The following is a 239,636-nucleotide window of genomic DNA, read 5'->3' on the forward strand; positions in this document are numbered from 1 at the left end:
GAATTCAAATACTTTGTACTAAGATGTCAAGATCTGGACCTGAATCAATCAGTAACAAAACTAAATAACCGTCTACATTGGATTTAAGCTAAAAAAAATGTTTGGGGCTTTAGTTACTCTTTAGCTGCTTTACTACTGCCTATTCAAGGTGGGAATATCGTGCCGCTCTACCACCTCACCGCTCTGTATATAACCTACCATCGTGGAATGGGAGAACATAGTTTTCCTGCCTTTAAGCCACCACAGGACATTGCAACAGAGCCAAAACAATGTCTGTATAGACACGACAGCCAGGATGATGGGACCATGAGTAGGGCGACTGTGACGTTTTAACAGTGTGTTATATGTTTCACCCATTGAGGAAGATTTAAAAAGTAGCCGTTAGAAGAGCAGCGGCCATTAATGTCCACATATTGGGAAAACAATGAGATTCTTGAGCTCCTGACCCTCTGAGCATAGGATGAGACTAATCACTAAATAACAGAAGGAAAATGATTGCTATTGTTCAGAAAGCTCTGCCGACGCATACATCACACTAGAGGTAGATGCTGTTGTGTTGAACATCACACCTGTCATGCCTGTTTTGGTCCTGCAATGCCGAAACCAATTTAAAATGTTTTTTTTCTGTGTAAACATGCAAAAGGGGCTTGAAGAAGGGACCTATATCAAGATCTCTGCGTAAAAAGAGCTTCTAAGAGTATTCAGAGTACTTTTCTTTATAATAAACAGCTTTCCATTCTTGTGAAGGGCTCATTGCATGGGTGAAGTGTACTGTTAAAAAAATTTAAGAAATATATGAAATGCAAGTTTCCTTCAGAAACAACCCAAGGCACACTTTTGGGTGTGTGCCTTTATTTTACATGGCAGTATAGAAAATGAGACCAACACATTGAATCTATATTGCCATGTATAGTAAAGGCTTTTTAATTTTTGCACAGACCCCACAGTGTGCCTTAGATTGTTTTAAAAAGAGACTTGCATTTTAAATTTTTTGATTCGGAGTGTACTTCACCTATGCAATGAACCCTTTACTGGATAAAATAAACATGGTGCAAATGAAGTGTCCAAAGAGCACCTGTGTGTGACCACTACAAAGACCCAGTACCGCCGCTACTCCTTTTTCTTCAGCTTTCCATTAAACTTTGCTTGCTTGAGTATAGAGAAGAGATATGTTGTAAAACTGCAGGAATGTTCAGCTTTCCTAATTTAAATGTCCTAAAAGTGCCCAATCACTAAATCACTGCAAGATAGCAGCCAGGGCTCTTGCAAGGTCACTGATTATGTGTACCTTTATTTATTCTGTGTCCCCATTTAATGAACACAAGCAGATGGAAGAACAGATTCTTTGATGGTCGCGTGTCTCAGATTCAGCTGGGGTTTCTTGACACTCGGTACAGCGGGATGCTTATTGATATTGCCTACTTTGAATACTGATGTAGTTCATCAAAAAAGGTCAGACACTCTTTAACACAGTCACTCTTACCCCTCTCAAAATCCACTACAGGCCTGTCAGCTTTAATCAACAAGCGTTCTGTTGAAGAGGATCCTTGAGTTTATGTATGTGCCTGTATGTGTGTTAATCAGATTGTCAAGATTACTTTGTAAATCAAGAGGTCTTAAGGTTATGTAAAGCAGAGACAAAGGGGTTGCTGGTGGATTAACGATATTGAAAAGTGAGGGGTGCCAGAACCTGAAACAGCAGATAAATGTACTAAATGGGGTAATCTGCATAAATGCTAAAGCATGGCTTATGCCTTTATATTTGATACCCACTGACCTTGCAAATATACAGTTATGGGGCTTGAAAGAGAGGATTTTAATGTATTTTTCAAGACGACATTGTAATGGAGCCTCTGTGGGCTTAAGGAGCTGCAACCTTGATTAAACTGAAAATGTGTACAGTAGGAGCAGTATACAAAAAGTAAAGTTATTACTATGCTAATGAGGCATAAAATCAATACCGTATCATTTCTGCAAAATGAAATTGCTTGGGTGTTATTTGGCAATGTTCACAAATCCCATTTCGTAAATAGTCTTAAGCTGTGTCCTGAGAACTGACTGTAGAAACTTCTACGCATTCTTAAACATTTTAGATTTATGGATTCCTTGATAAAAATCATCATAGTTTTTGATTATTGTTCATAAATCTTTTATTATGAAGTCTTTAATTTCCTTTTAATCAAGTAAAACAAACCAAATGAGTGATAATTTTAATGTGTTATTTATATACATGCAATTTCCTTAAAGCATTGAAAGGCAGTGTTATTTTGGTGTCATTGGGCAAAAATCCCATAATAATCTTTTAGCCTATTATAATATATATTCTGCACCTCCTCTGTGCTCTTTTTTCAAGCTTTAAAAAATCTGGTCCATGATGGGAGACTTTGGCCAATTATAGGTAATTTCAGGGAAAGGGTGCTCTTATTGGCTGTTCTACAACTGCAGATATGTGTGCACATCCCTTCAGATGAGTGTCTGTAAGAGGCGAAGAGCCATAAAAAGGGCGAGAGAACCGCAACGCCAGCGGCTTATAAAAACAACGTAACAATTTATACTCAGTGTTCACAATATAGTCATTTTATATATCGCATGTGGAACAAGCAGCAATGCCTCGAGTACATTCGATATATCGCCCATCCCTAGCCTAGTGGTGTCAGAACAGAAAACAGGAACAGAAAAAAAAAGAAAAAGGAGTATTTTAGCTGGTTTCTACAACTGCTGACTAAAGGTCCATCTTTGGAGCTGCTGCCTGCTCTCCTTCCAGCGGAGTAGTGTATAGCGGTGGGAAGTGAGGCGGAGGGACCACAGGCTGTGCTAACTAGCTAATTTTTGTCTCTTTTGTGGTCTGATGAACAGAGAGAGAGCTTCACAATGAAATCATATTAAATCAATCAATGTATGGGATAACACTGGGTCACTGTATGTAGCGTGTGCTTATGCCCTTGATGGGAGGGGCTTAGGACAGATTGGTTGCAGGAAGGAGTAATTTCAAATTCTACAGAAAACTGCCTACCCAAGCTTTAACAACCACATATACTGTATTTTTTCCTTAGGGCTAATAACTAGGAATATTTGGGAGATTAAATTGAAAAAATACGAAGTTAACAGCTTAGTGAGGTTACTCTATAAAGAGACTGGTATGTGTTTCTGAATGTCATTGACTTACATGATTCCCTCATGTCAGGCCAATTAAAATGAAAAGATGAAGAAAGACTTTCAGCCTGAAACAGCCTGTGGGTAAAATCAATCAAAATATAAGCAACAGACAGTTTTGGCTGGATTATCTATTTATGGTGCCAGTTAATATTTTAGGTTTTTGGGTATTCTTTCCCCTGGACTAGCTGAATGTGGCTGAGTAGGTCTCTGTCGCACTTGAACACAACATAAAGACTGTAAAAGATTGAAAATACGCACATTGATGTACATATGTGAATCTGCTCTGAAACTGTGATCTGCTGGTGCTAGTGAAAGAGTTGATCAAATATCTGAACACCAAGGTATTAAAGGACTGGGCATTAAGGAACCTGAGTGGCTGCAGATTGAAGGTTGGAATAGAGACCACAGTGCACGGTGCGTTCATCATATTCAATGATTCCATTAAGCATATTAGACAATGTGCAGAAAACATTTGTCATCTGGATCTAACGGCTAGTCTTTAAGGCGGTGGCCACTGTAATGGTTTCAACCATTTTCAAATTGATTGTACTGGTTTTTGAGAGTAAATGAGAGCATATTCATTTTAGGATCAATTGAGGCCATTGTGATGATTGAGTAGGCCAGTAAACTCCTTTGTCTAAATGGTTAAAGCAGTGTGTGGGTAGTGTGAAACGATCAATTGACGTGGGGTGTTCACTGTTTTCATTACAGTGGTGGTGATTGTGGAACGGGGTCTATAGCTGTTCAAGTGTAGTGTCAACCTGAAAACAAGGAGTTAACATTGACTTTTAAAATTTTAAGAGCAAAACAAATTTGGACTGAAGAAGAAATGCATTTAATAAAAAAATGTGTATTTTGAATATTGTAGCACATTGTTTTTTCTTCCAAAATGTACTTTACGTACTGAACTTACTATAACGTAAAAGATTATGACCCACCTCTGGTGATGATAATTGAGTATGCGTTGGTGAACAATGTTGCAGGAAGTAGGGGTGCTGGGTGTGCTGCAGCACCCAAAAATGTATTTACCCAAAAATAAATACATTATATTAAAGCCAGTAAGTCATTAAATACAGAAACAATTTGTGTCGTGCTATTCACATGACATGACGATCACAGGATGTGAACTTGCCAGACACACTTAAATATGTCATTACCAGGTTAAAGTCTCTTTAGCTAATCTTTCTTAAGGGACACAGTAGCTTCATATGTCCTACACATTCAGGGTAACGACTAAATATGCCACATGTTCTGAAATGGTTGAGCAATATACAACAGTATAACCCATAAGTTAAAAGGGCCTAACATTGTAAGTGATGGCTACTTAATAATAACAAATTATACTAACATCTTTACTTATATAGCACCTTTAAATACACAGATTATAAAGTGCTTTGACGGCAAAGCAAAGGAAAGCAGAGGCAATAAGCCCCAGAGGCAGGTTGTTCCAAAACAGAGGGGCCGTGATGGCAAGGGCACGGTATCCTTTATTTTTAAGCCTTGACTTTGGAACAGCCAGAGGGGCCCCACCTGAGGATCAAAGTCTGCGAACTGGCTCATAAGGGACCAACATTTTTGTTATGTAGCTAGGGGCCAGACCCAGAAAAGCTTTAAAGTGATCAGTAAAATCTTAAAATCAATTCTAAAATGAACAGGGAGCCAGTAAAGAGAGGCCAGGATTTGGGTGATGTGATGTCGTTTGTTAAAACCAATGAGAAGCCTCGCTACTCCTTTCTGAACTTGCTGGAGGCGGGAAAGTGATTTTTGATTGATGCCGGAGAGAAGGGAGTTACAGTAGTTGAGTCTGCAGAAGATGATTGTGTGAATGATTTTTTCCAGGTCAGACTGTGACAGTATAGGTTTAGTTCATGAGATGGTTCCTAATTGAAAGAAGCAGGATTGGACAGCTTTACTGACATGTGGGTGAAAGGTTAAACCCAAATCAAATATGACTCTTGTGCAACTCAAGTATTTACAGATATGGGCCAAAAGAAGTGAATTTGCAATGTTCAGTTTATACAAAAGCAAATCCAAATTTAGGCTGAATTTTATCTGGTCATTGCCAATGTAAAAGCAACATCTAATATCTAAATGGAAAAAGTATGCGGCTGCTGTGACACATTTTTTATTGTTGCCAAAGACTCTGCATTGTCAAGTCACACTGGTGTATTTTATTAATATTTTTCATTAAGTGTTTATATGGACAGTCATAATGTCATTCCTGCCAATTAAGTCGATCCATCTCCCCATTTTTTGTTTTTCTGCAGCCCCTCATCAGAATACCTTCCCACACCTTTGTTGGTAAGTAATTACTTTCAAAGTTATTTGTTGTGAAAATTGCAGGGGAAATTTGTTTCTGTTTCAGATAATGATTACAAATTTCTTTGGGTGAAAAACAAGTTTGGTTGTGGCCTCATGCATCACTGGCTTTAATTAAAATGCAAAGAAGTTCTCAAATGATTAATCATAATTTAGAGTGGTTGCTCCTTCACAAAGTCTCTATCAGGAATTGGTTTGGAGCGAGAGCCTCAGCAGGGACCTTTATTGTGATCCTCCAACCTCAGTGCCGTACACTGTTCTATTTTGTTTGTTCTATTTCTGCAACAATACACAAGAGCTTTAAGACAAGGCTTACAATTAGTATACCTTAACAAGGGGGGATGGTTACACATTCAATGAACAAGCTAATTACTTTTTACCCTGCCTTAGATCTCTTGGTGTACGTTCTCTAGAAAATGAAAAAGCTGCTCCATGGCAGATTGATAATAACAGACCACATTTTAACTTGTTTGAATGACTTGCCTTTAGCTAAGATTGAGTTGTAAAGGTGAGGGTAGAATTAAATATCAGCTATTGTTAAGCTAAATGCTTGAATAATTAGAACAAAAAAAATCTTAAGAATTACGATGACTACTGAGAATAATAATCTGGAAATACTATTTCATCATAGTAATGAAGGGTCAGCAGAGCTGTACCTCCGGAGCTGGTAGGATTTCACTGAGCCTCAGCTGAAAACAAACAGGAAGCTTAATATCCTGCTCATCTGTGATTATAGTACTAGAATATTGGTTGTGTGCGTGTGCGTGCCTCTGTGCGTGTTTGTTTTATGAAACCTATGGATGAAGTCCAGAGAAAGGCCATCTGTTACGCTCTCACCTCGCCTCTTTCTCCTTTCCAAACCCCTGTTGTTTGCCCTCACATGGCCTCCTACTCCTCCTATTTCTCAATAACCTAACTACTGCCCGCCTGTAAGAACTAATGGAAATGACAAGCTTTCCATATTGAAGTAACTGATGGGGGCTGAGGAGCACCAAATGTTGTCATATTTCCAATGTGTAAACATAGACTTTGGGTAAAAAAGATTAATCTTGAAAATTTTTACTATATAGTATATGGTAAACAGCAGATCCAGTTGCCTTTGATTTCGCATTAAAAACTTTTGGGCATTCAGAGTAGGGAAAACCTGAATAATAGTAACTACAAGACAAAATAATGAGTATACCATATGGAAAAGCCAAGAAAATTACTTTAACCAAGTTTATTAAAGTCAGTGTATGAATCACATAGATATAATTAAATTGAGTACAATCTGAACTTCTGTGAAATTGAGTTGCATCAAGTCAATAAATATTTTTAAAATTTTTATCATTTTTAACTTTTCTTTTTGGCTGTATGTTTGTGTGTATCATATCCAATACATAGTAAATAATTGTTAAGTGTTAATACAGCTCATATCAAGTTGCAATGTGACCTGCAATGTGTTTAAATAAGTATCTAAAATAGTAAACCTCAATAAAATTTCTTTTTAGCCAGTTAGAAATTGCTCAAAAAGCTTCACAGCTCCTACACAGTACTTGTTGGCACACATACTGGAACGCTGCATGAAAACACATACTGGAGTACACAGTAAAAAGGGACTGGCACAAGCGGTGTCAGGGCTAACCGCCATGTTTGATACTCTAAGCCAGACTAATATAATAGAATAAATAATATTTCGAATACTTCCCTTTTTGTATTTGAAATGAGTCACTTTTAGTGACTTACCCACGGATCAAAAGCTTTGTAATGTCTTTTAGCTCATTATTTAGGTTTTTTCAGTATCTTAACTGTTTGGTTCACTCATCATCTTCATTATTGACCTCAGCTGACAGCTGTTTTCAGAGAAAAAGCTCAGAAAATCCATTGCACACCTCCTGCCCAGCACAAAACAACAGACAAAGACAGCAACTAATGTGGCTGTTGAACAAAGCGAAGCATTAAGCAGCTAAAGAGCCAGTCATGTCCCTTAAATGCAGGTGGAGACCAAACACAGAGTTAAAAGGAGTTTGCAGTTTGGGCTGACATTTGACAGGTGGCCAGAAGCACAACTCAAAATGAATGCTAATGTTGCTTTATCTGTTAACACAATGCTTTGCTAACAAGTTAGTTACGTATTTACACTTAAAACTATACTGTATGTCAGTTTTTGCAACTCGTTTTCACTGCCCTGGAGTAACTTAAAGTCATTCTAATACAGGTTCAATGTAAGCTTGACATCCAAAAATAAATAAAAAATAATAAAATCATATAATCAAAATCAAATAATAAATCAACTAAAATAATAATAATAATAATAATAATAATAATAATAATAATAATAATAAGAAGAAGAAGAAGAAGAAGAAGAAGAAGAAGAAGAAGAAAAATGAAAACCCTCAACCTTTCAGCAAAAATTCTGGTCAACTTTTAATAGTGCCTTGACATATTTCACCTGCTAATTACTGCACTTACTTTGCTGTGCTGCCGTCTGCCCCTTCAACAGTGGTAGATCAATAGTAGTATATGACTACACAGCATTTTCTTCCCACATGTAAGTATGTGACTGAGTGTGACAGTTAGCTTTAGCACTCCACTGGTTCTCAGTGTCAATGAGTTGACTCCTTCCCCCACTCCCCACTGCACCTACACAATAACATGCTATCTCACTCTTCAAGCTGCTGGATTTCTATACATCAGCTTATTTGTGCCCGCAATTATAGGCTGCAGTGAAACCCATTGGCCAGGAATTGTTCTGTAAATAACCGCAGAAAGTGCTGTATTGTCACAGTAAAGTCAGTGAAGAGATTAATAACACAAGTGCATACTGTAGAACTCCATGATAATTGCTCTCAGGGGGAATTCAATTTGGTGCATGTGTGTGTCTGTGTGCGTATGTGTGCGTGAGAGAAAGAGAGAGATGGGAAAGACAGGCTATGACAATGAGGGCAACTGCAAGTAAATCAAAGCAGAGCCACATTTATCACTATGGCTGAAACATAATTAGCCTGTTGTAGTGAGGGCAGACATATGCATAGACATTTACAGCTTTATCCTGCCAGGAACCCTCCACAAGGTTATACTTTTAAGCAACACATCCTTCATCTACAGTATGCCAGGTGTACTTGTGGGTTTTGTCTGAGGTGCAGAACAGTATGTGTCTTTCTGTGCACGTCTGCATGCATGTAACATTGTCAGTGCTAATTGGACTACACTTACACTTCAGTGAGAACATTTTTGCAAAGTCAGGCCATTTTAGGTTCAGACTGGCAGAGCACTGCACATGAGCGTGCAGTACAGGTGTTTAAGGTTGGAGTTAATGGGCACATAGATGTCAGTGGAAGGATCTCAGAAGGACACAAGTACAACTACTATGTGTGTATGTGCAAGTTTGCACAGACTATTAATGAAGCCGGCCCCATGGGTGCAATGATCTTCTCAATGGAGGCTTTTCACAGCACGGATGGTACAGGTTAGAGCAGCCTATATGCTGCTGTTGTGCTCTTCGGAAATTGCTGTTGAACTCTTCATGGAGGAATCGGCAGAGAGCTCATCCAGCACAAACTGTTATTTTTGAGGAATGGATGTGACCTTTTAAAGCTGAATGGATGTCTCAGCTTAAAACCTGGCATGCTGCGCAGCTGCAGTCAAATTCATTTAAGCCATGTCCACTCTAATGTGGATAAATGTGACAGTGCCATTTATGTTTCCAAAGCTTCCTTTTCACAACAGTGTTTTCAAAAACGTTTGCCATTAATAATTAAGTGCTAAACAGTTTTTAGTGAGAAAGGATTTTCACTCTTTTTCGATCTTTACATGGAGGTTTACTACGTTTTAGCTTTGCTGGCGGCTTGGTTGTGGAGATGGCAATGTTGGTCTTGATTCTGTATTTTCTTGAAATATCTCAATTCAACTATTGGATGGATTGCCAATAGTTTTGTTATAGATACTTGTGGTTCCCAAAGGATGGTTTGAGATAACTTTGATCCCCGAACCTTTCATTTAGCTCCACAATCAGGTAAAAGTTTGTCCTGGTGGATGGAGTATCCATCTCTCACCTATGAGAATATTTCTTGAGTAAAAGTCTTGAAGTATCTTATAAATACTGTTTATATGTGTTAAAAAAGGTAATTTTAATACATTAAATGTAATTAAGTATTGAATGTAAAAGTACAAGTAAATGCTAGTAATAAAAGTAAGCAGTCGCTCAGCTTTAGTCTTCTTAATATGTGCCTGTTTGGTGTTTACAGAAAGTGTGAGGGACAGATTGCACAAGAAAGTCAAGTCAAAAATAGATTGAATAACACCAAATGTCCTTTTAGTTGTCAAAAATGTTTGTGTAAATGGATCATCAACACGGGCCATCCCCATAGGTGTTTGTAGAAGTGTTTGATTTAATAGTGAAGGACTCACAACTCTCCTGCAATCCTAAACATATGAACAAGGAAACCAAGGAATTCTTAAGTCAAACTGAAATGTTTTTGACATTCACCTGACATCAGTCCAACTGAGCTTGTGTTTCACCTGCTGGAGATGGAAGGCAAAAAGCTCCAAAAGCAGCAGGAAATAAAAATGGTAGCAATACAGGACAGTCAGAGCACCACTCATAAAAACATCTCAAAACTAAAAATAGGGGTCTGTGTATAAAACACCATTCATCTCACCCTCAAATTAAAGCGAAGAGTCAGCACTTTAACCTCAAAGTCATTGTTTCATTTTGAGTCCAGTATGCTGGAGCCAAAACAATGAAAAATGTCTTGCTGTCCTGTGCTGGCTGCACTGTATATACACTATAAATAAGCCAAGAAGAAGAAAAACGTACACTCAGATATATTGTGTATATATCGAACTCCACATCTTGACATGCATAACATTTTCATACTTACATTTTCATGACTTTCCGGACCCTGTAACAGGAAAAGGGAATGTGTCTCGCTCAAGGCTTAGAACAAACCTGATTGATACTAAGTGGCAATTTTAGCCCTTGCCCCCAGTATTTTAGCTGATCTACTTGGAATTCAAATCCGTGGTCTGTTTTATGAGTCATCTTTCTAGCCTTGGACCCGCTGTTATTCTTCACATCCTTTGGGTTCAGGCAAAACTCCTTATCATAGAAATGTGATCATTCAAACACAAACACTAAGTATGGGGCCAAACATAAATCCCACGAGGAGCATGAGTGGTGAAATGCCATTTGCTTTATATTTCAATACAGTATGAATTACCAGGTCTAAAACAGTTTTAGTGCTTTATAAATGTTTACCAGCATAGCATATTGACTGTATCACAAACACACATCTCTCTTTCTCCTGTTTTTCTCCATCATCCCCTCTGTCTCTCTGCTGGGTTGTTTAAGGGAGTACCATTCTCAGCACTAACACTGACTGATACCACATCAGGCAACGACAGGGACCACGGGGGCCCCAGCACATTTTTTGGTGCTTTTATCTCCCAGCATGCTTTGTGCCTGTTGTTATCTGCCGTCTGCAGCCTGCTGCGGGACTAAACAGTAAACAGGAAGTGCTATGCTGACACAGCCATGCCGCTAACACTGCAGTGAAGAGAGCCTTTGCAGTGCTCAGAGCTAATTGGAATGATAATCAGCTATGCTCTCCATCTCTTCATTATTGAATCATCAGGCATCGACACCTGAGGAACTCTGTGTGTGTGTGTGTGTGTGTGTGTGTGTGTGTGTGTGTGTGTGTGTGTGTGTGTGTGTAAAAGAGAGAATATATGAAGAGAAAGTAAGGGACAGCTGAGATATTGATCTGTGAATATTGTTATGAGTTTATTTGGCTTTTGGTGAATTTTTGATGGTGTTTCCTTCTGTTATGATACTGAATGCTTACTGGGGTGGCACAATAATATTAGCATATCATAATGATATCGTATAATATTGTGATTGGCCAGCAAGCTGATTTCTGCTGGTATCACAAACCATTTTTTTATTTTTATTTTTATTGACAAAGTGAACGTGTAAAACATGAGCCCTAATTTTGCATGATTGAATGATGAATGTTACAAACATTAAAAAACATTGTATTTCATGTCTATCTGCTGGTGGGCCATCACTATAAGAGTATGCGTAACATGATGTTATGATGTTAATTCCACTGCAGACAAGATTTGATGATCACTAAAATTAGGTGGGGGAAAAAAGTATATATTGATATCGGTGTCGGTTACTGGCCAAATGAGTTGTTATATATCAGCATGTTACATATTGGCGAAAAATCCAATATTGTATCCCTTATGCTTGCTTGTGTTTTTTGTGTAGCAGCCTTGTTAGTTTCATCCTATTTAAGTGGCTGTGTAATTGTGTGTGTGTGTGTGTGTGTGTGTGTGTGTGTGTGTGGTAGTGACTCAGCTGCAAGTAAGAAGTGAGATGAGCTGCAGACAGGAATGAGAATCAAGAGTCTATTAGGTCACATCAAGCCACATTCAGGTCACATATCGAGCCTTGCTATTAAGTTTAATTAAGCTGATTTAACTGCTGGTGGTGACTAAGCATATAACCCCTGCGTCATTGTAGTCATCACGTTTTCTGGGGTGGTAAAAGCTTAAGTTACAATGCAAAAAACAAAACAAACAAACAAAAAATAGGTAATTTCCTTGGTAAAAACCCCACATGTTCTTGTTTAGTATTGTGTACTATTTTAAAGGAATAGTGAGACATTTTGTGACATATTCTTATTGACTCTAAAATAAGAGTTAGATCAAAAGATTGATTCCACTTGACTGTTTTTTTCATTCAGTATGAAATAAGACCTATTTGCTCATTTTCAAGTTCATACTTTTATTTACAGTTTCTACTAGAGCATGTTCACGGGCTTTAATGGTCAAAAACATCATACTGTCATACTGTCTGTGCTTCTGTCTGAGAGGCTCTTCCAAAAAAGTCCTGTCTGTTCCAAGCGTTTCCAGATCTTACACATCTCCGTGTCTCTGTACTGTCACTACAACCAGCAAATGACTGTTACGCAGGAAAGCATCAGTTTCTATGGTAAACAATCATCCATAAAAGCTACTAAACACAACTGGACATGTTTCAGCAGGAATGTGATATTCAAAACGGTCTGAAGTCATGAGGTTTTTGCTCATAGGGATTACTTCTACAAGTTTATCTCATTATTTGAAACTTTGGCCACATTTGATATGAACACACATTGTAACATTATATACATTATATGACAGAAAATACAAAAAAGCATATTAGGACCCCTTTAAGTTGCAGACATCAGCTGATTGTTATCGCTTAGCACAAAAGAGGAAACTGCTCCTTGCTCGCAACTTTAAAACTCACCAATTAATATTTTGTTTATTTTAATCTGAACAAAAACTGAAATGTAAAAATAACATGTTGTGGCTTCACTGGGAGTTATTTGCTGGACTATTATAATCCGTGAAGCCACATTGAGTCATTCATTTACCATTGTGCATAACAGTCTGACAAATCACCTCCAACTTCGGACTGATGGCTAATCACAGTTAGTTCGGGTGTAAACAGCAGCGGTAATGGAGACAATTTATGCTGTTAGGCAGCGTGAGCAGCAAGAATAATTATAATGATTCTAGCTGTGAAATATTCCACTCAAAAAAAGGCCAAGGGTTTCAGAGGAGTGGGCTAGTTTGTCGTCTGGGGCATGACATCCTGTTTGGCAAGGATAAGCTCTCAGCCCATTAAGGTTTTAAGTGTTGAGCCTCACTCACTCTCTCAAAACATCCTGGTTTACCTGCCGCAGTAAGCAGCAGAGATGATAATTAGCTTAGTGAAGCAGCACAAAGGTACTATACTGTAGTTGGGTAGAGACAAATTGCTTTGCCACGTCTAAATTCTGTTGTATACACTTAATTCAGAAGGGAGACGGCAGAATCTCTACACTCTGTGCATGCTGGGATTTCATTATCAAATGGCAAAAAATCAAGTCTTATCATTATGAAGCCCAAGGGCTGACATCGTGTTACATCATTATTTTTTTGTCTTTCAAGATTTATTTATCCAGTATGTTGCATAGCATCATCATAATTATTATTGACGGTGTTCTTATTGTAATTGTTAGGATTACATTTTAATAGATCATAATTTTAATTATTTATTGTAGTTTTATTGTATCAGATGCTTAATTCTGTATATAAAATAGCTCAATAGAGGACATCTAATATGCTTAAAAACTCGCCAGATAGCATGTCAGTGTTATTTCAGTGCAGTGATATTTCTGTCTACAATCTTATATTTCCTGCAATTATATATATTATAGTATTGGATATAACATACAGTATTGTAAGCTACTGCCACATGCATGTCAAAATTAGATTTTCTGTGAATGCAAAGTGCCTAACACATCAGCATCAGCCCCGTAGTGATAATTAGAAGATATCTATATGGGATATTTTTATTATCCATCTGGCATTAAAGTCCAATTAAGCAAAGCAAGTAAAGCAGCACATCCCCAATGGCATTGCATTAATAAACCATACTTACACAAAATGAAAAATGTCTGCTCTAGTTAACTGTGGCTCATTTTAAATTCATAGATGCTAATTATTTTGAATGTTAGCATTGCACTTGAGTGCAGCAAACAAGTGAGTGAGCAAGAATAAAAACATTAGGAATAATTTGAACGCTTTTGTGAAAATTACGTCATTTTTTAGAGCTACTGTGTATGGACAGATAATTTGTGCCAGTGCAGATGTTCAGTTGCAGATCAGTTGACCAGGCCAGAGATATATTTTTACCATAGATTCCAACATGGGGGATCACAGCTAGTGTAGGGTTATTGTGTTACAGAATGGGCACTCATATCAAAAACTAGCTTTGTTTCTTTGGCTTTCTTTGATTGTATATTTACTGTATTTTTCCTTTCCCATATACATATAATAAAAAGACTGACTGCTGACAAATATACCCTCTGCCTGATAGTGTGTGATTTAGTGAGTTTAGAGGCTGGCCAGTCCCTGTGTGTATAAGGTGTCTGGCAGAGGATTTTTAAATTTTTTTTATCTGCAATGCAGCAGTTGGACGAATTGAAGAGAGGACTCTGACTCTGCCAGGGACTTAAGCACCCTCTGATTGATCCAAAGCATCTCTCTTAATGTCTCTTGAACCCAAACAACTTTTTTTTGTCAATCTATAGGCTGAAATCCAAACACATTGATGATGCTTTGTGATTCTGCATTTTTTGAAAGAATAAACATGAGAGCGCAAGAAATCCATATGTGTTTCTCAAACTGAAAACTACCCAAACACAGCTGAGTTCAGCTTTATCCTGATCCCAACACTCACTTGAATTAATCCACAGTTTCACTGCAGTACCTCTTGTTAAAGCTTTCTATACTACGTGAAACATGGTTTTTCACTCTGATTAAATTGCTCAGCTCTGAACCTTTCAAATGAGCTTTGATGACTAACCGTATAAGTGTTTTGCTTGTGTTTTGTATCACTGAACCTTCTCTTTCACGAGGTAAAATCTATTAACACTGAAGTCTGAAACATTATTTGTTTTTAATGATAGGTTGGATATATAAAAAAACCTGACACTAAAATGTGATAGATACAAAGATACACTTTTACTTACTGTACATGAGACGTATTAAAAAGGAGGGTAAACCGGCTCCCTTTTGACATATTTGCTTTCTCCCATGAGCATTTTATATTGTTGCAAAACATTTTGTTCTCTCAAGAAACCAGAGGTCTCCTGGGAAATATTTTTCCTGTGTTCCACCAGAAGCGACAATAAGACTGCATGCTTCAGAATAAATGCACCATCTCCATAAGTATAACTGACTAACCTCACATTTTGGACAAAAACTGTATATATGATATTTTGAACAGGCCCTAGTGGCCCGTATGTAGTCCTTAAACTATCGCATTCTGTGGCGGTTTTAAGAAAAAAACTACAGGTCATAAAAACCATACACAATCGTGACATATTGAATATAAAATAGACACTGTGCAGTGCTTTGATTATTAATGCACAAATGACAGTCAAATTGCACCTGCTGACCTGTACAGTACACCCTCACCTTATCCATCAATCTGTAGAAGTTGTTCTTTTAAACTTTTTCTTCAATCTACCTAAATTTCTCTTCAACAAGCTGAAAGGTTGACTGAGTTCAGCTGTATTCTTAGCCAGGAACGCTGAAATAACTCAACAATGTATGGTTTGTCATGACGTTTTGAACATACATTCATGGTTCCCAGACAGACTGTTCTTGTGTACTGTTCAAATGTACACTTACGAAAGTAATGCACCAAAATTTGTTTTTACCCCACATAATCATGAGCTAGTAATTTCTATATAACCTGTGTAATCAGGAAGGCTACAATCATAAGCTGAAGTAGTCCATGTCACAAGGCAGGTTGGGGTGGTTGATTGGTTACAGAAAAGAGGACTATCCCCCAAAGACTGGTGTTCAGAATGATGTAAAACCAAAGTAACTTTACTTACTTAAACCTTACCTACCTACCTTTACATTAAGCATGTAACATCATTTGTGGAGCGCTTATTCGTTAGATCTCATTCAAACTCTTGTATAAAGATACATTGTCCCAGAAGAGGTATCGTCTTAATTTGGTGATCTGCTAACTTTTGCCGTATAGCTTCAAGGACGTCCCAGTTTTCCTTTATCCACTAAGATGTCTCAACATCTACTCCATCAATTGTCAGAAGCTTTTGTACAGACATGCATGGTCCCAGGAGAAAGAATCACCATGACTTCTGTGACCTGACTTTTCCTGTAGCGCTAACTGAGGTTTACATTTGCAGTGCTCAGTAAAATATCTCAGCATCTACTAAATGTATTACCATGTCATTTGGTACAGACATTCACGTCCTACTCATGGTGAATTGTAACAACTCTAGTAGTACCTTCACTATCCATCTACCACCACCATAAGTTTAAAATTTTAGCTTTTCCAATACTTTGCTTTATTACCAGTGCAACATTAAGATGTCAAATATGGAAAACGATGTATGTAAGCATTGTCTTTGTGAGCATGTTTGCATACTGAGTCATAGGAAAGCACTGCAGAACTCTTTGCTGAGTTGTTAGCATGGCTATAGACTTTTCTCTTGTTTCTTTGCAAAAAAAAAAAGAACAAATTTGGAAACCATTATGGCCAGCACAACTGGGTTTTTTTATACAATAAAGCTTTAATGGACCTTTGGAAACATGTTCCTTGAGCTGCTTCAGGTGTGAAATTACTTGAGTACAGTTTTTCGACTTTATCATCACTGGACAGATTAATATATATGGATGGATGTAAAAAAATATATATTCCACCACCATCATAACACTCAACATCTCCCCTTTAAATTCCCAGCATTTTTCTTTGCTACATTGTAGACCTCTAGTAACAATATGAAACTCTCTGGTTCACCAGGTGCTAATATGATGAAAATGTTAATCCACTATAGTGCTGAAGGCAGCAGGGATTGATGCCAGCTGTGTGTTGACAGCTGTGTGATCTGAATACACTCCTTCAATGCTTTCTCTTTTCTCAACATAAATGTAAAGATATTTTCCTTCAAGCTGATGGTCATGTGCTAGATTTAATGCTACATCAGCCCAAGGCAATCCTTTTATGCTCCAGTGAATGGATTTTAACCACTAAAGGGCTATATAAAGGCCATCTGCCTGTCTCATTAGTGCCAACTTTTCTGTTTTCTGCCTCCAGAGGATCAAGGTCTCGATATTATGATTCTTCTGGGTTAAGATGAAAGCTCCAAGTCTTTTAACTATGACGTGTCTTAAGCATTAAAATCTAATATCTTTAAAAGTCACAGTACACAGTGGCTTGGCATTTAGCATCACCTCTGCAGGTCAGATAACAAAGCAAGTACACATACAAACTAAATGTGCACATATTCACAGGGGTAGCCAGGGGTATGGTTCTTTGGCTTGGTGCTTTACATAGAACAGTGATCTTGGGCAACAGACACCAGACAGACAACCAACAGACAGGGGAAAGTAACCCTGTGGTAGAAAAAAATATTATGTGGGAGCAATTTCATGGGAAGAATCAGAGAAGAAGAAGAGAGCAAGTGAGTTATTAGTTGTTTTATTTAACTGTACTGTTTTGGTCTGTCTTTCTGAGAAACACTTTTCCAATGATGATGAGTTATGATTGCAAACACAAAATCATACCTAGTTTTCAGCCTTGACCTTAAATCAGTACCAATTCCTGCTCTTAGACTTCTCCATGTAATGCCTTGCAAAAACAATGTAATGTTTTTGTCAAAAGCCTTGCTGCTAAGACCATGGCTATTTGGGCGTGTCAATAAAGTGCTATATATAATAGATTGAAGAGGCCAGTAAAAATAATCTCTTCTTTTTCACGGTCAAGATGATTGTTAGAAACACTTATTTTCATCACACTAAGGCATTTTTTTTATCCATTTATTCATTTATACAGTAGTTGTCTAGCTTCATTGGCTTATTGTGGTTACACAAGGTGATACAGTTTACTGTCATCAGCATAACAGCAAAGCCATAAAATGGCAAATTAAGTGGCACAGGGCATTCACAGAACAAGATTGGATCCAGAATTGATCCCTGAGGTACACCACTAAGGCAACTAATGAGGAATTGCAATCATTGATGATGTCCTAGAACTTTCTATTAGACAGATATTTAAACCATGCATGTGTGATTCCTGAAAAAAATGCTTTAGATCTTATCCAGAGGGATCAATACTGTCAAATGCAGCACTGTTAATGTGGAGAAATGGCATGAAACAGCCACCAGAGTCTATTCACTAAATGTCATGAAAATGTCATTTATGACACAAAGAAAGGTGGTCTCAGTAGAGTTTAAGAGTAGTTAAAATGAAGGTGGTGTACAGGCATTTTCTCTGGGAATTTGGATAGAAATAGGAATAAAGATAGATTTACAGCTTTTAGGGAGTGAGAAATTAATAAATCAATAGAGGTGAAATGGCTGCTCATACTAGTCGGGGATATACTCAGTAACAAGAGAACCCTTCACATGTGGGCTAGTGTCGGTGACTCTTTTCAGAACAGATGGCAATACATTGTCAGATGAAATCATGTGTAAAATAATACCTTAAAGGTCGCTGAAATTAGCTCTTCACAACAGGAAAATCTGTGTTTTCTGAATGCTTGTCACAAAATGCCATAATTTTGGAATAAATGTGAGTGATTTTGTTTCTGAAGAAAAAACAACCTATGGGAGTGATTTTAATGATGAAGAAAAAACTATCTATGGGAGTGATTTTGTTGGTGAACAAATTCACTCTCATGGATTGAGTGATGGTTAAAAGCCTGTTGGCTGCCTGAAAGAGAGTTAATTTTGCTCATTTGCTATCAGCTCACAGAAGTAAGCATGTCAAACATCCTTAACTTAATGGTTGCACAAAGCCAGGAGCTATTTCCGAAATAACAGATGCACCTTGTTTGTTTCACTTGAGCCTGTCTGAATTTGTGTTTCTTCATGGAGAATGATTGACAACTGGAACAGAGCATGTTTTTAACAGCTCATTGGAGTTTTCCGGAAAAGAAGCAATGCTCATTAAATCTGTTAACCAGGGCACCCTGATGTAGAGGTTGTTGTATGGTACTTTTTGCCAAACCATTCATGGGTAGTTTCACTGTGAATGAGAGCAAATGCTCACATTATTTGCTTGTCGTCAGTTGAATCTACACTAAAGGCAAAATATTAATTAGCAGAGACATGGGTGTCTTTAACATGGAATGTGCTTAGTTTGAAATAAAATGAAACACTTAGGGTGATGACAGAGAGAGAGAGAGAGAACCAGAGAAAGGAGGGGATGATATTTGTTACACAAGCTTGGAGTGGTGAGGACTGGAGAGAGGAGAGGAGGGTGGGGGATGGAGGTGGAGAAGACCTCGGGAGTCTTGGCCAGATCCCTTGGCAGCTCAAGGCACAAACAGAAGCAAAGGGTCTCTGTTTCCAGAAGAGGCAGAAAGAGTAGGAGTGAAATGCACAGGAGAGAAAGGGGGATGGAGAATGGAGCTTAAATAGAAAAATGGAGGAATATGAGAGGGGTCAACCCAACAGTGTAGGATTAGTTATTGTTGTTGTTTGTTTTACAGAAATTGCTTTTTACGCTGAAAGACAAAAAATACGTTTCCGAAACAATTTTAGGCAAGCAGATAGTTCATCTGCATGTACAACCCACATTGTTTTGATACAAACCTGGTAAAAAAAAAAAACAGTGAAGTATCCCTTTAAAATACTACATAGTATTCTCCAGACACAGCTAATTTGCTCATTTGCCCCAGTCTTAGATCACATTAGACTTTAGCTGAACCATGTCAAATGCTAAAATAAATCAGCCTTTGCTCTTTTATCTTTGGTTGAACACAAGTGCGCTGCAGTGATTGGAGGGGATCATTTGGGTCAGACTGGCTCAGAAACAGCTGAGGTTTTCGCCTACAGTTGCATTTATCGCCAGCAGGGGGCGAGCAGCAGCCATACACATCATCATTATCTGCCCCCCCCCCACCTCCACGCGCTTGCGCACACAACCACACACTTCCACATCCCTGCTTTGCTCCTATGTGAGAGAGAGAGAGTGAGAGAGAGAGGGAGAGAAATGTGATTTCGCTAGAAGGCCAGACAATTAGTGGTTGTTGGAGGAACGCATGACACACATCTCAGCTGAGAGAGGAGAGCGAGACTGACAGAGGGAGGCAGATTCACGCACGCGGGAGGCCAGCTGAGCGATGGAGACGGGGAGAGATGGGTTATATTTGAATGCTTAATCGCCACCAAGGCAGGGGGGGCAGTCGGTGAAATGTTGTGGACCGTCATACTCTACCTACAATAATTTCGTGTCACTGTGTCCGTCTTCATTTGTCCCTGTCAGCTTGAAGCCCAAAGCCTCAATTAGCGAAATGTCACACAAGGACAAATTAAAGAGATGACGTTTTCCATTGCCCTGCCATTTTGGCGCGAGGTTAAGTTGTATTTTGATTCCAAAAAAAAAAAAATAAAAGATTTGTTCGTAGCTGTGAAATGTAGCCACGTGCTTATCATGATGCTGTTTTAATACACCAGGGCAGGCTACATGGATGACTAATTTGCATCGGGAACGAGCAATCATGTATGACGACATTTCCAGTGAGAGACGTAATTAGATGATGTGTGAGGATACGTGAACCTCAGGCGTGTGTGATGGGAATGGTCTTATGTGCAGACGTGTGTGTGTGTGTGTGTGTGTGTTTGACAACAATATGAAAGTGCACTCCCTCCTCGTGCCCCGCAGGCATGCCCATAAACCCGTGCCTCCGCGCACAAAAAGCAGTGGCGCGCATGCACGAAACGCGCACGATCCCTGTTGAAAAATTAAATAGGCCCACCACTAAACATTGTTCTTGCATGTGTGTCTGTGGTGCTTAAGGTTTCTAATGTTTCCATTGGAATGTGAAGCTTTTGCAGTGGTCTGATCGTATAGTTGTCGCGCACACACGCGTTAACACTATTTCATCCTCACTCTCCCCCTAACCTCCTTTTCCTTTTGCTTCCCTCTCATTCAAGGCATCTCGCGCAAGCGCGCGCGTGTGTGTTTGGGGTATCTGTGTGTTTGTGTGTGTCTCAGCCCGCCTCAGTGAGCACAGAGAGAGAGAGAGAGAGAGAGAGAGAGAGAGAGAGAGAGAGAGACAGTGAGAGAGTTTTGTACAGGGGAGGGACAGACATTCTCCAGCCGGGGAGCAGAGCCTCAGTCTGGGCAGCCAGGAGCAGCGCTGTCTGCCTCCCCATCAGCGCCACCACCACCACCACCCGTCTGCAATTTGGACTAGACACCCCGTGCTGTTACACTGTCTACGAGCACGGGTGGTTGACTGTGTGTGGAGAAAATAAAAAAAAATCCAGCGGCATTAAAAGACAGCGTCTTCACTCCCTCATAACGCGACCAGGGGGGAGCGCAGCAGAGGAGCGCGCGGGGGGTACCGAAGGTGGCATGGAGGAGAGGTGTGTGTGTGTTTGTGCGCGGAGGCAGAGCTGTGGGATGTGGTGTCTGACGGACGCGGAGAGATGCTGTGAGCTCTGGTATTAGCAGGCAGCTGCGCACCGAGCTCCCCTCCCTCCCTCCCCTCCTCAGCTGTTCTCCTCGCACCGACCATTCGCTCAAACCGGGGAATCGGCTCCACACGGCTCGCTGTGCTCACAATCGCTGGCGTCCTGCACGAGGATTTGACACAACCAGGTATGTGCAGCGTTGGACCCCATTTGGGGCGCTGGATGCGTCTTTGCATGGCGGGGAGGGAGGTGGGGGGATCTTGACTGTTTGACTTCATCCTTTATCTTCTTGTTGCTTCCCTCCCCTCCCTCTGTGGCCCTGTCAGTGGATTAATGAAACGTTATTTGAGAGTGATGCGGTTAGATGGCATCATCTGTCGATGTAGCTGGGGTGAAAAACACAAAAAATGAAAGTGTTATTCAATTATTTTGCTGTTTATTCTAACATCCACGTCTGAAACAATCACAGTCGATCCCCCAAATGTCCCATTGCTCCCAACCTTTTCCCATGTTGTTATTCATAACGTAAAAACATGAGCGCATGTGAGCAATGCTGTTGTTTCACACTGAGCAAATGCGATGAGACTGCCTCTCGTCATGCCGGGCAAAAGGGAAGGTAATATTTTGATTTATGAGGCGAGACAATCTGTTGTGATGTTGGCTGGTTTCCTAGGGCTGCAGGCAAATATTTCACTGTTGGGAAATACACAGGTTAGGAGAAGGGGAGGCAGAATGTAGCCGAGGCTGGGCGTGAGGGCAATATGATCTGAGGATGCTCACACCCTCACATGCTCATCCCTCCCTCTCCCCCCACTGGTATGTTTCGCTCTTCTTCTCTCGGAGCGGCAAATGCATGCTTAAAAGCAATCACGCACGGATGGAGGCATGCGTGGCGCACATGTGTGTGCACGCACGGCTGCACACACGGGCGCACACAGGCATGCACACACACCCCACATGTACACCAATCCACACACTCGGCCATAATCCATAATCATGTGTTCTGGAGACATGACGTAACACATCTCTCATCTATATGCATCTAAAGGTTTGCAGCCAAATAGCCCTCGGTGTCACAACAGAATGATGCGAGAGGACGAGCAGCACATCGCAGCATGTAGTATAATTGCTCGCAGCATAATCACCTCAAATTGGCAAACTTGCATCAGGAGAGAAGAGCAGATTGTACTATTGTGAGAAATGGGTTAGCATGCCTCCAACTGACACTCATTTTCATTAAAGGAGATTGGCGGAGAGTGTGTGACTGTGAGAAATGGAGTGTTTTAGAGTGCACTACTGATGAGATGCATTAAGAGAAAGCGGGGGAAATAGGTCCCTGGACATTAATGCAAGGCCTGGGGTAGCAGCGCCTCAGTGCAAAGAGAGTGGGTGTGGCTGAGGTGCTCCCCCTTTCTCTGGAGGTTTCTCTAGTCTGACTCATAAATGGGAGGGGCTCTACCTCAGGACTACAGGAATTCCCAGATTTTGTTTTGTCACAGTCACTGGCAACGATCTTTCCCAGACACTCTTAGAGGATCAGTCAAAGCTAGTTATTTTACAGCGTGCTAGATGTGTTTAGTTAATTACTAAGGCACCAGGGCAATTGGAGGTTCAGCGCCTTGCTCAAAGGCACATATAGCCTAGCCCCTGAGTTGTATAGGGTGAAACAAGAAGATTGTAAGGATAACAAAAAACTCACACATTCATATGCATTTAACCCTTTGAGACCTGTGTAAATTGGCTTGAATTCATTCATAAACATTTAAAGAAAGCAATGAGTAACTTTGGGTGACGTTTTAAAAAATATTTTACTGGACATTTTTTCCCTTGCTTTTTTAAAAATTATTTCATAAATCCTTAAAATCTCGCAATTTGTGGGACATTTTTACCAAGTTCTTAATTGCCTCATTATTCATTTAAAAAAATAATAAATCAAACCAATTTTAGAGGGTTTAAAAACTTGTCAAACGCATCTGAATGCAGCACAAGAAAAATTATGTCCATCGAGGTTTAAAGGGTTAAAAGCCCTATGGATCATGTAACACGCTCGAACGCATCATATGATGTAATAAATTCAATAATAGCTACCTATTGTCGGGACTATATGTTCCACAGATGGTCTTATTATATGGTGGGCAGTGGCTGTGTGTGTGTGAACACATGCTACTTACATAAATTAAATGTTTATGACTCATCCTATTACAGTAACCCAAAGCTCTTGTCCACATATCTTTACTTAGGTGCTAGAAATTGAGGTCTATCACACTGAATCTGCTTATATGACACAACAAAGCGATGGTGAACAATAGCAGAGATACTATATGTCTAGATAACCCAACATGTAATCCCATTCTCGCATGTGGTTGTCATGATGGCTCGGAATAAATGGTGCGGTTTCATTTGTAGCCCATTTGCCGCTGAGTCTGCTCACAGAGCTGTGTCTTTGCAGGTCCCGTGGTCAAATTGATAACACACACGAGCGGGATAATGTGATCTAGTTTTCTGTCATCCCTTTTCTCCTAATTCTTGCATCATTACGCTCTAATGGGACGATATAGGCGATACCTCGTGGGTATTATCAAGTCATTTGCGTATCAAGTCTAGCTCTGGAGGAGGGTGAATGCTTCATTTGTCAAACCTTAACATGCAGATGTCAGGACGCTGGCTCTGTAAAGAGAAAGGCAGCTCCCTAATTGGTAATCAACACTCATTAAACACTAGTACTCTTTTATTGTGATTTGTCCTGACAGAGTGCAGCCACAGTGCAGCCACAGTGCTTTATGTAAGAGATGTTCCAGTCACTGCTACAGTAAACAGCGACATATCCCAGATGTTGTCAGCCATGATTGCGGCTGTAGCTCACTTTAGTACATTATAAAAAATGCATCACATACACATTAAGTTAATCAGTCAAAATTAACCAGCAGTCATTATTAGGCATATTTTGCGTGGGGTGTTTTATGATAATGTTCTATAATGGTTGAGTCATTCAACCAGATGCAGCTTTGAAAAAAAAAATAAAAAAACAATGTGTTGATTAAATATAACTTCTAAAATGGGCATGCACGTTGCGTAATATGGAACAAAAGGCTAGTAATGTTATACACAACATATTTCTTAATGTAAAGGTGATCAAAACCATAAATAGTAAATAGAATGGGACTTTTGACTCAGTGGTGTCTGTACTCTACACAGCTACCCAATGTCAGCATCTAGACTGTGAAGCTGTGGCCAAAAGGACACAAATCTTCAATTTACCACAACTGGAAATTTTAAGAAAAAAATTAAAGCAAAACAATTACTCTAAACTTGACAACTAAACCATGTACAATTCAAAATGTTTGTGCTGACCAGATAACATCAACAACTATAACAAGGATACACAAATTTTATAATGTGTAATAATATACTTAGCCTTGGTCTCTATTTTTTTTGTTTAAAAACAAACTAATAAACCATCAACCAAAAACTATAAGCCCAGCAGAAAGCGAAGTTTTCCCATGTCAAAGGTCTAGTGTGTAGGCATCTAGCAATGAGGTTTCAGATTGCAATAAACTGAAACTTCTCCTGTGTGCCAAGTGTGTAGAGAACTATGGTGACTGATGCAATAATGTCAATGGCCCTATCTAGAGCCAGGGCTTGATTTGTCCTTTCTGGGTTACTGTAGAACAACATTGCTGACTCTCTGGAAAAAGGAACCAGCTCATTCTGAGGTAACAAAAAACCCTTATTCTTAGTTTTAGGTGAGTATGCAGTAATGAAAACATGGCTTTTAATATCATATTTATGCCAAAATATCCCCATAATCCTTCACATTGGACCTTTAAGGGGCAAGCCTGTGGCATGCGCTACTTAATATTGGGTTAATATTTTTATTTTGTTAAAATGTTTTTTTGTTCTTCAACCACATTGTGCCATGAATTGGAAACTCTTTTTCTCAGGATAACAGATAATTTGGTTATATTTGATTATTGTTGGAAGCCATATCTGGTCAGCATCCAGCATTCTGCCTCACACTGACAACCACAGAGGGAGATGTCTTCAGCTGTGCATTAGCAGCACATTCTGCAACTTAAAGAGACTCTGCCTGTGCTCACCCAGAGACAACATCCACCTGCAACGCGTGTTTTACCTCCGAGGACAACAAAAGTTGGTTTGATTATGGAGAAAGTCTGGGAAAAACCCAGCATTGCAGACCTGACAGCCCAGCGAGAGGTGCCTCCTCTCAGTCCTGACGAACAAACCCACTATCTGCTTCAGAGTCATGACCTGAACCACTGTCATTCAAAGGCCAATGCAAAGATCTCAGCTCCATATAAAACTGAGAGAGGCAGTAGAGATTGCTTCCAAAGTAGCATTATTTGCTCCCTTTTACAAAAAAGACTGGCTTTTGTTATCATCATCCACCACATTTCTCCAGTTGTTTTTCTAACCAACAGATTTTTTTCTATAATCTGATACTGATGTTACCCAAACTCCTTTGTAATCCATATGTTTCTTTCATTTTTATCCACTATATTTCCACTCAGAATTTCTGTCCTCTTTTTTCTTATGCCCACATTATATTCTGCTCATTATATTGTGTTACTCAAGTGAGGAATAAACATATTCATTTATTATATAGTCACTTTTGGAATTTCTTTCTACACGCTATAATCTGTGATAAACCACTAAGCGGGAAAAGCACTCACTAATTTCAGATTGACTGATCATAAGTAAAATCTTTTTTTCCAATTAAGGTGTCTCTCTCAACTGTAGAATATAAAGTTCCTCGTTTTACGTCATCCTGCTTTATGACCCAACGCTCAAGTGAATCAGTGAAGCAGTTAGCACTTTTCAATACCTCTCGTGATTAGAGCTTTGCTCAGATTAAAAAATGGGAATTAAGTAATGTTACCAAAAATCTAGGTAGTAATAAGCACAGCAACTGTGTACATTTTCCCATCATGATACTTAAAACAAAACTAACAAGAGTCAGGGAGATGTCAATCAAGTGTAGTCTGCACATGCCCACACAGTCTTGAGAAAAGGTCTAATCAGGCAACATGAGTGGAAACACCTGTGTGGGTGTGTAGTGGCTTTAAATATTCAACTGAATTGCGAGTGTGAGAATTCCTTGAGGAATTCCGGGATACCCTACCATACAATTTACAAAACAACTCATATAACATAGAAATGGGTCATTCACCTATCCTGTTGGTCTAAGTGAATGAGCCATCACTCTCTTACCCTAACAACTACAGGTGCCCTTGAGCAAGGCACTTAACCCTCAGCTGCTCACTGATTAACACAAGTTGACTGCTTGTGTTGTGGGGCTTCTCAGTTTTTTGCATGCAGACAAAAGTTTGAAATGTCGTGGTCGTAGTTGAGGCAATGTCAGGTCATGTTTAAACAATTTCTAAAGTGATTTATTTATGGTGGGGACAGTTTTGGGTCATGACCCATCAACTGCAAAAGGCTGCTCTTGGCTTAATGGCAGTTTACGAGCTGAGTCATGAACCTCCTCATACCATAAAGTATTGTAGTGCTTCTTTACCTCGTTCTGTTGTCATTCAAAAACTACGGGTGGTCAACAAAAAACTAAAAGCACATTATGATTTGGGACAAAACTGGACTTGAGTGCAAAACAATGACTTGGTACCACCTCTGGCAGTTAGTTATATTACGATTGGAACTATTGCACACGACCTTTCCGTATTACCAAAAAAGAAAATGTGTTTTCCTCGCACAGACATTACTGCTGAGGCCTGCCTCAAACCTTATCACTTGAACTTAACAAATAGTCAAGGCCCTTGATTCATTCTATCATACATGAATCTGGCAGAAACACATCAGTGCTGGCAACCTTGCCTTAAGCTCTATTTGCTAATGCCTGGTCCTACTTCAGAGTCCAGCATTAAAAGCTAAATGTGATACTGTGTTTCACAGCTCATTTGAAGTGAGCATGTCTCTGTAGACTGTAGACACATCAAGCTCTATACCCCAGAAATAATGCGGAGCAGCTGTCAGATTCTCTGCACAGCAAGCATCCTTCTTTCGACTCAGTTGGCCAGTTCCACTCCATAGTAAACATACACCTCGTAGAGCAACTGCTAGCTGTTGAAGGCTTGACACTATAAAGCGTGATTCTAAAAGTCTATGGCTTCTCTTCTACAAGACTAAGATCCTCTTTGTAACTCTATAGTCTGCTGCACATATACACTATGACACCTGAATGGTTCAGGTGCTGAACCAGTCCAATTAAGCTAATTGCTGCATTTAATGTATGACAGCATAGGTCATTAACTTGGACATTTCAATTAGTGAAAGCATCCACATCATTAAAATCAATATATGGAAAAAGCCAACAAACTGATTTTGTCTTGTGTTTGAATATGATTTTAGAATATTGATGTTGAAAATGAAAACAAGAGAAAAGTCAACATATAGCAAAGTATATTAAGACCAAATCCAGGTTCTTTAGCATTTTTTCATTAATGGTGGACACACTCTGACAAGAGCATTGTAGCAATAATAATAATTGGCTCACCTCCTGTAAAAGCTGGATCCATCAGTGTAGTCAGTGACTGTTGACCTTGACTGACATGTATATGCAGTCACACACCCCCCACCAACGCCACCATCACCACCATAATCCCCACCCCACCACCATCATAAAAGTAAATAATAAAACTGGAAAAGAACTGTGTGAATATTTAAATTATTCAAATGAGTGGTTGGTTTACTCTGCATCCAAATCATCAGTTTCTTTGTATAAATGTATTTGTATGTTTTCAATCAATCAGATACTTTATAAAATTATGCATGTTAAATAGATTTAATAGATTGTCTACTGTCTTGGTAATTGCAAAGTATTAACTCAGTGTAGGTTTTTCCTGCTGGTGCGTAAATGTGATTTGGGAATCTGTACTTATGTTTTTTTTTTTTTTTTTTGTCTTTCAGAGAAATGCTTCTTTTCGGGAGGAAAGCCACTGGATTTAAAAGTATTCGTGAGTCTCCACATGGACTGTGGTTTTAGTGATTGTGAGCTGGGATCCCACTGTCAAGCACCGGTTGATTGTGCTTGGCACACCACTGCTGTATTCTCAGCCAACTTCCCCTTTCACTAGATGATAAAAACAGTCCACAGGATTGCCATCCATGGTTTCTGTCCTAATATATACTATATCATCCTACATTAAAAAGATTTGCAAAGGAATGTTTACAAAGAAATTGGCAAACCCAATCAAGAAGAAAGAGAGAAGCGAAAATAAAGAGCCCAAATTGACCACTGATTTGCAAGCACACAATCTAACTATCTCTACCACACTGAAGACTACGGTTAAAAAGATTTCCAAATGCTCTTCGGCACGTAACATATCGCTTGAAGAAGACGACGGAAAGAACGACTGCTCATCCTTGTCACCCACTTTTAGTTATCGTGTAGCTATAGCAAATGGACTCCCGAAAAACTCTCTTTTTTTGAATAATAATGAAAGTATCTTTCCTGAGGTTCTTTCAATTGATAGTAGTTACTCTGACTCCTTAAGTGAGACAAAACTTGTCAGGAGACTGGATGAGCATAAATCACACACTATGCCAGTAAGACGAAACAGAAAGAGCCTCATTAGTTTGGCTCCCTCTGATGGCAGCTCTGAGGGTGAACGAGTGGAACGCTCCAGTCTACACACACTCAGACTGGGTGCTCTACGCAAGTTAAGAAAATGGAAAAAGAGTCAGGAATGTGTCTCCTCAGACTCCGAGGTGAGCAATTGGAGGAAAACCTTGGGCATCCGGAGCAAGTCCTTGGATCGTGCTGGACGGCAGCAAAAAAGCTCGACCCTGGAGCCTGGCTCCTCCTCCACGGGTTGCATCAGTCAAACCCAGGATGTCATGGAGATGATCTTTAAGGAGCTTCAGGGGATCAGCCAGATAGAGACAGAACTGTCTGAGCTACGTGGTCATGTAAATGCCCTAAAAAGCTCCATTGATGAGATCTCCAGCAGTGTGGAAGTAGTTCAGAGTGAGATTGAGCAGCTTCGCTCAGGATTTGTCCAATCTAGAAGGGAAACACGTGATATTCATGACTACATTAAACAAATTAGCCACCAGGCCAATAATTCAACCTTGCGGTTCCTAAATGTTCCAGAAGAAAGGCCAGAGAAAACAGAGAGTCTAATATATAAAATACTGAAAGACAAAATGGGTTTCGTTGATGCCCTTAAAACAATTAAAATTGAGCTTGCTCATAGGTTAGGGCAACAAAGAGAATGTTCTAATGCAAAACCCCGCCCTATTATTGTTATTTTTGCAACAACCCAAGACAGGGATATAGTCTTGAAAAAGTGCTATAAACTTAAAGGAACAGGCATTACAGTCTCTACTGATAGCTTAACTCATGATGGAAAGGAGAGAAAAGACAAAACAATGTCTTCCTCACAAACCTATGAAAGCATGGATATAAAGGTCTCAGGAAAGGATAAAGTGGTTGAGAGCGATGACTGGGACTCTATGGATAGTGATAAGGAATTAGATGAATTGAGCAGGAATAAATATGCAATGGTGATTTCAAAGCCTGTTCACAAGAGCAAATCAGAGAAGAGGCGATCCCATGACCATAGCCGGTCAGGAGAGGAAGCAGGCTACTCAGGCACAGTTCACTATGCTGATGACTCTTATTATGACCCAGACAAGCATGCAAAGGCTTACTACTCTGATCTGACCCCTGGTTGGCTTTCCCAGAGTGACTATTCCACCCCTAAACTCAGCCGCTCTGAGTCTGACTGCTCAAAACTTTGCCAGTCATACTCAGAAGACTTTTCAGAGAGCCAGTACTTTACACGGGCTAATGGCTGCTCCCTGCTGTCCTCCTCAGATCAGGAACTGTGGCAGAGAAAACAAGAAGACATGGCCTCTTCCTGGTATGCTAGCGACAGTCACCCACTCGGCCATGAGGGTCACACATATGAACACAATGAGGTTGAAACTACAGAAACCGTTGACAGTGGGGTAAGCAATGGACTTGTCTGCATGTCTGGGGACAGAAGTCACTACAGTGGCTCCCAGCTCTCTCTGCAAGGTGATCTATCACCCTGGAAAGACTGGCATCATCTGGAGCAGGGTGCTGACTCTGGCTTGGAAGCCTCCATAGAGGTTAGCAGTCCATTTGACCCATCAACCATCCCTGGGTTTCCAGAAAACATTACAAAATGTCAGGAGGTTGACTTACAATTTGAGGGAGAAGAGGAATTCATGATGCTTGACAGAGAATCTTCCCTACCCCCTATAACCACCCACATTATTGCTCCCATCACAGAGCGTGACTCTGCCATCAAGACATCTGTCCGGCAACCTAAGGAGGGAAATAAGATAATCACAAAAGAAAGCACGAAAATATCATCTAAAGATACCCCTAAAGCTGCTTCTAAAGTCACACCTAAACAAACTAAATTGGCTTCGAAAGAGGAAACTACCAAAATATTGCCAAAAGAAAGCTCAAGGGTATCTGCTAAGGTATCATCTAAAGTGACCTCTAAAGCAGCTCCTAAAGAGTCAGCAAAAGAGATTCAGAAATCAGCAGCTAAAGAACCTTCTCAAGCCCCCCCAAAAGACAGTCCTAAAATCACATCTAAAGATGCCACAAAGCCCACCGTTAAAGATGTATCTAAAGTGACATCTAAGGTAACTCCTAGTGAGGCTGCTAAAGTCACTCCTAAAGTGACCCCAAAAGATAGCCCGGTAATGACTCCGAAAGAAAGTCCAAAAGAGTCACCCAAAGAGAGCCCAAAAATAACCCCAGTTGAGAGCCCTGTTTTAACCCCTAAAGAGTCCCCCAAGGAGTCTCCTAAAGTCATTGCTAAGGATCTTCCACATGTTGCTTCTAAAGAAGGTCCGAAAGTTGTTACTAAAGAGGTTACCAGAGAAGCTGCAAAGCTACCCCCAAAAGAGGTCCCGAAAGAGATGCCTAAAGTATCATCTAAGGAGACTGTTAAAGCACCCACTAAAGAAGTTTCTACGATTCCACCTAAAGAAGTTTCTAAGATTCCACCTAAAGAGGCCCCGAAGGTGGCACCTAAAGAGACTCCTAAGGTGCCCCTCAAAGAGACCCCTAAAGCTGCCCCAACAGAAACCCCTAAAGTAGCACCCAAAGTAGCCTCTAAAGATGCTCCTAAGGAAACCCCCAAAGTAGTTCCTAAAGATAAATTCCCTGAACTTGATGTCAATCATAGCTTTCACCAGACCCAGAATAAGTCTCAAACTATGTACCGCAGTCAGAGTGAGATTCGAACAGAGAAGGTTGAGGAGGTTCCCAAATCTTGGAGTAGTAGACTCAGCATAGATCTTAGTGAGAAGTCCTTTGGTTTTGGCTTTGGCTCTACCCTGCAGAGGGCTAAGTCAGCTCTGGAGGTTGTTTGGAAGTCTGGGTCTCAGACACCTACCCCTGCTCCTCCTGAGGAGCCCACCAACTCATCATTTATGGGGCGTTTCCGCACCCTGTCCACCTCTGGTGCAAACAACTCTAGTACTACAGTAGACTCAGATGCCTACACGGAGCCTGTCTTCAATAAGGCAGAGGAAGATAAAGTGGCTGCAGAGGCAGAAGCTGGAGAACAACCAGTGGACAGTGAGACCCACTATGTTGAAGTGATGGAGCAGGTACTAGCTAACTTGGAGAACAGAACTAATGCTAATGAGACAGAGGAGGCAGATGAGCCTGCACAGGAGTGTGAGACTTCTCAGGACTATGATGCATCTGATGACTTTGACGCCTCTCAAGACAATGATGCCTGTCAGGATTATGAGGCCTCTCAAGATTTTGAAGCCACAGAGGACATTGAGGCCAGTAAAGAGGCATGTGTTCTGGAGTATGATTGCAGTTTGGATGAAGAGTACAGTGAAGAATATGAAACCCAACTCACCGAGGACACTGCTGACTACGACGCCATGGTGGAGTACGTAGACGTAGAAGAACCGGATGACAATGATGTGACAGAGGAGATGGAAGAGGGTGATGAGGAGTTAGAGGAGGTAGAGGAGATAATAGAGGAGGCTGCTGAGGTGTCTGAAAAAGTGGAGCAACAGCAGGAGGATGAAAACAAAAATGTTCCAGAGGAGAAGCCCACAGAAGCCCCACCCAAGAAACGTGTTCGACCCACATTCAAGGAGGCAGCACTGAGGGCTTACAGGAAGCAGATGGCTGAACTGGAGCAGCAGATCCTGGCAGGGGGTATGACTCTTCACTCCTTTTTGTTAATCACATTGTTACTTTGATATTGTATTGTTTTTACAATGTCAAGACATTACTACAACTCGTAACAGTAACAGGGAATACCCAGCAAACATTGAGACATTGAATGACCATTGTTTGACTGTCCAATCAAGGCATCCCATTAAGGTTTAAAAATAATTCCAACATGAAAGTTGGGCAGACATCTGAATGATACCTGGCTGTCAGCTGGGCATCCTAGCAACATGGAAATATGGCATTAAAACAACAAACTTGACCACCTATTATGCAAAAATGTAACAATTGTGCTTCAACAGCTTTATATCTCTTAAAAACTGAAAATAAAAAGTAAATAATGTTAAAAATAGTAAGTCAATGTTGACTCACACTAAACTCAAACTCTAGCCTCTTGGGGTGAAAGCCCATTCCCGTTCATTCACCATGACTTCCACTCTACATTAACTTTCTGTCTTTTCATACTATGTCACCTGACTTTAGTTAAAAGACAAAAAAGGTACTCACAATTGCTTTTTATTCATAACAATAACATAATCAATATTTACTGGTTGAGTCTGACTGGACTCTTATTTGATATGGAAACAATATCCCCATCTGGCTGTCCACTTTGTAACCATGTTGCAGTTTTAAGTGTCCAACCGTGACCATTTTTAGCCACGTACACAACATCACTGTCCAACCAATATTTGCTGGGTAGTTGTCAAAATCAAGCACATGGGGTGTGAAGAACTGTATCAGTCATTTTGTAACAGTGCTTATACAAATGGTGAATGCTTAAAAAATGGCAAACAGCCTAGCTGCAACTATTTTAAAAACTTGTGGTTTGGTAAGTGCATTTAAGTTTGTTCTCTCAGATTGGTTAGAATAGACAAACAACTAACAAACATGGGCATTTTGGGAAAGGGAAACATGAATTTACAGTGTCTTGTATTGCACTGAGAAGATACGGCAGCAAGTCTCTGATGTCAGAGCATCTGTGAATAGTTTCATGCTTCTTTTCATTGAATTCATACCACACAGGAATGAATACTACCCAAAGACTGCCTATGAAAAGTAAAATTAAATACATGAAGTTAGACTATGATTATGGAAGACTGTGGGAAGAAAAGTATACATTATTTGTAGTTAATGAGTTAAAACAGACAAAAACATTGGTGTACTAGGTTACCCTTAGCATTTAATGGGTCCTTTGTGTTGTTAGTTGAAGTCTGAATGATAGTGAATAACTTTAATTTATGTAGTTGCAACAGGCCCAGGACTTGAAACTTGTTGGTTTTATATTGTTGCATTTGTTGGAATCTTAGGCTTTGATCAATGATGTCTCCTTGAATTATTTGTTTTGAGTGGAAAAACTGAAGAGGAGAATCCCTCTGAAGGTTGATGGAAGTGCTACTGGTGGCATTGACTTTGTATTTGTATTCTCATGGCACAGTACAAGATTTTTCTGCAGCGGACGGCAGCTCAAGGAATGAGTCTGTCAAACATGCGTTCAGGTTTATCATTTATCATCAAAATTTTATAGACCTTAAAAGCTATACCAGGGCTGGCCTCCAAAACTTCCATCAGTTCTTAACTTTGAATAAAAACATGACTAAAGTCTGTTAATGGGTGTCATAGCATTAGCAGCAAGTGTGAAGCAAGCAAGCAGCAAGGCTTTTGACTTACCACTGAGAATGTTCAGTATGTCACTGATGTCTGCACTGATGTTTGCACTGTGGTGTTTTACATAAGAGGTATTATGTTTTTTATATGCTGCATAATTTTATGCCAATGCTCCTATTTGTCTTTTTGTCTCATACTCTTGCCTCGGCACGGTAGTAACCTTGGATCAAGATGCTGAATAGCTGATGGGTCAAGAAATACGTAAAAAAGATGTGATTTAAAGTAAATTTTTGTATGTAAATGGTTAAGACTGTTTCATTGAAGGAATAGTAGTCTTTAAACTGGATTGAAAAAAGAGACCAGGGAATTTCCACTCTTACTTAAAATGAAAAAGCTCTTGACCTACATATGTAGTTGCAACTGTGGTACTCATGGTGAGCTAGCTACTGTAGTTCAGGGAATACAGGCTACACCTGAAGGCTGTGTGACAGATGTGTGCACAAACCTTTTCAGTGGCGACACTCACCAAACATCCTGCAGAAAATGTTATTCAGTGAAACTATTAAACTAGGAGAGCTTCCTTCTTTGTCTTATGGTTATGACCACCCAAGACCAGTAAATTGCCACTTCTGAGGTATTAGGATGGAATATAGAAAAGAGAATACTCTCAATGTGAACACAGAGAAAATATAGAAGGGACTGGTGGCATCACTGGTGCCATGTTGTGCCATGACATGGATTTAGCAATGCCATCATTACTGTGATATACAAATATTTTGGTTTTAAAACAACACAAGGGAGATTTACTTCCCATAACACCTGATAAAATGTGGCACATGTGTGCGCTGTGTTACTCTCAAGGTGTCCGTCTTCAAAGGTGAAGGTCAAGGTGTGCAGGTCAAGGTGTGCATACAAATGTAGAAATGCATTGTCTCAATGGCTGCTGCTGTAGGTCGCCATTATGTTTTTGCACATTGATTATTTTGGAGCGATCCAAATACAATGTGTATTGAGAGCTGTGGATTTTCCTGTACAAAAGTAACTGCAGCTCACTTAATTTTGGAGCAATTTAATGAAGCTTGGGTTTAATTGTAAACATAAGAAATTGAACATAAAACTGGTTACTTACTGGAATTAAATTCAGTAACTGTGGGCAGATTTGATCAACTTTATGCTGATACATTCACCTCCTGAGTAGCCACAACTTCCTCTGGGACATAGGCAACATCTAGTGTTAATTATTGAGAATTTCTGCTTTTCTTAGATTCTCCAAAAATGTAAGCAGCATCAACAATACAGTTCACTCACAACTCAAAAAAACAGCAGATGTAACTACTAACTCTTTGAATTAATTACATTACATTTACTAATAAACCTACATTATGGGACAGCCAACTCCTCACAAAACACATGTGGGCCTGTATCCTACTTTTATTCCTATTTGGAGCCAATATATCTTTTTTTCTTCTTAATTAATATTATATTCCCCTTGATTGCTAATAGAGTGAAAAGGAGTCATGTATGAGTGGAGTATCCTTTTTTTTATTTTCAAAGTACCATGATATAACCACAAAAAAGAAAATAAAAAAAAATCATTGCCTACTCCTAGAATATAGGCAGAAGGGATGCAACAATCATTTTTGTTGAAATAAAGAATGAAGCACTAAGTTTTAGGCTAATACCAAGATTGGTATTTAAGAGTTTAAAAGGTGTGGTGCAACACGTTAAACATCATCATCATAACATGTCCAAGCATGGTTATTAAAGATCTGTGAGATATGCATACTCAGCAGAAGATTCTATACAGTTGAAAAACAAACATATTAGAGCTTTCTGGTGGATAATTTATGTAATGGTGACATGAATCTGAATAACCTCTAGCTTCTCTTTAGCATGTGTACTGCAGTGTCTATTTATTGACTGTGATCCTTTGTTTTTATTCTTATTCACTGCTTTTGCTAGACCACCAGACGAGAAGAGTTAAGAGTCAATCTGACTGTCTGACTCATTAGCTGATTGACTCACTTCTCATTGTTGACTTGTGCATGTGCGAGATGAGGCATGTAGTGGGCTCCGGGCATATGACTCCAAAACAAAATGTGTGACTGTGTGGCTTTTTTCTTCATCTCTCTATAAGTTTAGTGGCCTTGTCTACAGCATTCTATATGATCGATATTGTTCTGTAGTATTACCTGGTTCTATGAACAGTGATGTTTAAGTCGAGATGCTGTAGCCATATTTAGTTTTACCCAACAGTGTGAAAACATTTTGAGACAGATTCAGAGATGAGGTAAAGAGATGTCGGGCAGGTGTGACTAAGAACTTATTACTTATCTGTTTTGATTCATTTTCCAAGTTTGTACTTATGTTTGCCATTGCAAATATTGTTAGCCATTGATGGGCATTTTACCTTTGTGTATGTAATAGCAAAACTTAAAATTCTATAAATAAAACACAATATTCCTAAAGGCCCTGACAAACCAAGCCGACAGTCGGACATCGGTCAATGTTGGGCTTTTCTCATCATTAGCCCTCGTTGGCCCTCATTGGGTTCTTTTCTGCCGATTCAGCTTGTTGATGGCCGAGCCTGTCAGTGAATGAAATCACTTTGATTGGCAGTTCAGCTCAGAGCATGAGAGGATGAACTGAGGTGAGGAAAATAACATCAAGCTAAAGTCTGGAGGGAATGAGATAAAAAAAAAAACTTCTCATATGAAGTAAGTTTGCTTTTCGTAAACCATTAAGCTCATTAGCAGAAACAGCGTAGTGATTTGTGTTTTTGTTCATTGGTGTGTGGTAAATATGCTTTGATCTTTCAACATTGGATTGTGTTGTTAATTTGAAAACTGGCTAACTCGCATCAAGACTGTCCTCCCCCTTCCCTTTTTAATGAGGATTACAGACTACCACCATCTGCTGGCATGGAGGGGTATTTCCTTTCACACAGGCGCAGAACGTACGTTCTGGTTGGCTGTTGGTTGTTGACTTCGTGGTGTGTTTATGAGCAACTTTTTTGGCCAAAAAATAGGTGACGTGAGGAAACACAGGAGACTTTTGTCACCAGTAGTTCTTGATGTTGGTTTGGTGTGTTTGTACCTTTAAAAAGTATAGCACTTCTTCGTGCTGCTTTATATTTTGTCAATAAGTGCTTTATGCTATAATATTATAACAAATTTGTTAAAATAGCAAAAGCACCACCAAAAAGTACAGTTTTGATTTATATTCCACATCCAAAATGTAGCCAATGCTACCTGACATTAAAGAACTCTGTCCTGTTTTAAACAATCCTTGAATGTTGCATTCCACCAACTACCTTACATTTTACACATGCAGTATGCCTGTATGTGAAAAATGTTTATAACTCATTATACTGCCAGTGGAGAAATAGCCACAGCACAGGCATGCGTACTCTAAACTCACCCCTCATTAGCGTAATGCCTTCATGTCGTGTAGCCGATGCATGCTCATCATGCTCGTGCTCTGAAGCATGCTGGCTGGTCTGTGTGGGAGCTGTGAAGGGAGTCTCAGCAGTACTGCCACGCCTGCCAGGCCTGTCTTCAACCGGCTACAGCAGTGTCTGTATTCAGATGCTAATTCATACTCCCAAGGGCATTCTGTAACCAGGTCAGCCTTGCTTGGAATATTTATAGAGGTCTGCTGCTAGTGAAGTTTGCTGCTTGCTCCTGGGGGAGCAAAGGAGGTAGACCCTCTTTATGCTTAGTGCACCATTTCTCGAGAAAGTGTGGATATGAAAAATGCAGATACAGGGAATGAAGAGTCTCTGTTGTTGTTTTTAGGTGATACCATCTAATTCAAAGCAGTGACTGATTCAGTATTGCTGTTTTTATTTGACTTTTGTAAACAGGGAAAATCTCTGCTACACAGTTAACTCTTACAGTTTGGAGGAGCTATGGTTCTAGTTTGCAATACATTGCCTCTGGCTTTGAGATTAGACACGTACAATACTGTACTGTATCACCATGTGTCTACTTTAACCCCTAAACTTGCTCTTGAATTGTTTAATAACTTGGATTAAAACAATAGATTTGCTTTTGTGAGAACAATTTAAATCTCAGTTTGAAAAACAAAAGTGTATCCCTGATTAGATAAGGGCTGATAACCTGTTTTATCCCAGTGCTCTATTCCTGACTCATGCCCACAGGGGTTCTATTTTTGCACTGAAAATGAACTAAATAAACCCTCTGACATTAGGCCACCACAGCCTCAAAAGTCATAGTTGAAAATATAGGAGATGAAGGGAACAGTGAGTACACATATACTGTAGTTGATTTATTTTCTTCTATAGACGGACATGGTCTGGTCATGTGGTATTGTTTGAGTCATCAGATGTACAAGCAGTGAACACATGGGCAGCACAGGCACCCCGGATGTGCCGATCTCACTCTGAGGCACTGCATGTCAGGAAGATCATTTTCACTATCATCTATCACTTGCAGTTATCAAGCTATACAAATGTTCAAATATCTTCACAACCCCAACCCATACCCTGAAAAGAGGTGCCCGCAATAAAGGCGTACCACTGTATAATTAAAGACGATAAATAAATGTATTTGATGAATGATATAAAAATACAGCTTTACATAATAAATAAATAAGTAAAATTAATAAAAATACATAGGTATTCCAGTAGCTCAGGGGACTGAACAAATAGCATGTCACAATAATTGATATTTAAGTGAACGGAAATACTTAGAAAAAATATTTATCAGAAAAAAAAAGAAAAAAAGAAAATTACAAATATAAAAGGCAGAGCTTTTGATAATGTTGCCTTTAGTATGATTACAAGTTCATTCCATTCTGCAATGTTTAAAGTGTCTGTGTTGTTTCCTATGGTTGTGTCTTGCTTGAGCCACGTTCCATTGCCCTTGTGATTTTTCAGTGGTTTCAAAGGAGTTACATACAAATATATTCTTTTCAGTTAAAAGCTTACATGTAGGATTTAATTCATTCTATTGCTTTGCATCTTTTTACTTTACAGGAATGCCTTCTTTTGGAATAGTAATTTCAAGACATTTTTCAGCTATATTGACCAGTTTAAAACATTTGTTAGAAAAGTTATCAAAAATGAATTAACCATTATAATTATTACATTACTTTGATGAAGTAATTAAAATAGTTATATTACTCACGTTATTAGGACGATTCAAAAGTAACCTTCCCAACACTGGTAATGAAGTAATTTAACATGAGTAATGCTGAGCACTAGACATTTCACGTTTGAACGTAAGCTATCTGGAAAAGAAAAGAAATACAATGGTGTAACTCATCAGATGAACATTTTAAGTGGATTTCAGACATGAAAAACTGTATTAATTACACCTGTGCTCTTTCTGTTCTGAAATTTCACAAACCCAAACCACATTTTTCAATGAATCAGTACAGAGTAATTTATCACTTAATCAAGTCTTTTAATACATTTTAAAGAAACCTAAATCTGACCAGCGGTGGGATTAGGATACACCAGCCCAAAGGTGTCAAGTTTAAGTGACTAAAATTGGTTAAGGTCAGGGACAAGAAACCACTGTTGACTGAAACCCTGGTCTGTTGGTAGAAGTGGAAGTGTTAAATGCCACTGTCGCAGCAGTATGAAGGTCACACTTATTCCTGTCTTGGCACTCAAAGGAAATATGGGCCATTCCAAGTTGTTTGTTCACACCCAAATTAACCCAGCCAGCATTGTAGTTTGTCCATTCTTGGCTACTGTGGCGACAACATGACAGAGTAGTGGAGATGGACCTGCTAGATATTGTAGATATAAACAGCTCATAAAGAAACAAAATCACATTCTTAGACGTTAGTTTCAGGTGATTATTCAACAATTTAAAGCTATTTATACCATAGTGTACTTCTGCAAATATACCCCCTCAATCCTACACACTGACCCTTTTTAAAGTTTAACCTGTCAGTGTTGAATTGTGTTGTTTGTCATTAAAAGTTTACTTTTGATTTAAAGTTTTTAATGTAAGTTTATACTAAGCTAGCTACCATTAACTAACATTATTGCTTGTGTGAGTGAAATATGTATCACGTCTTTATGAAGATTGGCATACTATGTCTAACCTCAGATATTAGGGTCCTGCACTTGATTTTCTTCAGTGAGACTTGAAGCTTGGTGTAAGAGTTGACACCAGCAGGCTTTTCTGCTCTGGTGACTTGTTTTGTTTTGTTTTCTTTATCAGGATGTGTTCACTGTATGGTCTGCAGCCTATGCTTCTTTGCTGGGACTTTACTGGCACTGTGATCCAGACCATAAAACTGTTGGTCATGTCAACCTCAACATTCCTGCTGCAATAGTCAGTGACTCCACATCTACACAATCCCTGTCCTCTTTGTTGGTCTACACCTCAGTACTCAAAATTAAAAATGGCAACCTTAACATGTTATCTCAATTTAAACTACCACAAAACTGTTGGAAGATTTTGGGCTGTAGCTTTTGGCAGCACCGTGAACAACCACCTTAGCGAGTAATTCATGCCCACACATTTCTACAGTCTCTCTAGCATTCATTACTTGAGCCTTGAACTTCAGTGTAAGGCTAGAGGTTTTGAGTTGCTGTCACACGTCCTGCTCCTCTTTATTATCTTGATTTCCTTTGTTTCTGATGAGCTCCTTGGAAATATACTCACGCACTCAGTGTGGGACTGTGATCGTGAGAAAAATTGTTGTGCTGAATGCTGAGGCAAGTCTGTAAAAACTTATTGTGAAATCAGTCATCACTGACCGGGGTTGTATTGATGTAATAATGAATTTTCTTACTGGCATAGAGGACTTTCTCCCACTGTGTTACCTTGACACAAACCTGTATGTGTACGTTAGTGTGACTCTGTGTAAATGTGTACGTGGATCTCATGAACACATGTTCCTTTGTGTGCGTTGATGTGTGGGGGGGGGGTCATTCGTGGTTATGCTATCAGCCATGTGCAGGCTTTTCTGCTCTGCTGAGCTGAGATCTATGTACGGAGTGACCATGTGTGTCGGTGCTGTAATGCAGGATTTACTGCTCCTGTTGATACCTTCACACGTTGCCCTCAGCACGCGCGTGCAAAGGTTTTCCTACCACTCAATTACATTTTTGTTCCACAGATTTAAGGCACCTGTGAAATGAGGTTTATATCAGCAGCATAGAGCCTATCTTTGTGGTCTGGCTTTATCTAGAGCAGCTGCAGACTTGCTGGTAGAGGAGATGGCTCTATCTTGTATAGCCGTGCTGAAAGTAGCTTAGGTGTCTATGGCACTCGCTTGCAGCTTAGCTCCTCTTTGAGTGCTGTGTCTCTGCGTATCTGTGCAACTTTTGATGTCACGTCACTCTGTAACAGTATAGTGTCACAGCTCTACCAAAACTGTAGTCTTTGTACAAATATCAACCTTTTCAAGAGAATATATGCAACCTAATTGCTTTCATGTTGACTCGAATGCATTTCATGTTTTTAAATCATTATTGCCTCCATCATCGTTATGAATAGATGTACACTTGTGGTAAATACTAATGGGCCAGTAAAGCACTCTTGGTAATAACAACCACCCAATGTAATGCACTGTGATCTCAATTAGTGCACAGGTTCAGAGTTATTGCTATTTTAATGGTCATCAGTAAATATTTTCCATGTGAGAGTCTTTTTTTTTGACAGGTGTTAACTTTCAACTAAGCAATGAATAGGCAACCTGTGGCTCTAAAGCCCCTCTCCAGTGACTCCCTGTGACTTTGACACAAAAATCATATGGAAATTGATAATAGATACTTTTTAACATTTTTATTTATCAGTGTTATAAAGAAATTCTGTCCTCTCCAATGAAAAAAAAATGTGCACACCAAATTGAAAAATTATTTAACATTTCATCAGCTAGAATGTTACATCATAATGTCTGAAGCCTTTGGCCATCTCCGTCTGGAGTTTCCCTAGCTTGGCTAGCTACGGATTCCAAACGGGTGAATGTCTCAGAGGAAAATAGAGCATTTAAAAGTTCATGGACAGATTTGTTTTCTTTCACTGCCAACTCTGCAAAGTTAAAGTATCAAATAATCATAAAATGCCCACTGCAGAATAACCCTACTTGTGGAAACAGATCGATGAATGCTCATTTACACCTGTTGGTAATGTTGATAGCATAGACCGAATATGAAGATGGCCGACATGTCTCCACTTCCTCTCACTATGCAAAAATAATTCCAAAATAGCCCAGATACAGCTACTGCGATGTTGCACTAGTGACATAATTTGTAGCCAGAGTCTGCTCAGTAGCAATCTGTACTGCAGCCAGCCACCAGGGAGCTAATCAAGATGTTTTAGCTTCACTTTTGCGGAGCTGTTATGTTGTCAATCTTCATATACAGTCTGTGGTCAATAGGCTAATTTAGACTATATAGGTTGTGTCATGTACGTTACGAGGCTAAAATAAGTTATGCAGCTCCAAGTAGCTTTTTTTTTACCTTGTGGTCAAACATTTCTCTTCTGATGATAACGGTTGCAGACCCCTGAACAGAAATCAAATACAAAATCAAACAGATACTAGCAAAATTAGAGAAAGAAGCTAATTTGCATTGCCTTATGTTGCATTAGTGATGCAGTAAGTGCACATTAACAGCAAATAGTGTATCATGTCTTTTTAATCGCAGCAACAGTTTGATCTTTGTCTTGTGAACAGCTGTTTTCTGTTTGTAGCACATTAGATCATGATTATGCTGCCATTTATCACCCATGGATCAATAGCACAGTAATTACACCTCTGCAGTCTTGCTTATGTAAAAGTGCTTGCCCTCTCGCAGTTCGTTTCTAAAATGGCAATATGATACCAACCGCTTATGCTTACCTAATGTCCCATGTCTCCATAGCTGTGATTCTTAAGTCAGGTGATGTTATTGATCTGACACGTTTTTTTTTTTTTTTTTTTAATTTGTTCTGTATTGATTTAAGATATTTTACATGCAATGAATGATCTTCACATTTCAATCTTAAACTGAGAGCCTTCTGCCGAGCTTATTCTAACACTTCTACTTTATACGGTATTCCTCTCTTCATAGCCATTCTCCCTGAGGCGCATGTTGACTCTGTCTCCATTTCTGCATAAATTGTTTGGCAAAACAGAATTGTGTCATCAGGCGGTAATAGTAGATTAGTGTCCTAACTAAGTGTGTGTATTTTCCAGTGAGCTGCCTGTTCCTAATTCTCTGCCCTCCTGTCATTTTCTCCCTCCAGACAGCAGTGCTTTGGACACACAGGTTTTAAGTCATTGTTTATCATCAACCCTGTAGACACTTATGATTTCCCAGCATGTGCATGTGTTTGTGTATATGTTTAAATGTGTATAAATTTTGTGTTTGCAGTGGATTTAGAATAATACATCTACACTGTAAAATCTGACAAGTTGATTCTACTTTTATAAAATATATATATATAGGAAAAACTGATTGCCTTAAAAAATTAAACATGTAAAGTAAATATAACTATTTGTCTAAATGTGTGTTTACTTTCTATCTAATTGTTAAGTTTACTTAAAATTAAGTTATATGTACTTAATTTTTTGGAAGTTTTTGCAACTTAAAAATGACAATTTTGATTAAATCAGTCTCTTCAAGTTTTAGCAACTTCAGTAAACCAAGTTTACTGTGCTATACAACTGTATTCTGCTGACTGCAAACCAGTCAGTCATAGTTGTATTTTCTTAAACATGCAAACAAAACAGAACGTGCAGATCGTCTAACTTTGTCATTGGCAAAATCCTCTCTGTGATGATCAAGTTAAGTCACACTAACTTGGTTTACTGCAGTTGTTAACACTAAGAAAGAGCAATTTCATATTTTAAGTTGCAACCATTTCACACAATTGAGTAAATACAGCTAAATATTAAGTTAATTTAACAATATCATATAAAGTTAACAGAAATTAAGATTTGTAGTTATGTTTACTTATTTTTTTCAAGGCAATCGGTTTATAAGATCATTTTAAGTAAGATACCTATCTGGTGGAGTGTGTTTTTATTTTTCTGTGGTTAAATTGCAGTGATATGTGTAGTTATGAAAGAGAATGCAGCATGTGCCTTCGAGCCATCTTGTTGTCACTTTGTGCTGGTTATCCTTTTATTCCTTCTCAGAAAATGATTTGTGTTCCAAACTGGACGTTTTGGTCAGTGAGGATGGAGCGTTACACAATAGGCAAAACTGGCCTGAAGCACCAAGAGCGGCAAAACTCTCAGTCTTGAGCCCACAAATTACATTGATGTGGAATAATTTGGTCTTTTGCCTGTGGTGCTTCCCTCCTTTCACCCTGTGCTGTACTCCTCCTCTCATATCATTTATCTTATCCTCAATTGACCTCCAAATGCACTGCATTCTCCCCAAGTACATTTTGCTACACAGTATATTTCTTTTGTTTTTTTGCTGCTGTTTGCTTTGTGTCTAGTTGTGCGCGCTTACCTTGTATTTCTTGTTTTACATTGTGTGTTTCTTCTCTCTGCAGCCTCGCAGTCTTTTGGACCCCAAAGTGCTCGGCTTGCAGTCTGGAGGGTGAGTGGTGGCTCACTTCCTGATCTGATCGGTTCACAATAACACAAATCTTAGCTGCTGTGCTGTTTTGTACCCCCATGCTGAGCCACATGTAGCAGACATGCTGATTCTCTGGCGTGCAGCCCCAGTTTAGGTATCACGCTCTCTGTTTTGTGACAGACAGACGATGAATGACGCCTTTACAACATCTATAAAGGAACATATCCTCTTGGCTTCACATGCCTCAGTGATGTCAGATTCAGAAATGTGTGTGAACAAGTAATTCAGAAAATATATGCAAAAGATAGATGAAGCCATCTGTTGTCATAAGGGAAAAATAGCTAATAATCATATTTAACCTCCATTACCCCAGCTCATGCCATGGCAGCCATCTGCAGCATGCATCGTGCATACAGTAAAGCAGCAGCAAGAGCCAGGGGCCCTAGGGTGAGGCAAGGGCCGGCGCAGCTCGTCACGTTGTGTATCTTTAGGGTCACACCACTGATGTCGCTGAGAGGGCTGACAGAAAGGCTTGAGGAGCTTTATCTTTGTGGAAGCATTGAGGCCTTGATGTCATGTTGAGGTCATTAGAGAGGCTTTGACTGACAGTTGAGGTGATGCCACTGAGAGCCTTACGGGAAAGGAGCGAGACTGGTGGGAAAGCAGTGAGGGAGCAGTGAAGTGTGCACAAGCGAGTTGAAGAGAGCATGGAGGGAGCAAGAGAACTAGAGCTGAAGTATTGAAGAGAAAAACTCATCTTTAAGTTAGCATTTTTGAGGTGTGGAGACAGTTCAAATAATCTCATCTTCAGTAATTGGAGATTCCAGATTCCAAAACATTTGGGACACTGTGTAAAATGTACATAAAAACAGTATGCAATTACATGCAAATTCTTTTAAATGTACATTGGGAGAAATAAGTATTTGAGTATCCTCTTTTTTCACTTAGCATATTTTCAATGCACACTGTAAAATCTGACACTGTTTATTTTACTTTAAAAAATCTAGGAAACAAATATACCTTGAAAAATGCAATTACCAATAACTACTCTTAATTGATGTTTGCAAGATGCTGCGTGAGTGAGTGTTCACATGGGACTTTGGCCCATTTTTCCACAAGGAAAGTCTTTAAATCTTGAAGATTTTGGAGGGTCTGCTTGTGAATCTTAAAAGAGTGTTATACTTTCAAAACATCCACAATTAGTGGCCTCAGTTCCCAAACACTTACTGAGTGTTTTATAAAAGGAAAGGTGATGCAATACAGTAGTTAACATGCCCCTTTCCCAACCTTTTTTGGAACATGTTGTCGGCATCAAATTAAGAATGAGTGTATATTTACAAAATGTAATCAAGTTTATCAGTTTGAACATTTAGTATCTTGTATTTGTACTGTATTTAATTGAATATAGGTTGGAAAAAGTGCAAAACATTGCATTCTGTTTTTATTTAGAATTTACAGTGTCCCAACTTTTTTTTAAATTGATATGGTATAAAAACTAATATAAGTCCAGTAATACATGTGTGTATGAATATCAGGCATTACTGTCCTAGCAGCAATACCCCATAAATGTTAAGATAACATGGAAGAGAGGGCATCTAAGGTAACAGCAGAGGGTGCGAGGTATTACATAGAGCTCCAGTGTCGGTGGTCGACACCATGCGAAGTGCAGAGCAAGGGGTGAGACAGGTGAGGTAGGAGGCGTGAGCCATGGTGTTTGCCGGCTGTGTAAATCAAGACCCCCTCTTTCACTGTGGTAATGTCTCCCCCAGCATGGCATTATTATGATATTAATACACTTTAAATCTGTCTGCTTCTCCAGGGCTGGCAGTATTCTTTATGGTATTGACAGCATGCCAGATTTACGCCGCAAGAGGACAGTGCCTCTTGTCCGAGACCTGGTGAGTCATCTGCCTCAACAAGGTTATGTGTGATTTATGTCAAATCTATCTGAGTGACCCCACATTATACCACACTGGTGGAATCCTGCTCTGTGTGAGTATGGAGTCCTGCTGTAGACAATAATATCTTTACTGGGAGCCTGATAAAATGTTATAGTGTTTTAGAGTGACATTGCTTGTTTCTTATCACTATGTAATATATCCCAGGACTAATATTAGCCTGGCTATTCCTTTAGCTGATGTCTCTACAACCATAATGGTTATTAAAATGTAACTTAATCTGGATTTGTTAATTTAATCACGAATTGTCACACATGTGCGCACACACACATGCACACACACACATATGATTGGGATGATTGGAAATCAACCTAATTGCAAGAATAGATGTTGGCATTGTACATTTTTGCAAACCGCAGATTTGTAACATTTGTGAATTATAATGGAGCCTGTATGTCAGTCTTTATATTTGTTTATTTTTCAACAATGCTGTGGCAACACATTCCAAAAAACCTCTCAAATAGCACCACTTGTTCAATGGACTTTTGAATCTACATATGACACACTAGGTATCCTTCTGCGTCAGTATTTGACATTCTAGGACAATGTGTCAATTTATACATACATGGTGTCTTTTAAAATACATTTCTGTTTTCACAGGAAATGTACAGTTTCTCCTCATTCGACAGCTTTTTTTTTCTCAAAATAAACTTACAACATCAGTAAAACACATCGTACATCTGTTTATTTCCTTGTGCAACAAAAGCATGTAGCTAGGTACAGGTAAAAACAGAAAAAAAACCCATCATTATATGGCTCTACATTCATACAGGAAGCAAATGCGGGTTCCTGGGTGAAAGTCTGGGGTTTGTTGGACACATCAACCTCTCCTACAATGTAACTGGCGATGTTGTAAACATTCATAATAAAATGATGCTGCCAGACGGTTTATCATGCTGCCGCAAAAGATGCCTTTCTGCGTTGGTGTCTAACTCTGAAAAGGCTGACTAAGCAGCACTATTTGATAAGTTGAGAATGAGAACGGGATGGTTGTGGTTAACGTGATAATGCTTAGGCACAAAATCCTTGGAGAAGATCCTGTTTTGGCCTCAAACAATTGCTTTTGGTGGCACAATGAAGGCTGAATATGCTGCGAATGGTAAACAAATGGTTTTGTGTTTGTTGGTCTTGGTGGCACAGTGTCACTTCATCCACCACACCCTACACCCTAAGATGAAAAGGTCATATCAAATACATGTCATCAGAACGATTTTACTTTAGAAACGCTGATTTGATTGGTTTAAAACGTACCAATCGAATGTATCCTTGGTTTGCAGAAATGTACAATGCCGACATTATATTCTGGCAAATGGTCTGTAAAAATACTTTCCTCACATATATACCTGCTATGTACTTTCAAAATTTAAGTAGCTTAAAAAACGTAAAAACATGCCAGTAAGGAGTTGATTGGTCATAAAAAACAACTACTTTGGCTATTTGGAGTAGAGCACTGCGTTGTGGGAATGTTAATGTAACCTTAGCCATAACTCTGTGGCTTGATTAATTAGCCTGGAGAGGGTGTTTAAGACATTGCATCACAGTGATGCTCCACCATTTATTTTTATTGCAACATAATGTGTCATAACATATCCCACAGAGAGGCTTGTTGCAGTGCAGCCCACTTTAGCACTGTACCACATGGTTAGTCTTTCTAAGAGGCAACATGCTGTCGTGACGCCAGTAGTGTTCATGTCTGTTTATAACTGTTTGTCCATTATGTGCTGCACAGTGTGCGTCTTTTTGTGTATGTCTCCCATCTTCATGTATTTTCGTAAAAAGGATAGAAAACTGATCAGAACTCTTATGATTAAAAAACAACCTGTATAGTGCTTAAACATACTACTCTTTAAAGATTTAGAGTTTCTTGTGAAATAATATGATTATGCAGCTTGATGTCATACACTTAGATGCTGATGAATGTTTATGTCACAGTGAACAACATGAGTTGATGCTGTATTTGTCCATATCTCTCATGAAATTAATAACCAACAATGTCTTGGTAAGTATGGGTTGTCGTTTTTTAATTTTTTAATTTTTTTGGATTTTGCGTGTATATATTTGCCATTCCTACATAGACCCATAACAGCTATGGGTGATATTTTTCAGTGAGTTGTCAGATTTCAGCCTCGCCGATGCTTGGCTATTTTTCTTTTTTTTGTCGCTCGGCAGGTGTCGAAAAAAACTTGCATTTACACCTTGAAATGATGACAACTCAACCCAAAAATATATCCGAGAGACTTCATTGACTTCTGATTTAACTGTGTGAGGCTTTTAAATCATGTAAAAGTGACACTGAGCAAGCCTTTTACACATGAGATGAAGTCAGTAGTCAGCAAACTAATTGGTCCCCTCTCATGCCTCTCCTTTGTCAATGTCCCCCATTTGCTGTGTGATTGCTTCCGGGCAGCAGCAGCGTTTGATTGGAATGGACAGCAGGGGTCCTCCCATATCATGGTGGGATGCAAAAATGTAAACAAACAAACAAAAAAAAAAGCGTTTGAAATCGATTCTTAAAGCATTCAACGCTATATTGTAGCTGAAGAGATTACATCTGGACACAGGGTCATATTGTATTGCCCGTAGCAACCTCAGCAGTTCTGGTGCATGTTGATAAACTTACATCAACACTCACAGTTCATGTAGAGGTCACGTTCCCTCCTACATTCTCCATGGCTTCCATGGATCTTTACCATAGCTGGGCTGTACAGACGAGAGGGTCGTGGTAAAGACTGATCCAATATTGTCAGCTGTCCATGTCTGCATTCCTCTGTTATGTAACTTCCTCCAGTATGGGATAAATGTTCTATTAATCTCTGGTCACTCAAACTCAGTGGATATTTAATATAACAGCTAATTTACATATGTGTATCCGTGTATGTCTGTGTGTGTGTGTCACTGGTTTGTGTTTGTGGGGGTGTTTAATGTTTGGGTAAGTTTGTGAATGTCTGAGCAGATGGGTGTGTTTTTTAGGCGTGTGTATGTGTGTGTGTGAGAGTCCGTGTTGTGCAGTGCAGCTGGCTTCACCCATACGTGAGTGTGTGTGTGTGTCTTGTGTTTCTCTGTTTGTGTCAAACTAATGTGCAGAGCAGACAGCAGAAAATATGATCAAAGCTTCATCCAACAGAGAAGTGAATATAAATGCCAAGCATGACTGCAGTTTAGTAACTTCTAATGCATGGGTGGATAAAGAATCATGCAACGGCTGTATAATCTCTCTTGATGAATAGTTGAATCTTTCTAGAGCTCTGTGCCGTAACCAGCAGTCCTGCATGGCAGTTGAGACACCTATACGCTCAGTATGGATAATAAATGCAATTCTTCTGCTGTTTGTGCTTAAAGCAGTCATCCTCATACTTCTTGTCTAATTCAATTTCTTTATTTCTTTCATTCTCTGTTCATGGCCCCCTGGAAATCATAGGCTTTGGTAAGTTTACTTACTTGTGTGCAAGCTAAGGGCAGGTGATGAATGCTTCATCAGTAGCAATGACTGTATATAAAAATGGACGTCGCGTCTCCACTTCTTCCAACTATGCAAAAATAAAGCCAAAATGTATCAGATATGGACGCTGCCACCTTGCACTAGTGACATCATTTGGAGCCAGATTGGAGCCACGGTATCGAGTTCCTGCTCACACACCCTTTTTGACCTGACTGAGCGAAGGGCATTGATCACAATCACACAGACTGATACACACATGTAGCTTTTAAAATTACATGCACCAAAATTTTACTTCACCATTTGGTGTTAGGACATTTGTGTGTCACAATATCATTTGATCTTACTTAAGTAGTTTTCCCTGTACAGAACACACAGGGAAAACTACTTCAGAATTTCTGGTCATAGGAACATTTGCAGTAGCTTCACTGCATTGCGTCCGCTGCAGCCTCTACCAAAGAGTAGCGTGAAATACAAGAGCACTCGCTGTGCAGCAAAGTCTGGGGACCAAATCGACTTCAGAGTCACACTACACAGCACATTGACTAGAAAACAAACAACCACACTGCTTGACTTGAAGCTCTGACTGATGATTCGAATTTCCGACTTTCATGGGGCAACCTTGAAATTATTGCTGTAATGCAAATCTTTTCTTTTTGGCTACTTTAAGTCCCTGCACCATAATAACACATACGGTATCAAAAGCCAAACGGATAATAAACAAGGCTTCAGTGTCCTCTTTTCACACCGTAATATTATCAGTTATAAACTTGTTTTTCATTGTGTGAGAATATGGAGGTGGGGCGTGACAGCATGTAAAAAGTGTTAAATGTGTTAGTTTTACAGTCAATGCGTGAGATTTGGCAGCCCTGCACTACATATGTTCTGTAAGTTACATGTACTGATGTGTGTAGAGCTGGGAATTACTTGGACAGCCATGCATACCAGGGTTCATACAAGGTACCTGAAGTACTTGAAGTACTTTAATTCAACACTCAGGAATTTAAGTCCTTGAATACCATGAAAATGAAATGAAAATTAGACATTTTTAACTTCGTCCTTCAAAAAGTACTTAAATATAATTGAGAGGACAACAGAATGATCAATTATTTTATTAAACGCGTTCGATAATTGTTTGAAATAGGAAGCAAAGAACGGCTGTGGTTGCAGTTATTTGCTAATGCCTTATTTGCAAAAAATCAACGGTAAGCACCAGTAAATAGTCAGCACCAGGATGTTTCACTAGCCTGCGAAACACACACCAGAGCATCATCAGCCATTACTGCAAGTTTTGAGCTGTAATTAATTAATAATGCATTGTTTTTAGGCCTTGGTAGCATGTTTGCTCCATTTACGAATTTGCACAAATGTCTTTGTTTTATCACATTAAATACCTAATCAAAGCCAAACTTATCAGAAAATAAAAACTTCTTAAAAAGTTATCAGAATTACCTAAAATGACAGAAACCACCTTCGCGACAAATTTATTTTATTTTATTTATTTAAATGTGTTATGTCCCATCCGCTCACATCAAGATGGGATGTGGGGGGGCGGGGGTTGTGATATATACAGCAGCCAGACACAAAAGGGGATTTTGGAGATCATTTTGGCTTCAGTTTTGTGGAGCTGTCATGTTGTCCGTATCTATATGCAGTCCGTTGATAAATAATTTATATAAACTATAAAATCTTGTTTTTGTTTTGAACTAATGATTTACTTTTATTCAGCCAATTTCTCTATCAAAATCACATTACATATAAGTTCTATTCAAGGCCTTTCTTCCTTACACAAATTATTCTCACAGATTGACAAGCTTTGTAACTCTATACAGATGTGTGTTCTATATCCTGACAGTGTGTAAATCCATTAAGATGCTGCATGAAACTGCAGATAGGTAAAATGGATCGGTGGATTTATCCCTTCATTTCTCGTCTCCTCCTCTTCTCTCAGACCCTCACTGCTCGAAAGGCAGGCATCTCGTTCGCTCTGGTGAACCGGTCCACCCTGAATAATGAGGACCTGGTGAGTACAAACATGCCTGCAATGCCTGCATGGGAAGTCATTGTGTGTTTATTGTGGAGTCTTAGTGGGTAATGAGGGGTTCTGCAAGGCCACGGGATACTGGACCCATGTTCTCATTATTTTTTAAGAGGGGGTGGTGTGAGAGCAGGGTGCTGGAGCTCTGACAAACTTTTATAGCTGTGCTGTTTGCTGCAGCCGTTGTACTTCAGGGCCCAGGATAACATTACCAGGAACATGGGGATCCAAAATGGAAATTAGATGGATTGCATTAGCTACTGCCTTTTTTTTTCTCTGTAGATGTACAGCATGCCATCATCTGTCTGTCCCTCTGTCTATAATACATAGTGCAGTTTACCAAAATTGTCTCTGTGGAATGCTTGTCACTCTGTCTGCTGTGCTCCCTCTGTCAAATTATTTTGCTGAGTTTAGAAATTAAGAAACGGTCACATCATTTAGACAGTGCCCTACTACGATTGATGATAAGCTATGCATCGAGGAAGACCGCTATGGAGAAAAGGCAGAGTGTCTCCGTTGATGGTGTGAGACACTTTTGTGTTGACCTCCAAAGCTCTCTGCATTAATTGATTGGAATTCTTCCCTCCCAGAGGGAAGACGGCATTATAGGATGCAGCAGGAGGAAGCAGTTTCTCAGCAAGACAAACATGCAGGCAATTTCATATCCACTGATGTGCAACAAGGGGCTGCCTAAGCCTACAAGATCACTGGATTCAAATGTGCTCTGTCTGTCATCACGCTCAAATATTTCATCCTTTAAACATGAGACCTCAATTTGTGCACACTGATGTGTGTACATGTTTGTATCACTTGTCCATTTTGTGCACTTGACTTGGTCCTCATGGTCCACATGCCCAGTTGCCCTCCAGTGACAGGGTCTTGATTGCTTACTAATAGCTATGGGTTTTATGAAAAGGGGCTTTAGGGATGAACAACTTGTGTCCCAGATGAGGGAGAGATGACGTAGATAGATGCACTGTGCTAATTGGTGCAGGAATGGGAGCTGATTCTTGGGCAAATTTGGAGATTGCACCACAGTGGTAAGTAAGGACTTGAACTTCAGGGATAGATGTTCAATGTTCTGATTCGGCGTAAACGAGGGAGAGTTACGAGCAAAGCCGCAGATTGTGCAGTCTTGGTAAGTAGGACAAGCAGATGTCAGAGTTTTATCTGCTGCATTAAGTCCAGGAGAATGCTTTCCTGTGAGGACTGTGAGAGCGCTCAGTAAACGACCATATGCTGTTGGAGAGGAGTTAAGGGAAGAGAGGAAAAAAGGAAGGGTGAGAAAAAGAGGGAAATTAAGAGAGAAGATCAGAGCTAAGAGTGACTTGCCTTCGTGAACCTCTGACCCTGATGTCACTAATCAGGCAGCCATGTTGAACATACTCCCAGGATAGATGTTTGAACCTATTTAGGGTACTTTCATCTTTTTGGCTCATCCCTGCCCTAAATCCATATTCCACATATTCCAATTTCATATTTTTTCTCTGAATTCTAATTTGATTAAAATATCGTACTCTGTCATTGCTGACGTACGGAAGTCTCTTTCTCTTCCTGCGTCATGATTCCCAAGCATCTGCTTTTTAGAGCAGAAAGGAACATTATGTGTGGGCCGGCAAACGGCCTGTGTGTCCGCTCAATGTTCTGAGCTGCATGTGATCCAAGAACCAGAGCCTTTTAACAGAGACTGTCAACATGAACTGGAGCTGTGTTTACCTGCTGAGACAAAGGAAGGGAGCCACGATCTGACATGGGTCAAGGACTATCTGGAAATAAGATGTGATGCGTTGCTTTAAGTCAGGTCAGATATCATCACGCAGGTCATTAGCAACAAAATATACTACATTAATTTTAAAAGACTTGCCTCCGCTTTCTGCCCACGTTATAGCTGAATCTTAAATGCATATTAGATAAGTTTAAAATGCGTACAAACGTCTAAATTTTAAGTTTATATGATTTCCAAAAACCACATGGATTCCTTGTTAGGACTGAGATAGCATGGTAGTTAAAGCAGAAGATCGGAGGTGTGGAAGGCAGTAATGGCCGTATCAACGAGGTGGTTGACAAGGACAATAGGTGGTGAAATTGGAAAGGAGGGGTGAAAGAAGGAGGCGAGATTAGATTTTTCTCAGGCAGAGGTTGCAGCTGTCAGTCAATTCTAGCAGTGTCTTGCACAAAATCACCAGGGTTACCTCACAGTGTAACACATGAGACTCACACAAGCAGCACTCTGCCCACATCTGCTGCACAGTGTGACATGCAGTGTCAGGACTGAGAGTGAGGAAGGGGAGGGAGGGGGGAGGGAAATTTAAAGAGACAGAAACAGATTTTGTTAAAGAAGTATTTAACTGCTAAAAAGATTGTCTTTTCATAAAGTTAGGGTGTCTGTGCAGTAGAAAGATGCAATTACGTTTGAGATTGGTGCTGTATAAACAGAGAAAACACAGGAAAAGGACTGTCTCATTTACTTTTTTGGTAAACCTACTACCAGAATGCACGTTGCTGTAACGGACCAACAAACACTCCCACTGATTCGTGATGTGAACTCCTCCGTTTGACACAATAACGTTTGGCTGGTAACAAACAATCTCATATTACAGTTGAACAGTGAGCAAAAACATGATTCTGAAAATTTTTGAGGTGTGAAATATGAAACAAAGTAACAGAATATTGGTTTATATCTGATCAGCACTGTCTAGTTTTAAAGTTTGAGTTTGGTCTGAGTTCGAGTGAGAGAAAGAAATGTTATAAACGGCATTCACACCTGGGTGAAACTGACTCTGCAGTAGTTGCGGGTATTTGACCGCTTTGGCTCTGATTGGCATTGATGGAAACACAACACCCAATGCGCTTATTTAAAATTAGTCTGCACAAAGCTCGAAAGAGAGACTGAATAAGTAAGAAAAATATAAAAAGAAGTAACCTGCTTAAAGTTTTCACAAAACTCCATCCATACTGCTCTCTACAGTTAACCTTTTTTCAGGTCTGTCTGTGATGTCGAATGTGACAAACCAAGAAAAAACAGAACAAAAGAACAAAAAAACAAACAAACAAACAAGCAAAAAAAAAACAAAAAAAACCCCAGAAAACATACATGCTTACTGCAGAGCCTTGTACACAGCTCTGGTCTACTGGCATTGGGAAAGAGTCTATAACCTGTCTTAATAAGGGGTTTTACCCATGTTTAAAAAACCTACATACATGCACTAATTTTATTAGAAAAGGGGTTTTTGTTACTTTAGTGGTGGCAAGAGTGAGTCTATACTTAATGTGGCAAGAGTAAGTCTATACTTAATGCACAAGTACAGCCTGTAGTTAAAGCAACAGCCGAAGAGCCAGGAAAACTTTGCCAAATTATACATTTTGCAGCATCTGGTGGAGTTCCGCTGGGGGGAAACAGGGGGTACAAGTTAAATGGAGTACTTTTACACATATTACCCACATTGTTACGAAAAAAAAAACTGGATGAAAATCAGGGAAATATGCCTTTAATTGAATATATTCTACTCAGGCAATGGTTAAGAAAATGCTAAGGCAGAAAATTAGTTATAGACTTAACATGCTCAATAGTATTCAAAACATTTTGTTGGCTTATACAATAGAAATTAAAAAGATAAATATTTACCAGTCAAGTCAGTAAGAAAAACAGAGATGGAGATATCTCTGAGATTTCCCATGCTCATATAAATTTTGGCTCACTCAGGTCCTGCAGACTAGGTCAGTATTTAATGGTTCAGTATTGGATTTGGTTGGGCTTCCGGGTGTGGCCTGGATATAGCTTGTGTGCAAGTCGTGGATAAATCTCAGACATCTGCTTCATCTCATCATTCTCAGATTAGAGGGGAAATCTCTGTGTCTCCTTCTGTGTTTCATTAAAGGTCCTCCAGGGCTCTGCAGCCTCTCCACTGCACCAACAAAGTTTCACAATGTTAGATGGCCTTGCTGTCCTGTCATCTGGTGTCATTTAATCATCCGTGCAAGTGTTTGTGTGTGTGTGTGTGTGTGTGTGTGTGTGTGTGTGTGTGTGTGTGTGTGTGCGAGCGAGCAGTGCGGTAGTCCTCTTGGTAAAGTGCAGAGCTACTGTTCAGGTGCTAAAGCACATTGTCAACGCACAAGGGGGCTGACAGCAGAGGGAGGGGTGGAGGAGACGGGGTGAGGAGCGGAGCACAGTAGAAGTGGCACGCAAGTACCTCTTGAAGATTTATTTAACCGCCATACATTTCCTTCTCTTCCTCTGTCACACTCTCTCTCTCTCTCTCTCTCTCTCTCTCTCTCTCTCTCTCTCAATCTGGATAATGCTCACTTTTAAAAACCTTATTTACAGCGTCCATTGATTCTGCCTTCAAGAACTGGCAAGTCCCGGCCCATTTTCCAGTCCTTGTGGATGGCAGGGCTACTGCAGTAAAGCATTCAATTTGAAGAGGCTTCTGTTACACAGCAATCAGTCTAGACAGGCATCTAGTAGACTTTAGTATTTGGTCTGGAGTAGCTTTAGTCAGTAAACCACTCAATGTGAACAAAGCCTGTTGGCCAAGGATGCTGTTAATCTAAGCTTAATGAGATGTAAGGCTGATTTACTCTCATACGGCTGACCTATCCATTGATGTTAAGGTAATCAGAAAAGGATCAACAGAGCCTCCTACATGTTATCTCCTGAAATAATGTAATTGGTTAGATCGCTTTCTCTAACAAAAGAAGTTAGAAAAGGCTGCCTTGCGATGAACGATAGCTGCAGTTTAGCCAACTTATATAATTGCCAAGATGACTATAATAAAAAAGTGTATTGCAATTTCATCTTGGTCAGACTATACATCAATTTGAATTCTGCCTATTGAAGCTGTTTTTGTTGAACTTCAAACCTTTATGTGATTATATAAGGCTATTGTGTTCTCTCAAATGTATTTCTCTTTTTTTAATACTGACCTCAAGATGTATTGAACATTTCTGAAAAGCAATTTAAGTACAAACTTGTTTTTTATTAACTTTTAATATAATTCCAACTGTTATTTTCCACCAGCCCATGGTACCATGAGTCAGCTGTACCTCTTCTGTTTCTCACACCCCCATATTTTGTCTCTGTCTATCATTTTCTTATTATTTCTTACTCTCTCTAAATGACTTTTCTTTCTTTTCAGAAACTACATGTCTTCAAGAAGACTCTCCAGGCCTTGATCTACCCTATTTCATCCACAACACCCCATAACTTTGAAGTGTGGACGGCGACTGCACCCACCTACTGCCATGAGTGTGAGGGGCTGCTGTGGGGCATCGCCCGCCAGGGCATGCGCTGCTCAGAGTGTGGCGTCAAATGCCACGAGAAGTGCCAGGACCTGCTCAATGCAGATTGTTTACAAAGTAAGGACATAGAATTATCCCATAATGCTGTGATGTACTGCACTTCATTGTTTTTCAGGCCAAGCACCTCTTTGCTAAAAAACAGATGGAGCAAGGATCCCCCCATTTTATTTTATAAAACCGATTTGCAGATAAAAATTTCTCTGAATACTTTGGGTCTTCTCTTGTGCTTGCCTGTGGCTGCAAATTCAATTTGTAGGCTATGTTAGCCACACCCTCTGCACTGTGGTTTTGAGAGTGATGACGTGTCAAAGTCTCTTGCTTGAAAATATATGAAACAATCCATTATGGCTCACAAGAATGTTCGTACACTTATAATAATACAGCTAATTGGCAAATATGTGGAAAAAAAGGTACTGCAAATGATTTAGCATTAGCCACGTCACACGATTGCACAAGGATTTATGGGTAACAGTTAGCCTCTGATTAATGCTTTGTGCTTTAAATTAAATGGATTTTATGAATAGGAAAACTTATCTTCAGTATTAATATGTTTGAATTAGTTTGGTGTGTATTTTCAGACACATTTTAATTTAAAATAAACAAAAGCAAATATTTAAATTAAAACTTAAACCAAATTATCAAGCAGTATTTTGGCAACCCCACTGCAGTAACTCAGGACCTCCCAGGGATCACAGACCCCCTGTTGAAGACCCATGTTGTTAATTACATTATATAGAAAGTGCATTCAAAAAGAGCTTCTTCATTCTTATTTTATTTTACGCCTAATGTTGCTCTTACTCTCTGATTTTCCAATTTATTTTATTTTTATTTTATTTCTTTTTTTGCTGGCTAATAACCAAACAGCTGATAGATTAAACAGTATTAAAATCGGTTTGATCCGAAAACTTGGCTCGTAGGGGATTCTGTTAATTGCCCACAATGCTAGTGTGGCACTTTATCTCCCACATTTCTATATATAACCAACACTATACTTTAACTCCTACAGTATATGTGAGTGCTGTTACAGGGATTTGTACAATACATATTACATATCCCCTTACACGTATTGCTACAAGTGACACGGTGCATTAGCACTGCACATTGGCACTAAATACCGTCTCCATCAGCTTTTTCAATCAGACACACTTCTGTTGTTGCGGTGTAGTCAAAAAGGAACAATGTGACATGCAGTCTTCAGGATGATCCTCAGGCAATCCTCACATACTCTAAGTGGATTAGCTGAACTCTTGCTGTTATAAAACTCAATGTTTTATAACCATTATATACTAGCATAACAGTGTTTTCTAATTCAATCTGCGATTCATCTTTATCACAGTTTAATCTGCACTCATGAACACACTCTGTGCTGCGATCAGATATTGAGAATTACTCGTCTCATGTGCCTCTTTTGTCTTACAGATATACATTTACATACATATATGCACACACTTATGCACCAACATGAACGTGTGAGATTGTGATTTCCCATCCTCCACACACACCCACACAGTCAGCCATGGCACACATTAGATAGGTTTCTTTATTGTATAAAACATGGTTGTACACTTTTGTAGTACTACCCAAATTCCAAAAAAGTAAAATGTGAATACAAACAGAATGCATTGTTTTGCAAATTCTTTGTGACCTAATTTCAATTGAATAAAGTACAAAGACAATGTATTAAATGCTTAAACTGATTAACTTTATTATTTTTTGTAAAATATACACTCTTTGTAAAATTGACGTCTGCAACAAATTCCAAAACAGTTGGGACAGGAGTAACAAAAGCCTGGGAAAGGTGTGGGATCCTTAAAAAACACCTGGAACATTCCACAGATAAACAGGTAATTGGTAATAAATGATACGATGATGACTGGGTATGAAATGGGCCATCCTCAAAGGGCACAGTTGTTCTTGAGCAGGGAAGGACACTTAGTGGAAAACTGTGTGGGCAAACAGTCCAACACCATGAAGGCTGAAATGTACATACATGTTTTGGAGCAGCATATGGTGCCATCCAGTCTTTTTAAGGGATGTGTTTCTGCTTATTCTAGAAAGACAATGCCAAAACACTTTCTGCACACATTACCACATTGTGGCTGTGGAGTAAAAGAGTGCAGGTACTAGACTGGCCTGCCTCCAGTCCAGACCTGACTCCTGTTGAAAATATGGCAATGAAGCGCAAAATATGGCAATGGGGACCCCAGACTGTTGAGCAGCTGAGGTTGTTTATCAAGCAAGAATGGGAAAGAATTTCACATTCAAAACTTCAATAATGAGTCTCCTGAATTCCCAAATGCTTACTGAGTGTTGTTAAAAGAAAAGGTGATGTAACACAGCGGTAAACATGTGCCTCTCCCAACTTTTTCTTAAATTGTGTTGCAGGCATTAAAATGAGTGTATATTTACAAAAAAAGCAATAAATCTGATTAGTATGAACATTAAATATCTTGTCTTTAGACTGTATTCTGTTGAATATAAGCCAGAAAGGATTTGCAAATCACTGCATTCTGTTTTTTATTTAAGTTTTACACAGCATCCCAACTTTTCAGGAATTGGGGTTGTATTTAAGTGAAAAGAAAGTTTCCTAACCTTAGTTTGAAAGGGAAAAAAAATCTGCGAGGAAAATGGTGAAGGTATATGATTGTCCACTGTTATAGATCACCAGTTCTCTACTAATCTCTGGGTATTAACTACGCAAACTACTGAGCCTAAACACTGTAACTCTTGTATTGTTTCAGGGGCAGTGGAGAAGAGCTCCAAGCACGGGGCGGAAGACAAGACCCAGAACATCATCATGGCTATGAAGGAGCGCATGAAGATAAGGGAGAAGAACAGTCCCGAAGTGTTTGAGGTGATCCAGGAGATGTTCCACGTCTCCAAGGAAGACTTCACCAGCCATCTAAAGACAGCCAAGCAGGCTGTTCTGGATGGGACCTCAAAGTGGTCTGCCAAAATCAGCATCACAGGTTAGCCTGAAATTGTATCAGAAGGATTATTCAATGAATCTGGCAATAATGGCACAGATGTTTTATTAGCTCCTATTTGCACTTAAACCATCGATCATCTGAAGAGTGATGATTGCTTTGTAACTGATAATGTCCCGATATGGCTGCAGGTGACCCTTGACCTTTGCTCCATGACCTCTAACCCTTTGCTCTGTCTTCCAATGCCAAATCAACAAAAATGCCATTACATGTCAGGCTCATCCCAAATGATAAACATTGTTATTCTAATTTGTATTAACTTGTAATTAACCTCAAGATCTTGGTCATTAACCTCTGACACTTAACCCCAATCAGCAATCATATTTTATAAGAAATAGAAATAAAAAATGATTAGGTATTTTTGGGAGAAGTAATTAGTTGTGAAGGTTACTAATGTATCACTGTTTTGTGGACAGTAATTGATGATATTTTGGTCATCTTGTAGAGACTGAAAGCAGGACAAACATTTACATACTCATCTACTATCTACTCTGCTCGACTCATGTACCCAGAGAATGACATGCTTTTAATAGCACGTGAATTTCAAACAGCAGCTCAGTCCGTGACATGCAGCTCTAATGAAAACAAGATACAAGCTGAGCGGTGTGAGAGCTTATCAGGTTGCAACAATGCTTGCCAAATGTTAAACGGTGGCACAGTAAATACAAAGCATCCAAGAGGCAGTAATAAATAGGCTACGGTGACTTATTATTATAGTGGAAGGGTACTTGCTGCAACTGACGGAGATCTTTATGTCTTTTTTGAGCTCACTAGCATGCTGATTTGTACGGTATACTTTGGAAATAACCCCCCCCCCCTCCCCCACAGCTGCACTTCAAGCTCTCTCAGAGATGCCAATCAAAATGTCATGCCCCTGAGTGCAGTTTGACAGTACAACACTTTACAGCACGTTCAAACAGAAAATGATTGTTCTTTTTTTTTTGTGCATGTATTTTGCTTTTTTTTCAAGGCGGTATTAGTTCCTTGGGTTACATAAAGGTTTGGTGCTTTGAACAATACAGGCTTAGCAGTTTCTGAAATGGAAAATGAATAAGTGTTCCTTCTTTTCTTACCAAGCTTAGGTTGTCTTTATTTACCAATCTTCTTAGTGAAAGGGAAAACTAAACTAAACTAAATCCCATGTCCATATATGAGTCTAATTTCCTGCACAGTTTTTCACACCCTGCTCGATTACATAACCTTTGCTGGTCATCCATTTTCTCTAAAAACCATAAACCTAAAAAGAATGATCATCCTTGAGGATTACAAGGCTTTTCTTTCATTTACTTCATTATTGGTACATAGAGTTTCATTCCTTTCCTAGTTAACTGGCAGAAAGAAGGTCAGGAAGTTATCTTCGTAACCTCTACCCTCAGACTCCGATCCATCTCTGTGGTAGCTGTGCCAGGCCCAGCTCATTTATTGCTCACCTTGCATTTCTCCCAGTGTCAATACACTGGAGGGAAATAGAAGCAGAGAGGGAGGGAGACACATAGAGAGGGAGACTGAAAGGATGGGAATAGTGAAGAAGAGGACTGTAAGAGAGAAGAAGTGTGAGGTACAAGGGAGTGAGAGAGAGACGTTAAAAACACCCGGCGTTGCCTCAGTCAATTTCCCAAGGGCTTATTGAACGTCCCATTTTAAAATATAGTTATTGAGTTGTTGTTTGTCATTCATTAGATAAATGCCGACTGGCATTGACTCTGCGGCACTCTCACAGCGACCATGAGGTCTTCTGTTTCTGGCTAATGCGCACACCACGAGGTCTGGCAGTGAATGTGAACCTTGATCAGAAATACAATATTATGTGCTAATTAGCCCATCTCTGCTGATCACCAAATCTTCTACTGTACCTGCAAAGGCTCTGATCACATTATTATCAAACAAACATGCAATTAAGAGTATGATTTTACAGATTGCTGTATATGATATATAATTTCCTTTTTTCCTTTTTTTATGCATTTGGGTTAGGGCTGGCCAATATATTGATACTGTATTAGTATCATGATATGAGACTAGATATCATCTTAGATTATGGATATCACAATATCCTAAATTATGTCTTTTCTTGGTTTTAAAGGCTGCATTACAGTCAAGTGATTTAATTTTTTTGCCAGACTGTTGTAGCTGTTCTATCATTATCTTAGTTAACTTAGTTAAGTCCATATTACTGATTATTTAAAAAAAATAACAGAAGTCCTTGTGAAAGGACTAATAGTCAGCCCTACATTATTATTGCATATCAATATGAAGTTACTTGGTCAAAATTAGATTTGATTTTTTCCATATCGTCCACCACTCATCAGCGCATATTCTGACATTGCCACAAATAATATACACCCTAAACAGAAAATTAAGGATTCAAAGGGATTCAAATCTGTTTATCAAATTAGAATTTGATAAACAGATTCAGTGCTAGATTAATCAACGCCCAACTATGCTCCCAGTTAACTCTATTGAAGGTGATGCACAAAATGAAGGCGCATTTGAAGGCAGGACAAAAAGCCACACTTCACACAGAGGGGTCGGCAGACAGATAATGTTTTTAACAATTTTCCATCAGAGAGATTCATGTTGCGTTAGTTTGTACATAGGAACTGTGACAGAGGTAAATGTGTGCCTACCTTTTCCCCTCTGCACATCTGCTGGTTTCAGAAAGATGACGTTTGATGATCTGATCACTTTATTTGAAGCCCGCTGACCTCTCTATGTGTATGTCACTGTCTCAGACCCGTCTGCTACTACAGGAGGCATTTGATTTTCAGTCCTCCTAGAGCAAGCAGGCCATGACTCTTCAAGCCTCTATATCCTTCCCACCGGCTCCTGTCAGCATTGAGCTGAAGGATATATACGTACCCTGAATTATTTAGACTGTCACTTATGCATATTTAATGCCTCAGTGTCCTTTTTCCCTTTTATGGTGCTGTGAAATACTACTGTCTCTCCTGCTCTGCACCTTCCTGTGTGCGTGTGTGTGTGTGTGTGTGTGTGTGTGTGTGTGTGCGTGTGTGTGTAAGTAAGATCCTGTATATTAGTGTAAGCTTAGCATAGATATGTTGTAGCAGTGGGCAGATGCACATGAGTGAAATCTACCTTTAACCTGGATAAAAGGAACAGATCAATCACAGATACTTAACACTTCACATATACACAAAAAGATGAATAATGGCTGCCGTCAATGAATCAGAGAGCTGCTTAGTTGTCTTGGCTTTTGGCAAGAGTACAATGTTGTTGTAGGCAGTGGAGGCAGTAACTAAGCTTTGATTCCTCAGTTGATACCATAAAGTCAAATGAATAAAATTCAGGAAGCTGACTAGTAAGCACTAAAATGAAAATATAGAGGTGGATTCATGACTGAGAATGAGAGACTGCTGTAAAAACCTATCCACTAGACCAATATTTCCTGTTTCTGATTTCTGAAATAATATGCCACTGGACAATAACCAGTGCCAATGCTGTGTCTGGGCAGCCCGATGACATTCCGACCCACGCTGTAGCGTGTTTGATTTTTATTGTTGTTCACGACTCTTTCTCTACAGCCACCACTTTAAGCAATATGACCCTAACCCTGAAATAGCAGAGGCATTGAGCACTGCCGTAAGCAAAGAGCTAGCACAGGAAGTTCATTCTTCGCAATGCAGAAGAATTGGGTAAACAAACATATCATAAACTCATCAAATAGCAGCTGGGTCTTTACTTACCACAACTGCAGAGGGTTCCACCTTCATTTGAAACAGACACAGGCCTTTATTTTCTCATTCCCTGAATATATTTATATTTTAATTTTTAATCCGCTTCCGTTAGCCATGTTAAATTTAATGCATCATGTCAAATGCAACAAATCCATTATCCATTTCAAATTAATAGTCCCCTATCATTTTCCTTTAGATTTCCAATAAAGTTTCCTATAAAGGCTTTTAATGTGACACATCTTTCCTGCCACAAGCTATCCACCTGTGCAATAACTCACCTCTGTCTGCTCTTCAAACTCCGGTCTTAGCTCCATGTCACTCTACACTGCTGACTTTATTTTTATTTATTCAGATACTGTTCTGCACTTTACACATGTATATTTGTACAGTCTCTTAGTTTTTTTTTTAGTTTTTTTTAAGCGTATTCCTTTATATTCTATTAATAATGTGTGCTCTTTATTCTCTTGTTCTTACTGCATGGAGCTGCTACACCCCAATTTCTCAGTTTTGAGATCAATAAAGTATATCTATCTATCTATCTATCTATCTATCTGCAGGAAGTTGTTGTGGAGATTTGCACAATTTATTTCAACAACAGTTCAGCTGGGACATCAACACCCACAGTGAATGAAACAACAACAGTAACAATAATGATAACAATAACAATAACAGTCATAGGACAATAATAATCTCATGACATCATGCACATTGTGAAAGACGAGCGGCCATGATTGTTCATGGACAAAGGTGTAATCTGACATGTCTGCAGGTCAAGTCAAGGCAAGATTTAATGACTCCAAAATCTGACATAGTGAGTGTCGGAACGGATAAACATATTGTTTCGTCTAAACCCAGCATTTGACAACCTTTCATCCATTAAAACAAAATTGCAAAACCTTAACATGCTCAGATATGTTGCTTATGTTTCTTACATGACTCTTCCCTCTTTTCCAACCCTGTCTTGTCTCCAGTCATGAGTGCCCAGGGCTTACAGGCCAAGGATAAAACTGGCTCCAGCGACCCATACGTCACCGTTCAGATTGGCAAGACCAAACGCAGGACGAAGACCATCTTTGGCAACCTTAACCCGGTCTGGGATGAGAAGTTCTACTTGTGAGTACTGTCTATTAATTTGACCTCCATCCGACCAGATAATCCCCACTAAGATTAAGAATCATCTGTTCAGGGGAGTCTTAAGGCATTAGTAAATACATACAAGACAATTCTCTTTCTTTTATCACTGGCTCTGACTTAATAGTTCGGGAAATTACTATCACTTATGATATGTTGCACACCAGCTGCACTGCAGAGATTTTGAAGATGCAGACGCTGCTAAAAACAGCTTTACGACGGCATCCATCATCGCAGACAACACAGGTCTTAACCCTGCCGTTTCAATAACAAAATAAATACTTTTGTGCTTTACAGCTTTAGTAGTACATGGTTTCTCTTTCAGTGTGACCTCTCTGTTGTGCTGATAAGCTTCTGTCTCAACAGCACAGACTAACCTCCCTGGTCCACTCAGTCTCCCGGTTACCTCTCTGTCTGTGCCTCAACTTTTTTTTTCTCCTCGCTTAGCCACAAATAAATCTGTTTGAGTTGGCAGACTATCTTGCAAATCTAACAGGAAGTAGAGTAATGAATGATTGTAAGCGAGCTTTCAGGAGACTAGGTTACACATTTATTTGACCCCCAAATAAGTAGTTTCAGACACAAGGGAAATTGGAGCCTTTTAGAAACCTGTTCAAGGCTTGCTATGCTTACCCCAATAAATACAGTTGTCATTTTAGCGGGGCGCCAGAACACTAATAATAAGAGCCAGGCTGCAAAAGGAACGTGTAATTTTCTCTTAAAGAGAGTTCAGCCCACCTTGATGCAGAGCAAAATTTGCCAGTACTTGTTGTTAGTGGTTGTTTTGCTACAATTTCAGTATAAGGTTGCCCTCAGGTTTCCTGTAGTCCAAGTAGTAAGACCAAATGTGTACTAAAAACGTGTTTGGAAATTTTCAGGCCTTTAGAAGTTTTAAAAAAAAGAGATTTGGAAAAAGGTTGCTGTTTAGTTTTCTTACAATAATAAACATTTGGGATAATGTATACCATATACCTCTATGTATACCAGAGTTCTGATCATGTCATGTTTTGAATGGTCATAAACTTTTATCATGGGTCCTTGAAAAGTCACTGAAAATTTTTGAAAATTTGGACGTAAAAATGGTATGGTATGGTAACCCTGTTGATATTTGACTGCATATTAGTGTTAAACACAACTGGATGAAATGGTTAAGATCAAGCTCACAACATTAGTTGGATACTTTTTCCATTATCTAAATACATAACAATGTATCGCAATTGTATGCGGAATCAGATTTTCAGTGAACTGTTATGCTAAATATAAGATAAAACTGTGTGAGACACAACCTTAAACAATTATATTGTAGTTATTATATGTACCTTTACATGCATACAGAAAAATCTCAGAATGTTTGGTCATGAAAACTGGTTGAAGTCATGGAAATCCATCGGCCAAAATGTGTAAGAACCCTGTGTTGGATGTTTAGTCCTTTGTAACCTATCTTTAAAATTGAATGCAGAGATAATGTGGACATTATTAGAGACAGGTCTTACCACAATGCACTGGGCATCGTATCGTATCGTATCGTATCGTATCGTATCGTATCGTATCGTATCGTATCTTATCTTATCTTATCTTATCTTATCTTATCTTATCTTATCTTATCTTATCTTATCTTATCTTATCTTATCTTATCTTATCTTATCTTATCTTATCTTATCTTATCTTATCTTATCTTATCTTATCTGGTCTGGTCTGGTCTGGTCTGGTCTGGTCTGGTCTTGCCTTGTCTTATCTGGTCTTGTCTTGTCTTGTCTTGTCTTGTCTTGTCTTGTCTTTTTTTTTAATATGAAGGTATTTTTAGAATTATTCTAAGAGTGCTACTTTGTATACACTTCTGAGATTTTCTTTGTGTTTGTGTGCATGTCTGTATGCCACTTACAAACAAGGCTCCACACCTGTAATGAGACTCCAGTGATGGCTGTAATAAAACTCTTTCCCATTACTACGGGGATGTAGATTAATAGAGCGATACATTACTGTGTGCTTGGCAGAGAGCAAAGCTTCGGACTAGTGGAGCAGCAGCAGCCGGTGCTTCCCCCGGAAAGGGATTAGTTAAAAAAAAATACTGCAGATATTTTTTCTCTGGCTGTGGCACCCAAGATGTCATTAGAACAAAATGTAATCTGTCGCTTTTAATTCCAGAGCCAAACAGTCTGACCCCATCTGAAGCTAAGTGCTTTGGCCACCTCTGTTCTATTTAGCAGAGTCATTATTGTGAAACGTCTGTCAGCTGCACTAATGCAAAAAGACGGACATAAAGCTTTCACAAATAAATAATCCTTGCTATGAATGCTATACAGTCATTCTTGTTGAACATTCGGCCACTCTCTGATGACATCAGCATGCACTGGGAGTAAAAATATAGAGATGCTGAGTAAAGGTCATGCGATGTCTTGGGGTAATTCTTCCTTCCAGGCAGAGAGCCCTTCTCCACATCACACACTCACTCATACACACCGATGTGCAAACACCCACATCCTCTCATTTGAATCCAGGCAAGAATTGTTCTCCATATGTTACTTAGAAAAGGGTCAGGGAGGTTTCTCAGCTTGTATTTATGCTTGAATTGTGCATGTTGCTGTCATTCTGCTCCACTAAGTACCCCACCATGATGAGCTGTCACAGAATATGCTGTTGGGGTTGTTTATGTTGTTGGGATTGTATTGACCTGACATAATCATCTTCCAAACTGCAGTGAATGTCACAACGCCACCGACCGCATCAAGGTGCGTGTATGGGACGAGGATGATGACATCAAATCTCGGGTGAAGCAGCATTTCAAGCGCGAGTCGGATGATTTCCTGGGTCAGACCATCATCGAGGTTCGCACGCTCAGTGGAGAGATGGACGTTTGGTACAATCTAGGTATGTTACCTTTGTGATCTTAGTCTTCGTACAAGAGATATTAATGAACTTAAATTTTAATGGTGGCAGTTATTGTTGCACTTTTCCAGATAAAATATTGACTTTTTGTGATATTTTCAGATATTTTGAAATGTATATTGATTTTTTTGAAATACAGTACAACACAGATGTGATACCTCAGTTTTGGGATTGATACCGGAAAAATACTGTTTCATTTTAAATCTCAAATGTTTTGAGCTACAGTTGATCTCTTTTATAAACATAACTGATGAAGAAAAAACTGTGAGCTGGTGATTCCATGACTGAAGAAGAACTCAGGAGACTTTGATGAATTACAGAAAGTATTTAATAGAGACTCGATCGAGGAGAATCACAGTTGAACATACAGAGTGTAGCACAGTGTATGCTGTCTGGAGATTCTGAAGGTGTACTTGTCTGAGGCTGGTACTTAACTGCAACAGTCCTCCCTAGGAATACACTACATGTTCCCAAATAAGGTTGTTTTACATACATCTTTGAGTGAGGGAAGATTCTGTTGGTCCCTAAAATTAAACAGATAAAGTGTGCTCACCCTGCACATTTCCAAGAACAGACACTAAATCTGAGACTGAGACCAAGATAAAGAAGGGCAGCTGTGGTGTTCTGGTATCTGACCTCGAGGCCTCTTGTAGGCCTGGTACTGGCTTAACTCTTGCTTGCACAGATTATCTGTTTTATGTACTACTGTAAGTGGAAACATATTATAACATATATTACAAAAATATATTTATATAAAAATTAAAAACTACAACTTTAATGTCTGAATGCAAGCAAGAGTTTTGTCATGCTTAAAAAAGCAGTTCTGAACTGGCAGAACTATGATAAAAAGAAATATAAATTACATTCAGAGTTGCTCAGAGGCCATGGCAGAGGCCATGGATTTTTTTTGTTATGCACACCTTAGGGTCATTACCAAAAAAGTATTGTGTTTTCATGCCCAACCCTACTTATCATTACGCACTTCACAGTGTTTATACACCACAAACATATACATGTTCACTTCAACTCCTCATATCTTAATCTACACTTTGCCATTACACTGTAACCATTAAAAAGGATATAAGGATAGATGTATGGTCAGATAAAGTATGGCCCAGCTGAGATCATCATTACTATCCATGTACCGAGAAGCCACAGAGACCTGTGGTCCAGTTTACCGATGCTGTTGATGCAGGGCCTTTATCTGTTTCCGCTCTCATACATCACTGGTTTTGCTATGTTGCACGAGGTTGAATTGCAGCATAATGAGAGCTCCCACTTCTGTTGAAGTATTATGACTGGCGGGTGCTGTCTTTGTTTGCCTCTCTAGCTAAAAGGAAGCAATTTGTGGTAATTTTGACCCTTGACCACTGCTGCTGCTCTGTGCCTTTTTAAATGTCCACAATGAATGTTTAAACAGGCCTTTGCTGGTGTGGGTGTCCACCCCTCCAGCTGCTCTCGTCTCTAAGCCTCTTCAGCTCCTCTTCAATGTGGGCTTTTGCGTTTATAGCGCCAGTCTCTGTCGCTTTGTCACGTTATTTTTCACTTGTCTGTCTCTTGACCAACTGACTGTAGGGGAAAATTTCCCTTGTTTGACACAGTAGAGATGGATTGTATATGAGAGCACAGAGGGGGGTGGGGCATTTGAAGTCTGCAGCGAACCCCAGTAGCTGTGGAGTCATTACTGAGGCTCTGTGGTTGTGAGTGAGCAAGCACAAGACATCATGCACATGCTGTATAGTATGTGTGTTAAGGTGAGTTAACCTGCAGCCCGTCAAAGCCAGTGATGTCGCGTTTGCCAATTTTTTCCCATATATTAGAACGTCATGGCTGTGAGCATAGTTTCATTTGTATTTTCTAGGACATGTTGTCATTTGTTTGCCATGTTGTGTGCTTTAGATGATATGATTTGGTCAAGAACAGATTTCTAATTAGGTGGACAATAATGTTTCACTTTCACTGACTTGAGTCAGTACTTATTTGCTGGAGCTTTTCTTTATGCATCTCAATGTTATAAAACTTTCAGAAAATAGTTTCCACTTGTTTCACTGTCAGCTGTTGTAAGCAAATTAAAGCCAAACTATTGACGCACAATTTAGAAAGCTGCACAGAGGCAGAGATTGGCAGTCTCAGCTGTTCGTCCCAAGTGCACAGTGACTGTACTGTATCATCCAAAATTAGGAAACTGATGCTGCTGTATGTTTTGGAATAGGGTCTGAGGAGTTTAAAAAGTGAGCTAAAACATTGATATAGTAGTGTCTGTGGATATGGGTAGCTACATGTTGGCAAGGGCATAGGTTTCATTGTCTACATTGGGGGAACACATGAAAGGGGGGTTTGGGGGTCCACTGCTAGAACATTTTGATTATCAAAAGGCTTTCATTCTGGTGAATTGTTATGCAGTAATGTGTATCTTTTCTGCACACATAATGATGGGGTGGTTCAAATGCATGTTCTAAATACTGGGGGTGTCCCAGGTAAAATCTACAACTATACATGTTTGCTAACCTTCCTAAGATGTGGCTTGTAATTGTTAGTCACCTTTCAGTGAATTTACATTTATAACTAACCCAGCTTGGTATTGTGTTACAGATAAAAGGACTGACAAGTCTGCGGTATCTGGTGCCATCAGACTCAAGATCAGCGTGGAGATGAAAGGGGAGGAGAATGTGGTTCCTCCTCACGGCCAGTACACCTGTTTACATGAGGTAACCAACATAATGTGATCAATCAGCAACCTACAAGGATGAAAAATTAAGCAGATGTGTAAGTGTCAAAAACTGCAGTCCCTCAAACTGCCACTTGAGGCTAGCTGCAGCAAAAACTGTTTTGGTCTCTATAGCTATTCTAGCTATTCATAAACTGTACAGGGAATTTTCCTACATCTCACCCGTTGACATTTTATTAAGGCTTAAAGTTACACATTATAACAAGCTGTCTTAAAGTTAAAGGGTATCAAGGGCAGAGCTGTTTGAGTGACAGACTGTCTGTGAGATGTCACCACAGTCTATAAGTCAGATCTACCCCTTGCTCTACATGTGGTCTCTTCTGGCCACAAAAAAATAAAACTGAGACAGGCCAAAATGCCGAACTCGAAGCTTTAAAATGTGAGTCCACAAACCAAAGTGTGACATCATGGGAGCTACATCCATTATTTGATTCAGCATTAGGCAAAGTCACTTCTCAAGTGACTTCAATCATTATCCATGGGGTTCTGTAATGGCAAGTATCTGGCAACATGATACGTATCATGGTTATACAGGTTACAATTCAATATATTCTTATATATTGCAATAGTGTAAGCAGTTTAGTATAAAGAGCATACCGTATACATAAAATCTGAGTAAAAAAGTTCAATTTCTCATGCAATCAGAACATCTGCATTTACATTTATCATAGCCCTGTTACATGTTAGCTGTATGTTGTTATGTTGGAGTAGAAGTGTCAAATGAAAATAGTTTACAATACTCCCATTTAGCACATTTGGGGTCTGAACACAACAGAACATGAACCAGTGGCACAAATCTTTACATGTAAACAATTCTTTAAAAACAGATTTAATTGTTTTTGATCATTGATACTTTATTGATGCTTTGTATCGCTATGATCTTACACACCTATGGCTAAGCAATAACTTTGTTAAGACAGCGTCTAAAGAATAAAAAAAGAATTTTATCGAGAACAAAATTACATGATTTTTTTTTAACAATCAGTAGTGGCAGTATAGTAGAAAATGATGTTGAAGATGTCTCCAGCTGTGATAGGAGTCTTGCCAGTGTACTTGTAACTTGTTGTGACACTGTGCTTCATCATCATAACCTCTTCTGTCTTATCTCTCTCACCACTCACAGAACCTGTTCCACTACCTGACCGAGATGAAGAACAGTGGGGTGGTGAAGATCCCGCAGGTGAAAGGGGACGAGGCGTGGAAGGTCTACTATGACGACGTATCTCAGGAGATAGTGGATGAGTTCGCCATGAGATACGGAGTGGAGTCCATCTATCAGGCTATGACGTGAGCACCACCCTGATCTATGGCCTTTTACCTTACCAATCTGTCAGTGTCTCATTCGGCAGAGTGGAGGAGAGAAGGAAATGAGGAAAGGAGAGCAGAAAGAGAACAGGAGTAGTAAAGATGTCTCCTCAGCAGAATCAGAGCTTTGGAGGACTATTGAGCTCCTAACTTTGAGTGATTAATTGCTGGTCTCCTGGAAAAACTCCCCACCTGCCTTGGTCACATTGATCATGGACACCCATAAACAGTCTTGTTTCCTTCTCTCGCTCTCTGTCCCTCTGATCCTCTGTGACCCTGTCCATCCATAAATGTCTCTCTCTCAGTTTCCTCCACACACAGACCGTACTCACATATGCAAAGATGCACCACCTGAAACATTAAAATCATTGAATATTGATCAAGGTCATGCAATGTTAGATTCTGCAGTGTTGATGTAATGGCTACCACTGCAGAAATCTGCATTGTGCATCTAACCTTACATGGAGGGTGAATACTGGTGAAGTGGGACAGCCTCTGATCATGTACCCTCTGCTTCATTTTGAAGTTATGATCCAAATGTTTTAGCTCTTCATATGATACTATTCTAAATAGCTCTAAAAGACAGAATGAACAGAAAGGAGAATAGATGACTCTTCCTCAAACACACACTAATGCTAAAACATATTTTACCTGGAACTACTGTAAAAATGGGACACCTTTACTGGCATACTTGGACACTTCAGACACATTTTATGGTTATTTAATTCTGGGCCTAAGAAATGAAATACACAGTAATGAAATAAACAACAACAATAAGCATAACATTTTTTTCTGGAGGAGTGCAGGTACAGCAGTTTCAGCACTTCATTTACTTTGACACAGCTGTTTAATTGCAAAGTTATTGCATATGTCTTAGCCACAGCACCTATATTTTTAAATCACATACTTTCTAATGATGAACTGAGTGTTGGTATTTTGACGTAAAGATAGAAATGATAAAGCTTTACTCTACCACTTAACCTATTGTTGCACTTTACCAGTGTTCACCCTATCTATGTACCAGTGCACTATTGCCAACTCAGCAGACATTGATAGTCAAGATAACAAAGTCCTGTTTATGTGCCCCACTGAAATAGATTTTTGCCTTTCCTAAATTGTGCATTTATTATTATTTTTCCTTTCAAAACATACTGTTTAACCTGTGTTGATTGACATGTCTGCCATAATAGTGTATTTAAAATATTTGACTACAGCTAAACAACAGACAAAGAGAAAATGAGCAGTTGTAGCTGCTGGTCATTAAACTTAAGCTGAAAATGTCTCACTAAGCTGATCATGAACTATAACATTGTTTTAAAAAGTCATTTTTATATTGTATTTAGTTGCGGTTACATGGAGGTCAGTAAAGAGATCAGGTCTCAGCTTCCATTAGGGTTGTTTTTCTTACTTTTTTTTGTACTGTTGCCGAGTTTTGGATTTGTCTGCCATAGAGATGTACGTCCACTCTCTAGTATAATGGATATAGATGGCATTTGACTTGTGGTGAAGTCAAAGTGCCAAAAAACAAACAAACAAACAAACAAAAAAAATACATTTGAAAAACTCATCAGCAATGTCAAAAATCATTACAGTTTTACTCAAGACAATAAACAGACCTTGTTGTTGAGCAGCTTCATGTAGGAACTATTTCCTGTTGCCAAACTACATCTGCCAACTGTATCACTGCTCAGAGGGAAGGAGCGTACATCTTCTTGTGGATGAGTGGCTTGTGCTCGTAACAGCACAAAATGTAAACATTAATGGCATCCTCCTTGGCTCATTAGCTAGCAGTATTGGTGTGCAGGGAGCCAATTTGCAAATCCTGGGATGGTAAAGGAATGGCCCACCTCACTTAGCTTTATGCCCCTGATTGGCTTACCTTGACATTCCTACCCTAACCCTAACCAATCCCAATCCTCTCGACTAAACCCAACCAATCCAACCAACAAAGGCAACAAATACTTGCCACTCATAGGGAGAATAGTTTGGATCATTCCTTCACTATCCTAGAATTCCCAAATTTGCATGCGGTGATATAGTTGTTTGATGTTGTTCAGTATATAGAAAATAGTTCTCACATAAAACTGCTTACAACAAGGTCTTTGGATTATTTTGAGTAACAGGCTTATGATTTCTAAAAAGAGACATTGCTGTTGAGTTTCTCCAATGTATTTTTCTGGCGCTTTCAGCACCACAAGCAGAGTGCCATGTAGTCCATTATATTTGAAAGAAGGCACACATCTCTGCCGCTGATATCTCCAACACTCGACAGCTCACACCAAAACAAAAGCAGATTGATAAATAGCACTAGTAAGAAGAAAAATGTTTGTTTTTGATATTGTCATGAAAAGACACAGCTTTTAAACAGACTTTAATACAAGTCATGCTTTATTGTTTAATAATTTCAGTTCATGATCGAAATATATGTTCCAAATGTTATTTCGTGGACAGCTAAAATGGAGAATGAAGCATATATGTAGAAGCCCTCTTTCTTGTGGTAGAAATCCAAAGACAGATATTTTTGTAAAATAAGTAGATACTGTTGCAGCTTTGAGTCTGACTTTTTTTGCATTCAATAATTAAGTGAATAACAATGAGTACCTGCAGCTTCACTACATTATGATTTCAGTCTGAGCTGCTGTTTTAAAATCTCCAGTTGCATCACCAAACTGCACCTTTTAAGCTCTCCTTGCCTTTCAGAACACGCTTGTTGGGGTAGTCCCAGTAGCGGACTATGTAATTAGCTGCTGCCTCCGTAAATCAGACTTCTAATTGCACACAGATTGTGTTGGCAAATTGAATGAAAGGCGCAGCTCACATTCCTCTTTCATGTCCGGAAATCTGGCCACATGAATCCGAGGGATGAAGCAACACTGAGAAATTGTTTTGCTGTTATGGTTTTGATATCATTTGCTGAAATATGTTACAAATTTAGCAACATAAAATACTCTGGCTGTGTGATCATTGATGTTCTGCAGCAAAATGAGACCAATGATTCCTTCAGCAGGTTTTTGGACTAGTATCCTGTTTCTGATTTGTTTCCACCAGGCCCCCAGGCGTGTGTGATCATTTCTACCAGTTTCCTGATCACAGTCATCATGACTCAACCTCATACATCCAACAGCAGCTCCTTTTTTATCTTCCTAGTGACCCTGTAGGGCAAGCATGTCATTGTGTTGAGCTCGATTTCACTGTTTCTAGAATTCTTCAACTTCCCCCATTAATAGCCATTGTGTCCACATAAGAAATGGAACTGCTACCATAACAACACATAGCTCTCTATATAAGTGTTGCTGACACAGTTGATTGCTTTGGTGCTGCAAACTGTTGCTAGGTGACAGACTGTTGTGTCAGTGTGACAGGGTATTGCAGCATATGAGCGATTGCAGGGTTATTTAAGTGCAGACGAGTGAAGCAGTTAGTGGCCTTATTACCAGCTCGCTCAGGTTGAGGTAATGCTTCAGGCTTGAACCTTGTTTAAGCTTGGCGTTTCTCATATCAGCGCTTATTATGCTTCATCAGGAATTTATGAAAGGCCCCACCTTTCAGTTTTCTTCATCATAGAACCTTGACTCCCAGTCACTCCTGGCATGATGGCTGCATAAATCACAGCAGCTGCGACAACTCAACTATCCCTCCTATGCCCTGCACAACAACCCCGACGCACCCCTTCCTCATGTTCCTTTTTTTCCATCTCACTCTATCACCACTCCCTCACCCCCCTCCCTCCTGTTTCTCATCATCTTTTTCCCATTCCTCCCAGTCATCTGAAACCGTAAAATGATATGTGAATGTGTGTGTAGTAGCGTCTGGTAAAAACCAAGGGAGGGTAACACGAGGAGATGCAACGTCTTCCTCCTGAAAATTGGCTCGGGAGATCCAGCTCTAAAAGCGCCATGGGAATTCAGCGGATGCCATCATCACTCTCTTTGCATCACTCTCTTTGCTCGTCTAACCCCAAGTGCTCCTGGGTAATTTGGAGGCTGAAAGCAAAGTAATTAAATAGGCCTCCCGATGAGAACATGTTTGTGTTTCTATTTGTGAGCGTGTGCACGTTTGCGTGCGTGTGTGTGCTTGGGCTGCACTCAGGAGGGGGAGTAAATCTGTAATCATTACTCCACATAACACGGTGCCTATTCTAACACTTTGGCTTTATGAAGCAGTGAGTCGGGATGTGCGGGATGTTTTTAGTTTCAAAATCTCTACTCCAGGCTCAACATCCAGCTTCACAATCCTTATGGCTGCCTCATACTGGTGATGCTGGAAAATATTCAAGAAAAAAATGTTGATAACATAGATTACCCTTACTATTATATAATATAGAAAAACAAATGCTCAGTTATATTATCCAACAACTAATTTCTAGGGAGGACTATCATTAGGATTTCATTGATAATATCAATATTGACTCTGCTTATCGATATCGTTACTTATCAATACTACGATCCATAATTTGATGTGAAATTTGTTTCACAAATACTGATGGCAGCACTACTTGTCCAGGTACCTAGGGATATTTCGGCACTGACAGGTCAGGAACCAATTTAATACCAGGTCTCGATATACATCCCTACTAATTTCTGTCTACAATATCCAAAAGTGAAGATGTCAATAACAACAGTTTCCTTCTTTTTGCATTTTAAAGCAAAATTATATAGGATGTAGGCTAATGGATTTTTCAGTTTTCTTGCTACACACAAACTCAGCATATTATAATGAAATCTGTGTTTCCATAGATTTCAAAATGAACATTAAACAAATGCTATATTTATAAACCTCAGCTGGCTTTAATCTCTAAAGCTGTAAAAAGCATCCACTGTATCCAGATGTTTGGTTGCTATGGGTCACGCCGGAGGCTGATAAAGAGGCCCTGGTGTATATTATTGTCGGCTGCATTAAAGTAAACATACAGATTATGTACAAATACATTTCTGTGTGTGTTATTCTAACTAAATAACACTGTGTGCTGTTTGAATGGGCATGGAGAGATGGCAGCCAGTCTCTGTGTTCACTATAGGTACCAGTGAATTATGGTGTGGGAGGCATTCCACATGGCTTGTGATGCAGCAGTATGAAGTGTTAGAAGGAGCATATGCTCCTCAGTCAGGCAGAGATCCCCGCTCAAACCAGGCCTCTCAGGCTGCAGCACTTAATTACTGCTGGGTAGCTCTGTTGCAGATGTGTGTCTGCGTGCGAAGGAAGAGAAAGATCATTGCAAATCTGAAGTGGCAATACATGCACCTGTCTCATTGTGTGTAGTTTAAGTACAGGGAGTTAAAAAGGCGCTGTAGAAAAGAAAACAAGATTTATCTAAACAAAAGACATCAAGTGTGCAACAGTAAAGACCCCTGCGTCATTCCCTCCTCTGGGACCTGTGTAATTTTAGTGCACTGAAATTTAGTTTTTTGCTGCTTGACGTGTGGATTCACCTCAGTGGAAAACACTTACCTCGGCAAGTGCACATACAGTGCTTTAGCTTGTCTCCGTTGTATTTGTTACAGAAAGAAACAAACAAGTTTAATGGTGCACAGTAAAATTTACATTTCTCTCCTCTGTTCCCCAGGATAGGATTATATCTCCGCTCCCATAGGAGCCTTTGATTTACTATCAAACTTAGTTGCCCCATCTATTACTTTGCAGCCTTATGTCCTTAATATTACAGGTTATACTGCAGTGATTTATGACATCATTTGCTACAGATAGTCATCGAAGACACTTTTTACTACATGAACAGGGCAGTGAACTACTTATGCACTAACTCTTCCACCAGAAGTAATTGTTTGGAACATTAAAAATATGTTCTCTCTTCAGCACTCAGAAGGGGAAAATAATAAAGAAATACTGTACTGCAGTATGCCTGCTCATTTTTTACTGTGGGTTCTGTAAAAGAGCTGATAGAAACAGGGTAAGGGATCATTTTTTTAACTATATTTTCCAAAGGAAATGTTGCTTAACTTTGAAATATATTCTCTTTTAGCACTGTATGACTTTTTGGATTATTAGGATTACTGAAGAGCATGTCTTGTCTCTGTCCTATGTAGGAGATAACAACCCACATGTAGGAGATAAAGTTAGGTTTTGGCCAACATTGCCTCCAAATATTTCTCATTTTTTACCTTGCCTCTCAGGGCTTTCGTATGGGGAGAAATTATCTCTGTGTTGTCTAAAAATGGCTGCAGCACTGCCCCTGGTGCTGCTTAGAATAACAGATTTTTTTCGTCTCCTCCGTAGGCATTTCTCCTGTCTGTCCGCCAAATACATGTGTCCTGGTGTGCCAGCAGTGATGAGCAACCTGCTTGCTAATATCAATGCCTACTTTGCCCACACCACCACCACCACAACAACCACTGCCTCCGCCTCTGACCGATTTGCTGCTTCTAACTTTGGGGTGAGTGCATCTATTATTGTCTTGCATTCTGACATCTGCAGACACAGTGATGTATGATAACATAGTGCTGAATGAAAATGTTGGTTTTGTGGTTTCAAGTTAGAGTGAAGTAAGGGACTGTACTTTATTTATCAAAGTCGGGGCATGGCTGGAGAGTGACTTTGTTTTAAATATATATTATGACCTTCCCCACACCTCCAAATATTTCTCTTTGAGACCCCTTGAAGTGACTTGGGGAAAATACATGACCCTCCCTCCAACATAAGTAGTTGTATTTATTTATTATTTATTTTTAGTTGTTAATGGCCATAATAAATGTAGTGATTTGGACATTTAAGGATTATATATATTTAGCTTTAAAACTTGCTTGTTGGTTTTAAGGTTTTGGGGTTATTAAACATAAACACAAAACCCGACCATTTAACCCTTTGAAACATGAGCAAACTGTCTAATTTTCTTTCAAAAAATATGGGAAGAGGGATATGAGCTATTTAAGAAGAATTGAGACAAAAAATTACCTGAAAGTTAGCAAAAAAAATGGAGATGAGATGAAAGGAAAAACCAAAATCAAACAAGGAAATTAATATTTAAAAAGTGTTTAAAAACAACAGTAATTCTGTAAGACAATTGTAAATATGGAATTATGATACTATAATATGGAAATATTGACACAGTTTTCTGGACATTTTTCCCTGGCTTTGTTTAAAAAATAATAGCGTTCCAAATCAACAAATTCCTTGCAATTTGCAGAGCATTTCTTGCCAAATTGTTCATTGCCTTTTTTCCCATGTTTTTGAAAGAAATTACACCAATTTACTCAGGGTTCAAAGATTTAAATACTTGCCAAATGCATCTGAACATAGCACAAAAAAGTGAAGTCATCCAGTTTTCAAAGGGTTAAAGTTAAATGTACTTGGCCTAAGCAGCCCCAAGCGCCTAAAAGCTGTTTTAAATGCCTTCACCTTTTTTGCACCAACCTCTTCCCCCCTTATAATTATTGAACAGTTCCTAACATCTATTGCTGTCTCATAGTCTGACATTAAACACTTGACATCACTACTTTTTTCCACCTTCTTATTCAGAGTAATTTGTCTGTAGCAAGTTATGCACTTGAAATCAACAGAATCACAGAGGTTGCCAGCGCTTTCCGACTGAACTTTTAATAAGCTAATGTTGTACGGCATCAAATAATATTTCCAGGCAGTAAGCCGAGTCTGGCAATATAACTAAACTCCTAAATTTTGTTCCAGAAAGTAAATATGAATCACTGCAGGCATTGCAATGCTTCCGGCCACGCAGTGTTATAAATTTTTAGACACAATGCTTTGGGTGTGGTGACACTCTGAACTGAATTATGGATTTTTTCCATCCTGGCAGAGGGAGAAATTTGTCAAATTGCTGGACCAGCTGCATAACTCGCTGAGGATCGACCTCTCGAAATATCGGGTATGTATGAACTTGGTGTGTTTGTTATCTGAAATCGTGTTCATGTTTGTCTCTGTGGCTATGCATTGTCACAGTTTGCCGTTAAAATTCAGCCCAAGTCCACATTCACAGTTTGTATACTGACCATGTTTTCTCTGGACATTGTGTTGCACTGCAAAATCAATTCCGTTTTATGTTGGAATGCAGGTTTTCATTTAGTATGTTCTTTTTGATATTTACATCCTTTAAAGCTGATTGTATTTTTAACAGAAATGTTGCCACCTAACGTGTCTGCCACCGAGTTGATTTGATAGGCTGCAAGGTTGATTCAACACTGTTTATAGTACACTGTGTGCTTACTATATCTGGCTTGTAACAGCAATCCATTTACACTTTGTTGTTAATGCCAAATGTGTGTCTGTCGCGCTCCAAAATGACTGGAATCTCTTCTTTTTTGGATACAGTTTAATTTGGTTTTTTTCTGCTTCTTAGCCTTATTTGAATGACACAATGTAGTGATACACGCTAATGTCAGGTGTTAAGGTGTGCTTTTAAATGTTAGGATTAAGACGAGGTAAATGTCATTTTAAATGTGACGTGTCATACCAGGAATGACATTTAATAATGTCACGTGTCACACATGTATTCCCATAGTATAGGCAGCCTTATAGAATATGGCTTTAAAGACTTTTTAAGATGTGAGGAAGGAGGATCTGTGACAAGTGTACTTTGAAAAAGCAGAAGTTTACAAACAGATATATCTCGTGTCATACTTTGTTGCTCAACAAAAACTATATTAACTGAATCAAATTTGATTTATGGAATGATAAATGAAGTGCTCTTGCAGTTTTCAGCAGACTGTAGCTGGAGGTGTTAGCCAGGCTCGTAAATATCGATAATCAGCCGACGATGTCAAGGGGCCATCAGCAGCTCAAGAAATAGTGGTCCTCATGGTCCAATAAATAGACCCTGTCGTGAGTGTCCAGCACTCTGTCTGCCACAGTGGTTCATGGATTTCCGGTTTTAGACACCTTGTAAACATCTGTAAACTACACCATGTGCTCCCACGTTTCTACATGTAGGCTACAGCATCTACAGACTGATTTCAAGCTATTAATAATAATTAAAAAAAAAAAAAAATCCTGTTGTTTCAAAAGAATTTGTAGCCGTGAATTGTGTGCACTACAAAGTAATACAATCATGTTCGCCTCTTACCATGTGGGTTTTATTTAACTGAAGAGAAATACTTTATATTTTGATAGTAAACCTGCAGTATCCGAGGTCAAAGGCTTCATCATTAACACTACTTAACCATTCGTACTGCAGCAAAAACCAAGGTGGCGCACAGAGGGGAGGGGAGTGGAGGGAGAGAGGGTTAAACTCTATATGCTCCTGCTGCAATGAGGCGAGGTGGCCTACAGGAATAGCCTGTAGCTGCGTATTATATTTAGACATAATCATGACCATATAAAAATAGGCAAAAACATAATATACTTTAAGTTACCAGTGCAAGGTAATGCAATTCTACAAACAACCCTGCAACCAACATCATCTTTGTGAATGCGAGTGAATTACACTGCCTTACAATGACGTGTGAAATATTTTGTCCACCACTGTACCACCACTATATGATACATGCTGGGGAAATATGATTTCTATCTAATAGGGTGTAGTAATGTTTCATCCTCCACTGAGTCGATTACACTTGTTGGCGTTTCTGTTGTATGATAGACTTTCATTCTTCATGGGGTTTACTGATTGTCACTGAATGATGAGCAGCAGCCTGTTAGCAAGCTCCACTGTATTGCTGTATATAGACAATTTTCTGGTTGACCTGTTACAACAATATGTATGGCCGTGTGTCTTGACAGTCGACTGTTGACAGTTTCCATATGATACCTCGGTAGGCTACATGTGTCCATGAAGCTCTGCTCAGTGATCAATACACTGCACCTGCAAATCTGTGGTATATAAAATACGAGAATTATATTCTGTTTCAAACTACATAGGAGGTAAACTAGAATGTGATATACCTTAAAAGCTATACAATTTCACAATACAACTGTTACCCCATCCTTAATATACACTGAACAAAAATTGAATTGCAACACTTTTGTTTTTGCTCCCATTTATCACAGGTTTAAGTAAACGATGTAAGGCCTCAAATTTTAGTCAAAATGTGTTAAAATTTGTGTTAGTGAGCACTTCTCCTTTTCCAAGATAAGCCATCCACCTGACAGGTGTATCATATCAAGATGCTGATTAAACAGAATCATTACAGCACAGGTGTGCCTTAGGATGGTCACAAGGACAATGAGTATGCAGATGAGCTTTTCTAACATGGTTTCTGATCATTTGTGCAGAAATTCTATTGTTTGTGCAAAGAAATTGTACCATCAGCTGTTCAGGTGGTTGGTCTCTAACCATCTTGCAGGTGAAGACGCTGCATGTGGAGCCCACACGTCTGATTACATGTGGTTTGCAGCTGTGAGGCCAATTGGATGTACTGCCAAATTAATGTAAACAAGATCTGAGAAGGCTATAAATATTCTCTCCACAAGCAACAGCTCTGGTGGACATTCATGCTGTCAGCATGTAAAGGAAACACTCCCTCAAACTTTATGACATCTGTGGCATTTTGTTGTGTGATCAAACTTCACATTTTTAGAGTGGCCTTTAATTCTGAACATCTCAAGGCACGTCTGTGTTGTAATGATGATGTTTAATCATCGTGTTGATATGCCACACCTATCAGGTGGATAGATTAACCTGAAAAAGGAGAATTTGTGACCGAAGTTGGAGAGAAATGTATCTATTGAGAAAATTGAAAAGTACAACCCGTGGAAAATGGGAGCAAAAACAAAAAGCGTTACATTTAAATTTTTGTTCAGAATATACATCCTAGATTATACAACCCCCAAAAATGGTAAAATGAAGAAACTGGAATTTGGCAATCAGAAATCCATCTCTAATTGCCAGAGATCTGCTATCTGCAGGTCACTAAAGGTGCCTCTGTATTTTACTCCGGCAGATTGAAATCCTGACATACAGTACATAATCTTCCAGAGCAATCCCGGGAGAGCTAAACCTGTTAGATGCCACACACCACCACAAATCCACAAACCCACATCTCTCACACACACACACACTCGCCCGAATGTGCAGACATCCACACTGCTGTTTGACTGCAGCCGCCCGCAGACTCACATACAGGTATGCACCTGAGCAGGCACACACACATATCTCCACACTTCTCCTCAGCTGGTGGCATCACACAGTGAACTGTAACTGAAAGATGACCCTCTCACCTTTAATGTGACACACATGGCAACGTGTCATCGAGTGGGTGATTGCTTTGGTTCCCCTGTTCTCTGCCACAACTCGCTGTGTGAAGCCACATGTGATTATGGAGACACACTCTGATAGCAGCACGTCCTGCTGTCTGTGTACAAAAGGAAAAAAGAGGAAGATAGCATGAAAAAAAGAGGAAGAGAGAGGACTTGAGGGATACAGAGAATGAAGTTGCAAATAGCGGGGGAGGGATAAAGAGGATTTGGAAAAAAAATAGAGAGCTGGATGAAATAAGCAGTGAGTTGGAGGAGATGGGATTTGGACATAGATGGAGAGAGTTGGAGGGAAAGAGAGACGGATTTGGAAAGAGAGGAGAGGAGAAACAGATGAAGAATGAAAGGCGGCATGGTGGGTGGGCAACAGAGGAGGAGGGAGAGGGTTAAGTGAAGGAGAGATGGCCTCTTTTATTTTCAGATGGCCTGGCTGTCTGGCGATGACACGTTCACTGAGAGCAGTCACAGAATATCACATTGGTTTCACCTGCCAGCACTGCCCTGCTGCTCTCTTGTCAAGCCTGCCACAGACCAGTGGTTCACTCACACGCACACACACGCACAGTTCATACTCTATCTTTCATTCTCTCACTTTCTGAAGCCGTCCCACAGAGCCGGCCTGCCACTATTGGACAGTAATAAGATTCCGATCTGGCCACTCCGCCCGTTCACCGTATGGATTTCCCTATAATGACATTCTGAGGGAGATTGAGTTTGCTTTTGTAAAACAGAGGGCTTGAATCAGCAGAGAGGGAGCCGGAGTGCAGCTGCCACTCTACATTTTGCTACATATGCGTTTCCTCCCTTTAAACTTTATTCTAAAAGCCCTGATACACGGTGACACCTTGTATAGTCAGGCGGTCCCAGCTGGGATTTGCAGGTTTCTCTGGGTCGGACATAAAATCTCAATATTCAGAGCACGCAGCGAGGGATTTGGGCTGTTGGCTTAGTTTGGACAGTTTGATATAAAGTGATGTTTGTTCAGTAAGCACCCCTGGGAGTTGTGCGCACCATTCTCTTTTAAATGGAACTTTGTGCAGTATTACAGTGTGCCTTTAGAGGAAAGGTTACTTAATGCAAACACCTGCTTTGCTTTCTACGGCACAGTGGTTCCTGCTGCCTCCTCCAAAAGAACATAAAATAGTTGTTCCGCACTGTACCTGTAGCTTCTACAGCAGGACTGTGTCATATTCAGTAACATTGAGGTGTTAATGGAGCTGATAAAGCACCACATTGCAATCTATTTATGTCAGTGAAAACATGGATGCCTAGCACACATCCTCCTCAGGGCCAGACTTCAAATATATTTTGATTCTAATGCATTTGTACTTTGTCTAAGAGTTTGAATGAAGGACCTCTACTTAAGTAAAAGATCTGAATACTTCCTCCACTTGCTTATAATTTGCCATAACGAATAAGAACAATTCCATATACATCCTTTATGCTATATCTGATTCAGAAGAAAGAAAGAAAAGAAAAAATTGACCACCACACCAGTTTACCATCAAATATTTTTGCTCAGGGGCCCATGACTTGATGATCTGGGCCTGATCCTACCCACAACAACTAAGATCTATTCCATCAAATTCCATCAAATTTGAAGAAATTTCCTGAACATGTTCTGAAAATATTGCATTCACAACAATGGGGCAAACAGAACGACAACCTGAAAACATATTGCCAACAGCCATAGCTATCATTGGTGCAGAGGCATAAAAAATTACACGTTTTGGATAATATGCAGAAGGTTGTTCTATAGCAAGATATACATATCACTGCTCGAGGAGTATAGAACCGGCCTCTGTCATCCTCACATGGCACACAAATATAATCTTCTGGTTTCTGAAGGAAGAAAATATTTACAGAGAACAAAGCTGCATCTGCATAGTTGCAAGTCTTTGGGATAATCTTGCTCTTTGCAGAGCAAAACCTGCATAATCCAGTGCTAACCCTTTGAAATTTATGACAGACAATGTAAAAAGCCCAGAAGAAGAGACAAGCCAGTATCACCTTTCACAGGGTGCAGTAGATAAGAAACCTCTGTGCCAAGTCTGGTGGGAAAAGAAGAAATTATAAAAGTTATTGAAAGGGCACAGAACTCTAAGTCATAAATGTGTGACGTTCTGCTCCTAAACTTGATATTCATTTTTCATTATATTATTTAGACATACTGTAAATACAGTTTAGAAAAAGTGCTTTTCTTTTTTTTGTAAATAGGTTTTATTGATTTTCCATAATCTTTATCTCACAAAAAAGACACAAAACATGTATTTTTCTCTTCATTCAACCATAACCAATTAACAAATTGATATTGACATCGCATTTCCATCCTGCCCACCCCTCCATACGATTGCAGGTTACAGACTACATGATGTTGCATTTTATTGAAAGCTCAGTCCAGTTAAAACAGCAGAAATAGCTGAACCACTTTGATTGGAACTTAAAGTCCGCATAAAGCAAAAATAAATATATGTGATGAGTTCGTCACATCACAGGAAGTTTTATCAATATTTACCCGGCCAAATTTAAGAACTTTAAAAAATTAAGTATATATAAATTAGCTTTTCAAGTTGTGAGAAAATGAGCAGCATTCTGTGCTCTGAGACTCTGGAGCATGTCCGCTGAAGGAGCTGAAGTTATGGCACAGTTACTACTGAGGTTAGAGCTCATAGTGCGGAAGCTGCAAGTTCACTGCATTCTGTAAGCCCTCTTAGCCCTTTCAGTGTAATAAACATGTAAATAAACAAATATGTCAAATGCCATAATCATACAAGCAAGGGATGCACGATAATATCGGCACGTTATCGGAATCAGAAATGATGAAAAACAGTTTACAGGTCGAACTGCACGATGCAGCACTACACAGTTCCCAGACTTTTCACATTTTTTAAACAAGTATTTTTGAACATTTATTATGTATTTAGAAAAAAATCACTGATTTTGCTTTACCCAGCTGTTAAAAGATGCACCACGTTAACAAAACATCTGAAGTGTATACCCATTAAGTATTTATACTTTCTAAATTCAGTAGATACTCAAATCCACAGACATATACATGCTTTGTGTCATATATCTTTGCTCAGGATGGTCAGAGTGCAGGGTGGTCTGTGCAGTGTTCCTCTTTCAGTGTGAGGTCCCGTCAGCGCATGACTGCTTTTGATCTCGTTTTCCACACGATTACCTGCACTCGCTCCACTTGTTGCCCAGTTTTTGACAAGCAACTCTTTTTTTTTTATGCCATTATGCTGCCTCTATAAAAATGTTAAAATATAGAGATATTCATAACAATAATTATGAATTATTATTATTGAGTGTATTGTTTTTCTTTTTCTTTTTTTTCTTTTGTTGCTAAGCAGTCGCTGCTTTGGAGTTTTGCACTCCAGGGTAGGCATCAGCTCCACACAATATTCAATGTACACCAGAACAAAAACAAAGAACCAAAAGCTCATCAGCATCACTCACTCCTCGTCCCACCTCATAATGGACTTTCTGTCATCTTTGGAAGGCAGTGCTGATGTTGTCTCTGCTTTTGGCTTCGAGATGGATGCTTTGCTTTTTGTGTGCTTGTCTGTTTCTGGGCAATAAATCTGTTTCTTTTTCTTTCATTTTTCTGCTGATGAAGTCGGAGTTTCTCATTTGTGCTCTCTGTGTTTTCAAACAGCAGCTGTTGAAGGTAGACTAAGTTATTTACACTGCTGTCACTGCTCGTAGAAACACTTGAGAGCGGTATTTCATTATTTCCCAATAATGGCCAGTATAGATGTGGGTTTTGTACATTTCTGCAACCGTGAAAATATAACATTTGTATTATTTACAGATATGTTGAAACTTTGAGCTGTGGTTAATATGTGGTTACATTTAAACACGAAAACCACTTGGTTAGGAAAAGATTGTGTTTTTGGTGTTTAACACCCTATTTTGGTGGCACAATTGCTGCTGGAAATGCTGTAGATGACTTGCTAAAAAACACTTGTGTGCTGGTGTTGGTTTTGAGCAGTGGTCTGCAGCTTGGCAGCCTTATTACCTAGATGACATGCCTTCCACCATCCCCTCCACTTCCCAATGACAAAGTCGGCTCATGCACATGTAATCAGTAATCAATTACCTTAGTAATGTTAATATGATACATATGAAATGTAGAAATGTAACATATCAGTGGTTTGATTTCTTCTGGTGACTGGGCTGGGTTGGTTTTTTTGGGGGTTTTTTTTTACATCAGCAATCAGCAAAAATCAGCTAATTAAGAACTGGATTACTCATTTTGTATGTTGGTCAGCAACATTGAGAAACTCAATTAGTCATTGAAAAAAATCACAGTTTCTCATGCTTTGTGAGTAATTTTTCACTGGTTCAGGAGTACATGCTGTTTTTAAGCTATTTAAGCGTCCCAAACTTGGTTCCTCGCCTGAAGCTGTGATTATAATTTAGATAAATCCCATTCAGCTGCTCCTCGCCTTTCACAGATATAGTCAATAATGAATGCATTTCTGTGCACCCCTGCCATCTGCAATCAAAACAGGGTTTCAAATATCAAATTAGATTGGTAGCTGAGATCATAACATTTTGCATGTAGATGTTTGGTTTGTGTAAGGGACCCACCTACCTCCTTTCTGTCACACATAATGAGTGTCAATGAGCAGTTGACTTTGCTTGACTTAAATCACTATAATTACAAAGCCATATTACCTTTTGATGTCAGAATCCACACACTATCAGATTTAAAATGCTACTTAGAAGCATTTTTTACATGTATAGAATATGGTATGATTTAATATTGATGTATGAATTCATTATGTGTGCAATTTAAATAATTTCATTTAAAAACCAGGTTGATCAGACTTCTGTTATCAATGAAAGGCAGACTGGCAGTAGAATAAAGTTGCAGTGTTTTTTTCGGTGCAATTTCAACTCTTTCATTGGTGCTTTTCCTCTCTTAGATAAGGGTGTTAATGCCTCTATTGGAAAAGCAAGAAAGCACAGATTAGTTTGACATTACTTGAGGAATGCAGGGGCCTTAGTGGATTACCTATCTTTATTTTTTCAGAATTACTTTTTAGCAGCATAGTGACATTGCAGGCTTAATTGGATTCACTTTACAAAAGTTGCAATTCCTACACCCGGAATAAACAGATAAAACATATTTTGAACTGTTGTCGTAACTGTTCCGGTACAGCGATTTCAGCAGGTGTACTGATGGCAGCACTCAAGGTTGCGGTAAACGCTGCAGGATCCATGTTTCAAAGGGACAGATGGTTTCACTTGTGTCTGAAGGCTACATGTATGTGTGGTTATTGTGAGAGAAATCCCAGTGTCAGCAGAGAGAGAAAGGGTGAGTGACTGATAGGACTCATGGGCTCCATAATGTGAATGAGACTGGTGGCGGTGCAGCAGCTGCAAGAAAATTCTTTTCGTTGCTTTTAATCAAAGGATTTATATTAAAAGGAGTCTGCTGGGGACCAGATGAGACAAGACACTCAAGTGTCTTAAATCACATTTTAAAATTTAAACTGAATCCAGTATTTCAGCTGAAAAGAAGTGATGAAATACTCAAACAGCTGTATTGTTCGTGTGAAAGGCAGTGATGCAAACTCAGTGTGAAAAACTCTGCTCCCAACTGATTTTCTTCTCTCCCCATCAGCAGCCAAATATAGTATAACTGGTCCACATTTGCTTATGCAGAATGTGTGTCAAGCTTGTTTTGCTGGAGGCTGTTTATCTTTATTCGGGACTATACTTTCACCTCTAACCAGACTGCTCCTATTAATCATAGGTCCAAGGAAATATACTGGAGTATATGTGGACAGTTGACTGTCTGTAAAGCTTTAACAGTACATCCACACTTTTTCCCACTTTACTGTTTCTTTTTGAGACCAGTTTCCAGGTCGATTTGAACAATTATTCCTCAAAAGATCGTTGTCTCTTATGTGTTTTTGCTTTGTCTTTGAAAGCTGGTCATCTTGAATCATTTATCAACCCAAATCACGTCCAAAAGTTGTTAGGCGAGTTTTGCTTCTGCTGATCGGCCTTGATGTCAGACAGTCGTCTCCTGTTGCTGATGTAGATTTTGTTTCTATTTTCTGAATCTCCATTGTGCATTTATTGACAAGGTAGACGAGGTATTGAAAACGAGCAAAATTTTATTTCTAGCACTGAGAGAGTGGGAGAAGTAGGATAATGTATGGAGCACTGATGCCTTTCCTCAGTGCTGTCAGGGCTTTATATGCTCCCCGTCACGGTGCTCTGCACTGCCTGATGACTTCATGGCCCCGAAATAGAGGTTTTCATCAGCAGAGACCTCCCTTGTCCACTAAACGATTAGACAGACAGTCATTTCAGTATGATGGCTGGGCGTTGCTTGGTAATCAATTTCAATGTTTCGGGCTAAACGATGTGATGCGGTGGGGGGGGTTACGTTAAAAGGCTGTATTCGACAAGATGTCTCCTCATGTTATTTTCTTTCTCACCCTGCAGGATAATTTCCCTGCAGGAAACCCAGAGCGTCTCCAAGATCTGAAGTCCACTGTTGATCTGCTGACCAGCATCACCTTCTTCAGGATGAAGGTAGCCTGTGTGTATGCGTGTGGGAGAGAGAAGGTGGCGAGTGCAATTTGAAAGGCAATTTGGGAACGAGGCACTCAGTATAAGAGAGGTCAAAGAAACATATACATTATAGTAAATAATGATGGAGCACAACACAAACTGACCTGTGTGAATATCAAAAATCAAACGTGCACTTGACTGAGTAACTAAGACATCTTCAGTACTGGTCATGGCCGTTATGGTTACAATCATTCAATTAGAAACATTGATTTTAGACGCATTTCATTTAGGTGAAATCAATTTAAACACATCAGTCTTAAAAACTTGCCCCTCTCAACACCACTGTCCATTCATATCCAAATGATTTATTGTTATTTATGTATTCATATATTATTTATTGTTGCATAATTTCTTGACTGCCAGTTTATGCAATGGGGTTGTGTTTATGTAACATGTGTTGACCTGTATACTACAGTAAGCCTCAGTGTTCAAAAGGCTCCCAGCCCTGTCAATCTCTCAATGGTACATGTTGACTTCTTCCACTATATGAACAGCTTGGCTCCATTCAGCTCTCTTTTGGCGGGAGTTGGGGTGTAGCGTTGGTGCACTGAGGCATAGCTAAGATGGCAGCTATGAGCAAAGGAATGAAATCTGTCACTTAAGGTTACCAATGCTTTCACTCAGTGCCATGCCCATGCTGAGCTTTACTGTGCATACGCTCAGCTGCTCACACACAGGAGCTACAGTGTTACTGTGCCATATACTGCACACACACCTAAGGCCAGTCTGGCCTCATGTCAATTATGATATAAATAATGGATGTAATAAGGCTGCCCTTTTTCCACAAGCAAGCGATATCTTGGGATTAATATTTCATGTATATGTAAAATGATATCATTAGGTTGTCACTTTACTGATGGATGATACTGCACCTAGAGATTAATTTCTAGGTGCTATCATTGATTTAAACCACGAACACCATATATAGTTTTTGGACGATTTCGTATAGAATTAACTGCAGTAGGAGAATAACTAAACCTGGAAGCATGCATTTTAATTATGTGTGTATTTGTGTATGTGTGCAGGTACAAGAGCTCCAAAGTCCACCACGAGCCAGTATGGTGGTGAAGGACTGTGTGAAGGCGTGTCTGGACTCCACATACAAATACATTTTTGATAACTGTCATGAACTGTACAACCAACTCCTTGACCAGGTAAGTGGCTTCCTTATCCTTTTGACTTTCTAGTGCAGTCACACACAAAGACAATTTAGTGAAGGTTGAGCAAGAAGAATCATTGTACTATAGTTGTACGTGCATCCATTTATGTAAAAAAAAGAAGAAGGTTAGGTTCCTAGATATAACTTGTGGATAGTGTTTTGCCACCTTCACACAGGATGAGGAAGCACCACAAAGCACACTGATTTTCCTTGGCATGATCCCTTTCGGCGCCCATGGTAACCAGTTTGGCTGTTCAAAACAGGACGCACTGCGGGGCCTGAGCTCCACGGCCAGCTTACAATCTGCATCAACAGTTTCAGGATCTGGTCTAGTTTTTCTGCAAACCATGAGTGAATTTGGCAGGAAAACACGCTGATAATCTACTATGAACGATATAGAGAATATATTAGGTATGATATGATCTGATTATTATGAATGATAAAATATGCATCCCGTGTTTGCACATATTTGTCTGTTGTGTCTAAACAGAGAGCAAGAGAGCTGAGCAGAATCATACACACCCACAAGCAAACAGAGAAAGAGCTCCATGTGTGATTAGAAAAGAGCAGAGGTGCAGAATCACTCAGTGACTGGTGTGGAGAAAATGTGTGAACAGCCAGACGGCTGCTGATGAGCGGCTGTGCAATAACTGACACATCAGGGCAGTTACGTGTCCAGTGTTCTCACTACAGACCCAGTGTGTGCCTTCAAGCTGGTTTGCTAGTCAAACCCTTGATCCAATCATTTCTTCCTCCACATCCTTTCCCAAACACACAAGCAATCAGATAGTCATTGTATGTCTTTAAAGAAGAAGAGCAGGGAGGTAAACTCTGCTCTGGGGGTTTTTGCCTTTTACATCTGGTTTCTTGTCTTGAAGATTGATGTGTTTTGTTAGCTGGTTGAAATCTTGTCCCAATGCTTATCAGTTGTTGTGAGACACTTTTTACCTTGAAAAACATTGCCTTGTCTTTGGCTGAAGCAACCTTTGGATGTCTTGTGGCAAATGTTGAAAGCTATTAATGCAAACTGTAATTGTAAAAATGTTGTTGCGTTTGTTTGCCCCTGCTATAGTATTGGATTTGTCTGCCAGCTGTTCAGCTTTAGTGGTCTTTTGTTTCTTTCATTATGGTAGGTGCTGTTGTTATGGCTTCCCTGGGCTGGAAAGCTGTAACCCACCCCACTGCCGGTCCATCCAGAGCAAACAAACACATAACAAGACGTTATAAAATGACTAACAAGAGAATATGTATTTTTATGGCATGTGTTTGTTATTGTTAATGTTCTCTGGTGATATTTTCTGCATTTCTGAATTGTAACTTGATGAGTAAACACAGTGTGAGCTGCTAAACGCAAATGAAAGCAGCTGACAGCATACCTGCTCTGCTGATTTATGTAATCACATTTAATCTACAAACTAGCAGCCCAACATCTGGTAATTAGCCAGACAGATAGGCAACAGTAGCTAGACAACGGACACTTCATGTCTTTATGAACGCGCCACCTGCGTCATTGCAAAAAATGAGCTGTCAAAGCTTGGTGGTGTAGCTTACTTACATTTTCAAAGTAGAATCCTTTAAAAACCTTCCTTTAATTACCGGTAGTCCTTCAAATCATTAATATTGAATGGTCACTGCTTCAGGGGCACTCCAAATTCATTTATCAGAAACTCAAGGTAAAAGCACTCTTTCTTGAATTTTCTGCCTGGTGCTGGCAGAAAACATGCCTTTATCGGGTATCACCTTCAGCCTGTCATAAAGCTGACATTGTACCTTCCCTCTCAGTTTCAATACACCTTGAGATAATGTGTGACAATGCCAGGAAAATATAAATTCAATCCAGCATGACTAGAAATCAATAGTTAATATATCATTACTGTCATTTACCAGACAATAAAAACGAACAATGTGTCTATTGCAAAGTTTGCATGACGGACTTCAACCTTCCAAGAAAGAGAGAGTCTGCAGTGAGGAGTTGTATAAAAGCAGCCAAGCATCAGGCGCCACTTACCTGATTCAAGTCATCATCTCTTTTTAGGGCTCTTTATGCTCTCAAGCGTCCAGATAGATAATTTATGAGCAGAAGAAAATGCATTTCAGCATGAATGATAGAAATAAACTGGCATAAACTGCCTCCACATGTAACGATGTATCACTAGTGTGCCACGAGCTGCTGGAGGCATGTGCTCATACTAAGAACTCACATTACATTTTTACATATTACATAATTACATTTGCAAGAAACATGGCATCACCCAGTCCACGGTTATAGTTTGCTTCTTTGTACACATGAAGATGGGCTAGTTTACTTGCTTTGGCCCCGCCTGAGTAAATAATCAGGCAACAGGCAGTTCTGCCTGATTATTTTACGGTTTACTTCCCAATGAGAATGGCCTCCACACCTCAGAAGATAATGTCTTTTAAGATAATGGCTGCAATCCGCTCAAAAGTTGAATAATAAGCTTCCTTTGTTTAAACAGCCGGAGGGGTTGTAAGCAATTACCAAACCGGAGAGATAGACACTTTCACTAATTACATCTCCGTCCACCACAGTTTCACAATTGACAGCCTCTCCATCAATGTTTCCTCCATGGCAGAAGAAAAAGACATCAGCTTCACCCCTAAAGCAAATCTCACTGTGACTATAAATTATTATGTTCACTTACACTAGGTAGCCTTTGACTCGGCGGATGGAACACATTTCAGACCCCAATTCTCCAGTCGCTAACGGTGACGGAGTGCATCGACACGAGAGCTCACACGGTGGCCAGGCAGGCAGTGAAATATCCCACAACGAGGCATCTTGCATAACATAACAACAAAGCTCTCTGCTACTGCCTGGGCGTAAAATGACTGGGGGGAGGAGAGGTAGGGGGGATCTAGCTTAACAGTTTCTTAAATCCTGGCAGAAAAAGGAGGGTTTTGAACAGCAAGGCGAAGGGGAAAGAGAGCAAAGGAATCCTGGAAAGGGGCAAAAGGAACCATCATTTTCTTTCAGGCTCATCCACTGTGAATGATTGTCAATCGGCTATGATGGTTGCACCGACCAAATAGTCCTTGGAAAGGCACATGCATCTATGAAAAATGTACGTGCAGATGCACACGTGCCTATGTATTATGCAAATATTAATGCATAAGCAGACAGATGAATAGAAGCAATCTGATATTGAAGAGGGAGGATGGTGGTCGCTGACAGGCATGCAAAAGCAGGGATCCACTGAGCCTGTTTGTGAGAGCATCCACAAAGGAGCCTGAAGATGACTGCACTTGTTACTGAACAAGCAATACAAATTGATTTGATAAGTATCTCTCTCACCGACATTATCACATATTTGCCAACAATGCCCAAACAGTCAATTTAGCTGTGTTGTAAAAACACGTTTGTTTTCAGAATGTGCGCCTTCGAGTGTATTTTTCCACACATATAGTATTTTCATATATAATGCATTAACAACACAACATTAAAATGCATTGCAGCAGCTTTAGTTCAACCCTAAGTTATTTCTCCTGGGAATTTGATCATTTCTCTTAGAAAATCCTTCAATCAGAGACTCTGTAATTTGTGTCACATTGTACAAATTGATGAGCAGCCAGTTGTATGCTAATGCTGATTTTCTCCCACACAGGGACTGAAAGTGCTAAACAATAAACATAAACCACCAGCTACCCTCTAGAGGAGTGATACACTGCTGTGAATATATCTGCCAGTGCACCCACCACCGCCATGCACTGGAAGTAGTAAGACAACACTGTGCTCTTGGTTCAGTACAGTATTCACCTGCTAGTGCAACTGAGAGTGAAGCCCATGGGTGTGTTGTTGACTGTAAAAAGACAGCAAGCTACTTAATCACCTTTAACAATGTGTTTGTACCTACTCGAGGTGAATACAGATGAGCAAAGGGAGTCTACACTACGTTTTAGCTGGACGCATACTGCATCCAATTTAGTGGGGATGACACAACCTTCAGTGTCCTTCATACATGCAAACAGCTTTGCATGCACGCGCACACTCAAAGATACACCCACCAACAGGTTTTGCCTAGCTGAGTCACCTCCTGCAGAGATATTTGTTTCATTATATTATGCATCTGATTAAAGGGGACCTGTTACGCTTTTCTTTATCTCCTGTGATATATATAATGTTGCAGTGTTGAATGTTTATACTAATTATGGCCGAAGTTTCAAATTATAAGGTAAACAGATGCAAAAGAAATCCCTCATAGCAAAAACCTAAAGACTTAAGGCTGTTCCGAATACTCTGTTTCCAGCTTTTTTTTTTCTACTTTCAATACAAGATGTCAGTTTGTGATAGATTTTTATTTTTTTTTTGGTTTAGAAGGTATTTATTGTTTTTTTTTCACATTAGAAAGTACCTCTATAGTCTGTTACAGTCATTACATTTAGCAGTGTAGGTGCACTGCTACATATAGCTACATGTTGACGTCATGTAAATGTGTAATCATGGTTGCAGTTGTTGTTGATTTCTTCCCGATTTTGTATAATTGTCCTGCTGGAACATGTCCAGTTGCAAAGATGTTGATTTGCAGCATTTTTTGGTGAATTTTCAAGAAAGAAAGTGCCCCTACACTCTGTTTCATTTATTCCCTCAGGCTGCTATGTTGGTGTAGAGACAGCAAGATATGGAGGACCCAGAAACATAAACCAATCAAAGCAGACTGGGCTTTCTCTAGAGGTGTACTTAAAGAGACAGGCGCTTAAACTGAGTGTCTTAGACGGGGTGAATATAGGTGTTTCAGCACATACAGTATGAGAAAATGTGTTTTGTTTATCTTTAAAGCTCGTAAATATGGTTTATAGGAACCGAAACCATGAACCTGAAAATGACCATATCAGGTCCCCTTTAACAGAAGTGTATCTTGTTGCATGTAGTCGATGGTCCAGGCCAGACCTTCCTCTGGGAAGTAAGCATTACTATTCTAATTTCATTAACTATGAGTTTGGGGCTAAAATGGATTGCAGGCCTGTTTCGTTTACCTTTGATCAAAACTCATAAAATTGCTCTTTCTCTTTCTCATGTAATCAGTTGTTAACCTCTCAATATTTTGAGTTAATGGAGCAAGCAAATCTGTCTCGTGCTGCTTGCCATTATTTATTTACGATCTTACTAACCGGTGTTGTTTTACATCTCAGCTGTTCTTCACCAGTTCTAGTAGTTCATAGATAGATAGATAGATGATTTACTCTACTCTACTGGGTCCATGTAAACCCAGGTTAACATGCATCCAGCTTAAATTGCAAGTCCCTGCACAGTTTTTCTGTAAAGATTATGTTACATTTAAAGCTCCCTGTTGCCTCCACATACGAAACCAGTGCATTTTTCATGTCTTGCTACATAGGAAACATAAGTGAAAATGCAAATTAGAAATTCATGAGCCTTTGATCAATATGATGCCTGGGATGGAGCCACCCTTGGAATGAATCGTAATCTTTTTTCATGACTATGACACACACGATGATAGACTTAACTTTTGCAGCACCAAACCCAAATGATGAAGTAGTGAAGCCTGCACTGACATGATCGACTGTCACAAAATCAGCTGTAAGCGGTATATGTGTTTCTTGTTTCTGTGAGATTAAATTCTGCAGATCCCTCAGCTGTAACATCTGCCTTGCATCAACAGAAATTTAAAACAAGAATTAACGTCACCAGACACAAGTTAATAATGGTAGGAGCTGATTAGGTTCTAGGGATTGCATCAATGATAAATTGACTATTGTTGTATTTCCATTTCCTGATCGCTCACGACAGTACATCTCCTCTCTGTGCTGTGCCAAAGTCAATAGGCCTAAGCTTGTTAAATAATTCAATGTAAATTATTCAGTAACTGATTGGAACATATTTCATTTTTAACACAATTTTCTTTTCATCAAACATACATTTTGCTTTAGTTTGATTTACATACAGAAATGAGAAAATGTGTATCCTCTTAGGAGGGTTTGTCCCCTGAGTCCAGAGTCATAGATTATATTTGTCATTGTCAGTCTGCATAAGCGCGACTGTGTTTGCCTGTTATTATGTCTGCGCATGATGCAGATCTGTCAGTATGGCTGGGTTTGTTCCAATATGTTCACTCAACTTTGTGTTTTCTGTGTGTGTGGCCTTGTTTGTGAAAGACTGTGACAGTTACTTGCTGACTGGAGATCAGTGTTGTTGCACTCAGTATGAGATGAGCAGATGGTAGAGTCAGTGAGAGGTTTCATTTTTAACACCATTCACCCCGGGACAGTCACAGGCATTTCTGTAACACACTTTGACATGCACCCACATCTACATAAACACATTACTAGAGGGTGATGACGCTTTCAAAACTTTAAAGTTGTAATCCAAAAGATTTCAAAACTGGTTGATTTGGCACAACCAATAATGTTAGGTGTATCTGTTTCCAGTGCAGTCAAACAAACTCAGGTTGTTGGAATAAAGAGGTCAGTCAATAATCTGCCTTTCCATCATGTAATGAGCAACCGCGATCTGATTTTATGCTGTACATGGCTTCAGTAGTTTTCCACACAACAGCAGAGCACAGAAATATGTGGTTACTTTGCTAAGGATATGGAGACGTACAGCCTGCAGCTCACTGTGCCTGTGCTTTATTGTCCAGTTACCCCCTGCAATGTTTAAAACTAATCCACTGTCAAAAATAATGCAGAAAATAATCTTGTTTTGCGGATAAGACAAATGCACTGCGTTTCTAATAAAAGCCACCTTTTATTATACATGAGCTGTAATTGAAAGTATTCAGTTTGCACTATCAATACATTAGCTGGATAAACACTGAAACTGGATTACATACATCCATCATTTCTCTCCTATGTATTTCTTGTGAATGAAAGGGTAATTTAAATCTACCTTGGAAATGGCCGACTGCGCCACTTACAATGATAAGTACTATATTTGGTAATAATATAATGTATATACATTATTGTGGAGACAATTCTGACCATCAATAGAATCAAAACTGACTTGGATGATCTAGGCTCATTTAAGTCTGGTAACCAAGTATTAAAGGTTCATTATGTGACATTCAGAGCATTAATATAACAGCACATCACAATTAGCTATGTAAAGATATAGTGGAGTAATGAAGTAACTCTGTCTCTGTGTGGGTTGTATTCTGAGCATCTCTGTAGTTTGTTGTGGTAAGCCGGCCCAGTTGCACGTGCATGTTAATACATTCCTAGCTTATGTAGCCACTTTTCACTATGCTCATTGTGGCTGTTACCGCTGACATCAGGTCGGCGTTATTGCAAAAGTCTAGCACCTGCCCCCATGGTCCCTCTGGTTAACAATGTTAGCTCTGTCAACACTGTTGCCATTGTTTAGCACTGTCTGTTGAGCTAGCACTGTTTGCTGCTACCTGCAGGCTCAACCACCTTCATGTTAAGAACTGTGTCCAGACATCTCATACGTTCTCATTTTCACACAGAGCCCCTTTAAGGTTGTTCATATTATTGTCATGTTGCCCTGAAACTGTGAACATCCACTATAACATTGACTTCCTGATCCTCACTTCTTATCAGTTCTGTTAATATAAAATGCAAGTATGGTATCAGTTGCATTAAATATGTAATGACATTAATATATAATGACATGCAATGCAGAATATATAAATGTGTCAAAAAGAGAGTTATGTACAACAACTGTCTTTGTTTGGCCTTTGTGATCCCAGGAAATGTATTATTTTTGATAGATTCCAAAATTCAAATCATCTTATTATCATATATTCTGCTTCACCTTCACCTCTCTCAAACTGTCTTTGTACTCTCACCATCCTAATTTTATTCTCCATAGAGCCGGAAGCAGGACATTTCCCGTGAGGAGCAGGGTCCATCGATAAAGAACTTGGAGTTCTGGCCAAAACTCATTACTCTCATGGTGTCTGTAATCGATGAGGACCGGACGGCTTACACCCCAGTTATTAACCAGTATGTACTTCTTCATCATACTATCTGTTTTTTATACCAAACAAAAGACCAAATACATATTTGACATGTACTTAATTAGTTGCTACACCAGCTTTTATAGTAAACAGTCAAGCTTTCTTGTTATGCATGCACTCTTGAACACTGTGTTAAACCATTTGTATACATATATCCTCCATTTAACTTCAAAGGAATAAATAACCATATTCAAAACACACTTAACATGCAGAGAGCTTGTGGTTTCAGTGCTAGCTCTGAAGCTTCATGCTGTGGTTTTTGCCCGACCAATCATAACCAACTGAACATATATGTGGATGACTTGAAAGAAGGTTTAATGCTATGTTAGATGTGGGAAAAATGTTTCTTTAGAAAGGCTCATGCTGATTAAATATTTATTTATTTGTTCAATATTTATATTTTTTGCCATATTTCTGTATTTATTTGGCCTAATTAAGGCCAATCTGGCTTAATTTTTCATAGCACATGATTAAATACACGAGGGAGAGAAATTACTCTCAAGGTATCACCTCATTTTAATTAATTTTCAGATGATTTTGTTTCTTTTAGAGTGTGAGCAAGAACAAAAAGTAAATCCTTGCCCCTGAAAATTTAAAAAATGTATTTTGGAGGCATGATGAGCACAGTGTTGCGCAAGAAGGCTGTGAGGCAGCCAGAGAATCCAGCAGAAAAAAAAATTGTTTTGTTTGTATGGTGAACCATAGCATGGATGGATAAAAGGGGAACGCAGTGTTGCTGAATTATATAACAGTTGAGAGATTTGTTCACAGGAAAAAGGGACAGAGGGCTGGTTATGGTGATGGTGTTGAGGGGACGTTTGTGTTTGCGTCCTTCCGATGATTTGGTTAATAAAATCAAACAAATTACTCGAATTGGAGAAAATGGAGTGAAGCTGCCTCAGAAGAAATAAGATGAAGCATATTTTTCTCTTTCTGTCTTACTTATACATATCCTCTCACACTCTCTCGCCTGCCCCTTTTTCTTTTTTCCTTCCTCTTGCTGATTTACGATGCTTATTAAGACTCTGTTTATGCCCTGAGCTTTCGCTCATATACTGTCTAATGATAGATTTGCAATATTTATGCCCATTTCCTCCACATTCCCCTGGTCAAGTTCAAGACTGACAGCAGCTCTGATGCTTTTCACAATAAACCCAATGCTGGACTTGTTGCCTTTAAATAATGGTAGCTGCTGCCCGAGGGACAAATGTTAAAATGTTGCTCTGTTGTTCTGTACAAAGACTGTTTACTTGGGAACGTAGCCTAGAAATTTTTTTGTGCCAATAAACTGATCTACAGAATTTATTTTATGATTGGAAATATAAAATTGGATGCTGCAGTTGTTTTTAAAAGTGTAAAGGATAAGAAGCTTTAGAGATTATTTCCAGGAATACTCATCATGCGGATTGTAAACCACATAACATCATTTATTTCAACACAGAGAAGTAGATTGTAAACATCTAGAGGCGTGCGCAGGAGCTGCAGATGTTACATTCATTTCTGCCATGACAATTTTTTTTTATTGTCTGCCTCGCCTACAGTGCACCAAGTGTGTGCATGATGAGACTGAAGAATCACCCAAAGATTCTGACAGTGATTGAGATGAAAGAGGGAGCAATTGTTTCTGGGATTCTTGTTGTTATTTTCCCTCTAGTTGCCACTGGGAGCACAAATCCGCCCTCTTGTCTCAGTGTTTGTTCCTTTGCTGCACAAAAGGATGTGCCGAAGGTTGGGGTGGGAAGAGGAAAGTGCGTGTGTCTGTGTGCAGGCTCGCTTGGGCATTGGCAGAGTGTCCGGGCTGAGCGGATGATTACTGTTTCAATAGAAATTGTTGGACAAATTAGTTTGTTTTGGGAAATGGAGTGGTCTCCAACAAAAGCAAAACATTTCCAAAATAAATTGACCTTTCTCAGGCCAAGGCCCCGTCATCGATAAATGTCCTCCCATCATGGTCTGAAGACACGGATAATTAAACCATTGACACCTCACAGTCAAGCTTTGACTGAAAATCCATAGGCATTCAAAATAGCAGATTACTTGCCAAATAGGTTGCCACCCCAATCTCTCCTTCTCTCTCCTTCCTTTTGCCGTGTCACTTCTTCCTGCACTTTTTCTCATCTTTAAGCCCTGCACATTCATCTCCATTCCGCCCCAATTCAACCAGGTCTAGAGATGACGGGGAGATTATTAGATTATGAGATTCACCAACCATGTCTTTTTGCACATCTGTTAAGTCGTTTGTTTGAGATTTCAGGCTGGGCCAAACCATTGGGCCACCCAGTCGAGCGTGACATTATAGGGAAATGAGTCTGATTGGAATCTGTTTCAATTCCGACAGGTTTCCACAGGAGCTGAATGTGGGCAAGATCAGTGCTGAGATCACGTGGAGCCTCTTCGCCCTGGATATGAAGTATGCAATGGAAGGTGAGTAGTGCCGCTGATCAGACATTTATCACTTGCTTGAGGGTATCTGTGTGTAAGGGAGTAAATGAACTGAAAATAAATGGTATTAATGGATCAAGTGTTGGCAAAGAATAACTCAACATCTTGAGTAGTCTCTACTAAATGTGTATGTACTTGTTAGCTGTTCACTAATAAGCATTCAATTCTAATTTGTTGCGCTCTCCTTCCTGTGTAACTACTCAGGAATAAGTGTGCAGTGTTACTGTGCTGTGCCTCTGTGTATCTGAGTGCTGTTTATTGGCTGGTGTCAGGGTGTTGTTTATCAGCTGTGTCTGGCTGTGGTCAGCTCTGCTGCCTATCTAGATTACACTTCCCTGATTTCCCTCTATTGATCATTATAGAGAAACTGGAACTTCTTTTAATCAAGATAAACAATTGATCAATGGTTTAATCAAAAACAGATGAGGTGCTCGGGGTTGTGTGTTGGTGTGTATGTGTGCCTGTGTGTGTATGTGTGCATGTGTGTTCCTGTATTTGTGGTACAAGTGTTTTCACAAGCAATACTAGATAAGAGGAAAATCATCAATGTGTAGAGTTTACAGAGTTTACAAGTAAGGTTTGAGGTTTAAGGTGATTTACAATTGAGTGTTGTGTCTGATACCTAGTTTCCACTCAAATTAATGAATAAACACAGGAAAACAAAAAAAAAGGCTATACACTCCTTTCCCATTGCCATTGTGTGTGTGTGTGTGTGTGTGTGTGCGCGCGCGTGTGCGTGCGTGTGTGTGTGTGTGTGTGTGTGTGCGCGCGCGTGTGTGTGTGTGTGTGTGTTTGTGAGCGTGTGTGCAAGCACGCACACATGGGCCTGTGTGTGTGTGGATTTTTTTGGTTTATGATGTTCGATGTTCGACAGGCCAGAAAACAGGTGCTTTATACAAAAAGTATAAAGCAACATGGAGTCCAGCGAAAACTTTACAGTGGTTACTTCTTTTAATATATCTCTTACTTAGTCAGTCTCTCTTTCAAGCTTGGTGCTGACCAATTTCGATCAATGTTTGAGCGCTACTTGGGCGGTGACGGACAGTATTTTGTGGTTTTGCAACTACTGCAGAGTCCTTTGACCTGGGTCTGAATGCTGATTGTTACCATTCACATTACATTAAAGAAAAAGACATTAGCTGGTTTTTCATGCAGTGGGAAAGGGGCTTGAGTGTCGCAGAATTTAACCCATAACCAGTTGGCTGCTTTTTGAACCATTACCTTGATGAGCAGCAGTAGGTAATACTTAGTCAAAAAGTTAGGAACCTCATCCCTGAAACAGCAGCCTTTACCTATGTAAGTACTGAATCTTATATTACAATATGAAAGGAGTAATTTACATTCTATAATCTAGCTTGAGCAAAAATCATCAATCAGTTTCTTCCACTATCACTAATTACTCAAGAGTGTAAATCTGTCATTTTGTAGCAGCCACACTGTGCCTTATTTAAGCAGTAAATATGCTACAAAATGTATTTCACATTTAGAATTCTAAACTTAAACACATCAATAAATAACTACATAGTCGGGCTCCTCAGGTGCTCAGACAGACAGACAGACAGACAGACAGACAGACAGATAGATAGATAGATGTCTGCAAATTAATTCAGGCTATAAATGCTGTGGTGCGTGGTATCAGTTAATGCTACATACTTATCACTATACAAAGGAATGTTAGTTACATATTTTGTAACCAGTAGACACTCACAGTGATTAAGCAATAAATCTCAGATTTGCTCTACTGGCGTGAAGACAGATGTGGCCCATTTTAACATGGGTTTTGACTTCAGTCCCCCATCCCCTCTATCTTCAGCTCAGCTTGAGCTTCATAAGCTAGATATTATGCATTGTGACATTAGAACACTGCACACACTATGCTCATGTTTAACAAATTCTTCTCACTTTTGTGATCAATTCATCTTCATGTTGAAGATGAATTGATTCATATCAAAACCAGACTTTCTCTGGACAGGATGCTTGTCTGTGTGTGTAGGACACAGTTTTATATTTGGTGTGGGTGGAGAAGATTACCATTCCTAAAAACATTTTGGAAATCAAAACAAGAATGTTGCACTTTCTGTATGTTGCTTTTATCCCCATTCCATACTATTACATTTAGGCTGATGCATGTGGTTTTTACATGCATATCTTGCTCGGTTCAAGCTGAACCTGTGCGCTAAATGTTAAACTATATATGTCAGAGGGTATGATATTTGCTACTTTAATGATGACAGAAGAGGTGAAAAGGAAGTGGTAAAAAAAAAAAAAAAGGGATCTGATTGAGGTCAAGAATTGTGAGCGCTCTTTAGGTTATGTGTAAGTGAAAAGGAAGAGAAGCACCAAAGGAGCTTATTGGTGATTTATCCTCATCTACACAGCACATACCTGCCCCTGTCTCAGTGCTAAGCCATCTTAAGTTGCTATGGTAACCAGGTGCCACTGCAAACTGCAGTGGCACCTGCATAAAGGAAGCATATATATACTGTACATGCAATACAGTTTTATATATGAGATGGTTTTAAATGTGATCTGCTGTTAGATACAGTGTATATGGACTATATGCATAAAAATGTGCTCATGCATCAGATTTCACTGAGATGTGCAGCTTCATGGGTGTGTGTGCACATATATTTCTGTTGTGAATAATGTGCAGATAAAACGCAGCAAGAAGATGTCAGAATTATGCAGCTCAACTTTCTTTTCATGATTCCACATGTATCATTTTTAACATTTAACATATCCTTGCTTGTTAAAGTTAAATATTCTTAACTTTCATTGCCTTCTGTCATAAAGCGGATGTTGGTACTCATTACTTCATCTCCTTCCTTTGCCCTAAAGAGGAAAAGCATTGTGTTAATGATTCTTCCATCAGCCTTGTTTCATCATCTGGCAATGCAACACTCCCTGAAACTGTGTGTCTGTTTGTATTGGAATGATAGTGACCTCTGTATGTTTTGAGTTGTAACACAAACCCAGCAGATTTTGCACAAAATCCAACCCACAGACATTCTGTAAAATTAAGCAGAGAGAGAGCAGAGAGTATTTCAGTAATCCAGCAAGCTGGTTTGAGCAATTAAAATAGTCAAATGTTTTATAAATGATCAACTGTTTGTTCTTAAGCTTTTATCACAAACAAAGCCAAAGCTGGAACATGTTTTAGTTCTACTCTGAAAGCTAAGCTGCAACATTTCCGCTATTTTTTCACAATTGTGAAAGCAACATGATCACTTCCAAAAATTAAAACAAAATTCAGAGTGTATGAGTTTTCTTGACATGGTTCCCAACATGGACATGGAGGTGCCTGCTAGCAGCTAAAAGTGCTCTCCATAAACAGCACTCATCACTTGCGCAACATTTTCATCCCAGTATTAGCACTTACCTCTATATGAGCGCAGTGCAAAATGGCAGTGTTTAGCTAGTCAGTGGGATACACTTAGAACCAACATGTGCACACAGCCGGATGAGCTTACCACAACAAATCACAGAGAAGCTCGGACTACAACATACACAAAGGTAGGATAACTTGTCATTACTTATGACTTATCATTACTATGAGCAAGTGGATGCTATATTAAGTATCTTAATGTTGCATAAAGCTTATTTAAATTTAAACAGAATATAAAATGCTTTTGAAGTATGGAGAAGAGCATTTGTCACACCTTATTGTAATCATTAGATAAATACAGAATAATGTGTATTCAGCATATATTGCAATTAATAAGAGGTAAATTTATTCAGTTCAGTTCAGTCCAATTCAAATCTCTTTATTCGTTCTCGAGGGGCAATTAAAAGGACTGTAGATAGCACGTTATTAAACTATGTGATATTTAGACAATCTACAGAAACTGTCATAGGGGTTGGACTCAAGACACATTCTATTAGCTTTAGGAGGAAAGATTGGACACCACTTGTGCACATGTTTATTATTGGATTGACAAAATGACAGACAGCTTAGTCGAGTGATACCCTAAACCAAAGCAGCAGTAAAGGGTCATAATTTTCAAATGATTGCAATACTTAAACTAAACGGCACACCTTTGTGATAGTGCAATAACAATTTAGATCACAAGTCTTTTCACTTTTATGAAGGATAATATACACATTTAAGTAGATCAATAAAGAGACAGAGAGGGACACACTGAGCAGTTGTGGCTCTGTGTGTTTATGTGTGTATCTGAGTCAGACCAGCTGGGCATGTGACCACCTAGGGTGTTACTGACTGCTGTCACAGCAGGTTTGGGCAGTGTGTGTGTGTTTGTGTGTGTGTGCTCGCGCGTGTGTGTGTGCGTGTGATGTGCCTGAGGGTGTCCGTCTTACAAAAGGAGACAAGATTCATGGATGCACTCAGTCACATATACCCTCTTTCTCGCTACTTGAGCCTGAACCCTCTTCCCCTGCTTTGCCTCCTCTTGCTTCGACTTGTCAGTACATCACTGCCCGCCCACAGCGACACGTGCCAGAAGGAGGACATGACTGTCATGTTCCTCAAAGGAGCACTTTATATGAATTATTGCTCATTTTGTGTTGGTCCTACTGGCTGTCAGAGTTCTAAGTTTGGTTTGGTAGAGGCAGGCTAGTAGTTAAATGATAAAGCGTTTGACAGCTCATAAACCTCTTAACGGCATTGTGCAAACATGCACATTAAACCACTTAATGTGTTTTACTGTATGGATTGTTAAACCACATATTAAAAAAAACAGATGGCGCCAGTTCTAACTTGGGAAGCAGATTTCACTTTTTTGCTGATCCTTTGTATTGCAGAATATGATGATGTTGATGATCATGATTGTGATGATGACAACGATGATGATGTGCATCTTCAAAATGCTTGGATGTATGATACATTTACATAATTATCCGACTGTCCTGTCCACTAAACATGACAGAATGCCTTTGAATACATTGCTGCTGTGTAATGAATGTGACATATTAACAATTGGATAAAAAAGGTGACTGGTGTCACACTGTGTATTATCAAAAACATTTTACAGCTGAAAGTGCACCTCATGGCTAAATGGTCCTGCAAAATATTTTCCCTGCTTGTGGTAATTTGCCATAGTAGCAAAAAGAATGTAGAATCAGATAGTATATCAGATGTAGTGCATGTTGTTCTGCTTTTACTCAATAACACATTATGCCTCACCACCTTTTTAATTGACCCATGCTGCTGCAGTGGGTGGAAACAGTCTCTTTACTCACAGTGAGATAGAAGTGCAGCTAATTAATTCTCTATCAACAACTGATATCACTGACATGCAAAGTAATACCAGCAGTGTAAGCAAACCCAAATGAAGGCTCAATGAGTTTTAATGGAAAAGTAATATGTTCTTTATAGTGGCCCAGTCATAGACACATGCATCCGGCACATGCATGTGGCTGTGTGTGAAAAAACAAAGCAGAATGTAACTGGTTATATGTAGTAAAATATCAGTGAAACCACACAGGATTTAATTACTGTAATAACGGCTCACTGCTTTTCATAAAGATAAGTCACAAAACAATTATTCAGCTGCACAATCACAGCTAGATATTGTTTGTGGAACCGCAGCAATTGATTGATTTGGCAGTCTTTGATTCAATGGTTCGTAAATCCAATCTGATGCTCGACACCAAAGAGAGCGCCATTGTTCGAAGACTTAGTGTCGTATTTCCATATGGATTAATAAATGGTTAAATTAAAATGAATGAAAGAAAAGCTTGCCTATGATATTTGTGCAAGAGCTCATCAACAGTGGAGATGAATAGATGATTATGATGAGACGTGAGACTTTTCACATTACGATTGATTAAATCATACACCAAACTTGATGTAGACTGTAATATTATGCCTATAAAAATAAGTTATAAATGTAGGCTAATTGCTAGGCTAAAGTTAGGAGTTAGTAAAATGTCACCTAGCTAGCAAAACGCTTTATTAAATCATATGGCAAACACTGAACTTAAAAGTTTCCAGGCACAGTAATTGCATTTCACTAGAAAGGTTCTTGCCATTTGAGCAGTTCACCACACATTCAGTGCATTTGGCACTCTCATTGACTGTATAGATAATGGTCATAGCTACCATGACATTGCCGATTGGTTTGTGGACTGCCTTCTTGAAGCTTTGAGTTCAGTCGCTTTCATCAAATTTCATCTTAATTTTCTGAGCCAGCGATTATACTTGGACGAGAGTTGTGAGTTGTGAAGGGCTGAGGGGTGGATCCGAGTCACAGACTGTTGCTAGGCCTCATAGACAGCTTGTTCCTAACTGGCGATATCCTAAATATGCGTAAATTCGGGCCTTAATAAAATTCAAGAGGTGAGTTACCAAAAAAAAAAAAAAAAAAAATCACCCCAGTACAGTTTTCATTCATTGGGAAATTAGCTACAGAGATCAAAACTATTTTTTGCCCTGGGCTGCAATCATGTTTATTTCTGCTGTAACGTTTGTCATTTTAACATGAGGGTCTATGGGGATTTACTCTGTTTTGAAGTCAGCCTCATGTGGCCATTCAGTGTAATGCAGTTTTTTTGGCATTTTCTGGGGTTGCCACTTGGGCGTTCTGCTGCTTCTTCTCTTACACAGAGAGTCAAGAGTATGTTGTGCTGCTCCAAGAGAGTGATGCTCTGAAAAACAGAATGGTGCATCCAGAGAAAGCTCTGAATTTATGAACAGTCCATCTTGTGCTTAGGAAGTTATTCTTTTTCCTTTAATTCCCCAGTGTGACGTTTCCTCTCCCCCATCATACTGTCACATACTCTCAGTGCCTTCTTTTTTAAACAGTTGCATACTCTACACATATGCATCCTGCTATGTGCATTTGCATATTCCTTTGTTTGTGCATGTGAATGACAATAATGAGGTGCTAGAAATACTGTAGGTATACAGAGCTAGTCCACATTTTTTTTCCTGTCTTTTTCATTCAGACAAATGGAAGTAACTCAGACTGACCCGTTTACATAAGGCACACATAACTGATAGGGTGGCTGACATAGACACCCTGAAGGAGGCGGGCCAGCATGTCCTGCTTTTTTGGTCCGTGTTTCTCCGTTTGTGTGTCTGTGCACGCAGGCCTGTTTGTCTGTGCAGTCATGCAAGCGTTGCACATAAGTATGAAAGCATGAATGAGAATAAAAGAGGACTCTGTGTGTAGGTTTGTGCACACACATGTGCATGTGCATTACTTAATGAAGTCTTTGATGCATCCCCTGCTTCTTGCTCGGAGGCCTTTGGTGCCAGTGCTGGTGCAGAAATGGATGCGGCTAATTTTAGCATCTCTGTGTGAATCTCTGAATGTGTGAGAGGGAGAGAGGAGGAGAAGGACGGAGAGAGGTAGGAGGGCATACAAAAACAGACAGGATAAAATAAGATCCGAGAGAAGGAGGATGTGAGAGAGTGAATGGCTGCATCTGAAATCACTCTCTCATTCATTCTGTTTACTGTTACCTGCATGATATCCACTCAGAAGGGTGCTCTGAAGTGGTAAATTTAGTTTTCAGACACTTAACAATTATCATCACCAATTCTGTGACCACTGATGGACAGGATCACATGCTATTTTAAAGTTCAGACCCAAATAAACATCAGCCAGGTCACCAAACCTTAACACATAAGTTAAAGACAGGCTGTTGAAGGGAAAGGAGATCCCTTGTGTCACCTAAATCAAAATTGTGTGTTAATAAAGATTTAATATCAATAACTTCACTGTGTTTTGACAACAAACAAGGATCCCTTATTAAGAGGAGAAAAAGTATTGCTAATACCAGACTTAATAATACCTCTGTGATGAAGTTCTCCACTACATGCTATATATCCACTGTATAGCTGCTTAATGGCTGTGGTCTCTGGAGCATGTCATGAAAGATCCAATGCTCCAGCAGCCCATTAACTCATCTTCAGCCTGTTGGAACAGCTTCGCTCCATAGAATATTTTAATTGAATTTCAATTAATGTACCTTTGCAAGGGGAGTTAAGTTGCCACAGAAAGACCTTGTTTACATGGCTGGCATGGGGCTAAAGGTTGTGTTATATTGCAGTGTGATTTTAAAAGTTACTCTGTTAGTTTCTAGTGCCTTTTTTTTTTCTGCAGTTTTCAGCACACAGTAGCTCACTGATTCTGTGGAGTGCTTCACAGGGAGGAGCGGGCAGCAGGTTTGGAGGCGGACCTTTCGTCAGCAGCTATGGAAGCTCAAACTCTACCAGTGCACATCCCTCAGAGCAAGGTGTCAAATTTATCTGAAGGCCAGCTGCATTGCAATGTCTAACATGAGTAACAGCAGCAACAGAAAGTTTGCCTATTTGGTGGGGAGTTGGGGCTGTTGGTTCCCTTGGACCTGGGGTTTGTGCTGTCTGGATTCGGCTTTCTGCAGCCGCTGACTTAGATTCCATCTCTGGAGTTGCTGCCTGCTCTCTTCCTGGTGAGGTGGTATGTAGCAGAGATGAGTGAGGCGAAGGACACACTGTGTTTCGAGGCTTAAGCTTACATTAGATATTTTAATATGGACTTTAAGCTGCACACTTGAGCCCTAGACTGTATACAAAGATGGATGACACATCTCCACTTAATCCCACAGTACAAATTGAAGCCAAAATTTTGGTTATGGATTACATCTTGCGCTGGTTATGTCATTAGGAGCCAAAATCTGTGCAGTAGCAATCTTTGCATAATCAAGTTCCCGCCCACACACATGTCCAACCAATTATGTGATGTGCCACTGATCATGAGCACATGATTGGTACACATAGCTGTCAGTCATGGACTCACACCCCCTTTTGATTGTGTCAAATAACTAATTAAAACCAAACTCATCAGAAATATACCTTGTGCCCTATGCCTGGGTAGCAGAAGGCTAAACTATTTGCATTATTTTCTGTCCATCTCTAGCACTGTGACAATGTTTACATTTGTTTAATTTAATTTATTGTCAAACTCTCTTTTAGACTCCCCTTTTTGATAAGTCTGTCTTCCTTTTTTTAGGTTGCTCTGCAGTATAGGCAGTTGTTGAGAATGCTGAACAGCAACTTTCTCTTTGGGATTCTCCACCATTGAATCAGGCTTTTACAATAGGGATGTGCCATAGACTTTAATAATAACTAGATGGTGGAACAAAAATGGCACCTATTCATTCCTATGGAGTTGCTCGCTTGGTGCATACAGCGAAAAAGTTTTGTTTTCTAGCCTCCAGGTTTACTTCTGCGGTGTGTGACACGCTAAATATTCGTAGTTGTGTTTCTCCCACTGTCCCCGACCACGAATTCCAGTTTGCCTTATAGTGCCCACTGGGAAAAATTTGCTACAGGGAGGAGCAGCTTTCCTTGGGACCTGGGACATGCACATGTATCTGCATTAGTAGAACAGTCAATAGGATAACACTTTCTCTGATTGGCCAAAGTTTCCTGACACATGCAAGATTTTCTAGAGCTTGGAAACAGAGCCAAGAGGAGGTGCTAAGTCTAGTAGTCTCACAGTCCACTTCAATTATAGTATTCTTTACGGTTATTATGGCATTTCTCCATTGAGGCCACAATACAACTGCTTACCCCATCTTTAAAGCAAGAGATTTCCCAAATGTTACATTATGCAGGGGGAATTTATTTTAAAAAAGACACTGCATGGTGAGTCACCATACTGAAGCAGAGTGGACTCTTGCATTAGTAAGTCATAAGACTGGCTGTGTGTCCTACTGCATTACTTGTTTGAGTCACATCAGCTGGAGTTAGTGTCTCAGTTGGGCTCTGGTGTTATAGCAGAGCTGTGTCAGTAGGCCCTTGTGATACAGCTTAGGAGGCTCTTTGACAGAACTGGGTCAGAAGCCAAGATGAAGGAATTATGTCATGGAGAGAACTATACTGGCCTCGACTGCCATTCTGGTCCTCCAGCCTTTTGCCCAACCACATGCTCCTATAGATATATTCATTGAATGGTAATAATTCCAGTATGGAAATGCTGTGGTGCAATTCATCATAATATCCATGGCATTTAAATCAATGAGGCAGTGAGTGAGTGTGTCTCCTGTGAGTTTGTCTGTCCCTGTGGGCTGAGTCAGACAAGATGACATCCTCACCAGGGACCTTGAGCCTACTCCTCCCTCAGGACCGCCCACACTGTTTACCACCAGCAGGGCACAAAGGCCCACACACACGTACGACTGTGTATGCATGCACACACATGCATAATGGAAGAGACACACACACAGATTGGAAGTCCCTATTTTAATGGCTTATTGCTTGATCGTTTGCATACAGACAATGACGGCAAATTCAAGCACGCCTGATACTTTTGTTTATATATGTTAATATATATTAGCAGAAGCGTAGATGAAGTGGAATATAAATAGGATGGGTGTGGTAATTAATCATCATCTTCTCAGCCAGCTACATTATCTATTAAACAGCTGTACCAATCACAGAGACCTGTAATGAAAATGTCTCTCTAAATGAAGAGGAGAGACCAGCCTGACTCTTCCAGACGTACTGTTGTTGTCCAGGAAGCAGAGAGTGGCAAGGTGCGAATGTACGGTGCCACAAGCTATTTGCATGATTGCATAAACAGAAAATTAACCATTATAATGCAATTTGGAAACCAGGCACTGTTGAAGAACTGTTTTAAAAAGATGAAGCGTAGGTTGTACCCTCATCATGATCTAATTTCACCAAACCAATTACAGTCATAATTCTGCTGTATCACATCATACTGCAGTTAACAATGCAACAATAAAACCTGTTGGAGAGAAGGTGATGAGGCACGCAGCTGTTGCACCTGGTAACCTGGAATATATAGCAGAAAATACTGAGAGATGTTAAAGGTGGTGAAGGACTTCAGGGTTTGTATGAAGAATGATTTTTCATTGAAATCTTAAGCTCATTACAAAGTCAGCCTCAACAGCAATTCTGCCATGCCTACACTCACTTACCTTTTCGTTTGTCAAAATAAATTAAAGTCTTCTCCACATGTTAATATGGCTGTAAATATAGACCTTGTCCTGAGACACGTATTGTCTGTGCATTGTTGTGTCCCTCTTTAAACCTTTGCATCATTCACAGAGTGCAGGGCAGAAAAAAAGCCTTACTAATGAATGAAGAATATTTTAATGTCAGTAAAATAACATATTGTAGTGCTTCTTGGGCCAGTCTTTGTGATGCTCCAAGAACAGCACATATCCAAACATGCCTGCCCATACATAGTATGTTAAATGCATTTTTATTTTCAAGGTGTCAATCCATGTGACACCATGCGGAGGTCACAGGAGGCTGCATTTGCACAAACAGCATAAATGAATATGAATTGGCTTTCCTTCCAAAATGACAGATTTCCTATTTCAAAAATCTGACGCTTTACAAAATAATTCCTGTCATTGAAGTGAAATTCATCAATGAATGATAATTTAATCACATTGAAGTTCGACAGCCTGTAATTACATTTTCGTAGAGGCTTTGACTGTGTTTGAAAACACAAGATATGTCTGTCACCTCCAACCCTTTTAGCCAGAATTCTTAGATATAAAAAATTTAGAGCCATTTTACATGGAAAAAAGAAAGAAAAACAGATGACTCATTCTGAAGTCAGACAGCTTCTGTATGTTTTATAGCAGTCCTTTTTAAAACACTGCCCCCTGCGGCCTCATTTCCCGTCAGATTCTCTCCTCCATTGAAACAATCACATTGGGAACCAGGCAATGGAAAATTATATCCTTTCGCTTTCATTCAGAGGGTGCAAAGAAGCACACTCTGTCCATCTGTGCTTCCATTTTCTAGAGAGAGGATATGAGCTTTTTGGCTTGTAAAATGAAGAGTTTTGAAGGACGAAAGCTTTTTGAGAACTTTATGCTCTTTTGACCTCTGGCAAATATTTCTGTCTTAATACCACAGATTTTGAAGCTTGAAGAAAAGTGTTATTTTGTAAAATTTGGCTGGCACCCTGAACCATTCCCTTCAGCTAATAAAATGCAGTTACAGAAAACACAACTTTGTGTGTTGGAATAAATGTGTATTTAAAAGCCGATGCATCAGTAATGCTGATTCCAGCCAATGGTGCATATTCCTCATGCTGCTTCAAGAAAATAAGTATGAATATTGAAGTCCCGCTAAGGATGTGTCCTAATATCTTTTGTGACCCTGACCTCTGTATTGGTGCCAAAATTCCCACTTGTAGACAAGACATGTAAACATGTAATGGGTAGATCTTTACTTTCAAAAAACCGTCATGATCTCCTGAGGATGCACATTTCTGCTTTGCAGGAGCTTTCCTCTAAAGCCACTACCAGAACAAGCATTACACATTTAACCCCACTGCTTGTGGTTTGCACATGCAAAATATTGCAATACCAAGCTGTTTTTCCCCAACCCTGATAAGACTGGGTTTATGTGAGTCACTGAACACTTCTAGTCAAGCAGTCATGTATTATTTTTTGGAAACATCAATACATTCTTATTTTGGAGCCGCAGAATCGTACTACATTGTTTATATACAGGTACTGTATACAGTACGTGTGTTTGAGTGGATGTAGGGTACACACACTCTCTACAAGCACTCACATATAGCAAGCTAGCACAACCTGTCTGGCAGCACCAAACAGCACACCTGCTGACCTCGACTTTTCTGTCTCCCAACTGACCTCCATCTGCCTCCTTTAGGTGACTGTGAGAGTGTGACAGTAAGGGTGTGTGTGTGTGTGTGTGTGTGTGTGTGTGTGTGTGTGTGTGTGTGCGTGTGCGTGTGTGTGTGTGTTTGTGTTTGTGTGTGCGTGCGTGTGCGTGCGTGCGTGTGCGTGCGCACGGTGACGGCAGTCAGAGCTTAGGGCAGAGCGGTTGACAAACTGTGACTGTGTGTGTCCATCCTGTATGTGTATAAGCTGCCTTGGAGTGCCAGCTCAGTTATTAAAGTGGCACTGCCACAGTGGGTCCCTCTGCTCAGGTATAACGCAGCCACTGCTGCGGAATAACTGCGGGTCTTGTGGAGTAAAACTATCTCTACTCAATATTCACAGTGTTTAAGCCCCCTGCTCCTTCAGTGGCAAAGACTGACCAGGTGAATCCAGTTGAAGCCTTAAATCTCTCAGCAAAACCACTTTGGCCATTAAGGTTAGGTGTTGATGAAAGCAGTGATCCCTGGCATTTCCCCGTGGTTGGCTCCAAAAGAAAATAACCCTGAGGTGCTGCTATCATCGTGGCGTTTCCTATCAGCTATAAGCAGGACATTGCAAAACTTTTAACAGTCCCCTAAGCTTCTGGGTTTTGTGTAAAGAGGTTAAAATCTGTATGTGCAAGTTCAACAAATTCCTCCTGAGGCATTTAATGTACAAGTGGAGAAATGACTTGAATACATATGCTTGCTGCTTAACATACACAAAAAATGTTTTTCTCATGTCCTGGGATATTTGAATATCTTTCTCTGTGCTGTTTTTGTGATGCATTTCTCTCACTCACTGTACTGTGATTTTTACGGTTCTGTTATTGCCACTGTTACCTGCAGAATGTGTGAAGCCATGGTGGCTGTGCCAGCTGTGACTGTTTTTGCCAGACTGAAAAGTAACTCTGGCCTATGTATCAAATGCTTTCCCAGGAGATATACTAACACTATCAAACCAGTGTGCTCCCTAAAAAGATTAATGTTTAATCCTTGAGACACAACTACATTATTTTGGCTTTAACACAAATTTGGTCCTAATTCTAAAGTTACTCTGAGCAGCAGTAACTAATAACACACTTACTTTAGTGGAGCACTCATTATCTTCTCCTTTCCAAGGACTAAAATATTGCATTGTGCATTTGAATACATTATCCACACAGGTAAATATGTTAATTACACATATGTAAATATTTTCCTCTGAGCAGAAAGAGGAGAGAAGGCTGGCAGGCTGTGCACTATTCATCAGAGCAAACACCAGGGTTCTTATCAGGATTAAGGCGCGACAGCCAGGGTGCAATGCGTGGATTTAAACATGTCTTTGATGTTGCGTGAATGCATAAAGCTTGTATCCGCAAAACAGTGTGTGAATATGTGTGCCTTTAATTCTGCTTTACCCTTTAGAAGCACCTACATTTCAAAAGAAATCTATTACAATCCTATTCCCTGCTTCTTTAGCCTTTTGTCCAGCCAAATTTTGTTGACTGTAGTTCACACCAGGCAAATCCTTTATGTCTCAAATGCATCTCTATTTCTGATCAGATATAGCTTCACCACTCCCCATGTTTTATCTTTGGAAATCTGTAACAGATGCTGAACCCAAAATAGATACCTCCACTTTGCCGTAAAGAAAGGCATCATATGGATATTTGCATACTGAATAAAAAGTACACTAAATAAGAACGAAGAGGTTGGACGAAAAGTGAAGACAATGAGGAGTCACAAAGAGCGGCTTAGAGAGAAAGACTGAAAGATTCATGCAGGAATGGGTGGGGAGAGACGGAGAGTGGTGACTTGCCTTGAGGTCTGCCATGCAGCAAACATACAGCATTTACTAGGTGATTGCTCAGTGCAATTGAGGATGCCTTCATGTTTACACACCCCTGTAATGTAAACAGTTGTGGACTGGCACTGCTGAATGTGACAAGAGACATCTAAGTATTTTGCGAACTGCCATGTCTGTGCTTGAGGTTTGTGTAGGTTTTTGCAATAAAAGCTTTTTGGTTAAGGTCAGGGGGAGACCATGGTTCAGTAAACTCAATTTTAACTGCTGGTAGGAGAGGGGATGTGCAGTCTTTGGTGTCTAAGTCAGACAGGCTGTCTGCCCAACAACCCACCACCTTCATCCACTGCCCCCCTGACAGACTACAGTAATTATTTGGACGGCCACAAGAGGTCACTTGCCAAGAAAAAAGGTATATTGTAAGCATTTGAATAAACCACAGAGCTCTCACGCTGTATGGAAAAGTATGGAATTTGATTTCAGTAATTATCTGGTCTGGAAATATTTTTTGTAAAAGGAAACCATACCTTTATGGCTGCATCCATCTTCATTGCCAAAGACAAACAAGCCTGAACACAAGCCATTGACGAGCCATTGTCAAATATGGTCTGAAAAAGATTCAAAGAAGTCTGTAAATTTGAAACTGCAAAAGTGAAAAAAAAAAAAAATGTATGTAAGTATGTATATATATATATATATATATATATATATATATATATATATATATATATATATATATATATATATATATATACATTTTATTTTATATACATATATATGATATATATATATATATATATATATATGATAAACATGGTTAACATAATCTCTTTTGTATGATGTGTAATGTTGGTGTTTGTTTTTGTGTTAAGTTTCCCGTAAAGGGCAGCTTTGGCTCAGGAGATAGAGCAGGTCTTTGGGCAAGATACTGAACCCTAAATTGCTTTTGATGGCTGTGTTGTCATGTGTATGAATTATTAAAAATGAGTAGCAGGTGGCTACTTGTGTGTTAACCTCGGCCACCAGTATATGAATGTGGGTGTAAATGGGTGAATGTGACTCGTAGTGTGAAAAGCACTTTGAGTGGTCAAAAACAACTAGAAAAGCACTATACAAGTGCAGGTCCACTTAACATTTCCTGATACAACAATTGTTCGTATGATTCCCCATACTGCTATGATATGCCCTTGTCTCCTCTATTTACTCTTCTTTGTGCCATTGTCTACAGGAATACAGCAAAGCCAATTTAGTTTACCCACCACTGCAGGTGCACAATAATTTTCTTTTATTGGTCTTTGAGCCATTGTCTTTTTTTTTTTTTTGTCTCATCCTAGTTGATTGGTTTGCTTTCTTTTCCCCCGCCTCTTCTCTTCTTCCTCGCTACCTCTCTTGCACCATCACCACCATCTCTCCTCAGGGGGATCCCATGGAAATGTTTAATTGTTCTGAAATGTCTACAGTGGGCTGGACTAAATGACTCAGCAGCCTTGTCTGCTGACATGAAAGTCTAATCCATTTTAGCTTCAGTTTGTTTGCAGTCATTCAAGGGCTTTCTTTCTTTTGAAGCGAGCTGGACACATTCACAGGCTCGGTTTTATTTTCTCATTCTTTGATAGCTCAAGGCTGTACATAATTGAGCCCGTTAAGATGTCAGATTAAAAGCAACCACTGCTACCCAGGTCTTTTTATGCTTATTAAGATATTTGCACATTTCCATTAGTGTGTGTGTGTGTGTGTGTGTGTGTGTGTGTGTGTGTGTGTGTGTGTGTGCACATGCGCTTGTGAGCTTTTGTTTTTTGCCCAGAGCACATGCAACACGCTTCTATATGAAGATTTGATGTTGCCTTTCAATTTGACACGCTCTCTGGTCAGTCCAGAGGTGTTCCTATGTGTGAGACTCAATGAGAATTACAAAACAAGGTTTCTCTGTATCAGGACTTCAGTGGATATACTCTATATGCTAACGTATGCTTCTCATGTTTTGATCTGCATTACAGAGCATGACAAACACCGCCTATGCAAAAGTACAGAATACATGAATCTCCACTTCAAGGTCAAATGGTTCCATAATGAATATGTTCGTGACCTGCCGGCCTTCAAGGATGTTCCACCTGAGTATTCTCTGTAAGTGTCCTCTCATTCTCACAAACACAGCCTGTACATATTTTTTACTGAACAAACAAAAGTATGAAGATACACTGTTAAAGAAATATATATATATATATAGCATTTCACCAGTATTGATGATAACTATGATTTGAAAGTGAAATGCTGGTTTCATGTTAACGATACAAATATGTTAATGTGGTGTAAATATTCCAGCACTTCTTAAATCATTTCACTTTCTTTCCACTCTTGCTTTGTCACCCTCCCCCAACACCATCTGGTTGCTTTTTCACTGTCCATTAAGTGTAATTGCTCTTTTTATACACATTTGTACAGTAATTGTTACAGTTTCTCTTTCCACCTCCATACACTGCAGTTTTATCTTTATTTTTTTTCTTCAAATTTTCTATAAATATCACAATAACATCTGCATTTGTATCTCAAAGGGAAAATAATGGTGTTATTGTCCTTAACAGCAGTGACAAAGTGACACTAAATGTACATAAATGAACAGGTTGCTTGCAACATTCAAGGTAAAACAAACATGGCCACAGGAAACGATGATGGGAACAGTCATAGCTTGATTAAAAGTGATTTCACAATTAAATTTAATTGGCTTTTTAAACTTTAACTAAGACAAATATAGATTATTTTGTATTTTTTTGTGTTTCAACTAAATGTCAACATAACGCATTTCAGTGTTCATTAATGTCAGTAATAATACATTGTTTGTGTCATTGGCAATAGCAACCTTTTAAAAATCGTTATAATAAGTGAAGTTAAAATACATTTGCATAATTGAGACAAAAGACGGCTGCCCAAAGACTGATCTCTGTGGAACTCCATAGGAAACTTTTTAGTCGCCCAACAAAGCATTTTTCCTGAGTTGAAAGAAAGTAATTTCATGTAAATCACATAGGTGCAAGGTGATCAAAATACCGTGTAGACTGAGGGAAAAAGGTAATGCCTGCACACTTACTATGCCAAACAAGTTTAATGAAGACAATGTTTCAATCCTACTTGGATCTTTGTCAGGTCAGGTCCTCAGGTTTCCTCAAAGCATTTTTCCCGAATAAACCTATTTTTAATTACTTTATCATTTGTAGTCAAACAAACGAAAAAATCATATTCCAGTGTCAAAGACACCTAACAGAAAAATCTGACAATGTGAGTGTGATACATACAAGACTGTAAGTGTTCAGATTAGTTTCTGATTAAGACTGAATTTGTATTACAGTCATGTCTGTGCAATCTGTGGTGGCAGTTTATTCCAGGAAGCCTTTAAACAAGCCAATCATAAACTGTTTTTTGGATCAGGAGACAAATTTATAGCCTAAAAGCATGTTTTTGTTCTTTTCACATAGCCCCGTTTTCCATTGTGCATGCATATTCATGTGCAGCAAAGCAGGGATAGCTGCAATGTAAAACACGTGTAATGCAAGCAGGGAACGCAATGCCCTCTTCCATCCTACCAGTCTATCAGAATAATGACTCCCCCTCCCCAAACACTGTCACTCAAACACCATCTCTTGCTGGATTGATTCATACTGTACACACACACTCACAGTCTTTCTCTTCAGTCTGCCTGTCTCTGTTCTCTTGCTCTGTCGCCACACCCACCTTATTTATTGGCTCTCCCTCCTGTACCAGATGCCCTTAGCCAGGGTACATAACCGTTTTGGGGGGACATCCGTTGCTGTGAGGACAAGCTCAGGCACTATTTTAAAAAAGGCAATGGCAAAGTGAAACAGACAGAACAGCATTATTATTCCACTAACAAATGTACTTCCTTACCCGACTCATCCGCTCCAGCCTGTCCTGTCCTCTGCTGTCCTCTGTCTGAGCCTTGCAGTCTAATTTGTTCACAAACTGAAACCTGATATCAATGTCTGCATGGATCACAGTCTTGGCCAAAACCACACTGAAATTTGCTATTTTTTTTTTTTTGGGATACCTTTTTGGGTGTAATCAATTTTTATCGATCTCTTAAATACAGTTGTTCCCCTATGATTTTTAAATAACTAAAAAGCTTTGGCCTCTGAATTGGTCTCATATACTAAACCTTGTTTCCCTTGGTGTTCCTGACAGGAGAGATAAACCAATGCTAAGAAAAGATATGATCCTTCAATTATACAATGTTTTCTCTTTTTAGGTGGTTTGAGCCATTTGTCATTCAGTGGCTTGATGAGAATGAAGACGTCGCCATGGATTTCCTCAATGGAGCTCTGGAAAGGGACAAGAAAGACGGAGTGAGTATAACGTTGAATTATTTCTCACTATGTAGCTTTTAATTTAACCAACAAAGCCACTTAAGGCTGCTCTCTTATTCACAAGGACAACCTGCTAGACTGAATTTACCTCTTGAGGAAGAAGCTATGGGGGGATAAAGAAATTTTACACAGTCAAAAACACTCCTCACCCAGAGACATCAAAAGCCAAGAATATAAATGAAATTCGAATTAAAAATTGATAAAACAGGAAGCATAGCATGATTTTCAGGGTAGTAAAATGCATGCGGATATTAGGTAATAATGACAAGAAATGGGCATGAGCTTCACTAAACAAGTTTGGCATGGAAATATTGCAATATATTGATGCGTCTTCTAGCTAAACATTGCATTGTGCTTTACATGTGTGATTTGTGTAACCCAGGGATGTCCACTGAACAATTTGAGGTTAAAACCATGATTTATCTATACTTAAACATTTGAAAATTAAGACTGCATATGACTTTTAAGTGAATCACGAAAAAGTGCAGGAATCCATATGTGTAAGAAATAACTCAATATATTTTTCAGAGAGTGTGTCATATTATTAGTGCACCTCAGCAGTTACTGAGCATTCATGCATTAAGGGTTAACTGCACACCTGCTACTGTAATTGGCAGTAAGTGGTCTGGATTTCTGCTCTGTAAGCGGCATAGTTATAAAGTAATTGGTACATTAATCGAACGGTCTTTTCACTGTGCTAAATTACTTAATAATGCCTCACTATTCTGAGGTGCTTAAAGCTCTTAAGATCTGACATTCTACATCTGCCTCTTTCTCTTTTTCCTTCTTCCAACCCCCGCCATCCCTCTCTCCACCCTAATGTTCCTTTCTCCTCTTCTCTTTCCTGCAACAGTTCCAGCAAACCTCAGAGCACGCCCTCTTTTCATGTTCAGTGGTGGATGTGTTTACTCAACTAAATCAGAGTTTCGAGATCATCAAGAAGCTGGAGTGTCCAAACCCACAGGCTCTGGCTCACTTCATGTGCCGTTTTGCAAAGGTCAGGCTCTTTGGAAAGCCCTCACACTGAACCCTTAATATTCCTGTGAGGAGAAATAACTAAAGAGTTTGTCATTGTTCTGAGGAGACACTGTAGTTATTTTATTCAGTTTGATATCATCTTGCTATTAGGTTGTGATGTGTAGGATTTAGGGGGATATATTGGCAGAAATGGAATATAACAGAATAAGTGGGTTTAAGTAGGTTTTTATTGTATAATCACGTGAAAATATGAACTGTTGTGTTTTCATTGCCTTAAAATGAGCAAATGAGCTGTTTATATTAACATAGGCAGCGGGTCCTTGTGCACGGAGTCATGTCGCAACCACCATGTTTCTATATTAGCTCAGAATGGACCAACAGTGGCCCCAGATAGGGCCATTCATGATTTTGCCTTTTGACCATCTGCAATGAGCAGCATCAGAAAAACACTGATTTGATTTATATGTAGAACTGCTTTATTGAGTGTTTTAAATCACCAGTCTATTTGTTCGGAAAGTAAGAGCTATTTGCGTTTAATATATGGAAAAACCCTCCTGAAAGTCTGGAACATAAAAAAGTGAGCACACATGAAGTTATCATACAAAAAGGGTAAGCACACAAGGTACATGGTACAAGGTACAAGGTAGATTTATTTGTCATTTTTCTTAAAATTGGTTTATGAAGAAATTAAATTAAAGTTGACCCTAAATCCTGCTATGTCTTTTTGGCATTAAAGGAGGAGTTGAAGAGTCTCACAGTCTGGGGAAAAAAGCTGTTCCGTAGTCTGGTGGTTCAGTAGCGGATACTTATGTATCTTTTCCCACATGGCAGTAGGGTGAACAGACTGTGGCTGGGGTGGCTGCTGTCTTTCAGTGTCCTTTGGGCTCTGTGCAGACACCTCACTTCACCGAGGTCACTGATGCTATGTAGATGGGAACCAGTGATGTTTTGGGCAGTTTCAATCACAGATCTCACCGTCTTTGTGATCACCACGTCTTCAACACATTTGCTGATATAAGATGTGACAGAAGATGCATATTCTTCAAGACTGATGTTGTTATCTTGAGTGGCAGCATCTTTAAACATTTGCCAATCTGTGCACACAAAACAGTCCCGTAGAGCTGCTGTCGCTTCATATGTCCACACTTTAACAGTTTTAACTGTTGGTTTGATCCTTTTTATCAGCTGACAATATGTCGGCATATAATAGCAAGTTGGGGGCAAGCGCTTGTCTACTATATGTCAGCATTAGATAAGCACTGATCTGTAAGGTGAAACTGCTTTGTTCTGTGTTTTTACCGGTTTTAATCACTGGGTCCATTTGTTTTCGAGAGAAAGAGACCACTTTGAATATTTTGGCTCGTGGTAACAACCTCCTAAACAATGAAAACTGAAGAAAACCTAACCTTGAGAAGACTTAGCAGGTTGCAATCTCACCCTCACTGCAAGATGCCATCAAATCCACCTAAGTCTTACACACCTTACCTTTTTTTGTGATTTCAAGAAATGCAATTATAAAACAACAAAAAATTCTGTAATTATAAGATTGTCTCTCTCTCCCTTCCTACAGACTATCAACAAAGTTCTTCTGCAATATGCTGCAATCATATCCAAGGACTTTCCTTTGTATTTGAGTAAGGAGAACGTGGTAAGTGCCCACTCAAAGTCTGCAAATGTTAATAGCAAAGGTTACATTGAGTGTTTTTGGTCCAAATGCAAATGTGGTTAGTCAGATGATGGTGTTGCCATGATGACTGTCTCTAACAGTGGTTTGCCTGGAAAGTGTTTCAGTTAAGAAGCCCAGTCTGCTCTAAGCTGAGTACTGCTCTGCTTTTTGTAATGCACTTAACAAAGTGTCTCTATTAACCGAAATGCAATTATTCATGTCACAGCCCATAGCTGATGAGGAGAAGTCATTGGTATTTTCTGGGCTCTCTGTCCATTGTTTAATGTGATGGATGACTAAATGCAGAGCCTTCTGAGTGGCCTAATTATCCTCACTGGTCTTTGAAGTTGAAGTGAGCGATAACACACAGGGTACTAGCAGAAGAGGCAGATGTTTCTCTGCAGTGTTGACAGGCTCATTACAATTGTCCCAGAGAAAACATGAAATGTCCCTCCTTGAGAGAGGACTGAACAGACAGATGATGGAAAAAGGGAAATAAGAGGCAGATGGAGCTGTACAGTGGCAGGATTATATCAAATTAAACCTAATCTCCAATTTGTTGGACTGTCACATATACAATGCATGTCTCACATCATAGCCATCTTTATCAATAATGTACTGTGTGTCTGTCTTTGCTGACAACAAACTGAAGCATTAAAAGAGAGCAGTAGTATGAGTAAAGACAAGGATCGAAAACAGTGTTCCCCAATTTTTGTGGCTCACGACCCCTTAAAGGAATACTTCACCCCCAAATGAACATTTTAAATCAGTTACTCACCCCTTGTTGCATTTTTTTCTTGTGTGCCTCCAGTGAAGGAAGAAAATTCTAAATGAATTTAAGTCATACAATAGGTGTCAGTGATTAACAACATTAAAACCATATGAAAACATCCATTTACAATCTCTCACACAACTGATACAGTACAATTCAAGTCTAATTATCCAATCGTGGAAGCAGATGTCTTGGTATTAAGTGAGAGTTGGGGTAAACCATGGACAAGCCCCAGTCAATCACAGAGCTGACACACATAGACAGAAGACCATTCACACCTACCGGCAATTGAGTTTGAGTCATCAATTAACCTAACCTGCATGTCTTTGGACTATGGGAGGAAGCTGGAGCACCAAGAGAAAACCCAGGCACGCACAAGGGGAACAGACAAATTCCACACAGAAAGACTCAAACTGGCCGGCAGGTTTGAACTTAACCTTGTGCTGTGAGGCAACCTGCGTGCCACCCCAAAAGTCACAGTAATAAAGGCAGTTTTTCATAAGGGAACATTTCTGTAATCATCTTGTGAACTTACAGGTTTATCTTGGGACCCCTTGGGGCATACCCAGGTTGGGAACCACTGATCTGCAAAGATCTGCTATTGCAAACATAGTGCTGTTGTAAATGTATTTCATGATATTGAAAGTATTTGCAGACAAACTCGTTATCTTGGCACAACCGTGTTCAAAAAGCAACACCCCAGTGAATACTATAAATCAATAAATACACTCTTGTGAAATAGCTTTCTTTTTTTTCTCTGTGTTATATGCAGTCTTGGGTGATGTTACAGCAGCCCTTTGGTATTTAACTGATAGTTTATAATATATCCAATGCGGGTGTTAGTGGACAGAATCCTTTATTCTATATATTTCACCCTCTCTTAAGCTAGAAATATATAGCCAAGGGAATCTCCATTGCTTTTACTCAGATTTAAATATCTCATCACTCTCATATAGATATGCTCATAAATCTAGTAGCGAGCAAGCCATTATGTGCTGCCGCTGAGACACTATTGGCTGCTTTGTGAATTGAAAGACACCAATCATCCTTCTCCTGTGGGGTGCAGAATTAACATTTTGGCACCATCCAGTACCACTATCATAATTTTGTGGTGCTGTATGTTTGTCAGTTGTTTTTTGGGCAGATAATGTACATAATCTGTGAGTGACTGAAAACTCTGAAGAATTACTCACAGTCTCCATAAACAGCAGTGTGATTAATGTCTGTCATCTGTTAAACTTGTTGTGCAGCTGGAAATCGATAGTGCCTGACATACTCAGCGCAGACATTTCTCTCCCTGTTGTATTATGTATTGCGTTTCCCTGCTGACTGTCGATGTCGCGTGGGATCCAGGAAATCAAAACTGATGGATTTGACTGCTTTTGCCCTTCTGACGATGTGTTGCAATTATTTGGGCCAGTATAAAGCTTACAAACTGTTACAGCAGAATGTCAATAGCTGTAAGAAAAAGCAGAAAATTTAATGCACCAGGCTTTTCTAGGATGTCAACACCATTAAATATATATGATGTTCTTCACTGTACAATACAAAACAATCTAATTTATTTATTATTTTATTTTTACAGCCCTGCATCCTCCTCAACAACATTCAGCAGCTCCGGGTCCAACTGGAGAAGATGTTTGAGTCCATGGGTGGCAAACAGGTCTGTGCCTACCTGAGTGTGTCTGTCTACTGTGTTTGTGTCAGCTTTTGAGGCACTTCACTTTCAATTATACTGATAATTTCCCTCCTGTATTGAAAAGAGAGAAAGGGGACACATGAATTATTATAAAATATTACTGCAGTAATCTGCATTCTTCCACTGGAAGGTCAAAACACAAGGTTAGCTAAAGAACAGCGTCCCCGGGGATTCAAAGGATTCCGTGTCTCCCTGAAGGACACTTCAGCAAGGTTGATGCCAGTTTATAAAAATGCTTAAATTTTCATCCTTAGATCAGCTTCCCGCTGTGAAATAAATGCTGTGTCATGATTATGTAAATGATCATTTCCGATGACATTTATATGAAGTGAAAGTGAATTGACCCCAGCATTGATGTGCTGTAAGCCTTCCCTCAGTTCTGCACTTAACCATGTAATCTGACCTGTAGTTTTGTTTACTAATATCACCTTTCGCGACTTCTTCCTTGCCTACAGTTCCTCAATAACTTCCTTTGTGCCCCGTGACTGTTTCCCCACCTCTAACCCTCCTTGTGTATAACATGTGTTGCCTTTTTGTAAATATTGATTTAAACCCTATAAATCTGTGTGTTTAGTTTGAAACACCGCTGAGTAGTTTCCCTGTCGACGTTTCAGTCTAACCTGAGAAGCAGCAGCAGCAGCCGCCGCTTCTTATTACTTACACGCATGTTTCTCTCCAGTATCTAACGCCTGTCTTGCCTTGCATTTTGTCTCCTGTCGTTGTGTCTTCTGTTTTCCCCCCATTTCCTTTCTGTGCTCTCTCTCTCTGTCTCCAGGAGGAGGGGGTTGTGTCCTTCTGTAAGGTGTGTGCAATAGGACTCGTCAACACCCCTTCCCACCATTTACTGAATGATACGAAAAAGCACGCCCCCTCCCCCCCTTGTGCCTTACCGCCACCCCTCACGCTCCTACGCTTCTCACCCCCACTCCCCCCAACCCCTCCAGCAGCATGTGCCACAGAGCATACGGAATCTGAATTACCCATCACCCCTCTGGACAGGCTGCTCAAGCTCACCATCCCCAGCGCTCTGGGGATAGTGGCTCAACCCACCCGATCCCATCTTTATTTTTAGCTTGCTTTTTTTCCGTCTGCCACTTCTCTATCCATGGCTAATTTAGAAGTGCGATATTTATTTTAGTTCGTTGTTACCCCCTTTCTTTTCTTTTTTTCTTTTTTTTTTTTTGTCCCTGACGCAAAGAGTGGAGGCAGACGCTCGCCAAGTTGCTGGCTGTGGTTTTGATCATCTCTATCCATTCCCTAGGCTGCAGCCACAAAATGCTTCAGACAGGATTTTCAGACCGTGTTTAATGAGCTTCTCAAACACTTACAAATCTCTCCAGCTGTGCCCTCGGCTGAGGTGCTGCAAACCTCCCCGCAGTTAGCAGCTCTAGACCTGGATCACTCCCAGGCCATTATTGTCTGAAGACTAATGACACCACAAGTCTTAACATCCCTTTCAAAAAGTAAAATCATGCACATTGTTAATGGACAATCAGGTATATCTTTTAGAAGGACTTAAGTAATTTCTGTTGAATGCTAATTATACAGCCAGGGTGTTTTTCAGGTGAAAGTTTTCCATTAGTTTCCCTTCTGCACAGTAGCCTATTCATTACAGAATAGTTTCCTATCAGCAATTAACTCCCAGAGAGCCAATGTAATTACCAAGAGCTGTTATCATAGCAGTACCAATAACAGAGATTAGCATAATCTCTTACAGTGCCCACATTTATGGAATCGTCATGGAGTGATCTCCCTAGATTGGTATCAGACTTTATTTTGGGCGTCGTTCCGTTTGCTAATATACTTTTCTCACTTTAGCGATGGTGGTTTATTGGACCTTGATTTACTTGGCACTGTTTAGGACAAACTGTGTTTTGGAATAACAACCTGCCAGTGAGTAGATATTGTATTGTTGAAACAGGCAAAGGGAAGCAAAGCTGGGCTGCTGCTGATAGGCTGTCAGCCAGGGGAGAGTTTGTGCGCTCTGGAGGACTCCGGATGTCAGTCAGCATCAAGTGAAACTAGCTACCATGGAGGAGCCAGGTGCTCTGTTTTCCAAAATTGATGTTCACTTTGCATGAAGTTTTATCACCATAATGAAAAATGTTGTCAGTCATCAAGTGCAATACATACCACATACATTATAAGAATTTCTTGCTGTGTTATTGCTGTCGTTATAACATGTACAGCCTAAAGTGACAGTTCACTCCGAAATCGAAAAAGACATATTTTTCCTCTCACCTTTCGTGCTATTTATTAGTCTCAATTGTTTTACTGTGAGTTGCAGAGTTTTGGAGATTTCGGCTGTAGAGATGTCTGCCCAGACTCCAATAAAATGGAACCAGAAGACACTTGGATTGTGGATCCTAAAGTGCCAAAAAATACATTTGAAAAACCTAATAGTACTGTCTCTTTGCAGAAACCATGACCCAGTTACTTAAAATAATCCACAGACCTTGTTGTGAGCAGTTTCATGTAGTGGTCAAAAGTGGAATTGCACTGTCCAGGTCCATCACATGATTCCATGGGGCACAGAAGGACATTTTCCCATTGACTTACACTGGGGAAGAGACATCTGTAAATCAGTGGATACATTTTTTTGAGCGCGAAAACCCCTGCAAAATGACTAATTCAACTTTAAGGACTTGATCTGTTCACTCTGATACATTTAGAAAGTCGAGAGGAGCTGCAAGATTAAACATTTTATACCCATTCAAGTTAGCAGAGGTTAGCAAGTTTCTAGTGCGCATGTTCTGTAGGCCCCATGATGTGGAAAATCTGATTACTACTTAAGTATATTTATGTGGCATATACTGCAGAAATATTTTTTTTTTGCTTCATGTTATTGAGCAGCTTTCATAGGAATGAACGGGGTCCACGCCTCAATGCTGCATCCAAGTCATTTAATACATCCATGGTATCAAAGTGCAAAAGGAAGTGTCCATGTACTGCCAGCTCACCTAGCAGTAGATAACAAGCTAACATTAAAGCTCAGCTGAGGAGGACACTATTAATGTTCACATCTCCTGCTGTCATGAGCACAAACCTCTCATCCTCGAGTAAATGCACGCTTTCTTCTGTACAGTGATACGGTTGGTGGTTGTAGTTTGGTGGAATGAAAATATTTCCTACACGAAACTGCCCACAACAAGGTCTGTGGATGATCTTGAGTAACCAGGTCATGATTTCTGTAAAGGTGCATTTCTGTTGAGTTTTTTAAACTGTATTTTTTGGCACTTTGAGCACTACTTGCTGATTACCATCTAGTTCAGTTATATTGGAGAGAAAACAGGCATCTCTATGCCGACACCTCCACCACTTGGCAATTCCTTTTAAAATAGTTTTTTAACAGTGCAAATGCAGAATAAAAAACATTAGAAATGGGGTCTATTCATTTATATAAATTACATTCATAATTTTATTCCTGACATTATATCCATTTTTTTAACTGAAGACCTTCATTAACCTGACATTTCAGAAGACGAGTCTTTGTCATTTTCAAATTGCGTCACTTTGCAAGTCAAAGTAACTTTAAATGAAGGCTGTTCTGACAGGATTGCAGTCTTCAGGTATTCATTGGACTGAAGCATCAGGAGCCACACAGAATCACAGTGTTTTTCTTCTCTCAGAAGGTGACAGGTGCCTTGGTTTATCTAACAGCGGGATGAATTTCCTGTAGCAGCATTCCCATTAAGACACAGTGTTCTCGGAAAAAAATGGAGGACCTCAATTTCAGAGACTGCCAGGCAGCAGATTAGAGCCCAGTCTGAAACTTTCCCCAGGCCAAGAGGAACTGATAATATACCAGTGCCTACAGTATTTCACTGCTATCATTTGAAAAGATGTTATCTGTTACTCATAGAGTAAAATAACAAGTCGAACCTCTGGTCAATTTCCTCCGTGACAGGAAATCTTGCATGCTGCTGTCATTGCCATTGAGGTGAATAAGAACGCGTGCACATGTGAACACATGCACACACATATAAATCCATCCCGTTGGTGCTTCAGATAGAGGCATGTCTGCAGAATAACAATGTCTATAAAAGGTTTAGTTTACACATCCGCTTCCCAGCTGAGCCATCCGCCACTATAATGTGTGAGATGAGCTGCTCTATGGCTAAGCTTATCGGGTCTAATATTACGATCTGTTATGCATGTGGTGCGGTGCCTGGCCTCACACATCCATCTCAGGCACTGAGCCTCAGCGATGTGTGTTCTCCACCCCCATCCAAAACATCAATATTTGGACATTTGTACATGGCAAACGTAATGCATAAGACGAAGAGTGATACAGATGCACTCATAGTGCAGTAAGTGACACGACATACACTCTCATACACAACACAGCACAATCCAACCATGCATTTTCTCAAAACCACTCAGGAACACAAACATCTGCACACCCATCACATGCATAAATATGGCGCTGCAGAAACCCAAAACTAGCCATGCATGGGCACATACATGTTGTCAATCAATTTTTGCAGTTGTGTTTGTGTGAGCTTGTATTGATTATTCCTTGTAAGGTCGTGTCTGATATATCAGTATATCTTACTAGCTATTAAGGGACATAGTACATTAATTTAAAGAGGTATTGCTGCTGTGAAGATGGCCTTTTAATAAAACTAGAATGTGTATGCAGTAGAAAGATGCAAATACTTTTGAAATTGGTGCTACATGACCAGATAAAACAGAAAAAAAAGATCCTAGTGCTCAAGAGGTAGAAAAACTTCAATTACCAGAATGCATAGCGCTAAATGCTACAATGGGCAAATAAATGTTCCATCTGGAGGGTGGATGTAATGCACACTCTCACATGTGAAACAATAGCGGCCATCCAGAAAGAAACTTATGTTACAATTAAACAGTGAGCTACGACGTGTTTCTTAAAACATCTGAGGCGAAAAATATGCAACACAGTAATAGAATCTTGGTTTATATTTGATCAGTGCTGCTTAGTTTTACCATTTCATCTCAGTTTTTTAGGCCACTATTTTTACTGTGCAGGAAACAGTACGGTGCCCCCTTTCTGTTCACAAACTCTCGCTATCAAAGTTAAACCTGACACTAAAACGGGGTTCTAACAACATTTTAGATGAGAAATAAGCAACATAATAACAATCTTAATGTATATTTGATCAGCACAGCCTAGTTTTATCGTTAGATTTTATCGTTAGATCAGATTTGGGTCCAGATTTGTTTCTTGATTTGCTTCTGTATTCTTTGCAGTGGCTGCATGGATGGCTGTCAATAGGAAATTGCAGGAATACAGCCTGTAGTTTGAGCAACAGCCCAGGGGAGCAAGAGAAACTTGTGTCATCCGGCAAAATTTTGCTATCGGGGCAGGAGGGATATCTAGGCACTGGTTTGATAGAGGAAGGTTTACCACAGCTCATTTAGACTTACTACCCACATTGTTTTGATTCAAAGCGGGTTGAAAATTAGCCAAGTATCTCTTTAAGAGGCTTGTAGCAAAGTATAGCTACAGATAGTAATCTAGATAGAACTAAAGTCCTAAATAATGAACAAAATATTGGAAAGTTGTACACTAAATGGGGGGGGCACGCAGCAGCAGTTTCCCTCTGGACCATAAAAAGTCCGTCAGAAGATTTCAGTGTCAGAACATCTGTAGATTCAAGGATTTGTGTATATATGGCAGCAAGCTTTATTCCCTGAAGATGTTAAATGTTGAGGCTTCCTGACAGCATACTCTCTCTACTGTAACTTGTATAGTAGTAGTGTACAAAATATTCCCTTTTGAGAGACCACTATCAGGCTGCCTCTTTGCTGACACCATGTCTCCTGACTCTGCAAGCAGTCATCATTGCAGCGCTCGGAGGTGAGCCGTCCATTTGTATTCAGAACGACTCACGGCACAGGTGGCAGGCAGAATGAGTGGGAGGCCACCAGTGAGGCAGGTTACCTCTCCTCTGTGCCTGTTGTCCCCCCTCTTCCAAATGCCCCCATCCCAGTTGCGGCAGAGATTCAGAGCTCTGGTGAGTGTGGGTTAGTGAATGGAGTGTAATAATGTAGTAACTGTCTGTCTCACCCTGACAGCTGGATGCAGAGGCCAGTGATCTGCTAAAGGAGCTGCAGAATAAACTCAACACGGTGCTGGATGAGCTCAGCGGAGTGTTTGGCTCCAGGTGAGCATTAGTCAGCGTGTGCGTATGTGTGTGCGTGCGTGTGTGAGTGAGTGGGTATGGTATTGTTTTCATTAAGCCTGATGTATCCATTCATGTCTTGTTCTTTCAAAGGAATAGTAATACAAGACTGCTTAGGTATTGACAGACATGTACTCAAAATATAATTGACTTGAACTCTCGCTGTGCTTTATGCTTAGTGAGCACAGCAAGTTGCTAAACGTTTCAGCTTGAACAAAAGACACCCCTCATAGCAACTTTTCAATAATCTGATGGGACCAGCAGGAGTGCGCTACACAACTGCTGCAGAAAAAAATACGAACCCAGTAACAAAGAATTGTTCTTTTTCATCACACAGTTTCAAAGGTGTGATCGAGGACTGTGTGAAGCAGATGAACCAGGAGCTCGTTCAGATGAAAGGTCCGGCCAAAGGAAGCAACGCTGCCATGGATGCAGAGACTGTCCTCCGGCCTCTCATGGACCTCTTGGATAAAAAGTGAGTATATACTGAATGCAAGGTCAGAGTTACCTCTAACATGTGGGCCAGTTTTCAACTTTGGTGTTCAGTAAGTGTGTTTCCATTAATTAAAAAGTTAAAAGGCTCAACCATTAATATCCATCAAGTTTGCGCATTTTGGCATTGAGGTGACGTCAGAAATGAATCTCAATCAGTAGACAAATGAAGTTAAGATAATGTTTAATACAGAATATGGGTCAACAAATTAAGATATGATTTGTGCTGATTGAGCTTTAATTTAAAAAAAAATTTTTTTTTTAAAAATCTTTGGCACTTGGACACCATAAGAGATTTTTGTGATCGAAAGACATCTGAGCGGCATGAATATAAATCCCCCCATGGAGCCCAGACACTGGTGGAGGTGGTGGTGGCAGCTGATGGCTGACTCTGAGGCTGATGACCTATGAGGTTGATGAATCCAGAAAGACTAGGCGATGATGGGAAGATGGAGGGTGTGTACAGCATGAAAGAACACCAGGCAAAAAGGGAACCATATTTAAAATGAGCAGTAAGATGATAGGCTAACGGAGAGGGTGTGCTATTGGTTGACTGTAAATCAGCTGTACAACATTTGATTACTCATTTGACAGCCCTGACAGTGACATCTAGATATGTCTTCCTGACTGAATGTTTGCTAGAGCTTCATTTCAATTGACATAATGTACTTGTTTGGTGTATAGTGTGAGGAAAACAAGACAGGATACGAAAAAAGTTTGGATGGGCTCAATCTTGGAACCAATTGGCTATTGTCTGACAAAGATAAAATCTCTGGGGGCAACAGTCAATATTTTGGGGGTCCCAGTGCATTCAGCAGATATCCAGGCCACAATTTCCTCTCCTGTGTGTTGGATATTGTTTACAGTTCAATCAGCAACTTGAGACAGGTCAAGACAACATTTTGACTAATCCCTGCAAACACATATCTGCATATGAATGCAGACAACATTGAAACAAAAGCTAATAAAAAACTAAATCATTGTTGTACATAGCTGTGGGGCTCTGAGATTGAAATTTAGCCATCACATTCCACCTCTTTTGCGCTCCACATGGACTGTTTACCTGTATACAGCCAAATCTGGCTCAAACATGATTGGGCAATACAACTCAGACTGCAAACAGAAACTAGAACGTAGATATGCAGATATCTGTTTAAAAAAATTGGATGGTCTAACAACAGCTGTCCGCAAACTTTGAAAGTGTACTTTTTTAGTACTTTCACTCATTCCTTTTTTGCTGCTTGTATTATTTCAGTAATATTACCAATGATAAAACAAAGCTTCCTAAATGACAGGCCAGTCCCACCCCTCATTCAAACCGGCTGGTGTCAAAGTTCAGTCAGATTGAACAGCACTTATTACTGTTTTTATTTCCAGATTTGATAGATAAAGAAAAGAATTCCAAATAAATAAGCGCTATAATAAGCGCTACCATTTTACATTTGTTTTCAAAAGAAAAGAGAGGCCAGCATTATCTGTGAATGTCGTTTAATTCAAGGGACTGTTTTTACTTCTGTTGTATTCTTGAAAGAACCATAGAGACAGTGTGGTTCAGCGGAGCTCTGGGAATCGCTCTCAACCGTTTGTCAAAGCAACATCGAGGCCAATGGGGTATTACAGGGAATCCTCTTAATGATATGGAAATACCAAATCCTTCCTCCTGTCTCTGAGACCCCTGCTTGCACAAAAGGCTGAGATTAAAGCATAAAGCTGCAGCATTTATTCTATGAGTCACAGGTGTTTTTCTTTATTTAATCATATTATTTGTGAAGGCGTCATCACTTGGATTCTTCAGCCACGTTGGCTCAGTTTGAGACATGTGCTTCCACTGTTGACCTGACAAATGCCCTTCTTTTGCCACTCTGCAGTTTGATGTTATTCGCCAAGATCTGTGAGAAGACTGTGCTGAAACGAGTCCTCAAAGAACTATGGAAAATTGTGCTGAACACAATCGAGAGAACAATCGTTTTGCCTCCACTGAGTGACCAGACAGTGAGTTTGATCAATTATCCGTCTCTTTCCCATCTCTATCACTCTTTTCATCTCTTGGCCCATGCTCCACCTCCCTCTTCTTCTCCACCTGTCTCTCTTTCTCTCTCTCTTTCAGCTCTCTCATGCTCCATCGTAACACACAAATAACTGTACAGCAGATGAAACAACATGGCAAATCTAAATCTTCACTCATGGGTGAATTGTTTTTCTTTGTGGTATAATTGACTTTTTTTTTCATCTCAGGAATGTTTTATTTATTGTTTTGTTGTTTTTTATGAAAACATGAAAGTGAAGTTTAATTGCCATCATATCAGGCAGTTTTTAAACATTTCCATCTCTCTGTCTTCATTTCCTGTTGCTTAGTTTGTTCTTACAATCATCTCTTTCATAACCGCCCATTGAGTGTTTCCAGTTTTTTTTCCTTGCCTAACAGAAAAATATCTATCTGTCCAACAGCAAGGAGCTCAGATGATCTTCAATGCTGCCAAGGACTTGGGACAGCTGTCCAAACTAAAGGTAATCTTTGGGCTAATCTTAGCTAAGCTTAGATGACTCCTTGTCATTTCAGTAAAACATGGGATCTCTAAATATGCTGAACATGGATTATGTTTTCAACTTTGAACAGTTGGAATTAAAGATAAGACAGAAATACTCAGACTTTTTGTACTACAAGAAACTCACTACAGTCTTTTTGTTGAAAGCCAGACATGTAACCAAATGTCAGCATGAATAACATCATGACAAACTACCAAGAATATAAAATAGATGTCTTTTTCTCTCTTATCCACAGCAGTGTTCATTTTATTAATGAAAATTATGACTACGTATGTTTGTCAGCGACCTTTTTTGCCATGACTAGGACGAGATGATGATAAGATGGCACTGCCGTCATTTAATACTAACTGTGACTAATATTAACATGTAATATAGGTGAAAAAAGATGAGACAAAAGTAGTTTACAAAAAGATAGAAGGTAGATTTATTGGTTATTGGTACAATTGTCCTTGATCCCGCTACATCTTTGGAGTTGAAGGAGGAGTTAATTAAAATCTCCAGCTACTATGAAGATTCTGTCCGGTTGGTTTGGCATGTTGCTGCAGATGGCATCATTCAATTGCTGCAGTGCATTTTTTTAATTTGCATCAGAGTCTTGTGTCCTTATGGCTCCCATCAAGGTCCACCCATCCAGTGCAATAGCTTGATCTGGGATGTTAGGGGTTAAACATGTCTCTGTGAAGATGTGCGCATAGCAGTCCCCCATCTCCTGCTGCTGAGTGAACCTCAATCGCAACTCATCCACTCCACTCTCTCTAGAGTAGAGCAACAGCTCTTGGTCCAAGTCACATCGGCCTCGCCCTGATGCCGGCTCTCCGCCCTCTCTTAGTCCGGCGCTTTCGGTTTGGTTTCTCTCCTCTGGTCTGACTGGCTGCTCAGCATATGCCATTTGTAGGGATCCTCTCACGGTCTACTGCATTCAGTCCAAACCCCACACAGCTTTTTCCAATGTTGATACGTGCTTCTCTATCGTAGAAAAGTTGTCCCTCAGCAGAAGGGGCCATAGTGTCGAAAAAATAGAAAAATATAACAAAAAAGTAGTAAAGATTTGAGGAGCTACAGGATGCTGCATCTACATGCACTGCCATTGTCATAGTCAACATTTTAACATAGTAAAGTGTTACTGAAATCTCTATTACACTGACTAAAATGTTTAATATAATCTGATGACTAAAAAAGACTAAAATGTCAACAGCTTTTATTGACTACCACTATACTAAATAAGTTGCAGTTTTATTTGACTAATATCAGACTAAAATGTACAGACTTAGTCAACAAAAACTTGACAGAGAAAAATACAGAATGAGGTTGACTAAATATGGTTTAAACCCTTGAAGATGTTTTTTACATGGTTCTAAGATTAACAGATAAACATAGCTGACAAAATTTACACCAATCCACAAAATTGTCAATCCAAAATAGTTTGGATGGACATATACTAGTAAAATGATAAGTTAGCATCAGCACCTCACTGTGCACTTAGATATACTTTACCTACAAATCTGGATTATGTCATTTGGAAACATAGTTATGTAAGCTACTGAAGGCTTTTGCATTGTACAGTAACTCAACACTAGCCAGGCTGATATCTAATTGCTGATGTGACCGGAGGATGTTTAATCCCTCGAGCTCTGTGTAGAGAGGCATTGGAACGGATCAGTGGTTACACTGTGGTTTAACTAACAACAGTGGTATGACAGTACCTCAGAGAGGTATTTTAGCTCTGAGTCATGCAGGAGGATCCAAACGGAATGAGTTTATCTGCATTAACGTGTGTGTAATTACCTGTTGGTGTGTCTGCTCTGATTTTTATGTTTTGTGTGAGAAGAACACAGATGGATGTGTTTCTTTCTTTCTCCCAAAGCATTGAAGTGGTTTCCTCATCATCCTACTATTAATTATACTGACTAATAATCTTCAGCTTACTTGACTGAATTTTTTTTTTCATGTAGTCAGTATGTCTTGTTTTACTAATAGCTACATCCTCATTTAGTTTCAGTTATATTATATTGTACTATATTATATTATAAACATATTACACAGGAGTTGCAAAATGAATACCTGTCAAATTACATTTCTGTTGCAGTGACTCGTGTAGTGGCATGGATTGGTAGCAGAGTTAGTCAGGCTGATATGGTGTTTTTCAGAAACAAATAATTCTCTGTGCCAAACATTTTTCACTATCATGTCCCTTGAGCCTCACAGATCCCATGGTCATTTCTGGGCTGCACTTATCTGCCTTAGCACATGTTACACAGGAGGATTTGTAGTGCTTTATCTGCTTTCACTCCTAAAGTTGGCAGAAAGGCAACCATTTCTTTTAAAGAATATACAATTCTGGACTCACAAGTGATAATATTATAAATCAAGGCAACAATTCTATTAAAAGTTGGATTAGGCAGTTTTTATTTGGCATGATTGGAAAAAATCCCATTGTAAACTTTGAGCATATTGTCATTCAGTGGCTCTGTTTTCAGATTTTTTTTTCATGACAGGAGACTTTGGCCAAACATAAGTCATTTCAGAGAGAGGGTGATCCTATTGGTTTTTCTTCAAAAACCAGATGGGCATGCATGTCTCTGCATTGAAAGCCTGATTCCATGGTGGGAAATCCTGCAGAGACAGTTGTAATTCCAGCATTGGCAACAACTGCCTACAATGCAAAGCAACTAAAAAAAGAAAGACAGACTTATCAAAAATACTTGAAAGAGGGTTAGACAATAAAAGGAATAAAACACGTTCTGATCGCCAAAGTATTTCAGAGATGGAAAGGAAACTTTGCTAATAGCTAAGCCTTTTACTAACTGCAGATAAAGATTCATAGCTGCAGCCTTTATTTCACATTTATGTAGGTCTGACAAACACTCACTAGAGCTTCAAATCACAGTGCGTCCTCCGCCTCAGTCATTGCTGCTATAGACCACCCCACCTGGAGGAAAGCAGGCAGCAGGTCCGACAACAGACTCTAGTTAGCTCAAACCCTAGCTCCAAAGTACAGAACAGCACCGACTCATCGCTTGATCAGCAATCTCTCTGTTGCCACCACTAGCTCTAGTGGTTAAACTCAGCGCTGCCACTGGCCACCTACCTGTTGTGTCACCCGGTGCTGTGGGGTTGGCACTGGCTGCATTCGAGCTGCTACAGCCGCTGATCAAAGATTCTTGTTCTCAAAAGTCCGTTTTCTCAGAGGTCCTCTGGGAGCTACTGCCCGCTCTCCCTCCAGCAAAGCAGAGAGTGAGGTCAAGGGACGGTGAGGGCAGAGCTGCAGAAGGAGGAAGGAGGCCCCTTTTTCATTAAATAACAAGCCTGGTGTCTGTACATCTGCATTGTGGCATTTTCATTGGAGTGACGTATTTCTTCCAGCTTGCAGCCTTAAGTTAATCGGGGGCTCGCCATTACATTGTTTTCACAGAATGGGGAGATTACTGGAATTGAGTCAGTACAAACCAAGTGGTCCCAGTGCAATTTTGGCATCAAAAACAGACAACATCTCAGTGCAGATGTTGATGAAAGCATTTTCTTTCTCACACCAGCTCTTTAAAATCTGTTTCAAACAGACTTGTGGTGGATAAAATCTATATTTCATTATGAATGAGCACAAAAAACATATATGTTTGTGTTTTTTTCACCCTTTAATTTGAGTGACGATGTGTGCATTTTCACACATTGCACATTGTGCACAACTCTTCGAGTGTGATGACTATGATTGAATCTTCGCAGCTAACATCAAGACTTGTGTGTTAAACACAAGGGGCCAGATATGTGAAACTTTGTAGATGAGGACCAATGTCATAGCAGTGTTTGCATCAGTGATTTAGTTTTCTCAATGCTCCTTCTAAATCTAAAACATTGATGTCATTTTGTCTATGCTTTACAAGAGAAACACCTGGGAAATAAGGTGGTGCCAGAAGTTACTTAGCTAATCAATTCATAAATAAGGAAAACGTCTGTTAGAATTGACAAAAAAACATTTCTCATGATTAAAATAGATTTTTTGAAACACAGCAAGGCTCAATTTTATCAGACACTCTGAAGCTTAAATGACTGCAATTGGTGCTGTTTTGTAAACAGTCTATGCTCGATCTCGAGAATTCAAAGCATTTGAAAGCAATTTGTGTTCCTGTTTTGCCAAATGTTGAGTGTTTTGTCTTGATCTGATATGCCTCCAGGAGCATGTAACTCGAGAGGAAGCCAGAAGTCTGACTCCGCGACAGTGTGCAGCCATGGACCTTGTGCTTCCCACCATCAAGGTGAGTTTATGATGATTATACTGTTGGTTGCACAGCGAGACACCTGGATGGCAAAACTTGACTTTTTGAAAAGACAGGAGAGGCTGCATAAGGTATGGCAGAGCAGAGATATGCAAAGTGATTTAAATGACAATATTGTAAATCACTATATACATATATATATGTCCAGTGTGTGTGTGTGTGTATACATACATATATATATATATATATATATATATATATATATATATATGACAAAGCTGACAAAACATGGACAGGGATAGTTGTAATGTTTCAAACGCTTTTAATGGAAAAAACATACTCTAACGTGTGTATATTTTTTATTTTGATGTCATCTGACTAAAATGGAGAGAAACATTTTTCTTTAGTCACTTCACAAATCGCTAAAGACACTTGTGACGGGGGCTAGTATAAATTGTTCGAAATCTCCACTTTACAATAGTACCTCTATTTCCTTGATGTTTTCTGAATGAGACACAGTGTAGTTGCAAGAAGACAATGTTCCTGAATCAAAGTGCTCACAACATGCTTGAGAAAAAAATACCATTATAGTTTGAAAAACACAATGCTGTCTAGATCCATCTGATGAGACATAATTAATATCAAGGAATATGGAAAGATGCCCGAAGCTTCTCAGCACAAGAAAGTGTGAAAAGCAGCGCTGCTAATTTACTGCTATATGACTGTTTGTTGTAAAGGGATATGAGACAATTTCAAGACCAAGCCTCAGTTCTACAGGGACAAGAAAAGAGTTATGGTGTGGTGCCACTGGGGGAACACTGCATCATAAAGTGCTGAGGAAACTAATTGATTTTTGCAGTCTCCAAGGAAACTACCTGCAGGTTCAGATCAATCATGTCTCTGGAATTCAGTTAATCAGTATTCCAATGAGAACAGTCAATTAACGCAGATCAGTAATGCCTTAGGAGAGTTGGCCGACCAGATTAAAAACTGCTATTAACAGGGCTACATCATATTTTTTTATATATTGCAGGAACAACAGCTTTAAACCTGCAATCTCTAAAAGACAAAAAAATAGGAGAGATGCATTGATAGAGGACCAAATATGCTGCAGTTATTGACTCCTATGGATATATATCATTAGCTACTAGTGTAAGAATAGTACATCCAGCTGTTACCTTAAATGTACACATGGTATTAAGGAGCCAAACTTATATAAATGCAGTAGAGTGGCTTGTACACAGAACATATACTTGAATATTTGGGCATGAGTGCATTTAGTGATTATCCCAATAAAAATATTTAATCCCGACTGAACTTAAACCTGTGTAAACTGATGGGTAGGATAATGGGGAAATGCACTGGGCCATAGAGCAGTGCATGTGTGTTAGCAGATGGCATGCATGTGATAGAAGACGATGTGCACTCCATTTGACTGATTCCCAATAATGCACCATTCGTTCCTTTCTTTGAACTCTGACCCATGAGTGATTGTAGAAGAGAGGCAGCTTTTTCTTTCCCACCAAATCCAGCTTTGTTGTTCTAGACAAATTAGTGGGTTTATGTATGGACTACACATGTAGTGTATTTTAGGAAAGATGCTGCTTTTCACTTCAAGAATTTATAGAAAATAAATATCTATATCACCTGTTTTTTTCTGTTGTCAGACATATACTGTATATGGAAAGTAATATGGGAGTGCCATAGACTCAGAAGGAGTGAAATTTCATGTGGTTCACAACAAGATACCACCCCCTGATAAACCTCGAGGATAGAGATGAAAGAAAAAAAAATAATGAATGACATAAGGATAAAAAGAAAAGACAAGGGATGAGGAACAAAAAGAGGAATAAATTAAATAAAGATTTGAAGAATGTAAGGGAAAGGAGGGAAAAAAGACAACAGTGATGAAATATAGGGTAGATGGCAGTCTGGCAGGTAATTTTGCCGGAGGCAGGGTGATATTTTGAGCATGTGGGGTGATTCTGCCAGGTCGGCTGTTCTTTTTGCCAGAGGGAATGCAGCACTGCAGCCTAGCAGTAACACTATGGATGTCTTCTAACATGGAGCAACACTTCCCTTGACCATTACACTTAAGTGCATCAGTTTTTTACCATGATGGGGTAATTAGAATGGCTCTTTGAATTGAAATATGCACAATCACAACAATAACATTAGAAAAAACTTAAATACACATGTAAATACTGAACTCTACTACTGAACTTCTCTCTGGAGTATGTTGCTAAATCTTTAATACTGGCAGATGAGACCATTGTAATATATTTATATATTTTAAAAAGTAAGCTAGACTTGTGTATAATTGCATTCTACACCCCAAGGATACTCAACCTGCTTTGCCAGCTTTTGCAAAATGACAGAAAACAGGGGGGGAGTTAATAAACAAACATTAATAATAATTTATAAATAAAATAAAATAAATTAATTGACTTTTTAAATCTGTGCTGTCCTCTCTCATCTTTGCTCAGAGACGAGTTCAGTCGCAGCAGCCCAGCACAGGTCAGGTGCACACAGGGACATTTCTAGGATTTGACGTATTCAGGTTTAGCCAGGACTTGTTGGGGGGTCCAGGAGATCCTCACCTGACACGTCTTTTTTGATAAACCAACTCTATTTTGATGGGTTTTTTTCACTCCATATTTACACCTTACCATTAAAAAAAAAACACACACATTGTGAATCTTTTTTTCATTGTAAATTAGAAAATGGTTTGTGGGCCACTGGGCACCCTATTGAGGGCCAGATTTGGCCTGCGGGCTCTGAGGTGAGTATCACAAATACATTTTACAAAAAGTACGGCTATGTCATTATTTACTATAAGCTTAGCCTTAGTTCCAAAATTAGTTTGCGACAGAAAGTATACACTTTTTTATATAATATATTTGTTGTTTGCTGTGGGGTAAATTTCAGATTAATTACAAGGAGTTTCCCATTTAGTGTGTGATTTCATTTTCTTTCTCTGGATAAACTGAACATGTGACCCACCCCCTGCGTGCCAGATTATGTATAGTTCACGAGAGGCATATGTCAGTCAAAAATTGTGACTTATGAGTCCTTAAAGAGGTAGAAAACAATGCCTCTTGCTGTGCTGAGTCAGTTCCGGACCTGATACCAGTCAAAAAATAATTACCAGACAAATCCTATTGGGAGCATCTTGCTATGTGTGATAAAGATCAAATATCACCTGGCAGCAATATACAATTTGTAGACCTTGTTTCTATCGGCAGTATTTTATTGCCCAGGGCCTCTGGTGTACATTAACTTTTTAACTTAGATCACGACAACAGACCCTACAGTAACTCCCCAACAAATACTCCTTTGTTCCTATAATATTCATGTGGAGAGATCGCTAAACACATAGGCACAAAAGAATAAAAGCTATGAAGGGTTTAGAAATGTGTCTCAGAGCACTTTCATCTTCACTTCTTTTCAGCATCCTTAATAAGATCTGTCCGTGGCCAGCCTCCCACCTTCCACATGTGGGAGTGGTGACAGGGTTTGAAAAGAAAACACAGCCTTGTCTGTCCTCAGCCATCAGGCTTATCAGCACAAATGTGCATTAACCATCCAAGCATGGGTTTCAGATTTAAATACCTGGTAATTAGCTACAAAAGTGGCTATTACTGCTGTCTCTTGTCTGGTCTCTTTATGTGTTTGCGCCTCCTTGTTAAATGCACATAATCCTAGGCTGTTCTCTCAGCCAACTGTTGTCGTGTATGAACTCAAAAGAGGCTTACAGTATGTTTAAAGTAATTTCAAAGTTTCTGTTCACCTTGGGAAATTATAAGTCTGAGCTTCTTGTTCCTGTTTTTTTTTTTCAGCAATACTTCCATGCTGGAGGAAATGGGCTGAAGAAAACCTTCCTGGAAAAGAGCCCTGATATGAAGTCCCTCAAATATGCTCTCAGCCTTTACACTCAACCTACAGATGCCTTGATCAAGAAATATATATGCACCCAAACCTCTCAAGGTAATGAGCTCGCTAAGGTCAGGCTCAATTAAGTTTCAGTTCAGGGAGTGGAAGTGCAGTGATGATGCGTAGATGCAGAGAGCACAGATATGAGGGACTCAGAAACACTGAATCAATCAAAGCAGACTGGGCTTTCTTTTAGGAGGGCTTAAAGAGGCAGGCACTAAAACAAAGCATTTCAGACATAGGATGAATACAGGTATATTCAGACAGTATTAAAAAAATAAAATCTTCTTTTGAACATAAATGCATGCAAACATGTTCACCTCAAAAGGTGAAAGACAAGTAAATACCTGACAACAAGCATTACATTGGACCTTTAACACTTTCTGCAGACACTAGTTAGTAAGCATATTCTAATTAAACCTGATAACCTCTGTTAGTGAAATTCAGAATGCATTTTTCTCCTGTTGATGCATTATTTTGTCTGTATAACAGCAAATTCTTTAAGTAATAGAAGGAAAGCCTTATTTCCACCAAATCACCAGCTGCTCCTATTGGTGTTTGGAACTGATTGAAAATAATGTGACTCCAGTCTGGGCTCGCTTTAAACTCAATATAGTTCTATTTCCATCGGCCTCCTTTACTTTACAGCATATTCTGAGCATCTGTGTGTGTCACTTATTTTCTTTAAGTTTATATGTGAACTGGACAATGATTGCATTCATCCCCTAATCTCTCTTTCACTATAAATAAATACAAAAAACAAGTTTTCAGTGGCATCTTCACCCCATGCCCTTAGGGGCCTGAATGCATAAAAACACTGTCATGACAGATTTATATAAAACATATGTGGTGTAAATGTATAAATTCCCTTGTGTGATCTTTCTCTCCGTCATCAGCGACCCACTTTCATGTGTTGTTTTCACATTCATCCGTCTCTATATAGAACTTTTTCCCCATCTCTCTGTCTCTCTCTGTCACTCTTTCTGTAACAAGGCAGAAATACCTTCAGGTGTCCGGAGAGATTCGAGAGGGAATTCAGCCCAGTGGGGCGTTGAAGCTTTAAGCTCCTGGTTGCCTCAGTGTGTTCAGCCTTGCAGAACGCTGCATAGGCAGGCAGCAGGAAAACAGAATGGCAATGGGAGAAAGCTAGTCAGCCAGGCAGTCAGCGGGCCCAACCAGCGCTCTCGCTCTCACTGACTGGCAGATGGGCAAAGACGCACAGCATTTCACTGCGTGCTATTTTGAGATGGCTCGATGTGTTTCTCCTCTTCCTCCCTCTCTAAATCTCTCCTCTCATCCCTTCCCCCCTTCCGAGTTGACACCATGTTGTCACTCTTTATCTGCGGTGGTCTAATGCGATGCCCATAAGTGGAGTTAGTGAGGTGGTAGATGTGCATTAGGTCAGTAAACAGTGTAGGGATGTGCTGATGCTTGATGAAGCACAGTGGACACTGTTTCATTAATCACCAACCCCTGTGCTCTGACACATTTAGACCATGCCATGCTCTGGTCTATTCCTGAAAATTGTACGCATGGAAGCACACGTGTGTTCTGTTTGTTTGGGAGCAGGCTGAAGCTTTATAGTTGCTTGAAACTACAGTGGAAATAATTGCTTACATTAATCAAGACATATTTCTTTATACAGTCATTTCATGTGAATATCTTACAGATTTCTGCTCATGAAGTAATCTTCTGTTGATTTGTCACTTTGTGTGATTGGGTAACATCTTTTTTTATGTTGAAACAGCAAAAGGGGAAAAAATTCAATGAATTCAACTGCAGCTCTGCAACAATTAATGCTTACACCTCACCTCTCTTATCTGTTACCTCCTTTTGTTAGCATTTCCCTCACTTAATCTGCTGACCCTCCTCACTGCCACCTTTGTTTTATCTACTTTTGCTTTCCTTTATCTTCCTTATGTGCCATTCATCTTACGAGTGGAGTGCCTGTCCACACTGAACCTGTTTTGAACGGGCCAACTTCAAACTCAGAAACTCACACAAACCTTTCATGGCACCAATGACAAACTTAACATTTACCTATTTATAGAAACAAAAGTGCTTATTCTGAAAGTTATATTGCTAACCAAATGTTTGCTGATACATAGCATTTTTAGTCTCTCTTCATTCATCTGTTCTTAAATGTACTGCAGCAAGCCACGAAGAGTGAGCTGTACACAATATGCTTTTCAGCCATGTTACTTTTAAGACATTAAATAATACATTAAACAGTGGCTATGTTTGCATGCACACTAATTCACAACTTAACTTATTCTGAATATGACAATATGCAGAATTTGGCATGGGTCTTGTAAACTGCACATTGCATTTGGATGTTCTGAATTGGGCCTTTTTCTGAATTTAGCATTTTCCGATTAAGACGTGGGATATACAGGTATTATCTTGGTTTCAATAGTATTATTTGTGCATGTATACAGCGCATTTGAAATATATTTCTCAGTTGGGGTTTTTACTGCACTTTGCAACACACAGTCTCTTGTCTATTAACAGTCTCACTTGTTCTTTATCTGTATCTGTATCTGTATGTACTTACTAAAGAGTGTACTTCTGGCGGTGTTAACATATCACATAGATCTAAAGAATTCTCACTCCGTGCCGCTCTTCCTTGTGTCCTCAGCAGTACACCTGACAACTGTTAAGTCAATCAGAAAAACGATTGTTGAAAAAATCAATGGACAGACAGAAAGAGACTTCTTCCATTTTAGTTAGAGTCACACCTTGCTCTCCCATGACTCCCAAACTGCCCATTCCAACATCTGTGGTGTATATGACTGTTAATTAATTTTTAAAGGCACAGACTAACAGTGTCCCTATTCTAATTCCAATCAGTAAACATGCCATTTCATTATTATATTATTTCAGCCTGTAGGTGAAGTAAATGCTGTTGCATTGCTCCGTTAATTTCCCACAAGTCTACAGCTTAATTGTGCAGCAGCAATGTTTTTCTGCCCCCTCCCTCCAACCTCTCAGGGCATCATTACAATAAATCAGGAGGCTTGTTTCTTCATTACCAGCTGTAATGGGCACTGCATGTTTGGCACATATTGATTAGCTATTGGATCAACACGCCCCTTCATCAACCACACTGGCACTTGCCTTCCAGTGTTCAACATCTGTTTGTCCCAGGCTGGGTGAAACACAAGGCAGGAATCCCTGCATTAGACAAAGTGAGACACATGGTCAGCAGTCAATTCTAATTGTTTCCTGGCAGCAGCATGTCCCCATGTGATTGAAACTGTAATGCTGATGTAACTGTGCAGGCTGTGATGCCCAAAAGGGTATTTCCTCCTTCACAGTGTTCACTTTTGTCCCCTCTCCACCTCCTCTCTGATACATAGTCCTGCTTTCATTTCCACTTGTGTTGTTTTCATGCAGTCAAATACAATGTTTTATCTTTATTTCTGACAAATTCAACAGTCAGATGATTTCATTGTGCAGAGCATTATTTATTTAGTGAATCCCTTCACACCATCTGCCTCCTTCATGGCCTTCAAACCAGGCAGATTATTTCATGTTTCCTTTTTCCTCTTCTGCTTGTTCAGCCTCAAGCTAAAGGTAAGTCTGGTTGTGTTTGCTACTGCGCTGCCATAGGGGTGAAATCACGAGTACTCCCCTACTGTTTTTCTGGGTTTAGTATTTTTGCTTTGACACACAGAGAGGTGTTTATACACCATTTTTTGGATCAATTTCTGGATACCTCATCCACAAAAAAAGCTGCACCCACAGTTTTGGATTCTGTCCTTTCATCCTCTCTTCTCCTTTATATCCTCTCTCTCCATCTCTCTCTTTTACCTCTGTTTTCCGATCTCTCTATTTTCTCTCCCTGGCCCCCTCTCTGCCACTCCTCCATTCTCTCTGATTTTCATTATGCCTCTTTCCAATACTCCTGTTGTTGTTTTGGTGTGTGTCCAGGTCAGTCATCCAATGGATCCGTGGGGGAGGTGTCGATGCAAGTGAATCTCATCTCTCACCCTGGCACTGGAGAGCACAAAGTCAGCGTGAAGGGTGAGATTTTCCGATACTCAGACCTGCCTTTTGTTGTTCATTTTTAAAATGTGTACACTTGTTTAAAGACTCACCATGGACAGGTCCTGGTGGTAATCTCCTATGTGTGATGGTGCTGCTGAGCCATGATCAGCTGCATTTTTATATAACCTTGGAGCTCATTTTGGGGACCAAAAAGAAGGAAATTAAATGACATAATTGAAGTCATTATACAGAAAACCACAACCACAACTGGTGCTGTTTTGTAGGTTTTTTTTCTATTCTTGCCGAGGCTATTAAAGAGTTGCAGCTTAGCCCAACACTTATGATTGAGAGATCTGAAACGTCTGTGTTTTTATTAGCCTTACTAGCAGCATGTCTGAGGGCATGGTGATGTCAATCTGTCAGTCTGTCCACCACCTTGGCCTAGACTGAAATATCTCAACAAGAACTATTAGATGGATTGCTATGACATTTTGCACAGTCATTCATGTCCCCCAGAGCGTAAATTTGTCAACCAATAGGTTGACATTCTTTGACTTTTGATCAGCTTGTCTAAACTTTTTTTTAAATGGTATTCATGGTACCAAGTAAATCTTAAGTACATTGGTGAACTGATGACGTTACCTCTGACACCTCATAAGGATTGATGGATTGGTATACCATTTTCCACAGACATTCAAAAGATAAATCCTGACAACCTCAGTGATCTCAATACATTTCTTCTAGTAGCAGAATGAAGTTCTCATTTTTTAATGAAATATCTAAACAATTATTGGATGCACTGGCATGGAATTTTTTACAATCATTTATACCAGAGGTCTTCGTGGGTCTGAAATGGTGGACCATGCATGCAAATACAAATGTTTTAATTTTTGTTAATATGGCTGTGCGAAACACAGTTAGATTGGTTAGATTTTTAAAATTTTAATTGTTGAGTTCATTCACAGAAATTATGAGCAACTGAATCCATACAGGTCCCAGGTCAGTTCTTAGGGTCTTTGATTTAAAACCAGATACCTGCAATATCATGTCCATCAGCATCAGCTGCACTTTGTGTTAGCATATCTACTTGCTAAAATCAGATGGTGACAATGGTGAACTTTATACCTGCTTAACACCAGCATGTTAGCATTGTTATTGTATGTTGGCATGCTGATAGCATTTGGATGGAAGCACTGCTTTGTCCAGTGTTGTTAAACACTGCTGTTATAAGACACTACACTAGATGAAACGATAGATCAGTGTAGCCGATGTCTGCTGCTGTTCCATATCCAAGATAGGTCAGGTTATAATCAGGCTATAGGCATCAGTGCTGCCTCACAGAACGGCTAGCATGGTCTTTTCTTGTTTCATTCACTATACGTCAATTCATTCACTTCATTTTAATCCAAGAGCAAATAGTTGCATTTTCCAGTTTAGATTCTAACTCCATTATGCACTAAAAATAATTGTTATTCATTCTTAATGCTTTATTCTATCTTCATATCTTTTTGCAAGGTATAGAAAAATGTCCAGATTTTCATTTGTCCATGATTCAAATAGGTTTACTGTTTTTGAAATACATTTCTATAATTACACACTTGTTGCTTTTTGTTCCCTAAATGTCAGCAACAAAAATCGGGCTCATCACCCCACAGCTGCAAAGCTTTCTGTTCCACCTCCTGAAGCAACACCATATGCACTACAGCTGGCAATCAGCTATAATCAGCCGACAGCACTAACACGACAACCTGATTGCAGTTAGTTCACTATGGCAGTCATATATGGATGCTTCTGTTATTACAGGATGAAGAGATGCAGTTTAACATTTTCATCTTTATTTTCTACATTTCCCAGAATTACCTCTGGCAACCACCAATGGACAAAATGCAATAAAAAAATCTGATTCTTTGTCTCCCTTATGGTGGATTTATCCCTGTACATTTTTTATGTGCAAAACGGTCTGTGAATAAATGCTTTCAGTTTGACTCATAGACGGTGACATCCAAAGATGTTTACCATTAATGTTCCAGATAAGTGGAAATGTTTCTGCTATCAAATTCTATTCTACTTGCTCTGACAGTATCTCACCATAATATGACATTTTCTACATTTAGCCAGTTATCTGTGGAAAAGGAAGATAAATACACTTATGACAAAAGAAAATGGGGCCAAGAATACATTTAAACAGTGTTAGTGTTTGACTTTACTTTCTTCTAAACTATATCTACGATGACGCTGATTATTATTTGCTCTGGTTTTCTTAGTGGTCGCAGTGAACAACCTCATCTGGCAAACCAACGCCATGTTCCGGCCGTTTGTAGAGGTCAATGCTGTGGGACCACACCTGGCTGACAAGAAGCGCAAATTCAGCACCAAGACCAAGAATAACAATTGGTCACCAAAGTACAATGAAACATTCCAATAGTGAGTAATCCTGCTTTCTTCATGTTAGTTACAGAGGAGGAGAGAAGGAGCAAGCTGGGGGAGTTTTTTTTAAAGTACATCCTGTATTATTTTTCTGCATTTTGCCTGCCTACATACAAACTAAGAATAGTCTCCAAGATTATTTACCTTAACGACTGTATATGCTGCAGTATCTTCAAACTAGTATTCAGAGTGCTATCTGCACACTACAAAAGAGTCTCTAGCAACCTATATACCACATAATACCTGTAATGCCTCACTGCCAAAGTCTTCCTAATTGTTATAAGCAGTGAATGGAATACAGTTGCAACACCAGCACTTCTGCTTATTGCATTGAAACTGTGAAAGGAAGTCAAGTGACTGCATTAGAAATCTATGAGCCTGTCCCTGCTGTAAAACTGTCACTCTAAGCCAAGCCAACTGAAATCACAATGCTAAAATTATCTTGGGGCATTTTTATATTAGGTACAATTGATTTTTACTGTGTCTGTGTACAATTGCACCCCTGGCTGTGCAGCGCAGAGTATGAGATCGGCGTGTGCTGTATGTATTTGCAGATTTTGGAGGACAACAGCAACACTGTGAGAAGCCTTTGCAACTCAACTCACCAACTGCTACTTGTATAAAATTGTTAGATTTTGATACAGTGCGTTTTCACACCTGACAAATCTTACCCAAATGCACATTTCAATTGAATTCAGGCACGTATCAACCAAGTGTCAACCTCCAAGGCTAAAAAATGAAGCCATTATGGAATTGCCAAAAACTGCAGTTCCTTGATTGACCACTTTAGGCTGGCTCCAAAACAGAGTCAATCCCCATGGACTGCACTGTCAAAATGTCCATCTTTACAGCAGAAACAAACACGTGCACAGCCTGATAAAAGAAACAGTTTTGGTCTCTATAGCTAATGTCAACATACATGACAACTGTGCAGGGGGTGAATTTTGTAAAGGCCCAGTTACACATGTTTAAGGGCAAGGCCTCTTGAGTGACAGGCTGTATATGAGGCATTGCTACAGTTTATGAGTCAGATTAACCCCTTGCTTCTCCAGAGCTCCATCTTTTTGACTAAATTTGGTCATTATGGCTCCAAAAACTGAGATGGCGATAGCCAAAATGCAGAATTTAAGGCTACAATATGGCAGTCCATAAACCAGTGGATGACGTCACAGTAGTCATGTCTATTATTTATACAGTCTATAGTATTGACTTACTGTGCCCAGGTACGGCACTCAAGCAGCAACCTCCAGGGCTGAAAAATGAAGCCAATGCAAAAGTGCCAAAAACTGTAGTTAATCAAATGACCACTTGCTGGATCCAAAAGGAGTAAATCCCCATAGATCCCCAAGTTAAAAGGCCCACTTTCATCACAGAAACAAACATCTTTACAGCCTGGTACAAAGAAACAATTTTGGTCTCTATAGCTAATTTTCATGTTCATGAGAACTGTATGGTGAATTTTTATATGACTTAACTGCTTAAATCTTATCAAGGCTTAAGGTTACACATAATTATGGGCATGGCCACTTTAAGGGAAAGGCTGTCTCATTAAGGGTCATCTCTGCTGATGTAAAACACTCACCCTTCGCTCCTCCACAGCTCGGGAAAATTCAAGATGGCAGGGGCCAAAATGCAGAACTCAAAGCTTTAAAACTGCAGTCCACAAAACAAATAGGTCGCAACACGGTAGCTACATCTGCCATTTTTATACACTCTATGGGAAGAAAGTATTCACTCTAATCAAAGAAACTGGACTTTATGGTTAAGTGTGCTCAGCCCAGGTCTGGGTCCGTGATGTGAGAACCTCCTTAGAATGAGTTGTAGCAACAGCAGTGTGATCATTGCAGGCTCATTGCCGTCTGCATATAGATTTACTCCTGCCACTGTCATTTGAATTTTAGGAAGCCATTAAAGTTGCTAGGGATAATTAGAAAACAACCTAAAACAAAAGCTGACACAGAATAATGGCTCATTTGAATAGAAACATTAATTTCACTTGCAAAACATGACTAAATTTGTGTCATCACAGACACACATATAATGGGGCAGCTTCGCTTGGGAAATGTCATCCAGCCAGAGTCTCTTACTGACATGGTATATTCAGCTGCGAACAAAGCAGGATGTCAGCGTCCAAAAAGCAATTGGTGTGCGCTCATGTACAGATCAGTGAGACTTAGGGCTTTTCATTAAGGTTGAACAATAAAACAAAAAGTCATATTGGTATGCTTTTAAGCGACTTACAACTTACTTATGAGCTGTCGTCATGTGGTAAACCCAACACTTCAATTTCCGCAAAGGTTAAATCATTTCCTTTTTAAATTCTGAAATCATTTCCTTTTGAAGTACAGCCCAGTAAAATATCTCAAATAATGCATGACACCAACATATTTGAACACTTGAGTTTCACGTCTCAAATCTCTTTGTCATTCCTCCCAGTGTTCTAAGTAATGAACATGGTCCGGAGGCCTACGAGCTGCACGTCTCAGTGAAGGACTACTGCTTTGCCCGAGAGGACCGCATCATCGGCATGACGGTCATCCAGCTCCGAGAGCTGGCCGAGAAAGGCAGCTGCTCTGCCTCCTACCCCCTGGTGAAGAGCATCTCCATGGACGAAACTGGCCTCACCATTATGAGGATACTCTCTCAAAGGACCAACGATGAGGTGGCCAAAGAGTTTGTGCGTCTCAAGACAGACACACGCTCGGCAGAGGAAGTGTCATAATGTGCGACAAAAAATGCAGTATTAAAAGAGTTGTGTTGTCTTAAGTAAGAGATGAAGAGAGGAAGGAGAAAGAGCAGTAGCAACAGATGTTCTTTCTGCATAGAAGCTGGCGAATGAGATTGTCCAAAGAGAAGCGCAGGAGGCCCAAATGTGGCAAGGCAGCGAGACAGTGAGAAGGAGAGGGAGAGAGAGAGAGAGAGAGAGAGAGAGGGAGAGAGAGAGTTGTGTTTGTTTGTTTGTTTTTGTGCATGTGCGTAAAACATCTGTTGGAATGTTCATTTTAAAACTACAGTATGTACAAGTGTTTACTTACCGTATGCTTACTATTAAGTACTATATTCTACGAGTTATGTTAACGAGACATGAAATACCTTTTGTACAACATTTAGTCTTTTTGAACAGAGATTTGTTCCAATAAAGTGCCAAACCAGTGGAAAAAAAGAACAAACCCAACGTATATGAATTATGGTGAACTTAGTATGTTTGAAATTTGCTCGATTATTTTGTCCGGTGTAAGTCATTTTCTGACCGTGTGGCGTTTTGATTGTTGCAAAGTCTTTCATTTTGCACCCTCGTTTTTTGGCTTCACGTTCTTCCACACAGCACTGTTGTGCATGTCCTCTTCTCGGTCATGTCTCTCCCATGATTCCACAGTGACCACCGAGCAGGGTCCTGTCCCCTTGCCTTCAAACTGTTTGTATTTTAAGTCGACCTGAAAATAGACCATGTTTTTTGTAAATGGCGATGACTGCTATGTAAACCTTCATAGGTGTTTGTAATTTTATAACCATGACAACAATGACGACAGCCTCCAGTGCTAACAGTCTTGGCAGAAAGGATGGAAATGTTTTCTTTTTCTTTGGCTTTTTGTTCTTTGTTTTTGGCCATCAGCTTCCAGCCTTTCTGAATGACCACTGTGAACATGAGCTTTGGAAGGCAAGCTTACATGACATTGCTGACAGTTTGATATTATTGTTTCATATTTTTCCGATAACTTTGTTCCTGATAAACTGCCAAAGTTATATAAAATATTTGTACAAAAGCAATCCATTACATGTATGAAGATAAATATGTACATGTGATCTATTACTTTTTCAATGCTCAATATTTGATTATTGATAGGGTGGTACTAAGATTTTATTTTTTTTATTTCCTGTGAAGCTGTTAACCAATATGAAAGTTGCTCATGTTACTTTACACATTAGTTATACCAGCTTCTGTCATTGGAATTATTTTTCTTCATAAAGGAAAGAGTCTAACATTTGGTAAATATGCAACATTCCTATGTATTGCACTGATGGCGAATTGTATGTCATGTAAATATATTTAGTGAGATATTGTACAAAAGTCTACTTTTCTTCAACGTGCATAAAGTATGTGCAAATGTGTTAAAAATTCTGGGTCATTTTGAACAATTGTCCAGTAACCATCCTTTTAACACACAGCACAAGTATTAGACATTTCTGAGGTTTTTTAATATTTCAAACTTAAGATTTAGGAGACTACAGTAATTACTGACATAACGCATCAGTTACTATTCATACAAACTCTTGGCAGCTAATTTTTTGCATTTTGTGTTGAGAATTCAATTTAGAAATCCAAAGAAATACTAGACATCACCTTGAAATCGGATAACTCTTTCTGGCATCCTTGCTCGGACCACACCCCTACACACCTGTAAAGTTTTGTGGCTGCATTTTGCACAGTTATGGCGCTATCGCGGTGGCAAAAACCATCCAATGACAGACAGACATCACCTGGCACAGTACTTGAAATGGCTTCTTTACTAGTTTCTGCTGCAGTGGGTGTCACTAGGACCACATTTTGCTGTGATGACAGAGACAGACTCACATGCTGAAAATAATACCAGGAATTGCAACAGTGTCACAGATAATGAATACACCTTTGGGAAACAGTCTGACAAGGGTTGCATACAACTGTGTCATGTTTAATCTGAAACAGCCTTAGTGACATATATGGGCAGTTTCATCCAAAGTGGTTTCTTTTCACAACAGCTGAATTCTTATGAGATTATGCAAGAATCATGGGATCACAAGATCACACAAAAAGCCATCATGTCAGGCTTCAAGAAAGGTGTTTGTGTGAACCACCAGTGGTCATTACCAATCAGCATCCTGTGAGGAGCTACTGGCGGCTGTGGCGTATTTTAGGTGTGTGTGACGACACGGAGAGGTGATTGTTGGTTTGAAACAGCAGTGTTGGCACCTCAAAAGGCTGACATAGATGCTGTATTAGCATCAGTTATTTGAGAAGTGGAGAGTATTTTTTTCAGTGAGAGAAGAGAAAAGAGCTGCACTAAAGGTTTATCTCAATGGACCAGAGCATGTTTCTTGTTCCACACATTTTTCCTGGCCTAGCACCTATGGACCCACAAGTCAACTTGACTACTGGCAGTTTGGTCAGAGACTGAAATATGTTAAATTAGTAGTGGCTAGCAGGCCAGTGAAGCAGCTGCAATGGCAGTTTATTTCACTGCACCGCAGGACTGAAGGGCTCTGGAGATCCTTTGTCCCCACAGCTATCAGGCTTTACAACCGTTTAGCCAATGGCTGGGGCTCATGATGGGGTTGTCAGTTCCCCTGTTTCTCTCTGTCCTCTCTCTCCCTCTCTCCATAGCACCTACCCTTACCCACAGGAATCTGTGCAACAATTCTTCAAGGACTATTTATTTCCTCATTTATTTATTCGTTTTAATTTGTTTTTAATGACTCTGCTTTTAACTGTGTGAGCTTACTGGACAGACAGGAAGCTCACTTCAGTCTGATTCCAGACCTTCAGATTTTTTTTTCTCACTTTCATTTTCAGACCTTTGGTCCTCAACCCCAACTAGTGCTGCCTGATAGGATGTCACTTGAGGCTATATATGACATGTTGCACAGTTCCCTTCGAAGCCACAAAAGGCTCTATACTTTTGTTCTATCTCACACATTTCAGCCCTCTACTGGACTCTTTGGGTAATACTCCTCTAAGCACACATTCGCGCTTTGAGAATAGCATAAACAAAGCCAGGAAATTAGGACGTGTCAACTCAAATGCATGTGGACCCCACAGTATGTGGGGAGGCAGATTCCGCATCTGACATCCCTTTTTCTCATCAGCAATGGCAAGTAGCACTAACCTTTAGCTGGTCAGGAACAGTGTGGCTCAGTTGATGCTTTGCTGGGACATTGGGCTCTACTCACTCTACCCAAAGAGTCCAGTAGCGAGCGGAGCCTGTGTGACATAGTCCGAAAGTTATGATATTGTAACCCCAGTTCCAACAGCACAGGCGGAGCCTTCTGGAACCCTCTACCTATGCCACTCGCTGAAGAGGGTGTCACACATGAGAATGCACTTCCCTATATGCTGTGGGGTCTGTAAATATTTGAGTAGGCATGTCCTGACTGGCCGGCAATGTTTATACTTTTCTCAGTGTGCAAATGCGTGCTTGTGTTGAAGGAGTGTTACCAAAAGAATGAACATATATTCTACTCTTTCTCCAAATGCTCCAATAGGACATTCAGAGGCTAATTGTGCAGAGATTTTATGTGAGAACACTCCACCGTAAAGATAACCTTATTCCAAATACACATAAGCATTACCATGTTCTAAAATGTAAAGAATATCCCTAAAATCACAGCAGTTATGAGATTGAGATTATTGAGTTCCAGGGTGAGACACACCATACTGCTGAGGAGAATCAGTTTCATGAACAGTTTCTTTGCAATATAATATTCCTAGTGCTTTTTGCACATGGCATCGGAGACTAAGTTGCAGATATCTGAGACAGTTTTGCCTTTTGATTCTCACCACATGAAAAACCCCTACAAATACTTTCACAAGATACTGTAATCCTTTGCACTCAACATGACGGCTTAACTTTGTCAAAGTTACTCTTTTTTTTGTGATTTCATGGTCCCTGAGATGAGCGTTTTTAGATCAGTTATGCTCCACTTACTGTCAGTCATTCAACACCCGCAGGAGGAAATGCACATCTGCAGGTAAATAATCCCTCAAAACATGTCACCTGCCAAAACTTTGATGCCACATTTATGTCTTTTTACTTGGGTCATTTTTGTTACTTTAGAGAGAATTTAATTGCGGGCTAAATGTGAAATGTAGCTTCAACACTTTAGCTAGACAGTATAATTGTGCCAGACATAGGAAATACAATCTGTATAAACATAGGCCCCTATTACAATTCAGAATGATACACAAATGTTCTTTTAAAATTCAAGTCCTAAAACTGCATCAGAAATGACTTATTTTTCACAGAAAACTACTGTTCTAGGCACAGCCAGTTTCTTGGTCAAAAACCCACACAGTGTATCTAATCACCTGGAACCAGCACATAAGAGGGCCAGACAAAGCAAGTCCATTTGTCATTGTCACCCTTTTGTCTTTTCTCTCCAGCTGTACTCCAATTCTGAAGGAGATGGGGAAAGAAAGAAAATGAGAGATACCAAGAGATCGACAGAAAACACAGGGGTGTGAGAGCGCAATGAAGATATGGAGAAACTATGGGAAAAAAAGATACAGACAATGAAGAACTTCAGAGAAAAGAAAGGTATTTCTAGGGTAAATTTTTAGTCCTGAGTTATGACACTATTATTTTTTTCAGTCAAGGACATAATGGCACTGTTCATGTTTCTCTGCAGGGATTGAATCACAGATTTATATACTTTTTTCTGGTGTGTATCCCTATGATATTTTGTGTAATGTATAATTTAACATATGAACATCAGTACAGAATGACAATGTCTGCACTATAAATTCTGTTTTCAGGATTTAATCATGTAATTAACAACCTAACAGAAGTGGGCATTAAGTTTTTGTAGGTGTAAAAGTCTATGAATATAACAGAAACAGCACAGGTGTAATCAAGACTTACTGGGACACTTGATGGAACAGAGCCATCCTTAATGAAATCTGTTTCAGCTGTGCTTTGCCTGCTGTGAAAAGTTAACATATCTGCCATGAAAATGCCAACACACCAGCAGATAAGACAATTCAGAAAGCATCTTTAGACGCTCAGATACCTTAAAGCACCAGTGCTGCATTTTGGGAAATATTCTTTGCTTTATAAGTCATAGAAAATTGATACCGCTTCAAAATATGACAGTAGTCATGACACCTTACTCTTGCTAAAAAGGCAAATAAATATATGCCTTAAAATATCTTACTACTGTATTTCTGGATTAATGTAGGCCACAGTTTTGATGTTTTGGTGATCAAGCTTAAGGAGAGCTTCCACTAATGACCATAACTCCTGCAATAATGCTCCTGCACAACTATTTTAGGCAAGGCAAGGGCAAGACAAGGCAAAGCATTTTAGCACGTATTTTTATTTGACATATGAAACTTACTATTGAAGCCTTGAAAGGAAATTTAGTAGTGTTTAAGACAGGGGTCTTAAACTTTTTTCAGGCCAAGGACCACTTTACTAAAAGAGAAATAAAGTAGTGATCAATACTGCATTTAATTGAGTTGCATGTTAAACAGGGCCTACAATAATATGTAGGGTGGCTTAAAGTACCATATATAAACATACCCTTTTATGGTGTATAATAGGCTACTAAGCTATTAAAATAATAAGTATCAGCAGATTCATAAATTAATACATCATGTTTGTTTCTGAGATGGACAGTATTTAAGAGTCTCTTGTACGTAAAGTTACATAATGATCTATTAAGTTTGTGAAGATTCTTGGTCATCCAGGTCACGGTAATTCTAGGTGCTATATTGTAGGCAACTGGTATTGCTTGAGTTTCTTGAAGACATTTCACTCTCATCCAAGAAGCTTCTCAGCTCTAACAGACTGGTTGGGAGTCACAGGCTTTAACATCTGTGTCAGAGTCTTTGGGGTCACATGTGAGCTTTGAGTTTCAGAGTTTTTAAGGTCATATTTAAGTCATTGACCTGGCCATCATGTGGTACACTTGGGTTAGTTTGGTCCAGGTATGAAGGAATCTGCGGAGAGAACTCAGGACTGCATTGTAGGTGGATGATAAGTGGTGTCGTGGGCCATCTCCTCTTTTTAATGATGGTTGTTCCAGTTTGACATAGATGGCTTCTGTCACGCCTCTTTCCAACCATCTGTTTTCTCTGGCCAGGATGTATATGTTGCAGTCCTCAAAGGAATGCCCCTTCTCCTTTAGATGCAAGTGGACAGCTGAGTTTTGCCCTGAGGAGTTGGCTGTCCTGTGCTGTGCCATGCATTTGTTGAGTGGTTGTTTAGTTTCACCAATGTACAAATCTGTGCATTAGCCAGGAATGCACAGATTTGTTCACTGGTACAGATTTGTACATTTCTGGCTGTTCAGCCTGTCTCCGCCTGTCTATGTGGCCCCCCTAGGGGTTGTGCACCCTCTGTTGAATACCCAGGGTTTAAGATATGGTTAATAATCACAGAGAACTATGGTTGGTAAGGAGGAATCTTAAAAGAAGTCCAATGCCATATTTTTTGTCATAAACTGACATTTTGACATAATGCATTCTTCAAGATCAAAACACACTTAATTTGAATGACAGATGTAATTTATAGGGTGGATTATTCAAATTAGTGACATTGCAGGGCAGTTGACGTGAACATATAGGTCATTAAGCATCATAAAATATTTGAATGACCAACATAACAGCTACAATTTAACTGATATATGGATATTAGATGCCTTTAATCAAATATGTTGTAGCTAATAGTGTTACATTACTGAGTCATAGCAACATTAAGTGCAGTTGAATGTGTCTGAATTTAGACCGAATTGCATTACAGGGAATTGCATCATTGTTTTTAAAGAATCCCAGAATGCTCCAACCGCCCACCCTACCTGATATTTTAATTTTCTATTTTTTTTTTCTTTTCCTGAGCCAAGTATGCCAGTCACACCAGCTTGTTTCCTCACTGTGTAATCAGAGATAGTGGAGCAAGGAAGTTAAAAGAAGAAGAAATACAGAAAAAAAGCAAACTGAAGCAGGGGGAAGGGAAATGCTTTCACTCATGTACTCCCAGAAGGGAGGGAAAATAGAGTAAAACACTAACCTGACTCATCCTACCGTAGAGCTGCCAAGAAGATGCAAAATTACATCAACTTTGACTCCCACAACCTTGACCTCTCATTTGCATATTGTCAACTCCTCCAGGAATTTTTAGTCATCTTCTGCAGCACATTTCAGAGGACAAACCGATGCCGGGCAAATTATGATCTCTGAGGATGAGCTGGTTGGTATAATTTATGGTAAGATGACGGCCATGTTGTTAACCTCACGGCCCTATCTGTGCATGTGTATTTGTGTGCACAAAGCAGCTGGCAGGCGACCAACCCAGGCAGCTGATTTCTCTTACTGATACTTTGGATCAGATTAATAAAATAAAGCCTAGATGAATTCCAGGGGCAGCCAATTGAGCATATGACAGGAGGATAAAACAGCAGTAAAGCTCAACAAGAGGAGGATACATTATCCAGAAGTTATGGGCCAAAGGAACATGTCCATCTGTGCGATAATGTAATGCAACCAGCTGTTATGTATGAGTAACAGCCTGACAGGCATGAAGCATCCAAGCTGGGGTTTTCTGTGTCCTTCAAAGCAAAGGCCTGTTTATTCTTCAGGGGAAGATTGATGAGGCTCACCTCAGGGGTACGTTATTCACAGCAGGATATTTTTCAGGTCAGACCAAAGTTCCAGATTGGCTTATTTCTATCATTTTGATGTATGTGGTGTAAACTTGATTAAAATCACTCTATATCACAACTTCATGTTATATGATACAACGTAAAGGTACATGAGTACAAAACAGTTTCGTCAAATGTCATTAGAATACAATGAAACACAATGCGGAATTGAGCAATATTATGCAAATGTCATAGAAACTTATGAAACCTATTCTATAGCATTTGACTTCTTTAGGATTCAGAATGAAACATAGCAATTAATTTTCTAAAGAGAAAACAGTCCTTCAACAAGAAGCCCTTGCAAGCGAAGTTTAATATATTGCTGATGATGGTATGCATTTGAATGTTGTATTGACTATCCTGCGGACTTGAAATTTAATACATTAATGTTTCAAACTGTTTTGGACCTTCAGGATAGACAAGACATGATTGTATATATATTATCTGCTCATAGGCCCAGAGTTTATTGTTAATACTTAGTACCTGTTGGGAATGTTGGAATACATTTAGCCTGAGACCTGTCATGTACTTTGATGTTTAGGTCAGTATGCGGAAAGAGCCTCATACATTTCAAGTAGATTTGATTAGGCAAGTCAGTTATATGTGAACATATATGTTTATAAACCAAATTTGCCTAAATCCCCACAGAGTATAACACCAGTTCATTTTGTTTCATAGTGTTTAGAAGCTTTCTGCACCTACATAGGTTTTCCATTTATTTTGGAAAATAGGCCTAGACTTTTTTAGACAAAAGGGTTTACTGGGACTGGGTTTAGAGAAAATACCATGTTTTTTTGTTTGTAAGTATGGTTGTTATGTAACTTAACAGACAACTATGTGATTGCACATGAATACAAGGACACATGGCTTACATAGTTAAAATAACTTGACTTTAGTGATGGATTTTCATGCTCTTTTATATCACATTAGTTGCTATGAGCATCTAATATTACCACGAAGTTAAGGTGAAAGCCCGGCGTGTCTCATACTGATGTGAAAGTGAGTCTTGTGCATCACTATCAGAGGCTAAGGGGTGTAACAAAGTCAGTATTTGACAGCCTGGGAATGAGAAAGGATTACACTTACATACCTAAGTTAGACAGAGCCAGTGTTAATGTCATCAGTTCCACCTGTGCTTTTTCCTCTAAGATAAGTCAAAAAGTCTCCTGTGAAAAAGGTCCATCATGCTGTGTCCAAAATCACACGCTCTTTCCTCTAAAGGGTGCTACATTTACCATCTACCATTATTTTGTTTGAGTGCACCCGAAACATCCCAGAAAATACCTTTTTCCCAGCAGATATTTTGACTTGTCATAGCAGGAAAGCACAGGTGTTTCTAATAACATTAACTACGGGTCTGTTCTACTGAAGTGTTCCAGTGAAAGTGACAGTGAGTCAGCATGTACAACACCAGAACCCTGAAATCAAAGCAGTCAAACAGAATTTAGCCATTATTTACACTCGTGCTTTTCTATTGTGAAAAGTCAAAATGTTTTCATTGAAAAACCCTTGTGGAACAAAGAAGTGTCCATGTCATGTTTCATACAACACCATTACTGGTGTGCCATTAAGCCAGACCAGTGAGTCAGCACTGACCATTCAAGTGCAGTGACACTGGCACACCTACAATATATAGTGTAGTTCTTTGTTTTACCTCAGTTTTTCCTGTTGTCTGTGTTTTCCCTTCCCATTGTCCCTTTTTTCTGTCTGTGTGTGTTTGTGTGTGTGTGTGCGTGTGGAGGTGTGGCCACCACTCATACTCAAGATCCCTGTTTCCCCTCCGTGCCATTCGTGTCTGCTCCACCTTATAGCTTTGTTTGAGTGGTAAATAAACTGTTTAAAGTGCTTCGACTCTTGCTTTCAGCTTTTTTGGGTCCAGCTAAAACTCAAACCTTAACAGAACAATCTGCCTAAAATGGACCCTTCCAAAGCCGAGCAGTTGAAGCAGGCCGTTTCCTCTCAAGGCGTACTGGTAGCCAGCACGACTGCCCGCTTTGGAAGGTAATGGAGATGCTAACCCAGCTCTGTAGGAAACTGGACCGGGTTGCTTTCTGTTGATTCCTGCTCCCACCAGATACTCTGGCGATTTCGATATGTGCAGACAATTTATTTGTGATTGTAGACTTGTGTTTGATCAACAACCTCTAACCTACACTTGTGATAACTCCCACATTGCTTACATGATGAGTTTACTCTCTGACAGAGCCTCTCAGTGGGCTGTAGTCTTGGCTTAGTCAAATTCCCCCATTTGTGATTCATTCAGTGAATTTGTTAAAGCATTGAAAAGAGTTTTTGATCATCCTGTCCGAGGCAAGAAGGCTTCCAAGCATCTCTTGGCCTTGCGACAGGGCTCATCCTCAGTCGCCTCTTATTCTTTGGATTTCCGCATCCTGGCAGCATAGAGCAGCTGGGATGATGTGGCGTTGCAGAGTGTGTTTTTGAAGGGATTGTTTGTAACTTCGAAGGACGAGTAGACCACACGTGATGAAACAAGCTCGTTAGAGGAGCTCATCTCTTTCGCTATTAGACTTGATAATCGTCTAAGAGAGCGACGCAGAGAGAAAGGAGCTAAGTCTGAGTGTGCGGTTTCCTCCCTTCCCCCACTCGTTAATCAGCAGTCCAGCTCGCCACCTGTTCATAATGACACATGTTCGAACTCCGAGGAACCCATGCAGCTGGGCAGGATGAGACGGTCTCCCTTGTGTATTTACTGTGGCCTGTCGGGCCATTTTTTTGCTATAAACCCTCTCGGACCCTCTCAGCTGCGTTATATATAAAAAGCAACAAGAGACACATTTAGCGACTTTTTTAGATCATCAGGGAACAATATTCCCAGGCGCGCTGCATTCAGTAACCCTGGAACACCACTATATGCGGTCGACAGGCCAGCATCTCTCCCTTCTCTGTCCTCCTGAGCCAGGTGTTTATGTGTGTGTGTGTGTGTGCGCGTGTGTGTGTGTGTGTGTGTGTGATGGTGAAACGCGAACGAGAGGACACGCTGCTTGCGATCTGAATTCAGGTGTAGAGTTTCCACCTTGGTTATGTTTAAACACCTGATATGATATGCTTGATTCCTTCCAACTCCCAACAAGCAGAGCGACATGTAAATATGCAGAGATCACAACAAAGCCGTCAGGCCTATTTAGGTACTGTTCTGTAGCTGTGGTGCTTCCTGACGTTTGGGGGAATGTTCCACTTTATAGTTCCACTATAACTCAAACAGGATACTCCTCCATCCTCCTCTGTCCCCACTGAGATGGTTTTCGTCAGTGACCATCTTCATCACTGCCGCCAGGTTTGGAGAGCTGCACAGACTGCACTCAACTGCACGGCGGCCCAGAATCAGCGAGTGGCGGACTGGAGTACTTACCAGGACAGACGGTATGACTTTTCTCCCGTGACCTTCCTCTCCAAGTTGAGTCCAACAAACTGACAGTCATCAAGCTTGCCGCTGTCCAAATGAATCTTCCTCAGTCCCTCAGGATTCATCCCATTTTTAATGTTTCCCTCCTTAAGGTGGGAAACTTTTTCTGTGTGTGTGTGTGTGTGTGTGTGTGTGTGTGTGTGTGTGTGGAGGTGTGTCCACCTTTTCCTGCTGGACCCAGAGGAGCATACCTGTCCTGCATCTTACTGCAGTCAAGGCAGCATTATATACCCAGTCTTCCCACTGCTCCAGTGTCAGATTGTCCTGCTCACTAGTGGTAATCACTGGCCACAGCTCTTAGCAATCTCTAGTGTTTTTGCCTATAGTGATTTTTGACTCTAGTGTTTTGCCTTTGGGGCCCCTTTTGCCTTTGGACTCATCATTGCTTCTCCACTTCTCCAGATTGCTTCCCGTGTGCTCCCTCCTGTTCCTCCTGGCTTCATCACCACTCATTACCTCCACCTGTACCTGCTGGCTCACTCCCGGACGCAAGATTCCTGTTTCCCCTCTGTGCCATTCGTGTCCGCTCCACCTCATAGCATGGAGGTAGTGTTTGTTTGGCTTTCGGCTTATTTGGGTCCAGCTAAAACTCAAATATAGATTGCAGCCAATGTTAATGTTATGTTTGACAAATGACTGCAGTTAGAAAGGTCTGTTGGAACATTTCAGTCTCTGCATGACAGTTCTTTGGATTCATTAAGTGGTGTAACTTCTTACTGTATCATACTGTGTTATCCTTCAGATGCATGCACCTGGAGAAATCCCCATGGAAATTATATTTACAGTTATTACCTTTAAAACTAGCGAAATTATTTTACTTAAACGTCTTACTTTTCTTTTTTTCCCAGTTGGATCCCCTCACATGCTTACCAGCATCATTGTGAGAAGGCGCCCAGGTTTCCAGCCTCCTTCATCTCCTCACGACTTCTCCCCCTCCCTCTCCATTGCTGGACTGCAGTGCTGCTTCTTCTACCCTCTCACCACCTCAATAAATCATGACAACCGTGTGTCTGGAGAGGTATGTGCATGTGTACGTTTTTGTGTACCATATATTCAGTATGTTCTGTAAGAAAGGTGCCATCGTGTGACCTGCATGAGGATGAACTGAGCCTGTTGTGTCCCCATGAACTATATATATAGCATGTGCTTGAATATGTGTTTTGAGTGGGCCCTGTGGGTGTACACTTGCCCTGCCCTCTCTCCCTAACCAATCTGGCTGAGTGTAATTACACTTCTATGCGTCTCGGTGGGGACAGGGAGTCTGCCCCTCCTCCTGCCATTAAACAGAGTAAAAAGCAGGTCTACAGCCACAATGGGAAAGTAAGAGGCAGCCATTAAAGCACAGAGGTGGACGCTATACTTGTTGAGCACTAAGTAACGCACCACCCCAGATGCACAAGGTGGGATCTTATGGTGATTAGACATAGCGATGGATTGCGGCAATGACCTCTGTAATGGTGTACGGGACAACAGAGCTGCCGTTTTTGACCCTGATAGATGAGGCATTGTGCTGAACCGTGACACTGAGCAGCCAACCGTTGGCGTGTAGTTGGCGCAAACAATGCTGTAATTGCTTCTGCTGGTTGACAGTTTTATAGCAAACACACATGACGGCAAGGGAAGGGGAGACATAATTTATTTCCTTCTGTGATACAGTCATCTGGGGGTAGTTTTCAGTTGACTGCGCACAGTTTCATTTTGCAGCTTTTGATTAAAAAAAGGAAGTGCCTGCAAATACAATCTGGTCACCAAATCGTTCAATGGCAAGTTTATCACTTTGATAGGACAAATCATTACATTGCATATTACATTATTTTAAATCATGTCTTATTCTGGGACCCTTGAAAACAGCTCAATTTGGCCCCTTAAATAGTAAACAATCTCTTGTTTGCTTCATAGCCCTAGTGCCCCTAAATCATTTATAAGGTGTCCTTAAGTTTTTTGCATAAAGCTTTAGTTAACAAGTACCAAAAGACTCTAAGAGTTTCTCTTTTGTCTCATTTTTTTGGTCTTCATATTGCCTTTGATGAATAACTACAGTTGGCCTATGTTAGAATATGATTCTGCTTCTGTCTGCACTGGGCCACTGAACCACAACAGAGGCATTATTTGTATTCCTCACTCGTAAATCATCCGCATGATTTCAAAGACAGAACAAAGGACATGGCAAGCACGGCGAGCATCTATCCCAATCCACTTTATCTCATGGGGGTCTACAGAAAGACTCTTGATACATGGCAACTACACTGTACTGCATACAGTTTTTTTTCTTACTGCTGCAGTCAGTGAATGTAGTGTTTATTCAAATCTGAGAGAGAGCAAATGTTTTCCATGTTGTGCCAATTAAGCATTCCACATGTTCCAGGTCAGGGATATCTTCTCTTAGGGGATTTTAAGACCTCTTTTTGGTTTGTGCAATAACACAATATACAGCTATAGAGTGCCCCAGGGATGACGTTTTTCTTTATTTTGACACAGAATTACTGTAGAAATGAGCTCTGTGGAAAAACAAATGTTTATAATACATGCTTTCTTCAGTAAGATGATCTTCACTATGAACATTACTTTCAGGATTTTTGTGGCCTAAATGCAATCGTCAGAGGTAAATACTGATGAGCTACACCCAGGTTGCATGATTTAAAGTTGCCATCACAATGAGGCTTTAAAGTGTAGCTCGGCGTGTTGACGTTCTGCATTCTCATGTAGCTACTTGTTAGATACTGTCTTTTTTAAGCCACATAAAAGCTTCAAAGTTTGCAAGTGGGTTGTTTACTGATGTACTTTATGTCGTAAAACAAAACATGAAAGTTTCTTAAGCTTGTGTTCTTGACCACAGACCTTATTTAAGGCATCTAAACAAAACCCATTTAAAAAGACCCAATGACCTTGAGACGAGGGAACCGGAGGTACTGAAATGCTAACTTATTTTTGGGTTTGACGGCTCATTGCTGGGGCTCTCTATAAGACTCACCTTGTCACTGCTCAGAAATGGTTTGCCATTGAAAGCATGATAGTTTGGCTTTGTCAGTGATGGAGCTCATGACTCCCTGGTAACACAGCCGTCACTCTACAGTAAAGCCAACTTGCCAACCCCCCATTTACTGTGAACAATAATCGATGTGTAACAATGCTTTGAGGGCAGTGAGAGCTCGGTGCACTGCAGGTGGCAGGTCTGAGAGAAGGAGGGATTGAAGGAGGAGAGTCCTCCAGCAAGGCCATCTGTTCATGTGTAATTACAGCTTTGGGCTGCAGTTGGATCGCTCTCTGCTCAGTCTGAATCCAGGGCCCCCTGACCAACCTATAGCCTGGCTGAGAGGTAAATGCTGGCTCTGTCTCCTGAATTGCAGCTTACGTGGTTTTAAGTCAGAAATGAGCTGTTAAATACCTCTCTAGCTGACTGGATTTGAGCATGAGGGAAATTTGGAATGAAAAAAAAAATCAGACAGTGGTTTATTATTTAAGACAAGAGGTAATGGATTTTCAAGTGGCTTTATGGGCTATTTTCCTGACAATTTATGTGACAAATGGCTTATTTACAGTTGTTTCTACCCACCAACCATTAAGACCCACTCTTGTTATCTGTGTCAAGGCTAAGGCAGCGTCATGGAGCACCTGCCTATAATGTTTATAATGCCATATAACTTCCATGTAGCATGAAAGCTGTCTATCATGTTAAATGTAAATGACATGTGGGGATGCTGTATGCCTGTGCTGCCTCGCAAATCCACCACCAGTGTGTCAGAGCTTCATAGAGTGGAACATAATCTTATATGCAGGCACTCAGCCATAGCTGTTGCATGGTGACAGTTTTGCTATTAATCATAATCACTGGAATACTGCCACCTTTCACACTTTGTTCACACGCTGAAGTTGCCCATTTGCTCAGTGACATACGGTGCGATGGCTTCTTTTTTTTGCATATGTGCATATTTGTGTACAGGGTTAGGTGTATATTTGTATAAACGTGAGTATGTGTGTCGCGGTGTGTGCGTGTGTTTGTGTAGCATGCCATTTGGGATTGGAGAAGGTTGTCAGACTGCAAATATCCACAGTAACAGTTTAAGATGTACAACTTTCTTGTGGCTACATCTCCCACTCTGACCATTAATAACAAGGCGGAGATGTCCTGCCCAGTCTGAGGCCGGCTGTGTCTCAGATTCATCATTAGGTCACCACAGTCTGCCCCTGTTTTTGTCCAGACTGCAGAGTACAGAGGAAAGCCCCATCGCAGATGGTCAGAGAGAGGGGTTTCATCGCTTAGTTTCCACAAAACTGCTTAAGTGTCTGTGGTTCCCTAAACGGACATGTGGCAGTACAGCATCCCTAGCCATTCATTTGAACCTTTACAACATGTCTGTTTGTATAAGGCAAAATTAGAACAGAAAAAAGCTAGCAATACTTTATAATGTAGATTGGTATCATTTGGTACACAGTTTTGAACCAAACTTTTTCTCAGGCCACCATTTTTGACAATTCTTATTTTAAGTGCAATGTCTGAAATTGTTTAATGTATTTTCATGAAATTATCAATAGATTGTAATGTCTTTGGTGACAGCTTAATTTTTCCTTTTGTACTTACCACAAAGCACAAAAGACTTTGCCTTATCTTTTGGTTGATGGCCATATATTGCAAAACTAATCACATTCTCATTAGCTACAGCTGAGTTTAGTGATATTTAGCATGTTATCACACCAAACTATGCTCCTAAATGTTTTGCCAGAAACATACCTGTTTACCATCAGCATGTTTTTGCTGTCACCGCATGCATCTTAAGGTTAATTTATACTCCCTTGACGTACAAAGGATACAATGCCAATACATGGCACCAGAGGGCAGAGTCAAATGATTCACACAACAGACAAGGTGATGGTGGAGGACGTCGTATAAATGTATCTATATAAGAAAGGCAGCGCTGTAGATGGTGGTGTCTGTAAGGCCATTAAACATGTCTGATATGGTGAGGGAGAATTCTAACTCACATTTGTACTCTATTACAGATTTCATCAGTTTCACTATTTTTAAATTGTTTTGTTGTCTCCTGCAGTTGTGTCTGGCTTGAACTACACTACACTTACCCCACAATCACCGGTGATGCTGCTCTATTTCATTTGTATCTGTAAGCTTTCAGAAAAATGAACACAGAGTACTGATAAAGGCCTTTATCATATATATATATGTGTGTGTGTGTGTGTGTGTGTGTGTGTGTATATATAGATAGATAGATAGATAGATAGATAGATAGATAGATGGAGAGAGAGATCATCTTTAGAGATCGGCTTAAATCATCTGTTTATTAAAATATGTACAACACACACTAACAGTTAACACTTGAGCACCTTGCTCTTTGAACGTAGATATGATTCGTCCCTTGCCTCTGCTCAAATCTCTCTTTTTGTTAGCTACTCTGGTTGAATTTGCGGACTGTCAGGGAGCAAGATTGTTGAGCAGACTAAGACCTGATTAAAGTGGGCTGGTTCTTCTTGATGGCTGTTCATTGTCATGTTAGGTATGTCACCATGGAGACTAGAGCTGTATAGATAATCTACTCAATGGCAGATTATCTTCAGGGTCTCAGATTCAGATGTATAGAAGCATAAATCCAAACTAATCAGCTCCCGCTGGTCCATTTGGGTGCTTAATGAACATTTTCTTTTTTCCCTAATTTTTTTTTTTCTTGATTGTATGCAGTAAAAAAAATCACTACCTACTAAAACATCAACTGTATATAGCTCACAGTACATTAGCTGACCATTGTTATTTGATTTTTACTGTATGCTGTGCTCTGAAATTTGTATATAACTTCCAAGAATGACTGATGTATTACACTGTACCCAGATTCCCTGTCACCACAGCCCTGGGGAGCCTGAGGCCAACTCTTCTTAATGTGATAACACAGCATGTTTCAGTGAGAAGTATAACTTTGTTGTACCTTATTGTCTGGGTTAGCAACAAACCTATTTACACTGTTGGAATTTTCCCTCCAGGATTCCTCTCAAGGCCTCTTCCCACACAGTATTACCTTTCACTGTTAATAATGTTTGTATCGCCCCTGTATACAATTATTCTTGAGAGAAAGACATAAACCTTAATCCATGCTATCCAATAAGTCTTTCTTTGCTTTATTTTATATTCCATATGTCTGTGTAATCCATTTCATTTCCTCTGCTGAATCATTTGACTTCTGATAAAGTAACAAAGTAATTCACCAAGGGGAATCAATAAAATGTGGTGCTATTTTAAACCTATGTTTAACTTTAGCCAGGATCCAGGAATTCGGTAAGGACCTGAGGATCTCTTGAGCAAATTTGGCAACTAAGTGGGTCGGACAAAAGCCTGCCTTGAATTTTTCTTTGATCATGAGAATTTAAATGGTCCCTGCTGTTGTCTTCCTCCCAGATTGTGGTTTGTGCTTGTTGTATTCTTCCTTCAATAGAGTATGTTGCTCTCTCAGTCCACCAATCTGTTAGTCGATGCAATATTTTATTGCTCATAGCTGAGCAAACTTCCTGAGCTACAGAGGTATTACCTACTGGTAAAAGTTTTACCATTGTTTGAGTTCAACAAACGCCATGCCGGTTTTGCATTTCGGGTCAGTAGACACAAAGTCAGTTATTTTTCTGCACCTCAAGTGTTTTTGAGTCCTCCGTCTTGTTTAGGGTATCAATTCTTGCTGCTTGTATTTGGCAATGGTTGGCAAACTCTGTGGCATTTAAGCTTATTCCCAAGGTATCTTTTGAGGTGTGGTTTTTCTCTGTATTTTTGCTCCAGACATTACGTTACATTTTCATTATTTCTATGTGAAAAGGTTAGGTTTGTCAACCCATCAAAACATATAGAAACTTTAGGCTACTGGACATCATTTATGAGCCTAGTTTATAAATGGGTCTTAACACTGCAAATAGCTAGGTGGAAAGGAAAGCAGAAAGAAGGTCATTTCTACACGTATGGAAATACTTTGTCAACAGACCTCTATGTACTCTATGTACTGCAAAGGTGCAGATTTTTCAAATTCTGGTTATTATGTATTTGTGTGGATGTGGAAAACGGAGGATGTGGAAAACAGTCTCCCCTCTCATGCATGCTCTATAGCTGCTTTGTCTAATGAGAAGACTACCTTTTTGCTAACGCCTTTTTAGCGCTGCTTGTGACTACTTTACACTTAAACTTAATATTGCTGCACCACTTTACTGACAAATGGAGGTATCTGTTGCACCAAAGTTTTTGCTCCACCTCAGCGTCTTTGGTATGACGTCTACCAGGAACAATGGTTTTGGATCAGACCTGGATCCAAGTGGCAACCCGTATGGCTAGAAAATGGAAGTAAACATGGTCACACTGACTCCAGAAAAATAAAATAAAATAGTGCCCACTGAAATGTCAACTCCAGGTTCCAAAACAGAAGTCAACAAACCAAATTATGTCACATTAGCTACATTCATTATTTTTACAGCTGATGATGTGAACCAGTGGATGGCAGTTGTGAGAGTGGAAATGTTGTTGATGAAGATTGGAAGGGAAAGTTTTGCATGTCCAGAGCATCACTCATATATGTACGAGATCTCCAGTAAGTGTTTTTCCAAAAGGTAACATTTGCTTAAACACTTCACTGCCTTTGTGATCAGGTAGACTGCTGAACACAGCCAACGCTGGCTTGCATTTAGAGTCATTTTTGCATTCTTGTGTGGACAGAGATTTTTTGGAAACAAAGGTCGTGTGGACAGAATTACTTTTTAAAACAGAGGGGAAAATGTCAGTTTTCAGTAATATCTGCATACATGTAGAAGTGACCTAGGACAACCACTCTTTGTATACACCAATACAAAGGTGTCCCAGCCAGACAGCCCTGTGATTTAGTGGTTACAACTCATTGAGTTGATCCACATCTCATTGTCTAAAGCATGAGGATTTGTTGCCTTCACTTGCATTGGGAGACCTGATGATTTGTGGCATGCTGTAGTTCAGGCTCGTCCATAGGTTTATATGGATGTCTGGGTCATTAATCTCTATAAGGGGAGGAGATGGCACAGGTATATACCCCCCTTCTTAGATGATGCATCATCACCAGCAGCCTCTTTACGCACTCATCTTTGTTTCTACATCTGACAGGCTGCCCTAATGCCCACAGAGCCTCAGAGGGCCAGAAACAGTCTGAGTTGTAGTAAGACGATCCCAAAGTCACTCTCTGGCTGACTAACTCTTGTGAAGACAGATGACAAGTGCCATGATCTTACATTTTTTATTGCATATATAGTGAACAATATTTCCAAGGGGAATTCCAGGAAATTGTCAAATTTGCTAATTATTAAGGATTTATTTCCAGTACACTCTGATGCATAGAATTGCACAAATAGAAGGACATTAAAAACATGGCTAACTGCATCCAAAGGGGACATTGTTTTCTCTGGTCTCATTAGGGTTCATGGAAAAAAATTCAGAACTTTTCCATGACTTTTCAAAGACCCATAACTCATGGTTTTCTTGCCCTACTTGTCCTGTGTTTTTTAAAAGAACTCCTTTTCACACATAATTTCAGCTAGCTGGACATGACATAACATGATGGTAAGGAAAATGTCACACATTGAGCTTTGTTACGTCAACAGCTACAGAAAATAATTTGCAGTTATGTTACATTACATGTAATGTTATCCATGGGAGAATACTGTAACCGTTTCAATACACACCACAAAATTCCATGACTTTTCTGAAACTTTCAATGACTTTTACTAATTCTATGACTTTTCCAGGTCTGGAAATGTGATTGTGAAATTCCATGGCTTTTCAGGTTTTCTGTGACAGTGGGGACCCTGTGTTTTTTGCCATTATCTAGATTGCAGAGGAAACATAACCCTGTCTGGTTTAAAACATTAATTTGAGATTAGACATGTCATTCATTTTGCTTTAGAGGAGCTGTTAGGCTGATTTTATTACCTTCAGATAGAACTAGGCGAGCTGTCTCCTCGTTTAAAGTCTTTGTGCCACTTACTGGCAGTAGCTTCATACTGTCAACAGACTGAGTCTGTCCCTGAGTGAGGTAGTGTATCAATCTTTTCATCTAACCCTTGCAAGAAGGCTAATGAATATGTACATTTCCCAAAATGTCAAAATGTTAAAGAAAATTAGAAGTGCTTATAGTTCTGACTGTTCTGACCCTGCAAAACACTTTGTCTAATAAACTGGTCTTTTACCTGGTCTATCACCACAGAGGGCATATAGATTTCTGTTTTATGAAATGACTTAATTGACTTATGCAGGAAGTCTTTCAATAGAGAGAGTGAAGGTTTAGCTTGTTACGTAACATGTTGAACACAGACCTTTTGAGTAATTCAGGTATAATACAAGTCACAAACTACCTCTTTTAAAATGTGGGCTTTAAAGACTAAAAATTAAAGTGAAGTTCAGCTTCAGTGACTTTACACTAGAATTACCTTCAATTTCTAAATCACAGGCAGTGAAAAAGAGGCATTTAAAGGTTTGCTGATTCTTTCTGTGTTAAAGGTGCAAGGGTAATAAATAAAACAGTTGAGTAAAGCTGGGATCCATTTCTTGAGAACAGAGAGGGTAAAGTGATGTGATGGCATCTAGTAGGGAAGATAGACATATACAGGTTCAGAGATGAGTTTAAAATGATGAAAGATAAATGGAAAATGGGGAGTGACCTGGCAGCGCTGACTTTTAAGTAGTAAGGTTAGGGTGGCCTTTCAAAACCCAAATCCACATTTTTGTCTGTATAACTCCAATGTACTGAACAAAACACATTAGCAAAAAATGTCCCATATTCTTTCAGATGAAACAGCAGTCGACCGAAACAAGGCGATTAAGGACTACGTGAGCTGTAATATCCAGGAAAATAATTGGTTGTTAATCCACAAGCGAAGCGCTTAGGTAGACTCTTCTTTTTTATTCTGTCATTTTTTCTTTTTTTTCTTTTTTTTTTCAGTAAAACTGCTAATCCATTGCCGGTTAATGAGAATTGGGATTCTTTGAAATTGTGTATGGTTGATAAAATGATATTTATATTGCATAACAGGGTGTGAATGGCCCAAAATGTAGCAATATGGCTTGTCCTCTGGTGTTACAAAAAGGGCTGCTCTTATTGCTTATGGTAATGACTTATCTTCTGCACATTAGTGTTGCCAAAAAAGGTCAGATTTGCATGTGTTTAATTTAAGCACACTGGCTTTGGTTTGGCATGAAATGCCCTTAAAAAAGAGGCTTTTGTTTCCAGTTGCCAACGAAACACCACTTACGGATAGCATGACTCGGATGACTGAGAACCTCTATCAACAAATGATTACCTAACATAGTATCTCACAGTTTTTGTTCTCTAGTAACTTGGCATTATCTACCATATAGTCCTGAATCAGACTTATTGTAGAAGAACTTATTAAAGATTAATTTATAATCAGGTCGTTACTGATGGATTCCTTACTTATTCATCACTAACCAGTCACAATTTTGTATAGTATTCCCCTGCTGAAGCTTTCAAGGGAGCAAGTCACCATCAGTTAACCAGAAATACTAATCAGATACACTACTCCTAAAGTCCTAAAATGTCTATTTTAAATCACTTAAATAAATGCTCCCTGTTCACGGTGAAAATGAACCCAGGAAGGTAGCCTACTGTAATAAATGTTATGGTGAATTGTTAATGATGGCATGGCTGATTGTTTGTTTGTTTAAGTCAGTGAAGTTATGGCACATGAGAATGTTGTTAGAGATATTAGTTGTGTTCAGCAGTGGCTGCTAATGCTGCATGATAATGAAAGGCTTTTTGAATGAGGCCATGATGAGTTGAAAATGGCTAGCACAAGAGGGGGCAGCTATATATTTCACACTTCTACTGTTATGCACAAGTGCTGCTGTCAAAATAAATCTCACTGATGACTGTGTATTGATTACCCACAATGTTTATTGGTATTAAATTGATCAGATGATTTACAGTTTACTAAGCCAAACATGTCCATAGAAATTAGATTTTTTTTTCTGTACTCTTTCTGTACTATTTTTAAAGTCTCTGGTTGTCTGCCCAACATGCAGTGTTTGAAACGAAATCACCAAGGGCATTAAATGCCAACATTTAATCTAAGACAAAAACCTAAGACAAAATTTGAGTTTACAGCCAGTCATAGAGCTAATGACTCAGCTGCCACACAACCTGTGTCCTTTACAAAGATACAAGTATATAGCTATACCTACACAATCCTCACACTGTCGTCAAATTGATAAACTTTCCTTAAAAAATCCATACAATTCCATGCAATTCCTTCAGCACAATAATTGTTCTAGTAACAGAGAGAAAAAGAAAATAATGGAGCAAAAGGGCAAAACCTGTATTCCTCTTAAGTGTTTGCCCAATTTGTGAACAGATGTGATTGCCTGTTAGGTTCATAAAATAGTTCAGGACAGGGCACAGAGGTTGTTCAGATTGAGATTCATTGCCTTTTAACATGTGGTCATCTGTTTTCCAAATGAAGATTCCTTTAACACACCACTGAGAGTGATCTCTCGTAAACTGTGGGATATTGGTGCAGGCTGACTAGCAATAACCTGCAGTCCCAATATACACACATGGAAAAGAAAATGACTTAACATGATGCAGCCTGGGAGGATCAGAAAAGGAGGGAGATGCAATCCCATATTGATTTTCACCTCTTCCCAGAGGCCCTGCACACAGTCCTTTGGCAAGAGCTAGTCAGGTTTTTGGTGGGAACCACATAGATTGGTACTGATAGTGCTGAGAAGAGATCAAGCTCAGCCTGAGATTAGAAATGTATATGAAAGAAAGTGAAAGTGTTTGTGCTGTATTGAATGCTGGTGACGGTCTGCATAGAGGTGATCCCAATCCCCTTTGAGGGCTCCGATTCACAATGCGGCACTTAAAAACTCATCTGTCCACAGTCTCTCCATATGGCTGGGTGTGGAGTGGAGCAGCACCCCTAATAGCCTTTATGGTGCTGCTTGGGGCCCAGGGAGCTGCCTGCATAATCATCTCGGCTCAGGCAGAGCGCTGAAATCATAAATCAGCTGAGCCCACTCGGGCTGAGCTAGTGTCCTCATGGCCTCGTGGCACAAGTCATCTGTTTGGCTGGAAGTGTCTCAGCGCCTTCTTTCTAGGACAATGATACTCTGTTAATGTCCCCGCCTGAAAAATCAGTCTGAGATGAGATGCTTGCAAAATGATTAGAACCATTCAGTATGTCACTGTGTCCTTATTGTGCTGACCTGAGTCAGAGTTTGCAAATGCTTTAAATGTCATTTCCTCAACTAGATGAGCAGGAATTTCTGCACAGGGCAGTCAAAAGGTTCAGCTGTTATATTATTTGAAAATCAATATAATAAACCCTGTCAAATAAACAAGTAAAATAAATACATGAACAAACAATTCTGTGACCGACAGCTTGCAATACCTACCTACTAATGACACATTACTCATGGTGTGTTAAGTGGTTTGCAACACTTCCTTCTTGAATGATGTTTCTTCTCAAGCAGACTTTGATACATGCTTGCTCTTGTTTGTTGTATATGTCAGAGGTGAAACCATCTGCAGTTATTTTTTAACTGCAAATAGCCATCAATTCTCTACTTGCAGAATGTAGTGTGATGTAGGGGAGAGTTGGCTAAGCCATTATGTAAAATGATCTAACCCCAATAATATGGTGTGTCTCTGCATGCTATTTGAGGTGGTTTTCAGCTGTTTTTGGAACATGTCGTATTTTATCAATTTTTGCCATACTATAGCAGTATGGCATTTTGTGTCAGTTAACATTCTATATCATAGTGTTTTCCGCAGTTTTTGCAACATTCTATGCTATGGCGTGCCTCCGTACACTATTTTAGGCAGTTTTCAGCAGTTGTTGGAACATGTAATGTCTTGACATTTATTTCCCATACTATAGTGTGGCGTTGTGGGTCTTTTTTTCAACATGCGATATTATTGTGTTTTTGGAAGTTTTTTGCAACATTCTGTACTGTGGCGTGTCTCAGCAAGCTATTGTAGGCCATTCCAGATGCTTTCAGCTATTTCGGGACATTTCATATTTAAACATTTTTCGTCATTTTCTCAACATGCTTTTTGACCATTTTTGCACATTTTAATTCTATGGCGTGTCTCAGCACGGCATTTTACGCTGTTTTGAGGTGTTTTCAGCTGTTTTTGGGACATGTCAAATAATGAAATTTTTTCCATACTATAGCCTTGCTGTTTTTGTCTTTTTTTCAACATGCCATATTAATGTGTTTTTAATCATTTTTGCACATTTTAATGCCATGACGTGTCTCAGCACGCTGTTTTATGCTGTTTTAAGGTGTTTTCAGCAGTTTTTGGGACTTGTCAATTTTTGACATTTTTGCCATACTATAGCCTTGATGTTTTTCGTCAGTTTTTCAACATGCCATATTATGTTGTTTTTGACTATTTTTGCACGTTTAAATACTATGGCGTGTTTCAGCACACTATTTTATTCCTTCTTGAGGTGTTTTCAGCCTTTTTGGGACATGCCAAATTTGGACATTTTTGCCATACTATAGCCTTGCTTTTTTCGACAGTTTTTAAACATGCTATATTATGTTGTTTTTGACTATTTTTGGACGTTTGAATGCTATGGTGTGTCTCAGCACGCTATTTTATGCTGTTTTAAGGTGTTTTCAGCTGTTTTTGGGACATGTCAAATTTTGACATTTTTGCCATACTATAGCCTTGCTTTTTTCGACAATTTTTAAACATGCTATATTATGTTGTTTTTGACTATTCTTGCACGTTTGAATGCTATGGCGTGTCTCAGCACGCTATTTTATTCCTTCTTGAGGTGTTTTCAACATTTTTTGTGACATGTCAAATTTTGACATTTTTGCCATACTATAGCCTTGCTTTTTTCGTCAATTTTTCAACATGCTATATTATGTTGTTTTTGACTATTTTTGCACGTTTAAATGCTATAGCGTGTCTCAGAACGCTATTTTATGCCTTCTTGAAGTGTTTTCAGCCTTTTTTGAGACATGTCAATTTTTGACATTTTTGCCATACTATAGCCTTGATGTTTTTCGTCAGTTTTTCAACATGCCATATTATGTTGTTTTTGACTATTTTTGCACGTTTGAATGCTATGGCATGTTTCAGCACACTATTTTATGCCTTCTTGAGGTGTTTTCAGCTGTTTTTGGGACATGTCAATTTTTGACATTTTTGCCATACTATAGCCTTGCTTTTTTCGTCAGTTTTTCAACATGCTATATTATGTTGTTTTTGACTATTTTTGGACGTTTAAATGCTATGGTGTGTCTCAGCACGCTATTTTATGCTGTTTTAAGGTGTTTTCAGCTGTTTTTGGGACATGTCAAATTTTGACATTTTTGCCATACTATAGCCTTGCTTTTTTCGTCAATTTTTCAACATGCTATATTATGTTGTTTTTGACTATTTTTGCACGTTTGAATGCTATGGCGTGTCTCAGAACGCTATTTTATGCCTTCTTGAAGTGTTTTCAGCCTTTTTTGAGACATGTCAATTTTTGACATTTTTGCCATACTATAGCCTTGCTTTTTTCGACAGTTTTTAAACATGCTATATTATGTTGTTTTTGACTATTCTTGCACGTTTGAATGCTATGGCGTGTCTCAGCACGCTATTTTATTCCTTCTTGAAGTGTTTTCAGCCTTTTTTGAGACATGTCAATTTTTGACATTTTTGCCATACTATAGCCTTGCTTTTTTCATTAATTTTCAACATGCTATATTATGTTGTTTTTGACTATTTTTGCACGTTTAAATTCTATAGCGTGTTTCAGCACGGTATTTTATGCCTCCTTGAGGTGTTTTCAGCAGTTTTTGGGACTTGTCAATTTTTGACATTTTTGCCATACTATAGCCTTGATGTTTTCGTCAGTTTTTCAGCATGCCATATTATGTTGTTTTTGACTATTTTTGCACGTTTGAATGCTATGGCATGTTTCAGCACACTATTTTATGCCTTCTTGAGGTGTTTTCAGACGTTTTTGGGACTTGACAATTTTTGACATTTTTGCCATACTATAGCCTTGCTTTTTTCGTCAGTTTTTCAACATGCTATATTATGTTGTTTTTGACTATTTTTGTATGTTTAAATACTATAGCGTGTCTCAGCACGCTATTTTATTCCTTCTTGAGGTGTTTTCAGCCTTTTTGGGACATGCCAAATTTGGATATTTTTGCCATACTATAGACTTGCTTTTTTCGACAGTTTTTAAACATGCTATATTATGTTGTTTTTGACTATTTTTGGACGTTTGAATGCTATGGTGTGTCTCAGCACGCTATTTTATGCTGTTTTAAGGTGTTTTCAGCTGTTTTTGGGACATGTCAAATTTTGACATTTTTGCCATACTATAGCCTTGCTTTTTTCGTCAGTTTTTCAACATGCTATATTATGTTGTTTTTGACTATTTTTGCACGTTTGAATGCTATGGCGTGTCTCAGCACGCTATTTTATGCCTTCTTGAAGTGTTTTCAGCCTTTTTTGAGACATGTCAATTTTTGACATTTTTGCCATACTATAGCCTTGCTTTTTTCGACAGTTTTTAAACATGCTATATTATGTTGTTTTTGACTATTTTTGCACGTTTAAATACTATGGCGTGTCTCAGAACGCTATTTTATGCCTTCTTGAAGTGTTTTCAGCCTTTTTTGAGACATGTCAATTTTTGACATTTTTGCCATACTATAGCCTTGCTTTTTTCGTCAATTTTTCAACATGCTATATTATGTTGTTTTTGACTATTTTTGCACGTTTGAATGCTGTAGCGTGTTTCAGCACGGTATTTTATGCCTCCTTGAGGTGTTTTCAGCAGTTTTTGGGACTTGTCAATTTTTGACATTTTTGCCATACTATAGCCTTGATGTTTTTCGTCAGTTTTTCAACATGCCATATTATGTTGTTTTTGACTATTTTTGCACGTTTGAATGCTATGGCATGTTTCAGCACACTATTTTATGCCTTCTTGAGGTGTTTTCAGCTGTTTTTGGGACATGTCAATTTTTGACATTTTTGCCATACTATAGCCTTGCTTTTTTCGTCAGTTTTTCAACATGCTATATTATGTTGTTTTTGACTATTTTTGTATGTTTAAATACTATAGCGTGTCTCAGCACGCTATTTTATTCCTTCTTGAGGTGTTTTCAGCCTTTTTGGGACATGCCAAATTTGGACATTTTTGCCATACTATAGCCTTGCTTTTTTCGACAGTTTTTAAACATGCTATATTATGTTGTTTTTGACTATTTTTGCACGTTTAAATGCTATGGTGTGTCTCAGCACGCTATTTTATGCTGTTTTAAGGTGTTTTCAGCTGTTTTTGGGACATGTCAAATTTTGACATTTTTGCCATACTATAGCCTTGCTTTTTTCGTCAGCTTTTCAACATGTTATATTATGTTGTTTTTGACTATTTTTGCACGTTTGAATGCTATAGTGTGTCTCAGAACGCTATTTTATGCCTTCTTGAAGTGTTTTCAGCCTTTTTTGGGACATGTCAAATTTTGTCATTTTTGCCATACTATAGCCTTGCTTTTTTCGACAGTTTTTCAACATGCTATATTATGTTGTTTTTGACTATTTTTTCATGTTTGACTGCTATAGCGTGTCTCAGCACACTGTTTAATGCTGTTTTAAGGTGTTTTCAGCCTTTTTTGGGACATGTCAAATTTTGTCATTTTTGCCATACTATAGCCTTGCTTTTTTCGTCAGTTTTTCAACATGCTATATTATGTTGTTTTTGACTATTTTTGCACGTTTAAATGCTATGGTGTGTTTCAGCACACTATTTTATGCCTTCTTGAGGTGTTTTCAGCTGTTTTTGGGACATGTCAAATTTTGACATTTTTGCCATACTATAGCCTTGCTTTTTTCGACAGTTTTTCAACATGCTATATTATGTTGTTTTTGACTATTTTTGCACGTTTAAATGCTATGGTGTGTCTCAGCACACTATTTTATGCTGTTTTAAGGTGTTTTCAGCTGTTTTTGGGACATGTCAAATTTTGTCATTTTTGCCATACTATAGCCTTGCTTTTTTCGTCAGTTTTTCAACATGCTATATTATGTTGTTTTTGACTATTTTTGCACGTTTAAATGCTATGGTGTGTTTCAGCACACTACTTTATGCCTTCTTGAGGTGTTTTCAGCCGTTTTTGGGAATTGGCAAATTTTGACATTTTTGCCATACTAATGCCTTGCTTTTTTCGTCAGTTTTTCAACATGCTATATTATGTTGTTTTTGACTATTTTTGCACGTTTGAATGCTATGGCGTGTTTCAGCACACTACTTTATGCCTTCTTGAGGTGTTTTCAGCCGTTTTTGGGACTTGTCAAATTTTGACATTTTTGCCATACTATAGCCTTGCTTTTTTCATCAGTTTTTCAACATGCTATATTATGTTGTTTTTGACTATTTTTGCACGTTTGAATGCTATGGCGTGTTTCAGCACACTGTTTTATGCCTTCTTGAAGTGTTTTCAGCTATTTTTGGGACATGTCAAATTTTGTCATTTTTGCCATACTATAGCCTTGCTTTTTTTGTCAGTTTTTCAACATGCTATATTATGTTGTTTTTGACTATTTTTGCACGTTTGAATGCTATAGCGTGTCTCAGCACGGTATTTTATTCCTTCTTGAGGTGTTTTCAGCCGTTTTTGGGACATGTCAAATTTTGACATTTTTGCCATACTATAGCCTTGCTTTTTTCGTCAGTTTTTCAACATGCTATATTATGTTGTTTTTGACTATTTTTGCACGTTTAAATGCTATAGCGTGTCTCAGCACACTGTTTTATGCTGTTTTAAGGTGTTTTCAGCTATTTTGGGGACTTGTCAAATTTTGACATTTTTGCCATACTATAGCCTTGCTTTTTTCGACAGTTTTTCAACATGCTATATTATGTTGTTTTTGACTATTTTTGCACGTTTAAATGCTATGGCGTGTTTCAGCACACTATTTTATGCCTTCTTGAGGTGTTTTCAGCCGTTTTTGGGACTTGTCAAATTTTGACATTTTTGCCATACTATAGCCTTGCTTTTTTCGTCAGTTTTTCAACATGCTATATTATGTTGTTTTTGACTATTTTTGCACGTTTAAATACTATGGCGTGTCTCAGAACGCTATTTTATGCCTTCTTGAAGTGTTTTCAGCCTTTTTTGAGACATGTCAATTTTTGACATTTTTGCCATACTATAGCCTTGCTTTTTTCGTCAATTTTTCAACATGCTATATTATGTTGTTTTTGACTATTTTTGCACGTTTGAATGCTGTAGCGTGTTTCAGCACGGTATTTTATGCCTCCTTGAGGTGTTTTCAGCAGTTTTTGGGACTTGTCAATTTTTGACATTTTTGCCATACTATAGCCTTGATGTTTTTCGTCAGTTTTTCAACATGCCATATTATGTTGTTTTTGACTATTTTTGCACGTTTGAATGCTATGGCATGTTTCAGCACACTATTTTATGCCTTCTTGAGGTGTTTTCAGCTGTTTTTGGGACATGCCAAATTTGGACATTTTTGCCATACTATAGCCTTGCTTTTTTCGACAGTTTTTAAACATGCTATATTATGTTGTTTTTGACTATTTTTGCACGTTTAAATGCTATGGTGTGTCTCAGCACGCTATTTTATGCTGTTTTAAGGTGTTTTCAGCTGTTTTTGGGACATGTCAAATTTTGACATTTTTGCCATACTATAGCCTTGCTTTTTCGTCAGTTTTTCAACATGTTATATTATGTTGTTTTTGACTATTTTTGCACGTTTGAATGCTATTGTGTGTCTCAGAACGCTATTTTATGCCTTCTTGAAGTGTTTTCAGCCTTTTTTGGGACATGTCAAATTTTGACATTTTTGCCATACTATAGCCTTGCTTTTTTCGACAGTTTTTCAACATGCTATATTATGTTGTTTTTGACTATTTTTGCACGTTTGAATGCTATGGCGTGTTTCAGCACGCTATTTTATGCCTCCTTGAGGTGTTTTCAGCCGTTTTTGGGACATGCCAAATTTTGACATTTTTGCCATACTATAGCCTTGCTTTTTTCATCAGTTTTTCAACATGCTATATTATGTTGTTTTTGACTATTTTTGCACGTTTGAATGCTATGGCGTGTTTCAGCACACTGTTTTATGCCTTCTTGAAGTGTTTTCAGCTATTTTTGGGACATGTCAAATTTTGTCATTTTTGCCATACTATAGCCTTGCTTTTTTTGTCAGTTTTTCAACATGCTATATTATGTTGTTTTTGACTATTTTTGCACGTTTGAATGCTATAGCGTGTCTCAGCACGGTATTTTATTCCTTCTTGAGGTGTTTTCAGCCGTTTTTGGACCTTTCAAATTTTGGACATTTTTGCCATACTATAGCCTTGCTTTTTTCGTCAGTTTTTCAACATGCTATATTATGTTGTTTTTGACTATTTTTGCACGTTTAAATGCTATAGCGTGTCTCAGCACACTGTTTTATGCTGTTTTAAGGTGTTTTCAGCTATTTTGGGGACTTGTCAAATTTTGACATTTTTGCCATACTATAGCCTTGCTTTTTTCGACAGTTTTTCAACATGCTATATTATGTTGTTTTTGACTATTTTTGCACGTTTAAATGCTATGGCGTGTTTCAGCACACTATTTTATGCCTTCTTGAGGTGTTTTCAGCCGTTTTGGGACTTGTCAAATTTTGACATTTTTGCCATACTATAGCCTTGCTTTTTTCGTCAGTTTTTCAACATGCTATATTATGTTGTTTTTGACTATTTTTGCACGTTTAAATACTATGGCGTGTCTCAGAACGCTATTTTATGCCTTCTTGAAGTGTTTTCAGCCTTTTTTGAGACATGTCAATTTTTGACATTTTTGCCATACTATAGCCTTGCTTTTTTCGTCAATTTTTCAACATGCTATATTATGTTGTTTTTGACTATTTTTGCACGTTTGAATGCTGTAGCGTGTTTCAGCACGGTATTTTATGCCTCCTTGAGGTGTTTTCAGCAGTTTTTGGGACTTGTCAATTTTTGACATTTTTGCCATACTATAGCCTTGATGTTTTTCGTCAGTTTTTCAACATGCCATATTATGTTGTTTTTGACTATTTTTGCACGTTTGAATGCTATGGCATGTTTCAGCACACTATTTTATGCCTTCTTGAGGTGTTTTCAGCTGTTTTTGGGACATGCCAAATTTGGACATTTTTGCCATACTATAGCCTTGCTTTTTTCGACAGTTTTTAAACATGCTATATTATGTTGTTTTTGACTATTTTTGCACGTTTAAATGCTATGGTGTGTCTCAGCACGCTATTTTATGCTGTTTTAAGGTGTTTTCAGCTGTTTTTGGGACATGTCAAATTTTGACATTTTTGCCATACTATAGCCTTGCTTTTTTCGTCAGTTTTTCAACATGTTATATTATGTTGTTTTTGACTATTTTTGCACGTTTGAATGCTATTGTGTGTCTCAGAACGCTATTTTATGCCTTCTTGAAGTGTTTTCAGCCTTTTTTGGGACATGTCAAATTTTGTCATTTTTGCCATACTATAGCCTTGCTTTTTTCGACAGTTTTTCAACATGCTATATTATGTTGTTTTTGACTATTTTTGCACGTTTGAATGCTATGGCGTGTTTCAGCACGCTATTTTATGCCTTCTTGAGGTGTTTTCAGCCGTTTTTGGGACATGCCAAATTTTGACATTTTTGCCATACTATAGCCTTGCTTTTTTCATCAGTTTTTCAACATGCTATATTATGTTGTTTTTGACTATTTTTGCACGTTTAAATGCTATAGCGTGTCTCAGCACGCTATTTTATTCCTTCTTGAGGTGTTTTCAGCTGTTTTTGGGACTTGTCAGTTTTTGACATTTTTGCCATACTATAGCCTTGCTTTTTTCGTCAATTTTTCAACATGCTATATTATGTTGTTTTTTTGACTTTTTTTGCACGTTTGAATGCTATGGCGTGTTTCAGCACACTATTTTATGCTGTTTTAAGGTGTTTTCAGCTGTTTTTGGGACATGTCAAATTTTGACATTTTTGCCATACTATAGCCTTGCTTTTTTCGACAGTTTTTCAACATGCTATATTATGTTGTTTTTGACTATTTTTGGACGTTTAAATGCTATGGTGTGTCTCAGCACACTATTTTATGCTGTTTTAAGGTGTTTTCAGCTGTTTTTGGGACATGTCAAATTTTGTAATTTTTGCCATACTATAGCCTTGCTTTTTTAGTCAGTTTTTCAACATGCTATATTATGTTGTTTTTGACTATTTTTGGACGTTTAAATGCTATGGTGTGTCTCAGCACACTATTTTATGCTGTTTTGAGGTGTTTTCAGCTGTTTTTGGGACATGTCAAATTTTGTAATTTTTGCCATACTATAGCCTTGCTTTTTTAGTCAGTTTTTCAACATGCTATATTATGTTGTTTTTGACTATTTTTGCACGTTTAAATGCTATGGTGTGTTTCAGCACACTACTTTATGCCTTCTTGAGGTGTTTTCAGCCGTTTTTGGGAATTGGCAAATTTTGACATTTTTGCCATACTAATGCCTTGCTTTTTTCGTCAGTTTTTCAACATGCTATATTATGTTGTTTTTGACTATTTTTGCACGTTTGAATGCTATGGCGTGTTTCAGCACACTACTTTATGCCTTCTTGAGGTGTTTTCAGCCGTTTTTGGGACTTGTCAAATTTTGACATTTTTGCCATACTATAGCCTTGCTTTTTTCATCAGTTTTTCAACATGCTATATTATGTTGTTTTTGACTATTTTTGCACGTTTGAATGCTATGGCGTGTTTCAGCACACTGTTTTATGCCTTCTTGAAGTGTTTTCAGCTATTTTTGGGACATGTCAAATTTTGTCATTTTTGCCATACTATAGCCTTGCTTTTTTTGTCAGTTTTTCAACATGCTATATTATGTTGTTTTTTACTATTTTTGCACGTTTGAATGCTATCGCGTGTCTCAGCACGGTATTTTATTCCTTCTTGAGGTGTTTTCAGCCGTTTTTGGGACATGTCAAATTTTGACATTTTTGCCATACTATAGCCTTGCTTTTTTCGTCAGTTTTTCAACATGCTATATTATGTTGTTTTTGACTATTTTTGCACGTTTAAATGCTATAGCGTGTCTCAGCACACTGTTTTATGCTGTTTTAAGGTGTTTTCAGCTATTTTTGGGACATGTCAAATTTTGACATTTTTGCCATGCTATAGCCTTGCTTTTTTCATCAGTTTTTCAACATGCTATATTATGTTGTTTTTGACTATTTTTGCACGTTTAAATGCTATGGCGTGTCTCAGCACGGTATTTTATTCCTTCTTGAGGTGTTTTCAGACGTTTTTGGGAATTGTCAAATTTTGACATTTTTACCATACTATAGCCTTGCTTTTTTCGTCAGTTTTTCAACATGCTATATTATGTTGTTTTTGACTATTTTTGCACGTTTAAATGCTATGGCGTGTTTCAGCACACTATTTGATGCCTTCTTGAGGTGTTTTCAGGTGTTTTTGGGACTTGTCAATTTTTGACATTTTTGCCATACTATAGCCTTGCTTTTTTCGTCAGTTTTTCAACATGCTATATTATGTTGTTTTTGACTGTTTTTGCACATTTAAATGCTATAGCGTGTCTCAGCACACTGTTTTATGCTGTTTTAAGGTGTTTTCAGCTATTTTGGGGACATGTCAAATTTTGACATTTTTGCCATACTATAGCCTTGCTTTTTTCGACAGTTTTTCAACATGCTATATTATCTTGTTTTTGACTATTTTTGCACGTTTAAATGCTATGGCGTGTTTCAGCACACTATTTTATGCCTTCTTGAGGTGTTTTCAGCCGTTTTTGGGACATGCCAAATTTTGACATTTTTGCCATACTATAGCCTTGCTTTTTTCGTCAGTTTTTCAACATGCTATATTATGTTGTTTTTGACTATTTTTGCACGTTTGAATGCTATGGCGTGTTTCAGCACACTATTTTATGCCTTCTTGAGGTGTTTTCAGCCGTTTTAGGGACTTGTAAATTTTTGACATTTTTGCCATACTATAGCCTTGCTTTTTTCGTCAGTTTTTCAACATGCTATATTATGTTGTTTTTGACTGTTTTTGCACGTTTAAATGCTACAGCGTGTCTCAGCACACTGTTTTATGCTGTTTTAAGGTGTTTTCAGCCTTTTTTGGGACATGTCAAATTTTGAAATTTTTGCCATACTATAGCCTTGCTTTTTTCGTCAGTTTTTCAACATGCTATATTATGTTGTTTTTGACTGTTTTTGCACGTTTAAATGCTATGGCGTGTTTCAGCACACTATTTGATGCCTTCTTGAGGTGTTTTCAGCCGTTTTTGGGACTTGTCAATTTTTGACATTTTTGCCATACTATAGCCTTGCTTTTTTCGTCAGTTTTTCAACATGCTATATTATGTTGTTTTTGACTGTTTTTGCACGTTTAAATGCTATAGCGTGTCTCAGCACACTGTTTTATGCTGTTTTAAGGTGTTTTCAGCTATTTTGGGGACATGTCAAATTTTGACATTTTTGCCATACTATAGCCTTGCTTTTTTCGACAGTTTTTCAACATGCTATATTATGTTGTTTTTGACTATTTTTGCACGTTTAAATGCTATGGCGTGTTTCAGCACACTATTTTATGCCTTCTTGAGGTGTTTTCAGCCGTTTTTGGGACTTGTCAATTTTTGACATTTTTGCCATACTATAGCCTTGCTTTTTTCGTCAGTTTTTCAACATGCTATATTATGTTGTTTTTGACTATTTTTGCACGTTTGAATGTTATAGCGTGTCTCAGCACGCTATTTTATTCCTTCTTGAGGTGTTTTCAGCCTTTTTTGGGACATGCCAAATTTTGAAATTTTTGCCATACTATAGCCTTGCTTTTTTCGTCAGTTTTTCAACATGCTATATTATGTTGTTTTTGACTATTTTTGCACGTTTCAATGCTATGGCGTGTTTCAGCACACTATTTTATGCCTTCTTGAGGTGTTTTCAGCCGTTTTAGGACTTGTCAATTTTGACATTTTGCCATACTATAGCCTTGCTTTTTTCGTCAGTTTTTCAACATGCTATATTATGTTGTTTTTGACTGTTTTTGCCAATTTTTTATGCTATAGCGTGTCTCAGCACACTGTTTTATGCTGTTTTAAGGTGTTTTCAGCTATTTTTGGGACATGTCAAATTTTGACATTTTTGCCATACTATAGCCTTGCTTTTTTCGTCAGTTTTTCAACATGCTATATTATGTTGTTTTTGACTGTTTTTGCACGTTTGAATGCTATAGCGTGTCTCAGCACACTATTTTATGCGGTCTTGAGGTGTTTTCAGACGTTTTTGGGAATTGTGAAATTTTGACATTTTTGCCATACTATAGCCTTGCTTTTTTCGTCAGTTTTTCAACATGCTATATTATGTTGTTTTTGACTATTTTTGCACGTTTAAATGCTATGGCGTGTTTCAGCACACTATTTGATGCCTTCTTGAGGTGTTTTCAGGTGTTTTTGGGACTTGTCAATTTTTGACATTTTTGCCATACTATAGCCTTGCTTTTTTCGTCAGTTTTTCAACATGCTATATTATGTTGTTTTTGACTGTTTTTGCACATTTAAATGCTATAGCGTGTCTCAGCACACTGTTTTATGCTGTTTTAAGGTGTTTTCAGCTATTTTGGGGACATGTCAAATTTTGACATTTTTGCCATACTATAGCCTTGCTTTTTTCGACAGTTTTTCAACATGCTATATTATGTTGTTTTTGACTATTTTTGCACGTTTAAATGCTATGGCGTGTTTCAGCACACTATTTTATGCCTTCTTGAGGTGTTTTCAGCCGTTTTTGGGACATGCCAAATTTTGACATTTTTGCCATACTATAGCCTTGCTTTTTTCGTCAGTTTTTCAACATGCTATATTATGTTGTTTTTGACTATTTTTGCACGTTTGAATGCTATGGCGTGTTTCAGCACACTATTTTATGCCTTCTTGAGGTGTTTTCAGCCGTTTTAGGGACTTGTAAATTTTTGACATTTTTGCCATACTATAGCCTTGCTTTTTTCGTCAGTTTTTCAACATGCTATATTATGTTGTTTTTGACTGTTTTTGCACGTTTAAATGCTACAGCGTGTCTCAGCACACTGTTTTATGCTGTTTTAAGGTGTTTTCAGCCTTTTTTGGGACATGTCAAATTTTGACATTTTTGCCATACTATAGCCTTGCTTTTTTCGTCAGTTTTTCAACATGCTATATTATGTTGTTTTTGACTGTTTTTGCACGTTTCAATGCTATAGCGTGTCTCAGCACACTATTTTATGCGGTCTTGAGGTGTTTTCAGACGTTTTTGGGAATTGTGAAATTTTGACATTTTTGCCATACTATAGCCTTGCTTTTTTCGTCAGTTTTTCAACATGCTATATTATGTTGTTTTTGACTATTTTTGCACGTTTAAATGCTATGGCGTGTTTCAGCACACTATTTGATGCCTTCTTGAGGTGTTTTCAGCCGTTTTTGGGACTTGTCAATTTTTGACATTTTTGCCATACTATAGCCTTGCTTTTTTCGTCAGTTTTTCAGCATGCTATATTATGTTGTTTTTGACTGTTTTTGCACGTTTAAATGCTATAGCGTGTCTCAGCACACTGTTTTATGCTGTTTTAAGGTGTTTTCAGCTATTTTGGGGACATGTCAAATTTTGACATTTTTGCCATACTATAGCCTTGCTTTTTTCGACAGTTTTTCAACATGCTATATTATGTTGTTTTTGACTATTTTTGCACGTTTAAATGCTATGGCGTGTTTCAGCACACTATTTTATGCCTTCTTGAGGTGTTTTCAGCCGTTTTTGGGACTTGTCAATTTTTGACATTTTTGCCATACTATAGCCTTGCTTTTTTCATCAGTTTTTCAACATGCTATATTATGTTGTTTTTGACTATTTTTGCACGTTTGAATGTTATAGCGTGTCTCAGCACGCTATTTTATTCCTTCTTGAGGTGTTTTCAGCCTTTTTTGGGACATGCCAAATTTTGAAATTTTTGCCATACTATAGCCTTGCTTTTTTCGTCAGTTTTTCAACATGCTATATTATGTTGTTTTTGACTATTTTTGCACGTTTAAATGCTATGGCGTGTTTCAGCACACTATTTGATGCCTTCTTGAGGTGTTTTCAGGTGTTTTTGGGACTTGTCAATTTTTGACATTTTTGCCATACTATAGCCTTGCTTTTTTCGTCAGTTTTTCAACATGCTATATTATGTTGTTTTTGACTGTTTTTGCACATTTAAATGCTATAGCGTGTCTCAGCACACTGTTTTATGCTGTTTTAAGGTGTTTTCAGCTATTTTTGGGACATGTCAAATTTTGACATTTTTGCCATACTATAGCCTTGCTTTTTCGTCAGTTTTTCAACATGCTATATTATGTTGTTTTTGACTGTTTTTGCACGTTTGAATGCTATAAGCGTGTCTCAGCACACTGTTTTATGCTGTTTTAAGGTGTTTTCAGCTATTTTGGGACATGTCAAATTTTGACATTTTGCCATACTATAGCCTTGCTTTTTCGTCAGTTTTTCAACATGCTATATTATGTTGTTTTTGACTATTTTTGCACGTTTAAATGCTATGGCGTGTTTCAGCACACTATTTTATGCCTTCTTGAGGTGTTTTCAGCCGTTTTTGGGACTTGTCAATTTTTGACATTTTTGCCATACTATAGCCTTGCTTTTTTCATCAGTTTTTCAACATGCTATATTATGTTGTTTTTGACTATTTTTGCACGTTTGAATGTTATAGCGTGTCTCAGCACGCTATTTTATTCCTTCTTGAGGTGTTTTCAGCCTTTTTTGGGACATGCCAAATTTTGAAATTTTTGCCATACTATAGCCTTGCTTTTTTCGTCAGTTTTTCAACATGCTATATTATGTTGTTTTTGACTATTTTTGCACGTTTGAATGCTATGGCGTGTTTCAGCACACTATTTTATGCCTTCTTGAGGTGTTTTCAGCCGTTTTGGGACTTGTCAATTTTTGACATTTTTGCCATACTATAGCCTTGCTTTTTCGTCAGTTTTTCAACATGCTATATTATGTTGTTTTGACTGTTTTTGCCAATTTTTATGCTATAGCGTGTCTCAGCACACTGTTTTATGCTGTTTTAAGGTGTTTTCAGCTATTTTTGGGACATGTCAAATTTTGACATTTTTGCCATACTATAGCCTTGCTTTTTTCGTCAGTTTTTCAACATGCTATATTATGTTGTTTTTGACTGTTTTTGCACGTTTGAATGCTATAGCGTGTCTCAGCACACTGTTTTATGCTGTTTTAAGGTGTTTTCAGCTATTTTGGGGACATGTCAAATTTTGACATTTTTGCCATACTATAGCCTTGCTTTTTTCGACAGTTTTTCAACATGCTATATTATGTTGTTTTTGACTATTTTTGCACGTTTAAATGCTATGGCGTGTTTCAGCACACTATTTTATGCCTTCTTGAGGTGTTTTCAGCCGTTTTTGGGACTTGTCAATTTTTGACATTTTTGCCATACTATAGCCTTGCTTTTTTCATCAGTTTTTCAACATGCTATATTATGTTGTTTTGACTATTTTTGCACGTTTGAATGTTATAGCGTGTCTCAGCACGCTATTTTATTCCTTCTTGAGGTGTTTTCAGCCTTTTTGGGACATGCCAAATTTTGAAATTTTTGCCATACTATAGCCTTGCTTTTTTCGTCAGTTTTTCAACATGCTATATTTTGTTGTTTTTGACTGTTTTTGCCAATTTTTTATGCTATAGCGTGTCTCAGCACACTGTTTTATGCTGTTTTAAGGTGTTTTCAGCTATTTTTGGGACATGTCAAATTTTGACATTTTTGCCATACTATAGCCTTGCTTTTTTCGTCAGTTTTTCAACATGCTATATTATGTTGTTTTTGACTGTTTTTGCACGTTTGAATGCTATAGCGTGTCTCAGCACACTGTTTTATGCTGTTTTAAGGTGTTTTCAGCTATTTTGGGGACATGTCAAATTTTGACATTTTTGCCATACTATAGCCTTGCTTTTTCGACAGTTTTCAACATGCTATATTATGTTGTTTTTGACTATTTTTGCACGTTTAAATGCTATGGCGTGTTTCAGCACACTATTTTATGCCTTCTTGAGGTGTTTTCAGCCGTTTTTGGGACTTGTCAATTTTGACATTTTTGCCATACTATAGCCTTGCTTTTTCATCAGTTTTTCAACATGCTATATTATGTTGTTTTTGACTATTTTTGCATCGTTTGAATGTTATGGCGTGTTTCAGCACGCTATTTTATTCCTTCTTGAGGTGTTTTCAGCCTTTTTTGGGACATGCCAAATTTTGACATTTTTGCCATACTATAGCCTTGCTTTTTTCGTCAGTTTTTCAACATGCTATATTATGTTGTTTTTGACTATTTTTGCACGTTTGAATGCTATGGCGTGTTTCAGCACACTATTTTATGCCTTCTTGAGGTGTTTTCAGCCGTTTTAGGGACTTGTCAATTTTTGACATTTTTGCCATACTATAGCCTTGCTTTTTTCGTCAGTTTTTCAACATGCTATATTATGTTGTTTTTGACTGTTTTTGCCAATTTTTTATGCTATAGCGTGTCTCAGCACACTGTTTTATGCTGTTTTAAGGTGTTTTCGGCTATTTTTGGGGCATGTCAAATTTTGACATTTTGCCATACTATAGCCTTGCTTTTTCATCAGTTTTTCAACATGCTATATTATGTTGTTTTTGACTGTTTTGCACGTTTGAATGCTATAGCGTGTCTCAGCACACTGTTTTATGCTGTTTTAAGGTGTTTTCAGCTATTTTGGGGACATGTCAAATTTTGACATTTTGCCATACTATAGCCTTGCTTTTTTCGACAGTTTTTCAACATGCTATATTATGTTGTTTTTGACTATTTTTGCACGTTTAAATGCTATGGCGTGTTTCAGCACACTATTTTATGCCTTCTTGAGGTGTTTTCAGCCGTTTTTGGGACTTGTCAATTTTTGACATTTTTGCCATACTATAGCCTTGCTTTTTTCATCAGTTTTTCAACATGCTATATTATGTTGTTTTTGACTATTTTTGCACGTTTGAATGTTATAGCGTGTCTCAGCACGCTATTTTATTCCTTCTTGAGGTGTTTTCAGCCTTTTTTGGGACATGCCAAATTTTGAAATTTTTGCCATACTATAGCCTTGCTTTTTTCGTCAGTTTTTCAACATGCTATATTATGTTGTTTTTGACTGTTTTTGCCAATTTTTTATGCTATAGCGTGTCTCAGCACACTGTTTTATGCTGTTTTAAGGTGTTTTCAGCTATTTTTGGGACATGTCAAATTTTGACATTTTTGCCATACTATAGCCTTGCTTTTTTCGTCAGTTTTTCAACATGCTATATTACGTTGTTTTTAACTATTTTTGCACGTTTGAATGTTATGGCGTGTTTCAGCACGCTATTTTATTCCTTCTTGAGGTGTTTTCAGCCTTTTTTGGGACATGTCAAATTTTGACATTTTTGCCATACTATAGCCTTGCTTTTTTCAACAGTTTTTAAACATGCTATATTATGTTGTTTTGACTATTTTTGGACGTTTAAATGCTATGGTGTGTCTCAGCACACTATTTTATGCTGATTTAAGGTGTTTTCAGCTGTTTTTGGGACATGTCAAATTTTGTCATTTTTGCCATACTATAGCCTTGCTTTTTTCGTCAGTTTTTCAACATGCTATATTATGTTGTTTTTGACTATTTTTGCACGTTTAAATGCTATGGCGTGTTTCAGCACACTATTTTATGCCTTCTTGAGGTGTTTTCAGCCGTTTTTGGGACTTGTCAATTTTTGACATTTTTGCCATACTATAGCCTTGCTTTTTTCATCAGTTTTTCAACATGCTATATTATGTTGTTTTTGACTATTTTTGCACGTTTGAATGTTATAGCGTGTCTCAGCACGCTATTTTATTCCTTCTTGAGGTGTTTTCAGCCTTTTTTGGGACATGCCAAATTTTGACATTTTTGCCATACTATAGCCTTGCTTTTTTCGTCAGTTTTTCAACATGCTATATTATGTTGTTTTTGACTATTTTTGCACGTTTAAATGCTATGGCGTGTTTCAGCACACTATTTGATGCCTTCTTGAGGTGTTTTCAGCCGTTTTTGGGACTTGTCAATTTTTGACATTTTTGCCATACTATAGCCTTGCTTTTTTCGTCAGTTTTTCAACATGCTATATTATGTTGTTTTTGACTGTTTTTGCACGTTTAAATGCTATAGCGTGTCTCAGCACACTGTTTTATGCTGTTTTAAGGTGTTTTCAGCTATTTTGGGGACATGTCAAATTTTGACATTTTTGCCATACTATAACCTTGCTTTTTTCGACAGTTTTTCAACATGCTATATTATGTTGTTTTTGACTATTTTTGCACGTTTAAATGCTATGGCGTGTTTCAGCACACTATTTTATGCCTTCTTGAGGTGTTTTCAGCCGTTTTTGGGACTTGTCAATTTTTGACATTTTTGCCATACTATAGCCTTGCTTTTTTCGTCAGTTTTTCAACATGCTATATTATGTTGTTTTTGACTATTTTTGCACGTTTGAATGTTATAGCGTGTCTCAGCACGCTATTTTATTCCTTCTTGAGGTGTTTTCAGCCTTTTTTGGGACATGCCAAATTTTGAAATTTTTGCCATACTATAGCCTTGCTTTTTTCGTCAGTTTTTCAACATGCTATATTATGTTGTTTTTGACTATTTTTGCACGTTTCAATGCTATGGCGTGTTTCAGCACACTATTTTATGCCTTCTTGAGGTGTTTTCAGCCGTTTTAGGGACTTGTCAATTTTTGACATTTTTGCCATACTATAGCCTTGCTTTTTTCGTCAGTTTCTCAACATGCTATATTATGTTGTTTTTGACTGTTTTGCCAATTTTTATGCTATAGCGTGTCTCAGCACACTGTTTTATGCTGTTTTAAGCTGTTTTCAGCTATTTTTGGGACATGTCAAATTTTGACATTTTTGCCATACTATAGCCTTGCTTTTTTCGTCAGTTTTTCAACATGCTATATTATGTTGTTTGTGACTGTTTTTGCACGTTTGAATGCTATAGCGTGTCTCAGCACACTATTTTATGCGGTCTTGAGGTGTTTTCAGACGTTTTTGGGAATTGTGAAATTTTGACATTTTTGCCATACTATAGCCTTGCTTTTTTCGTCAGTTTTTCAACATGCTATATTATGTTGTTTTTGACTATTTTTGCACGTTTAAATGCTATGGCGTGTTTCAGCACACTATTTGATGCCTTCTTGAGGTGTTTTCAGCCGTTTTTGGGACTTGTCAATTTTTGACATTTTTGCCATACTATAGCCTTGCTTTTTTCGTCAGTTTTTAAACATGCTATATTATGTTGTTTTTGACTGTTTTTGCACGTTTAAATGCTATAGCGTGTCTCAGCACACTGTTTTATGCTGTTTTAAGGTGTTTTCAGCTATTTTGGGACATGTCAAATTTTGACATTTTTGCCATACTATAGCCTTGCTTTTTTTTCGTCAGTTTTTCAACATGCTATATTATGTTGTTTTTGACTATTTTTGCACGTTTAAATGCTATGGCGTGTTTCAGCACACTATTTTATGCCTTCTTGAGGTGTTTTCAGCCGTTTTTGGGACTTGTCAAATTTTGACATTTTTGCCATACTATAGCCTTGCTTTTTTCGACAGTTTTTCAACATGCTATATTATGTTGTTTTTGACTATTTTTGCACGTTTGAATGTTATAGCGTGTCTCAGCACGCTATTTTATTCCTTCTTGAGGTGTTTTCAGCCTTTTTTGGGACATGCCAAATTTTGAAATTTTTGCCATACTATAGCCTTGCTTTTTTCGTCAGTTTTTCAACATGCTATATTATGTTGTTTTTGACTGTTTTTGCACGTTTGAATGCTATGGCGTGTTTCAGCACACTATTTTATGCCTTCTTGAGGTGTTTTCAGCCGTTTTAGGGACTTGTCAATTTTTGACATTTTTGCAATACTATAGCCTTGCTTTTTTCGTCAGTTTTTCAACATGCTATATTATGTTGTTTTTGACTGTTTTTGCCAATTTTTATGCTATAGCGTGTCTCAGCACACTGTTTTATGCTGTTTTAAGGTGTTTTCAGCTATTTTTGGGACATGTCAAATTTTGACATTTTGCCATACTATAGCCTTGCTTTTTCGTCAGTTTTTCAACATGCTATATTACGTTGTTTTTAACTATTTTGCATCGTTTGAATGTTATGGCGTGTTTCAGCACGCTATTTTATTCCTTCTTGAGGTGTTTTCAGCCTTTTTGTGACATGCCAAATTTTGTCATTTTTGCCATACTATAGCCTTGCTTTTTTCGTCAGTTTTTCAACATGCTATATTATGTTGTTTTTGACTATTTTTGCACGTTTGAATGTTATGGCGTGTCTCAGCACACTATTTTATGCTGATTTAAGGTGTTTTCAGCTGTTTTTGGGACATGTCAAATTTTGACATTTTTGCCATACTATAGCCTTGCTTTTTTCGTCAGTTTTTCAACATGCTATATTATGTTGTTTTTGACTGTTTTTGCACGTTTAAATGCTATAGCGTGTCTCAGCACACTATTTCATGCTGATTTAAGGTGTTTTCAGCTGTTTTTGGGACATGTCAAATTTTGACATTTTTGCCATACTATAGCCTTGCTTTTTTCGTCAGTTTTTAAACATGCTATATTATGTTGTTTTGACTATTTTTGGACGTTTTAATGCTATGGTGTGTCTCAGCACACTTTTTTATGCTGATTTAAGGTGTTTTCAGCTGTTTTTGGGACATGTCAAATTTTGTCATTTTTGCCATACTATAGCCTTGCTTTTTTCGTCAGTTTTTCAACATGCTATATTATGTTGTTTTTGACTATTTTTGCACGTTTAAATGCTATGGCGTGTTTCAGCACACTATTTTATGCCTTCTTGAGGTGTTTTCAGCCGTTTTTGGGACTTGTCGAATTTTGACATTTTTGCCATACTTTAGCCTTGCTTTTTTCGTCAGTTTTTCAACATGCTATATTATGTTGTTTTTGACTATTTTTGCACGTTTGAATGTTATAGCGTGTCTCAGCACGCTATTTTATTCCTTCTTGAGGTGTTTTCAGCCTTTTTTGGGACATGCCAAATTTTGAAATTTTTGCCATACTATAGCCTTGCTTTTTTCGTCAGTTTTTCAACATGCTATATTATGTTGTTTTTGACTATTTTTGCACGTTTGAATGCTATGGCGTGTTTCAGCACACTATTTTATGCCTTCTTGAGGTGTTTTCAGCCGTTTTAGGGACTTGTCAATTTTTGACATTTTTGCCATACTATAGCCTTGCTTTTTTCGTCAGTTTTTCAACATGCTATATTATGTTGTTTTTGACTGTTTTTGCCAATTTTTTATGCTATAGCGTGTCTCAGCACACTGTTTTATGCTGTTTTAAGGTGTTTTCAGCTATTTTTGGGACATGTCAAATTTTGACATTTTTGCCATACTATAGCCTTGCTTTTTTCGTCAGTTTTTCAACATGCTATATTACGTTGTTTTTAACTATTTTTGCACGTTTGAATGTTATGGCGTGTTTCAGCACGCTATTTTATTCCTTCTTGAGGTGTTTTCAGCCTTTTTTGGGACATGTCAAATTTTGACATTTTTGCCATACTATAGCCTTGCTTTTTTCGTCAGTTTTTCAACATGCTATATTATGTTGTTTTTGACTGTTTTTGCACGTTTAAATGCTATAGCGTGTCTCAGCACACTATTTCATGCTGATTTAAGGTGTTTTCAGCTGTTTTTGGGACATGTCAAATTTTGTAATTTTTGCCATACTATAGCCTTGCTTTTTTCGACAGTTTTTAAACATGCTATATTATGTTGTTTTGACTATTTTTGGACGTTTAAATGCTATGGTGTGTCTCAGCACACTATTTTATGCTGATTTAAGGTGTTTTCAGCTGTTTTTGGGACATGTCAAATTTTGTCATTTTTGCCATACTATAGCCTTGCTTTTTTCGTCAGTTTTTCAACATGCTATATTATGTTGTTTTTGACTGTTTTTGCACGTTTAAATGCTATAGCGTGTCTCAGCACGGTATTTTATGCCTCCTTGAGGTGTTTTCAGCTGTTTTTTTAGACTTGTCAATTTTTGACATTTTTGCCATACTATAGCCTTGCTTTTTTCGTCAGTTTTTCAACATGCTATATTATGTTGTTTTTGACTATTTTTGCACGTTTGAATGCTATAGCGTGTCTCAGCACGCTATTTTATTCCTTCTTGAGGTGTTTTCAGCCGTTTTTGGGACATGCCAAATTTTGACATTTTTGCCATACTATAGCCTTGCTTTTTTCATCAGTTTTTCAACATGCTATATTATATTGTTTTTGACTATTTTTGCACGTTTGACTGCTATAGCGTGTCTCAGCACACTATTTCATGCTGATTTAAGGTGTTTTCAGCTGTTTTTGGGACATGTCAAATTTTGTAATTTTTGCCATACTATAGCCTTGCTTTTTTCGACAGTTTTTAAACATGCTATATTATGTTGTTTTTGACTATTTTTGGACGTTTAAATGCTATGGTGTGTCTCAGCACACTATTTTATGCTGATTTAAGGTGTTTTCAGCTGTTTTTGGGACATGTCAAATTTTGTCATTTTTGCCATACTATAGCCTTGCTTTTTTCGTCAGTTTTTCAACATGCTATATTATGTTGTTTTTGACTATTTTTGCACGTTTGAATGCTATAGCGTGTCTCAGCACACTATTTTATGCTGTTTTAAGGTGTTTTCAGCCTTTTTTGGGACATGTCAAATTTTGACATTTTTGCCATACTATAGCCTTGCTTTTTTCGTCAGTTTTTCAACATGCTATATTATCTTGTTTTTTACTATTTTTGCACGTTTGAATGCTATAGCGTGTCTCAGCACGCTATTTTATGCCTCCTTGAGGTGTTTTCAGCAGTTTTTGAGACTTGTCAATTTTTGACATTTTTGCCATACTATAGCCTTGCTTTTTTCGTCAGTTTTTCAACATGCTATATTATGTTTTTTTTGACTATTTTTGCACGTTTAAATACTATGGCGTGTCTCAGCACGGTATTTTATGCCTGCTTGAGGTGTTTTCATCAGTTTTTGAGACTTGTCAATTTTTGACATTTTTGCCATACTATAGCCTTGCTTTTTTCATCAGTTTTTCAACATGCTATATTATGTTGTTTTTGACTGTTTTTGCACGTTTAAATGCTATAGCGTGTCTCAGCACACTGTTTTATGCTGTTTTAAGGTGTTTTCAGCTATTTTTGGGACATGTCAAATTTTGACATTTTTGCCATACTATAGCCTTGCTTTTTTCGACAGTTTTTAAACATGCTATATTATGTTGTTTTTGACTATTTTTGGACGTTTAAGTGCTATGGTGTGTCTCAGCACGCTATTTTATGCTGTTTTAAGGTGTTTTCAGCTGTTTTTGGGACATGTCAAATTTTGACATTTTTGCCATACTATAGCCTTGCTTTTTTCGTCAGTTTTTCAACATGCTATATTATGTTGTTTTTGACTATTTTTGCACGTTTGAATGCTATAGCGTGTCTCAGCACACTATTTATGCTGTTTTAAGGTGTTTTCAGCCTTTTTTGGGACATGTCAAATTTTGACATTTTTGCCATACTATAGCCTTGCTTTTTTCGTCAGTTTTTCAACATGCTATTTTATCTTGTTTTTGACTATTTTTGCACGTTTGAATGCTATAGCGTGTTTCAGCACGCTATTTTATTCCTTCTTGAGGTGTTTTCAGCCGTTTTTGGGACATGCCAAATTTTGACATTTTTGCCATACTATAGCCTTGCTTTTTTCGTCAATTTTTCAACATGCTATATTATGTTGTTTTTGACTTTTTTTGCACGTTTGAATGCTATGGCGTGTTTCAGCACACTATTTCATGCTGATTTAAGGTGTTTTCAGCTGTTTTTGGGACATGTCAAATTTTGACATTTTTGCCATACTATAGCCTTGCTTTTTTTGACAGTTTTTAAACATGCTATATTCTGTTGTTTTGACTATTTTTGGACGTTTAAATGCTATGGTGTGTCTCAGCACACTATTTTATGCTGATTTAAGGTGTTTTCAGCTGTTTTTGGGACATGTCAAATTTTGTCATTTTTGCCATACTATAGCCTTGCTTTTTTCGTCAGTTTTTCAACATGCTATATTATGTTGTTTTTGACTATTTTTGCACGTTTAAATACTATGGCGTGTCTCAGCACGCTATTTTATGCCTCCTTGAGGTGTTTTCAGCAGTTTTTGAGACTTGTCAATTTTTGACATTTTTGCCATACTATAGCCTTGCTTTTTTCGTCAGTTTTTCAACATGCTATATTATGTTTTTTTTGACTATTTTTGCACGTTTAAATACTATGGCGTGTCTCAGCACGGTATTTTATGCCTGCTTGAGGTGTTTTCATCAGTTTTTGAGACTTGTCAATTTTTGACATTTTTGCCATACTATAGCCTTGCTTTTTTCATCAGTTTTTCAACATGCTATATTATGTTGTTTTTGACTGTTTTTGCACGTTTAAATGCTATAGCGTGTCTCAGCACACTGTTTTATGCTGTTTTAAGGTGTTTTCAGCTATTTTTGGGACATGTCAAATTTTGACATTTTTGCCATACTATAGCCTTGCTTTTTTTCGTCAGTTTTTCAACATGCTATATTATGTTGTTTTTGACTGTTTTTGCACGTTTAAATGCTATAGCGTGTCTCAGCACGGTATTTTATGCCTCCTTGAGGTGTTTTCAGCTGTTTTTGAGACTTGTCAATTTTTGACATTTTTGCCATACTATAGCCTTGCTTTTTTCGTCAGTTTTTCAACATGCTATATTATGTTGTTTTTGACTATTTTTGCACGTTTGACTGCTATAGCGTGTCTCAGCACACTGTTTTATGCTATTTTAAGGTGTTTTCAGCTATTTTTGGGACATGTCAAATTTTGACATTTTTGCCATACTATAGCCTTGCTTTTTTCGTCAGTTTTTCATCATGCTATATTATGTTGTTTTTGACTATTTTTGCACGTTTGAATGCTATGGCGTGTTTCAGCACGCTATTTTATTCCTTCTTGAGGTGTTTTCAGCCTTTTTTGGGACATGTCAAATTTTGACATTTTTGCCATACTATAGCCTTGCTTTTTTCGTCAGTTTTTCAACATGCTATATTATGTTGTTTTTGACTGTTTTTGCACGTTTAAATGCTATAGCGTGTCTCAGCACACTATTTTATGCTGATTTAAGGTGTTTTCAGCTGTTTTTGGGACATGTCAAATTTTGTAATTTTTGCCATACTATAGCCTTGCTTTTTTCGACAGTTTTTAAACATGCTATATTATGTTGTTTTGACTATTTTTGGACGTTTAAATGCTATGGTGTGTCTCAGCACACTATTTTATGCTGATTTAAGGTGTTTTCAGCTGTTTTTGGGACATGTCAAATTTTGTCATTTTTGCCATACTATAGACTTGCTTTTTTCGTCAGTTTTTCAACATGCTATATTATGTTGTTTTGACTGTTTTTTATGCGTTTAAATGCTATAGCGTGTCTCAGCACGGTATTTTATGCCTCCTTGAGGTGTTTTCAGCTGTTTTTTTAGACTTGTCAATTTTTGACATTTTTGCCATACTATAGCCTTGCTTTTTTCGTCAGTTTTTCAACATGCTATATTATGTTGTTTTTGATTATTTTTGTACGTTTGAATGCTATAGCGTGTCTCAGCACGCTATTTTATTCCTTCTTGAGGTGTTTTCAGCCGTTTTTGGGACATGCCAAATTTTGACATTTTTGCCATACTATAGCCTTGCTTTTTTCATCAGTTTTTCAACATGCTATATTATATTGTTTTTGACTATTTTTGCACGTTTGACTGCTATAGCGTGTCTCAGCACACTATTTCATGCTGATTTAAGGTGTTTTCAGCTGTTTTTGGGACATGTCAAATTTTGTAATTTTTGCCATACTATAGCCTTGCTTTTTTCGACAGTTTTTAAACATGCTATATTATGTTGTTTTTGACTATTTTTGGACGTTTAAATGCTATGGTGTGTCTCAGCACACTATTTTATGCTGATTTAAGGTGTTTTCAGCTGTTTTTGGGACATGTCAAATTTTGTCATTTTGCCATACTATAGCCTTGCTTTTTTTGTCAGTTTTTCAACATGCTATATTATGTTGTTTTTGACTATTTTTGCACGTTTGAATGCTATAGCGTGTCTCAGCACGCTATTTTATGCTGTTTTAAGCTGTTTTCAGCCTTTTTTGGGACATGTCAAATTTTGACATTTTTGCCATACTATAGCCTTGCTTTTTTCGTCAGTTTTTCAACATGCTATATTATGTTGTTTTTGACTATTTTTGCACGTTTGAATGCTATAGCGTGTCTCAGCACGCTATTTTATGCCTCCTTGAGGTGTTTTCAGCAGTTTTTGAGACTTGTCAATTTTTGACATTTTTGCCATACTATAGCCTTGCTTTTTTCGTCAGTTTTTCAACATGCTATATTATGTTTTTTTTGACTATTTTTGCACGTTTAAATACTATGGCGTGTCTCAGCACGGTATTTTATGCCTGCTTGAGGTGTTTTCATCAGTTTTTGAGACTTGTCAATTTTTGACATTTTTGCCATACTATAGCCTTGCTTTTTTCATCAGTTTTTCAACATGCTATATTATGTTGTTTTTGACTGTTTTTGCACGTTTAAATGCTATAAGCGTGTCTCAGCACACTGTTTTATGCTGTTTTAAGGTGTTTTCAGCTATTTTTGGGACATGTCAAATTTTGACATTTTTGCCATACTATAGCCTTGCTTTTTTTTCGACAGTTTTTAAACATGCTATATTATGTTGTTTTTGACTATTTTGGACGTTTAAGTGCTATGGTGTGTCTCAGCACGCTATTTTATGCTGTTTTAAGGTGTTTTCAGCTGTTTTTGGGACATGTCAAATTTTGACATTTTTGCCATACTATAGCCTTGCTTTTTTCGTCAGTTTTTCAACATGCTATATTATGTTGTTTTGACTATTTTGCATCGTTTGAATGCTATAGCGTGTCTCAGCACACTATTTATGCTGTTTTAAGGTGTTTTCAGCCTTTTTTGGGACATGTCAAATTTTGACATTTTTGCCATACTATAGCCTTGCTTTTTTCGTCAGTTTTTCAACATGCTATTTTATCTTGTTTTTGACTATTTTTGCACGTTTGAATGCTATAGCGTGTTTCAGCACGCTATTTTATTCCTTCTTGAGGTGTTTTCAGCCGTTTTGGGACATGCCAAATTTTGACATTTTTGCCATACTATAGCCTTGCTTTTTCGTCAATTTTTCAACATGCTATATTATGTTGTTTTTGACTTTTTGCACGTTTGAATGCTATGGCGTGTTTCAGCACACTATTTCATGCTGATTTAAGGTGTTTTCAGCTGTTTTGGGACATGTCAAATTTTGACATTTTTGCCATACTATAGCCTTGCTTTTTTTGACAGTTTTTAAACATGCTATATTCTGTTGTTTTGACTATTTTTGGACGTTTAAATGCTATGGTGTGTCTCAGCACACTATTTTATGCTGATTTAAGGTGTTTTCAGCTGTTTTTGGGACATGTCAAATTTTGTCATTTTTGCCATACTATAGCCTTGCTTTTTTCGTCAGTTTTTCAACATGCTATATTATGTTGTTTTGACTATTTTGCACGTTTAAATACTATGGCGTGTCTCAGCACGCTATTTTATGCCTCCTTGAGGTGTTTTCAGCAGTTTTTGAGACTTGTCAATTTTTGACATTTTTGCCATACTATAGCCTTGCTTTTTTCGTCAGTTTTTCAACATGCTATATTATGTTGTTTTTTTGACTATTTTTGCGTTTAAATACTATGGCGTGTCTCAGCACGGTATTTTATGCCTGCTTGAGGTGTTTTCATCAGTTTTTGAGACTTGTCAATTTTGACATTTTGCCATACTATAGCCTTGCTTTTTTCATCAGTTTTTCAACATGCTATATTATGTTGTTTTTGACTGTTTTGCATCGTTTAAATGCTATAAGCGTGTCTCAGCACACTGTTTTATGCTGTTTTAAGGTGTTTTCAGCTATTTTTGGGACATGTCAAATTTTGACATTTTTGCCATACTATAGCCTTGCTTTTTTTCGTCAGTTTTTCAACATGCTATATTATGTTGTTTTTGACTGTTTTTGCACGTTTAAATGCTATAGCGTGTCTCAGCACGGTATTTTATGCCTCCTTGAGGTGTTTTCAGCTGTTTTTGAGACTTGTCAATTTTTGACATTTTGCCATACTATAGCCTTGCTTTTCGTCAGTTTTTCAACATGCTATATTATGTTGTTTTTGACTATTTTTGCACGTTTGACTGCTATAGCGTGTCTCAGCACACTGTTTTATGCTATTTTAAGGTGTTTTCAGCTATTTTTGGGACATGTCAAATTTTGACATTTTTGCCATACTATAGCCTTGCTTTTTTCGTCAGTTTTTCAACATGCTATATTATGTTGTTTTTGACTATTTTTGCACGTTTGAATGCTATGGCGTGTTTCAGCACACTATTTTATGCCTTCTTGAGGTGTTTTCAGCCGTTTTTGGGACATGCCAAATTTTTGACATTTTTGCCATACTATAGCCTTGCTTTTTTCGACAGTTTTTCAACATGCTATATTATGTTGTTTTTGACTATTTTTGCACATTTGAATGCTATAGCGTGTTTCAGCACACTATTTTATGCCTTCTTGAGGTGTTTTCAGACGTTTTTGGGAATTGTCAAATTTTGACATTTTTGCCATACTATAGCCTTGCTTTTTTCGTCAGTTTTTCAACATGCTATATTATGTTGTTTTTGACTATTTTTGCACGTTTAAATGCTATGGCGTGTTTCAGCACACTATTTTATGCCTTCTTGAGGTGTTTTCAGGCGTTTTTGGGACTTGTCAATTTTGACATTTTTGCCATACTATAGTCTTGCTTTTTTCGTCAGTTTTTCAACATGCTATATTATGTTGTTTTTGACTATTTTTGCACGTTTGACTGCTATAGCGTGTCTCAGCACACTGTTTTATGCTGTTTTAAGGTGTTTTCAGCTATTTTTGGGACATGTCAAATTTTGACATTTTTGCCATACTATAGCCTTGCTTTTTTCGTCAGTTTTTCAACATGCTATATTATGTTGTTTTTGACTATTTTTGCACGTTTAAATACTATGGCGTGTCTCAGCACGGTATTTTATGCCTCCTTGAGGTGTTTTCAGCTGTTTTTGGGACATGTCAAATTTTGACATTTTTGCCATACTATAGCCTTGCTTTTTTCGTCAGTTTTTCAACATGCTATATTACGTTGTTTTTGACTATTTTTGCACGTTTGAATGCTATGGCGTGTTTCAGCATACTATTTTATGCCTTCTTGAGGTGTTTTCAGCTGTTTTTGGGACTTGTCAATTTTTGACATTTTTGCCATACTATAGCCTTGCTTTTTTCGTCAGTTTTTCAACATGCTATATTATGTTGTTTTTGGCTGTTTTTGCACGTTTGAATGCTATAGCGTGTCTCAGCACACTGTTTTATGCTGTTTTAAGGTGTTTTCAGCTATTTTTGGGACATGTCAAATTTTGACATTTTTGCCATACTATAGCCTTGCTTTTTTCGTCAGTTTTTCAACATGCTATATTATGTTGTTTTTGACTATTTTTGCACGTTTGAATGCTATGGCGTGTTTCAGCACACTATTTTATGCCTTCTTGAGGTGTTTTCAGCCGTTTTTGGGACTTGTCAATTTTTGACATTTTTGCCATACTATAGTCTTGCTTTTTTCGTCAGTTTTTCAACATGCTATATTATGTTGTTTTTGACTATTTTTGCACGTTTAAATACTATGGCGTGTCTCAGCACGGTATTTTATGCCTCCTTGAGGTGTTTTCAGCTGTTTTTGGGACATGTCAAATTTTGACATTTTTGCCATACTATAGCCTTGCTTTTTTCGTCAGTTTTTCAACATGCTATATTACGTTGTTTTTGACTATTTTTGCACGTTTGAATGTTATGGCGTGTCTCAGCACGCTATTTTATTCCTTCTTGAGGTGTTTTCAGACGTTTTTGGGACTTGTCAATTTTTGACATTTTTGCCATACTATAGCCTTGCTTTTTTCGTCAGTTTTTCAACATGCTATATTATGTTGTTTTTGACTATTTTTGCACGTTTGACTGCTATAGCGTGTCTCAGCACACTGTTTTATGCTGTTTTAAGGTGTTTTCAGCTATTTTTGGGACATGTCAAATTTTGACATTTTGCCATACTATAGCCTTGCTTTTTTCGTCAGTTTTTCAACATGCTATATTATGTTGTTTTTGACTATTTTTGCACGTTTAAATACTATGGCGTGTCTCAGCACGGTATTTTATGCCTCCTTGAGGTGTTTTCAGCTGTTTTTGGGACATGTCAAATTTTGACATTTTTGCCATACTATAGCCTTGCTTTTTTCGTCAGTTTTTCAACATGCTATATTACGTTGTTTTTGACTATTTTTGCACGTTTGAATGTTATGGCGTGTCTCAGCACGCTATTTTATTCCTTCTTGAGGTGTTTTCAGACGTTTTTGGGACTTGTCAATTTTTGACATTTTTGCCATACTATAGCCTTGCTTTTTTCGTCAGTTTTTCAACATGCTATATTATGTTGTTTTTGACTATTTTTGCACGTTTGACTGCTATAGCGTGTCTCAGCACACTGTTTTATGCTGTTTTAAGGTGTTTTCAGCTATTTTTGGGACATGTCAAATTTTGACATTTTTGCCATACTATAGCCTTGCTTTTTTCGTCAGTTTTTCAACATGCTATATTATGTTGTTTTTGACTATTTTTGCACGTTTGAATGCTATAGCGTGTCTCAGCACGCTATTTTATGCCTTCTTGAGGTGTTTTCAGCTGTTTTTGGGACTTGTCAGATTTTGACATTTTTGCCATACTATAGCCTTGCTTTTTTCGTCAGTTTTTCAACATGCTATATTATGTTGTTTTTGACTATTTTTGCACGTTTGTCTGCTATAGCGTGTCTCAGCACACTGTTTTATGCTGTTTTAAGGTGTTTTCAGCTATTTTTGGGACATGTCAAATTTTGACATTTTTGCCATACTATAGCCTTGCTTTTTTCGTCAGTTTTTCAACATGCTATATTATGTTGTTTTTGACTATTTTTGCACGTTTGACTGCTATAGCGTGTCTCAGCACGCTATTTTATTCCTTCTTGAGGTGTTTTCAGCTGTTTTTGGGACTTGTCAGATTTTGACATTTTTGCCATACTATAGCCTTGCTTTTTTCGTCAGTTTTTCAACATGCTATATTATGTTGTTTTTGACTATTTTTGCACGTTTGACTGCTATAGCGTGTCTCAGCACACTGTTTTATGCTGTTTTAAGGTGTTTTCAGCTATTTTTGGGACATGTCAAATTTTGACATTTTTGCCATACTATAGCCTTGCTTTTTTCGTCAGTTTTTCAACATGCTATATTATGTTGTTTTTGACTATTTTTGCACGTTTGAATGCTATAGCGTGTCTCAGCACGCTATTTTATTCCTTCTTGAGGTGTTTTCAGCCTTTTTTGGGACATGCCAAATTTTGACATTTTTGCCATACTATAGCCTTGCTTTTTTCGTCAGTTTTTCAACATGCTATATTATGTTGTTTTTGACTATTTTTGCACGTTTAAATACTATGGCGTGTCTCAGCACGGTATTTTATGCCTCCTTGAGGTGTTTTCAGCAGTTTTTGAGACTTGTCAATTTTTGACATTTTTGCCATACTATAGCCTTGCTTTTTTCGTCAGTTTTTCAACATGCTATATTATGTTGTTTTTGACTATTTTTGCACGTTTGAATGCTATGGCGTGTTTCAGCACACTATTTTATGCCTTCTTGAGGTGTTTTCAGACGTTTTTGGGACTTGTCAATTTTTGACATTTTTGCCATACTATAGCCTTGCATTTTTTTGTCAGTTTTTCAACATGCTATATTATGTTGTTTTTGACTATTTTTGCACGTTTAAATGCTATAGCGTGTCTCAGCACACTGTTTTATGCTGTTTTAAGGTGTTTTCAGCTATTTTTGGGACATGTCAAATTTTGACATTTTTGCCATACTACAGCCTTGCTTTTTCGTCAGTTTTTCAACATGCTATATTATGTTGTTTTTTTTACTATTTTTGCACGTTTGAATGTTATAGCATGTCTCAGCACGTTATTTTATTCCTTCTTGAGGTGTTTTCAGCCTTTTTTGGGACATGCCAAATTTTGACATTTTTGCCATACTATAGCCTTGATTTTTCGTCAGTTTTTCAACATGCTATATTATGTTGTTTTTGACTATTTTTGCACGTTTGAATGCTATGGCGTGTTTCAGCACACTATTTTATGCCTTCTTGAGGTGTTTTCAGACGTTTTTGGGACTTGTCAATTTTGGCATTTTTGCCATACTATATCCTTGCTTTTTCGTCAGTTTTTCAACATGCTATATTATGTTGTTTTTGACTATTTTTGCACGTTTGAATGCTATGGCGTGTTTCAGCACACTATTTTATGCCTTCTTGAGGTGTTTTCAGCCGTTTTTGGGAATTGGCAAATTTTTGACATTTTTGCCATACTATAGCCTTGCTTTTTTCGACAGTTTTTCAACATGCTATATTATGTTGTTTTTGACTATTTTTGCACATTTGAATGCTATAGCGTGTTTCAGCACACTATTTTATGCCTTCTTGAGGTGTTTTCAGACGTTTTTGGGAATTGTCAAATTTTGACATTTTTGCCATACTATAGCCTTGCTTTTTTCGTCAGTTTTTCAACATGCTATATTATGTTGTTTTTGACTATTTTTGCACGTTTGAATGCTATGGCGTGTTTCAGCACACTATTTTATGCCTTCTTGAGGTGTTTTCAGCCTTTTTTGGGACATGCCAAATTTTGACATTTTTGCCATACTATAGCCTTGATTTTTCGTCAGTTTTTCAACATGCTATATTATGTTGTTTTTGACTATTTTTGCACGTTTGAATGCTATGGCGTGTCTCAGCACGCTATTTTATTCCTTCTTGAGGTGTTTTCAGCCTTTTTTGGGACATGCCAAATTTTGACATTTTTGCCATACTATAGTCTTGCTTTTTTCGTCAGTTTTTCAACATGCTATATTATGTTGTTTTTGACTATTTTTGCACGTTTAAATACTATGGCGTGTCTCAGCACGGTATTTTATGCCTCCTTGAGGTGTTTTCAGCAGTTTTTGAGACTTGTCAATTTTTGACATTTTTGCCATACTATAGCCTTGCTTTTTTCGTCAGTTTTTCAACATGCTATATTATGTTGTTTTTGACTATTTTTGCACGTTTGAATGCTATGGCGTGTTTCAGCACACTATTTTATGCCTTCTTGAGGTGTTTTCAGCCGTTTTTGGGACTTGTCAATTTTTGACATTTTTGCCATACTATAGCCTTGCATTTTTTTGTCAGTTTTTCAACATGCTATATTATGTTGTTTTTGACTATTTTTGCACGTTTAAATGCTATAGCGTGTCTCAGCACACTGTTTTATGCTGTTTTAAGGTGTTTTCAGCTATTTTTGGGACATGTCAAATTTTGACATTTTTGCCATACTATAGCCTTGCTTTTTTCGTCAGTTTTTCAACATGCTATATTATGTTGTTTTTTTACTATTTTTGCACGTTTGAATGTTATAGCATGTCTCAGCACGTTATTTTATTCCTTCTTGAGGTGTTTTCAGCCTTTTTTGGGACATGCCAAATTTTGACATTTTTGCCATACTATAGCCTTGATTTTTCGTCAGTTTTTCAACATGCTATATTATGTTGTTTTTTACTATTTTTACACGTTGGAATGTTATAGCGTGTCTCAGCACGTTATTTTATTCCTTCTTGAGGTGTTTTCAGCCTTTTTTGGGACATGCCAAATTTTGACATTTTTGCCATACTATAGCCTTGCTTTTTTCGTCAGTTTTTCAACATGCTATATTATGTTGTTTTTGACTATTTTTGCACGTTTGAATGCTATGGCGTGTTTCAGCACACTATTTTATGCCTTCTTGAGGTGTTTTCAGACGTTTTTGGGACTTGTCAATTTTGACATTTTTGCCATACTATAGCCTTGCTTTTTTCATCAGTTTTTCAACATGCTATATTATGTTGTTTTTGACTATTTTTGCACGTTTGAATGCTATGGCGTGTTTCAGCACACTATTTTATGCCTTCTTGAGGTGTTTTCAGCCTTTTTTGGGACTTGCCAAATTTTGACATTTTTGCCATACTATAGCCTTGCTTTTTTCGACAGTTTTTCAACATGCTATATTATGTTGTTTTTGACTATTTTTGCACGTTTGACTGCTATAGCGTGTCTCAGCACACTGTTTTATGCTGTTTTAAGGTGTTTTCAGCCGTTTTTGAGACATGTCAAATTTTGACATTTTTGCCATACTATAGCCTTGCTTTTTTCGTCAGTTTTTCAACATGCTATATTACGTTGTTTTTGACTATTTTTGCACGTTTGAATGTTATAGCGTGTCTCAGCACGCTATTTTATTCCTTCTTGAGGTGTTTTCAGCCTTTTTTGGGACATGCCAAATTTTGACATTTTTGCCATACTATAGCCTTGCTTTTTTCGTCAGTTTTTCAACATGCTATATTATGTTGTTTTTGACTATTTTTGCACGTTTAAATGCTATGGTGTGTTTCAGCACACTATTTTATGCCTTCTTGAGGTGTTTTCAGCCGTTTTTGGGACATGTCAAATTTTGACATTTTTGCCATACTATAGCCTTGCTTTTTTCGTCAGTTTTTCAACATGCTATATTATGTTGTTTTTGACTATTTTTGCACGTTTGAATGCTATAGCGTGTCTCAGCACGCTATTTTATTCCTTCTTGAGGTGTTTTCAGCCGTTTTTGGGACTTGTCAAATTTTGACATTTTTGCCATACTATAGCCTTGCTTTTTTCGTCAGTTTTTCAACATGCTATATTATGTTGTTTTTGACTATTTTTGCACGTTTGAATGCTATGGCGTGTCTCAGCACGGTATTTTATGCCTCCTTGAGGTGTTTTCAGCTGTTTTTGAGACTTGTCAATTTTTGACATTTTTGCCATACTATAGCCTTGCTTTTTTCGTCAGTTTTTCAACATGCTATATTATGTTGTTTTTGACTATTTTTGCACGTTTGACTGCTATAGCGTGTCTCAGCACACTGTTTTATGCTGTTTTAAGGTGTTTTCAGCTATTTTTGGGACATGTCAAATTTTGACATTTTTGCCATACTATAGCCTTGCTTTTTTCGTCAGTTTTTCAACATGCTATATTATGTTGTTTTTAACTTTTTTTGCACGTTTGAATGTTATGGCGTGTCTCAGCACGCTATTTTATTCCTTCTTGAGGTGTTTTCAGCCTTTTTTGGGACATGCCAATTTTGACATTTTGCCATACTATAGCCTTGCTTTTCGTCAGTTTTTCAACATGCTATATTATGTTGTTTTTGACTCTTTTGCACGTTTGAATGCTATGGCGTGTTTCAGCATACTATTTTATGCCTTCTTGAGGTGTCTTCAGCTGTTTTTGGGACTTGTCAATTTTTGACATTTTTGCCATACTATAGCCTTGCTTTTTTCGTCAGTTTTTCAACATGCTATATTATGTTGTTTTTGACTGTTTTTGCACGTTTAAATGCTATAGCGTGTCTCAGCACACTGTTTTATGCTGTTTTAAGGTGTTTTCAGCTATTTTTGGGACATGTCAAATTTTGACATTTTTGCCATACTATAGCCTTGCTTTTTTCGTCAGTTTTTCAACATGCTATATTATGTTGTTTTTGACTATTTTTGCACGTTTGAATGCTATGGCGTGTTTCAGCACACTATTTTATGCCTTCTTGAGGTGTTTTCAGCCGTTTTTGGGACTTGTCAATTTTTGACATTTTTGCCATACTATAGTCTTGCTTTTTTCGTCAGTTTTTCAACATGCTATATTATGTTGTTTTTGACTATTTTTGCACGTTTAAATACTATGGCGTGTCTCAGCACGGTATTTTATGCCTCCTTGAGGTGTTTTCAGCTGTTTTTGGGACATGTCAAATTTTGACATTTTGCCATACTATAGCCTTGCTTTTTCGTCAGTTTTTCAACATGCTATATTACGTTGTTTTTGACTATTTTTGCATCGTTTGAATGTTATGGCGTGTCTCAGCACGCTATTTTATTCCTTCTTGAGGTGTTTTCAGACGTTTTGGGACTTGTCAATTTTGACATTTTTGCCATACTATAGCCTTGCTTTTTTTCGTCAGTTTTTCAACATGCTATATTATGTTGTTTTTGACTATTTTTGCACGTTTGACTGCTATAGCGTGTCTCAGCACACTGTTTTATGCTGTTTTAAGGTGTTTTCAGCTATTTTTGGGACATGTCAAATTTTGACATTTTTCCCATACTATAGCCTTGCTTTTTTTTCGTCAGTTTTTCAACATGCTATATTACGTTGTTTTTGACTATTTTTGCATCGTTTGAATGTTATAAGCGTGTCTCAGAACGCTATTTTATGCCTTCTTGAGGTGTTTTCAGCCGTTTTTGGGACATGTCAAATTTTGACATTTTTGCCATACTATAGCCTTGCTTTTTTCGTCAGTTTTTCAATATGCTATATTATGTTGTTTTTGACTGTTTTGCGTTTAAATGCTATAGCGTGTCTCAGCACGGTATTTTATGCCTCCTTGAGGTGTTTTCAGCTGTTTTGAGACTTGTCAATTTTTGACATTTTGCCATACTATAGCCTTGCTTTTTTTTCGTCAGTTTTTCAACATGCTATATTATGTTGTTTTTGACTATTTTGCATCGTTTAAATGCTATAGCGTGTCTCAGCACACTGTTTTATGCTGTTTTAAGGTGTTTTCAGCTATTTTTGGGACATGTCAAATTTTGACATTTTTGCCATACTATAGCCTTGCTTTTTTCGTCAGTTTTTCAACATGCTATATTATGTTGTTTTTAACTTTTTTTGCACGTTTGAATGTTATGGCGTGTCTCAGCACGCTATTTTATTCCTTCTTGAGGTGTTTTCAGCCTTTTTTGGGACATGCCAAATTTTGACATTTTTTGCCATACTATAGCCTTGCTTTTTTCGTCAGTTTTTCAACATGCTATATTATGTTGTTTTTGACTCTTTTGCACGTTTGAATGCTATGGCGTGTTTCAGCATACTATTTTATGCCTTCTTGAGGTGTCTTCAGCTGTTTTTGGGACTTGTCAATTTTGACATTTTTGCCATACTATAGCCTTGCTTTTTCGTCAGTTTTTCAACATGCTATATTATGTTGTTTTTGACTGTTTTGCATCGTTTAAATGCTATAGCGTGTCTCAGCACACTGTTTTATGCTGTTTTAAGGTGTTTTCAGCTATTTTTGGGACATGTCAAATTTTGACATTTTTGCCATACTATAGCCTTGCTTTTTTCGTCAGTTTTTCAACATGCTATATTATTTTGTTTTTGACTATTTTTGCACGTTTGAATGCTATGGCGTGTTTCAGCACACTATTTTATGCCTTCTTGAGGTGTTTTCAGCCGTTTTTGGGACTTGTCAATTTTTGACATTTTTGCCATACTATAGTCTTGCTTTTTTCGTCAGTTTTTCAACATGCTATATTATGTTGTTTTTGACTATTTTTGCACGTTTAAATACTATGGCGTGTCTCAGCACGGTATTTTATGCCTCCTTGAGGTGTTTTCAGCTGTTTTTGGGACATGTCAAATTTTGACATTTTTGCCATACTATAGCCTTGCTTTTTTCGTCAGTTTTTCAACATGCTATATTACGTTGTTTTTGACTATTTTTGCATCGCTTGAATGTTATGGCGTGTCTCAGCACGCTATTTTATTCCTTCTTGAGGTGTTTTCAGACGTTTTTGGGACTTGTCAATTTTTGACATTTTTGCCATACTATAGCCTTGCTTTTTTCGTCAGTTTTTCAACATGCTATATTATGTTGTTTTTGACTATTTTTGCACGTTTGACTGCTATAGCGTGTCTCAGCACACTGTTTTATGCTGTTTTAAGGTGTTTTCAGCTATTTTTGGGACATGTCAAATTTTGACATTTTTCCCATACTATAGCCTTGCTTTTTTCGTCAGTTTTTCAACATGCTATATTATGTTGTTTTTGACTATTTTTGCACGTTTGAATGCTATGGCGTGTTTCAGCACACTATTTTATGCCTTCTTGAGGTGTTTTCAGCCGTTTTTGGGACATGCCAAATTTTTGACATTTTTGCCATACTATAGCCTTGCTTTTTTCGACAGTTTTTCAACATGCTATATTATGTTGTTTTTGACTATTTTTGCACATTTGAATGCTATAGCGTGTTTCAGCACACTATTTTATGCCTTCTTGAGGTGTTTTCAGACGTTTTTGGGAATTGTCAAATTTTGACATTTTTGCCATACTATAGCCTTGCTTTTTTCATCAGTTTTTCAACATGCTATATTATGTTGTTTTTGACTATTTTTGCACGTTTAAATGCTATGGCGTGTTTCAGCACACTATTTTATGCCTTCTTGAGGTGTTTTCAGGCGTTTTTGGGACTTGTCAAATTTTGACATTTTTGCCATACTATAGCCTTGCTTTTTTCGTCAGTTTTTCAACATGCTATATTATGTTGTTTTTGACTATTTTTGCACGTTTGAATGCTATAGCGTGTTTCAGCACACTATTTTATGCCTTCTTGAGGTGTTTTCAGACGTTTTTGGAATTGTCAAATTTTGACATTTTGCCATACTATAGCCTTGCTTTTTTCGTCAGTTTTTCAACATGCTATATTATGTTGTTTTTGACTATTTTTGCACGTTTGAATGCTATGGCGTGTTTCAGCACACTATTTTATGCCTTCTTGAGGTGTTTTCAGGCGTTTTTGGGACTTGTCAAATTTTGACATTTTTGCCATACTATAGCCTTGCTTTTTTCGTCAGTTTTTCAACATGCTATATTATGTTGTTTTTGACTATTTTTGCACGTTTGACTGCTATAGCGTGTCTCAGCACACTGTTTTATGCTGTTTTAAGGTGTTTTCAGCTATTTTTGGGACATGTCAAATTTTGACATTTTTGCCATACTATAGCCTTGCTTTTTTCGTCAGTTTTTCAACATGCTATATTACGTTGTTTTTGACTATTTTTGCACGTTTGAATGTTATAGCGTGTCTCAGCACGCTATTTTATTCCTTCTTGAGGTGTTTTCAGCCTTTTTTGGGACATGCCAAATTTTGACATTTTTGCCATACTATAGCCTTGCTTTTTTCGTCAGTTTTTCAATATGCTATATTATGTTGTTTTTGACTGTTTTTGCACGTTTAAATGCTATAGCGTGTCTCAGCACGGTATTTTATGCCTCCTTGAGGTGTTTTCAGCTGTTTTTGGAAAGGGTCAATTTTTTGACATTTTTGCCATACTATAGCCTTGCTTTTTGGGTCATTTTTTCAACATGCTATATTATGTTGTTTTTGACTATTTTTGCACGTTTAAATGCTATAGCGTGTCTCAGCACACTGTTTTATGCTGTTTTAAGGTGTTTTCAGCTATTTTTGGGACATGTCAAATTTTGACATTTTTGCCATACTATAGCCTTGCTTTTTTCGTCAGTTTTTCAACATGCTATATTATGTTGTTTTTAACTTTTTTTGCACGTTTGAATGTTATGGCGTGTCTCAGCACGCTATTTTATTCCTTCTTGAGGTGTTTTCAGCCTTTTTTGGGACATGCCAAATTTTGACATTTTTGCCATACTATAGCCTTGCTTTTTTCGTCAGTTTTTCAACATGCTATATTATGTTGTTTTTGACTCTTTTTGCACGTTTGAATGCTATGGCGTGTTTCAGCATACTATTTTATGCCTTCTTGAGGTGTCTTCAGCTGTTTTTGGGACTTGTCAATTTTTGACATTTTTGCCATACTATAGCCTTGCTTTTTTCATCAGTTTTTCAACATGCTATATTATGTTGTTTTTGACTATTTTTGCACGATTAAATGCTATAGGGTATCTCAGCACACTGTTTTATGCTGTTTTAAGGTGTTTTCAGCTATTTTGGGACATGTCAAATTTTGACATTTTTGCCATACTATAGCCTTGCTTTTTTCGTCAGTTTTTCAACATGCTATATTATGTTGTTTTTGACTATTTTTGCACGTTTGAATGCTATGGCGTGTTTCAGCACACTATTTTATGCCTTCTTGAGGTGTTTTCAGCCGTTTTTGGGACTTGTCAATTTTTGACATTTTTGCCATACTATAGCCTTGCTTTTTTCGTCAGTTTTTCAACATGCTATATTATGTTGTTTTTGACTATTTTTGCACGTTTAAATACTATGGCGTGTCTCAGCACGGTATTTTATGCCTCCTTGAGGTGTTTTCAGCTGTTTTTGGGACATGTCAAATTTTGACATTTTTGCCATACTATAGCCTTGCTTTTTTCGTCAGTTTTTCAACATGCTATATTACGTTGTTTTTGACTATTTTTGCACGTTTGAATGTTATGGCGTGTCTCAGCACGCTATTTTATTCCTTCTTGAGGTGTTTTCAGACGTTTTTGGGACTTGTCAATTTTTGACATTTTTGCCATACTATAGCCTTGCTTTTTTCGTCAGTTTTTCAACATGCTATATTATGTTGTTTTTGACTATTTTTGCACGTTTGACTGCTATAGCGTGTCTCAGCACACTGTTTTATGCTGTTTTAAGGTGTTTTCAGCTATTTTTGGGACATGTCAAATTTTGACATTTTTCCCATACTATAGCCTTGCTTTTTTCGTCAGTTTTTCAACATGCTATATTACGTTGTTTTTGACTATTTTTGCACGTTTGAATGTTATAGCGTGTCTCAGAACGCTATTTTATTCCTTCTTGAGGTGTTTTCAGCCTTTTTTGGGACATGCCAAATTTTGACATTTTTGCCATACTATAGCCTTGCTTTTTTCGTCAGTTTTTCAATATGCTATATTATGTTGTTTTTGACTGTTTTTGCACGTTTAAATGCTATAGCGTGTCTCAGCACGGTATTTTATGCCTCCTTGAGGTGTTTTCAGCTGTTTTTGAGACTTGTCAATTTTTGACATTTTTGCCATACTATAGCCTTGCTTTTTTCGTCAGTTTTTCAACATGCTATATTATGTTGTTTTTGACTATTTTTGCACGTTTAAATGCTATAGCGTGTCTCAGCACACTGTTTTATGCTGTTTTAAGGTGTTTTCAGCTATTTTTGGGACATGTCAAATTTTGACATTTTTGCCATACTATAGCCTTGCTTTTTTCGTCAGTTTTTCAACATGCTATATTATGTTGTTTTTAACTTTTTTTGCACGTTTGAATGTTATGGCGTGTCTCAGCACGCTATTTTATTCCTTCTTGAGGTGTTTTCAGCCTTTTTTGGGACATGCCAAATTTTGACATTTTTTGCCATACTATAGCCTTGCTTTTTTCGTCAGTTTTTCAACATGCTATATTATGTTGTTTTTGACTCTTTTTGCACGTTTGAATGCTATGGCGTGTTTCAGCATACTATTTTATGCCTTCTTGAGGTGTCTTCAGCTGTTTTTGGGACTTGTCAATTTTTGACATTTTTGCCATACTATAGCCTTGCTTTTTTCGTCAGTTTTTCAACATGCTATATTATGTTGTTTTTGACTGTTTTTGCACGTTTAAATGCTATAGCGTGTCTCAGCACACTGTTTTATGCTGTTTTAAGGTGTTTTCAGCTATTTTTGGGACATGTCAAATTTTGACATTTTTGCCATACTATAGCCTTGCTTTTTTCGTCAGTTTTTCAACATGCTATATTATGTTGTTTTTGACTATTTTTGCACGTTTGAATGCTATGGCGTGTTTCAGCACACTATTTTATGCCTTCTTGAGGTGTTTTCAGCCGTTTTTGGGACTTGTCAATTTTTGACATTTTTGCCATACTATAGTCTTGCTTTTTTCGTCAGTTTTTCAACATGCTATATTATGTTGTTTTTGACTATTTTTGCATCGTTTAAATACTATGGCGTGTCTCAGCACGGTATTTTATGCCTCCTTGAGGTGTTTTCAGCTGTTTTTTGGGACATGTCAAATTTTGACATTTTTGCCATACTATAGCCTTTGCTTTTTTCGTCAGTTTTTCAACATGCTATATTACGTTGTTTTTGACTATTTTTGCACGTTTGAATGTTATGGCGTGTCTCAGCACGCTATTTTATTCCTTCTTGAGGTGTTTTCAGACGTTTTTGGGACTTGTCAATTTTTGACATTTTTGCCATACTATAGCCTTGCTTTTTTCGTCAGTTTTTCAACATGCTATATTATGTTGTTTTTGACTATTTTTGCACGTTTGACTGCTATAGCGTGTCTCAGCACACTGTTTTATGCTGTTTTAAGGTGTTTTCAGCTATTTTTGGGACATGTCAAATTTTGACATTTTTCCCATACTATAGCCTTGCTTTTTTCGTCAGTTTTTCAACATGCTATATTATGTTGTTTTTGACTATTTTTGCACGTTTGAATGCTATGGCGTGTTTCAGCACACTATTTTATGCCTTCTTGAGGTGTTTTCAGCCGTTTTTGGGACATGCCAAATTTTGACATTTTTGCCATACTATAGCCTTGCTTTTTTTTCGACAGTTTTTCAACATGCTATATTATGTTGTTTTGACTATTTTTGCACATTTGAATGCTATAGCGTGTTTCAGCACACTATTTTATGCCTTCTTGAGGTGTTTTCAGACGTTTTTGGAATTGTCAAATTTTGACATTTTGCCATACTATAGCCTTGCTTTTTTCGTCAGTTTTTCAACATGCTATATTATGTTGTTTTTGACTATTTTTGCACGTTTGAATGCTATGGCGTGTTTCAGCACACTATTTTATGCCTTCTTGAGGTGTTTTCAGCCGTTTTTGGGACTTGTCAAATTTTGACATTTTTGCCATACTATAGCCTTGCTTTTTTCGTCAGTTTTTCAACATGCTATATTATGTTGTTTTTGACTATTTTTGCACGTTTGAATGCTATAGCGTGTTTCAGCACACTATTTTATGCCTTCTTGAGGTGTTTTCAGACGTTTTTGGGAATTGTCAAATTTTGACATTTTTGCCATACTATAGCCTTGCTTTTTTCGTCAGTTTTTCAACATGCTATATTATGTTGTTTTTGACTATTTTTGCACGTTTAAATGCTATGGCGTGTTTCAGCACACTATTTTATGCCTTCTTGAGGTGTTTTCAGGCGTTTTTGGGACATGTCAAATTTTGACATTTTTGCCATACTATAGCCTTGCTTTTTTCGTCAGTTTTTCAACATGCTATATTATGTTGTTTTTGACTATTTTTGCACGCTTGACTGCTATAGCGTGTCTCAGCACACTGTTTTATGCTGTTTTAAGGTGTTTTCAGCTATTTTTGGGACATGTCAAATTTTGACATTTTTGCCATACTATAGCCTTGCTTTTTTCGTCAGTTTTTCAACATGCTATATTACGTTGTTTTTGACTATTTTTGCACGTTTGAATGTTATAGCGTGTCTCAGCACGCTATTTTATTCCTTCTTGAGGTGTTTTCAGCCTTTTTGGGACATGCCAAATTTGGACATTTTTGCCATACTATAGCCTTGCTTTTTTCGTCAGTTTTTCAATATGCTATATTATGTTGTTTTTGACTGTTTTTGCACGTTTAAATGCTATAGCGTGTCTCAGCACGGTATTTTATGCCTCCTTGAGGTGTTTTCAGCTGTTTTTGAGACTTGTCAATTTTTGACATTTTTGCCATACTATAGCCTTGCTTTTTTCGTCAGTTTTTCAACATGCTATATTATGTTGTTTTTGACTATTTTGCATCGCTTAAATGCTATAGCGTGTCTCAGCACACTGTTTTATGCTGTTTTAAGGTGTTTTCAGCTATTTTTGGGACATGTCAAATTTTGACATTTTGCCATACTATAGCCTTGCTTTTTTCGTCAGTTTTTCAACATGCTATATTATGTTGTTTTTAACTTTTTTTGCACGTTTGAATGTTATGGCGTGTCTCAGCACGCTATTTTATTCCTTCTTGAGGTGTTTTCAGCCTTTTTTGGGACATGCCAAATTTTGACATTTTTGCCATACTATAGCCTTGCTTTTTTCGTCAGTTTTTCAACATGCTATATTATGTTGTTTTTGACTCTTTTTGCACGTTTGAATGCTATGGCGTGTTTCAGCATTCTATTTTATGCCTTCTTGAGGTGTCTTCAGCTGTTTTGGGACTTGTCAATTTTTGACATTTTTGCCATACTATAGCCTTGCTTTTTTTTCAGTTTTTCAACATGCTATATTATGTTGTTTTTGACTGTTTTTGCGTTTAAATGCTATAGCGTGTCTCAGCACACTGTTTTATGCTGTTTTAAGGTGTTTTCAGCTATTTTTGGGACATGTCAAATTTTGACATTTTTGCCATACTATAGCCTTGCTTTTTTCGTCAGTTTTTCAACATGCTATATTATGTTGTTTTTGACTATTTTTGCATCGCTTGAATGCTATGGCGTGTTTCAGCACACTATTTTATGCCTTCTTGAGGTGTTTTCAGCCGTTTTTGGGACTTGTCAATTTTTGACATTTTTGCCATACTATAGTCTTGCTTTTTTCGTCAGTTTTTCAACATGCTATATTATGTTGTTTTTGACTATTTTTGCACGTTTAAATACTATGGCGTGTCTCAGCACGGTATTTTATGCCTCCTTGAGGTGTTTTCAGCTGTTTTTGGGACATGTCAAATTTTGACATTTTTGCCATACTATAGCCTTGCTTTTTTCGTCAGTTTTTCAACATGCTATATTACGTTGTTTTTGACTATTTTTGCACGTTTGAATGTTATGGCGTGTCTCAGCACGCCATTTTATTCCTTCTTGAGGTGTTTTCAGATCGCTTTTGGGACTTGTCAATTTTTGACATTTTTGCCATACTATAGCCTTGCTTTTTTCGTCAGTTTTTCAACATGCTATATTATGTTGTTTTTGACTATTTTTGCACGTTTGACTGCTATAGCGTGTCTCAGCACACTGTTTTATGCTGTTTTCAGGTGTTTTCAGCTATTTTGGGACATGTCAAATTTTGACATTTTTCCCATACTATAGCCTTGCTTTTTTCGTCAGTTTTTCAACATGCTATATTATGTTGTTTTTGACTATTTTTGCACGTTTAAATACTATGGCGTGTCTCAGCACGGTATTTTATGCCTCCTTGAGGTGTTTTCAGCTGTTTTTGGGACATGTCAAATTTTGACATTTTTGCCATACTATAGCCTTGCTTTTTTCGTCAGTTTTTCAACATGCTATATTACGTTGTTTTTGACTATTTTTGCACGTTTGAATGTTATAGCGTGTCTCAGCACGCTATTTTATTCCTTCTTGAGGTGTTTTCAGACGTTTTTGGGACTTGTCAATTTTGACATTTTGCCATACTATAGCCTTGCTTTTTTCGTCAGTTTTTCAACATGCTATATTATGTTGTTTTTGACTATTTTTGCACGTTTGACTGCTATAGCGTGTCTCAGCACACTGTTTTATGCTGTTTTAAGGTGTTTTCAGCTATTTTTGGGACATGTCAAATTTTGACATTTTTGCCATACTATAGCCTTGCTTTTTTCGTCAGTTTTTCAACATGCTATATTATGTTGTTTTTGACTATTTTTGCACGTTTAAATGCTATGGTGTGTTTCAGCACACTATTTTATGCCTTCTTGAGGTGTTTTCAGCCGTTTTTGGGACTTGTCAAATTTTGACATTTTTGCCATACTATAGCCTTGCTTTTTTCGTCAGTTTTTCAACATGCTATATTATGTTGTTTTTGACTATTTTTGCACATTTGAATGCTATAGCGTGTCTCAGCACGCTATTTTATTCCTTCTTGAGGTGTTTTCAGCCGTTTTTGGGACATGCCAAATTTTGACATTTTTGCCATACTATAGCCTTGCTTTTTTCATCAGTTTTTCAACATGCTATATTATGTTGTTTTTGACTATTTTTGCACGTTTAAATGCTATAGCGTGTCTCAGCACGGTATTTTATGCCTCCTTGAGGTGTTGTCAGCTGTTTTTGGGACATGTCAAATTTTGACATTTTTGCCATACTATAGCCTTGCTTTTTTCGTCAGTTTTTCAACATGCTATATTATGTTGTTTTTGACTATTTTTGCACGTTTAAATGCTATGGTGTGTTTCAGCACACTATTTTATGCCTTCTTGAGGTGTTTTCAGCCGTTTTTGGGACTTGTCAAATTTTGACATTTTTGCCATACTATAGCCTTGCTTTTTTCGTCAGTTTTTCAACATGCTATATTATGTTGTTTTTGACTATTTTTGCACGTTTGAATGCTATAGCGTGTCTCAGCACGCTATTTTATTCCTTCTTGAGGTGTTTTCAGCCGTTTTTGGGACATGCCAAATTTTGACATTTTTGCCATACTATAGCCTTGCTTTTTTCGTCAGTTTTTCAACATGCTATATTATGTTGTTTTTGACTATTTTTGCACGTTTAAATGCTATAGCGTGTCTCAGCACACTGTTTTATGCTGTTTTAAGGTGTTTTCAGCTATTTTTGGGACATGTCAAATTTTGACATTTTTGCCATACTATAGCCTTGCTTTTTTCGTCAGTTTTTCAACATGCTATATTATGTTGTTTTTGACTCTTTTTGCACGTTTGAATGCTATGGCGTGTTTCAGCATACTATTTTATGCCTTCTTGAGGTGTTTTCAGCTGTTTTTGGGACTTGTCAATTTTTGACATTTTTGCCATACTATAGCCTTGCTTTTTTCGTCAGTTTTTCAACATGCTATATTATGTTGTTTTTGACTATTTTTGCACGTTTGAATGCTATGGCGTGTTTCAGCACACTATTTTATGCCTTCTTGAGGTGTTTTCAGCCGTTTTTGGGACTTGTCAATTTTTGACATTTTTGCCATACTATAGTCTTGCTTTTTTCGTCAGTTTTTCAACATGCTATATTATGTTGTTTTTGACTATTTTTGCACGTTTAAATACTATGGCGTGTCTCAGCACGGTATTTTATGCCTCCTTGAGGTGTTTTCAGCTGTTTTTGGGACATGTCAAATTTTGACATTTTTGCCATACTATAGCCTTGCTTTTTTCGTCAGTTTTTCAACATGCTATATTACGTTGTTTTTGACTATTTTTGCACGTTTGAATGTTATGGCGTGTCTCAGCACGCTATTTTATTCCTTCTTGAGGTGTTTTCAGACGTTTTTGGGACTTGTCAATTTTTGACATTTTTGCCATACTATAGCCTTGCTTTTTTCGTCAGTTTTTCAACATGCTATATTATGTTGTTTTTGACTGTTTTTGCACGTTTAAATGCTATAGCGTGTCTCAGCACGGTATTTTATGCCTCCTTGAGGTGTTTTCAGCTGTTTTTGGGACATGTCAAATTTTGACATTTTTGCCATACTATAGCCTTGCTTTTTTCGTCAGTTTTTCAACATGCTATATTATGTTGTTTTTGACTATTTTTGCACGTTTAAATGCTATGGTGTGTTTCAGCACACTATTTTATGCCTTCTTTAGGTGTTTTCAGCCGTTTTTGGGACTTGTCAAATTTTGACATTTTTGCCATACTATAGCCTTGCTTTTTTCGTCAGTTTTTCAACATGCTATATTATGTTGTTTTTGACTATTTTTGCACGTTTGAATGCTATAGCGTGTCTCAGCACGCTATTTTATTCCTTCTTGAGGTGTTTTCAGCCGTTTTTGGGACATGCCAAATTTTGACATTTTTGCCATACTATAGCCTTGCTTTTTTCGTCAGTTTTTCAACATGCTATATTATGTTGTTTTTGACTATTTTTGCACGTTTAAATGCTATAGCGTGTCTCAGCACACTGTTTTATGCTGTTTTAAGGTGTTTTCAGCTATTTTTGGGACATGTCAAATTTTGACATTTTTGCCATACTATAGCCTTGCTTTTTTCGTCAGTTTTTCAACATGCTATATTATGTTGTTTTTGACTCTTTTTGCACGTTTGAATGCTATGGCGTGTTTCAGCATACTATTTTATGCCTTCTTGAGGTGTTTTCAGCTGTTTTTGGGACTTGTCAATTTTTGACATTTTTGCCATACTATAGCCTTGCTTTTTTCGTCAGTTTTTCAACATGCTATATTATGTTGTTTTTGACTATTTTTGCACGTTTGAATGCTATGGCGTGTTTCAGCACACTATTTTATGCCTTCTTGAGGTGTTTTCAGCCGTTTTGGGACTTGTCAATTTTGACATTTTTGCCATACTATAGTCTTGCTTTTTCGTCAGTTTTTCAACATGCTATATTATGTTGTTTTTGACTATTTTTGCACGTTTAAATACTATGGCGTGTCTCAGCACGGTATTTTATGCCTCCTTGAGGTGTTTTCAGCTGTTTTTGGGACATGTCAAATTTTGACATTTTTGCCATACTATAGCCTTGCTTTTTTTCGTCAGTTTTTCAACATGCTATATTACGTTGTTTTTGACTATTTTTGCATCGCTTGAATGTTATGGCGTGTCTCAGCACGCTATTTTATTCCTTCTTGAGGTGTTTTCAGACGTTTTTGGGACTTGTCAATTTTTGACATTTTTGCCATACTATAGCCTTGCTTTTTTCGTCAGTTTTTCAACATGCTATATTATGTTGTTTTTGACTATTTTTGCACGTTTGACTGCTATAGCGTGTCTCAGCACACTGTTTTATGCTGTTTTAAGGTGTTTTCAGCTATTTTTGGGACATGTCAAATTTTGACATTTTTGCCATACTATAGCCTTGCTTTTTTCGTCAGTTTTTCAACATGCTATATTATGTTGTTTTTGACTATTTTTGCACGTTTAAATACTATGGCGTGTCTCAGCACGGTATTTTATGCCTCCTTGAGGTGTTTTCAGCTGTTTTTGGGACATGTCAAATTTTGACATTTTTGCCATACTATAGCCTTGCTTTTTTCGTCAGTTTTTCAACATGCTATATTACGTTGTTTTTGACTATTTTTGCACGTTTGAATGTTATGGCGTGTCTCAGCACGCTATTTTATTCCTTCTTGAGGTGTTTTCAGACGTTTTTGGGACTTGTCAATTTTTGACATTTTTGCCATACTATAGCCTTGCTTTTTTCGTCAGTTTTTCAACATGCTATATTATGTTGTTTTTGACTATTTTTGCACGTTTGACTGCTATAGCGTGTCTCAGCACACTGTTTTATGCTGTTTTAAGGTGTTTTCAGCTATTTTTGGGACATGTCAAATTTTGACATTTTTGCCATACTATAGCCTTGCTTTTTTTCGTCAGTTTTTCAACATGCTATATTATGTTGTTTTTGACTATTTTTGCACGTTTGACTGCTATAGCGTGTCTCAGCACGCTATTTTATTCCTTCTTGAGGTGTTTTCAGCTGTTTTTGGGACTTGTCAGATTTTGACATTTTTGCCATACTATAGCCTTGCTTTTTTCGTCAGTTTTTCAACATGCTATATTATGTTGTTTTTGACTATTTTTGCACGTTTGTCTGCTATAGCGTGTCTCAGCACACTGTTTTATGCTGTTTTAAGGTGTTTTCAGCTATTTTTGGGACATGTCAAATTTTGACATTTTTGCCATACTATAGCCTTGCTTTTTTTCGTCAGTTTTTCAACATGCTATATTATGTTGTTTTTGACTATTTTTGCACGTTTGAATGCTATAGCGTGTCTCAGCACGCTATTTTATTCCTTCTTGAGGTGTTTTCAGCCTTTTTGGGACATGCCAAATTTTGACATTTTTGCCATACTATAGTCTTGCTTTTTTCGTCAGTTTTTCAACATGCTATATTATGTTGTTTTTGACTATTTTTGCACGTTTAAATACTATGGCGTGTCTCAGCACGGTATTTTATGCCTCCTTGAGGTGTTTTCAGCAGTTTTTGAGACTTGTCAATTTTTGACATTTTTGCCATACTATAGCCTTGCTTTTTTCGTCAGTTTTTCAACATGCTATATTATGTTGTTTTTGACTATTTTTGCACGTTTGAATGCTATGGCGTGTTTCAGCACACTATTTTATGCCTTCTTGAGGTGTTTTCAGCCGTTTTTGGGACTTGTCAATTTTTGACATTTTTGCCATACTATAGCCTTGCATTTTTTTGTCAGTTTTTCAACATGCTATATTATGTTGTTTTTGACTATTTTTGCACGTTTAAATGCTATAGCGTGTCTCAGCACACTGTTTTATGCTGTTTTAAGGTGTTTTCAGCTATTTTTGGGACATGTCAAATTTTGACATTTTTGCCATACTATAGCCTTGCTTTTTTTCGTCAGTTTTTCAACATGCTATATTATGTTGTTTTTTTACTATTTTTGCACGTTTGAATGTTATAGCATGTCTCAGCACGTTATTTTATTCCTTCTTGAGGTGTTTTCAGCCTTTTTTGGGACATGTCAAATTTTGACATTTTTGCCATACTATAGCCTTGCTTTTTTTCGTCAGTTTTTCAACATGCTATATTATGTTGTTTTTGACTATTTTTGCACGTTTGACTGCTATAGCGTGTCTCAGCACGCTATTTTATGCCTTCTTGAGGTGTTTTCAGCTGTTTTTGGGACTTGTCAGATTTTGACATTTTTGCCATACTATAGCCTTGCTTTTTTCGTCAGTTTTTCAACATGCTATATTATGTTGTTTTTGACTATTTTTGCACGTTTGACTGCTATAGCGTGTCTCAGCACACTGTTTTATGCTGTTTTAAGGTGTTTTCAGCTATTTTTGGGACATGTCAAATTTTGACATTTTTGCCATACTATAGCCTTGCTTTTTTCGTCAGTTTTTCAACATGCTATATTATGTTGTTTTTGACTATTTTTGCACGTTTAAATACTATGGCGTGTCTCAGCACGGTATTTTATGCCTCCTTGAGGTGTTTTCAGCTGTTTTTGGGACATGTCAAATTTTGACATTTTTGCCATACTATAGCCTTGCTTTTTTCGTCAGTTTTTCAACATGCTATATTACGTTGTTTTTGACTATTTTTGCACGTTTGAATGTTATGGCGTGTCTCAGCACGCTATTTTATTCCTTCTTGAGGTGTTTTCAGACGTTTTTGGGACTTGTCAATTTTTGACATTTTTGCCATACTATAGCCTTGCTTTTTTCGTCAGTTTTTCAACATGCTATATTATGTTGTTTTTGACTATTTTTGCACGTTTGACTGCTATAGCGTGTCTCAGCACACTGTTTTATGCTGTTTTAAGGTGTTTTCAGCTATTTTTGGGACATGTCAAATTTTGACATTTTTGCCATACTATAGCCTTGCTTTTTTCGTCAGTTTTTCAACATGCTATATTATGTTGTTTTTGACTATTTTTGCACGTTTGAATGCTATAGCGTGTCTCAGCACGCTATTTTATGCCTTCTTGAGGTGTTTTCAGCTGTTTTTGGGACTTGTCAGATTTTGACATTTTTGCCATACTATAGCCTTGCTTTTTTCGTCAGTTTTTCAACATGCTATATTATGTTGTTTTTGACTATTTTTGCACGTTTGACTGCTATAGCGTGTCTCAGCACACTGTTTTATGCTGTTTTAAGGTGTTTTCAGCTATTTTTGGGACATGTCAAATTTTGACATTTTGCCATACTATAGCCTTTGCTTTTTTTCGTCAGTTTTTCAACATGCTATATTATGTTGTTTTTGACTATTTTTGCACGTTTGAATGCTATGGCGTGTCTCAGCACGCTATTTTATTCCTTCTTGAGGTGTTTTCAGCCTTTTTTGGGACATGCCAAATTTTGACATTTTTGCCATACTATAGCCTTGCTTTTTTCGTCAGTTTTTCAACATGCTATATTATGTTGTTTTTGACTATTTTTGCACGTTTAAATACTATGGCGTGTCTCAGCACGGTATTTTATGCCTCCTTGAGGTGTTTTCAGCAGTTTTTGAGACTTGTCAATTTTGACATTTTTGCCATACTATAGCCTTGCTTTTTTCGTCAGTTTTTCAACATGCTATATTATGTTGTTTTTGACTATTTTTGCACGTTTGAATGCTATGGCGTGTTTCAGCACACTATTTTATGCCTTCTTGAGGTGTTTTCAGCCTTTTTTGGGACTTGCCAAATTTTGACATTTTTGCCATACTATAGCCTTGCTTTTTTTGTCAGTTTTTCAACATGCTATATTATGTTGTTTTTGACTATTTTTGCACGTTTGAATGCTATAGCGTGTCTCAGCACACTGTTTTATGCTGTTTTAAGGTGTTTTCAGCTATTTTTGGGACATGTCAAATTTTGACATTTTTGCCATGCTATAGCCTTGCTTTTTTCATCAGTTTTTCAACATGCTATATTATGTTGTTTTTTACTATTTTTGCATCGCTTGAATGTTATAGCATGTCTCAGCACGTTATTTTATTCCTTCTTGAGGTGTTTTCAGCCTTTTTTGGGACATGTCAAATTTTGACATTTTTGCCATACTATAGCCTTGCTTTTTTTCGTCAGTTTTTCAACATGCTATATTATGTTGTTTTTGACTATTTTTGCACGTTTGACTGCTATAGCGTGTCTCAGCACGCTATTTTATTCCTTCTTGAGGTGTTTTCAGCTGTTTTTGGGACTTGTCAGATTTTGACATTTTTGCCATACTATAGCCTTGCTTTTTTCGTCAGTTTTTCAACATGCTATATTATGTTGTTTTTGACTATTTTTGCACGTTTGTCTGCTATAGCGTGTCTCAGCACACTGTTTTATGCTGTTTTAAGGTGTTTTCAGCTATTTTTGGGACATGTCAAATTTTGAAATTTTTGCCATACTATAGCCTTGCTTTTTTCGTCAGTTTTTCAACATGCTATATTATGTTGTTTTTGACTATTTTTGCACGTTTGAATGCTATGGCGTGTCTCAGCACGCTATTTTATTCCTTCTTGAGGTGTTTTCAGCCTTTTTGGGACATGCCAAATTTTGACATTTTTGCCATACTATAGTCTTGCTTTTTTCGTCAGTTTTTCAACATGCTATATTATGTTGTTTTTGACTATTTTTGCACGTTTAAATACTATGGCGTGTCTCAGCACGGTATTTTATGCCTCCTTGAGGTGTTTTCAGCAGTTTTTGAGACTTGTCAATTTTTGACATTTTTGCCATACTATAGCCTTGCTTTTTTCGTCAGTTTTTCAACATGCTATATTATGTTGTTTTTGACTATTTTTGCACGTTTGAATGCTATGGCGTGTTTCAGCACACTATTTTATGCCTTCTTGAGGTGTTTTCAGCCGTTTTTGGGACTTGTCAATTTTTGACATTTTTGCCATACTATAGCCTTGCATTTTTTTGTCAGTTTTTCAACATGCTATATTATGTTGTTTTTGACTATTTTTGCACGTTTAAATGCTATAGCGTGTCTCAGCACACTGTTTTATGCTGTTTTAAGGTGTTTTCAGCTATTTTTGGGACATGTCAAATTTTGACATTTTTGCCATACTATAGCCTTGCTTTTTTCGTCAGTTTTTCAACATGCTATATTATGTTGTTTTTTTACTATTTTTGCACGTTTAAATGCTATAGCGTGTCTCAGCACACTGTTTTATGCTGTTTTAAGGTGTTTTCAGCTATTTTTGGGACATGTCAAATTTTGACATTTTTGCCATACTATAGCCTTGCTTTTTTCGTCAGTTTTTCAACATGCTATATTATGTTGTTTTTTTACTATTTTTGCACGTTTGAATGTTATAGCATGTCTCAGCACGTTATTTTATTCCTTCTTGAGGTGTTTTCAGCCTTTTTTGGGACATGCCAAATTTTGACATTTTTGCCATACTATAGCCTTGATTTTTCGTCAGTTTTTCAACATGCTATATTATGTTGTTTTTTACTATTTTTACACGTTGGAATGTTATAGCGTGTCTCAGCACGTTATTTTATTCCTTCTTGAGGTGTTTTCAGCCTTTTTTGGGACATGCCAAATTTTGACATTTTTGCCATACTATAGCCTTGCTTTTTTCGTCAGTTTTTCAACATGCTATATTATGTTGTTTTTGACTATTTTTGCACGTTTGAATGCTATGGCGTGTTTCAGCACACTATTTTATGCCTTCTTGAGGTGTTTTCAGACGTTTTTGGGACTTGTCAATTTTGACATTTTTGCCATACTATAGCCTTGCTTTTTTCGTCAGTTTTTCAACATGCTATATTATGTTGTTTTTGACTATTTTTGCACGTTTAAATGCTATAGCGTGTCTCAGCACACTGTTTTATGCTGTTTTAAGGTGTTTTCAGCTATTTTTGGGACATGTCAAATTTTGACATTTTTGCCATACTATAGCCTTGCTTTTTTCGTCAGTTTTTCAACATGCTATATTATGTTGTTTTTTACTATTTTTACACGTTTGAATGTTATAGCGTGTCTCAGCACGTTATTTTATTCCTTCTTGAGGTGTTTTCAGCCTTTTTTGGGACATGCCAAATTTTGACATTTTTGCCATACTATAGCCTTGATTTTTCGTCAGTTTTTCAACATGCTATATTATGTTGTTTTTGACTGTTTTTGCACGTTTGAATGCTATGGCGTGTTTCAGCACACTATTTTATGCCTTCTTGAGGTGTTTTCAGCCGTTTTTGGGACTTCTCAAATTTTGACATTTTTGCCATACTATAGCCTTGCTTTTTTCGTCAGTTTTTCAACATGCTATATTATGTTGTTTTTGACTATTTTTGCACGTTTAAATGCTATAGCGTGTCTCAGCACACTGTTTTATGCTGTTTTAAGGTGTTTTCAGCTATTTTTGGGACATGTCAAATTTTGACATTTTTGCCATACTATAGCCTTACTTTTTTTGTCAGTTTTTAAATATGCTATATTATGTTGTTTTTGACTATTTTTGCACGTTTAGATACTATGGCATGTCTCAGCACGGTATTTTATGCCTCCTTGAGGTGTTTTCAGCTATTTTTGGGACATGCCAAATTTTGACATTTTTGCCATACTATAGCCTTGCTTTTTTCGTCAGTTTTTCAACATGCTATATTATGTTGTTTTTGACTATTTTTGCACGTTTGAATGCTATGGCGTGTTTCAGCACACTATTTTATGCCTTCTTGAGGTGTTTTCAGCCGTTTTTGGGACTTCTCAAATTTTGACATTTTTGCCATACTATAGCCTTGCTTTTTTCGTCAGTTTTTCAACATGCTATATTATGTTGTTTTTGACTATTTTTGTAAGTTTAAATGCTATAGCGTGTCTCAGCACGCTATTTTATTCCTTCTTGAGGTGTTTTCAGCCGTTTTTGGGACATGCCAAATTTTGACATTTTTGCCATACTATAGCCTTGCTTTTTTCGACAGTTTTTAAACATGCTATATTATGTTGTTTTTTTACTATTTTTGCACGTTTGAATGCTATGGTGTGTCTCAGCACGCTATTTTATGCTGTTTTAAGTTGTGTTCAGCTGTTTTTGGGACATGCCAAATTTTGACATTTTTGCCATACTATAGCCTTGCTTTTTTCGTCAGTTTTTCAACATGCTATATTATGTTGTTTTTGACTATTTTTGCACGTTTGAATGCTATAGCGTGTCTCAGCACGCTATTTTATTCCTTCTTGAGGTGTTTTCAGCCTTTTTTGGGACATGCCAAATTTTGACATTTTTGCCATACTATAGCCTTGCTTTTTTCGTCAGTTTTTCAACATGCTATATTATGTTGTTTTTGACTATTTTTGCACGTTTGACTGCTATAGCGTGTCTCAGCACACTGTTTTATGCTGTTTTAAGGTGTTTTCAGCTATTTTTGGGACATGTCAATTTTTGACATTTTTGCCATACTATAGCCTTGCTTTTTTCATCAGTTTTTCAACATGCTATATTATGTTGTTTTTGACTATTTTTGCACGTTTGAATGCTATGGAGTTTCTCAGCACGCTATTTTATGCCTCCTTGAGGTGTTTTCAGCCGTTTTTGGGACTTGTCAAATTTTGACATTTTTGCCATACTATAGCCTTGCTTTTTTCGTCAGTTTTTCAACATGCTATATTATGTTGTTTTTGACTATTTTTGTACGTTTAAATGCTATAGCGTGTCTCAGCACACTATTTTATGCCTCCTTGAGGTGTTTTCAGCCGTTTTTGGGACATGCCAAATTTTGACATTTTTGCCATACTATAGCCTTGCTTTTTTCGACAGTTTTTAAACATGCTATATTATGTTGTTTTTGACTATTTTTGCACGTTTGAATGCTATGGTGTGTCTCAGCACGCTATTTTATGCTGTTTTAAGTTGTGTTCAGCTGTTTTTGGGACATGCCAAATTTTGACATTTTTGCCATACTATAGCCTTGCTTTTTTCGTCAGTTTTTCAACATGCTATATTATGTTGTTTTTGACTTTTTTTGTAAGTTTAAATGCTATAGCGTGTCTAAGCTCGCTATTTTATTCCTTCTTGAGGTGTTTTCAGCCTTTTTTGGGACATGCCAAATTTTGACATTTTTGCCATACTTCGTCAGTTTTTCAACATGCTATATTATGTTGTTTTTGACTATTTTTGCACGTTTGACTGCTATAGCGTGTCTCAGCACACTGTTTTATGCTGTTTTAAGGTGTTTTCAGCTATTTTTGGGACATGTCAATTTTTGATATTTTTGCCATACTATAGCCTTGCTGTTTTCATCAGTTTTTCAACATGCTATATTATGTTGTTTTTGACTATTTTTGCACGTTTGAATGCTATGGAGTTTCTCAGCACGCTATTTTATGCCTCCTTGAGGTGTTTTCAGCCGTTTTTGGGACTTGTCAAATTTTGACATTTTTGCCATACTATAGCCTTGCTTTTTTCGTCAGTTTTTCAACATGCTATATTATGTTGTTTTTGACTATTTTTGCACGTTTGAATGCTATGGCGTGTTTCAGCACGCTATTTCATACCTTCTTGAGGTGTTTTCAGCTGTTTTTGGGACATGTCAAATTTTGACATTTTTGCCACACTATAGCCTTGCTGTTTTCGTCATTTTCTCAACATGCTATATTATACTGTTCTTGACCATTTTTTCACATTTCAATGCTATGCCATGTATCAGCATGCTATTTTATGCCTTCTTGAGGTGTTTTCAGTTGTTTTTGGGACATGTCAAATTTTGAATATTGGATGACTTTGTCACTTCTGACTTCATACTATACAATGAGTATTTGGCATTTAGTATGAGGTTTTGGCATGATTTTTGCCAATATGCTGTGGTATGATGTTTTGGCATGATTTTTGATGACATGCAATAGTATGAAATTGGCATGATTATTGTTATTATATACTATGAATTTATTTGCATTATTTTTGACAACATGCTACAATATGATGTTTTGGCAAGATTTTTGACGACATACTATACTATGATATTTTGGCATGATTTTTGATTACATACTCTAATATGAGTTCATGGCATGATTTTTGATGACATACTTGACCATGCCCCTTGGCAGGATTTTTGAAGACATTTTATACTATGACGTTTTGGCCTGATCTCTAATGAAATACTATAGTATGATATTTGGCCTGATTTTTCAGCCACATACCATACTATGTCGTTTTGGCCTGATTTTTGCCGACATGTATGTTGTCTTGATATATGTGACGACATAATATAGTATGACATTTTTGTATGATTCTTGACAAAATACGATACTATAACATATAATGGCATGATTTTTGACAACATACTATATTATGACGTTTCGCATGATTTTTTACAACATAGTATAGTATAAGGCTTTGGCATGATTTTTGACAACATAATATAGTATGACATTTTCACATGACCCCGTGACCCGACTCTGGATAAGCAGAAGAAAATGGATGGAGGGATGGATGGATTTTGACATGATTTTTTGCGACATACTATACTATGACTATTTGGTGTGTTTTTTTGATGACATATTCTACTATGACGTTTTGGCATTATTTTTGCCAACATGCCACCCTATGATGTTTTAGCATGATTTTTGATGACATACTATACTATGACAATTTGGCATGATTTTTGTTGACATATTACACTAAGATGTTTATGCATTATTTTTGACGAAATACTATACGATGACCATTTGGCATGTTTTTGAAGATATACTATACTATGACGTTTTTGCATGATTTTTGACCACATACTTGAGCAATATCACATGAGAGGGAGTGATGTTCTGCTTGTATATCATCATGGCTGTGATTCGGTCGTAGGTAAAATAATAATTACAGCCGTGATGATATACAGCACAACACACAACCTTGAGTGTGATGTTGCTTTTTTACAATACTTCAAGCATCTTTTATTTGTTATCAGTAACAAGCAACAGCAGATTATGTTTTGTTTGTTAAATTAATGATTTTTTTGGCTCCGCTGACACAAATTGTTCCACAACCGCTGGAAGTGACAGCTGTTGCCTAGCAACACATAAACATTTTCCACCACTGCGTGCTAATCTGTGGAAGCTTGGTATTCATGTAATGCACAGACCAGCTGCTTAGTATCATGAACATTTATATGTATTTTCAGTGAAATAAGAGTCTGTTAACAGACACTTTGGTGGCCTGTGTGACTCAGATGAGTTAGTTTGATCAGGCAGTTTGTCGCTCCAGCGTGTGTCTACTCCCTGCCGTGATCTTTGTCACTTGAGTCCCATATCAGACAGCATGTGTGTGTCTGTCAGGCTACATTTCAAAATTCCTGACCTTTCTTGCTCGCCCCACTCCTCTCTCTCTCTCCTCTCTTCTTCTCTCCTCTCTCAACCTGACCAATTGACAGCTACGTGAACAGCGGCAACTAGCTGTTTGAACCTGTGCTTACATCATACTACATATAAACTTAACCCACTTTCACTCTTATACTAATTAATTTTTGAACAGCTGTGAAGCAGAGAGATACTAGCAAAGATAAAAAGTTGACAGTCCCAGTGACGTTGTACTCCTATACCAGCACTCATGGAATGCCTCTCGACCAATCAAATTGCTTGGTCGGAACTGACTGTTGTATAAAAAAAGGTTATAGAATAGTATGTTATAAATAGGTTAGAACTAGTATGTAATCAAAAAGTCTTGGAGTAATATACCATTAAATGTAATAGTAAATTATGTCATAAAAATGTCATAGTATAGTATCCTATAAAAGCTCTTACAACAGTTGGTTCTAACCAAATCATCACAGTATGATATGTCGTCAAAAATCATGCCAAAACGTCATAGTATATTGTACAACAGTTAGTTCTGACCAAGCAATTTGATTGGTCGAGAGACTTTCCATGAGTTATTATTACAGTACAACATCACTGGAACTGTTAACCTTTTAATCTGCATGCATCAATCTACTTCACAGCTGTTCAAAATTCTTTAATTAGGCTTACATTAACGGTTGGTAGTTATCAAATGTTACCTTAGATTGTATCAATGTTGAAAGAGTGAGGAATTCCCGTCTGACCAGCAACATCACTCAAAAAATACCTGTGCAAAATCCTGCCTGATGCAAAAGCCCTCCACCTGCAGCCCAGGGGGTGAGCAGCTGTGACAAACGGGTTGTGGTAAACTGCAGTTCACTGGGTGTAAACCAGCTGTCACAGATGTTACAAGGATGTGCAGTGAGACAGAGACACACTTATCTAATACTAACCGCAGCCTGAGAGACAACGACACACACACACACACACACACACACACTGTCTGATACAGGACTCGAGGTGATGAAGATCATGGCTGTGAGCGGACACACGCTGCAGCGACGAATTGTCTGATCAAACTAACACATCTGAATTACACAGGCCACCAGAGTGTCTGTTAACAGACTCTTATTTCACTGAAAACACAGAGATAAATGTTCATGATACTAAGCAGCTGATCTGTGCATTACATGAATACCGAGCTTCCACAGATTAGCACACAGTGCTGGAAAATGTTTATGTGTTGCTAGGCAACAGCTGTCACCTCCAGCGGTTGCGGATCTATTTGTGTCGGCGGAGCCAAAAAAATCATTAATTAAACAAACAAATCATAATCTGTTGTTGCTTGTTACTGTTAACTAATAAAAGATGCTTGTAGAACTGCTGTATAAACGCAACATCACAGTCATGTGATATTGCTTAAATGGCATGGTGTCTCATGAATATAGTCATAATGCTAAAAAAAGGCATAGAATAGTATGTCATAATAAAGTTAGTCATAAAAAGAAACAGTATTGAATGTTATTAAAAAAAAGTAAAAGAAGTATAGGTTGTAGAATAATAGTGTCATTAAGGCTGTGATGAATACCATGTAAGATATACAACAAATTATTTTTATCTATCTTCTTGAAGCTCTTTGGGATGTGACGGTATTGGCTCACAAGCCTTGCTGTAGTCCGTGCCTTTTGCTACGAGACGCTGGCAGAGACACGTGAGTGAATCTAGATAACGGCCAAGTGCTGTGCGATGTGCAGCGCACAATGTTTACATACACTTAGGGAGCAGAAAAGTGGGTCACCCAGCCCACTGTGATTCAGCCTGTACCATTCACTGATGTGGAAATAAGTCTCCTACATCAGGCCAGCTAGCAAGGCTGCACTACCAAACACCGCCAGCAGTCAGTCAGCAGCCAGCTACACAAAGCTTAACTAAGAGTGAGTCATTCTCACTTCATCTCTGTTTGGAGTGCACAACTACAGTCAATGTTTTGTATTTTTTAAAACATTCAGAGGACTGTGTTGTGTTGAGACAGAAATGCATGGTGCCCCACACTGTTGTAATAGCTTTGCTAAAAAATAGCCCTTGAAAATCCACCCTACAATAATTATACACCTGCACTTTATGATGTTGATTTAACAAAATAACACCAGAACACAGGTCTAGCTGGCACACTCGGGACACCTTTCACTGGTAATGGATGACAGACTGAATCTGAGCACTAGAACCTGAATCTGTTTTCTTAATGTGGTTATATGGCATTTAGATTATTATCAGTGGATGAAACACATGCCTATAAATGCTTTTCTTTGTCCAAGGAATTACCTCGTGACTTTTTGGCAATAAAACAACATGTTGTTTCTGCCTTAATCCAGCAAAACAAACAAGAAAATCTGGGGAAAAAAATTACAAATAGGGTATATAGCATCTTCCTCATGAACTCTAATTCAAGTTCCATACTACAGACAGAGTTGCCCCATAAACTTGGCTGTGACTGTTTCTAACATATTGCAAAAACAGTAGAAATGCATAACTTTGAATTGTTGCTAGCAGGCATTAACTCTGGTAGTATTATATCCCTGGGGTTTAGAGAACCTGTGCGTTTATGTGACTCTGCCAGGCCGAATGTAATGTATGCAGAGATGTGAGCTCCTGCAGCTTTGACATGAGGTCAGAGTTGGATGTAATGTAAGGGCACGTAAAAGCCTTGTCGGATGACTGATGGCCAGGAGCCAGCACTTTACTCTGAGCAAGCCCTCACTGGCAGGCAACATGCAGGCTTTGATCCACATGCATCGTCCAAAGCTGAAGGTTTTCATCGCCATGGTTGGCTCACAGCTATAGCTGGATCAAGTCACTGTTGGCCAATGTAAAACCAGGGAGACAGGCATGCTGTCAGTCATGTTCAAGGCATGCCCTTATCAGCCATGGACCTTTCTGGACTATAAGAGGGAGAGGCCAGTGAAGGATAAGACAGTGCATGATGCCAAAAGGCACCTTGTGCGTCCACCCTGAACACCGTTGTACAGCTGACACAGAAAGGTAACGGAAATGTAATAAGTAGACAAAGCAGCACCATGTGATGAGTTGGGATGAGAACATGTTGGATAAGATTTGTCTTATCAAAAACTCGTTTTAAAAACAAATGTGTGCCTGGGTGTAAATTGGGGTGGCAAATGGCTCCTTCCCTACTTCCCACACCCCTACTTGGTGCATCTTTGCTCGGACCACACCCAACTTCAAACTTAACCTTCATGCATTGGCACCTGAATCTCAATAGCTACATAACAAACCCCTGCTTCCTCCAGTCCATCCTTTCATTTTTCTGGAAAAGGGAGTCAAGGATGCACCATTTCTTCACTTCAAATAACAGTGTCACACTTCGCCCATGGTTGCAGTATATAAAACTAGTATACAGTGAGTTTTAAAGCTGCTCCTCTCTGGGGTCCTATTGTGGCCAGCCAAGAGTGAATGGAGAGCGGCACACAGAACCCAGGGGAGAGAAGAAGCTGGGGCATACAGTCCACAGCCATTACTGACAGCTCCCTGCTTTCTCTCTCGGCCATGCCCTGAGAGCTCACCTTTTACAGCTACTTTATAAGGTATATGAAAGCTTATTCTAAAGCACACAGGATTTAATATAATTCCAGAGATATGTAGACCAAATAAAGCAGATGACTTTCTCCATATTCATCCTTCTCTCAAATCCCCCACTCCCTGACTTCATTCATTTATCTTCTGCCTCATCCCTGTTCATTCTCTTCCTCTTCAGGCTGTCTCTGTTTAGTTTGGGGAATATTTGATTGGCAGGTTATAACCCACAGTAGGTCCGACATTGAGAAAATGTCTTATCCTTAAGTATAGTAATATAAATATAGTTAATATAGTAAGAGAACGGCCAAAGTGATGCAGGAAGAGAGGAAGAGAGTGGACACAAATGTATATACTGACAGAAATAGGAATGTGCATGTAGTCAGCAAGCCTACATAAGCTTGGGTTGTGAAATCTTTCAAAGTATTGTTTAAGTTTCACATGGAAAGAAGAAAATGGCTTAAATATAAACCTCACACACAGCAGAATAAACTGATGATCCCCAAGCACATTTTACAAGGACACTCTCTTAGGTTTTCAGGATTTTTATTTTTTTTCCTGGTTCACTTAAAGATCCTCTTCACTCAAAAATGTGTTTGTCGTATATGTTTATGTCCCCTAAAATGACTGACTTGTATCTCAAAACTTGGTCACCAATGAGGTGTTTTCACATTCTTCTATTTAAGGGGGACATTGCAATCCCCTAATATCTGGGAGTCTGACATACCCTAGGCAAGCTAGATTATGTAGGTCAAAAATTTCAAGAGCCAATCACTGTCCAAAGGCTGATTTATATTTGTTCTCTATGCACAATTTTCATTGTTGCCTGAGCAAGTGGTCTACACCACTGTGAGCATTTAGACCTCTAAAACTCAAGGTTCACAGACAAAGCACTTATCTGTTAATGGACAGGTTTTTTATGTTTCGTTTTGGGGTTTTTTGTCCCACAAATACAACACCCTAATGGTATTGGTTTAGGCTTATGGCATTTTACATTACATAAATTAGCTTAGCAGCAAGCAGAGTTTTCCACTACTCATATGAGTTCAGCACCAACGGCAACATTTAACAAAGGAAAGGTTACAAAACTCTGCTCCATTAAAAGGTTCACTGACAAAACAATTGTCTTATACTACACATGCTTTCCCCATGCATACAGCATGAGCCTATGACATTTTACATGAATTGCATAAATCAGCCTTGTAGTTAACAGACTTTTCTCAACTTATGAAGATCAACACTTGCCTATTTTGTGGTGGATATTAATCTCTTCCATTTTTTTTGTTTCATGTTGTGAAATGGAAAGTAGCCTCTGGCTATAATCTTGCATATTTACATGTAAATATTCATTAATATGCCCTGTCCCATATTTTAAGCAAATACATTAAAATTAAATAAAGTAATTAAAAGCTTTGTTTTCTGCTGGGCTTTGAAGCAGTGCAATTACACTTTCATGTAATGCCATGCAGCCCAAAAATACTTTTTCCCAAAAAAGAGACATCTGTTAATCAGTGATGACTGGTTTCACTATTGGGATTTGATCCATTTGGACCAATAAAATTTCAAGGGTCTAAAAGACCTGCAAGTTTCAAAAACTTAATCCAAATTCAAGTTCGTGGAGCACCAAACCACAAATTAGCCATTCAGATGAGGTTATCCACCTGACCGCCATAAATCACTGATTCACATGCTCTACAGGCCACACAGTACAGTGCAAACCATCCCCAGATCAGCCACATTGAACCATTTTGGCTTCATGCACCACTGTGTAATACCCATAGGCATGAACAGAGCCCCAAGGTCAACACTGTATCCAGAGCCCTTAATATATCCATAGCATCTACGCAAAGCCTACACCCCAGATACAGTGTGGATTTAACGCAGTATAACTCCCGCTTAATATGCAAACACCAGCAAAGAAACATGAAATCTCCACTGCAAAGCAGACTTATTTTACATAATATAAAAATCTCAGCCTGATGAATTACGGATCTTTATGCAAACTTTGACTAGATCTCTGGTATAAAATTACATAATAACAATGTTACAATGTGAACACACTGTAATATTGTAGCAGATATTATCGTGTGTTTCACAACAACTAACGCCCAATCAGCCAAGCGACACACAAGCTAGCAAGCTGACAACCGACATAAATAACACATGCTAACTACACTCAACATTCTGATACATCTATTAGTTGCAGATTTAGAATTTCACTGAGGGCGTAGTAGTATGCCTCC

General features: G+C 38.4%; 1 protein-coding gene across 3 annotated transcripts; it reads left to right on the forward strand.

Moving 5' to 3' along the window:
- The first annotated feature begins 21,118 nt into the window (after nucleotides 1–21,118).
- On the forward strand, nucleotides 21,119–153,267 carry unc13c (unc-13 homolog C (C. elegans)). Of its 3 annotated transcripts, none has more exons than XM_088079896.1 (33): nucleotides 21,119–21,643; nucleotides 28,399–32,662; nucleotides 43,498–43,520; nucleotides 44,758–44,804; nucleotides 46,603–46,681; nucleotides 52,129–52,200; nucleotides 57,351–57,570; nucleotides 60,255–60,482; nucleotides 65,164–65,305; nucleotides 68,022–68,191; nucleotides 70,802–70,917; nucleotides 72,061–72,224; nucleotides 78,474–78,630; nucleotides 80,008–80,076; nucleotides 89,871–89,960; nucleotides 91,025–91,153; nucleotides 98,966–99,099; nucleotides 101,452–101,537; nucleotides 117,941–118,067; nucleotides 120,202–120,298; nucleotides 121,173–121,316; nucleotides 122,868–122,945; nucleotides 125,321–125,398; nucleotides 126,210–126,236; nucleotides 131,492–131,580; nucleotides 131,936–132,073; nucleotides 133,959–134,082; nucleotides 134,539–134,598; nucleotides 138,807–138,887; nucleotides 142,688–142,835; nucleotides 146,715–146,807; nucleotides 149,036–149,195; nucleotides 151,635–153,267. In XM_088079896.1, exons 2-33 carry the CDS (start codon nucleotides 28,597–28,599, stop codon nucleotides 151,918–151,920), a joined length of 7,722 nt encoding a protein of 2,573 aa, XP_087936022.1. In that variant the 5' UTR covers nucleotides 21,119–21,643; nucleotides 28,399–28,596; the 3' UTR covers nucleotides 151,921–153,267. The 3 variants fall into 3 exon arrangements, with proteins under 3 accessions (XP_087936022.1, XP_087936031.1, XP_087936035.1); XM_088079905.1 differs by having other exon boundaries at nucleotides 52,147–52,200; XM_088079909.1 differs by lacking the exon at nucleotides 126,210–126,236.
- The last annotated feature ends 86,369 nt before the right edge of the window (nucleotides 153,268–239,636 follow it).

This window comes from Plectropomus leopardus, chromosome 1, assembly GCF_026936395.1.
Source record: "Plectropomus leopardus strain MGB_pleo_1.0 chromosome 1, ASM2693639v1, whole genome shotgun sequence".
Taxonomy (NCBI): Eukaryota; Metazoa; Chordata; class Actinopteri; order Perciformes; family Serranidae; genus Plectropomus; species Plectropomus leopardus.

Bases quoted from the DNA above. Each gene is read 5' to 3' on its own strand.
- unc13c (XM_088079896.1), top strand. From the start codon at position 28,597: ATGGTTTCTGTCCTAATATATACTATATCATCCTACATTAAAAAGATT. The intron at 80,077-89,870 runs GTATGTATGAAC...CTCACCCTGCAG, and splicing joins TCGACCTCTCGAAATATCGG to GATAATTTCCCTGCAGGAAA. The intron at 146,808-149,035 runs GTGAGATTTTCC...TGGTTTTCTTAG, and splicing joins GCACAAAGTCAGCGTGAAGG to TGGTCGCAGTGAACAACCTC.